The sequence below is a fragment of the Rattus norvegicus genome, chromosome 10 (genome assembly GCF_021556685.1).
Source record: "Rattus norvegicus strain SHRSP/BbbUtx chromosome 10, alternate assembly SHRSP_T2T, whole genome shotgun sequence".
Classification (NCBI taxonomy): domain Eukaryota; kingdom Metazoa; phylum Chordata; class Mammalia; order Rodentia; family Muridae; genus Rattus; species Rattus norvegicus.
The window spans coordinates 108,004,082-108,284,704 of NC_141543.1; the positions used below are offsets into that span (position 1 = coordinate 108,004,082).

At 50.6% G+C, this 280,623-nt stretch overlaps 10 protein-coding genes, 3 long non-coding RNA genes, 3 other non-coding genes and 1 pseudogene across 49 annotated transcripts in view; 9 read left to right on the forward strand and 8 right to left on the reverse strand.

Annotated features, from left to right (window-relative positions):
• The window catches only part of Qrich2 (glutamine rich 2), a 28,397-nt gene extending 24,263 nt beyond the window's left edge, over positions 1 to 4,134 (reverse strand). Inside the window, 3 exon segments of the mRNA NM_001416895.1 lie at positions 109 to 168; positions 3,187 to 3,252; positions 3,371 to 4,134. Coding sequence (NP_001403824.1) covers positions 109 to 168; positions 3,187 to 3,252; positions 3,371 to 3,949 — 705 coding nt within the window. The 5' untranslated portion in view covers positions 3,950 to 4,134.
• A 3,450-nt stretch (positions 4,135 to 7,584) lies between these two features.
• Prpsap1 (phosphoribosyl pyrophosphate synthetase-associated protein 1) lies at positions 7,585 to 57,787 on the reverse strand. 7 transcript variants are annotated; one of them, XM_087574162.1, is made up of 12 exons: positions 57,355 to 57,781; positions 38,934 to 39,010; positions 34,638 to 34,911; positions 26,702 to 26,754; positions 23,607 to 23,673; positions 15,548 to 15,720; positions 14,424 to 14,539; positions 13,965 to 14,020; positions 13,130 to 13,275; positions 9,534 to 9,604; positions 8,688 to 8,834; positions 7,585 to 8,119 (listed from the first exon to the last, which is right to left on the reverse strand). In XM_087574162.1, exons 6-12 carry the CDS (start codon positions 15,699 to 15,701, stop codon positions 7,961 to 7,963), a joined length of 849 nt encoding a protein of 282 aa, XP_087430288.1. In that variant the 5' UTR covers positions 15,702 to 15,720; positions 23,607 to 23,673; positions 26,702 to 26,754; positions 34,638 to 34,911; positions 38,934 to 39,010; positions 57,355 to 57,781; the 3' UTR covers positions 7,585 to 7,960. The 7 variants fall into 7 exon arrangements, with proteins under 7 accessions (XP_087430288.1, XP_087430287.1, NP_071990.2 ...); XM_087574161.1 differs by lacking the exon at positions 38,934 to 39,010 and having other exon boundaries at positions 57,355 to 57,787; NM_022545.3 differs by lacking the exons at positions 34,638 to 34,911; positions 38,934 to 39,010; positions 57,355 to 57,781 and adding an exon at positions 28,888 to 29,219.
• Positions 57,788 to 65,173: 7,386 nt separating this feature from the next.
• On the reverse strand, positions 65,174 to 66,463 carry Khps1a (sphk1a antisense transcript). Its single transcript, NR_133650.1, is given in 1 exon segment — positions 65,174 to 66,463. It is a non-coding gene; the product is annotated as a sphk1a antisense transcript (long non-coding RNA).
• Positions 65,275 to 70,942, forward strand: Sphk1 (sphingosine kinase 1). 10 transcript variants are annotated; one of them, NM_001270807.1, is made up of 6 exons: positions 65,275 to 65,567; positions 68,365 to 68,568; positions 69,129 to 69,281; positions 69,359 to 69,453; positions 69,528 to 69,643; positions 69,893 to 70,937. In NM_001270807.1, the coding sequence occupies exons 2-6, from the start codon at positions 68,559 to 68,561 to the stop codon at positions 70,668 to 70,670; spliced, it is 1,152 nt and encodes a 383-aa protein (NP_001257736.1). In that variant the 5' UTR covers positions 65,275 to 65,567; positions 68,365 to 68,558; the 3' UTR covers positions 70,671 to 70,937.
• Positions 70,943 to 72,268: 1,326 nt separating this feature from the next.
• Ube2o (ubiquitin-conjugating enzyme E2O) lies at positions 72,269 to 119,566 on the reverse strand. Of its 3 annotated transcripts, XR_015630695.1 has the most exons (19): positions 119,089 to 119,566; positions 84,920 to 84,979; positions 84,650 to 84,760; positions 82,594 to 82,691; positions 82,164 to 82,227; positions 80,538 to 80,681; positions 80,053 to 80,162; positions 79,771 to 79,921; positions 79,069 to 79,541; positions 78,658 to 78,812; positions 78,453 to 78,565; positions 78,243 to 78,371; positions 77,619 to 77,708; positions 76,068 to 76,767; positions 75,792 to 75,928; positions 74,602 to 74,805; positions 74,470 to 74,527; positions 73,377 to 74,366; positions 72,269 to 73,271 (listed from the first exon to the last, which is right to left on the reverse strand). XR_015630695.1 is itself a non-coding variant. In XM_087572535.1 (18 exons), the coding sequence occupies exons 1-18, from the start codon at positions 119,491 to 119,493 to the stop codon at positions 73,699 to 73,701; spliced, it is 3,795 nt and encodes a 1,264-aa protein (XP_087428661.1). In that variant the 5' UTR covers positions 119,494 to 119,566; the 3' UTR covers positions 72,269 to 73,698.
• On the forward strand, positions 114,981 to 115,088 carry LOC120095357 (U6 spliceosomal RNA). The gene has a single exon (XR_015632530.1). It is a non-coding gene; the product is annotated as a U6 spliceosomal RNA (small nuclear RNA).
• A 9,674-nt stretch (positions 119,567 to 129,240) lies between the features above and the next one.
• On the forward strand, positions 129,241 to 138,895 carry Aanat (aralkylamine N-acetyltransferase). 5 transcript variants are annotated; one of them, XM_087569904.1, is made up of 5 exons: positions 133,003 to 133,065; positions 134,056 to 134,116; positions 135,730 to 135,947; positions 137,338 to 137,492; positions 138,008 to 138,895. In XM_087569904.1, exons 3-5 carry the CDS (start codon positions 135,791 to 135,793, stop codon positions 138,311 to 138,313), a joined length of 618 nt encoding a protein of 205 aa, XP_087426030.1. In that variant the 5' UTR covers positions 133,003 to 133,065; positions 134,056 to 134,116; positions 135,730 to 135,790; the 3' UTR covers positions 138,314 to 138,895.
• Rpl14-ps1 (ribosomal protein L14, pseudogene 1) lies at positions 130,542 to 131,185 on the forward strand (annotated as a pseudogene). The gene has a single exon (XR_015631359.1). The product of XR_015631359.1 is annotated as a ribosomal protein L14, pseudogene 1 (transcript).
• A 1,389-nt stretch (positions 138,896 to 140,284) lies between the features above and the next one.
• On the reverse strand, positions 140,285 to 167,504 carry Rhbdf2 (rhomboid 5 homolog 2). 6 transcript variants are annotated; one of them, XM_087572539.1, is made up of 19 exons: positions 167,462 to 167,504; positions 153,567 to 153,670; positions 149,403 to 149,559; positions 148,307 to 148,431; positions 147,479 to 147,674; positions 147,197 to 147,400; positions 146,527 to 146,650; positions 146,073 to 146,191; positions 145,799 to 145,996; positions 144,524 to 144,635; positions 144,241 to 144,315; positions 143,954 to 144,115; positions 143,645 to 143,751; positions 143,447 to 143,510; positions 143,256 to 143,350; positions 142,980 to 143,055; positions 142,749 to 142,849; positions 142,415 to 142,568; positions 140,285 to 141,474 (listed from the first exon to the last, which is right to left on the reverse strand). In XM_087572539.1, the coding sequence occupies exons 7-19, from the start codon at positions 146,632 to 146,634 to the stop codon at positions 141,055 to 141,057; spliced, it is 1,791 nt and encodes a 596-aa protein (XP_087428665.1). In that variant the 5' UTR covers positions 146,635 to 146,650; positions 147,197 to 147,400; positions 147,479 to 147,674; positions 148,307 to 148,431; positions 149,403 to 149,559; positions 153,567 to 153,670; positions 167,462 to 167,504; the 3' UTR covers positions 140,285 to 141,054.
• Positions 167,505 to 182,064: 14,560 nt separating this feature from the next.
• LOC148003189 (uncharacterized) lies at positions 182,065 to 184,687 on the forward strand. The gene is made up of 2 exons (XR_015632277.1): positions 182,065 to 182,407; positions 183,540 to 184,687. It is a non-coding gene; the product is annotated as an uncharacterized LOC148003189 (long non-coding RNA).
• Positions 184,688 to 184,901: 214 nt separating this feature from the next.
• Cygb (cytoglobin) lies at positions 184,902 to 194,645 on the reverse strand (the record flags this gene model as incomplete). Its single annotated transcript, NM_130744.2, is given in 4 exon segments — positions 184,902 to 186,307; positions 188,544 to 188,707; positions 189,047 to 189,278; positions 194,352 to 194,645. Coding segments are annotated over 4 exon segments (573 nt in total). The 3' UTR covers positions 184,902 to 186,273.
• Positions 194,381 to 209,042, forward strand: Prcd (photoreceptor disc component). Of its 2 annotated transcripts, none has more exons than XM_087569234.1 (6): positions 194,381 to 194,552; positions 197,249 to 197,434; positions 197,690 to 197,758; positions 199,281 to 199,359; positions 199,952 to 200,046; positions 201,312 to 204,781. In XM_087569234.1, the coding sequence occupies exons 2-4, from the start codon at positions 197,364 to 197,366 to the stop codon at positions 199,300 to 199,302; spliced, it is 162 nt and encodes a 53-aa protein (XP_087425360.1). In that variant the 5' UTR covers positions 194,381 to 194,552; positions 197,249 to 197,363; the 3' UTR covers positions 199,303 to 199,359; positions 199,952 to 200,046; positions 201,312 to 204,781. The 2 variants fall into 2 exon arrangements, with proteins under 2 accessions (XP_087425360.1, NP_001434313.1); NM_001447384.1 differs by lacking the exon at positions 201,312 to 204,781 and adding an exon at positions 208,683 to 209,042 and having other exon boundaries at positions 194,417 to 194,552.
• A 3,285-nt stretch (positions 209,043 to 212,327) lies between these two features.
• On the forward strand, positions 212,328 to 216,572 carry LOC108352161 (uncharacterized). 2 transcript variants are annotated; one of them, XR_015632276.1, is made up of 6 exons: positions 212,328 to 212,415; positions 212,799 to 212,942; positions 213,246 to 213,282; positions 214,781 to 214,928; positions 215,160 to 215,231; positions 216,321 to 216,572. It is a non-coding gene; the product is annotated as an uncharacterized LOC108352161 (long non-coding RNA). The 2 variants fall into 2 exon arrangements; XR_015632275.1 differs by having other exon boundaries at positions 212,799 to 212,938; positions 213,211 to 213,282.
• Snord1c (small nucleolar RNA, C/D box 1C) lies at positions 213,059 to 213,134 on the forward strand. The gene has a single exon (XR_015632460.1). It is a non-coding gene; the product is annotated as a small nucleolar RNA R38 (small nucleolar RNA).
• LOC120095397 (small nucleolar RNA R38) lies at positions 215,004 to 215,079 on the forward strand. Its single transcript, XR_015632459.1, has one exon. It is a non-coding gene; the product is annotated as a small nucleolar RNA R38 (small nucleolar RNA).
• A 922-nt stretch (positions 216,573 to 217,494) lies between the features above and the next one.
• Positions 217,495 to 235,127, reverse strand: St6galnac2 (ST6 N-acetylgalactosaminide alpha-2,6-sialyltransferase 2). Of its 3 annotated transcripts, NM_001031652.2 has the most exon segments (9): positions 217,495 to 218,506; positions 219,244 to 219,343; positions 221,190 to 221,273; positions 223,102 to 223,205; positions 225,620 to 225,758; positions 226,348 to 226,516; positions 227,068 to 227,242; positions 231,174 to 231,234; positions 234,963 to 235,114. In NM_001031652.2, coding segments are annotated over 9 exon segments (1,122 nt in total). In that variant the 5' UTR covers positions 235,085 to 235,114; the 3' UTR covers positions 217,495 to 218,338.
• Positions 235,128 to 279,301: 44,174 nt separating this feature from the next.
• The window catches only part of LOC148003190 (alpha-N-acetylgalactosaminide alpha-2,6-sialyltransferase 1), a 10,194-nt gene continuing 8,872 nt past the window's right edge, over positions 279,302 to 280,623 (reverse strand). For all 3 annotated transcript variants that reach the window (XM_087575065.1, XM_087575066.1, XM_087575067.1), the window contains one exon: positions 279,302 to 280,623. This exon is cut by the window's right edge and continues 137 nt beyond it. In XM_087575065.1, the coding sequence (XP_087431191.1) occupies positions 280,590 to 280,623 (34 nt within the window). In that variant the 3' untranslated portion in view covers positions 279,302 to 280,589.

Below are 280,623 nucleotides of genomic sequence, written 5' to 3' on the forward strand. Positions count from 1 at the left end.
CAGATATGCAGGGGTGGGAGTTGGGAGCAGGCCTGAAGAGAAGCCAGGCTGAAGAGAAGTCCTCTATCTATCCCTTGGGACCCTTTCCCCAGAGCTTGCCCATATTACCAGGTATTCGTCTCGGCTTTTAACTAGCTTCTCCAGTTCATGAACACGTTGAAGGAGATCCTGGAAAAGAGTTTAGAAATGGACCATCACCTCAGCCCTCCCACACCCATGCACACACATACACACACTCACACATGCACATGCGCGCACGCACACACACACACACACACACACACACACACACACTGCCTTGGTGTGTGCAAAGGAGAAACAGAAATGAGAATCCTATGGGTCTTTGTGAAGGGATGGCTTCTGGTTCCTAGTTTCTATCTAGTTTTACATGGCATAGGAAGCCAGGTTCCCAGTTCTTTTCCTTGTCAACAGGAAAGAAGGAAGTAGTAACAATAGTGACCCAGAATCGTGTGACCAGTCAGTGTTCATGTGCAGTAAGAATGCTGGCCCTGGCTTCATTCCACGATACCCATTACCAGAAGCTCCCAGCTCTACAGCTCGAGGCCCACCTTGTCTCTCCTAAAGCGAGTGCATCAGCAGCACCAGCTAGCCTGAGTCACAGGAGGAGGAGAGCCGTCAAGGGGCCCCAGCAAGTGACCCGGACTTCAACTGTGCTGACCTCCAGGACCTAAGGCTAGATTCCAACTTCAAGCACAAAAGTTTCGAAAAGACCGGGCATGGTGTTGCCTGCGTGCGTACTGATCACCACGGCCCTTGAGACGCGGCTAGAAGGATCAAGAGGTCAAAGGTCAGGCTTGACCACACAGGTAAGCTGAAAGCCAGCCGGACTACAAGGAGATCCTGTTTTCAAAAAAACCAAACAAGTTGAAACGACAGCAAAAGCAACAGACAGAGAAAACGACGTTCACTTCCCAGAGCAAAGACCAGCGATGCAGAGTTTCCCCGGGCCTGTGTGATGCTCAGGCTGGGTTAAAAGCCAGAGATCCGGGCTGGAGAGATGGCTCAGTGGTTAAGAGCACCCGACTGCTCTTCCAGAGGTCCTGAGTTCAATTCCCAGCAACCACATGGTGGTTCACAACCATCTGTAAAGAGATCCGATGCCCTCTTCTGGTGTATCTGAAGACAGCTACAGTGTACTCATATATAATAAATAATAAATAAATCTTTAAAAAAGAAAAAAAAAGCCAGAGATCCACCCAGGGCTGGGCCTCCTGTCTTGTGTCCTTTTTCTCTTTGGGGCCGTCTCTCCCTCCTTCCTTTCTGATGGGCCACCTATAACCACTCGGCCTAATCCCTGTGAGAAGATGTATGTTCAACTTGAACAGACTTGCTTGGTGTTTCCTTGTGTTCACAGGACAGCACCTGGAGAACTGTCAGGGCTAACTTCTCCCTCAGGAAAACCAAAGGCAAGATGAAAGTGTCCCCAGTTCGCCGTAGCTCGTATCACGAGGAGGCACTGGTACCTGATCTACTGTCCTCACGAGGACTGATCCTCGGGTCGTCAGTATACGTGAACTTCCTGATTTCTTTATCCTCCCCTGGAGGGAGTGGCGTGAAGTTCTGAGTGAAGTTGACCCTGGCACACCTGAGTCAGCGCCTCACAGCCATGAGGGAATGGTGAAGTGCCCCCAGCACACACACACGCACACATACGCATAAGGCTCAGGGGAGATGGGAAAGCCTTTTTCTGGTCCGTGTATGGATGTTGGCAGTGTGTGCAGAAAACGCACTGCTCCTCTACAGAGGGCTCTGCAGCAGGGACAGGCTAAACCTGCCTCCTTGTTCAGCTGTGTCTAGCCACTGTACCTCCCTGTTAGTTGTATGCGTAACCCAACCTCCCTGCTCAGCTCTAAGTAATAAATACACCAAGCTTCTGAGGTGTGGAGATTTCCCCATCTGAGAGCCTGGACCATTCAATCCCATCTTTCTCCCTCACGGGACTCCACCTTCCACCCTCTTCTGTGTATATGAGGTATTTTCCTCGGACCTCTGCTGCCCCCTGGAGGCTGAGCAAAGACCCAGCACTTCTCCAGTTGCCAGACTGACTGAGTTGGCCTGGTACTACTTCATTTCTGTGTCCCAAATGTTACTGGGACTCCAGGCAGTAATCATCGTTCCTTACGCACTCCTTATTAATTTGCTTCCTGTGGTGGTGTGAGAGGAATGGCACCATAGGCTCAAGTACTTAAATGTTTAGGGAGTGACGCTGTTTGAAATGATCGGGAGGCATGGTCTTGGGTGGAAATGTGTCACTGAGAGTCAAAGCCAGGCCCAGGGTCTCTCTCCTACTGCCTGCTGATCTGGTTATAGAGCTCTCTGCTATTTCTCCTGCATCATGTCTGCCTGTGTGCCTGATGGACTAAACCTTTGAAACTGTAAGCAAGCTGGAGGGATGACTCAGTGGTTAAGAACACTGACTGCTCTTCCGGAGGTCCTGAGTTCAAATCCCACACCCACATGGTGGCTCACAACCATCTGTAATGAGATTTGATGCCCTCTTCTGCTGTGTCTAACAGCTACAGAGTACTCTATATTAATTAATTAATTAATTATTAATTAAAAACTGTAAGCAAGCCCCAATTTCTTTTGTCTTGGCCATGGTGTCTCTTCACAGCAATAAAACAGGAACTGCATACTTCATTTAGTTTGCTTTGAGACAGGGTCTCACTGTGTAGCACTGTGTGGACCAGGTTGACCTTAAACTCACAGAGATCCTCCTGCCTCTGCCTTCCAAGTGTTAGGGTTATAGGGACCACTACACCAGGATACTCTCAATTTTTAAGGAAATTCACTTTAAGAATACCCTGCAATGTTGTCAGCCACCTTCTAAACGAATTTAGGTTTTATAGGTATCTTGATAAGTTATTAATGGCTTTAGGAAACGGGATGGGGCTGGAAAGATGGCTCAGCCGCTAAGAGCTCCGGCTGCCCTTTTGGAGGATCCGGGCATGGTCTCCTGCACCTACACAGCCCCTTACAACTCTCCTACTCCAGTTCCGGGGAATCTGATGCCCTCTGCTGGAGACTTCAGGCACTCCAAGCAAACACATACACAAAACCAAAAACAAACAAATCATTAAAATAAAAAAAAAAAAAAAAAGAGGCAAGAGAGCAGAGGCGAAGGAACAACCCACTCATGAGGTTTGGTCCCTAGGGTGTCCTCACCTGCAGCTCAGGTGCTTGCTTCAGAATTTTCACGTCTTCTGTGAGGTCTTGGAGCACATCGGTGATCTGCAAGGTAGAGTAGAAGCTGTGTGAGGCCAGACCTGGCACCCCTTGTTTTGGGGGTAGCTTAGGGCCTGAAGGGTGGTCCAGAGTAGCGGAGGCTTTGTAGGGTCAGTGTACCCACCTTGGTCAGGCTGAGAGTCCCTGAGAGCTTTGCTTGTACTCCCTGGGTGATCGTCTCGGCTGTGGGCTCAGGTTTCTCCATCATCTCCTGAGATTCGTAGATCTTGGAGAACTTTGTCATGGACATCTGCTGAGTCATCACAGCCATCTCCTCTCCTGACCTAGACAACTCCCGCTGGAGCTCGGGGATTATGGAGATGTGATCTATTTGTGTGGCCATGCCCTGCATTTTGTCGTCCATAGTTTTAAGCTGTTTGGTGAGGTCCAGTACCTGGCTACCCAAGTCCTTCACCTGACATTCCAGCTCTTGCGGAGTTTGTGTCAGCTTAGGCAGACTCCGGCGCTTCTCTTTGCTGGTTGACACATGCGGGGCGCTGTGGCTCAACTCGACTGAACGGCCCGACTCAGTCGATGGGTAGTGGAAGTCGATAAGTACCTCTTGGAGGTTGAGGCTCTTGAGAATGGCCACGATCAGAGTGTGCAGGGCCGTAAAGTTCACTGCGCCCACCTCTGGGGTGCCAATTGCCAGGTCGGCTAGCTCCCGGAGGGAGACCCTGTTAGCCAACAACGACGGCGGCATCGTGTGCCCTGTTGGGACTCGCAGAACCAGGGAAGAAGGGAGAGGAGACCAAGCGCCTCCTCGCTCCCAGCAAGCTTATGGGGCCAGCAGGGATCTCAGCAGGTGGCCCTGCTTGTGGGTTTGTGGCTTCCAAGCTGGAGCCCTGGGCTCCGCTCTTCTAGCCAGCCCGGCTCTGGCCGGTGGACGTTTGGAACGAGGGCGCACGGTTTGCGGCAGGGTTGCTGAGGCGCGGGACTCCAGAGATTCTAAGAACATGCGCTTGGGCCAGTCCTTATTTTTAGTAATGCTCTTAATGAAAGGCATGATTATGCAGGACCAGAGCATTTGCATTGTGAACAGGTCAGTTGGGAGGAGAAGCTGCGGTGGCTCCTGTGAGCCATCCAACCCCTCAACACAGAAAGTTAGAGCCACTAGCTCTAGTAGGGCCGAAGGAGACCTAATGATTCACGGGACGCCATGGAGACCTGCATTTAGGCAGGCAAGTCTGAGGGATGCGGTGCCTGAGGCCATGGGGGTGCGGGTGGGTCCCCGTTGGTGCCTCTTAGAGGCAGTTCTACATAATTTTGTTCACTCAAGAGGTGGATAAGGCTTTCCCTAACCTCATTTAGTAGCTCAATTCAGGACTCTGGAGCTCTCAGCAACTGGGGTGTTTTTTGAAGAAAACACTGAAAGTTGTGGAAAGGAACGTACCATGGCTAGAGTTAAGAGTTGTAGTTTGAAGCGCAAGGCCCTGGGTTCGGTCCCCAGCTCCGAAAAAAAGAACCAAAAAAAAAAAAAAAAAAAAAAGTTGTAGTTTAGTCTGAATGGGCACAGGTTTTTTGTTTTTTTGTTTTTTATTTATTTTATTTATATAAGACTGTAGCTGTCTTCAGACACACCAGAAGAGGGCAACAGATCCCACTGTGAGCCACAGATGGTTGTGAGCCACCACATGGTGGCTGGGATTTGAACTCAGGACCTCTGGAAGAGCAGTCAGTGCTCTTAACCGCTGAGCCATCTCTCCAGCCCAATGGTCAGTTTTTAAAGGGAATTTCCACTGTTGTATTTCCATTTCCTGGCAACAGCAGGCCAACATCCTAATCCTCTGGGCATTTGTTCTCTGACCTTAGAACAACAGCTCTCAACCTGAAGGTCATGACCCCTTTGGGGTCCCGTATTAGACATCTGACTATCAGATATTTACATTGTGATTCATAACGGTAGCAAAATTAGTCATGAAGTAGCAACAGTAATTTTATGGCTGGTCATCACAGGAGGAACTGCATTAAAGGGTCACAGTTAGGAAGGTTGAGAATTATTGTCGTCTTAGAACTTAAAAGCTAGGCTGCAGGAAAGCCTTAGGTTCGAGCTTTGGGCACACACAGCCAGACCAGTAATCGGGGGCTTGCTTATTTTATTATTAATTTATACCTGTGTTTCAGAGGTGTAGCCCTGACTGTCCTGGAACTCACTCCTCTATGTACATCAGGCTGATAGCATCAAACTTGGATATCTACTTGGCTTTATTTCTTTTTCTTTTTTTTTTTTTTCCTCGGAGCTGGGGACCGAACCCAGGGCCTTGAGCTTGCTAGGCAAGCACTCTACCACTGAGCTAAGTCCCCCAACCCCTTTTTCTTTTTTTTTTAAGATTTGTTTGTTATATGCGACTGTAGCTGTCTTCAGACACACCAGAAGAGGGCATCAGATCTCATTACAGATGGTTGGGAGCCACCATATGGTTGCTGGTATTTGAACTCAGGGCCTCTAGAAGAGCAGCCAGTGCTCTTAACCACTGAGCCATCTCTCCAGCCCTTTTTTTTTTTTTTTCTTTTTTTCCGGAGCTAGGGACCGAACCCAGGGCCTTGCGCTCACGCTCTACCACTGAGCTAAATCCCCAACCCTCTCTCCAGCCCTTTTTATAAATATTATTGCGCCTGAAATGGATGTATATATGTGGACACATAGATGTGCATGCAGACCCAGGGCGTCCTGGATCCCCTAGAACCAGTTACAGAGAACTACCATACAGATGCTGGGAACCAAATCCTGTCTAACCGCCAGGCCATCTCCAGCTACCTTCAAGTCCGATCTCTGCAGTGTTAGCAGCCAGTTATGCCACCACCAAGCAGTCAGCCAAGCGGTTTCAGAGGCCCACTTTTCACACCTGGAGGCCTAGCATCTTCGACTTTCTGATGATACAGAGGATCAAATCTGAGGGCTAGCACTGGCCTGCAACTTAGGTTATCCTGGTCAAGCCTATCAGGAGTCACAGAAACCAACAGGCGGGTGGCATTTTCTAAGTCAGGAACTATGTGCACTACTAGTACTACATGCATATTTGTAATTCCTATATTTGAAACCGGGGGAAAGGAAAATATTAGCTGAAAATATGTCATCTTTAGAATTCAGAAGAACCCCGTGATCAGAGGTCAATGCCATCTGCTGAGCCACCACCTTATGGGATCTGCAGTGCCAGACAAGGCTGGCTGTTAGCAGTTCTAGCCTGTCTGCCCTCCCTAGTACTAGAACTACCCAGTGTGCGCTACCACACCACTGATGGAATTCGGGTCATTGTGCTTCTCTGGTGGGCGCTTCACTGAGATAATTCTCCAGTTCACAACTGCAGGCAGACCCGGAGGGGACTAGTTATCTGTCCATCTTGACTTGTTAAGATCGAACGGCATGGTGCACGCCTCTAATTCCAGCACTTGGAAGGCAGAGGTGGGCCAGCCTGGTCAACAGAGAGGGTTCCAGAGAAAGCCTGTCTTGAAGAAAAACCCACACCAAGTCTCATGAAACTGGGGAGATGGCTCAGAGGGTAAAAAGCACTTGTGATGTAAGCTTGAGAACCCTCAAAATCCATACCAAAGGCCAGGCATGGCTCCACAGGCTGAACCCCAGCGCTGGGGCATCGCATCACAGTCAGCCAGCATCCGGTTCATGTCTTAGAGAACAAAGCACCGGACACCCCACCCTCACAGTGTGTGTGACATGCTTCTCTTCTGCCTACTAGGTTACAGCTTTCTTCTGCCTCCAAGCTAATTACCTTAATGACCCAGTCCTTTGGTCAATTTTCCCCTATGTGGCCCATTAACAGAAGGCAACTTCTTTGTGTGCTTGAAAAAGCCAGTGTGCACAAAGTCCTGATTGTGGGCTGGGAACCTTCCTCATCATTAAGGGATAAAGGAGTGGAGGAAACTTCCCTGGAGTGGAATACAATTAGACAAATAAAAGACTCCTTCCTGGCTGTTAGAACCCATTAGCAAGTCCACTTCCTTTCCTGAGGCCGCCCTCCTCTCTCCCAACTGGAGCAGGCTCAGAGATCCAAGGAGCTCTGCTGTGTTTGCAGAAGGCCTCCACAGTATAGACTGGGACTGGGACTGCAAGTGCAGTCTCTTCAGCAATGCGGCCAACAGCGTCACTGCTCAGTTCAGCTTTTTAGGGACTGCAGACAAGGCTCCATGGTGGAACAGGTGCCCAGTATACAGGAGAACTGCCCAAGTCACACAAATCACACACAGACGTGCCATCAGTGCTCAGGAAGGAAATAGGGCCCGTGGGAGACACATCTGTGATCCACTAGAGCTGTGGACCCTGACCCCTGTTTTGAACCCACTGTTTCTTGCATAGTCTAGGAGGGAGTAGACTGAAGACACTAGGGAGATAAGAAACTTTTATTTGCAGCAACACAGTTCTGAGGGACAGGCTGCTCCGCTCTCATCTGACGAGCTCCGTGAAAGCAGCCGGGGACCCTTCATGTCCAATGGTACAACTGCACGCATCAGTGCCAGGGCCACTCAGCTCCCTGACCAAGCTCAACGCCTCACCTGCCTTCCCCAGAGCAGACACTAGTGAACAAACCAGCGTGGGGACTCAGTCTACAACTGGATGCCTGCTGTGACAGAGCCTGCCTCTTCCGCAGGACGTATTCCCAAATAGGCTGCATTCTGCTGATGGGGGAGAAGGGACTCGGCAGCCTGTCTGCCGGCTGACACTGCTGTGTGCTCCCCTGCAGGTCAAGGCAGCTCGGAGCTAATCATCCACTGTGATGTTCCGGAAGAGGTAAGCCATGGATTCGCCATTATGGATTCTCCGAATCGCCTCAGAAAGAATCAAGCTGATGTCCACAGTCTTTATCTTGGGACACTGTAGTTTCTGAAGCTCGTGAGGGACAGTGTTCGTCACCACCACCTAGTTACAAAGCAACAGGGAATATACAGTCACTCATGTGTGCCAGGAAGTGGCTCTAACATTTAACTTAATGCCCACAGCCCAAGCTCCAAAACAAGACTTTTGCTCAGAGCGGTTTCTGTGGTGAACACGTCACACAGGCGAGAGGAAGGCACTACGTCCCAGTCTCGGTTTTCCTTTTGAGGCAGGGTCTTGATGTGTAACCTAGAATGGGGCTCAACTGCACCTCCTCTCTCAGCTGCTGGGACATCTGCTAAAACACGACTTTACAGACTGAGCGGCCATGGCTCAGAACTTAAGGCCTAGGACGGCTCAGCCCCACCTGACACTTAACTGCCATCAAGGAAGATTTCAATACCATATGTGACTCTAACACCGATACGAAGGTCTGAAACAAACCTCCATGTAAACTCCAATTCCTACACATCCATCTGCCTAGGCGAGGCCGAAGCAGACAGAACATTTTAGCTAGGAACGCAGCCCAGCCAGAGATCAGGCGGGCGCCACAGCAGCCAAGCGGGACTCTGGCTCCACGCTTGGAGAAGTTCCTAACTCTTAAGAGACAAACCTCATCAATGGGGGACTCCTCGATCAGACGGGGAGCTTCAGCAGACAGGATGCCGTGCGTGGCCATGACATAGATCTTGTAAGCACCTCTCTCTTTCAGGGTCTCTGCAGCAGCAACAAAGCTCTCCACATCATCAATGATGTCATCCTGTAAGCAGAGGCAGCTTCAGCCACCCTCTCGCCTGCTGAGAAAGACACATGTCTCTGCTCCCCTTTCACAAAGGCCAGCCTGTTAAAAGCCATGTCTGGCCGAGGGCTGAGCATCCCTGGACTGCAAGTGAATGGGCGAGGCACTGAGGCACTGTACGGGAAGGGTGTGGGCGGAGTGGTGGGGCTCTCTAGACTAGTATGTGTGATATTGCAGCTGAAGCCCTCATGACTGCCAGGGTAGCTTCCCTCCCTCAAACTCCTCAGTTGTCCTGAGAGCCAGCATGACACTTATTTTGTCCCAAGGGAAGCTGCTGCTGCTGGGACCCTCTAATCCAGTGAGGGTGGCCAGCATCCCAGTGCAAAGCCAGGCTGCACCGGACACTTGTCCCCACTCTGGCAATGGGAAAGACTTGTCCTATGGCTCTGAAATGCAGGGGTGATCAAGGGAGCTGGTCTCAGGCACCCAGAACCCCTATGATGAAGGCTGCAGTGCTGAATCTTCCTATGGGAGGAACCAGGCTTTTACATTGTAGGGGAGGAGGTAATTTCTTCCATTTAGGTACTAAATAAATCTCTCTTAAAGGAGACCGAGTAAAAGGCAGGTGGATCCCCTGAAATCCACCATCATGCAGAGACCCACACAGACTGAGTCAGCAGTGTCACCTCTGTGTGTGAACATGAGGAGGCATGGTCATACCACTATGATTGCAATGCGTCCCCCGACGTCTCCGACCACTGTTATTGGTGGCTTCTCTTTGGCCATCATCACTACCAAAACACATCAGAAGAATGAGTTAGTTGGGTAACTGGATAAACAGAACCACAACCCCGTAGCAAGCTACAGCACAGAGGGAACAGCCTTAGTAAGGGCACCAGGCACACACGTGGTAAACATTCATGCACACAAAATAAAAAATAAAGATCACCCGAAGGGTAAATTTGCTCTTTTACTTCACACAGCATGCTTAAAACCGTACCACCCTGCTCTGTGACCAGTATTAAATGTACTGATGAGGTAGTTTATGTCTGCATGGCAGCCATCACAGTATGCAGTCAGTCTGGACAGCCACCTCTTCTCTCATGCGAGACTGACCACATTTGAATGACTGTGATGATCTGTGTCAGGGCTGTCACAACAGAACAGGGAGGGGCCCACAACTCTGACAGGACAGCTGACACACTGACATTCCTGTCAAAGAACTGTAGACAAGCAGCCCAGCTAAGCCCCACAGGACAGAGGTCCAATCAAGGGGAACTGGCCTCACTGTCTGAGAACCCGCTTTAGACACTGCAGCCTTAGTTTTAAACACCAGCTCTCCACACTTCCCTGGAACTCAGGACTGTAAGTACCAGATCACCGTCTTCCCATTCATCCTCGAGCAGAGAGCTAGAGGACTGACCGAGTACAAACCCACAGAGGCAGCAGGAGTGTAGCTCAGGGACAGAGGGCTTGCCCAGCGCCCCTCTAGTCTTGGGCTCCACCTCACATACAACAAATCGGAACGTGTATCATGGCGGTAAGTTGTCATGTGCTGCTTTGAACTCACTGAGAGGCGAGCTCTGGAAGCTTGGTTGTCACCCCCTTACACCCTTTCAGATTTCGGAATGTTTATATCCACATGGTCTCTAAGGTCTGGGAATGAGCTACCCCACTCAACTGTGTGACAAGAAGGAGTATCCCCCCCGCCGCCCCCCAAAAAAGCCAACAGCAACAAAACCAGCTCAAGAACAGAGTGAGAGGACCTAGGTGTGGCCATCTGCAGAGTCACTTTTACCCCTGGGATAAAAACGCATGCAGTGGGGAAGGGACGCAGGAAACCACTATGGAGGGAAGGCTCAATAGGAACTGGAACTGATGCCTCAGCTTCCCTGGTTTCTGCGGGACAATGTGAGCACCCACTTCGATGATGTAATGACTCTCTGTCCGTCCATCTAACCCATCCATCCCTATCTTTTACTTTGGCTTGCTATACATTTAATGAACCCATTCACTGTTACAGTATGGTTATGAGAGGGCTGGGATACAGCGTGCATGCCTGGCGTGCCTGAGCCCCTTCCTGTGTTTTTTAACTCCCAGCACGACATAAACCTAGGACAGCAGTACCAACACCATCTTGATTCTAGTACTAAGGAAGATGAGGCAGCAGGATCAGAAGTTCAAAGTAAACCAGTTACATAGCCAGTCTGAGGCCAGCCTGGGCTACATAGACCCTGTCTTAAACAAACAATACACTCCACCCCCACGCTTTCTGGTCCAATTTTAATATATCTGTCTTTATTTCCCATCAGAACTAGGGCGATCTTTTGAATTTGGGCAGCATGGTGACAGATGACAATGCTAGCACTGAGGGGAAGGCAGAGGACTGAGAATTTCAGGCCAGCCTGGGCACAAATCAAGGCTCTGTCTCAACAGAACTCAGCTCTCGTTTGCCTGTGTGAAGTGGTATGAACTTGTACCTGTGAGAGAGGCCAAGACAAGTGCACTTCAGTTCAAAAGTCAGACCAGGTGGGCAACACAGTGAAAGAGCATCTTAAACAGGGGAACAGGGTGTGGGAGGCTGGGGAGATGGGAGCGATGGCTGAGAATGCTTGCTGGCTGCTCGATCGTGTTGGGATCCAGCACCCACAGTAGACAGCTCACAAATGCCCTTAACTCCAACTCCAAGGGATCCGTCACTCTCTTCTGGCCTCTGCAAGCACCTGCACGTGTAACACACACTGTCTCTGTCTGTCTGTCTCTGTCTGTCTGTCTCTCTGGGGAACAAGGAGGCCAAGCATCGTGCTGCATGCTAGCAGCCCTGCCACTGTCGTTAGGGAGGCTGAAGCAGGAGAACCCCAAGCCCAGCCCTGGCTGCAAAGCCAGACTGAGGTAAACCCAGCAGCAACAACAGAGAAGAGGCCATCTGTCAATGAGCAGGCCCTTCTAACTGAGTCAGGTGAGAAGGAGCCACAGGGAGGCGGCATTCACAGTACACTGCGGACAACGAGGGAAAAAGTAACTTCCCAGTAATGACTGCCAAACTTCATTTTAACCAGACGCCAAGATCAGCATCTGCAGCACTGGGCACATGACGTGTTTCCTGTGGCACTCCAATGGGACACCGTGTGTCTCCTGCACCACTCCTACCAGTGCTCAAATGTGCATCTAAGCACGAGGAGGACAGAAACAAGTCCCAAATACGGGATAGTGTACAAAATAACTGGCTTGTGGGCTCTACGGCTCCAAGGACATCAGAGACTAAGAACGGAAGAGCCATCCTGGATCAAATCAGGGTACAGACACGCCAACTGCATGCAACGTGCAGATACAGATCAGGCCTTGGGCCAAAATCCAAAACCAACAACAAAGACAAAGGTTTTTCCTCTTGCTCCACAGGACGCTGGGGAGTGATAAAGGCCTAGGTTAGGTAACAGAGCTTGGGGAGTCCTGAGCAAGAACCCACCGTTTCCCTTGCACACTAAATACTTAGGGATGAAGGGGCCTCAGTCCCACAGCCTAGGCTCAGATCACGAAGCACACAACAGTGCTGCTCCGTCTGGAGATGCTGGGGAGAGCAGTGCGCACGGGACTTTTTACACCCCGTGTCCAGCACCAAAAATATAAGACCATGAGATCCTCAAAAACCAAAAAAACAAAACTAAAAGCATATTATATATAATATATATAGTATATATATACATATATATATATATATACACACACACACACACGCACTCCTTTTATATAAAAACACCCAACACTAGAAATGAAAGTAAAGCAAGAGTTAACAAATGGGGGGAGCCAGGGGCCCCAAAATCAACCCAGTGTTCCCCCCCCCCCGCTAATCTCTGACCGTTTCTGGGGCAGATTTACGCTCTTTCCTGGAAACACCTAAGCCTCTGCGGTGCACAGCCTCGTCAGGGCCAGGGCGTCTGTGGAAGCGAGCTGCTTGCCCACTTGGGAGTCAGAGCAGCAGTTCAGTCAGGTACCAAGTCCAAGAGCCGCCCTACTATGATAGGTAAGGGTGCCTGGGGGCCAAAACCCAAAACCCACAACCCACACCACCTACCAAAGAACAACCAAAGGCTTTGGACTCCACACCCTCACACATGGCTATGCACTAAAGCCACAAGTGCACACTTACCAGCTGTCCTACCCAGCTGCACACATGTGTGCTGGACACCTACTCTCAACTATTTACAAATGGCTGAACAGCTCAGAGCCCACAATGTACCCAAGACAGTAACTCTCAGCCATTCACACTGGTCAGAACGGTCTTCCGTTTACAAGTAATGGCACAGGGCAAATCTTACAGGGTAGCTCCAGGCCGGGGTGCACAGTGGCGTTCTTGACCATGGGGGGTGAGTGTCGACCGTCATCCATGTCTAGCTCTGTGCACTGAGCTTCTCCGTGGATCACAGCCAGGCCCAGGCGTAGTCTCTCTGCATAGGACTGAGCCCTGAGAAGACAATGGTCGACCATGGTGACATGGGAAGAACGCCCAGCCCACGGCCCCACTCTAGTAATCACAGAGAAAACAGGCATTCAGTCTTTGAGGGGCACAAAGAACTACTTCTATAAACCAGGCCAGAAGATAAACACCTCAAGGGCTACCATTGGAGTCTAGATAATTTGGAGTTTCTCTCCCCAGTATTCCTTAAAGCTATTTCCAGAACTTTGTTCAAGACAATGTTTCAAAATCGGTGGCAGACTGGGGAGGCAGCCTAGTTGGTAGAGCGCTCACTTGGCTTGCGTGGGGTTGTGGGTTTGATTCCCAGCACTACACAGACAGGGTTGAGTGGCTCTCCAGGGGCAGAGGCAGGAGGATCCGGATTTCCAGGTCATCCTCAGCTATGAAGGGAGCCTGAAAACAGACTGGTATACACAAAGGATGCACTGTCTGCAAAAAAAAAAATCTAAACCAGATCACTGCCCAAGTGTTCACAGGTCACTGTTTCCTGAAGACCTGAAGAATTCTAAGCTGAGTAGCACGGTGTGGGGGTGCCTGTGATGTTTGGAGTGTAGAGAGGAGAGGCTGCTGAGAGGATCTGAATGAGGCAGGGAAAGCAGAGCCCATGAGCTCTTACTGGCCACATTGTGACAGCCCCGATTCCCAACCTACTTCTGAGAATTGCTGGGAATACTTACCTTTTTGCAGCATCAGGAGACTTAGCTACAATGACTGCATTTCTGTAATTTGGAATCTAGATTTGGAGGAAAAATAAAAATACTGAAGCATTATTTAAAAAAAAACAAAAAAACAAACCACCTAAGTCTGGACCTAGGCCTAAGACTTTTCTTCTAGTACTGTGCTGGCGTTCACGAGGACATTCCATCACCATCAGATCATCGATGAAGAAGCAGTGCTACCTCAGGATAACAGAAATGCCACACAAGTCATTCTAGAAACCATGAGCATAAACGTGCTTAGAAGGAAATGTACTTTTCGATTTTTAGCGTCTCTGCAAACATGGCCCTCCGTAACCAATGCTGAGCCTATCTGGCTGTGGCAGGCAGAGCCTCAGGGAGAGCTCTTGAGCAACCTGACGCCAGGGAAAACTAACTACGTGTGTTTGAGGACACGTGGGTGTGCTGCTGGCTCCTCACTTCTTCCTGGATATACTGGAGCAGGAAAGGTGAGGCTCTAAGGTTGTCCACGGGGAAGCAGAAAAAGCCTTGTATTTCCTTTTGGTGAAGATCCATAGTGATAATGTGAGTTAGACCTGAAATTTTAAAACAAAAAATTACAAAGGTCTCCCTACAAGCCAGTGGCCACAGTGGACACAAACTAGATGCTCAACCCTGCTCCTCTCAGAAGACTGAAGGCAGGGTACTGTGAACTAGGGGCACAAATTCTACCGTTAGCCTTCACAGCACGGCATGGAGCAGAGTCCGGCCTAATGCTGAAGAGCTAGGGATGGACACAGCTGACAGGGTGTGCCTTCCGCACTGCCATCTGCGCAGTCAAAAGTGAAGAGTCAGACAGAGGCCAGAACAGGACCAGGGAGTGAATACGAAGTGGTGGTAGGAATAAAACAGGAGGGCCTTCATGAAAGAATAAAAAAGCAATTGCCAGAGACACAGCTACCTCAAAAGGAAACAGCAGCAAAGCAACCTAAGGAGAGAGACTCACAGTAAAAGTGTAAGACACTGAGGCTTCCAGTGGAAAGATGGTGTGACAGCGTCTTGGAGAAAAGGGACACTAGAAACTCTGTAGGTATTCAAAGGTCACCAATCTGGCGGAGCAGAGAACCAGCGCTCTAATGGATGTCAGACAGGGAAGCCTCAGTCACCGTCCAGTGCTCATTTGCTGTCTATTTCATGGTCAGGATACATGCACTGCTCTACAGGGCACTAAAGCGTAAGCCGCTGCACACAGGCAGCAAGGGCTGGGGAGGGTAAAGAAAGAAACACCTAAAGGAGCGCTCTGACCAATGAACACAGTGACCTAACTCAGGTAAACAGTGAAGTCACTTAAAATACAGACGACAAGATGACACAAGGAAATACCACAATAACGGGTCAGAGAAGACGCTGAAGCAGGTCCCTCTAGAGACAGAGGGGACACTAACAATGTCATACCTCAGCCCATATAACCCTTCCAAACAATGTCAAAGTTAAGATGTCTTTAGTGAAAAGAAACAGGTCCCAAGGCAGACACCGGGAGGAGGCTGCCTGCGCCGGGGAGAGACCACGTCTCGAGCTGGGACCCAGGGCCTCTGTTCACTCACCAGCTTTTGCCAGCATGGATGCCAGGAGCTTGCACACAATGGAGCCCCTCTTCCTCATCTTGCTTTGTTTGCTGTAGGGGAAGTAGGGGATGACACCGATGATATTCCTGGCACAGGCAGTCTTCAGGGCGTACGCCATGATCAGCAGCTCCATCACGGCCGTATTCACATCTCTAAAACAGTAAAACCTCGTGTCCTGGAGTGAAACCTCTGCACTAGCAACACCACCAACCAGCAAAGCCCTCAGCTTCACCACTTGGCAGGGCAAGCATAGCAACCCCCCTTCTGGCTGGCTCAGCTATAGCTTTCAGATGTGGCTGCTCAAACCCACAGCAGTGACCCCTCACTCTCATCTTGGTCCCTCCAGCAACCAGTAACCTGACATTTGCTGTCACGCGGCCAGGGGTACAGATATAGGCCACAGCTGTCATTGACAGGAAGCATTTTGTCTTACTGGGGGAGAAGGTGGGAGGGAGTGGGGAAGTCTTGGAACATCTCACAGCTTGAAACATTCCTGACAGAGACAAGAGAAGGAAGCGTGACCCTGAAAGATATCTGAGGAAGGCAGTCCCTGTGGGGACAGGGGCTTCTCAAGCTCTTGTCCCCACCCTCTCGCAGATGCACCTCATTCTCACATACCCTCTCCTCTGGGGCCCAGGCTTTCCAGATAGTTCTAGAGCAGACAAGTGGGGGTGAGGCTACCTACACTACAGAAGAGTGCAAGCCTCACCACCCAGAACATCGGTGTAATTTGCAAGGCACTCAGCCCGTCCCCATCTCCCCTCTGCCTGAGTCGGGGCTTTCTACATTGCCAGGCAGACCTGGAGCCCACTGTACAGACCAGGCTGGCTGCCTGCCTCTCTAAGTCATTTTATCTTACTCACTTCAACATTAAACTCATAAAACTCCCAACCTCAAAGTATTCTAATAGCTCTATTAGAAATAAGACAATCACAATTTCTAGAGACTAGTGGAAGCAAAGAGGTTTTTTTTTTTTTGGGGGGGGGGAGCTGGGGACCGAACCCAGGGCCTTGCACTTGCTACTCAAGCGCTCTACCACTGAGCCAAATCCCCAATCCTGCAAATCGGTTTTTAACACACAATTCTGTATCGGAGCCAGGCACGGTATGCACACTTTAATTCCAGCACTGGGAGGTGGAGGCAAGTGATCTTTGTGAGTTCAAGGCCAGTCTGATCTACACGAAGAGTTCTTGAACAGTAATAGGTGTTGAAACCCTGTTTCCAAAAAGAGAAAACCCCTAAACAAACAAGACAGTAAATAAATAAATAAAAACAGACTTTTTTAGGGGGCTTTGTATATATCTTTTACTTTTTATTATTTCATTTGTTTACACTTCAAATAATATCCCCTTTCCCTGCTCCCTCTCCCCTTAGGTGCTCTCCTCCACCCACTTACTCACTCAATAAAACATCCTGAGAGGTGGGGACAGAGAGGGACACAAGCAGGGCCTGGAGAGATGGCTCAGGGGTTAAGAGCACTGCCTGCCCTTGCAGAGGACCCAGCTTCAGTTCCCAGCAAGCACATGGCAGCTCACAACTGTCTATAACTCCTGTTCCAGGGTCTGACTCCCTCACACATACAGGCAAAACACCAATGTATATAAGACAAAAATAGATGAACTAGAAAGGAAAAGAAAGGAACACAGACAGAGAAAACGCAAAGATGGCTGACATGCTGACATGGTGAATTTTCTTATAACCCACTCAATAAAGAAACACTCCTGCCTCTTTCTCATAGCTGGACTTGTTCCTTCACCAGGTCACCCATCAGCTTTTCAGGATGCAGAGTCTTATCAAATGAGCACTTGGGACTGGAACTGCCCTGCCTCCCAGCTCTGACCCTGGACTCAGTCACGTAGCTGATTACCTGTAACTTCCTAGGTTCCAAGACAAGCAGGTACCAACTGACACCGGGAGGGAAGTGGAACTCCAGTGACTCCCATCAGCTGTCAAGCACACCTCACAATGACAACAACCCCCTAATAACCAATAATCTATTTCTTACATCTGTGATAACCACTATAGGAACCTAGATTGAAATGCATCGCTCTGGGAGCCAGACGTGGTACACATCTTTAATCCCAGCACTCAGGAGGCAGAGGTAGGCAAATCTCTGTATGTTCCAGGCCATCCTGGTCTACCCTGTCTCAAAAGTCAAAACCAAAACAAACAAACCCAACCCCAAAACAAATAAAAGCTGTCTTCCTGGCTCAGCAGTGTTTCTGTCCTGGCAGGAGACCTAAGTGCAGCTTTCGGCACCCAATTCTCCAGAAGACCCAATGCCCTGCGTGGTCTGAGGGCACTGCACACACACAGTAATGTATCTGAAACCCAAAACAAAACCAGTTTTTCAGAGGGCAGGGATGATGGACTTGAGGGCTCATCTTCAACTTGGACCCTGGGTGAGTTATTTCTTTTCTGAGGTAAGCTGGAGCATTTGTCGGCTTCCGACTCCACAGCAGCAATGCCCGAGGTTGGCATATGTTGGTCCACGCTTCCAAGGCACTTGGGGTTCTCCATCTCAAGGGCAGGCCAGAGCACACTGGGTCACTCTTGCCACAGGCATTTCTGCCAAGCGGCAGACATGAGTCAAGTAGCACTGTTCCTATACACTTCTGCTCTGAGCGCTTCAGTGGAGAGGTGCCGTTCCCAGACGGCCCACACTGACCTGCCCGGTGAACTCGAATGTTAAGCTGGATGCACACACAACACCAGAAGGACAGACAGCAGGTAATGACATGAAGCCTGAGCCCAGGCCCCACAGCAGATGTCACACACTTCGTGGCCTCACACCAGATCTCAACACCAAGAACACAGTCGAGCTGGAATCATTTTGTGGATTCCAGAAGAGCTGTTTGTTTAGCTGGTCTTGCTCAAGCGTGCATCATACACAACTGCCTGATGCAGAGTCCACCAAGGGACGGACTAGACAATAAGAAGCGACTTCTGAGAGCCTGACTTCAGGATTTACCCATCTCCTCCTACATAAAGATTTGTATGTTCCATTTTTTTCCTCTACCCAGTAATCTACACCAAGAATTCAATGCCCACGGTCAAGCATGGTGATATGATAATACACTTTTTTTTTTAAAAAACAAATCTTCTTTTTAAAGATTTATTTATTTCATGTATGTGAGTACACTGTAGCTGTCTTCAGACACACCAGAAGAGGGCATAAGATCCTATTAGAGATGGTTGTGAGCTACCATGTGGTTGCTGGGATTTGAACTCAGGACCTCTGGAAGAGCAGTCAGAGCTCTTAACTGCTGAGACCACTGAGCCATCTCTCCAACCTGGTGATACACTTTTTTGGTTCTTCCTCCACCCCCCCCCCCTGAGGACCAAACCCAGGGCCTTGCGCTTCCTAGGTAAGTGCTCTACCACAGAGCTAAATCCCCAACCCCTAGTGATACACTTTTAATCCTAGCTCTCAGGAGGCAGAAATCTTTTCTTTGAGTTTGAGGGCAGTCCAGTCTATAGAGCAAGCTCCAGGTAGCCAGGTCTAAGGAGACCCCATCTCAAAGACAAAACAAAAAGAATTCAACATCCTCTGGCCCTCTGTGGCTATTGGTCAGGAAAGGGAGAATGGGGCCTTTGTCATGCAGATTCATCCTTTGCTGGGGTAGCAGACAAATTGGACACAGGGGCTGTTTTGTGGCTAGCAGGGTTTAGAGACTTGGCAGGCAGCCTCAGCTTTGTCAGTTGAGAATGCTCTTGTAGTCACTGTTTAAGTAGGACAAGCTTAACTTCTACCAGCGATTTTTCTTTCTTCAGGGTAATTATACTCTGCATTAGACTCAGCTCTGACTGCCTTATCATTTTCAATAAACAAAACTTAATGTGGGATAGGGAAATACGACACAATATACACAATTAACCTGCTTGTACCTGCAAACGCTAGGACACAGTGATGGGGCATTGCCTACCCCAACTCATTAGTCACAGCAATAGCCCTATGTGGATTCCACTCAGGCTTTTCAATCTTTCCGTAAGGCCAGCCTGTGCTCAAACAAACAAACCAACCAACCCTCCTGACTGGGTGGAGGTGGTTCAGGCCTTTAATTCCAGCACTCTGGAGGCAGAGGTAGGTAGAGCTCTGAGTTTAAGGCTAGTCTGGTCTACAAAGTGAATTCCAGGATAGAGCCCAGGCTACACGGAGACACCCTGCCTTGAAAAACAAAAAAAGAAAAACAACAACAACAACAAAAAAAAAAAAAAACCACAATACACTGGAGTAGTAAATAAGTGAGAAATAGATATTTTGTTCAGATGTCAGTCTCACCCCTCCCAACACATCATGAAAGCAAGACACTAATTCCTGTCCTAACAGCCATGCTTGAATGGTCTCTCATCAGTAGGGAGGCTGCCCAGAAGCTCCCCATGCTGCCCATGTTATCTGCTGTACCTAAATCAACAGGCTCTCCAATCTTAGCTCCTCCCCCAAGCCTCAAGGACAATTTGGAAAACCCAGATACATAACAAAGGTACCCAGAAGAGTAGCTCGTGGCTGGCACAACCTGGCACAACCGTCTTCCCCAAGGCAGGCAGCTTGTCTTTTCCCTGAGAAGGGCAAACTAAAGCGGATGCTCGAACCCCAACTTGTACTGCAGCCCAAGGCTTAGTGACACAAGATTTCCCACATTCTTCTTTCCAGGATACAGCCCCTCCTGCCATCACAAAATCGGCGAGGCCAGTCTCTGAGGCCAGCTAAGAGACTGCCGCCTGGGTGTGTCTTTGAATTTGGAGGAGGATTAGTGAAAAAGCTGGTCCCCCTGGGACTAAAACGCCAGAGACTGTCCTTCTCCACCCTCAGACAAGCGCAAAGATTCAGGTACTCTAAGGTGGCTGCTGAGGACCTCGGGTTTTCTGAAAACTACCTCTTAGCTCCTGAGGAACTCTAGCACTGAGAGGAAAGAGATGGCAATGCTCTTTGCCAAAGGATAGACTGAGGAGGCCCCGGGGAATAAAGCCTCTCTAATCACTGTTGTTTAAAAAAAGGCCTGAGTGGGCAGGAAGCACAAACTTTTGAGGGAAGACATTACTGGGCAGATGTTGTTGTAAAACTATTTAAAAAAAAATCAAATGCTGTCTTTTATCCCCCACTAGGTCCGGCACTGCAGTGCCCCATGATACCTGATAGATATCTTAAGTCTCAGGCAGCAAAGCCTCTCACTTGCTTTGCTCCATCCCATATCACACTACCGAAGGCCTCTCTCTGAGCCTGACAGCAATCTCTCTACCCATCTAGTTCCCAAGATAGGTTTCCATGTCAGAATCACACATCCCAACTCTGTGGCATCCCACACACTCTCCCAAATTTAATTCTCCACAAGAACACACAACAATGCCTTTGATCCAACTGATAAGATATAACTGCCCACCTAAACATACAAAGCCCTATACACATCCATCCCTTAAGAACATTCGTAACAACCTGTAAATACACAATCTTCACTTCAGCTTCCATGTTCTCTCTGTTCCTCCTCTATCCTCCTCTTCCCTTAAACTTTTCTTCGGCCCACCCTTCCTTCTCGTCCAATGACGGGCCTTGTTCTATCCTGTACCTGTCTCACCTGTGACACCATCCACAGGTAGAGGAAGCATAAGAAAAGTAAGGAACTGGAAGAAAACACTTCTGGGTGGGCTGTTAATAATTCTGTAAGGTTCAAAGTCAGCAGTCTGGTGGGGACTGGAAAAGGGAGTTGGAACACCAGACAATATTAGGCACCTGGTAAGAGGCTTCCTTTAAAATGCAAAGTACAGCATCAAAATCCAGCAGTTGGAGAATAATACCAGACTCTGCTCGCAGGAGGGGACTTAGGTAAAACAACCCTGGGCTTAACACAACTACACGTGTCCAGTGAGGTAGCTTAGTACATCCCACACTTCCTAACTTGCCGGTGCCCGTCCAGTGCTAGAGGAAGAAAAGACAGGACCGCACAGGCCACAGGCCGCTGCCTGTGGGTTCTAGCCAGCCCCTCAGATCCTCTCTTCTCATTTGTGTAAGTGCCCCACTGAGCTGTCACCTTCTTTCTCACTTTAAAGAGTAGTCATTTTTATTCATATGCATTGGTGTTTTGCCTGCATCTGTGTGAAGGTGTCAGATCTCAGAGTTACAGACAGTTGTAAGGGGAGGTTCTGATGCCAACATCCTGTTCCCCAATTGGTTCTTGATTTGTCAGTAAAGAAGGTGGGAGTGGGGTGGCAAATGCTGGCTGGGTGGAAGGTACAGGGAAAGGAAAGAGAGGGTTTTCTGCCATTGTTTGAAGGAGGAAGATCGCAGCAATCATGTAAGGCCTGGAGGGGGGGGGGGGCAGGGCCTGTGCCCTCCACTACAGGTAAGTGGTCAAGGATGTTTGGCAGGGCTAGGTGAGACTAGTTACTAAATTTAGGGGAGGAGAGACAGAGACAATAAATTGGCAAGAGCTCACTCTTCCAGCAGGAGGTACCTGCGCCACGCAACTGTGCCATGGCAACCGTAAAATAACAAGCCGTGCATAGCCTTTATCCTCGGATTCCAGGGTAAAGGTGGGCAAACAAAAGGGAAGCCAGGAGGGGCCAGAGCTCAGTCCAATCACAGGCAAAGGTGATGATTTTAAAACTAAACACTACAGTTATGTGAAGCAGAAACTTGTAGTTCTTTGGAAAGTCAGTTATGTCTAGTGACGGTTTGCTGGGGCACAGAGGTGAAAGGACGTCTTGCTAAAGCAGACACAGGAAAGATTGTTTTCCTGAAGCGGACACAGTGAAAGGATGTTTGTATAGAGCAGACACGTGAAAGGAGGCTTGATGGGGTTGGGGATTTAGCTCAGTGGTAGAGCGCTTGCCTAGCAAGCACAAGGCCCTGGGTTCGGTCCCCAGCTCCGAAAAAAAGGAAAAAAAAAAAAAAAAAGAAAGAAAGGAAGGAAGAAAGAAAGGAAGGAAGGAAGAAAGGAGGTTTGATGAAGGAGTATAAATATGACCCCACAGACAGTGGAGGACATGCCGAGCCTTGGTTTGCTTTGCTCCGCCTCTCTATTCTTCGCTAAAGAGTACACGTACTGGTTTTGGTTTGTCTTACATAGCGTTGTTGAGCTCAACTTGTAATAACACCACCACTGAGAGAAGAAACTCGCCCAAGAACTGCTCAAGATTCCTGCAGTGGCTTGCCGCTCCTGTAGCTTCACCTCAGGCCGGTTGGTTGAACTACAGCTTCGTGGTGTCTGCTTGCTGAAAGGACTGGACTGTAGCTGCTAAGTTGTATTTGGGGTTTGCTACAGGACTGAGCTGCTGCCCAAGAAGATCGAGCTCACCCCAAAGAACTACTGAACAGACCTACTTCCCCCATGTCCTAAGAACTTTTCTACTACCTCTGCTGGGAGGTGGGCTAGAGAGGTTGAACCCTTATTAAAAGTAAGTTGTCAAAAATTTATACCTACAGCTATGAGCTGCCATGTGTGTGCTCGGAATAGAACCTGGGTCCATCCGGGAGAAGCAGTCAGTGTCTTAACTGCTGAGCCATTTTTCCAACCCTCTTTCTTACTCTCACAGTGCAGGTCAAAACCATTTGAACAGGGTCAGTGGGCTGGCTCAGTGAGTAAAGACACTTGCTGCCAATTCTGATGGCTGAGGGTTAGATCCACTCCTAAGACTCAGGTAAAAAACAGCAGGAGAGAACTAACCCCCAAGTTGTTCTTTCTTCTCATGTGCATGGCACCCAAAAATCCACCTCCAATAAATAAATACATGTAAAAGAAAAAACAAGGTTTTTTGTTTGTTTTCAAGCCAAGAGTCTCACTCCACAGACTTGGCTGGCCTCAGACTCCCACGAGTGTTAGCATTAAGTGTGTGCCACCACACTTGGCATTTCTTCACTTTCTGAGTGAGGCAAGTCTCGCTACTCTGCCCAGTCTGGCCTTCAACTGGGTCTGTACCCCAAGCAGACCTTGAACAAACTATGGACATTGACCCTGGATTACTGTTTACATGAAGAGACAGCTACTTACATGAGGAAACTTTCCAGAGGAAAACAGACACCTGAAGCGGCGCCAGGTCTTACCTGGGTATGGTTTGTATAATGAAAATATCTTGGCCACGAACAGACTCTTTGATTTCAACTCTGGTTTCTGAAGAAAAAAAAAAAGTGTTAAGCTTTAAGAAAACTATTCGTGATGTAGTAAACACAGTAGCTGGGAGAGAGGGATCCAAACGGTCTCACTCAGTGCAATCAGAACTAAACCACTGATACACAGAGTGATCAGGCTGGGGCAAAAGACAAAACCAACAATGTGGCAAACCATTTCCAAAAGCTCAGTCAGCAGAACGAGGCATTTACAGACATAGAAGGCAGGGTCTGCGGCAAAGAGAACCCGAAGCCTGGCATCCTCGCTGGGATGGACAGACAGAAAGCTGCTAACTAACACTTGGGCTTTTTCTGATGCCTCACTCAGTTCCAGGGAGGCTGAGCCCTGCTACAGTGATGGAGAGGAAGCCACATCATCACTTCTCTTCCAGAGCCCCAACTGCAGCACCCAGATAGCTGATGCCCTCTCCCGGCCCCTTTGAGTGCCCCACACATGTGAAACATTCACACATAAATAAATGAAAAATAACTCTTAAAAGAAAAAAGCTGGGGTTGGGGATTTAGCTCAGTGGTAGAGCGCTTGCCTAGCAGGAGCAAGGCCCTAGCAAGGCCCTGGGTTCGGTTCCCAGCTCCGAAAAAAAAAAAAAGAAAAAAGCTGTTAAGATTATGTCTTGGTGTTTCTGTTGCTGCAACGAAACACCATGGCCAAAAAAAAAGTTGGAGAGGAAAGGGTTAACTCAGCTCACACTCCACAGCTCTGTTCACTAAAACAAGCTAGGACAGGAACTCAGTGGGCAGGAACCCAGAGGCTGGAGCTGATGCAGAGGCCATGGAGGGTACTGCTTACTGGCTTGCTCCCAGGCTTTTTTTTTCCTTCGGAGCTGGGGACCGAACCCAGGGCCTTGAACCCAGGGCCTTGCGCTTGCTAGGCAAGCGCTCTACCACTGAGCTAAATCCCCAACCCACTCCCAGGCTTTCTTAAAGAACCACCAGCCCAGGGATGATACCACCCACAATAGGTTGGCCCCCCCCATTCCCTCATTGATCACTAATTGGGAAAATGCATTGTAGCTGGGTCTTATGGAGGCATTTCCTCAACTGAGGCTCCTTCCTCTCTGATGACTCCAGCTTATATCAAGTTGACACAGAACCAGCCAGGATAGGTTGGAAGCTAAAGGAAATGGAACACTAATTAAAACCCAATTCTCACACATCCAATTAGTGTGCATCTCTTCAACCGTCTGCACAACTGTCTACTGTCCTGTCCTTGGGTCTGTGTCTTTTCAGTTCCCAAACATCCTCGTGACTCTGGGTTCATCTGGTTTTGGTCTGTCAGGATAGGCCCTACTGTGTAAGGCTGACTGCTCTGTTTCTCCTGTGTAACCCAGAACGGGCTCAGACTCATAAACAAACGAAAGGGGCAGACGCCCTATGGTAGAAGGCTTTCCTAGATTGTGCTGTGGTATTAGTAGGACAGGCAGGCACAAGTGTTCAGGCTATAATTAGTTTTCCACACAACCTGGAGGGAAGCCAAACTGGGCCACTAACCTATTTAATCCAAATGTTTAGGTTATGATGACAACCTAAACATTTGGATTAAAAAAAATTAAAGAACAAAAAGAACAATCTGAAGGGTGAGCGCGCGCGCGCGTGTGTGTGTATGTGTGTGTGTGCGTGTGTGTACACATGGGCTTACATGCATGCATGCCAAGCGTACACAGGTAGACATGCAAATGTAAGAGTACGTCTCAGTTTCACCTCACGTTCTGAGACAGGTTCTCTCAGCTCAAACCCCTCGGTGCGGGTGTGTGAGCCTCAGGGTTGCCCTGTATCTGTCCTCTATCCCCGAGGTTATAGACACAGAACATTACTGTGACTGAGTCATCTTAGTCATTATCCCCAGTGCCAAACTGTTGATGCTCTCAGCTGATAACACGATGACATATTCAAACAGAACCCACAGAAGAAAAGACAAACGTTCTACAGATCTCCCCTTTACTCGTTATATCACAGGATGTGAGCGTCCATGTGGAAAAACAAGAGTCAGAGTCTAGAGAAAGGGAAGGATGAAAGACACAGACCTCTAATGCTTGAAGAAAACATTTCTGTGTTAAACTGACATCCATGCTCACACAGACACACGCTCACACATATGCATGCTCACAGACAGACAGACACACCCACACCCACCCACCCCCCCCCACACACACGACAGGCTGGTACCTACAACCCCAGGCGTTCCGTTGTATGTTACATGCAGAGCAGCAGAAACAATGAGACCCTGCTTCAATAAAACAGAACTGCCCACCAAAGGTTGTCCTCTGAGCTCTATACGAGCAGCAGCGCACAAGTAAAACAACAATGGAGTTCTGCTTGTAAAAGTCTGCCCGCTTTGGAGGTGTGATGTGCCACAGGGCTCCAAGGCAGGGCAAGTTAAAGCTAGGGTGGTAAGTTCTAGTGTATCCAAGGAAACAAAGCAAAAACATGCTTTAAAGAAATGCCTGGTCGCTTGCCTAGGAAGCACAAGGCCCTGGGTTCGGTCCCCAGCTGGGGGGGGGGGGGGAATGCCTGCAGTGGTGGCACACCCCTTTAATCCCAGCACTGGGGAAGCAAAGGCAGGGAGATCTGAGTTCAAGGCGAGCCTGGTCTACAGATCCAGTTCCAGCAAAACCAGGGAGGACTACACAGGGCAACCATGTCTTGACATACCAAAAAAAGCAAGCCATCAAACTGGACATGCCCATAGCCCAGGACATGACTAAAGGGGCTGGTCCAGCAATAGCACAGAGGGTGAAGGCACTAAGCCCGATGACCTGCATTTCACCCCTTAAATCCCACAGGATAGAAGGAGAGCCAGCTCGCTCCCATGTGGCATTACTGAGGATGCAGAAGCAGGCTGATCATGATAAAGTTAATAGAATAAGGAAATGGGACATGCTTTAATCTCAGCCCCAGGGGGACAAAGCAGGAGGATTCAGAGCTCAAGACAGCCTGAGCTACATGAGCAGCAGCAGCAGCAGCAGCAGTAATAACAACAAATCCTAAAGTAAAAACATCGACTTTTAACTTACCTCCATTGGTCTCCTGATAAACAACAGATTTCCCCAATTCAGCACCAAGACGCCTATTCACACACACACAAAAACAAAACAAAAGATGGTTAAGAGTATACAACTCGGGGTTGGGGATTTAGCTCAGTGGTAGAGCGCTTGCCTAGGAAGCACAAGGCCCTGGGTTCGGTCCCCAGCTCCGAAAAAAAGAACCAAAAAAAAAAAAAAAAGAGCATACAACTCATTAACCCAGCATTCTGGAAGCTGAGGCAGGAGGATTGCTGTTAGGTGAAGGCTAGTCTGGGATATATGGTGAGTAGCAGGCCAGTCAGGACTATCTAGCAAGACCAAACTTTAAAGAAGGAAAAAAAAAAAAAAAAGCCACGTGTGGTGGGTAAGCCTTTATTCCCAGCACTTGGGAGGCAGAGGCAGGAGGATCTCTGTGAGGCTATCCAGGTCTACAAAGTTTATGGTAAATTATCATAGCAAAAAGGCAAACTCACTAATTTTTAAAGTGCCCTCCTCAGCTCTCTTAAGGCAAGGTCATGTGTAGTAAGTATGACCCACTATAAACAACCTCAAGTTTCATGTTTAAAGGGATCCTTGGCCTCGACAAGAAAGACAAATAATCAGGGGTTAGAAATAAAAACCAGGGGGGCTGGAGGGATGGCTCAGTGGTTAAGAGCACTGACTGCTCTTCCAGAGGCCCTGAGTTCAATTCCCAGCAATCACATGGTGGCTTACAACCATCTGTAATAAAATCTGATGCCTTCTTCTGATGTATCTGAAGACAGTTACAGTGTACTCATATACATTATTAAATAATAATATTAAAAAATAAAGAAATAAATAAAAACCAGGGTGGAGAGATTGCTCAGTGGTTCGGAGCACCCTCTGCTCTTCCAGAGGTCTGGAGTTCAAGACCTTGCAACCACACGGTGGCTCACAACCTTATCTGTAATGGGATCTGGTGCCCTCTTCTGGCCTTCATGCATACATGCAAACAGAGCATTGTATACATAACAAATAAATCTTAAGAAAAGAAATAGAAAACAGATCAGCAGAAGCTGTTTCCCTATCCTCTCTTAAATCCACTTCAAAGTCCAACTGATAATAAAACAGGTGGAGTTAAGAACTTCTGGAATATGAAAGTGACTTTAAATGTTCAAAGTCAAGCCGTTTACCCCGGGGAGTCCAGGTGTGCTGCTGTAAGGCCGGATCAAAAAGGCTAAGGGGTTGGGGATTTAGCTCAGTGGTAGAGCGCTTGCCTAGCAAACGCAAGGCCCTGGGTTCAGTCCCCAGCTCCGGGGGGGGGGGAAAAAAAAAAAAAAGGCTAAGGTCAGAAAATCACACCATTGAGAGTCTGACCAGGGTCCTAAGATCTTATCTCAGGATACCAAAGCCAACGCTGGGTATGGTGCTCGGGCTTTTAATCCCAGTGTTCCTGTGGCAGAGGCAGGCAGATCTCCAAGTTCCAGGCCAGTAGGAGCTACATACAGTAAAGCCCTGTCTCATAGAGAGGGCAAATGATGCATTTTGTTACATATTACTAAAAAGCTCATATTATAAAAGGCCCTTAAGGCTCTTTCTACCAGGGCTCTAGTTTTCCCCAAAAGAGAAAAGGGGCCTTTTAGTAGACAAGTACTATCAGCGGGGCACCGGGAGGCCCTGCTCTGCAGGATTCATCTCCACGACCTCCACCAAGTTCAGGCTCACACTCCCCTCCCTGTCCCATAGAACCACCCCCATTTTACAAGTAGGGTTTAAAAAAAAAAAATCACGTCCCTCACTCAGCGTTAGAGTAGGTAACAACAGACAAGCCTGGAAAGATAACTCAGGACCCCTGAAGTCAGTGGCTAACACTCCACGCACACACCTCTAAGCCAAGACTTTTTTTGTACAACTGATCCTACACAGTGTAATCGCGGCTCTCCCGCGCCCAGCCCGAAGTACTTCTGAGTTCCCTTCTCCCTGACCGTCCCAACCCTTAAGTCTGAGGATAGACTCTCATCGTCCGTCTCGATAGGGTCGGCCGGAAATGGCGATGGTCAGACACAGGGCAAGCGCAGGAAACCTCTTAATGGTCAAGAGTGCGCCGCGGCCCTGGGACGGGGTTGGGGAATCGTCCCGAAGCTTCTGCTCCCAGATGCAAAGGTGGAAGTGGCGGGGAGAGGGGCCAGGGCCTCGCCGGGGACCACACCGCTTACTCAGTGATGCGCTTGGCCAGCTCCGTGCAGGCGGCCGTGGAGTTGGCCGAAAAGACTCGGTAGCCAGTGCGGGCGGCGTTCATGGCCGGCGAGGCGGCGGGCCGGGCCCGCGGGACGCGCAGAGCGGAGCACGCGGACAGCTGGGGCAGTAGCAGCAGCTTCCTGGGCATCCTCCGGCCCGAGAAGCGGCTACAAGCGGTCCGCGCGGGGCGGGATGTGGGCACAGCTGTGACGCCGACGCAGCCACCGGCGGAGGCGCAGAGGGACGAGGCGCGATACCGACGCGCCGCCTCCGCGTCCCGACCACAGGCAACAGCGCCGCAACCGAGCGCCGCAGCCTCTTCAGGACCCCGCGTCAGGCCCCGCCCCTCCACGACACCGAGTCGCGCGGCTAGAGCATCCGCTCGGCCGCCATCTCGGAAAAGGGCAAGGAGGTAGGCATCGCCGCGAGAGCCTGTCCGGACAGGTGCGTCATTGACTCGCGTGCTCGCTTCGTTTTGAGTCTCCCAGGACAGGCATTTTTAAGTTCATTATTCTTGGAGGTACACACACGTTTAGTGGTGATTCCAGACGTCTTCAAACTGACTGCCAGGAGTCAAGATGTCCGCCGCAGGGACCGGAGGCAATCTAGCCTCGCGCCTCTATGATGAACAAGCCTTCAGCGCTCCAGTCTACGCTTGCGCAGGCTGGTATTTATTTATAAAGGTACACGCACGGTCCTTTGCGCTCGTTGCGGGCAATTATATCAAAACGCTCCAGAATCTGGACATGGAGACCTTCCCTAGACGTTATCCTTGTGTCTGCTCGTGAGGCAAGGTTGCATCCCCGCCAGTTTTTGTTCTCAGTTCTCCATCAGAGCGGCGCTCTCGCTTCCATCCGTCTACCCAGCCAGCTTCTCTGCCCGCAGGAGTGTATGTCTTGTGAAAATACAGATAGCGCGTGTTTTCATTTACTTTTGTGAAATGAGACCGCTCTTTTTTTTCTTTTTTTCGGAGCTGGGGACCGAACCCCGGGCCTTGCGCTTGCTAGGCAAGCGCTCTACCACTGAGCTAAATCCCCAACCCCGAAATGAGACCGTTCTAAAGAGACATTTGAGTCTCTCGATCTATCAAACTGTTCGAAAAACGGACCCCAAAGAAAAAAGGATTCCCCACCCCCAGGGACGTCACGCTGGGAGAAGGGAAAAGCACCATTACGACGGGGGCCGTGTCTCCCAGAAACAGCTATCACACAGCTCCAACGACTTGCAACGACCTTACAGACTGAGGCTGAAGCTCACACCTGGGAGTCTCAATGGTGGGCGGGACCGTGCCCTGAAAGTCCTGGAAGGGACTGTCTAGGTGGGCAAATCCTCGTCCTTCTGCTCATTTTTTTTAAAGATTTATTTATTTTATATATCTGAGTACACTGTAGTTGTCTTCAGACACACCAAAAGAGGGCATCAGATCCCATTACAGATGGTTGTGAGCCACTATGTGGTTGCTGGGAATTGAACTCTGGACCTCTGTTTAACAACTGAGCCATTTCTCGGGGTTGGGGATTTAGCTCAGTGGTAGAGCGCTTGCCTAGCAAGCGCAAGGCCCTGGGTTCGGTCCCCAGCTCCGAAAAAAAGAAAAGAAAAAACAAAAACAAACAAACAAAAAACAACTGAGCCATTTCTCCAGCCCCACTTCTGTTTAAATTTCAATCTCACTTCTGCACCCGGAGGACAGACTTGTGGTGTTCTCTGGATTCCTTTGTTCCTCTTAACCGATGCTGCTAAGTTGAATAGATTTCACTTTTCTGTTTCCCATTTTCAATTCGGCTTTTAATTAAAAAAAAAAAAAAATCTGTCTGCGCGCCACACATATGCAGTGCCCGAAAAGGCCAGAAGAGGGTGACAGATACTCTGGAACTGTAATTTGGAGTCAGTCGTGGGCTGCTGGCTGCTAGGAACCGAACTTGAATCCTCTGGAACAGCAGCCAGTGCTCTTAATTGCTGAGCCTAGGTTGGCAATTTTAATTGACATATTGAGGATGGTGGCCAGATCTGACTTGGGCAGATTGTGACCCTCAAGGTTGATGACACTTGTTAACCTGTCTCCCTCCAAATCAAGGTTGTAAGCCCTAATCAGGGACCACCCGTGGAGAAGGACTGATAAGTTCACCTCATAACCTGTTTCCCGTTAAGGCGACATACTAGTCCCTTTTCCCTTCCCACTATTTAAATAACAGATGGCATGCATCCACCTCTGCCCTCTTCTCTCATTGTTAATCAAGGACCAGATACCAGGTACGGCAGGGCAAGGGTGAAGCTTCAGTGTCTTGCAAGGATCACTGATTGCTGATACATATCTTAGACAAGGAAGGAACTTACAAAATGCATTCATGACCCTGACAACCTGAATCTGGACCATGACCCTGCTCAACCAGTCCTGGGGCTCGATAAACTCTCCCCGTCTGACGGAGCTCAGTGTTTGTGGGGTTTGTGAGGGGATTCCTGGCCCCCAACATGTTTTTGGGGGGCCCCCAACATGTTAGATCTCATGCTATGACACATTCCTGAGGAAAATGAAAGGGGAAATTATGTATTTACGTTCCTGGTTTCACCAGTTTCAATCCAAAATTGACTGGATCCATCTGTTGCTTAGGTTCGGAGCCAAAAATGGAATATCTTAGTGTGGGAAGTGTCTGGTAAGGGGCTTGAAGTGGGAACGAAAGGTTTCTTCAGGGAGTCAGCTGTATCGGATGGTGTTTTGGTGGGGAAGACACGTGAAGGAACGATTTCCTGAAGCAGACACAGGGAGGTTTGTGGGGTTGGGGGCGTGCTGACTGGCAGAGTGACGTCAGGCGATAATACAGACTCAGGTGGTGAGGCAAGACCTGGGTGAGGACTCACGTAAGGCTTGGAGTCGGTATAAACAGCCCAACGGACAGTGACAGGGCTTGCATAGCTAGCTTTGCAACGCTTCACTGGTCTCTCCCATATTCGCTTTCCCTGATCTTCACTAAGTTGAGAGAGGCAGGGCAGAGAGCTTGTCCTGGCGTCCCTGCTGGCCTCAGTCACTCCTGCTCACTTGTGCCGGTTGGGCAGAGGCCTGGCTGTTTCTTCTGGGTGGCGTCACTGCTGCTGATTCGTGTTTGCTGTCCTGACACTGCTGAACGGAACTGCTGGTATCCTGAGAATTGGAGCTGAGATCACTCCAAAGCACATTTGCTAATAACCTTTCTTTCTTTCTTTTTTTTTTTTTTTTCCGGAGCTGGGGACCGAACCCAGGGCCTTGCGCTTCCTAGGCAAGCGCTCTACCACTGAGCTAAATCCCCAGCCCCTCTAATAACCTTTCTTTTCCACTACCTCAGGTGGGTGGTGGGGTGGAGGGGAGGCTAAAGCATTTGAGAACCTTTATTAAAAGTAGGTCTTGAGGGGGCTGGAGAGATGTCTCAGGCGGTTAAGAGCACTGACTGCTCTTCCAGAGGTCCTGAGTTCAATTCCCAGCAACCACATGGTGGCTCACAACCATCTGTAATGAGATCTGATGCCCTCTTCTGGTGTGTCTGAAGACAGCTACAGTGTACTCACATACATGAAATAAATAAATAAATCCTTAAAAAAAAAAAAGTAGGTCTTGAAAAAAATCAAAGCAACAAGGGCTCCTTCCAATCTGTTCACCCATTTACAAGTCTCTGACTAGGGCTAACAAGAGCTACTTAATGAGAGCCGTCTGTCCATGGTAATCTCTTGTCTCAGACCTCCAGCACTTACCCATGGGAGCATCCCATACTGAGGGAGTATCCCATAATGAGGGGAGCATCCCAGACTGAGGGGAGCATCCCAGACTGAGGGGAGCATCCCAGACTGAGGGGAGCATCCCAGACTGAGGGAGTATCCCAGACTGAGGGGAGCATCCCAGACTGAGGGGAGCATCCCAGACTGAGGGAGTTTCCCAGGCTGAGGGGAGCATCCCATACTGAGGGGAGCATCCCAGACTGAGGGGGACATCCCAGACTGAGGGGACTGGAATCTGTGCTGCTGACTGTGACACCTAAGCAGGTGTGAACCTTGCAATCCAGCGTCCACCCATCAGCCAGCATGAGCTCTGCATATTTGGAACTCATCAACCCCACCCTCAGGTCCCCCCAATAAATCTGTGGCTCCCCACTGCTTTTAGAATAAAGACTAACTTTCCTACAGGAAGAAGCAAACCATTTCCCTTACTCTCATGCCAAAATCTATATAGGTTTCTGTGACCTGAAGAGATGTGGGGCTCTCTACTTACCGGTAATTAGTTCTGTAGGTGACACCCACTCTGTGTCTTTCTTCTTTGAGGAGTAGGGGTTGGGGGGGAAGTGGCCTATGTAACCGAGGATGACCTTGAACTCTGATCCTCCTGCCTCCACCTCCCAAGTGCTTCGATTACAGGCCCTTATCCCCACACCCAGGTTATGCTAGGCTGAGGATGGACTCCAGGGCTCGGTGTGTACCAAGCCAACAGTCCACCACCGGAGCCAAGTCCCTATCTCCCCACCCACTCTCCTCCTCCCTCGTTGTAATAAAGTACGTTTGGAAACCGGGAGTCTTATCGGAGAAGGCCAAGGATAAACTGCAGCGGAAAAGCCCACAAGAGAGGCTTTCAGAGCATGCACATGACTTTTTCTCTTGTTCCGTGGAGCAGGGCAGTAGGCTTCACTCCACAAAGGCATCCAGGGGATCCAGTGAGTAGATGCCTCATCATCTCAGCTCCTGGGTAAGTATTCCTGCCAGCTTTCCTTCCCCTTCCACAAGGGGAGAGGGGAGACGTGACCCAGATGACCCTCCTTGACATCCCATTAACAAAACTCCATCTCGATGGGCAGTGGTGATACACTCCTTTAATTCCAGCAGAGCCAGGAGGAACTCAAAGCTGGAGACCAGCCTACCCTACAGAGCAAGTTCCAAGACAGCCAGAGGGGTACACGCAGGAACACTGTCTCAGAAAAACTAAACCAACCAAACGATGAACAACAACAACAAAAAAACCCCAAAACTCCATCCCAGGGTCAACCTACGTACAAAGGCAGAAAAAACATCTCTATGGTAGCTGCTCATTCCCCAGGAGAAAGAGCAGCTGGTCACCTTGTAATGCCTCCTACTGGTCACTAAGCTGCCCAGCACCAGGATAGGCCTTTCGACAGCCTCGGTGGTACCGAACTCTTTGTCCTCAAGTTCAGGGTTGAAACCTGACCCCCAGGCGACAGCTTTAGGGAATAGTTGGGAATTGATAAAAGTGGGTCTCAACAAGGGGGAGTCACTGAAAAGAAGAAAAGACACCAGGGTGCCCTATTTCTTCCCATTGTGAGGACATAGTAAGTAGCTCCCACCACTGAGAGAGACCCCTTCACCAGAACCAACCATGCTGGTTCCCCTTGGGACTTCCAGTTTCAAGACCTAGGTAAGATGGCCATGCGTGGCGGTATACATCTTCCCCCCCCCCCTTTATTTTATGTACATGGTACACTGTCGCTGTCTTCAGACACACCAGAAGAGAGCATCAGATCCCATTACAGATGGTTGTGAGCCACCATGTGGTTGCTGGGAACTGAACTCAGGACCTCTGGAAGTTCAGTCAGTGCTCTTAACCACTGAGCCATCTCTCCAGCCCCATGCTATACATCTTTGATCCCAGTACTCAGGAAACATAGGCAGACAGATCTCTGCAAGTTTGAGGCTATCCTGGACAACCCAATGAGACCTCCCCTCCCTCCCACAAAATGGAGGTCAGAGGAAAACTTACAGGAGTCAATTCTTTTCTTCTGCCACGTGCGTCCTGGGGATTGAGCTCAGATAGCCAGGCTTGGCAGAGAGAGAGGTTTCAGCAGCTGGGTCATGGCATCTCGTTGATAGCTGTGCAGTGCAGTTCCCCCAGCACCACCCACTCACATGGCACCGTTACAAGGTCTTCCCTGGGAAGAGGAGTGACTGAACAGCTTGTGTCTCAATCTCCAGATAGGCTCTCGGGCCAGGGCAACAGCTGCTCCATCCAGGCATTGAAGAATTCAGATGCATCCCTGAATGCCCCAAGAGAACAGGGTTGGCTACATAAATAAATAATGATTAACTCAGACCCCGGGACACTTGGCAGCCATCAACATTTCCTTTCTAAAGCATCATGGGAGGCTGGAAGACCTGAGTGTGGTACAGTGCTGTAGAACCAGAGGGCAAAATGACCTTATTAAGAAGGAAGTTGAGTCTTGCTTTCCTGCCCGTCGCCTCAAGACAGAGAGGGCACGCAGGGACACGACCTGGGGACCCGAGAGTCCCTTAAGGGGTTTTTTATTATTGATTCAAGGCCTAACTTCACAGAGATGAGAAACTGGAATGTCCCCGAGTGGCCCAGCTCTGGTGAGAGGGGAGTCTTTCCCGGCTGTGAGGATGATGCAGACTGGTGTAAGCCGGTGGTAAGCCTGCCCACTCATTGCCTGCAGCCCCTCAAAAAGATGGAGGACCCGAGGTGGTGCCTGGGGCTCAGAAAGTGGGGAAGCCATGAGGTTCTTTTAAGCACAAATCCTGGCTTGTGGGGACTTGAAGTCAGACTTAATCTTTAGAAAAAATTTAGGAGAGTCATTGTCTGACCTGAGCTGCTACATTAGGACTCCCCAACCCCCCCAACGCCCCGACTGGAGAAATCATGCTAAGGACCTTGGTAGAAAGGAGCTTCGAGAGAGGCCAGATTGAAATGTAACACAGCCGTGAACAGGAGGAGGTGCTGTCCAGCCTCACCTGCTCTAAGTCTATGACAAAAGTGGCTTTGAAATGATTCCTTTTAAAGGCAGGGTGGTGGGGTTGGGGATTTAGCTCAGTGGTAGAGCGCTTGCCTAGCAAGCGCAAGGCCCTGGGTTTGGTCCCCAGCTCCGAAAAAAAGAAAAAAGAAAAAAAATAAATAAAGGCAGGGTGGCACAGGCCTTGGCAGAGGCTTGTGCATCTCTGAGTTTGAGGCCAGCCTGGTCCACAGAGAGAGTTCCAGGACAGCCAGCTCTACACAGAGAAACCCTGCCTTGAAAAACAAAACAAAATATGACTTGTTTTTGCTTCCTTTGCTCCTTTTCCATCCATAAAGCTTCCCCCCCTCTCCCCCTATCCCTTTCTCTCTCCCCGCCCCCTCATTCTCATTTTTCTGAGAGATGATCTTGCTTTTTTTTTTTTTTCTCTCTCGGAGCTGGGGACCGAACCCAGAGCCTTGCACCACTGAGCTAAATTCCCAACCCCGATCTTGCTTTTATAATCCTGGCTGGCCTTGAAATCACAGTAATCCTCCTGTCTCATCCTCCATAAATGCCAGATTGCAGGCAGGTGGGCAACCACCGCACCCAGCCGAGAACTTTCTACTTCACAGATGGGACGCTGCCAAACTGTAAGTCACTAATTACAGCCAGTTAGGTTTGAACAAAACAGAGAGAGAGATGCTGTCCTTTGGCAACCTGAATTCAGTAAGTGGGCTAACGAATTATATGACACGTTCTGGGGAAAACCATGCCTGTTACAAGACTTTTTCAGTGTAGTAAGGAGCCGTGTGGGGGTATGGAATCCAGGCCCTAGAACATTCTATACAAGTGCCCTGCTTCCCACCTGCCGCCTCTCGGGTCATCCTGGTTTTGCTTGGATCATATAAACACTCCGTTTACACATCACGCACCAGTAGGTTCAGGTGACACCCGCAGAGAGAGTCACTGTGCTTAGAGGACATCTGCTCCACACATACTGAAATCTTTTCATTTTGTTTTGTGTCTTGCTTGCAATGTCTCTGTACCACATGTGTGCAGAGCATCTGTGGAGAACAGAAGATGGCACCCGACTCCTGAAACTAGAGTTAAACAACACAGTTGTGAACCTCCATGAGGGTGCTGGGAATTGAACCTAGGACCTCTAGAAGAGCAGCCTTAACCACTGGGCCATCTCTCCAGTTCCTAGTGTCTGATGATTTCCTTTTCCTTTTCCTTTTTTTTTTTTTAAAGATTTAATTATTTATTATGTATGAGTACACTGTAGCTGTCTTCAGACACACCAGAAGAGGGCATCGGATCCCATTACAGATGGTTGTGAGCCACCATGTGGTTGCTGGGAATTGAACTCAGGACTTCTGGAAGAGCAGTCAGTGCTCTCAACTGCTGAGCCATCATCTCTCCTGCCCATCTACTCCTCTGTTAAGAGCCAGTGCTCTTAACTTCTGAGCCAGACATCTCATCTCTTAGAGGAGCATCTTTATTCACTGAGCCATGAGGCAGGCCAGAAGGTCCAGCTTCACTGTGGGCGGGACCATTCCCTAAGCAGGGGATCCTGGACTGGGAAAGGGAAGAGTTAACTGGGCTTGCATTCACCTGCTGGCAGCCCCTTCTCTACTGCAGGTGCAATATAAAGTTATAGTGACAGTTTGGGAAGTTTGACTTCTTTTCAAAACACAGACAATATGTTTTCATTTTAAACCTAGGTGTGGGATATGAGGCTGCTTCAGATTGTCTGCAGCAGCAGCCTACGGTCTCGGGGTTTTGTCCAGGATGGGGGGTGGGGACAGAGTCTGCAATTGTGCAACATTAGGAATTCTGGGGACTTCCCGAGGGAATATAAAGGCTGGGACCCTGAGAGATGGGTTGACTGCTGTTGATCATCATTTGTTAAGTGTTGAGCGCAAAGAAGCAGCAAGAAGAAAAACAGCAAAGATCAAACTTGCGCCCAGGAACTCAAAACCCCCAAGCAGCAGGAAGTATCCAAGGACAGTGCCGCCCCCCACCCTCCTCCATCCATTTTTCTCTTTTATCTAAAGTTAGGGTGGAGGGGGTGGAAGCAAAAAGAACCCACAAAGTAGCCAAAGTCTCACCACACAAAGCCAACGCCTTAGGCTTCTGTCTCTGTGTCTTCCTCTGCAGTGAGGGGAAGAGCCTTGAGTGCCGAGCTGAAACATTTGTAGCAAAGCAGGAGGGAAAGAAACTAGGACAGTGTGGCTGTGCTGATCTTGCTGATCTCCAATCAGAATTAGTCAGCTTCTGGGGTTAAAAAATAAGGTTAGGGGGTTGGGGATTTAGCTCAGTGGTAGAGCGCTTGCCTAGGAAGCGCAAGGCCCTGGGTTCGGTCCCCAGCTCCGAAAAAAAGAACCAAAAGAAAAAAATAAGGTTAGGACCGAGCAGTGATAGCCCACGCCTTTAATTCCAACACTCCAGAGGCAGAGGCAGGCAGAGCTGAGTTCGAGGCCAGCCTGCTCGACAGAGCAAGAGCAAATTCCAGGACAGCCAGGGCTACACAGAGAAACCCCGTCTCAAAAATAAATAAATAAGGGCTGGAGAGATGGCTCAGTGGTTAAGAGCATCGACTGCTCTTCCTGAGGTCCTGAGTTCAAATCCCAGCAACCACATGGTGGCTCACAACCATCTGTAATGAGATCTGATGCCCTCTTCTGGTGTGTCTGAGGACAGCTACAGTGTACTCATATACAATAAATAAATCTTTAGAAATAAATAAAAAAACTGTTCATGTGTGTCTGTGTACCAGGTATAAGCCTGGTGCCCACTGAGGACAAAGTAGGGCATCAAATACCCTGGAACTGGAGTTAGATTAGAGTCACCATGTGGGTGCTGGGGGCTGAAACCAGGTCCTCCTTAAGCTCTGAGCCATCTCTCCGGCCCTTGCAGGATTTCTGTTTTCTCTCCTCCCACTGCCTGACTCTCCTATCTCTTCCTCAGCCTTGTGAGCGGTTTGGTTTGCCACACAGAATAGCTGTCCAGTTATATGTGCAACGGTCCTCATTCTGGCATTTAAGTCTTAGTAGGGATGTTGGACCCTGGAGTAAAAGACTGGTCCCTGGCCCAGCAGGAAAGTTGTGCTGAGAGCAGATCCCACTTCTAATTTCTTTAGTTGCTGGAGCAGGTATGTAACTCTCTCTCTCTCTCTCTCTCTCTCTCTCTCTCTCTCTCTCTCTCTCTCTCTCTCTCCTCCTTCCACCTCCATCCCCAACTACTTCAATCACAAGTGCCCACTAGCATACCCATCCACCAACACACCTGGCCCAACCACAGCACACCTGGCCCATCCACCAACACACCTGGCCCAACCACAGCACACCTGGCCCCAGTTCCAATTTCTGCTTCCAAAAACTTGCCATCAGCATTTCTTTGAAATCTACAAAAAAAAAAAAAAAAAAAAAAAGGCAAATGACTCTCTAGTGAACAGCAGTGCATTTGCCCCCCATAGAATCTGGCTGTTCCTGCCTCTACCTCTCCCAGGGCAATGGGGGTACAGGTATGCGTGGCCATATCCAGCATTCTACACCGACACTAGGGATTTGAAACCAGGTCTGGAGCACACAGCGCAGCCTATAACACACTCTTACCTGCCCAACCATCTCCCCAGCCCTGTCTCTCACCTCTGATATTTCTTCCCAGGCCACTAGCTGCCTTTCACTACTGCTTGCTACTTCTGCTACTGCTGGCACTCCTCCTCCCTCTCTGTGCTACCAGTTCAGCCCATGTCGGTAAAGACATGGAAAGTGGGTAAGGAAAGACAGGTATGGTAGTTTATGCCTATAACTCCAGCCCTCGGAAGGCTGCGGCAGTAGGAATGCCGTGACTTTGAGGCCAGCCTGGGCTAAACAACTTTTGCCCACTAATAGTGTGACCCCTGTCTCTAAATAAATAAATAGATAAATAAAAATAAATAAATGATTATTTTAAAATAGGACACTAGGGGGCGGTATGGGACGAATCTCTGCCTGGCTCAGGAAATGAATCAATGGTCTGCTTGTGTAGCTAGAAGGGGTTTTTAGAGTGTGCAGCCTCAGCATTCACAATACAGCCCCTCAAGCAAGTAAAGGGTGTGCCTGCAGGGACAGAGGACTTATGTGGGGGCCGTGGGGGGAAGTGCTGAGTCAGCAGAATAGACAGGCCTGCAGAGAGTTCACAAAGGCAGGCTCCTGATTGCAAAAGGGCAGCCCAGGCTCAGAACCAGGGGAGGCTACAGTGCCTTCACTAGATTATGCTTCAGCTGCAAACAGCTTTGGTTTCAGCTCGGCTTCCTTTAGGCATCTGTGGAACATTAAAGGCAACTGGTTGGCACCCAAAAGGGGACATCTTGGCTGCAGTGCTCTGAGCAAGGTATTCTGCCCGAGTGTGTGTGTGTGTGTGTGTGTGTGTGTGTGTGTGTGTGTGTGATGCTCACGGTACCCCCAGAATCCAAAAGAGGGTTTCTTGTTTTTCTTTTCTTTTTTCTTTTTCTTTTTTTTCTTTTTTCGGAGCTGGGGACTGAACCCAGGGCCTTGCGCTTGCTAGGCAAGCGCTCTACCACTGAGCTAAATCCCCAACCCCCAAAAGAGGGTGTCTTATCCCCTGGGTTGGAGTTACAGATGTTTGGGAGCCTCTGTGGGGTACAGGGAAACTGAACCCGGGTCCTCTGAAAAAGCAATAAGCGCTCTCAGTAGCCCCAGTTTCACTTCCTAGATAAATGACTATAGCATTTTGCCGGGACATCTGCTTCTGGGGGAATGCCTTGATGTTTTTGCTGATTTAGCATTACTAACATAATGTGTTCTCTCTCTCTCTCTCTCTCTCTCTCTCTCTCTCTCTCTCTCACACACACACACACACACACACACCCCTAGGGCTCCATGTATGTGAGGTCATAGGCTATCTTTAACTTCCTTTTAACTTCAAGTCTTCCTTTTAATTTCAAGTCTTTCAAATCAGTGTAGCTAATTGGTTGCTAACTGTGGGATTACCACCTTCCTCCTCAGAATTCCAACACAGGCTAAAGACTGGGCAGCTCTCTAGGACTTGAGCACCAGGCTGGGACTGCAGAGACATCAGTCACATGGACCAAACAACTTCAGCTCCTGGGCCTTTTCCTTTAGGCAAATTGTTGGACTAGGCAGACCACAGGCTACAAGCCATGTGTGTGCATGTGCATGTACATGTATGTGTGTGTGTGTGTGTGTGTGTGTACCTCAGTTTCCTGAGTAACTAGAATTACAGGCCTGCTCCACCAGGTGTGACTCTTCCTTCCTTCCTTTCTGTTTTTCTTTTTAAGTTTTTTTTTTTATTTATATGAGTCCACTGTCACTGTCTTCAGACACACCAGAAAAGGGCATCGGGTCCCATTTACAGATGGTTGTGAGCCACCCTGTGGTTGCTGGGAATTGAACTCAGGACCTCTGGAAGAACAGTCAGTGCTCTTAACCGCTGAGCCATTTCCCCAGCCCTCTTTCTGTTTTTCAAGACAGAGTTTCTCTGTGTCACATCCTTGGCTGTCCTGGAACTCTGTAGATCAGGTTGGCCCTGAACTCACAGAGATCTCCCTGCCTCTGCCTCTTGAGTGCTGGGGTTAAAAGCATGCACCACCTCCTCCTGGCGTTTTCTTTCCTTTTAAAGACAAGGTTTCGGGGTTGGGGATTTAGCTCAGTGGTAGAGCGCTTGCCTAGGAAGCGCAAGGCCCTGGGTTCGGTCCCCAGCTCCGGAAAAAAAGAACCAAATAAATAAATAAATAAATAAATAAATACAAGGTTTCATTAGGTCAACCAGGCTGACTTTGAACTTACTGCATAGCCCAGGCTAGCCTTAAATTCATGCCTTAGGGGGCTGGGGATTTAGCTCAGTGGTAGAGCGCTTACCTAGGAAGCGCAAGGCCCTGGGTTCGGTCCCCAGCTCCGAAAAAAAGAACCAAAAAAAAAAAAAAAAAAAAAAAATTCATGCCTTAGCCCCCTGGGTATGAGGGTGACAGGCATGTGTCACCATGCTTGGTATTTGTTGTGTAAGTTACTGGGGTCTTTGAGGGTTAATTTCATGTGTCAAATTAGCTGGGTCATGTTGTTCAGACATTTGATTAAACATTATTCCAGATGTTTCTGTGGTGGTGCTTTCCTGAATATTTTAACATTTAAACCAGGGTACTTTAAATAATATTTTAATTGTCCAGTTAAATTTTGGGGTTTTCTTGTTTGTTTGATTTTGGTTCTGGTTTTTTTGTGAGATTTATTTGTTTGTTTGTTTGTTTGTTTGTTTTTGAGACTTGGGTTTTCTGTTTAAACAGTCTTAGCTGTCCTGGAACTTGTTTTGTAGACCAGGCTGGCCTCGAACTCATAGAAATCTGCCTTTCCGTGCCTCCGGAGTGCTGGGATTAAAGGTATGCACCACCACTACCCGGGCTGTTTTTGTGTGTTTTTAAATGATTTCTCGTTTTTATTTTATGTGTACTGGTGTTCTGCCTACACGTATGTCTGGGTGAAGGTGTTGAATCCTCTGGAACTGGAGTTACAGACAGTTGTGAGCAGCCATGTGAGTGCTGGTTATTGAACCCGGGCCCTCTGGAAGAGCAGCGAGCTCTCTCAACTACCGAGCCATCTCTCCAATTCCCATTCGGTTTTTAATTCTCTTTACAAAACCAGGTTGAGGGCTGGCAAGTGGTTGGGTCAGTAAATGCTTGCATGAAGACCTTCATTGGATCTCCAGAGCCCACATATGGTGCGATCATAAGGCCAGCACTGGAGGAGCAGAGGTAAGGGGGTTCCTGGGGCTCCCTACCCAGCCTGTGTAACCTACTCAGCAAGTTCAAAGTCAATGGGAGAGAGACCCTGTCTCCAAACACGAAGTAGGCTGAAGACATGGCTCAGTGCTAAAGAGCACTGCCTTTCCAGAGGTCCTGAGTTCGATTCCCAGCACCTTCACGGTGGCTCACAACTGTCTGCAATTCTAGTCCTAGGGGATATGGTACACCCCCCCCCCCGGCCTCTGTGGGCACCAGGTGTGGATGTGGTGCACAGGCATCCACACAAACATACACACAGGAAAAGAAAGCAAAACGATACCTGAGCAATGGCACCCACAGTTGACTTTGGCGCACACACACACAGATACACACACACAACCCTGCCTTCAACATGTGCACCCATGTGAACATGTACCCACACATGCATGCACAAGAATAACAAGTAAATACTTAATTATAAAACCAATTACTCTTGGGGCTGGGGATTTAGCTCAGTGGTAGAGCGCTTACCTAGGAAGCGCAAGGCCCTGGGTTCGGTCCCCAGCTCCAGGGGGGGGGGGAACCAGGGGGGGGAACCAATTACTCAGGCTGTTCCTTGGGGCTCCAGACTTGCTGGCTCTCTTCCACAGCTCTGCCCACCGCAGATGACATTTTCTACAGACAGCCTTTTTTTGCCGTTTTAAGAAGGGAAAAAAAAGGGGCTGGGGATTTAGCTCAGTGGTAGAGCGCTTACCTAGGAAGCGCAAGGCCCTGAGTTCGGTCCCCAGCTCCGGAAAAAAAGAACCAAAAAAAAAAAAAAAAAAAAAAAAAGAAGGGAAAAAAAATGGTTCTGCTGTGAGCTAGGCAGCAGGTTGATTATGGGAAGCCATTTTTCTCTGTTTTAACAGCCAGAAGATAAAGGATGGATATGTTCCAAGTGGGCTGAGGTACCAGCCAAGGACCTGATAGAGCGGACAAAGAAGGGTGTGTTTGGGCCTTATCCTGCCGCCGAGGTGGGCTGCTGGGAAGACTAGATCTGTCTGTAACAAACGAGACCCTTTCAGGATAAGGTCTCACTGCAGTGCTGGGCAGGAGCCCAGGGCCTCACGCACGCATGCGCTAGGTCCAAGCTTCTGGATTGCGCTGCCTCACCAGCCCAAGCACTCAGGACTTCTCGTCTCCCTCCAACTTGAAATTTAGGAAAACAGGATGTCTTCCCCCTCTTTCATCCTCTGAGCATGTCTCCGAAAGCTGAGGCCTGATGATCTTTGTTTCTAAAAATAACACTAACTTGGATCTCTAAGCTGATTCTCGCTATAGGATCCCAAAAACCCCGCTGGGAGGAGGGCCGAACACCAGGCAGCGGAGCCAAGCTCCCTAGGAGTGACCCTCCCAGCTCGGCAAGGACAGTGGTAGGGAGCAGATGCTGCACTGGCCGCTGGAAAAGCTGAGATGGACTTGAAAGTCCAGTGCCCTTGGGTGGACAGAGACCTCTTGTGCGTGCGAGGTTTTGATGGCTCCTAGTGGGGGTTTTGCAGGCTTTCTAGTGGGCTCCAAGTACCTATGCGCCCCTGAAGATTTGGTTCAGAAGCAACCTTCTAGCGCCTCCTCTGTGCGTGGGGACACTCCTGTCAAACACGAGCAGTTTCCATGACTAATGGCTACATATGTGGCAGCACCGATTAGATAAGGAGGAGAGTGCAGGCTGGCCAAGGCCTGGATACAGGATATGGATGAAGATATAGGAGATTAGCCACGATAAACCAAGAAGCAAACAATACAGGAACTCACAAGACTCTTTGTGCAAGCGTGCCAAATAGGTCAGGTTCGAGGAGATACAGGTGAACGGCAATTAAAACCTCCAAAGGGCACAAATGTCAATGATCTCTTTGAGCCGTCTGTCAGTGGTGGCAGGACCGTAAAACCCTGAGAGCCAACAGAAGCCCCGAGAAGGTCCCTTCCCCTGAACACATTCATTCATTCAGTTAATGCTCGATCCTTGACTGTGCTACAGAAAAGACTTTTAATACAAGCCACAGTGAGGCAAAGAGAGTGACTTCATTATTAATAATAATTAATAATTTGAATTCTATAGGGGAGTCCTATAGGGGAAAGACAACACAGTCCTCAGGCACAAGTGACTTCTCCAGTCTTTACAATGGCTGCATTTGGTCACTTGTTACATTCCTTAGAGGATGTTTATATATTAAGCAAAGTCAGGGAACAGAGGCAGGTGGATCTCTGTGAGTTCAAGGTCAGCCTGGTCTACATAATGTGACCCTGTGTTAAGAAGCAAAAAAGAAAGAGAGAAAGAAAGATTAAGTGATCATGTGGCTCTCGGCTCTAATCCCAGCACTTAGAAGCAGAGGCAGGTGGATCTCTGTGAGTTCAAGGCCATCTTGTTCTACAGAGCTGGTTCCAGGTTAGCCAGGGCTACACAGAGAAACCCTGTCTCAAAAAACAACAAACACATACATACATACATACAAACAAACAAACCCAATCCATCCATCCATGAATCAATCAATTGATTAATAAAATTAAAGCTTAAGTGTTTAGTGAAAGTACAAGTTTAGTTTTTTTCTTTCTTGTGTGTGTGTGTGTGTGTGTGTGTGTGTGTGTGTGTGTGTGTGTCTTGTTTGTTTTGTGGCTGGCAGAGGAAATGAACCCATTTCAAGACTCTAGACTGCATCACTGGTGAGGACCCTGGAATTCTGTGCCTTCTGTATGAAATATGGGTGGTCCAGGGAGGACAGTGCTCTTCATGTGGGACATCTGGCCTGACTTGAGGGAGCTGGTGTTCCTAAGCGAGGCAACTTTTGGGAAGGGAACAGGTATCTGGAATGAAGCCTCCTTCATGAGGACTTAGTGGTTCTTCTTCTTTTTTTTTTTTTTTTCTTTTTCTTGAAACCAGGTGAGGGGTTTGAAGAGCTGGGGACACAGGGAATCATTGTGAGGCATATGAGAGAACAGGGAAACCCTTATGTTCCAGTTGGCTGTCATTTTGGTCAAATACTGGCTGATCCTTCCTGGGGCTAAAGCAAGTTTGCAATGTCCCCAAAGATAACATAGTAAGTGCTTAGCCAAGGGACTCAAGTGCCGGGACAATCCAGTCCCTTAGGGGACAGATGCCATGTCTATAGGCCCCAGGGTTGGGGTCTAGCACCGAATAGAAGTGCAGCTTCCGGGATTGGGGTTTGGAGTCCTTCTCAGAGCAACATGGCACAAGGCCACCTCCTGGAATTAGGAAGACTAGGGGTTGTCCCTTAGGACTGTGAAGCCCACACTTGCTCCCAAGCGTATAGAGTAGCGTCTTAAGCAGGACACTGGAAATAGTCTGGAGACAGTTTTGACTGCTACACTGGGTGACAGCTCTCAGTGTCTGATCCCCAAATACTCCAAGAGTTGGGTTCTTAGCACAAAACATGTATGGGTCCCAGGAATGAGCTAGATCAACAGAGTCCTTACCCCACCCACACGGGGACAGCAATGCGTCAACCGCCAACCAAGCACCATGGGAAGCCACATGTTTTCCATGTTTCTTCTTCCTGCCTCAATCCCATAGAAGGGGAGTGCGGAAAGGGGCCAGGGCCAGGGAAACAGCTTCAGGAGCTCCCTGCTCTGGTCTCCTCTGGGTCTGGCAATGCGCATGAAATTTGAAACAGGCCTATTTCCTAAAGTGTTGACTCAGAGGCGGCATCCAGGGAGCCTGGCTGCTAGGAAAGGGGTTTTGAGCAAGCACATCTGGTGGGAGTTATTGGAAAGAGAGAAAGGAAGAAAGGAAGAAAGGAAGGAAGGCAGGCAGGCAGGCAGGCAAGAATTTTCTCCATGTATATTTATATTCTCTCTCTCTCTCTCTCTCTCTCTCTCTCTCTGTGTGTGTGTGTGTGTGTGTGTGTGTGTGTGTGTGTGTGTGTGTTGGAGCACAGAGTCAGACACAAAACCAGAGCTCCAAAAATGCCCTGATTAATACTGAGAGGGGATTGAGGCCTAGGAGAGACGCTTGATCACTACAGTGCTTGTCAGGCAAGTATGAAGACCTGAACTTGATTCTCCTAAAACCCATGTTTGAGACAGAGGTAGAGAGAAGTAGAGAGAGGTAGAGAGAGAGAGAGAGAGAGAGAGAGAGAGAGAGAGAGAGAGAGAGGGAGAGAGGGAGGGAGAGAGGGAGAGAGAGAGAGAGAGAGAGAGAGAGAGAGAGAGAGAGAGAGAGAGAGAGAGAGAGAGAGAGAGGAGGGAGGAGAGAGACAGAAACAAAAACAGAAAAAGAGACTGACAGAGACAGACAGAGAGAGAGACAGACGGAGAGACAGAGCTGTGTCTGTAATCTCAGTGCTAGGGAGGCAGAGGGGAGGATCCTGGGAACTTGCTTGGCCAGTGAACCCACCTCAATCCAAAACAGCAAGCTCTAGGTTCAGTGAGAGACCCTGACTCAAAACTAAGGTGGAGCGCAACCGAGGAAAATGATCAATGTTGCCCTCTGGTTTCTGTGAGCGCGCGCGCGCGCACGCACGCACGCACGCACGCACGCGCAAGCATGCACGAATGAGTAAGCGAAAGAGAAGTGCATGCTGGGAGTTCTAATTTGCTTCCTGTTCTGTGCCCAGAAGCAACATGGGGAGGAGAGGTTTTATTCGACTCCTACTTGCACATTACAATCCATCACTGAAAGGACATCAGAGCTAGCTCTCAGAGGGAACCATAGAGGCTCCTTACTGCCTGCTAACCGGAAGGCTGCTCACTGGCTTGCTATCAGGCTCCTCTTTCTTACATCCCGAGGAGAAGCGGGGCAAGGGTGAGAGGGTGCAATACCCACAGTGGGCTGGGACTCCCACAGACGAACTGTGGACGAACTCCAATCTGATGGAGATGTTTTCTCAACCAAAGCTCCCTCTCAGAAAAACTAACCAGCTGCACGATAAGACCTGCCTCAAACAAAACAAACAGCTAAATGTAAGATCAGCCACCTCCACTGGGGAGATAGGGTTACAGATAAATATTGCCCTGTGAAGTAGATCACAGCTGTAGCACTGAGACCAAACTGGGCACTACAGCAGTGTCCATCCCATGGTGGACACACTGGAAGGAATATATTCACAGCCTACAAACCAATTCCTTTAGTTCCCCCAGTTCTTTAGACAATCTCCAAAGACAGCCAGCATCAACCCCTTCTTTCCCTGCCTCCTGCACAGCTCCTCACAGGTAGGAGAGCCCACGGTTCTGTCCCGCTAGAATCCGGGCCGATGACTTTAGTCACTTGACTGACCAATGCAGTGTAGCAGAAGTGATGTTCTGGGACATGAGGCTGACGTGGAAATCACCTCCCTTCCGCCTGGGTCTCTCAGCATTCTGTTCCAGAACCCAGCGTGTCAGGGAAGGAGCAGCACGCTGTCTGAACGCCCAGCTAACAGTCAGAATCTGCTCTGAAAACGTCAGGAGCCGTGAGAGATGTTCAGTTCCAGTGACAGGGCAGTCACAGGAGACCCTCAAGTAAGAGCACCCAGCTGTGCCCTGCCCTACACTTAAGGGTCGTTCCTTACAGATCATCAGAATGCTCCCCCAGGGAGTCATGTACCTTCAGAAACATGTGCTCCTCTGGTGTGGACAGTCACCCTTGCAATGACCTCCTAGTGTTCTTTCAGGAACACCATGTCCCAAGGCAACTTCAGGGTTTACTGAAAGGGTTTACTTCAGCTTGCAATTGTACTAATAGTCCTTCTCCAAGGGAAGTCAGTGTAGGAACTCGAGACGGAAACCGGTAGGGCTTACTGGCTTGCTCCCCAATGTGGGTTCTCTCGTGTAGAGCCCAGACCCACCTGCCTCCAGACGGTTTGCCCACATCGGGCTAGGCCCTCCTGAGTCAATTAGCAATCAAGAAAATGCCCCACAGGCCAATCCGATGAAGGCAACGTCTCGGATGAAAGCCCCTTGTCCCAAGTGTGTCAACCTGACAGCCAAGATTAGCCGTTACAGGTCCTTACCATGAACGACAGTGGCTGGTGGATGAAGGCCTAGTCAAACACCAATGCAGGTTCAAGTTGTTTCCTGTTTTGACTTTTTTTTTTTTCTCAAGGCAGGGTTTCTCTGTGTAGCCCTGGCTGTCCTGAAACTCACTCTGAGACCAGGCTGGCCTTGAACTCTGAGATCCACCTGCCTCTGTCTCCAGAGTGCTAGGATTGAAGGCAAGCGCCTCACCTGTATCTCGCTCCGTTCAAGTTCTAGTGCGCACCCAGTACTGACTCTCACCGGCTCACATAAGAGCACTTTGTGAGTCTTCCACTTCCCGCCTGCTTGTCCCACCCTCCTCTTCCTGTGAGTCCTCCCTGCTTTGTGGAAGTACAGCCCGTCCCCCTCCCCCTCCCACCCCCCCACCCCCCCACCCCCGGAGCTGAGGACCGAACCCAGGGCCTTGCGCTTGCTAGGCAAGCGCTCTACCACTGAGCTAAATCCCCAACCCCAATACAGCCCGGTTCTTAAAGGTCTGACAGAGGGCTGGCGGCCTAGCTCAGGCATTCGGGTGCTTGCCTAGCAGACTGCGAACCCCCAGAACTCAGCATCTGGAGGAGGAGGGATCAGAACAGAAAACCCAAGGTCATCCTCCGGGACGCAATGAGTTTAAGGGCAGCCCGAGCTACGTAAGACCTTGGGAAAGTGTTCGTTTCACAGGATGAGGACCTGCCTTTGAGTATCCAGAACTCAATCAAAAAGTCAGATGTGATGGTCACCCGCACGTAATCCCGTAATCCCAGCGGTGGCGAGATGGGAGGTGGAGACAAGAGAACCCTTAGCTGGCAGTGACCTTGGATACATAAAATTCCAGGCCAGTGAGTCAGTCTCAGATAAGAAAGTAATTTACACACACCTGCACCCACATGTGGGCACAGGAAGAAATCTAACCCCGTCACAAACAGTGTACTGATGAGGAGAAACAAACCAGGAGGTTCGAGGCTGGCGTCTGAGCCAGCCAGCAGAGGGAGTGAGGGCCTCATGGTGGAGGGGGGTTTCATTTCACACAAAAGGGTAAGGTGGACCCCCTAGTAATTAAATAGCAATTAGACATTAAGAAAAAAGCCCTGTTCCAAGTCATATCACTGTTCAACAGGGAAATAGGGGTAATTTAGCTTTATTCGTTGTTGAAAGCTTCTGGGGCTGACACCATTTAGCAGGAACCAATGAATGTTAAGAATTACAGAACCAGAACCAGGCTGCCCCTTTCCCTGGAGTGTGGGCGGCCCCCTCCCTATTTTCTCAGAGCAGGGCAGGCACACACACCCTTTTTTTAAAAGTGTGGGTGGCAACCAGCTTAGTCACCACGCTGTGCTCCCGTGCTGGCCTCTGGGAAGAAGTGGGAGAGATTGCAATAGCTTGTGTCATTTCTGTCCCGAGCCTGGTTCATTCCCAGGGCAGGTTATAGCTATAGTGCACTTCAGAGGGTGCCGCTCGCCCCGCTCGCTGGTCAGGGAAGCGGCTACTCCCTTGTGTGCTTTCTGTGCTTGCTCCACAAACAATACTGTTGGACTGGAGAGATGGATCAGTGGTTAAGAGCACTGACTGCCCTTCCAGAGGTCCTGAGTTCAAATCCGGACAACCACATGGTGGCTCACAACCATCTGTAATGGGGTCTGATGCCCTCTTCTGAGTGTGTCACTCTCAGTGAGATGTGTCAGTGAGACTGGTGAGACAGTGTACTCACATGCATAAAATAGATTCTGAGAAAACAAAACAAAGAACAACAACAAAAAGACCAATACTCTGGAGACTGAGGGACCACAGAAAGAAAATGACTTACCATGTTGTTAAAAATGCTAGCCTGAGGGGTTGGGGATTTAGCTCAGCGGTAGAGTGCTTGCCTAGCAACCGAGAGGCCCTGGGTTCAGTCCCCAGCTCCAAAAAAACCAAAACAAAACAAAAAAAAAAAAAAAATGCTAGCCTGAGCCATGTCGGAGCTAGAGCCTGCTAGAGGAGGCACAGGCCTTTAACCCCAGCACCAGGGAGGCAGAGGCAGGAGGATCTCAGTTGGAGGCTAGCCTGGTCTACAGAGTAAGTTCCAGGGCTGCACAGAGAAACCCTGCCTTGAAAAAAGATAAATAAATAAGAACAAAAACAAAATGCAGACGGCACTTTTAACCACCAGCTGCCCTTCCAGAGAACTGGGTTCAATTCCCAGAACTCACATGGTGGCTCACAACTGTCTGTAATTCCAGTTCCAGAGGATCTGGCACCTTCTCTGGCCTCCATAAGTACTAGGCATGAATATGATACAGAGATAGACACACTGGCAAAACACAAGATAAAATAGTAAAGTAAAAAAAAACATGTACAGAGATGTAATCTTTAAAAAAAAAAAAAAAAGTTAGCCAGGGTCCAGCAAGATGGCTTAGTGGTGCTTGTTGCCAAGCGGGCAACCTGAGTTCAAGTCTCAGGACCCACGTAGTTGAACTAAATCTCTGAAATTGTCCTCTGACCTCATAAGCACGGAAACACACACACACACACACACACACACACACACACACGGTGAGGTGGGTGTGGGGGTTTTAGGGAACCCATTGGGAAGAGGAACGAGGGGACAAGAAAAGGTAACGGGGTGACTCTAATCCAAATACATTATATACCCGCATGAAAACATTACAGTGAAACCCATCATCTAGCTACTATAAGCTAGTTAAAAATGCCAGCCGGTAAAAGCATCAGACCTCACCCAGTTCCTTCAACCCACAGCAGCAGGGCTAGCAGGAAGTTGGGTCACTGCTGCCTGCTGGACCGGGAGCTAAGGACACTTCCCTAAGAACCAGGGAATTGGAACGCCTAGGTGTCTCCTAGTATTCGCACGGGCGTTTAGAGGGGATTCGGCCAAGTGAAGAGCAGGAGAGACCGGGAGGAGAGAGCAGATTAGCTCCTGTGATCCCGCGTGGATCACAGCCTGACCAGCAGCGATGCTCGGAGGTTCTCAGTGGGCTTGGACCCTGCAGCCGAGCTCCGCCTGCTTCACACGTGACCGGTGGTCCCACTGCCTCACTTATCCTCCCATCCCCCACAATTAAATTTAAGATAGCTCTGTTTTTGTTTCGTTGTTTGTCTCTCGTCCCTGGTAATCTTATAAACAAAAACTGGACTGGTTAAGTCACAATTTCCGAAGGCAGAGCCCAGTGCAGGTGGTTTCACCGTGCAGGAGCCAGGCGCTCAGCTGCCATCTGAGTGGGCGAGCCTACCACCTCCTCTCTAGGGAGCACGGCTTCCCTGAGGGGATGGCACAGGCCAAACACTCCAGCGGTCTTAGGGTCTTAGTACTCGGACTTCCTCAAATATAGGAGCCCTGACCCCACACACCTCCCCTTCCCCTCCACCCCACCCCGCCATTATTAGTAGCAGAAATAAAAAGGACAAAATACCAAGAGGGAAGCCCGCCCTGGGCAGTCTAGGCATCTGCTCTGCTGTCGAGCTACAACCCAGCCCAAGGCTAGATTTACAGTTTCCACATTTTCTTTTAGGATTTATTTTATTATTTAAGTTAAGTGCGCGCGCGCGCGCGCGCGCGCGCGCGCGTGTGTGTGTGTGTGTGTGTGTGTGTGTGTGTGTGTGTCCTACCGAGGCCAGAAGAGGACGTTGGATCCCCTAGAGCATTTACCAGAACCCGAATACAGGGAGAAAGAGACCAACTGCAGAGAGTGGTCCATGGCTTCCTTATGAGGTGCGGTACAGCCGCTGCCCTCCACACCAAGTGCGCGTACACTCACTGATGATACAGTAATTATTTGCTTAAATTTTATTTTTACTTATGTATTCTGGGTATGTGTGGGCATGGTCATAGCATAGCGCAGGTGTGGAGGTCAGAGGACAACCTATGGGAGCTGCCTTCTGCCCCCTGGGTCCTGGGGATTGGGCTCAGGTTATTAAGTAAAGATGAGGGGAGTTGCCTTTACCCAGCGAACCGCCTCGCTGGCCCATATTAATACACTTAAAATTTATCATCATCATCATCATATTTATGTGCATGGGTTTTTTTTTTTTTTTGGTTCTTTTTTTCGGAGCTGGGGATCGAACCCAGGGCCTTGCGCTTCCTAGGCAAGCGCTCTACCACTGAGCTAAGTCCCCAACCCTGTGCATGGGTGTTTTGACTGCATATATGTAGCATGATGTATCTGGTATCTTCAGAAGCAGACTAGAACACTGGGTTACCGAGAACTGGAGTTACAGGTGGTTGTGGGACAACATGTGGGTGCTGGAGATCAAACCCTGGTCCCCTGAAAGAACTGCCAATGCTCTCAACTGCTGAACCATTTCTCCATCCAGCCCTGCTAATGCGTTTTAAAAATTAAATATAAGGCTGGACTTTGGTGGCACGCGCCTTTAGCCCTGATCTCTGTGAGTTCAAGCTCTGTCTACAGTGCAAGTTCCAGGACAGCCAGGGCTACACAGAGAAACCCTGTCAGAGAGAGAGAGAGAGAGAGAGAGAGAGAGAGAGAGAGAGAGAGGCAGAGAGGGAGACAAAGAGGGGGAAGAAAGGGAGACAGACAGAGACAGAGACAGAAATAAAGGGAGACACAAGAGAGACAGAGGGAGAGAAGGAGACAGAGAGACAGAGACAGGGAGAGAGAGAGAGAGAGAGAGAGAGAGAGAGAGAGAGAGAGAGAGAGAGGAAGAAGAAGAAGAAGAAGAAGAAGAAGAAGAAGAAGAAGAAGAAGAAGAAGAAGAAGAAGAAGAAGGAAAAAAGTCAGATGTGGAGCCCCATGCCCTAATCCCAGTATTTGAGAGATAGAGGCAGGATAGATATGAGGCCAGCTTGGGCTACAAAAATAAGTAAGTAAGTAAATTCATCAAGTTTATGACTGGGGACTGGGGATGTTGTTCCCTGACTGCATGCCTACCTAGCATGCATGGAACCTTGGCTTCCCTCTCCAATACTGGGCAAACCAAGCCCAGTGGCACGCACCAGTAAGCCAGGGGCCAGGGACACAAAAGGACCAGAAGTTCAAGTCATTTTCAGCCACACAAGTTTGAGGCCAGCCTGGGCTACAGGACACTACCTTGCAGACAAAGTAAAGCCCCTCCAAGCAATGCCTGCTACAGGGCAGCTGATGTGAAGAATACAGTTCTGCTAAGCGCTGCAGGAAGCAAGCCACTGCTCCAAGTAATTAGTAAGAGGAAAACCAGCTGGAGAAGTCAAGGGACTTGGAGTTCCCACCCCAATCAGAGCTGCAGAGTGTGCAAATGCCTGTCTGTGGTTTCTTCATCCCCACACTGCCCTTAGTCAAGTCAACTCTCCAGTGCCAGCAGCTGAGCGTGGTTCTGAGATTTACCATCAACTTGGCACGTTAGGCAACTATTGCCACACAGCCATTCTCCAGCCCTCTGTTTGTGGTAAACTTTAAAGGCGCCTCAGACTTGTCCTTTCCTTTCCTTTTTTTTTGAGACACTTCTCATTGTGGAGCTCTGGCTGGCTGGAGAACTTGTCATCCAGCCCAGGATAGCCTTGAACTCACAGAAGACAGAAGTCCCTCATTTCAGAACATCTCTTTTCTCACGTGGGACATGACAGTGAATGTTTGTAGTTCTGGCTCCTAGGAGGCTGAGGGAAGAGTTCTAGACCAGCCCTGGGGTGATTCTGTGCTAAAAGCCAGGATTTTATCACACTGGTAGTCTGCTGGGCCTGGTGGTGGGAGGGTAAGCAAGGAAAAATAAAACAGAAAATAAAAGATCTTTTCCTCAAGTAGGTGTAAGCCCCACGCCCATTTTTTTTTCCTTTTATTGTTGGTGTGCATGTGCTGCACAAACTGTCTGTGTCCACAGAGGCCGGGGGAGAACATCATGTCCTGCTCTGTCATTCCCCACCCTACTGCCTTAAAACAGCATTTCTAACTGAACCTGAAACTCTGTCTTGACTAGGCTGGCCAGCAAGCCCCTGGATCCGCCCTTGTCTGCACAGTGGAGTTACAGAAACACACAGCTACGCTTGGGTTTTAGGTGGGGATCAGGGATTCAAGCCCAGGTCCTCACACTTGCATAGACGTGCTCTTACTCTCTGAGCCGTTTTCTCAGCCCCAGATGCATTGTTATGGTGGACTGCCGGTCTTTGTTGAGCGCACAAATGCAGGGTCCCAGTGTAGACTGGGACAGAGACTCCTGTCCTTCACTTACTCAAGGGCATGCATTAAACAAACACTCCTGAAAGTGCGACCAGCACACACTTCAACATCCCGAGGTTCACTTCACCTTGATTCCTGGCTTCCGCTTCATCTTTCCTAAGTCTACTGCCTCTGCAGGTTTCAAAAGGGACGGACAGATTTCCCGGTGAGGGCTCAGCATGCTCTCACCGAAAAAGAAATTGCTGATGCCTGCCAAGAGCCCAAAGGAGGCAGAGCTGACCGGGGGCGCGCGCGCGCGCTCTCCCTTGCTAGGCCGCGCTGGTCGTGCTCGTGCTCGTCCGTGCTGGTCCTTGCTCGTGCCCGTGGCAGTCAGGAAGTGTCCCCCTGCCATTCTCCATCCCTCTCTTCTCTCCTCTTTCTCTTTTCCTCCACCCCTCTTTTGGTTTTCCAGGATTGGGTTTTCCGGTGTAGCTCCGAATGTGCCTACCTCTGCCTCTCAAGCGCTGGGATTAAAGTTGTGAGCCAGGATACCCAGTTTAGAGCCTAATTCTCAATGTGGGGTGCCGCTGCATTTGGAACTTAACCTAAAATGCTTATTGGCAAATGCCAAGTTCTGATGCGGGGATTTTTCTAGCCTTGTTAAGTCAGGAAGACTGGTGTGCACCAGGATCGCCTGTCCCTCTGGGTCCTCAGCCTGAGAAGCCTAGTGGGTGGCGTCAGGTGGGAAAGTGTCCCTCCTGAGTGCCCACATCTCTACGGCAGGCTTGGATTCCTTCCTCTGGGAGCTCTGCTGTGCCTGCCAGAGGTAAATGAGTGGGCGAGGTCAGTTCTCCTGTGCTATTTGAAGAATCTTGCTGAGTTTTGAGGAAGAAACAAAAAGAGAAAATAAACCGGGTAACACACACCGTTAATCCCAGCACTCAGGAGGCAGAGGCAAGTGGGTCTCTGAGTTTGAGGCTAGCTTGATCTATAGAGCACGTTCCAGGACAGCCAGGGCTACACTGAGAAATCCTGTCTGGAAAAACAGAGGGGGTGGGGGGGGGTGTCAGAGAGACATAGAGACAGAGACAGAGAGAATAGAAGGTATGGTATACACTGCCTGTTTCTGTCTCTTTTCCTGTTGCTGTGATAAAACCCTTTGCCAACAGTAATGGAAGAAGGACTGGGTTTACAGCTCACAATGCAAGGTTACTATAGTTCATCATCCAGAGAGAAGTTGCAGTGGCTAGACTCCAGACAGCCAGCTCATACAATGCACACACAGGAGAGCAAAGGGTGAATGTATGCTTCTCAGCTCCCCGCAGCTATTTACACTGTCCAGGGCTGACCTAGGGAGTGTCTCCACCCACAGTGGGCAGGTCTTCCCACTTTAAGTAAGGCTATTCTGCTAATCCTCACAGACATATTCAGAGGCTCATCTCATTATCAAGTTGACCACACTGCCTCTATGCTCCTCTGCTCTTCAGAGCACCCTCTACGTTCTTTTTTTTTTTTAAGTTTTTTTTTAAGATTTTATTTATTAATAATATACGAGTACACTGTAACTGTCGTCAGACACACCAGAAGAGGGCATCAGATCTCATTACAGATGGTTGTGAGCCACCATGTAGTTGCTGGGATTTGAACTCAGGACCTCTGGAAGAGCAGTCAGTGCTCTTAACCGCTGAGCCATCTCTCCAGCCCCGCACCCTCTACGTTCTTAAAATATATTTAAAATATACGTATTTTATACTCAGTGGTAGAATGCTTACCTAGTGCTTGATAAGCTCTAAGATCAATCCCCAGCGTGGGGGGTGGGAAATAAAACCTCATTATTTTAAAGATATGTTACTGGCCAATCGATCTACAAACCTTGAAATAAGAGACAGCAAAAATCAAAATCCCAACCAGGCGTGATGTCACACGTCTCCAATCTTAGCACTCAGAAGACACAGCCAGGCAGGTTTCTATTAGTTTGAGGTGAGTCTGGTTTACATAGTGAGTTCTGGCAAGGCAAGGCTACTTAACGGGACCCTTTCTAAAGAGATAAATAATAAATGAATAAATGTATAACTAAATAAGTAATAATAAATAAATAAATGGACAACTAACTAGTTGGTTGTCCTCGTACACGCTTGAGCTCCAGCACTTAGGAGGCAGAGGCAGGAAGGTAAGGAACTCTAAGTCATCCTTAGGTACCACGCCGCCATGAGTTTGAGGCCAGACTGGGTTACATTATACCTTGCCTCAAAAGAAAGGGCTAGAGAGGTGACTCAGTGGGTAAAGCTTGCTTTGCAAACCTGAGTTTGGGTACCACAGAAAGGCTGGGGCATGTGGCAGCATGTCTGTAACCGCAGAGCCAGGAGGATGGGGCCAGCCAGTTTAATCAAAATAGTGAACTCTAGGATCAGGGATGGACCCTGTCTCAAAAAATAAGGTGTTAATCTCTGGCTCATTGCCTCATGATCACATTTAGCCACAGACATCCCATGCATACCACACACTCAATAAAACAAGGGCAGGCCCTGGGGTCACATGTTTGTGATCCCAGCAGAAGGAGGCAAAGGAAAGAGGTTTAGGAATTCAAGGTCATCCTGGGCTACACGTGACCTTGTCTTAAAAAAAATAAAAGTAAAAAGTAATGTTTTTAAAGGGGGGGCAAAAAGAAAGAAAACAAAAAGAAAGAAGATCGAAGAAAGAAAATAAGAGAAAAAAGAAAGAGGGGGTTGGGGATTTAGCTCAGCGGTAGAGTGCTTGCCTAGCGAGTGCAAGGCCCTGGGTTCGGTCCCCAGCTGGGGGTGGGGGGGAGCAGGAAGGAGAGAGCCAAGCTCCTCAGCACCTAGACAGGCGATCCCTTGGTGACCACACTCCTTTCTGAACAGCGAGAGGAAGCAGCTGGGATCATCTCACACAGTGCCCTGAAGGAGAAATGACATCTCAACTCACGCTCAGATGCCAGTCACGTTGCTGCGGTCAGGACTCCAGGGCACTGAGCAGAGGGAACGAGGAACGCCGCTTCTGGAAACTGGCTCTCCCGACTCATCCGTGTAGCATCATGCTCGCTACATGACGCTTCCTCATCTTACATCCTGCTACTCGCATCAGCCTGCGTGGGACGACGCCCTTGTCCAGAGCCCCAGTGCACCCCGTATAATCATTACTTAAATTACTAGGCTCGTGTCTCAAAGAATTCCAAAGCTTTGACCTTCAGGAATGGAGCCTCCAGGGAAGGGGAAGTTCTATTTTTGGGATGTGGATAATGAGAGAGAGGAGCCGGCAAGCCTCGCTCCTGACTTTGTGGTGCCTTTTCCAGCTTGGTGAATCAGGGCATCTGCCTCCCTCGCCCTCTGTCGCCCCTAGCCCTCCATGATCTGGCTACAACTTTGGCAGCCCGATAGGCGCGAATTTGCATAAGAGAGATGTACACCCCTCAGGGCAGCACTCCAAAAGTCTCACGTGCTTGTCCAGGGACACCTTCAGGTAGGTGGACACAGACCCGGATTATTAACACGAAATCACTGTTTGGCTGGGGACTGGGGCTAACCCACTCTGGCTGGCTGTCTGCTTTGGGAAACACCCAAGGACATATTTTGAGAACCGTGAAAGTAGAAAACACTTCAAAACAAAAAAGCACAGGGGAAAACCACGCACACAACCAACCCCTCGGCGTCCAGCTCTACACTGGTTTTCTGGGACGCAGAGGGGGCCCTGCTTTCCTGCTCCCGGACTGCAGAGGTACTGGTCCTGCTTCCTGTGTCCCCCTCCTCTTTGTAGGACTTGCCGAATCTGTTGGTTTGACATAGCTTCTCTTCCTCGGTAAGCGAGGACGTCCAACTAGGATTCCTGAGCTAACCGGGAAACATCCGTCCTGCCGGTGTTCAGGATGTGGGACTGGGCAAAGGCCAGGCCACAGCCCACTTCAGGCCCAAATGGAAGATGACGTCAGAGGGAGCCTAAGGAATGTTTCCACTGAGTGACTCTTTCCAATGTCTGTGGCTAGCAGTATGGTTAGCCTCATCTAGTCTTGTCACAGAAGAATAGAAGCAGCTGGGCTTCCCAGGTCACATGACAGGAGGTGGCAAAGCCACAGAGTTCCATTGGTGTCTGGGGAGGTGGGGGAGTGGACAGTGCCCATGGGTGAGCCCTTTCTGCAAAGCAGTATCGGGAAATTGTGCCAGGCTGCGAATGGATGGGCTGGGCTGCTTCCAATCCCTTCCTCAGACGAAAGGATGGGGTTTTGCAAGCCTGTCAGTACTGCGTTTAGCAACGATGCTAGTTTCTCCCTCGTAGGTAATTTTCAGAAATGGAAACCAGTTTTTTTCCGGGTTCTGGTTGAGCTGAAGACACACGGTCTGTAGGCTCAAACCTCAGCCCCAGCAAGCCTGATTCCAGCCCCGCTCAACACAAAAGCTTATTTTGTGGGAAAGCAAGGCCCCGGCGTGTTTGTCCAGGTAAAACCAGAGAAGGGAGAACTTGGGAAAGAAGGTTCCAGAGCCAAGTGAGGGCAGAGTGACGTTATTTCCCTCCTCTGTTGCTAGCAAAACATGGCCTCACCTTGGTCTTTGGAGCCTGCGAACAAACATATCACACTATGTGCAGAAGGGACCTTGCAGATGCGATTGGGAATCTGGAGGTGGCCAGGGCATGGTGGCACACACTTTTAACCCCAGCACTTGGGAGGTAGAAGCAAGAGTATCTCTGTGAGTGAGTTCAAGGCCAGCCTGGTCTACACAATAAGTTCTAGGGCAGCCAGAGATACACAGCCTGATATAAAACAACAGCAACAACAACAGCAGCAAAAAGATCTGAGGATGTAGTTGAGTCGGCAGAGTCCTTACGTAGCCTGAAAGAAGCCCTGGGTTCTGTCCTTAGTGTCGTACAGACTGGGTGTGATGTCACATGCCTGTATTCCAGTAATCGAAAAGAGTGGATGGATGCAGGGGTATCAAGAATTCAGGGACATCCTTGAGACCAGTTTGGGATAGAAGAGAGAGAAGGAAGAGGAGGAAGAGGAGAAGGAAAAGGAGGAGGAAGGGGAGGAAGAGGAAGAGGAGGAACCTAGAGATGTAAATTTATCTAGGGTCACCTGGCTGGGGCCAACGACCCCAGGGGCCTTTTGAGAGGAAGGGGGAGCCATGACTATTGAAATCAAACCTGAATACACATTGATTGGTGGCTTTGGACATGAAGGGTCCTCGGACCAAGGAATGCAGGTGACTTCTAAAAGCTAAAAGACCCCGGGGCACTCTGGGCTCTGGCTTCCAGACCTGTGAGGATGAATTTGTGTGAAGTCTGATCAGACATAATGAAACACCCAAAGCACACTCTGCCTTGCTCCTCCCGGCACTGGGAACAAACCCATCTGCTCAGGAAGCTGAAGATGCCATAAACCAAGGTCAAAGTCACAGTCTGAAGGTCAAGTAACCAAAACAGTGAGGAAGCCTGGCTGTCCACAGATACAAGCAAGAAACAGCATCCAGGCAACACTCGCCTTCCAGAAACCCCTTATCTCCCGAATCCACAGGAACTGTTCACACTGGTTCCCTTGTTCAAGATGCCCAGTGTCATTATATCTTCCCACTGAGGGCATAAGACATCACTTTGTGGGGCTGGGGATTTAGCTCAGTGGTAGAGCGCTTACCTAGGAAGCGCAAGGCCCTGGGTTCGGTCCCTAGCTCCGAAAAAAAGAACCAAAAAAAAAAGACATCACTTTGTAACGGTCCTAATAGCTTATTGGCTCTCCCTCTCAATCCTTCAGGCATGAGAGACATTTCTACACAAGGTAATGAAGGACTCATCCAAGTCTATCCAACACATTGTGGGCTGGGAGTGTAGCTCAGAGGCAGAGTATTCTCAAGGGCCAGAATTTAAGCTGTAGTACCACGTGAGGTGAAGACATCTTATTACATAAGGTATTTTCGGGTGCTGGGCTCAGTGTGTTCAATGCTTGCCGTGTAAGCATGAAGTCCTGAATTCAAGCCCCAGCATCCACGTTAAAACTGGGTACAGGGGACACACACCAGAAGCTCCAGTACTTGGAAGGCAGGGGCAGGTGAATCTCTATGAGTTCAAGGCCATCCTGGTCTACATATCAACTTCCAGGCCAGCCCGGGTTGCACAGCAAGATTCTGTCTCAAAAACAAAACAAATGCAAATGGATAGAAGGCACCAGAACTGACCTCTGGCCTTCACCTACGATATACAGGTGAGCGCTCCCAACCTCAAAAACATTGTTCGTGTCCATAAATATATAAACAAATGCCACCCAGCAGAGATGACAGAGATGAGAAGAGGTTACTGTGATCACAGACATGTCAAGGAACACCAAAGACTGTATGTAGGCCAAGCAGCAGAAACCAGGAGAGTCTTCGGGGCTACCTCCCCGAAACATCAGAAGATCACCGGGAAACGAACGCAAGATGTCAGGTGAGTGGCTGGAATCGGCAAGGCAGATTCCCCTGTGGGCGTTCACATTCAGAGTTTTCTGGGATGTTCACATGCTGAGTTGTAGCCAGGGGTCAACAAGGCCTGAAGGCAAGGGTTATGTGGGAGACAGACTCTAAAGCCCCAGGCTCAGTAATGTGGTCCAGGAGAAAAAGGAAAGTACCTTAGAGGTTGTCTTAGTGTTCAGTGGCAGTGAAGAGAAGCCATGACCACAGAAAAGCATTTAATTGGGTCTGGCTTATAGTTTCAGAAGTTTAGTTCATTATCAGCATGGTGGCACACGGGCAGACATGGTGCTAGAGAAAGAGTCGAGGGTCCAACATCTGGATTCTCAGACAGTAGGGAGAGAGAGAGAACACTGGGACTGGCTAGGGCTTTTGAAGGCCCAAAGCCCACCACCCTCTGTCACACTTTTCCTCCAACAAGGCCATGCCTCCTAATACATTCAACTATATGAGCCTATGGGGGGAGGTCATTCTCGTTCAAACCAAGACAGAGATAGAGACAAGGTTGTCACCACACAAACATAGTACACAGATATCACAGAAGATGAAACTCAAAGTCCGTACTCCAACAGGCAGCCAGGTGCCCCAGGCCAGTGCCTGGTCTGGTGGAACAGCACCTATGAACTCCCAGCATGGATAGCCACATCCTGGGCAGTCTGGGAACACGAGGGTCTCTCTGTCTCTCTGACGGGGATTGGCTCTAATGCTTTGATTTAGTCGGGAATCTGCATGTCCAAACACTGGAGGTCCTTGTCCCCAGTTGGTTTTGATTAATCAATAAAGATGCCAGTGGCTGGGGTTGGGGATTTAGCTCAGTGGTAGAGCGCTTGCCTAGGAAGCGCAAGGCCCTGGGTTCGGTCCCCAGCTCCGGGAAAAAAAAGAACCAAAAAAAAAAAAAAAAACCTCTCTCTGTTTCTCTCTCTCTGTCTCTTTCTCTCTGTCTCGCTGTCTGTCTCTGTCTCTGTCTCTCTCTGCCCCCCCTCCCCCAGTCAGGGTTTCTCTGTGTGGCCCTAGCTGTCCTGGAACTTGCTCTGTAGACCAAGCTGGCCTTGAAAAACAGAAAAAGAAAAAAAGAAAAAAAAAAAAAGGATGCCAGTGGCTAACGATTGGGCAAAGGGAGACGGGATGGGACCTTTAGATTTTCACGGGCTAGGAACTGGGAAAAACAGAGAATAGCTAAGACTCAGTCAGGGGGAAAGGATAGGACATAGGAACTGAAGGAGAGAGAGCCAACCAGCCATGGGAGAGTTCGGGTGGGTGGCCACTGGCCACTTCCCCGATTAGGCCTGAGCTGACCAAGGCATTTCAAAAATAAGTTAACGTGTGTATGTATGTGTATGTGTGTTTGTGCACTTGCATGCATGTGTGCATGCGCGCGCACGCGTGTCCGTGTGTGTCTTTCATTTGCAGATCCAAAGAGTTTCTGGGCCGGTGGATGGAAGCTCAAGACCAGGGAGCACAAAGCTGAATAGTTAAACTCTCTCTGGGGGCTGGGGATTTAGCTCAGTGGTAGAGCACTTGCCTAGGAAGCGCAAGGCCCTGGGTTCGGTCCCCAGCTCCGGAAAAAAAAGAACCAAAAAAAAAAAAAAAAAACCTCTGTTTCTCTCTCTCTTTGTCCCTCTCTCTCTGTCTCTTTCTCTCTGTCTCTGTCTCGTTGTCTGTCTCTGTCTCTGTCTCTCTCTGCCCCCCCTCCCCCAGTCAGGGTTTCTCTGTGTGGCCCTAGCTGTCCTGGAACTTGCTCTGTAGACCAAGCTGGCCTTGAAAAACTTGCCTGCCTCTGTCTCCCGAGTGCTGAGATTAAAGGCGTATACCACCCCTGCCCTGGCTTGGAACGTGAGTCTTGACATTTTGCAGACATTCCCTTTCTCTTGCAACTTCCCAGGCTCTGATATACCATAAAACAAAGAATTTTGTTTCTGCACTTGGGGAATTGAACTTACAGGGGAAGTTGGGCGCAGTGGTAAAAGCCTGAGCTCCCAGCACTCAAGAGACAAGAGGACTACACTGTTTGAGGCTGGACTGGGGTCAGTTCCCAGTACCTCTATATGGAGGGTCACCACCATATGTAACTTCAGTTTCAGGAGATCGGTACCTTCTTCTGACCTCCATAGACATCAAGCACACACACGGTGCACGTGCATACCAGGCAGGCAAAACGCCCATACATATAGAACGACTCAATGCATCTAAAAAATTTTTTTTTCTTTTCTTTTTTTTTGGAGCTGGGGACCTAACCCAGAGCCTTGCGCTTGCTAGGCAAGCGCTCTACCACTGAGCTAAATCCCCAACCCCTAAAAATGTTTTTAAAATGACAAAACACAACAACTTTCTGGGGCTGGGACCACGGCTCCACTGGCATGCGGTGGCCTTGTATGCACAAGGCTGATTTGATTCACAGCACCATGTAGACTCGATGTAGTCCTTAAGCCTGCAATTGGAATTCTAAAAAGGTAGAGGCAGGAGGATCAGGAAATCAAGATCATCCTCATCCACATAGCAAGTTCAGGGTCAGCCTAGGATACAAAAAGTCCTGTTTCAAAGACCAAATTCCTTTTTTTAAAAAAGGTGTATCTACTTATTTTATGTATGTGAGTATACTCAGTTGTCTCCAGACACACCAGAAGAGGACATCAGATCCCATCACAGATGGTTGTGAGCCACCATGTGGTTGCTGGGAATTGAACTCAGGTCCTCTGGAAGAGCAGTCAGTGCTCTTAACCTCTGAGCCATCTCTCCAGCAAGACCAGATCCTTAAGAAAAAAAAAAAAAAGACAAAAACAAAACAAAAAACCACAATCACCCAGGGAAGGTAGCTTCAGACATGGTGGGTAAGGTTCTAGGTATTCTTGCCTACTGAAAACAATGGGGCTTTGCAGGGGAAGGTATGTGTCACCAAGCCTGCCACCTTGAATTCAAACCCTGAGACCTCATGACCAATGTAGAGGACAAACCCTAGAAGGTAGTGCTCTGACCTCTACACTCACACTGTGGCACATGGGTGTGCACATGAACATACACACACAGACACAAAGACACACAGACACACACAGACACAGAGACACAAAGACACACACACAGACACACACAGACACAGAGACACAGAGACACACACACATACACAGACACAGAGACACAAAGACACACACACAGACACACACAGACACAGAGACACAGAGACACACAGACACAGACACAGAGACACACACAGAGACACATACACAGATACACAGACACATACACGGACACACACAGACACACACACAGACACAAAGACACACACAGACACACACAGACACAGAGACACAAAGACACACACACAGACACACACAGACACACACATACACAGAGACACAGACACACATACACACAGACACATACACATACACAGGCACATAGACACAGAGACACACACACAGACACATACACAGATACACAGACACACACAGACACACACATGGACACACACACAGACACACAGACACAGATACAGAGACATGCACAGACACACAGATACACACACACACACACACACACACACACACACACACACACACACACAGATACACATACACATACACCAAAACCAATCGAAACATTTGGCCACTCGGCAGCCTTGAATTCCTGGGTGCAGAGGCCTGGTCTAATGAATAACCTCTTGTCTCCTCTCTAGCATGAGGTGGGGGAGGTGGCTTTGTGGGGAGCGCTTAGGTATTTTTCTCTGGGAAAAGCTGCCCAGAGGAGCCTAGGAAGGAAAACAATTCCTTTCACCTGTGAGACAGGTATGGCCTCGGAGTGGAGGCTGAAGTGATAATAAAGCCAGAATTGGGGCTGGGGATTTAGCTCAGTGGTAGAGCGCTTACCTAGGAAGCGCAAGGCCCTGGGTTCGGTCCCCAGCTCCGAAAAAAAGAACCAAAAAAAAATAAAAATAAAAATAAAAATAAAGTCAGAATTGCAGACTGACCCAAGGTCAAGGCCAGGGGGCCTTGCTGGACACAGGCTGGTGTGTGTGTGTGTGTGTGTGTGTGTGTGTGTGTGTGTGTCCTCTGTCCCTGTGCACATGGGGAGTTAGTTACTGTTTCTTTCTACTGGTGACTCTCAGGCTCCTGGGTTCCTGAAGTGGCTGTTGAGGGGAGCAAATACACCAGGCTAGCTAACACAGACTAAGCTCTGGTGGTACTTGGCCTCCCAGCCTGGGGGAAGGGCTTGGGGTTTGTTATAAGCTTTGCTGGGAATTGGTTTGACAGCTCCCAGAAGGCCCTTCACCTCCCAATTCTTCTGGAGACACAAAAGAAAACCAAACCAACTTCTTGTTCTAGTCCATTCCCCCCAGCTCCAGGGCCAGGGGTGCTGTTTGACGGCTTCTGGAGATAGGATAGAGTTCTTTAGGAAGGGAAAGGGTCTAGAAAGTCGGCCCGGGATGGGGGAGGTGAACAAGAACGAGAGAGGTGAGGAGGCCAGAGGATGAGGCGGCCGCGGACACAGAGGAGCCATTGTGCGGACTGGAACCAGGGCCAGACTGGAACCCCCCTCCCACTGGGTCTCTTCCGAGCAGAAAGGGAACCGGCCCCGAGGCTCAAGTATAAAATGCCCTGTGGGCTGCTCTGCTCTTTCTCACGGATTGAGTTTCCAGTCAACTTTGCCCCACGCTCGCCCGCAGAGTGTGAGAAGTTCCAGCCCCGAGACTCAAAGAAAAGCGAGACCCTGTTCCAGGTCGGCCTTATGAGTGTGAATTTACACACGGACTGATCTTTCCTTCCCCGTGCCTCAGTTTCTCCTCTTTAGCTGCTAATGACTTGCTTTTCGGGCTTGATAGACACTCCTTCCCAAGCTGTGGGAGAGCAGAAGAGGGTGTTTCCTACAGTCTGGGCTGCCAGCCCCCTCCAAGCTCAAAATCTCGGGGAGAATAGCCTCCTCTCTGAGTCTGCTAGATACTAACGCCAGATCTGGATCCTAGGTCTCTGGGAAGGGGAGGGACAGGGTAGACAAGGGAGCGAGCCTTAGAGGGACTGGCCTCCCCGCAGAGCCCCCTCCTCCCACCGCGGCTCGCGTCGTCCCCGCAGCGCGTGACCGCGGCACTGCGGCTGCAGAGCTGCTCGCCTTGTCCGCGCTGGATTCCTGGGCTGTGAGGTTCGGGAAGCCGGGGATGGGGGCGGATGCAGGACCAGATCTTGGTGGCCACGCGCCGCGGAACCGGGGGTGGGCGATGACGTTCTTGCTCCCTCCAACTCCTCATTTTATATTATTTTATATTTTTGGTTGGTTGGTTGTTTCCGGGAGATTCTCCACCCGTGAGCGTGTCGCTGAGTCACCTTCTCGGAAGGCACTCGGGGCGTTCATGATCCGGTCAGGCTGTCCCCGCGGCAGTACAGAACCAAGGCATGTATTGCAGTGACGCGTGCGGAGCCGCAGGTCCAGCCTGCGCCCGGCCCTCCCGGGGACTCCTAATATAGTGAGAAACTCGTTCGGGGAACTCCAGGGTCCTCTGGGAGAGAAGCCACCTTCAAGGAGTGACCTAGTTCACTGCAACGCTTTCTTATCTGGGTCCGCTCTCCTCCCGGACTCACCTCTTCAGGACTTTAAGAAGCGATGCAAGGAGAGAGGTGGGTGGGGTCGCGCGGGGTCCGGTGTGGGCGCGCTAGTTCTCTGTAACTGGAGCTAAACCACCGCAGCTTTCTCGGGAGTTTGGTGTCTGTTTTGACGCTACCTGGGTAGGTCACCAAGTCGGACCTGGCGGCTTCTTTTTGTCCCAGTCTCCGCTAATAATCTTCTAGGAATTTAACTCGGGTTAGTCATGGATACCTTCGGGTCATTTGTCATGAAATATATCACTTACACAACCATGCGTCTTGTTTATCTCCACCGAAGCGCATACACCCGGAAAGCCTGTGCATTTTCACCCGGAGTTCGCCCGAAGGGGTGGGGAGCGGTGGGACCACGCCCCCATGCTAGCCTCTCCAATCCCGATGAGAGCCCCCATTGCCCTGTCCACACTGCTGGGTTCCTCCAGTTGGTGAGGATCGTGGATCCGGATCGTCCGCTGCAGGCAGCTCCCCAGGCCTCCATAGTGTTCCCTGGGGGAAGACTCCACCTTTGGAGGTTGCTGACAAGGCTCCCGCCTCTTCGTCCCCAAACCGGTTCAGCTTTCTCCTGAAAGGCGTGCCAGACTGCTTCAGACTCGGCGGCTGAGTGATCCAGAGGCTGCATCTGGAAGCTAAAAGTAAAGGCACCACCGAGGAGCAGGGGAGGAAGAGAAGTTCGTGGGTGGCGGGTGACCCGACCTGGCCCAGAGCCGGGACAGCAGGAAGGGTCTGGGTGTGGAATTCTGATCAGGCTAGGGTCAGGGGACGCCAAAGAGGCGCTGCCTCCCTACTGTGAGCCGCGGTTTCGAGGGTCCTCAGCCAGCGCAGAACCACGCGTGCCCGAAGCCCACTCGGATTCTGGGCGCCGGTATCTGGGCTGCGCCCTCACTTTCGCGCTCCGTGGATGCGCTGCTTCAGGCCGAGCTCGGAACCCCGCGCCTTGCCCACTTCCTGAGTTGCTCCTCCAGCGTCGGGGTGCACAATTCTGTCCAGGGATCCAGCCCCTCATCTGCGCGTGGCCGAGCCCTGGGTGGCGGCGACTGTGTTTGGGGCGGTACAGCGAGATCCCGGGCGGGTGGGGGACCAGGGCTGCGCTCAACCTTGGTTCCACCCGGAGAGAACAAGGAACGCGGGGCGTGGTCAGGCCCGCCCAGAAGCTCAGCGCCTTCCCCGGGCCGTGGCGAAGTTGAGCAAAAAGTTTGAGGCTGGAGGGGAGCGATCCCTTGGAGTCTGTGTGAGACCAGTGCTTCAGTTGTCCCTCCGTCGCGGAGCTGAGCCCGAGAAGAGTTGCTTTCCGTCCCTGGCCGCTAGAGGGACAGACTGGGTAGGGACCTCCACCGGTAGTTGGCGGCGCCTTCGTGGGTCTGTGAGGGAGACGGCCCCACGCCTGTGCCTCGGCGCGAACTCGCGCTCTAGCAGGGCAGACTGCAGCTGTGGGTTCATCAGCACGGGCAGGTTTGGCGGGACTTTGGGCGCTGTTCTCACCAGCGCGTCTTGCACCAGCCCTCCCCCACCCCGCCCTCCTGGAGACTCGGAGACCTAGCGGCTTCCGAGCTCAGGCAGGGGACCGGGCGACCCGGCAGGTTGAGACGCGGTTCTTCGTTCCAGAGTATGCGCCTCGCAATGCCGGTTCTGGGAATTTTATGCAACTGGACTCTCCACCAACCTCAAAGGGTGAAGAGCCGGCCTGACGAAGAGAGCCAGGAGTCACTGACTCATGCGTCGGGCCCGAATCCGGAGTCCCTTGGAACGGAACGTTCGTGGGGTGGGAAGTTTAGTAGAAAGCTAGATTCCCCGACCCACGGGGTTCTGGTGATTCAGTCGTGTGCAGCACCCTACGCTAGGTCCAGGGCCTCTGGTTGGGCACCCTGTCCACGTGCTTGGAGCCCAGGCAGCGAACCCCACCACTCTTTCCTCCTGTCCCTCAGATCTGGCCGCCTCCGGGAATGACGAGGGCGCTCTCACAGCCCAGGGAGGTGGAGAGGGCGAGCCCCACGGCCAGTCACCAGACACCCGCCTGGGCAACACCGATAAGCAGCTGCACACTGGAGCCGCCGTTACCTCTAGCAGCGCCGGGGCAGCATCGGTGGCTCCTTGTCAGCGGGAGCCCCGGGACCTGGCTATGCAACCAGGTTTGTGGGGTACCCGTCTGGGGAAGGCTAAAGAGACCCCTTTCCCCACGAAATGATGGACAGCAGAAAGAAGTCTAGGGTCACTCGAAAGAAACATTTTGCCCCATGAGGACAGACGTTGTCTGGCCCTGGGCCAAGGAAAGAGGTATTGCGGCGTCCCACTCCCAAACAACCTGTGGGAGGCCGCTGCTTCTAGCAGGGCGGTGTTGCTCAGTTACCCAAGAACTGGGATCCTCCACGCAGGTTCCCGCAGCTCTCTTCGGCCCTCTAGCGGCTGGTTGTGGATATTGAGATTCTGTTTTTTTGTTTTAAGGTTTATTTTACTTTTTATGTGTTAGAGTGTTTGGACGGCATACATGTATGTATATGCACCGTGTGTATTTGGTGCTATTGAAGGCCAGGAGAGGGCGTAGGGATCCCCTAGAACTGGAGTTTGGGACCGCTGTGAGCCGCCTTTCGGGTGCTGGAACTGAACCTTGGTCTTCTAGAAGAGCAGCAAGTGCTCTTACCTACTGAGCCCTCTCTCCAGCCCATCTGGTTTTGTTGTGTTTTGTTTGTAGCAGACTGTCCCCGGGGACTGCTCCCACGGCCATGCAGAGTGTTGGTGCTGCTGAACCCCCGGGGTGGCAAGGGCAAGGCTCTGAAGCTCTTTCAGAGCCGTGTGCGGCCCCTTCTGGAGGAGGCTGAGGTATCCTTTAAACTGATGCTCACCGGTGAGTACTGACTCCAGAGGGTGAAGGGAGCATTTCCTGCCAGAAACCAGCTCTGAGAACATCAACTCTTCCACCAGAACGGCAGAACCATGCCAGGGAGCTGGTGTGTGCAGAAGAACTGGGTCACTGGGATGCCTTGGCGGTCATGTCCGGTGACGGTCTGATGCACGAGGTAAGGACTGAGCAAGAGGAGGACCCAGAGGGCTCTGGATGGTTTTCCTGAACTGATCCACTCCGTTTTAACAGGTGGTGAATGGGCTAATGGAACGACCTGACTGGGAGAGTGCCATCCAGAAACCCCTATGTAGCCTCCCTGGAGGCTCTGGCAATGCGCTGGCAGCTTCTTTGAACTACTATGCTGGGTGAGAGCTGAGGGTCAGAGAGGGCATCATGTCCCCGACCGCCATTTTCTAAGTTCCTGTGGGAAACTCCGCTTCCTTCTGGAGCCTCGCCTTGTCCTCAGTTTACTAGCCCTAGGGAGCCTCTGTCTGCTGTCACTGGCTCCAGTCACTCCCTGGGGACCACTGTTGCTCTGCTAGCCCCCACTCTCCAAAAGGAGCACAAAGAGGCTACATGGGAGCTCCTGTCCCATTTGACCTTTAACCTTGCAGGCACGAGCAGGTCACTAATGAAGATCTCCTGATCAACTGCACACTGCTGTTATGCTGCCGGCAGCTGTCACCCATGAATCTGCTGTCCCTGCACACCGCTTCCGGACGGCAACTCTATTCTGTTCTCAGTCTGTCCTGGGGTTTCGTTGCTGACGTGGACTTGGAGAGTGAGAAATACAGGAGCTTGGGGGAGATTCGTTTCACGGTGGGAACCTTTTTTCGCCTAGCAAGCCTGCGCATTTACCAAGGCCAACTGGCCTACCTTCCTGTAGGGAAGGCTGCCTCTAAGATACCTGCTTCCTCACTGGCACAGAAGGGCCCTGCCAACACATACCTCGTTCCTCTGGAGGAGCCAGTGCCACCTCATTGGACTGTGGTGCCAGAGCAGGACTTCGTTCTGGTGCTGGTGCTGCTTCACACCCACCTGAGCACAGAGATGTTTGCAGCACCCATGGGCCGCTGCGAGGCTGGTGTTATGCATCTGTTCTATATACGTGCGGGGGTGTCAAGGGCCATGCTGCTGCGCCTCTTCCTGGCCATGCAGAAGGGCAAGCATATGGACCTCGACTGCCCGTACTTGGTTCATGTGCCAGTGGTTGCCTTCCGCCTGGAACCCAGGAACCAGAGGGGAGTGTTTTCTGTGGACGGGGAGCTGATGGTGTGTGAAGCTGTGCAGGGCCAAGTGCACCCAAACTACCTTTGGATGGTCTCTGGTAGCAGTGACTCCCCGTCCGGCCGGGACTCCCAGCGGAGGCCACCTCCAGAAGAACCAATATGACTCTGTGCCTTTGTCTACTATGTCTACACTGAGATGGGACCCTCCCTCTCATCCATCTCCTGGTATGGGAGGTTATTTCTAAAGCTCATATGGAGGTGGTGGGGACCCCTGTAGAGAAAGCTGGAAGGTGGGGCTATGTTTTGGAAAGACTCTACCCTCTAGTTAGAATGAGACTGGGGTCAGAGTCCCACTGGCTGGGCCAGTTGCATACAGTTGCTCTTGGAGCCCTGTCCTGAGAACCAAATTCAAATAAAGAGACTTTTCCAAGCTGTCGATCCTATCCTGGGAATTGGGAAGAGAATGGGATCTTTTTTTTTTTTTTTTTTTTTTAAGATTTATTTATTATAGATGAGTACACTGTAGCGGTCTTCAGACGTGCCAAAAGAGGGCATCAGATCCCATTACAGATGGTTGTGAGCCACCATGTGGTTGCTGGGAATTGAACTCAGGACCTCTGGAAGAGCAGTCAGTGCTCTTAACTGCTGAGCCATCTCTCCAGCCCCGAGAATGGGGTCTTAACACCAGCAAGGGCTATGGAACTGTAGTATCAGGAGTTAAACTCAGGGTCCCTGGTAGCTAACTAAACACATTTAGTTATAGCCCATGGGCAGACATGTTGGTGTTCGGCACTTCGACTCCTTAGGGACTGATAGTCAGACCCACTTCAGCTGCAGAGGCCCTCGGCCTGGCCAACAGACCCTACCTACCTCACACATGGGAAGTCTTAGGCTCTGTGCTCCACCTCTGACCTCACATTCAGGGCACTCGGAGTGGACAGAGCTGGGAATTGTTCCTGAGTTAGAAGCCTAAGGCAGATCCTGTTGACTGTGGACTTCAGGTGAATTGTGCCTCCTTACTAGGTCAGTTGGTTTCCTCAAAGAAGCTGGACCCTCCCCCAGGGCATTAACATAGAATTCTGCCCTAATTTCAAATGGTCTTGGGAAGTGCTAGAGCATGTAATGGGGTGGGTGGGCGTTCACGTAGCTACAAGGAAGTCATCATCCATACTGGGTGGGCTGGGTGGATGTTCTAGTGTGGTTGAGTCCCCTGTGCTCATGCCCAAGGCGGGGCTCCGGTGGACCTGCACTTGTTGGGACCCTATGAGGGGAAGTCTCATGGAAGGGACTCTTCTGATGAGATTTCAAGCTGAAAATATGGCAGGCAGCAGTTTCTTTAAAAATGAACTGGGCTACACCCATGAGGTGTCTCCAGGTTCACCCAGGACACCTCAGCTCTTCCCAACATTGCACTAGGTTGCAGCAGCAAGGAAGCTGTGGGGAGGGGCAGCCATCCCACCCAGTGTTCGGTCCAAACACTGATCCCCGACTATTGCTAGATGCTGTGCTATCTATCAGTTCCCAGAGAATCCCGAAGGGGCTGAATAGCTGGGTGTAGGCTGTTGGGGCCCAGTTACTCAGCCTCCACTACCTGGTGTTGAGAGGTGACTGCTGTCGGGATATTCAATACCCACCCTGAAAGACTCTGTGAGGAGATGAAGGCATCAGGCAGTGGAGGCCTGGACCACTCACTGCCAGTCTCCCGTGGGGAAGTGGTATGGGAGAATGGTCCTGGCACACAGAAGGCAACAGTAGCCTGAATGAACAGCAGAGGCAGATTTAATGGTGCCATCTTGTTTTGTTAATGAGCCAACCCCCCCTCCCCAAAAAAGCAGGTTAAAAAAAAGTTTAATCACACAGCACTTTATACAGGTATTGTAAGCAGTAGGCATTCACATCTCCACGTGAACGGTGGTCTGGGAAGCACCGCCCCACCAGGCCCCATGTCCTCAAGGTACTGGTCCCTGGTGAGTGTTCCAGTTCCGGCTCTGTCTCCCCAAGGCTCTGCTGCCCTGGTGGCCCTGGCACAGCACAGGTGTGGAGCCCACTTAAGGCCGACAAGACGCATCATGCTTTGGCTTTTTTGTGTTTTGTATTTTGTCGTCTTCTTTTCTAGTAAGAGTTAGTATCTTTGCTTCTGAGATTTGTTTGTTTCACCCTTAAATATTACATATACCAGAAATGACAAGAGCTGCAACGTGCTCGCCGGCATCCTCTCTACCTGGAGCTTCACATTATCAAAAGCTTAGAGACTTGTAAACCTCTGGGCCTGTGGGGGAGGGGTGGAGCTCCTGCTGCCTTCCAGCCTCCTCCCTCAGATGGCCCTTGCAGAGTCTATAAGCCAAGGCTGACTGGAGGCCGAGTCACTGGATGGGAGAGGCCCTTGTCGCTGCCTGGTTTGTGCAGATGCTCCTGACACCTCAGTAGGGATAAAATGAGGCTGAATGGAGCAGATGACAGAACAGCCCACCCACACAGGCAGGCAGGTCTGGGGAGGGCTGCCATGTCCCTGCCACCTTGGACTAGAAGGGCAAGGCACCTACAGCCATTTCTTACCAAGCAGCACGATGTCCTTAGCTCTGTGTTATGTGAGGGCTAGCCTCTCCTGGTCTCTCTGAACCTTAGCTTAACCCTGACCTCTCTTAGAGAGTAAGTTCAACAGGCCTAAGGGCTATAATGCACTGGAAGGCCAGAGCAGCCACAGCAGCCACAGCTCCAAGAGGAGTACTGGGGAATAAAGGACCTGGTGTGGCAGCAGGAGGGTCTGGGATGTGGGGAGGCTACTGTCAAGCTGGAAGGGAGAGGGACTGGGAGCATTGCAGGAGCAGCCACACTTCATGCAAGGCACGTCCACCCTCCTGCCATCTGCAGGTTCCTCAACGCCCCACCTCTGACCTGAGAAGGGACGGCTAGGGACCAAGTGTCAGGACATTCTGCCTGGGACAACAGGGGACATCAGTGGGGTTCCCACTGCCTCAGGTGTCTGCCTCTGAAACATAACTGAGGGCAGAACGCAGCATCTTGGGACACTTCTTGCACTTCAGCATCAAACTTGCCGCAGGGAGGAGAGGGCAGCAGAAGGCTCCAATGGGGACAGGAAGGGGCAGAGAGAGGGGCAAGATCTCAGGAAGGGAGGGAGCAGGCAGCGGCTGACCTCTCCCACCATGACACTCCCTTTCAAGTGTGGTCAGCTACTTGTCCTCTGTGCTCTCTGGCATGCCCGCCTCCAGCAGAGCAGCACGGAACTGGGTCAGGACCCCTCGGATGCTCTTGATGAAACCCTTGGAGAGCGGGAAGAGGGGGAAGCCGATGTCAGGGTAGCCGCTCTTCTCGGGCAGGAAGCTGCGGTAGCTCTTCCTCCTCCTCTTTGGTCTAACGCTGGGAGGTGCTGATGCATCAGGGGCCGTCTCAGTCTGCTCTGGGTGCTCTCTGCTTGCCGAGGCTGGGCCCTGGGCGCCACCCTCTGAGTCTGAGCCCTGGGACGCTTCCCCAGGGGTCATCCCAACATCCTCAGGCTCTTCTCGGCCAGAGTCTGAGAGTTCGGCTGCAGCCTGGGGCTCCAGAGAGCTGCTGTCCTTAGGAACCCCATTGGGCAGTGCCTGTGCCCTCTCCAGCACGGCGTGGGTTTCCAGCCAGGACTCGATTCGGTTCACCAGCCGCCAGCCACCTACACTGAAGTGCTGCCGGATCTCCTGCTCGAAGACCTCAGGGGGTCGTCGAACCAGCTGGGTCATGGACTGCACCACACGGATCAATGCCATCTCATTGTAGCAGCGGCTGTTCTCATAGCCTTCCTGCAGGCCCCGGTCACTATCAAAGCCGGCTTCGTTGTAGTATGGTTCATTCACCAGGATCAGACCTGCCAGAAAGAGTCCTTTAGTAAGTGGGTAAAGCCCACGAGGGCAGGCTTGCCCATGACTCTTCAGAGAGCAGACTGTCGGTGTGCCCAGAGCCCATCGTACCTTGGATGGAGATGAGTACCTGGAGAAGACTGGATTTGCTTGTCCACCTCTCTGTCCCCTGAAACACAAACAGAACCTCTAGTCCTGTTCAGATGGACACCAGCTCTACCAGGCAATGGGGCCCACAATCACCTTTCCAATCCAGGTCCCCAGCAGGCTGACGCACACTTTCCCATTGTCATACAGGTTGGGGTTCAGACGGCCACTGCACTGGGAGAGGTAGCAAAAGTGGGGGGGCACTGCAGGGTAGATGTTGGGAAGCTGGATGTCAAAAAGGTAGAGGCCATCTTCGTAGGGAGTCCGAGTAGGGCCCTTGATCAGTGCCGAGAAGAGATCCTGGAAGGGATCACAGGAGGGCTGGCATCTGGAGTCCGCTCTCACTTCCTCCCAGAACAGCACAGATCCGAGGAAGGCAGGCAGCACTCCAGAGCCAGAGCCAAGGAGACACCTAAGCCAAGCAGCACTGGCTTTGCGGTGGGAGTGGGAGTGTAGTGTCACAGCTGGAGGGATGGCACTGGCACTGAGGGTCTGAACTCGAAGGCAAAGACTGGCAGAAGTCAGAGGAACTATGATGTCCAAGAAATAAGTACTGTGTGTCTCTAAGTATTTGTGTGCAGCCTTGCCAGGGAACCAGAGTAGAGCAGATAGTAACTGGGAAATGGAGAGGAAGGACCCCCCCACCGCCCCCATGGGGTCTGAGGGGCCCTGGAAGGTGCCTCGAGGACTTCGGAAAGGTCTGCTTTACTTTGTTTCTCTTACTCCCTCAGCAAAGCTGTGTCAGTCTGGGGATTTCCAAAGAGATTTTTCACTAAACCCAAGTGAAACAGATGTCCCTGGGGTCCTTAAGCAAGGCTGGGCATGACAACTTCCACCTGTAATCCCAGCACTTGGGCTGCTGAGTCAGGAGGACCACTGTGAGTTCCTGGCACGGATTTCCAAGGGCAGCTGTGTGTACTGACAAATTGCACAAAGGAGTGCATGCTGAGGTGACAGGAGAGGGCAGTGCTAATTCAGAAAAGCTCCTCTGGAAGGAGCCACTGAGAGTGAGCCAAGGCCTTGGTTCTGTGGGCATGGAGAATGGATAGCAAAGGCAGCCGAACTCCTCCAACCAGGCTCCCTTCTTTCAGAACTACATGGACACAATGCTTCTTTTAAAAGGAAGGACCACCTGGCTCCCTGGTCATGTGGCTGAAAAGCTACATTCTGATACCTTAGGTGACGAGCTGCCATGTCTGGAAACATGGCAAGGTGGTGTTGCTACCTATACCTTAGTGCCCCGTGGCACCTGCCCCCCGCCCCCAAGTTCCCAGAAGCCCACTTGCCATTCTGTCCTCAAAAGTCTTGACCATGATGCCGTCGGGCAGTGAGGTGGCCAGCAGAGCCATCTCCTTCCGAACTGTGCTGAAGAACTTCTTGGCTTCTGGAGGCTGGAACTCGATCTTCTTGAAAGAGTGGTTTGCTGCAGGGGAGAGAATAGTCAAGCCTGGAAGCCATGGAGCCCGGGGGCCTCCCACTATCCCCCAAGACAAAGGTGTGATGATGGCTGGGACAGGAACTCTGGGGGGCACGGGCAAGGACAGTCATTCATGGTGACTCACAGGGTGCAAACTCCAGCACGGAGAACACCTCGCCCTTGGCGCTGGTGAAGGTGACGCCAGGTCTGCCACCACACTGTTGGCAGAGCACAGGTGTCTCACTGGGCCACTCGGCTTTCACTGGTGACTGCACCTCAGGTTTATCCTCCTTGCGTTCTGTGTCGGGCACTGCCTCCATCTTCTCCTCCTCAGCAATGGCCACATTGTCCAGGGTCTTCTTGAGGTTCTCCTGTAGCTTCTTGATATCGTCCAAAAACTTCTTCTCTCGGGTTGGCTTCTCAGGCTCCACAGTAGGTGAGGTGGGGGACCCTGTGAGCAGTTGTTCCACAGTCATGTTCTTGAGGCTCTCCAGGATCTTGATGGCCTCTTTCAGCTCCCGGAAACTCTTGGGAGGCCCATCCTTGCCAGCTTTCTCCATCAGCCCTGCCACGGGGGCAGCCATGGCCACAGCACCCTGGATGGCAGCCGTGGCCGCCTCTTCACTGATTACCACCCCCTTGTCCTCCTCGGGGGCAGCTGGCTGTTCTGTGGGCAGGATGGCGGCCAGGTCTTCTATCTTGGGGTGCTCATCATCCACGAGCCCATTGTCAGTCTCCCAGCTGTCGCTGTCGTCCTCCCACTCATCTGAAGAGGCCCCACTGGTGCTGCCTTCTACAGAGTCGTAGTCTGACTCCTCGATTTCGGACTCAATGTTGTATAAGTGCTAGGGGAAGAGGAGGAAATCCAGACAGAACTCACCTACTGAGGAACGTTGGGGGTCTCCCTCTTTCCTGTCTACAGCTCACTGAAGCCTGGGTGACCCGTTTCCCACTTCCCTGTTCTCCACCTTTCTTCTGAAATCCTGTCTCGGCTGCAAGATCCCCAACTCTCTGCAAGGGACCCTTTGCCCAACTTGTACCCCAAGCAGTACATAAAGCTAAGTTAATGCCTGTACCATCTCCTCTCAGGCTCAGGGTAGCCTGTCAGCATCTGGCCAGCGGGAGTCAGTGAGGATCACAGAGGGATCCTCAGCAAAGCCAGCCTACCGCCAGGACTCAGGCCAGGTACTGGGGTGGTCATAAGGTCTTTGTGGGCTGTACCAGGAGTGAGCAGGTAACCTTACTGGCAGGCAAAGTAGGGGCACTAGAGTTGGTCACACTGTGCCCTGCTTTCCCCTAGAATGGCTGCCAAGGTGAGGGATTCCGTCCATTTGCGCCCCCGTCCCAACTTGTGTACAGCAGGAGTTGGACAACAGGTGGAGGGGTGGGGGTGGGTGCAGCTCAAGTATGGCAGAGGGAAGGGACCAGCTAGGGCCGGTTAGAACTGGGGCTGGCTAGAAATGGGGCTGGCTTTTTCTTCCTCTTCCTTACTGGTCAACAACTGTCCTAGAAACAGTGGCAGGAAATAGCCTGAATTTCCCAGCACACTATGTGGAGATTCTAGATGTCTGGGAACCTCACAGACCTGTGAGATTTGGAAAGCCTCTGTCCCTGTCCTTGGGGCTTATGTGAGAAAGCTATAGAGCCACCTTCAGGGGTGGCCACCAGCCCGGGGTCTGGGTCGTGGCAGCCTTACCTGCGGCAGGATGATGGTTTTCGAGTTGTCAGCCCACACCACTTCCACTTTGCTGCTGACGTCTACTCGGGCTACCTGGCCCACTGAGGGCTGAAGGGCAAAGGGGATGGGGTCAGATGGGTGGAAGGGGAAGCTTCAAGCCCTGAAGGACGGAAGCACTGGTGGGTTCTGTCTAACCACCTCCCGTTCCTGGCACTAGCAGCACCCCCTGCCCCAAGGCAGTGTTCTTTGTGGCTGCCCTGCCTTGGCACTCTTCCCAGTGTGGGTATCCTGTCCTTGTATCTAGACTCTATCTTGACCTTTTCCAACATCCCCAGCTTTTCTTCCAGATCTTAGCTCGAGCTCCATGTCTAACCCTGCCTGGGCACTTCTGTAGTTGACTGTGTCTGGTGCTCACAGCTGCAATGGAGTGTAGCCCTCTAGGGAACCCAATTGCCAGAGTCCACGAAGCTCAAAGCCTTCAAGCGTGTGGGCTCCCTGTCTCTAGTGCAGGCCATGCCAGCCATCCTGGGATACTGAATTGTAGGACTTTCAGGTCTCAGTTCCTGAAGGCACCTGGTGGCAGTGTCAGGGACCGCAGCCATTACCCAGACAGAAGCTGCAGTCCCACAGCAGCGCCCCTACCTCATCCTCCTTGGGCAGAGCCCCATCCTCAGTGTTGCCGATGCGGATGACGATATCAGTAGTGCGGAAGCGAAAGTCAGGGTGGTCAGCGATGTCATAGACACTCACGTCCTCCTCCTCTCCAATGAGCTGTGGCAAAAGCCGGGCTGAATGAGTCAGGGCTTCATTCTTTTACCAGCGCCCACCCAGAGGAAGCAGAACGGCGCTCACCTCCACATCATCCCCACTTGGCCGCAGCTTGAACCACTTCACCATGCAGGTGCGGCCAACATGGTCTCCAGATTGGACCACACCATAGACAGCAGGATCTGGGCAGCTCTGGACTAGGGAAATCAGAGGGACATGACTAGCTCAGGGTGTCTGCCTGCAAACACACTTCAAATCACACAGACCTCCACGTGGAGAGCAGCACTACCTCGCTTGTCTACCACGAAGTCTCCAGGGCAGAACTCGTTGTTGTCCAGGTGATGCACAGGGAAAAGGTCGTTGGAGCGAATATTGCATTCCACAGAGCCATCCTGCCACATCACATCAGCCGAGGTCATCGTGGTTACAACCTCTACAGCTACCCTGTGAAGTGTAGGACATGAGCCAGGCTACAAAAATGTTTCTTGTAGCTAGAGGAGGTGCCTTCCACTCTTCCAGGCCTCCCGGAGTCTCATATGGGCAGGGCTAGTGTCTGGTGTATGTCAAGCTCCACCCACCCAGGCCTACCCTAGCCACCATCATCTGGGGCTGGGAACACCACAAGCTCTTAGAGGGCACAGAGCCTGGGCTACTGAGTCTCTGTGTGCACTGCAAGATGAGGAAGACACTCGGAATTCACCTGTCTCCGGGCTTGAAGTCACGGGTAATCTTATTCTTCTTCCTCTTGTGTTTTCGCTTCAAGTTTTTGATGGACAAGGGAATGCTCTTTTTACGGCCAGTGCCACTGCCACTCTGAGAGGAGGTGGTAGAGCTGGCAGAGGAGGTCACCGAGCTGGTGTCATCTGTATCATCAGCTGCCTCATCATCGGCATCCTGCTCTGCCGAGTGTAGCCCCTCATCTCCACCCTCCTTCAGCAGGAAGGGGGGCAGGGGCTCTCCTGTCTCGTGAAGCTCCTCTGATCCCTCATCCTGCATCTCCACTGGGCTGGCTGATCCGTCAAGTTGCTCCTCGGGGCTGGCAGACCCTACTTCGCTCCCGGCTCTGGCTTCCCCTTTCTTGTCTGGGTCCTCCATGGCATGGTCCCTAGGACACTGGGCATCTGGGGTGCAGGACATGATTCTCACAACCTGTTTCTTCAACAGGCGCTTCACCTACAAGAGCAGAACAAAGGGGAGGGAGTTGTAGACTCAGGCAGGCAGGGGCCTGCGCTGGCCCCAGGCACTTCTGTCTTGGGGAGTAGAGCTGTACACACTTAAGTGGCCAGCAAGGGTCCTCAGGGCTGTTCTCCAAGGCCTAAAGCCCAGACCCACCTTGCTGGCTGTGGAAATGGCTCACAGCCAGTTCTCTGAGTGCCCACACCCACCCACCTCAAGGACATACCTTCTTGGCCATAGAGCCCTCCCCCTGGGCGCAGTTTTTTTCTGGACATTCCCAGGCAATCTTGGCCGGCTCTACCTTGGCTGGGAAGACATACAGACAGCGTTCCCCAAGCTGCCGCTGAGCATGGTCAAAGCATCCGAGACGCTTCACCCTGAAGAGAAAGGACGGGCGTTTGGCAGCACTTCTGAGAGCTCGGTGGGATGCTTGGCTTCCCCATGCATTTATGGCTCGACCAAGAAGAGCTGAGGATGAGCTGGGGTTTTGGGGTGGGGGCACGCTCACCTGCCTAGGTTTTCCTGAGCAATGACAGAAGGTGGGGGGCTGACGCTGTCCGTGCCCCCAGGGCAGAAACTCTTGGTGATCCACGTGACTTTCAATTCTACAACCTGCACCTGAGGACAGTGGATGGAATAGTCTCTTCAAATAGCTGCTCGGAGCCCAGCCCGACACAAACCAATCAATCATTAGGGTTAAAGTTAGGCATGGATAAGTAGATTGCCAGAAGTAGACTTTCAAGGTCTGCAGCACCACATACAGATATACTGTGGCCACCCACCCAGTAGAGTCAGGGCCACTCCAGTCTGCACAAGCAGTGCAAGTGGAGGGATCAGTAACTACCCCAGGACTACGCCTAGGCTGCTCCAATGCTTGAATCTCATTTAGGTCACCAGGGTTTGGGTACTGGGGGGCAGGCCGGAGGGCAGCAGTGTAGTCCTAGGACCTGGAGCTTACAATTCTACCCCTCACCCCACCAGTTATGTCCTTACCTCCTCCACTACCACACGGAACTTGCTCTTGGTGCTGAGCACAGGCTTGACCCCTGAGAGCCACTGGACACTGGAGAAGATCTTGGCTGGGCCAATAAGTACTTGGCCTGGGTAGAAGCCATAGGAGTCATCAAAGAAGAGACCCTGCAGGATTCGAGGGCAGAGGAAAGTGCACAGTAGTCAGCTGTAGTGTGACTTACCTTGTGTCCCTGGCACATTAATGGATGCCTGGTTGCTAGTAAACTGGCTGTTTAAGGATCTCTAGCTGTTAAGACTGTTTGGGGTTGGGGATTTAGCTCAGTGGTAGAGCGCTTGCCTAGGAAGCGCAAGGCCCTGGGTTCGATCCCCAGCTCCGAAAAAAAGAACCAAAAAAAAAAAAAGAAAAAAAGAAAAAAAAAAAAAAAAGACTGTTTAACACTAGGCCTTCAGTGTTGGTTGCCTCTTGGATTTCTGGAAACGGGATAGGTGGATAGGTTTACAAAAGCCAGGCAAGGCAGAGAAAAAGGGTGAGGGGTTGGCAGAGTGAGAGAAGCCAGTTGGTGCAGAAGACATGGTTAGGAGACAGATGAGTCATGAGCAGATAGGCTACAATGGTTGTTATAGTTTGGAGCTGATAGTGTTGGGAACACTGGGAGAAAGGACTGTTTAAGCAGAAACATTTGAAGTGGCTGGGCTGGAAACTGGGAGGAGGGCTAGCAGGGAGTTAAGGAACTGGTTACTGTTTTTCTTTTTCTTTTTTCTTTTTTTCGGAGCTGGGGACCGAACCCAAGGCCTTGCGCTTGCTAGGCAAGCACTCTGCCACTGAGCTAAATCCCCACCCCTGGTTACTGTTCTTAAAAGCCATCTTACATTAGCCCTCCTTGGCTAGTCGCATGACATGGCATCTAGGATGGCCGGAGCATAGTCTACAGAGAATATATTTCCCAAGCCTGGTGCAAACCAGGTGCTAGTAATCATATTAAAATGCACTGCAGACTGTTCCAGGCCTTAACAGGCTCTCAGGCAACGCAGGGCTGGTGGTCAGGGTCACACACTCAGAAGCAAAGCCCTAGAGAGCAATAGCACACACTTGTTTAATACGACGTCTCTAGTATGAACTACGTCCGTGTGTTACTGTGCTGCATTCCTGCTGGGCAAAGTGACTGTGTGCTGAAGGGTGAGAGACAAGGCTGACAGTGTGGTGTCACACCGGCAATCCTAGCACTCAGGAGCTGAGAGTTTGTGTTGGAGGCTGGCCCAAGCTATAGAACAAACTGGAAAACAAAACAAGTGGCCCTCGGAGAGGTAAAGAGCAGAGGACCCACACACATGACGACTCACAGTCCTCTTCCCCCAGTACCAGGGACCTGACCTTTCTTTGCCTCCACACACGTTCCATGGACATGGTGTGCATTTCCTTTTCTCTGATTTTCTCATAAAATGAATCTTACCCCACCTCATCCCACCTCAGCCAACCACCCAAGTGAGACTAGTAACAAATTAGTGTTTAATGCCCCTACCCAAGCCTCAAGCAGCTCTGGTGCCCTCTTCCCCTGGCCTCACAACCTTGCCCAGCCTCGCACAGTCCTCATGTCTAAGCAGCTGAGGAACAGACATGATGACTCCCTTCTGGCAGAGCAAACGTACCGAGTCGCTGACGTGAGGGCAGACATCGTAGAGTTTGGCACCATCTTCAGTGTTCATGGAGCACCTGAAACAGACAGAGGCTTGGTCTCCACCAGGGCACAGTAAGCACCAAACACCAAGGACCAGAGGCCCTGAGACTAGAGCATCCCCAGAACACGCCATTCATCTTCCACCTACGGCTCAGCCTCTGCCACAGCACAGGAGCACAGCTCCATCTGAGTGCCCGCCACTACTAACACTGCAGAACAGAGATGTCCAAATGAAACACCTCACCAAGCTCAGATACCAAAGCCTGAGCTGTAGAGGGGGTGGACAGGAGTTACCACGGGGATACAGGTGCTGAATGCCAGCACCATCCATTACCGTCTGGGACCACCCCTGACCTCACAGCGCTGGAGACTCAGGCGGCTGTCCCTAAGCTGACACCTACCTGGCCCCATTGGACAGTTTGAGGATGATCTGGTTCTTCAAGTCATAGACCTTCCCCAGCCAGCAGTCATAGGCGATATAGTCTCCATACATGAAGGGCTGCAGATCAAGGACATGGCACTGAGCTAGGACACACACCACAGAGCCGAGAGTCTTCTTGACCCCAGTAGGATGTAAAAGGTTCTGAACGATGTATTAACACTGCATTCCACGTCCCTTCTCCTGAGCAGGCAGAGGAACTGTGGGCTCCTAGCAACGGGAGTGTCCCACAGTGGCAGAGGAACCAGCACGAGGAGGTTGGCATGGTTGGGAGGTGGCTTTGTGGATAGGTAGAGACCATGAATAAAGGTCAATCCACTGAGAACACTGAGCGCAGTGAACTTGCTGTTAAAAAGTGTTCAGCAAACAGAAGCCATCCCAAAGGAGCTTCCTCATTTGGGACAATTGAAGGGAAAAGTGATGAGAGTACTGAATTATAAGCAGTCGAATAAGTGCATACTCATAAAAATGAATGAGCAAAGAAACAGGGCAGTAGGCACAGCCCTTCCACACAGAAGAATGCCAACCAACAGAAACAAGGGAACAATGACTTAAGGAAGACACCACGTGTGACTGTCAGAGGCATGGCCTCTTTAAATGGCAATGTTCCCAAGACTAAGGCTTGCAGATGGCGGACTAACACGGAGTCTGATGTGTGGAACATAATTACTGACTGGGGGGTAAAGGATGACCTCACAGTGGAGAGGACTATGAAGATCAACATGACCTGCATGCAGAGTAAGCACCCCAGCAGTAGAGTAGCACTGGACATTAAAAAAAAGTCTACACATTGGGGCTGGAGAGATGGCTCAGTGGTTAAGAACACTGCCTGCATGGGGCTGGGGATTTAGCTCAGTGGTAGAGCGCTTACCTAGGAAGCGCAAGGCCCTGGGTTCGGTCCCCAGCTCCGGGGGGGGGGGGGGGGGGGGAAGCACTGCCTGCTCTTCCAAAGGTCCTGAGTTCAATTCCCAACAACCACATGGTGGCTCACAACCATCTGTAATGAGATCTGATGCCCTCTTCTGGTGTGTCTGAGGACAGCTACAGTGCACACATATACATAAAATAAATGCATAGTTCTTTAAAAAAAAAAAAATAAAGCCTACACACAGCTGCACAGCACCAAGGCATGCTGGGAGTCTGTCCATGAGGCATTATCACGCACAAGCTTTTGCAGTATCACCGTCCAGGATGTGGAAGGACATCCAGATGGGAAAGAAAAACTGACAGGTAAATGCCAGGTGTGTTCCTGGATAGCCTCAGGGGGAAAGCACAGCCGGGCAATCTGAAGGTCAGGCAGTGTGCGTGTGGTGTGACCACGGACTCCTCCGTCTACAGGCTGTATCCGAATTGTGGAAAGTAGAGAATGTAGTGAGCAGGGGCTCTGGGGGCTTTCAGATGGTTCAGGAGGTGAAGATGATGGGGCTCTGTGGGGAGGTCAGCAGATGCACACTGGAGAGGGGGCACACAGACTTAGCCCTTCTGGGTAAGTTGAAAGTCCTTTTCACAAGACAAAGGAATGTTTTGCTGTTGTTCGTATATGTATGAGTACTCTGCTGCATGAGTGTATGTGTGCCACGTGGGTGCCATATTCTCAGAGGTCAAAGGGCAGAGCTGGATCCTCTGGATCTGTGTCTTGCCTATGGGGCCATCCATCTCTTCTTCCTTCTTGGTGCTAAGTGTTGGCTGGAGACGGAGAGATGGCTCAGCAGTTACGAGCACTGTCCTCTCTTGCTGGGGACCTGGCTAACTCCCTCTTCTGGTATCAGCACGCAAGTGGTACACAGACTGTATGCATGCAAAAACGCCCCACACAGCAAACAAGCAAGCAAGCAAAACCGTGTCTGTCTGTGGTAGTGAGAAACAAGTAAAGTCCTGATCTGCACTGAGGCCGCGGCAGAGGGGGCAGACCCTGATGACCTCATGTCCAGTAGCTCACACGCAAGGGCAACACCAAGGCTGCACTTGGCAGGAGCAGCACGGAGACCATACAGCCAAGATAAGCGGCCACCACTCACCCAGATGTGCTGGAGGTCCTTGCTGTTGACAGGGTAAATGATGCAGTTGGTGCCAATGAGCTTGACGGCACAGTCAATGTTGACGTCTATCACTGTGCCACACTGACTGTCCTAGGGGAAGAAGGAAAAATTCACACGGTTGCACTAGGAGACCCCAAACAGACACTCCCTAGTGATCTTCACTCCCCAACAAAGCAGCTCTGCTCCAAACAAGAGTGGGAGCAGACAGACTCAACAGCCCGATGGGATGGGGATGAGGGGCTGACTCACAGTTGAGCGCATGTGCCGGACCACATCCCGGGGCACCACAGAGCGGTCCTCCAGTTTCAGCTGTAAAGAAAACATGAATGAGAGGCCTGGAAACAGCAGACCTGAGGCAGAACGCACTCCACTCAGGTGCATCCCGCCAGGGGCAGACAAGGGAACCTTTTATCTGTATTCAGTCCTTCTCTCAGTGTCTTACCCTCTGACCTTGGCTCATCAGTGCTCAGAAGTGGTTGGAGGACTGGCATGACACTGGGCAGTGGCCAGTCACCATGAAGCCAGCTGTCACTGGACACCACCCTCCTAATCTGGGTTATCCTGCCTGCCCAGCTGCAGCCTGCTCCTTATCTGTGACATTGCACAGCCTGTCCTGACCCAAGTGAACCCCCAGAACTGCCACCTACTGCTGCTGGGTGGCCTCAGCCTCTACAGCCCAGGCAGAGCTGCCTCTCTGCCAGGCTGATTCGTCTTCTCTGTTCTCGAGTCTCCAAATCTGGATTGTTCTGCCATGGAGCAACCCGTGAGTGATTGCTCCAGGACTGGCAAGCACACACCAGGGAGAGCTGCCCTCAAGCTCTACCCAGCTCTCAATAACATCAGCAAAGGCCTCTCTGCTCTCAACTGAGAAAGGTGACTGCAGAGGAACAAGATGGAAACGCTGGGGAGGAGTACAAGGTCACCACAGCTTTGAGGAGGACAACTAAAACACACTCTACAAGTAGGCTATGACTTAGAGGGAAGCAATGAAGCACCACGATAAGTAGGAATGCACAAACTGCCACAGGGACCCAGACCTGTTCCAGATGACAACGTGGTGATCGGTGTTAGCCTACTGCTTCCATGGTACCTCTGCAGCCAGCACTGGGACCCGTGACAGGATTGAAGCCACAAACAGAGCCCAAGTGCATACACATACAGCTCCTACCATCACCCATGGCTGCCTGACTCCTGGCTTCAAGGCACTGGAGGGAATGCAGAGAGGCTGGTGCCCCTTCTAACTGTAAAGACACTTTGTGCCTGCCCCACCTTAACTGCCTCTTAGCTTAGACTTCGAGACACCACCAATCAGGGGCCTAAGTCATCACAGAAAGCAAAGGTGCACATGGGAGGGAAATTCAAAGAGTGAGAGGCTTGAAGAGAGCCATGAGCTGAGTCTGCAGGTCATGCCCCTAGTGGCCTTTGTCAGGTCCAGGCACTGCTAGGGGAGGAGGGGATATACATGTACAGGCTTCGATTGACCAGAACAACCTTACACAGGGCATGTGGGACGGAGGCCCTAGTTCTACACTGAATGTGGGGGGATCTTATGGAAGCGTGACCTCCCCAACGCTGCTCGGCTCTCCACCTGGAAACCATCCTCAGGAGCTCTCTCCTCTAATCTTGCATGGCAAGGAGCCCCAACTCCCCAGAGCCCTGCTGGCACTGGGAGTGGCAGGGAGGAAGAGATGGGGAGGAAGAGGGGTTGGTTACTATGTGTCACTCCCTTGGCCTTGCCAGTCTTGCAGGGGGACAAGCAAGGCTACCCATCATCCTCTGTGACTTTCCTCTTCACTCCCTTGTCTTTCTCCAAGACTTTCTTTTTTTTTTTTTCTTTTCGGAGCTGGGGACCGAACCCAGGGCCTTGCGCTTGCTAGGCAAGTGCTCTACCACTGAGCTAAATCCCCAACCCCTTCTCCAAGACTTTCAAATATACTTATGTAGCCTGGGTACCCCCACACGGCACTGCTCTATCCTAGTGACTCCTTCCTTTCCTTCCTTGCCCCAACATGGGCTGTCTGCTCCTCAAAGCCCTCAATGCTCCCATTCTGTTAGGACCTGCTGTGGCTCTGGGGAGCTTCGCTTCCTCTGCTCTGCTCACGATGGTACCAGGCTGGTTTCTGAACACTCTATACATTACCCTTGAAGTGCCCACAACTCCATGAAGTACACGCTACCACCATCCAGTCAGCAATTTTACAGGTAACAGAGAAAGCTACATGTCCAAGGTCACACAATTCATAGAAGCAACACAGCCTGGCTCCTGTGCTCTCTCTCTGCATCACACAGACATTGACACTTTCTGAGAGTTGCAGAGAGGTAAACCGTACTTCCAGTGGCTCCACACATTTTCAAACAGAGCTTTGCCGTTTTAAAAAGCATTGGAGGCATCTGTGGTGGGGTCTGACTGTAGTCCTCACAAACCCCCCTAAGGCTCCATCCCTGGGTCTAGGCAATGGGCTTGCTCTCCAGTTCCCTTCATCTGGAAAGGTCAGGTACTTAAGTCACATGTGTCAGACATCACCAGGAAGTGAGCACCAGTGGGCACTGTACCTATGAATTAAAAGTCCAAGTCCCTACTTCCAAGGAGTGCCCTGCATCCATTCCAGCACAGATAGAGTTGAGAAGGCATAGACTTCAACTGTCTAGACAGCCTCTAAAATGCTAGCACTGCCTTTCTGCAGGGTGCCAGCTGTTTGCTGTCAAAATGGGCAAGTTCATGACACCAGGGAAAGCGATGTTTGCCCTGGCTAGCCGGACGCTACTCCGGACGCAAAGAACATCGACGACAGCACCTCAGACTGACCAGGAAAAGTGACCACTGCCATGGCAAGGAGAAGATTGCCAAAAAAAATCCAAGATCAAGGTCTTTGTCAAAATTTATAAGTATAATCACTTCATGCCTACAGGCACTCTGTGGATATCCTTCGAAGGAAACTGTTGTCAACAAGGATGGCTTTTGGGGTTGGGGATTTAGCTCAGTGGTAGAGCGCTTGCTTAGGAAGCGCAAGGCCCTGGGTTCGGTCCCCAGCTCCGGAAAAAAAAAAAAAACAAACAAAAAACAAGGATGGCTTTAGAGACTCAGCTCTGACACGTGAGGCCAGGGGAGGCCAAGGCCAGTTTGAGAACCAATACAAGACAGGGAGAACAAACGGTTTTTCTACAAGCTTCACTCTTAGGTATATTTTTGTTTTTATCATTAAAAAAGAAGAAAGAGGGGGGGAAGAGGAGGAGGAAGAAGAGGAAGAGGAGGAGGAAGAAGAGGAGGAGGAGGAGGTAGAAGAGGAGGAGAAGGAGAAGCAGCAGCAGCAGCAGCAGCAGCAGCAGCAGCAGCAGCAGCAGCAGTTCCTCAGAGAGTTTGCCAGCCAGCATCTAGCATTTCCTGGAAAGCACCAGTGAATGTTAAGTTTCGGAACAGCAGAAAATAAGCCTTGACTCCGACTGCTAACTTCTGCCTGGGGGCAGTCATGGGGGTCATCATGTAATGGCATGGAACAGAGCAAGGGGCAGTCTCTGCTGCCTCTTCTGAAAACAATTCAAGGCCATTCTGTGGAGAAGGGGAGTTCAGCTTTAAGGCACCCACTGCCCAGACAACACTGATGTTGTCTGAGTGTCAGCCTCTGCTCTGCCCGGCTGCTGCTCCAGCTCTGGCAGTGAGGAAAGCAGAGCAGACACAGGCCAGGCTGTGTTCAGAGCTAAAAAAAGGCAACATGGGGGTTGTAAAGGGGTCACTCTGACCATATACCTGTGTGAGTAAGGCAGTGTCTGGAGGTTGGCAGGGTTTAAAAGGGACAGAGAAGTTACTCAGGCCTTAAGGGAGGAACCCTGAGCAAGGCGGAAGGACCTGTGGGCCTGAGCCAAGGTTACACATCTGGATCACCTGCCTGGGAAGGGAAGGCAGTGAGGGGTTCTGTGATTTTCAGCGGGGAGCCACTCTGTCCTCTCTCTATCCTAGGGACACAGGACAGTTCCTGTGACAATGACAGGTCGAGAACCCCCCCCCCCCCCCACACACACCGGCTGCTTAGAACACTGAGAAAACAAGATGGGTCAAAAGTCATTTCCATTACCTCTACTCTCCCACCCCATCCCCATTTTTTTTTTAATTAACTTGAGTATTTCTTATATACATTTAGAGTGTTATTCCCCCACCCCCATTTAAGATAGGCTCTTATTGTGTAGCTCTGGTTGGCCTGAACTCAGAGGTCTCCCTGCCTCGGCCTCTTGAGGGCTGGGATTACAGCTATATGCCACATGCTCGAGATCTCATTCTCTCTCTCTCTCTCTCTCTCTCTCTCTCTCTCTCTCTCATTTTAGTATTTATGTGTATCTGTGTTTCTGTGCACACATGTGTGTAGTACCTATGGAGGCCAGAAGAGAGTGTTCAATCACCTGAAACTGGAGTTAGAAGCAGTTGTGTACTCCCTGACATGGGTGCTGGGAACCAATGTCCTCTGGAAGGGCAGCTGTCACTCAACAGCCCAGTCATTCTACAGCCTATTTTACTTTTTTAAAAATTAAAAATAAAAATTGTCGGGGCTGGAGAGATGGCTCAGTGGTTAAGAGCACTGTCTGCTCTTCCAGAGGTCCTGAGTTCAAATCCCAGCAACAACATGGTGGCTCACAACCATCTATAATCAGGTCTGGTACCCTCTTCTGACCCGCAGGTGCATTACATGCAGGCAGAAAGCTGTATGATATATACATAATAAATAAATATTAAAAAAATAAAATTTAAATAAATAAATAAAAAATTGTCAGGGCTCCCCAGCTCTCACATGGCAGCTCTCAACCATCGGTAACTCCAGTTCCAGGGGCTCCAGTATCACCTTCGGCTTCCTGGGCTGGGCATTACACATAAGTGGTACACACACATGCATGCAGGTAAAGCAACCATACACATAAAATAATAAATAATACTAATACTACTAATAATAATAAATAAATAAAACGGAAAACGACATGAGGACACCGGATACCATACTGACCCCCAGCCTCCACAAACACAGGGGGGAGAGAGTGCACCCACGCACAACTGTACAGAGATGAGGGAAGGGCTGTGGTCCCAGGAAGACGCTGCTGTAGAGTGAGCAGGCCGTTCTCACTGATTGGGCTTCCAGAGGCCCATCTGCTAAAGAGGCCACCTCCTCCAACCTCCCTGGCTGCTCTTGTGCCTGAGCTATCCTGCTCCCAGTCTGGAAGCTCAGTTATTAAACTGACCTTGGTCAATCAGGTGCACTAAACATTTCCTGTATAAAAACTTCCAATTGGGCTGGAGAGATGGCTCAGTGGTTAAGAGCACTGACAGCTCTTCCCGAGATCCTGAGTTCAATTCCCAGCAACCACATGGTGGCTCACAACCATCTGTAATACGATTTGATGAACTCTTCTGGTGTCTCTGAAGACAGATACAGATACAGTGTACATAAAATAAATAAATATAAAAAAAAATAAAGCCAGCAAGAAGTCTTTAAAAAAAAAAAACAAAAAAAAACTTCCAATTGGCTGAAAACAGAAGGAAGCTAAAGTAAGACAATTGCAGATAACAGGCTCCCCACCCAAGGCAGAGCTGCTAGAAGGCCACAGGAAGTTATTTAAGCATTTCATTTCTAATTCCGTGCATCTAAGTACATCTGTGTGTGGGCATGTGCACATGAGTGCAGGTGTCCAGAATCCCTGGAGCTCTAGTTACAGTCAACTGTAAGCCACCTGACATCAACCCTGGGTCCTATGCAAGAGCCATCTCTCCAGTCCCCACAGGGAAGCCACCAGCCACACCACTGTCACTCACCTCTAGTCAAAACCAGTAAAGCCAAATAGGTGTGGCCAGGCTTCAATCTCAGAGCAAGAAATCTCCCAGGGCATTGGTGTTTAGGACCAAGTCTCTCTTGGGAGCAGGAGCACCCAGGGCCAGCTGAGCCTCACACCTGCTGAAGCTTGATAATCAAGGGTTAGAAGGATAAACTGCCTGCTGGGCCCTTACTACATCCCTGGAAGAGTGGAAAACAGGGACATTTTGTAGTGGACCCTGTTTTAGACTTGTGTCCCAAGAGTGAGGTGTTCTCTGCTCCTCAACCCCTGACTGACCTAGGCCACACAGGGACTGAAGCCTATTCACATGGCCAGGACTCCAGCCACTCCCTGAAGTAACACTAGGACAGGCTTGCATAGTCCTAAATGTGTTTGCTACTTCCCAAGGACATAAATAAGCTACCTACCCTCAGAGCCTGAGCTGGGTCTGAGCCCCAGCCACACAGCTGAAGAGAGAAGTGAGGACTAGGGGTGTGTTAGGAAAGCATGCCCCTTCCCTTGCACTCTGTGGGCCTCTGGTGTGGAGGCCTTGCTCAGCTTACTGTAGATCCTGCCTCCAGCTCTGCAGTCCCTGGAGGGCCTCCTGCAGTTGCATGTCTGTAGCCCCATTCCTCAGTGCACTGCCCTGCCTCACTGTAAGGGCCTAGCCTTCATCTAACTAAGTGGCCTGGGAAGCTCCCCATGCTAGACTGAAGGATCCATTCCTCTGTGGAAATCTAAAAATGTGTTGGAAATCCTGTATCAGCAGACGCCACAGCTGGTTTTCAAACCATGGGTCCTGGCCAGCATTGGAAGAACAGAGTATCTGTATGCCTTATATACACAGGGAGGGTAGATGCTATTTGGAGGAAGTCTTCACTTGTACATTATGAACACATTCATGTCCTGTGTCACAAAATGAATTCTTTACTCTGGGTCACTGTCATAAAGCTTGGGAAGCTTGAGAATCCTCATTCCACCCAAGTCTCTGCCTGCCACTCGTGGCCAGCCCAGCAGAGAGAGACTTCCCCTTACCAGCAACCAAACACCCACAACCACAGCATCTATACGTTCACACTTAGATGCTTTCTGTGGAAACCCATACGTCTGGCCGCCCTTGAAATGGCCCTGCATTGCCTAGAGCAACAACTGAAGGGGCGGCAGAAAAGCAGAACTTCCTGTTTGCTGGAGCCAGGCCCCTCTTTCAGTGTCTCCCCAACTCCACACTAAAATGGGCATGTGACTGGTCAGGGATTCCAGCTTGTGGAGAGTAAGGGCTTTTGGGGCAGTTAAGCTCCATGTGGCTCAGTTGGTGGGAACTCAGCCATCAGCATCTGGAGTGAGAATGGAAGACTTGACTAGCAGTGCACACTTGGCCAGGGAGGGGATGAGGAAAGAAACAAAATGCTGGCCTAGTGTGGTGGTGATGTATTCCTTTAATCCTAGCAGTTGGGATAGAAGCAGGAGAACTTCTGTGAGTTTGAGGCCAGCCTGATTTATAGTGCTAGTTCCAGACCAGCTGACATCATAGTGACATCTTACCTCAAAGACAGATAAATAGATATAGACACATACAGTTTTAAAAGTATTTGAACTCTCATTCTCATTATTATTTATTGACATCTTTGGCTAGAACATTACAAATATACAATCCAGGAATCATCCCATAGAAGGTTCAGGCCGGGTTCCACCAAGTCCACCAATAGTTTTTGAATGTTTCCTGTAGATTCATATGATACAAGAAGGTAAATACAAGCCCAGCATGCACAAGGCCCTAGCTTTGATCCCCCAGAAAAGGAAGGAATAACAGGGTAGAAAGGTAAAGTGTTTAAAATGGTGAGCACAGGGACTTGGTGGCAGAGATGGAAGTGGAGAATGTGCAATCAGAAGAAACAGGAGTGAAGAAGTAAAAATGAAAGGTTAGAAAGCACCCAGGCACGGTGCTGTGCATCTGTCATCACAGTACCAGGAGTTGGGGACAAGAGATCATGAGTTAGGGGTTAGAGTATGCTGCTACACAGAGAGATTGGGTCTAAAAACAAAACAGAAAAGAAAAAGAAAGTGGGGATTTAAAAAATAGCTGAGACTGCATCCCTTGCAGCTATGTTCCCCAGGAGGAAAGGGAAATAGAGTGCCAGGCTGTCAGTGAGCAGAGCTGGTCCCAGCCAATGCTGTGTGGAAGAGCCCACCTCCCAGGACCCATAACAGCATCATTGGTTTCACAAACAACACAATTTCTACTTCTAGGCCAATGAGAAGAAAGTATCAGGGCATGCTGGCATCCCAAGGTAACAACTGGTGAGCAGATACAAGAGTTAATCAAAACCATTTCTGAGGGGTGACATCACTGCCTGGGTGAATCACTAAGTCCAAAGACTTCAAATACCCACCTTTCTACCTCCATTTCTTCCAGAACATGGCAGAATTAAGTACCTCAGGATAGGGAGCAGAACAAAAGCACCAACTGAGAAGTACTCAGAACACCTGGGAGCAAGATCTGTCTATTCCTCAGGTAGAGTGAGACAAAACCACCAGGAGGCAAAATATACAGGGAAAAGTGGGATTCTAGGCGTGGGGGACCACACAAGAACTGGGCTTTGCTGAGGACACAGCACTACCACTTCCAAGTAGGTATCAACATACATCCTAGAAGCCAGAAGTTTCCTGGGGACAGGACAGCCCTGGCAACTCCAGAGCTTCTGCTCCGGTCTTCAGGCACCCTGCCTGGCACCTCTTCTTGCTACAGGCCATGCTTCTGCTTCACCTTATGAATGGCCTTCTGAGGAGTACATCCCTACAGAACCCCCAGAGCAAGTCAGCATGGCCCTGGGGCCTAGAACACCAAGGCAGGCTGTTAAGGTGCTAATAGCTCAGCTGGAGAAGCCAAATGCTCATGAAAACACAAAGGCTGGAATGAGATACAGAAATTAACACAGTTGTATCACGACTTCAGTGCCCTATTGAATTGGAAGGATTTTAAGTCTACCGGGGAGAGTCATGAGGAAATGCCACAATGAATTGTGTAGTATTAATAACCTTATGTGGTTATTAATTATGTGGCTTATGTGGTCAACATTCTCTACCTACCCCCTTGTATGTGCTGGGAGGCTTCCATCCCAGTGGTGGCTTATGGCTAGAGGTCAGTCTGGGCACATAAGAATGCACAAAGATGGCCGATGTGAGTCTGTCCTCAGAGGTTACTGCTCAGATCCTCAGCAGTATTACAAAGGGCTCTTGGCTTCTGGAAGAAGCTAATACTCAACCCCAAGACAGGAAACAGGTGCCATCTCAGGCCTGCAAAAGCAGCTGGAGGGAAGAGGACAAGTTGGACTTTGCAGCTGGGCACCTCAGGGGGAGGTGTGGTCCCATTCAAAGCAGGAGTGCAGGGTGGGCTGAGCCACAATGAAGTAAGTCTCACAGTGAGCCAGGTCGAGCCCAGGGCAAGATAGCAGCAGGCTGTGGTACCCTGTAGGAACAGGTAGAACCCAGACAAGGGTACGAAGAGCAGAACCAAGGATGATGCGTCTTGCACATTACACCTTTAGAGTATTCTCTGATCTTGTGAGCTCATCATAAACCTGACAGAGGATATAGGTCCTGAGAGCACCAGTTGGGTTTCAAGGTGCTGCATTTTACAGTAAGCAACCACAAGGTGGCGCATGGCTGGCCACATGCTGTTGAGCTGCTTTTGAAAGGCAACTAACTGGCAGAAAACAGACAAGGGACCCTTAAAACGAGAAAGGAGTCTTGTAATGAATTCTGACTGGCATCAGCGAGGTCATGGAGCAGTGAAAATCAGAGGCGGCCAAAAGAGCTCTCAGGGCTCTGGGGGGGAAGGGGCTTCTCAGGATGATTGCTGGTCAAAATCCCAGTAAGAGCTTTAAAGATGGTTCTGGGGCAGGAGATGGCTCAGTGGTTAAGACCACTGGTGCTCTTCCAGAGGATCAGGGTTCAGTTCCCAGCAACCATACGGTAACTGACAGCAGTCTATAATTCCAGCCCCACTGGATCCAACACCCTCTTCTGGCCTCTACACATGGTGCAAGCCACCAGTACACTATGGTATATGTAGTAGCACATGCTTTATTGCCAGCATTTGGGAGGCAGAGCCAGAGTTTGTGGTCGTCCTGGTCTACCTATAGAACGTTCCTGGCCAGCTAAGGCTACACAGTGAGACCCTGTTTCAAAAAATGAAAAAAGACAAAAACAAGAAAGAAAAAGTTTCTAATTAAAACAGAGTTCTGACTTTCCACTTCAAACCTTCTGAATGTGGACAACAATGTTGATGTAATCCTCTCAACCCCAGCCCCAAGGGCCTGGAAACTGAACCCAGAGCAGAGCATCATGGGTGCGCACTCCACTACTGAGGTACAAACTGGAAATCCATTCCTTTTGTTTCTTTCTTTCAGGCCTCGCTACACAGCCTGCCCTTGACTTCCTGACCCGCCTACCTCAGGCTCCTGAGTGCTGTGATCACAGGTGAGCGCTATCACACTCCAGGGCACACTTGTTTTTAATAGACTGGCCTGTAGGTCAAGGTGTTAAAACATGGTGGCTTAAAGTAATTAACACCATCACTACTCAGCATTCATTCCCTGACAACCCTTTCTGTGGTTCAGCCTGGGGACAGACACAATGCCACCAAGTCCTCAAAGGATATGGCCTCAGCTTTGAGAGACTGCTCAGGTAGGTCAGTACTAGGGGGATGGGAAGTGCTGAGAATGACAGACACAGAGGCAAGAACTGAGCCCAGCCAGCTGTTGCCAAGGAAGTAAAGCTCAGATTCTGCCAGTGCCCAGCAGACACGGTTTGACCACTCATGACTTCCAGTGGAAGGGCTTCCTACACAAGAGTGCAGTTTTAGAGGTAGATTCCTGGTCACGAGCAAGCTGTGGCCCTGGTGGGAGGATGTGGTCTCAATCACTGGGACAGCCCTTGGTACCACCTTGCAGGTATTCCTCCTGCTTTGTCCCCATCTGTATAATGTGACCTTTTGGCAGTGTCAAGTCACCACCCTTCCCAAAAGGCTGAAGCAAGGAGCTTTGCCCAGGCGGGACAGTGACTTTCTGTGGCCATGCTCCCCAAAGCTGCAAAATGACAGCTAATCAATAGGCACTCCACAAAGCACACTATCCTGCCTCGCTAGGCAGGCTCGCCTGAGAAAGGAGTCACTCAGCACTGCTATTTTTAAAACTGCAGATATAGTGAGAGAAGGCAGTACAAACGAGCCATGAAAGCCTCGATCTGAGGCTGTGGGGCAGAGGCAGAGTCCCATCGAACTATGAGGGGCTCGTCTTCCTATGGCAGACTCAGTTCCTCAATGTTCGGCCTTTTGTTTTGGATCACTACTGGTGGCCAAAGAAGATTACACTAGAACTTTGCAGCAACACGCAGCTGAGCAAACTCACACAGGCGGGTGAGGACTCATGACCTACCAGAGCAACTGTGACACAGCACTGTCCGTCCATGACCGTGTGGCCTACTGGGGCTCTTTTCCATAGGGAAGTCAAAGCTTGGGAAAGGCATGGAAAGCCAAGGATGAGCTTTAAGATCCCAGGAATGAGAGTAGACCGTGACAGTCCCAGTGGTCTCTAAAGTCTGGCACACACCAGTGCTGTCCGCCCCTGCCCATGAACAGGCAGGCTGGCCTTGCTGAGCTGGCAGAGGCACCTGACCCCTCAATCTCCTGGGCTCTTAGCACTGACCTCTAACCTTGTGTTTTCCCTCCTTCCAGCACGCGGACTACCAGAATTTGGTCAGAACAGGCAGCGTGCCTTCTAAACCAGTGCTTCTCAATATGTGGGGCAGGGCCATACCAGATATTCTGCATATCAGATATTTGCATTATGATTCTTAACTAGCAAAACTCAGTCATGAAGTGGCATTGAAATAATTTTATGGTTGGGGTCACCACTAACTAGTACATTACCACAGGTGCTGTACTAAAGGGTAGCAGCATTAGGAAGGCTGAGAAACACTGTTCTAAAACATTTCCAACAAACTAAAGGCACATGTGCAGCGACCTGTGGTGACTGGCAAGGGTGGGACACTGTAGAGACTGGTCAGCTCCCACCTGAAAGCAGGTAGGTAGGGATTCCTGTGGGTGGGTGCTGTGGACTTTCCCCAGCAGGCCTTTTTCCCTGGCAGAAAATGGAAAATATCACAGCTGAACCCAACCAAAGAACACCACTATAAAAATTAGAGCAGCTAGCACTCTAGGCTTAGGCTGACCCACAATATTATACCCCTCATCCTCACTGAAGCTACCAGCACCCAGGTTTGAGTGCCTGCCTTCTACTCTCATAGGCCTCACTAGAGAGGCAGGCAGTACAACTAGCATGTAGGGGCTCAAACCCTGGAAGGAAGAAGGTATAGTCCTTTCACAAATGTTTAGGCTGCCCCCTCTCCTACCTGGGCTGGCTCTATTTCCCTTATTCCTGGGCTCTGAGGGTGTAGGGGACCCTGGGAGGCCTTGGGGGGATGGGATGGGATGGGATGGGATGGGATGGGATGGGATGGGATGAGAAGGGATGCGTGCATGCAGCAGGCCTGGAAACTAAAGGCCAGGAGGAGCACCAGACTGACAGAGTGGCCCTGTACCCAAGACCACAAATCTCTGGTCCAGAAGGATGAGAACAGAGTTCATCTCGAGGCCTGTCTCTTAAGGGAGGGAGATAGCCCAGTTTGCACATCTGTCTGATATGCTAAGTCCGCCAGAAGTGCTGTAAGCACTTGCTCTCCTACATATCCACCCCTTTCCAAGTATCTCAGTGTGCTCAGGCAGATAATATGCCCACCTTACACCAAGGTACAGGGATGGGGTATGAGCAGGAGACTCTAACACTAACACAGTGGTGTCCACTCACCTTTTCTTCCCAAAGGACTGGGCAGAAACACAGCCGCCCAATAAGGAAGCCTAGGCTCCTGCTGGCTAGCTTTCTCTCATTTACTATGCTGCTCACTTGCTCCATGGTATACTGTCCATCCATTTAGTCAACTGAAAACTCCTGGGTGTCTATGGGTTCCATAGACCCTGTCCTAGATGCTAAGGAAGCTCCGAGAGACTACAGCACAGCGTGGGAAACACTCTCCAGATGTCGTCCAACATAGCTACATGATCTCTTGCCCAGGTCAGATGTCACTGCTCTGACAGCCCTCTCAGGAAGTACTCTATGGTGTCCCTGACCCTTGCTTTCCTTCTCTCCACAGCACTTTATGGCTTCTGATTCCCTGGTCTCCAGATGCCTGTGGGTCCAAGTGTGAACCCCATGTGGTTAGGCAGTGTCTCCACAGCATCCCCAACACAGGAAGATGTAGCGAAGGGCTGCTGCAGACATCCTGCAGGGGAAGCCCAGGACGGAGGACAAGATCAAGAGCGGGAAGCAGTCCCCAGTGCTGTGAGAGACCCAGTGTCACGCTGGACCCACAGGGTGGTGTGAGCAGAGTCTCACTGGTACAGCTAGAGAACCCAGAAAAGAGGAACAGGCTCATGTTCCTGGGAGGACTAGGACCAAAAACCAGGGGGAAAGGAAGAGGCAGAGAGGAAATGCACAGATAGGCTGCAGAGGCGGTCACTGGTTAGGGTTAAGAGAACACACTACGTTTGCAAACCCATATGTAATTCCAGCATCAGGAGGCCCAGTGCCCTCCTCAGGGCTCTGTGGGCACCTGCATGCACAAACATACACACATACACAGAATTAGAACTAAGATCGAGTCTTTTAAGCGCTTAGGCAGGAAACTGCAGAGGGAAGCTGGGACGGATGAACCTAGCTCTCAGAGGCCGTCTAGTGTCTACACAGAACCCAAGCACAGGAGGAAACTGTGTTCATGTCAGTGGGCCTCAGTCAGAAACTGCTTCTTGTGGGAAGGTGGATTTCCAGTGGGCTGCCAGGATTCCCACAGCTCGAGCAGGACCTGCCTGCTGTCATCCAAAGAGGCCACAGTGACTTTACACCAGAACCTTAAAGGTGGACGAGTTATCAGGTCCCCAAAAGTCCCCTGCAGCAGCCCCTTTTTGTTATATGGGTTCCCCTCGACCAGCCAGCACTGGTCAGGGAGGGTGGTCCTAGCTGTTGGAATAACCCACACTTATTGTATAAACTGGCTATGACATTGAGTCCCGATCTCAATTATTCTCTGCTGTGCTGGAGGCTGGCAGGATATAAACAGGTATCTCACTTCCTCACCTGCTGAGGAAGAAAGCAAGCTGCCGTGGAGGCGGTCTCTTCCTCAGTGCCAGAGGGTCCAACGAGGATGAACAGGCACTGTGCTACTGCGGATTGGCTCAGATTGCACAAGTAAGGAGTGTGGCTTTTTGCACTGAAGCCAGTGTGAGCTGGGCAGGGAAGTAGAGCCAGGTGGGGACAGTGGCAGGGAGTGGGGTTAGGTCAGATGGGCTAGCTGAGAAACTTCCGGGGCAACAGGCCAGCAGCAGCCTTATAGGATACAAATGTTTTCTAGTATGTCATTATTAAACCTCAAGTAGGGCCCCCAAAAGCCCAGCAATAGCTGGCCACAGCAGACACATGAAGCTTTGCACAGCAATCCTGGCTAATATCCTGGCCCAACTGTCTGTCCTCTGAATTAGTTACCTTTCCACTGCTGTGATGAATCAAAGTGCTTAGCTGGGCTCACTGTTTCAGAGGGTTAGAGTCCATGATGGCGGAGTGAAGGCATGTCTGCAGGAACACCTGAAAGTTGGCCTCCTGATCCATCCGCAGGAGGCAGAGAGCACACTGGGAATGAGGTGAGTCCTGTGACCCACTTCCAGTGACATGGCCTCCAACAAGGCCACACCTTCGCATTTTCCCCAAACAGTACCCCCAAGTGGAGCCCAGGTATCCACACACAGGAGCCTGTAGTGGCCATTCTTATTCATTCAAACTACCACATCTTCCAAGCCCACTACTGGCCACCTACCTATTGGATTACTGTGACTGTATGACCAGGGTCCACGGTAAAGACCCTGTAGATGGAGATGTGCTTAGACCCTTAAAACAATGCTTTAAATCTGATGGTTGAAACCAAGTATCTATGTAGGATTCCAATTCAGAAAGAGATCTTTAAATTCTGAGTCCGCCATGTTTCCTAACTCTGCACGTACAGTGTTACACTAGCAAAGGGGAGATTCACCACTGCTTCATGAGCCCTGCTTAGTCTCCAGAAGGACCTGCCTGTTTGTCTATCCACTGCCACACAATACCCCATTCTAGTAGACAGGTAAGCCAGCTGAACACTCCATCTGGGTGAGGCTGAACACTCACACTCATGGAGACAGGAAAGCCAGCATGTAGGAAAATGGGAAACTTTCTTGTTAATTTTTTTTTTTTTCCGGAGGTGGGGACCGAACCCAGGGCCTTGCGCTTCCTAGGCAAGCGCTCTACCACTGAGCTAAATCCCCAACCCCTCTTGTTAATATTTTTACTTTTACCACATTGATTTAATTTGTGGGAGGAGAGAGTAATGGGTGCCCATGTGCAAGCATGCATGTGTGAGTGTGAGTGTGTGTGTGTGTGTGTGTGTGTGCGCGCGCGCGCGTGTGTGTGCCAAAGGTTGACCTTGAATGTTTATTCCTTCCTCAGAAGCTGTCCACCTTGGTTTGTAAAAGATTCTCACTGAGACCCAGGTTCTCCTATGGGCAAGGCTGGCCAGCAAGTCCCATGGATCTTTTTGTCTCCACCTCTATGGCATGTGGGTTCTAGAGCTCACCACCATGCCTGGCTTCACATGGGACTGGCTCAATCTTGCTTGTTATTTAAGACAGGGTCTTGTTATGTAGCCCAGGCTGGCCTGGAACTCTCAATCCTCCTGACAGTTTCTAGACTGAAGGGATCATAGGTGTGCAACCTAGCTCACTCACTATTCGTTCAAACTACAGCCTAGATACATAAATGACGAACAGGGACTCTCAGTTTGGGGGAGCTGCTGGTGGCAGGGGACTGCCTCAGCGCTTCACATCCTGTTCTAGAATGCTAAGATCAGATAAGATCAGAGTCTCTAGGGGTAACCCAGGTGTTGGGTTTTGTTTTTTGTTTTTGTTTTGAAACAGGGTTTCTCTGTGTAGCCCTGGCTATCCTGAAACTCACTCTGCAGAAGAGGCTGGCCTAGAACTCAGAGATCTGCCTGCCTCTGCCTTCCAAACTGTTGGGATTAAAGGCATATACCACTATAATTTTCTTAATTATTTATTTTTATTTTCTGCCTATGGGTGTTTTGCCTGCATGTATGATCTGTGTACCACAAGCATGTCTGGTGCCCACAGAGGCCAGAAGACGGTGACAGACCTCTTCGACTTAAGTGGGTGCTGGGAATTGAGTCCCAGTTTTCTGGAAGAACAGCCAGTGCTCTAAATGCTGAGGCATCTCCCCAACCCCCAAAACATGGTTTTAATTGACATGTATGTATCAGTGTGTATATATGCTTCATCTGTGCAGGTAAGACTTTCTTGCAGGCATAGATAATCAACACTTTCCACTTATAAAGTTAAGATTCCTAAATGAACTAAAACAAGCCTTAGCAAAGTCGCCCAACATAAATGTGCCCTGAGCAGACAGCTGCCCTGCACGCACTGCTGTGATGGGTGAGCTGGGAGGCACTAGCAGCCAAGACCCACTGGGGAAACTCAGAGCCTCCCACCCAAAGCACACAGGTAGGGTCCCCTTTTCCCATGACTGTCAAGTGCCAAGTGGCCCAGGAGCACTGCAGTTCTGAAGGGCCAGGCTCCTGTCAAGCAACAGACAGTTCATCCTACTACTTTATGTGGCCCACACCCCAGACTTCCAGAGGCTACAAGACCAGGCTGTGACCTCTGCCTTTGACAAACCAACACTGGTCATGGCACACTGCAGCTGGAGTGACAGTACCCTGGAAAGGTCACACAACATCTAGAAAGACCCAGGGAAGGTGTGCAGCTCAAGATTTAAGACAAGAACTCTGTTGCTAGGAAGATTTGAGACTTAATGCTTTCAGTTGCTAAGGGTCAACAGTATTTATAAATAGTAACGGGGTTTAGCCACCAAAATGCTGTAAGATACCAGCACACAAGTGGTCTGACCTGAAGGACAGACTGGTCCCAACTCAAGGCCTAACAAGCAGGCTGATAATAATCCAATTCAAAAACAGACAAATGAGCGAGCTGAGAAAAGGATGATCTTGCAGAGAACTTGGGTTTAGTTCCCAGCACCCCCAGCATCTCACAACCATCTATAATTACAGGTTCTGGGAATACAACACCCTATTGTGGTTTCCATGGTTACCAGCATACATATGATACAAGATATGCATGCGGGCAAACACTTTATACAAAATTATCTTAAAAAAAAAAAAACCCCCCCCCCAAAAAAAAAAAAAAACACCACCAGAATTCCAGCACTGGAGAGGCAGAGGCAGGCAGTTTGAAGCCGGCCTGGTCAACAAAGTGACCAGGACAGCCAGAGAAACGGTGTATCAAAAAACAACAACAAAACAAAGCAAAGTAATCTACTTAAACAGTCATGTGTTCAGAAACACCACCACCACCACCACCACCACCACCACCACCACCACCACCACCACCACCACCACCACCACCACCACCACCACCAGAGCCACACTTGGGATTAAGGAAATGCAGATCTACCTCCATGTGTGTGCCCTGGGTGAAGGCCCTGTAGCTCACACCTGGCAGGTGGAGTCTGAAGTCCAGGGCCCAAGTAAAGGGAAAGGGAAAAGCAACTGGACAATTCTGACAGGGGCAAACGCCAAGGACAGGGCTGAAGAAAGGTCAGAGAACTGATAGAAATACACTGTCCCTCAAGCTAATTCCCCACCCCATTCTAATTCAAATAGCTCTGACTCCCCAAACCCATCTGTGGTACCAGAGGCTACTGACAAAACAGCACCCCAAGAGGATCTTTGGACTCCCTAAACTGCAGAGCCAGCCTCTTCCCTGAGACAACACTGAACTGGACCCCGCTTAGCAGACTGGCAGCCACACTTCAGAGAGGGAAGGAAGGAAGTGACATCCGAAACAGCTCTGAGGGATGGGATGGGAACTGAATGGTCTGAGCCAGACCCAGCTTACACAGGTCTGAAGCAGTGGCCTGCAAGCCGTACAGCAGTCATACAGGAAGCCTTGTGCATAAAAAGCAAAGTACGCAGCAATGTGGGCTCCCCAGCTACTTCAGAGACCGAGGCAGGAGGATCATTTGTGTATAGGACAAAGTCTTTGGTCAAGACCACACTGACCAAGACAAGGAAACTCTGTGAGGCAAGGGCTGGGTGGTCTGAGAGTTTGACCCCAGCATGGTCTACACGTGAGATCCAGGTCAGCCAGCGCTACATAGAGAAACCCTGCCTCAAAACAATCAATCAAAAAACACGGGTGTGGGGGTTGGGGATTTAGCTCAGTGGTAGAGCACTTGCCTAGCAAGCCCAAGGCCCTGGGTTCGGTCCCCAGCTCCGGAAAAAAACAAAAAAAACCCAAAAACAACAAAAAACAAAAAACAAACAAACAAACAAAAACCACGGGTGTGGTGGGACACAACTGTAGTTCCATTCCTTACAAAGCTAAAAAAGGAAGACTATGATGAGTTCAAGGCCTGCCCAGCTACATAGGGAGACTTAAAAAGAGACAAAACCCAAGAACTACAGGAGAGGCCTGGGGCTGAGAATGTGCCTTAGCAGGTGGTACTTGCCTAGCGAGCCAGAGCTCTGGGTTTGATTCTCAAAACTACATAAAGCAGGGATGATGGCACACAACAGTCTCAGCACTCAGGACGGAGGAAGCAGATCTGCAGAGTTCAAGGGGCATATAAAACAAGAACAGAAAAACAACCCAGACATTCACACTAGAAAGTGCATGGACCATAACTGGACAGACCTATCTCTGGTGAATGGAAACACAGGAACATGAACACCCTCTCCTGGTCTTTTTGGAATACTGTGTCATCTGCATGTATCCGTTAAGACACAGGAACATAAATAAGTCAGCCTTAAGTCTAGAGATCAACAATGTGCTTACTCTGCATATTTCAAAAGCCTAAAGGTAAGAGTTTGATAGTTTCTATCAGGAAGAAATATCAAAAGGGTTTCAAGTATAATTCAGTGGGTACACACTTGCTTAGCATTCAAAGGCTCTGAGACCGATCTCCCTCTAGCTCAGGCAGGAAATAGTTTTAGGGAAAAACTAGCAGTAGTCCCCACTGCACCTTCAATCATACGAAGTGGCCTCAACCACAAGTGGAGGAGGGAACTGTCCCATGTCAGGTGCTCTGCTCAGCACCTCAAAGGCTAGCCAATAATCCTTGGGGAACAGAAATCTGTCATTTCTAGTTGTCATGGCAATCACAGCTCTGCATGTACTCCTCCTGGCTCACTTCACCCCCTGGTCTGACCCTACTGCACCCACTAGAGGAAGGGTCCTGTACACTGCCGCTGCCCTTCAGAAGAGAATCTGATTATGAACGCCACCAAATAAGACTGTAAGAAACAAGCAGGAAGGACACAGGGACACTTCAAAACATGCAGGAGGAAGGAATCCCGGCCAGGAGTCAAGGAATGACCCTGACAGGAGGCAAAGGGTGACAGTCCAGAGGCTGTGCTTTGGCCTGCAATGTCATGTAGAAGGGGTCAATTGCACTAAAGCAAGGCTGCCAGTGCATTCTAGCACATCCATCGACAATGAGCAGGCTAAGTGACTTCCAAGTCTCCATGGGTGGACAGAGTAAGTGCACAGGACACTGCAAACTTGAGCCCCTCAGCACGTGCATGGTCCTTTGGGACCTCACCCCTTTGTACAGCTTGTTAGGTGGTAGGGAGTGAGAAATTAGTTAGGGAACAGAGATTTTTCTGAACAGAAATATTTATACACTTGTAAAGATTAAAATAAATGTTCACTGAAATATAAAATAAAAAGCAGCTGGCCTAACGGTTATATTACATTACAGGAAACCTTGAAGCCCATTTCCTTCTTTAAAGATTCTTGGATTTTTTTATTTTATTTATTTTTTATTTTTGGTACAGGTTGGGCATCCCTGTTCCAAAACTTTGAAATGCTATAAAATCTGAAACATGAACACGACCCTCAAAAGGTTTGGATTCAAGGAGCAGAGATGGCTCAGCAGTTTAAAGCACTGGCTGCTCTCTGAGGCCGTGAGTTTAATCCCCAGTCTCATGTGGTAGCTCACAACCCTGTATAGCTCCATCAGGGGACCTGATGTGTGCAGGTGCCAGGTACAGACACACATGCAAGTAAAACTCTCACACACGAGCAAATCGTCTCAAATTGAGAACACACACATCTATAAAGCCACGCTGCCACAGCGGCACGCATACGCCTATGCTGCCATAGTGGCACACACACCTAGTCCCAGCAACGGGAAGCAGAGGCAGGCATACCCCTTTGAGTTTCAAGCCAGTCTGGTCTATAGACTTTCAAGCTACATTATTGTCTTAAAAAAAAGGGGGGGGGGGGGCTGGAGAGATGGCTCAGTGGTTAAGAGCATCGACTGCTCTTCCAAAGGTCCTGAGTTCAAATCCCAGCAACCACATAGTGGCTCACAACTATCTGTAATGAGATCTGATGCCCTCTTCTGGTGTGTCTGAAGACAGCTACAGTGTACTCATATATAGTAAATAAATAAATATTAAAAAAAAAAAAAAAGGTGTTGGAGACATGATTAAGAAAAACCATCTACGGGTTGGGGATTTAGCTCAGCGGTAGAGCGCTAGAGCGCTTGCCTAGGGAGCGCAAGGCCCTGGGTTGGTTCCCAGCTCCGAGAAAAAAAAAAAAAAGAAAAAAAAAAAACGAAAAACCATCTAATATTAACCTCTAGCCTCCCCTATAAAAGGTTTCTCTTGGGTTGGGGATTCAGCTCAGTGGTAGAGCGCTTGCCTAGCAAGCGCAAGGCCCTGGGTTCGGTCCCCAGCTCCGAAAAAAAGAAAAGAAAAAAAAAAAGTTAAGCACACTTTTGAGGTTTTGTGCGTTTGATGGAGGCCAAGTCCCAGGTAGGATGATGAGAAGGCTGGAGTGGAGGAGGTGGCTAAGGGATTCTGGGAGTGCATACCATTGCTGTGTTTGCTCCAGAACGGCATCTCATCTCTGCTGTGATCATCTGAACAATGGCGTAACTATGACTACTGTTCTGCTCTCTTCCCTGTCTCCCAGCACACCAGCCTCTCCTGTGTGCCATGCAGGGAATGCCTGTTACTACCCAAAGCCTTCCATGCCTTGGCTTTCCTCTGACAATGCTTCCAATTGCCCTGTCTTCCTCTGCACCCACACGGCTTACCCTCATTCAAAGCTTCACTACTGTCTTAGGCTCTAACTGGGGAGCTGGGCCTAAGGCTGAACAGCACTTCAGTGAAATTAACCCGGGGAAACCTTTCCAGTCGATCAGCAGTCCAATACAGGTTCTCTTTCCTGCCTCTCAGAAGTTGCTGGCTCACAGTCAGAGTCATTTTGTTCTACAATTTAACACATTCAATACTCCATGCGTGTGACGTCATGCCTGTGAAACGCACTCAGGTAGCTCATCTGTACTCCCTATATTTCCTAACTGTCTGCACGCTCTCCGGCTGGCTACTAAACCATAGCAAGCCACTGCTGGGTCCTCGAATACCCTCTGTGGGGGTATTCGACTAGCTCCTGAGTCTGTCACCCAACGTCCTGCCTGTATGCCACAGAGTATGCCGCATGCTGTCATGTCTTCTCAAGAAGGGATGACTAAGTAGCCTGGGGACACTGCCCAGGTCTAACCAACTGAGTTCTTCCAGGTCAGCCTCATGACCTGCCCTCACCTGTAAAACAACACTTCACTAGGCTCAGCCATGAAGGCTTCAGAGTGAACATAGAACTGGAGAGGTGGCTCTGTGGTTAAGAGCACTTGCCCAGTTTGACTCCCACACGGAGGCTTACAACCGTCTAACTCCCACTCCAGGGGACTGAGTTTTGAGAGCACCAGGCACACACATGTAACCAAAACACTCATGCACATAAATAATAGTCAAAAACGTTTTGAGTGTACAAAACACTACTGGCCATACCTAGAGCAGAACATGTCTTGGGAAACGGCAACTGTCACTGTCAGAAGTAGCGTCTTTTATCTGCACTTACCTCCTATCCTACTTCTAGCTCCGTTCTCAAAACATAGTCCCAGGCCTGTGAACTTTAGAACGGCTGACTTTCCCCTAACAAACTCCATCATAGAGACTCCCTAAGCCTCTCAAAGTGTTTTACTCTGATTCCAGCTGTAGGGAAGGTGACCCCTTCCATGTCATCAGTGCACAGATCTGCATGTGATGTCCTTGCCCTTATGGCTGACAGAATGCGCATAATGTATTTTATACTAAAGCACTGAGATGCATCCCATATAAATAAAATCCACTGAGGTTCACGATAGCCTTTTTTATAGGTTAAAAGAACTCTTTTTTTGTTTCTTTTTTTTTTTTTTTTTTTCTTTTTCAAGACAAGATCTCTCTGTATATCCCTGGCTCTCCTGGAACTCATATCGACCAGGCTGGGCTCAAACTCCAAGATCCACCTCTGCCTCTGCCTTCTGTGCTAGGACGACAGCACCCTGCTGTTAAAGGAATTCTGGTTCCCAAGTCTTGTTGCCTTGGAGATAGGGTTTGTCTGTGAAGCCCAAACTGACCTCAAACTCTCCATCCTCCTGCCTCAGCATCCCAAATGCTTGGGGTTCCAGGCATGCACCACCATACTCAGTCCTCAGTTTGGAACAGCTAAATTGAACCATTTCTCTTATATTTTTGGTTGTGAGCCTAGCCTTTAACGGCTGAACCACCTCTCCAGCCCATGAACCATTTCTCTAGCTGCACGTCATCTTTGCTCCAGCTGTCCTTCCAACTGCCACTGCTGTTCCATGTTCTTCTCTTTCAAGGGCTAAAGTACTCTACATGACAGTTCTTCCTACCCCAAGCTCCTGCACCACTGAGTAAGAAATATACCCTTCCCGTGGGCTCAGGTTTTACGGCCTTCTGTGCAGGTATGTACTCCCTTCCCTTAGCAAACTTCCCCCAAGCCAGTGATACTTGGTGTCTCATACAAACATTGCTCATTGTCTCAGCAATGAATCAATGAATCAATCAATGAATCAATGAATCAATCAATCAATCAATCACCTTTATTGAGACTCAGTCTGACCATTCATTTGGTGTTCACTTGATTATCACCCCTAAGTGCTTATGCACAGAACTGAGTGAGGAACAGAGAGGGAGACAGTGAAGCCCATAAACCTAAAACATTTTATCTTCAGCCCCTTCCAGAAGCTTGCTGCTGTCCCCAGTCTAGAGAAGGGGAGTGTCTTCTCCCTGAAGCACTTGGGCTGAAGCAAGTTAACTTTAACAGCACAAACAGGCCTGGTTTCAAATCTGGACTCACACTCTCTGGCCTTCACTCTCCATCTCCAAAATGGGGCACTAGCCACTTTGGGGGAGTAAGACAGCATGTAGAAAGCATAAGCCCCCAACAGCAGCCCACTGAGCCAGGCTGCATCTAAAAGCAAGTAAGCCATTAAAGTAACTATCATTTCCTCCGAAGAATGCTCACACTCAGAAACCCAAAAGGAGCAAGCACTGTGTACCAGCAGCAGCAACAGCAGAGGGAGAAAGATGGGGCACTCAGTACATCTATGCAGTCAACAGTCAGTCTTTGGTCACACACACACACACACATGCGCACACACACACACACTCACACACAGACACAGACACACACACACACAGACACACACATACACACATACACACACACACACACATGGAAAAGAAACACTCAAAGTCAAAGTCAACTGCATACCAAAATGTGGGGAGAGGGATTAAAAAGTGAACCTTTGAATCCATGGGGCTTTGAAGACCCGACATGCCACCAATGTGATTGAGAGGGTGTCCTAGCTAAGAGAGACACCACTGGAGCTTTTTAGAACAAAAGACTCTGCATCCTAGCGACTGAGCAATCTACACCGAGGAAAGGCCTACGTGTGGGCAGTGCATCTGTCTAGAGCCAGCCTAGGCTGTGTTCATTCATGCCTCCCCCTCTTCCTCCACCACTGACACCCCGATAACTGTGGTAGTTATATCCATTTGATTTTAAATTTCTCCCAAGTTGCAGGTCTGCCATAATCACTGCAGCTGCAGGCTACACCAGGAATGTCCGTCCATGCAGGCAGCACATATACATAACTAGAGCTTTCACTAAATGAGTCACACTGATCACCAAGGAGGAAACACAGGTAGTGACTCTGCCAAGAGCTTTTAGAATGTAAGACTACTACAGGGACAGTAACCCCAGGTGTGTTCAGTGTCACCCCAGCAGCATCGTGAGAGGCCTAGAAGGTAACTCAGACCAACAGGTGACTTTCCCCTGCTGTGGCATCTCACCCAGCCTCTTCTGGGAAGCCTTGCAGCCTAGACTATGTGCTCTGAAGCCAGCTCTGTCCTAGCCCTCCCTCCACATTGTACTTTTCCTGAAAGCCTTGTGATGGAAGCTGCCAGAATAGTAAACTGCAATATGGCGTCGTATGACTAATCTGCTCCTAGTATTAGGATACTCGTGTGGGCTGCTCCTGGAGTAATTCTCATAGTGCTTTCAAAGGAACCCAGCTTGGGCAATACATGACATTGTCAATCTGCCAACCAAGAGTGGAGAAGGGCTGGCATGAGGGGCAGGTAAAGAAGGGAGGGGCCCAGCTCCAGCACCATGTGAAGATGGAGGTGTCTGCAGAGACAGCTTAGTAGCAGAGAGTTCACTTAGTTTGTGCAAGGCCCTGGGTCAATTTCCAGCAACAGGAAGCGAGACAGAAGGTAAATGATGAACACTTGAGAGTCCTGCATGAGTGAGCTGAAGGAATAAACAACGCTGGCCACCATGTTTCCCAGGAATCTGCCTACACAGCTCTTTTGCTACCCTTGTTGCACAAGAAGGAATGCAGTGAGCCAGAGGGTGCTGGAGGTCCTTGTGAATTAGAGAAAAGCAGTCAGACTGGCTGCAGACAACTGGGAAAGGGCTGGGTCTAAGAGTGTAAGTTGTCACCTATAAGACAACTTGAAGCTGTCTGGGATGGACCTGAAGACAGGATACCTAGGAAATGTCACTCAGCCAGGCCTGGTGCTCCAGGTCTGTAGAACCTCCAGAAACTGAACGAGCAAGCACAGGAGTGGATGCTATAGTGAATGCCACAAGGCAGCTTGGGGGTAAAAAACCCCTGTCTCAGAATCAAAGGTAAAGAGGGGGTGTATGAGATCATTCACCTACCATGTATGAGGCCATGGTTCAATTCCAAGTAAATAAGGGGAGAAAAGAAAAGGCAAACAGAGGAAACAGGGCGGCTCAACAAGACATTGATGACAATGGGTCAAAGTGAGAGGGGAACCTCATAATGGTGGCGATGTTCTGACTGTCGGAAGCTGTAGCTTTAGCCCTGAGTGCACTGTCATCGTGTCTGCACCTAACTGAGAAGTGGCTCCCAAGAACTCACTGTCATACACAGATGAAGCCAGATGGCAGAGTGACAAAGGCTGCTGACTCACTGTGGCTGGCAGTTAGCTATCAGTGGTCTGGTTCTTCAGCGTCTCTGGATGTCTGCAATGTTTTCATATTGAAAAGCTAGGGGCATGTTTCTAATCCCACAGACTTGGGGAGGGCAGGGCAGTCATAGCCAAGACTTCACACTGAAAAGGTCTGAGAGCTTGATAGAATGGACAACAGGCAACCAGGAAGGATGCAGATGTGATACACATCCAGACTTAGGTACCAGACGCACTCAGAACCCAGGGAGGGGAAGAAAAGAGGAGGAGACAGGAGCGGATGGGAGAGAAGGAGAGGTTGAACAAGGCTTCTGGGGAAGAAAATGAAAAAACAGAACAAACAACAAACAAACAAACAAACAACAAACAAACAAACAAAACATCCGAGCTATAATGGGACCCCAAGTCCCTTAAGGAGAAGTCTCCGAGGGCATGGCTGCTGAGATGGCTCAAGGTGTAAGGTGCTTGCTGCCCAGTCTGACAACCCTGTTGTTTGGTTCCTGGAACCCATAAGGTAGAAGAGACTCCCAGAAGTTGTTCTCTGACTTCCAAAGGTGTTTCATGGCACAGGTGCCCACACATATATAATCACAAAACAAATGTCAAAAATAGAGCTGAGCAGAACATTAGACAGCATCAAAGGCCCAATGACTAAGACAATCGGCAAACGTGGTGACCAGGAATTCCCTAGTCATATGACCTCTGGGGAGCCATCATATGTAGTGTGACAGGCCAGATGGAAGGCCAAAGGTGAGGGGTCATGAGGAAATGGGAGGCAGACAACCAATTCCACCAGCACAGGACTGGGATGCCCCAGAGGACAGGAGAGGCTCTCTTCCCTGGCTATAGGGTGATGTCATCAACCTTCAGGGCTCTCTGAGTCCCTTAAGATATTAAGCAGAAGCAGACAAATACAGGATGCTTCTAGCACCACTATGCCAAGCCTGGTGCTCTAGGAGACATAGTTGTATGCCTGTAAACTTCCCACCTGGCCTTCAGGGACCAGCAAAGGAACTGGGTGAGAAGCCATCAAGGCTGCTTCAAAATAATCCTGCACATCCCAGCCGAGCCCCTTACACACAGCTTAGAAATGAAACAGGCAGAAAGACTGCCAGAGCCCCAGGCTCTAGCTGCAGTATGCAAATGAAGGACGCTTTCTCAGAGTGAGCCTGCAGGAAATCTCTGTCAGTGCTAGCTGCTGTCTTCATCTTTCTGGGCTGGCTGGGTAGGGTTGACTGGCTCTCCCCCAACCTCCCAGCATGACTCAGTACCTTAATTTTTTTTTTAAACCTTTAAATTGCCGTAGTCAGACTGTTCCCCAGATGTGGCTATGTTATCAGCGTGAGCCAAAAGTGACACAGCAAGTGTGTCAGTCCCGTGACCCAGCTGTAGAACAGCAAATGCTGTTGCTGCAGTCTTTCAAAACAGGCAAACAAACTGACTTTGCCCAATCATATATATAACCAACAAGATCTAACCCCTAAGGGTAGCCATTCCACATTACTGCTCCCTGGGTCCTTGTAAGGGGCATAGTGCTTGCCCACTGTGAGAGACCAGATAGAAGACCAAAGGTAGGAGGGTCCATTAAATCATGAAATCTGCTTTGAATTATCCTCCCTTGAAAGAACACCACACGCTTGTGTCTAGGATTCTGGGCAGCCTGGACACACGTGACCAAGGCTTCATTAAACACAGTCACCCTGAGTTGAAGGGCAAATAACCTTGGAACAGACAAATTCAGACAACCATTGATGTGATTCAATTTTACTCTGATCTACAAAAAAAATTCCAGTAAGCACTTGGCTCTTCCCTGATAACCACACACCAGCTTTTCCTAATAGAGCCCTGGGGCAGGCTGAGATGTCAGGTACAGAGGGCTTCTGAAGAGCACCACTGCTCAGCGAGAGAAGGTTCCAGGCTGCTGCAGCACTGAAGTCCACCACTGGCCCCACTTCCTACTCCCCCATGCCATTAGACAGAGCCTGAGGAAGGAGCCGGTCAAAAGTACCAAACCCTACTGAGTAAGGACTGTGACAGCGCCCAAAGCTGGACGCTCTTAAACCTTCCCAAGGGCTGTTTCCTCACTTTAGACTGTCTGACCTGATTGGCAGTCCCAAGAAACAGGCCAGTCACAGAGCAGGGGGACTCTCAAAGCTCCCAGGGACCTAACAGAAGCTCATATCATGTTGCCCTGGGAGAAATCACAGCAACTGTCATGCCTCCCACTCTGAGGGGACCACCAGGGGCAGCTGACACAGTCATGTGCCCACAGTCATTCACATTACACATGATAACTCTACTTCTTTTTAAAAATGTGGGCCCCAAATGGGTTCCAGGAGATTCCATGAGGCCCACTACTGTGTAAAATAATGAAAGAGAAAGTTCTTAACCAAACAAAAATGAGAAAGGAAAAAGCAAGGACACCAAGGAAGCAGAGAAGGCATGAAACACCTTGCATGTCCTGAAGCAGAAAACAGACCACAGAATACAGGGAAGAAAGGAACTGAGGCAGAACTTAGTCTTCCCAAGGAATCTTTCCTGACCCTGATTCATGAGTCAGCATTCCCAGCAGCAGGGGGACAGATGCTGCAGCAAAGGGGCAAGCAGGTCAGGCTGGAGCCCCACTGAAGCAGGGGACTCCGCTGATGGACTGAGGCAGGCTGGTGCTGTATTCCTTCAACATTCCAGGGAGTGAAAGGTTCCCCAGAAACACAATGTGGTTTTGATGGTTCTGAGGATGGCTGAGATGTTAGGGAGGAGCAGTGTGCTCAGACAGCATATGGCCCGCCCCCTACCCACTTCACTAGGAGCCACTCCCTACCCTACTAGGGCTTTTCATAGTCAGCAAGTGGATGGCCGTGCCAACCATTTGTGGTCCCTGTATGTATAACAAGGATGGATGAATCCTGAACCTTTATAGTCTCAGGTAGACAACTGACATTTCCTTGAGCCTGTTTTCAGGTTCCTCCACTTAGGCAGTTGCTGGATGAGTCCCTTAGCCTGGCTGTTTCTCACTTTTCTCCTCTGAACCACAAGGTCAGTAAAAGCATCTCAATCACACAGTGGCCGTGAGCACTGAGTATAGCACCAAGTGCCTGGGACACAACAAAAGGATAGGTGTGAGCTGTTGATCGATCCTTGGGATTTATCCGATCACTTATCTTCTGGGAATTTCCAAAGAGATCTTCCAGCCAAATGTGGTGGAGCACACCTTTACTCATAGCATCGGGGAGGGAGAGGCCAGTCGGGTCTGCATGCTTGCACAACTCGAGTTCAGTGCAGCCAGTGCTACACGGTGAGACTATCTCAAAAAATACTACTGCTGCTGCTGACAGTGACAGTGATAGTGACAGTGGTGATGATCTCCAGATTTGGGGAACCACACAGTCAGCTGTGTATCTATAGATTTGTTCTGCCTGCTCCTGGAGGTGCTACATTAATTACAGATTACTAAGTTTCTTACAAAGTCACAAAGTCATGAGATTTCATGAGTACTGCTGGAAAAGGCTCCCAAGTCACACCTGTGACCCACCCCACGACACAGGAGTTAGGAACTCCCATGTCACCAAAACAAGCTTTCCAAGGTGCTTCTTTGCTGTGGTACCACCACGTGACAGAAAAGCGATGTTCTGAGCATAAGGACCAAGCAGTCATCCCAGGCACAAGCAGGACTGTACTGCTGACCACTCCACCTCTGTAGGCTCACTCTAGGGCCAGAGACATACATCTCACCTGCCAGCAAAGAGGCTGAAGCAACAACTCAGCCAAGGTCAACCAGAGCCAGTGCCAGCCATAGGAGCAGCGAGGGTTTTGACTTCCAATTGCAATACAAACACACATCCCTCATCTGGTCAAAGTGCCCTTGAGTAAAGGAATTACCACACAGAGACACAATTGTGGTCTCAAGGCCAAGGAGTTAGAAGAGAGAAAATCAAGGGACAAAATAGTCACAAGACAGCTGTTAAGAGTCTCCAAGCTGTGATTCTATCTGAATAAAATGCAATTTAGAACCACTTAGCCCTGCATCTTGCTTTAACCTTATATAACCCCTTCCTGTTACATCACTAAGAACAATCCCTTCTAATGGGCCCCTGCACCTGAACAAGTGAGACAAACTTCTCGGGCTATGATGCTAGACCTAAACAGCTTTCCCCACGGAAATGCTGGCCTGAGTAGGAACCAAAAATAAACTGTAAAGCCAATTCCAGAGGGACCTGTCATCGGGGAGCTTCATACACACCCCATACCAGCCTCACAAAAGCAGTGTAATCGCAGGCAGCTTCAATTTAGAGACACAGAGTGTTGGGGCAACTTAAAAGACATCACACAAGAGGTGGGAAAGCAACAGTGGGGTGTGGTGGCCGTGTCATTTCCAGCACTTGGGAGGTGGAGGCAGAAGGACCAGAAGTAGAGTTGTCTTCTGCTACAAGGTGGGTTTGAAGGCAGCATGGGTGACATGAGACCCTATTAAGGGAAGGAATGAAAGAAGGAAGGAAGGAGGGAGGGAGGGAGGGAGGGAGGGAGGGAGAAAAACAAGCCAAAATAAGTACCTCCAGGAAAAATCTTGTTGAGCTTGAACTGACAAACAGCAGTCTGACTCTTTCCCCCTAGGAGTGCTCCATCTCAGCATGAGAGGTGGAAGTGAAGACCTCCCTGTCTAGCCAGGGCTCAGGGCAGCTAAGGGGCTGTTGCTGTTGGCTTTATCTCAGAACAGAACTCAAAGGGTAAGTTGGCAGTGCTGGGAAATGGGTGAGCTTCCACAGAGAACACTCAGCCAGGTGAGAAGCTCTGAGCCGAGGAATGGGCCACCAAGGTAAAGTCAGAATGCTGGAAGAGAGAGCCTGGAGGAGCTTAACTGGGTCTATGTAGCTCTGGTTGTCCTGGAACTCACTATGGAGACCAAGCGGGCCCGAAGCTCACAGAGATGGAGAGAGTGCCAGGACAGAAAGTGCCACCACGCCTAGCCATTCTTTAGGTTCTAAAGAAACTTAATCTTGTGCTTGCTTTGGCAGCACATATACTAAAAACTGGAACGATACAGAGAAGATTAGCATGGACCCTGCGCAGGGATGACACACAAGTTCGTGAATCGTTCCATAAAAAAAAAAAAAGAAAAATATAAGAAGCTTAATCTTGGCTGCTGGGCCTCAAATCCCATGCTTTGTGGAAGAAACAACTATTTCTGCCGCTCATTTATAGTGAGGGGACAAGAGAGACATAGGGCTTCTTGCCCATCCCTTAATCTTTCTTTATAAATAAGTTTGCTAAAAACTTACATTTAGAGACAGGTATTAGGGCTGGAGAGATGTACCAGCAGCTAAGAGCACTTGCTGTTCTTCCCAAGGATCAAAGTTCAGTTCCTAGCACTCATGTCCTCTTTGGGCTTCTGCACTCAAATTTACTCATATTCACTAATAGCCCTATACAGACACAGACACACAGACACAGACACACACAGACACACACACACAGACACACACACACAATTAAAAAGAAAAGCACATCTCTTTAAAGAGAGGGAGGTATTAAGCTAGGCATGGCAGACACACTGAAATCCTAACTATTTGGGAGGCTGGGGCAAGAGGCTGTGTCTCAGGTCAGTATGGCTAAAATAAAGGGTATGGGGGGGGGGGGGTTGGGGATTTAGCTCAGTGGTAGAGCGCTTGCCTAGCAAGCGCAAAGCCCTGGGTTCAGTCCCCAGCTCCAAAAAAAAAGAAAAAAAAAGAAAGGAAAGGGGGGAGGGGGCTGGGGCTGGAGAGCCGGAGCAACAGTTAAGAGAGTCTGCTCTTCCAGAGGTCCTGAGTCCAAGTCCCAGCAACCACATGGTGGCTCACAACCATTTATCCTGAGATCTGACACCCTCTTCCAGCATGCAGGTGTACAGATATAGCACTCTTGTACGTAAAATGAATTACTAAATCTTTTTTTAAAAAAAAGAGTATTAAGCCAGTATTCATATTCTCCAACTGAATATGTAAACTACAAAACCACTCCAGAATGTGAGGAATGCGCCAGCAAACAGACACAGTTAAAATTATTCCATAACTACCAACTTTTTCTTTCAATACAAAATGTCTCTGTGTAGCCTGGGCTATCCTGGAACTCTCTCTGCAGGCCTTGCTGGCATTAAAGAAATCAGCTTGCTAGGATTAAAGGTGTGCACTGCTACTGTCAACTTAAAAAAAATAAACAAAAAAGCCTGTTGTGGTGTACACTCAGGAGGCAGGGCTCTGTGAATTTCTGGATAAACTACAAGATGCAGAAGTGAAATAGATCTTTCTGAATTAATTCTTTCCCAAGTTGTTTTTGGTCATTGTGTTTATCACAGCTCTAGAAACAAACTATGTCCCAGCACTTGGGAGGCATAGGCAGGCAGATCTAACATATCAAGTTCCAGGATAGCAAGAGCTACATAGAGAACCCTGCCCCCCCCCAAAAAAAATCAAAAACAAACAAAACAAACAAAACAAAAAAAAAAACAAAAAACAAAACCACACAAAAAGACCCAACAAGAAAAAAAAAAAAAAAAAAAAAAAACCTGTCACCATAGCTGGATGTGGTTGGTGGTGAATGCCTTTGTTTCCAGCACTCGGGAAGCATAATCAGGCAGATCTCCAAGTTTTTGACCAGCCTCATATATACAGTAAGTCCCAGGATAGAGAACTGTCCCCCACAAACTGCCAGTAGCAAAGTCCTTCGTCTCGTAACAACACTCCTGAGGACCAGGGCTTTGGTACACTGTCATCCTGAGGTTAGAGGTTAGAATGAATGAGGTAGAGGAGGGCAGGCCACGCTCCTTGAACATAGTGCTACAAGGTCCCAAGACCCACCTCTGTCCTGTGCCCACAGCTCGTGGTACCAGACACCTGCTATCTGAAAATGTATAAGCTTCTCAAAACATGTTCTTTTAGGCCTGTGTCTTGTGGCCTGCACTGGATACCCCTAGCCCACCCCTCCCCGGAATCCCGTTGCTGGAAGCTACAAGGATTACAATAATGAAGGAAACACTACCAGAAACAAGATGGGCTCCAATGCAATCAAACCGAGTTTCAAGAGGGAATCTTTAAAACCTACCCAAACACGTCTTTTCAAGTTGTTTTCTATGTAACTCCAAAATGAGCTTTTTCAGGTCAAATTGTATTACATGTTGTTGGGGGAGACAGAGGGAACATAGCCCATAGGTGCAAAGTTAACCACCTATGTCAAGATGAACAGGAACAACAGACAGAGGAAATGGCAGTGCCCAGTGGCAGGCAGAACTAGGCTCAGCTCCCTCAGCCAGGGCGGAAGTCAAACTTCTGGAGTAACTTGACTGATGGAATGTATTTTCTGAACCTTAGAGAAAACTGCTGGCCCCACAATGCAGACACAGAATGGGATCAATAACCCTTTTCCCCCAGCATTTTTAATAAGCATTCTGCTGCAAAATGGAACATTTTCCAAACACTTTTGCAAATGAACTCAGTTATCACAAGAATCAGAAGCTGCTGCCTGATTTACATGTTTCTGAGGAGAAGCTGAGACTTTGTGTGTGTCGTGTGGATGTGGGTTCACACTGGTTACTGGAAGAGCGATGGTGGTATCAGCAAGCATTCCTGCACAAGAACGAGATCACAGCCTCTACTCAGGAGTCAGGCTTTTTCCTACCTGGTTTCTTGCCATCCTCCATCTGCAGTGTCTCCTTTCTTAGGATGGCATGAAGCCATATGCCTCTGCTGTCTTGTTTACTCAGTGTGAGAAACCTTTTTTGTTTGTTTGCTTGTTTTCTTTTTGAGACAGGGTCTTATTATGTAGCTCTGGCTGTCCACTATGTAGACTAAGCTGGCCTCAAACTCAAGAGATCCTCCTGCCTCAGCCTCCCTAGTGCTGGGGTGAAAGGCAGGAGTCGCCCCACTCTGCCTTAGATGAACTTCTGAAGAGCCTCAGGCCCCATGGGTTTCATGGTGTGGCTCCTTTAATCCTTCATACTGTCTAGGCTGAGGTGAGAATATCTAAATTTCCAGGTCAACCTGGACAATTTGGCAAGATTTACTCTCAAAATAAACTAAAATGATTTTAAGATGTAGTTCTACGTCAAAGTGCTGGTCCAGCACCACATCCCTGGGTTCAACCATCAGCACTGCAAAAAATAATGAAATCAACAACCTCCCCCCAAAGCAGACCTCTCACTTTCTGGGGACCTAAAAGGAGGCAGGCCTGATTCATCCTCAGAAATGTTTCCTAATGGGGAGGGGCAGGAGAGGGAGAGCTGTGAAGTAAAGATATGTGAGAGACAGATAACAAAACACACAGTCAGGAAAACAAGCCTGCAAACCAATCTTGGTTTAGGTTTATGATGACAGTCCTCTCTCGGAGAACTGCTCCATTCACAAGCCTCTTCCAGAAAAACAGTGGGAGAATGTGGTATTTGCTTAAGAACCCCAGGTTAAAAAAAAAAAACAAAAAACAAAAAACAAAAACAAAACAAAACAAAAAAACCCCAGAAATATGCGACAGCTTTTCCCATTGGTCACTCTCTTCTATCCACGATTTCATAGGACACCCCACCCCAAGAAGTCCTTAGACACTCAGTCGCAGCTGCCACCATCTCCCTCAGTACTATTAATATCATGGCCCTGGCCGGTTCATCATTTCCCTCACAAAGTTCTCCTCAGCAATTCAAAGGATGCTGCGGGGTTAAAACGAAAAGGACGTCGGGCCGCTGCCCCACCGAGCATTCCCTCAGCATCTGCCCAACTTCTTCGGTTTTAACCTCTATCTTTGTTTTGGAAGACCCACAGCCAAGCCCTCCCCGGCTCGGCCTTCCCTCCGGGAAGCACAATGCAGCATGGACCTCCTTCAGCGGTGGGGGCTGTCAGCAAAACGCCGCACTAGTGTAACGCCGAACGCGCCCGAGGAGGTCCCCACGGGCATCCGTGCGCGTCCATCACCCTGAGGCCAACACCACAGCCGAGCATCGCTCGCAAGGCCCCTCCCCTCGCCCCGTGCCGGCAGCCCTGCCGGCGTGCGCGCCCAGGCCGGTGTGATGACGGTGCACCGGGCGCTGAGGCGGCATCCCCCACCCCCACCCCACGGAGCCCTGCTGACCTCCCGACCGGCCTTACCTTGGTCTCCTTCACATGCTGCTTGACGCCCTCCGGGTACCACTGGACGCGCACGTAGCCGCGCCGCAGCGGGCTGGCCCGGCCCTCCTCGTGGCCCGCGCCCCCGGCCTCGGAGCAGCCCGAGCTGCCGCGGCCGTCCTCCTCGCCCTCCGAGTCCGAGTCCTCACCGTGGATGAGGCGCACCAGCCCGAAGTGCACCGAGCCGCGGTAACGGCCCGACACCAGGTCGTGAGAGAACAGCAGGCGCTGCGAGCCCGCTTCGGGGCCGGAGTCGGAGGACGGCCCTGAGGCCGAGTCCGTGGCGGGCGCGGGCGGCGGGGCGGCGGCGGGGGCTGCGGCCGGGGTCGGGGCGGCGGCGGCCTGGGCCTGGGCGGGAGCGGGTGCGGGCGCTGCGGGATCCGCCATAACTGCTCTGCGCGAGTCTCGGGCGGCGGCGGCAGCGACAGCGGCAGCGGTAGCGGCGGCGGCAGCCTAAGGCGCGGGGAGGCGGGGCCTGCGGCGCGGGGGCGGGGCCGAGCGCGCTGACGTAGGCCTGCGTGCCGCCGTCGTTAGGGCGCCGGGATGCTGTTGCTAGGAGCCGCCGCCCGGTCGCTAGGGGACGCTGAAGATGCTTGGGGCGGGGGCGGAAGGACTGACGCGGGGCGTGGCAGAGCCGCAGGAACGAAGAGGCAGGATCTAGGGCAGGAGGAAGGGTAGTGATCTACCGGAGTAGAGGGGCGGGGACTGTATGCAAAGCTGACTATAACTTGTTTTAAAAAAAATTATGCCCCAGTCTGATGTGGTGGATACGCCTTTAACCCCAGCACTGGGGAGGCAGAGGCAGGCAGGTCTCTGCCTGTCCAGGTTACACAGAGAAACCCTGTCTCGAAAAACCAAACAAATTAAAAAAAAAAAAAAATGCAGTTTAGCGATGGCACATGCGTTTAATCCTAGTACTTGGAAGGCAGAGGCAGGAGGATCTCTGTGAATTCGAGGCCAGCCCTGATTTACAGGACGGCCAGGGTTACAGAGAATCCAAAATAAATAAGAGTAATTTAAATTTAAAATTATGACTTTATATATATGTATATGATGTGTGTGTGTGGCAGAAATGTGCTAAAAGTGGAATACAACTTAGTGGAGTTGTTGGTTCTCTCTTTCCACCTTTGTATGGCCTCTGGAGATTGAACTCAGATCATCAGGCTTATGTGGTCAATGCTTTTCCTACTCAGCCAACTTTTCCCCCCCATTTTTCTATAATAATGATAATAATAATAAATGTATATATATATATATATTTTGAGGCAGGGTCTTACTGTGTAGCCCTGGCTAGCCTGGACTCTTCTCACTGACCCACCTATGTAAACTCACCATGTAAATCAGGCTGGTCTCAAACTCAATTCTGTCAGCTTCTGCCTCTCGAGTGAGTATGTGCCCTCACTCCTAGTCAGTCAAGTTTCACCAGCTCCCTTAGCATCCTGGTCAAGATGGTAACCTTGCAGAGTGACAGAGTCTGTGTCCTCTAGGTGCCCACATGTGCCCACACTCATATAAGCAGATATAATCACAGTAAGTTATTTTTAAAAAGGTCAGGTGGGTCAGCCTCCACCATGTGCCTAGAGAACAGTCTAGTTGGGCACACAAAACAAATACTCATTGAATGGCTGAAAAAGCAACTCTTAGGCAGCTTGTAAGCAAGGCTGTAATAGACAGGTATAGAGTAAATAGGTAGAGTCCCAAGCAGAACCTGGAAGGTCGTGACCCCTTAGGAATTGGTCTAGAGGTTGTGATGAGAGCCCAGAGCCAAATGAGAAAGGGCGTCAAGTCAGAAACACCAGTGGTTTGCCTTCAAAGACCTTTTGGTGAATCCAGATCTCAGGGAGGCCCTCTATACATAACAAGAGGGGGAGTTGGGAGTGGCTACAAGTTAGAACCAGGAGGATCTATGTGGGTTCAAGGCTAGCCTGGTCTACATAGTAAGTTCCAGGGTAGTCTATATAGTAAGATCCTGTCTGAGGACCGAACCCAGGGCCTTGCGTTTGCTAGGCAAGCACTCTACCACTGAGCTAAATCCCCAACCCCAGATCCTGTCTTCAAAACAAGACAAAACAACAATTAAAAAAGGGGGAGCTGTGATTCCAATTCTTGACTGTTTATTGGTTTCGATGGTTTGAATATGCTTGGCCCAGGGAGTGGCACTATTAGGCCTTGTTGGAGTAGGTGTGTCACTGTGGGTGTGTGCTTTTTTTTTTTTTTTTTTTGGTTCTTTTTTTCGGAGCTGGGGACCGAACCCAGGGCCTTGCGCTTCCTAGGCAAGGGCTTTACCACTGAGCTAAATCCCCAACCCTGGGTGTGTGCTTTTTAAAAAAGATTTATTTATTTCATGTATGTGGGTACACTGTCATTGTCTTCAGACACACCAGAAGAGGGCATCGGATCCCATTACAGATGGTTGGGAGCCACCACGTGGTTACTGGGAATTGAACTCAGGACCTCTGGAAAAGCAGTCAATGCCCTTAACTGCTGAGCCATTTCTCCAGCCCGGGTGTGGGCTTTAATACCCTCATCCTAACTGCCTAGAAACCAATCTCCTCCTGTCTGCCTTTGGATGAAGATGCAGAACTCTCAGCTCCTCCAGCCCCCCATCTGCCTGGATGCTGCCATGTTCCCACCTTGACGATAATGGACTGAACCTCTGAACCTGTAAGCCAGCCCCAGTTAAATGTTGTCCTTTATAAGAGTTGCCTTGGGCATGGTGTCTGTTCACAGCAGTAAAACCCTAACTAAGACAAGGACCAAAGCCCAGGCTGGTCCCCTCCTGCACCATCAGATTTGCTTTTCCTGGAAGGACAACGTGAGGGGCCATAAAACCCAAACTAAGACACCGATGATCTATAAAGACAAGCACTGAGCTTCTCTATTCCTAAAACAAATAGTTTGGGGAGTGAAGGAGTCATGGTGCACATATGGAAGGACAGCTTTCAGGGACTGTTCTCTCTCTTCTTCCATCAGTGGGGTTCTGGGGATCAAACTTGGATCATCGAAGTTGAGCACTTACCCTCTGAGCCTTCTTGTCAACCCTTTTTTTTTTTTTTCTTTTCTTTTCTTTTTTTTTTTTTTGGAGCTGGGGACCAAACCCAGGGCCTTAGTGCTCTACCACTGAGCTAAATCCCCAACCCCGTCAACCCTTTTCTTAATTAAAAATTTTATTAAATTTGTTCTTTATTCGGTGTGTGTGTGTGTGTGTGTGTGTGTAAGAGACAGAGAGAGATTGGGGGTCAGGTGTAGGCCACGGCATTCCTGTAGGAGTCATAGGACAATCCGAGAGAGTGAGCCAGTCCCGGTTAACTTCCTCTCACCTGCAGTACCGCAGTGCTGAGATTATGATGTGGAACAGGGCCTGGCATTAGCTCTCCCAGTAACGTTTAATCATTGCCGTAATGCTGCAAACCCCCTGCCTAGACTAAACCACAGACTGGTACTCGACTGCCCTATGGTCGGCTCCTCATCACCGTTGTTAAATATAAACAGTAATTCTATTAATTTGGTGCGTCACCTTGGTAAGGTCCTAAAGATTTAGACACAATCTCAGACAAAGGGTTTCTAGTGGGCTGTTTAAAGGAGATTACGCACACTCGAGATCTGCCCCTAGCCTTTCCCAATCAGAAGCAGTTTTTCACACGTTTCTCTAACGACATCCATGGCAGCTAGTCAGGTACTTTGTTATTACAGGGCTCGGCACTTCAAAAGGGAAAAGAGGCCGAACCCTGCAGGTTGGATAATCCTTGGGATACTGGGGATATAGAACTACACGGAGGGAAAAAAAATTTTTAAAGATTTATTTATTATATATAAGTACACTGTAGCTGTCTTCAGGCACACCAGAAGAGGGCATCAGATCCCATTACAGGTGGTTGTGAGTCACCACGTGGTTGCTGGGATTTGAACTCAGGACCTCTGGAAGAGCAGCCAGCGCTCCTAACCACTGAGCCATCTCTCCAGCCCCCGGGAAAAATTAACACACGCACAGGACCTGAAGAGATGACTCAGCAGTTAAGGGCACTGGCTGCTCTTCCAGAGGCCCCGGTTCGATTCTCAGCAACCAGTTGAGAGTTCACAACTCCAGTTCCAGGGGATCTGATGCTGTCTTCTGGCCTCCTCCAGCACTGCACCCTTGTAGTAGCAGACATACACACAGACAAAACACCCATATACATACAGTTAATTAAAACTTAGAGCTAGTGTGGTGGAAAACACCTTTAATCCTGGCACCCAGGAGCTGAGCCAAGGCAGATCTCTGTGAGTTTGACACCAGCCTGGTCTACCAATCAAGCTCCAGACCCTGTCTCAAAAACAAGTAAAAATAAATTTACAAAAATTAGGAAAGAACCTGCATGGAGCCAGGTCCATGAGATGCCCTGGAACAAATACTTAAATATAATTAATTTTCGTCTCAGGCAGGTTGTCCATGGACCCAGATTTTGAAAATTCAAGCATTACACACACACACACACACACACACACACCCTGTGGCTAAAAGCAGAAGGAAAGCTAGGATATGATTTAGAAGCAATGTTGACTCTCAAGTCAGGGCTTCCTCCCCCGTCCCGAGGTAGCATGGTCATAAGTTGATGTTAGTTGGGTGTGGTGGTGCACACTCTTTAACCCCAAGCATTCAGGAGCCAGAGACAGGAGGATCTCTGGGTTTGAGACCAACCTGGTCTACATAGTGGCTTTCAGGACAGTCTGGATTATAGAGATGCCGTCTCCAACCAACCAAACAAAAACCAAGCAAACAAAAAGTTAATACAATAAGATCTGGGGATGGGGGGCTGGAGAGATGGCTCAGAGGTTAAGAGCACTGACTGCTCTTCCAGAGGTCCTGAGTTCAATTCCCAGCAACCACATGGTGGCTCACAACCATCTGTAATGAGATCTGGTGCCCTCTTCTGGTGTGTCTGAAAACAGCGACAGTGTACTCATATAAATGAAATAAGTAAATCTTTTAAGGGCTGGGGATGAGGCTTGAATGGCAGACTGCTTGCCTAGCATGCAGAAAAGCCTGGGTACCATCATCACTGAATAAAACATGGCGGTACACGCCTGTAATCCCAGCAGCCGGGAGGTGCAGGCAGGAGGATCAGAAGTTTGTCTTCAGCTGCACAAGAAGTTGGAGGCAAGCCTGCGCTATAGGGATTCCTAAAAACCAAACCAAACCAAAACAAAACAAAGCAAACAAAACAAAACAAAACATTGCTAAGAGACAAGTACTCATTTCCTCCCCCAAAAAAATCTGGGCAATTTCACAGCTGTCATAGAAGCCTCTTAAGTACCCTTTCTGGTAGCTGGGTGAACGATCACAGTGCCTCAAAACAAAACCCCATTTCTTCCCACACCCCCATAACCTAACTCAACTCTTATTCCATATGTGTTTTTGTGTTGGCACTGTGCCAGGCTCGTTCACCTACGTCATCACCGGCATTGTTAACCCACCTTACTAACACAAGACCCTAGATACCCACTGCCTAAGGTGCCTGGCACTGATGGCTTCAAGCACGCCAGGCTCTGACGCTCTGCCAGACCTCCCTCTGAGCAGCTCCTGATGTCAGGGAATTATCCACCTGTCCTTTTGTCCTTAGAGGTAGAAGTGGGGGTGAGGAAGAAGGCTCGTGATGTAGGACAAGGCAGGGCCAAATCTGCGTTTAGCGTTCCAAATCCAAGTGAGAGCACCGGAGAAATGACTTAGTGGGTAAAACACCAGCCGGACAAGTAGGAAAGCTCTGCGGAGTTTGGATCCCCGGCACTCCTGGCAACGCTGGGAGGGAGTGGTAACCTACCTGTAATGCCAGGGCTCGGGAGGTGGAGAGAGGGTAGCCAGAGCAAGCTGGTTACTAGACTAGCTAAATCAGTGTACCGTGGATTGATGTGGGACCCCTGTGTGCGATGTGGTTTCATGTTCATTTGACACAAAACTAGAATCATCTGAGAGGAGGGAACCTCAACTGAGAAAATGCCTCCATACGATTAGGCTGGAGGCAAGCCTGTAAAGCACTTTCTTAATTAGTGATTGATGGTGGAGGGCCCCACCCATTGTGGGTGGGGCCAGCCCATTGTGGGCGGAGCCACCCCTGACCTGGTGGTCCTGGGTTCTATAAGAAAGCAGGCTGAGCAAGTCATGAGGAGTGAGCCTGTAAGTAGGACCCCACCTCATGGCCTCTGCATCAGCTCCTGCCTCCAAGTTCCTGCCCTGTTTGAGTTTCTGTCCTGACTTCCTTTAGTGATTTCCATTTGGCGTGGAAACATAAGCCAAATAAACCCTTTCCTCCCCAAGTCGCTCTTGGTCACGTTGTTTCACCACAGCAAAATTAACCCTAACTAAAACGCCCTACCTCAATATGTTAGGGTGGGGAACAATCCCGGAAGACACACATCCACGTTGTTGGCCTACACATCCATAAGCGAGCAGGTGTACACTCACCCAAACACACCCGTGTGCCCACAAACACGAGCACGCGTTCACACCGATGCACACCACACCGCACACAGAATCTCAGTGAGTTTTGTGTCTTACTCCCATGTGCACCTGCGTTTGTCGCTCTGTTAGGAAAGAGCAGTGCCCTGCCTCCCTAATCGTTGAGTAGAACTCCAGGAAGATATGCCCCATTTAGTCCATGGCTTCTGGTAATAATGGCTAATAATAGCTTCACTCTTTGAGGTGTAACTTCGTGCCCAGTTCTATACCCAATGCTTTGCAATAGAGTATCCAGAACCTGTCTGGGCTGGGTGCCTCATGTCTGTCTTGTGTGTTTAAGTCTGGCAGCAGCACGGAAGTTTGCTCATGAGTCACATAGGTGCATACAAAATGATGTGAACTTCCCTTCAGTAAGTTTACTGTGCCCCCAATGCACTCTAGGTATTCAAGCCAGGAAGGGGAAGGACCCTGGTTCCACCCAGTTTGAGCTCTACCGGAACCACAGTAGAGACAGAACCCAGATGTCCGGCAGGGGGCGCTCCCAAGAGTGTGCCCCACTACATCTGCAGCGCCTGCATCTCAGCTCAGGTCCCCTAGGAACTGGCCCTTGGCAAAAAATGTGAGGAAAACAACTCCGAATGGCATAATGCAGGATCTGCAAGGCCGACCTCAAGTGCAGGATACATAAAGTAAAGCAGGCCCCTGTCTGGAAGCTTTGTGGTTCCAGGGACCAGTGTCCTGCCCCAGGCTTAGGCAGATGCCCAGGGCAGTTGCAGCATTGGGCACTCCAACTGCCGCAGGCCTCAGGCCTGGGGATGAGGTGGGACTGCCTGAATCTCCTCCAATCTCACTTGTTAGTGAGTCAGCATGCTTTTAACCAATGATGTCACCCCACCACCTTTGCCTGCCACCCAGGTCTGTACCTGACCTCAACACCGTCCTCCGCTCTGGGAAGGAGTCTCTCTTTTTATTTTTCAGAGTAAGAGAGGACGTTTGCATGTGTGTGTGCATGTGCTGTTGCTAAGAATCATCCCATTCTGCATCAGTCTTCTACGTGATTCATTGAGCCAGGGTCTCTCAATCAAACCCAGAGCTTGCCAATGTGGCCAGTTTTGCCAGGCAGCTTGCTCTGAAATCCCTTGTCTCTGCCTTGTGCGGTTAGAATTACAGGTGGACTTCTGTTCACACACAGCATTTACCCGGGGCTCAGGGAGTAAACTTCAGTCTCCGTGCTTGGGTGGCAAACACTTTAAACCAGAGTCACCGCCCCAGTCTACTGTTTAAGATTATCAGTGCCTAGCCTACTGTGTGAAGCAAGATGATCACCATAAGTTTGAGCTTAGCTTAGGCTACAGTGAGAGACCAGGTTCTAGGCCAGCCTGGACTTTGAACACACACACACACACACACACACACACACACACACACACACTCATGCACACACATGCCCCATAGGGGACATTAGGAACAACCTTGTTAGCAGATTCTGATCCTCATTCTTGGTGGCATTTGCTGCTGCTGTCTATTGTGCCCTTTGGGTTCTGGAACGTGTCGTGATTGTCCCCACCTCATGACCTCGCCATTCTTCCTGTCAATGGCTCCTCTACAAACAGTGCACACTCCGAAGCCCAGCTGTCAGCGTAGCCAGCATGCCCTCCCCACCGTGCACCTGTCCTTTTACTTAGGCACATTTCAAGGTTCATCTGAGTCGGAACCCACATCTGCATTCCTCCTGTTCGCTGAGGAGCACCCTGTCATCTGTCATATACATGCACAATTTGTTTAGCCACACGTCCCTGCAAGGGGACATTAGCTATCTTACATTATAAAAAACAACAGGGCTGGAGAGATGGCTCAGCAGTTAAGAGCACTGACTGCTCTTCCAGAGGTCCTGAGTTCAATTCCCAGCAACCACATGGTGGCTCACAATCATCTGTAATGAGATCTGATGCCCTCTTCTGGTGTGTCTGAAGACAGCTACAGTGTACTTACATATAATAAATGAATAAATCTTTAAAAAAAAAAAGAAAAAAAGAAAGTATTCAGATTCTCTCTCCTCGCCTCCCCATAATCTTCTTCAGGACACCATCCCACACCAGAATGGCCCGTTATGATCCTCAAACAGGGATGCACCATCATACAGTGTTAGCATTCACTCTTCTTGTTACACCTTCGATGGGTCTGGATACATACAGAAAGGAATTACGATATTACATGAGTCTCCTGTCCCTAGGTATCCTCTGTCCTCTGAGGCATCAACTTTTAAAGGACAGACAGGAGAGGAATCTGGGCTGGGATATAGCTCAGTGGTAGATGGCTTCTTGCCTACCAGGCTTGAGGTCTTTGGTTTTAATTCCCAGCAGGAGGTGGGGAGCAGAGGAAGGGTAAAAAAAAAAATGGAAGGAAGGAAGGAAGGAAGGAAGGAAGGAAGGAAGGAGGCTGGAATGACAGACAAACAGTGAGAAAGAACCAGAAGAGTGTGAAGTTGCAAGGAAGAGATGTGGTTAGTGTTGCCTAAGGCCCTGCAGACTTGAGTGCCCTGTGTACTTTCAAAGACATCCTGGTTGGAGGAGCTGCTTTTACAGTCCTACCCTACAGTGTTTCTCACTGTGAGAACTGGGCAGGGTCCTTTTGGATTTAACCACTGAGGAGTGGTTTGAGGATGGCCAGAGGTGTGTGGGTCCATGGTTTGGGGATGGCGGGAGGTGTCTGTCTGTTCTCCACTGCTATAACGAGTGCCTCACTCATTCACAAGGTATTTCACAAGGGTATTTCACAAGGGACTGGACCCCTGGAGGATGAAAAGCTTAAGATCCCAGAGCCTCCCTGCGTACTAAGTTCTGGAAGGGCCTTGTGACATATGATATCACATGATGGTGGGAGCATGTGTGTGAAAAGGTATCCCATGTCAAGAGAGCAAGCCAGAGAGATTCTGCCAGACACGCTCTTTACAACAAAACCCTCTCGACAGAAATAACCAGGGCCCCAGGAGAATCACACCAGCGCCCTTTGAAAGCAGTGTGCTTCATTACTGTTCACAGGGACACAGCCCTTAAAGGGTCCACAACCCCTCCTCAGTACGCTACTCCTGAGGGACCCACTCTAAACTCATCCCAGCCACCTGATCGCAGGTTGAGGCTGAGAGAGGAGGCATCGAGAACAACACCCACGTTGTGCTTCGCTATTCAGATGGCGCTTTCCCCCTCCATTCCCCTGAGCCCAGGCAGGAGGTCAGCACTCTGCTCTAATCAGCAGAGCAAACACAAACAGACGCCATTACCAGGGAGGGGTGGCCTCCCCAGGGGAAAGCAGGGAACGGGTGTTTTGAAATGGCTCCATCTCTGTGACATTCTGCTTTTCTCCAGGGATTCTTTTTTGCAGGTGTGTGTGTGTGTGTGTGTGTGTGTGTGTGTGTGTGTGTGTGTGTGTGTGTGTGTTTGTGTGTGTGAGATTCCCCCTTGCTCCATCCTTAGTGAGCCGACTGGCCAGTGGGGGCTGAGGGACTCTCACAAGGAAGACAGACAGGTGCAACACTACCGGGCCCAGAAGGCTGTGAAGGGATCAGAGCTAACAGTGGTTCTCAGCTCTGGTGAGCGGTTGGTGGCAGGGGACTGCCCTCAGCTTCTCACATCCTGTTCTAGAATGCCAAGGTCAGAGGAGTCTCTAGGGGTAACCCAGGTGTTGGATTATCCCCACTCCACCCCCACCCCTACCTCCCCCACCCCCGCAGGGTTCCTCTGTGTAGCCCTGGCTATCCTGGAACTTACTCTGTAGACCAGATTGGCCTCAAACTCAAAGAGTGTTGGGATTAAAGGTAAGCACCACCACCACCACCTGACTGCTTTTTTAACATTATTTTTACTTTACGTGTTTGGGTGTTTTGCCTGCGTGTGCGGTCTGTGTGCCACATTGCCTGTCTGGTGCCCACAGAAGCCAGAAGAGGTTGATGGATCCCCTTGAACTGGAGTTATACATAGTTGAGAGTCACTAAGTGAGTGCTGGAATCGAACCCAGGTCCCAGCTTTCGGTCATGGCGTTTGTCACAGAGGCAGAAAGCAAACTGGAGCTGGGGCTTTTATTCAACAGATTGTTCATCCTGGAGAGACGGCTCAGTGGTTAAGAGCACCATGTATGCGTGTGTGTGTGCGTGTGTGTGCGCGTGTGTATATGTGTATGTGTGTGTGTGCATGTGTGTGTGTGTGTGCTTCTGTGTGTGTATTCACATGTTCATCCTCTCAGTTCTGTTCTCCTAAAGAACCCTGACTACCACGCTGCCCTTGCAGAGGACCCGAGTTTGGTTCCCAGCTTCCACATCGGGTGACTCTCCACCACTTGCAGCTCCATCTCTAGGGGATGGCGGCCACACTCCTGCCCTAAGCAAGCAACCGCACTCCCGTACCACCCTGCCCCTGTTCACACACAGACACACGTAATTAAAAATAAATAAATAAATAAATAAATAAATAAATAAATAAAACCACTGAATTTCGTTGTTGCTGTCACTTACTTGACATTTACACGTCAGCGGCCACTTGTATTTTCCAAATCTGCTAAATCTGGAAGTCCTACAAGGTGGGCAGTGTTTAGAAGACAGGTATAGGAAGATCCAAATTTCAAGGCCAAAGTTCAGTACAAAAGACAGGAGTGGGGGCTGGAGAGGTGGCTCAGTGGTTAGGAGCCCTGACTGCTCTTCCAGAGGTCCTGAGTTCAATTTCTACAACATGGTGGCTCACAACCATCTGTAATGGGATCTGATGCCCCCTTCTGGTGTGTCTGAAGACAGCGACGATGTACTCAAATACATGAAATAAATAAATCTTAAAAAAAAAAAAAAAAAAAAGACAGGAAGGGGACCAGGTGCGGTGGTGCATGCGTTTAACCCCAGCAAACCCCATCTCAAAACCAAACCAAACCAAACCAAACCAAACCAAACCAAACCAGACACCAAGCCAGGCGTGGCAACACACACCTGTAATCCTATTCGGGAGCGGAAGCAGATCTCGCTGAGCGCCGCCAACATGGTGTTCAGGCGCTTCGTGGAGGTTGGCCGAGTGGCCTACATCTCCTTTGGGCCCCATGCTGGAAAGCTGGTCGCAATTGTAGATGTTATTGATCAAAACAGGGCTTTAGTGGATGGCCCCTGCACTCGGGTGAGGAGGCAGGCCACGCCCTTCAAATGCATGCAGCTCACTGACTCCATCCTCAAGTTCCCACACAGCGCGCGCCGGAAGTATGCACGGAAAGCTTGGGAGAAGGCAGACATCAATACAAAGTGGGCCGCCACACGATGGGCCAAGAAAATTGATGCCAGAGAAAGGAAAGCCAAGATGACAGATTTTGATCGGTTCAAAGTCATGAAGGCAAAGAAAATGAGGAACAGAATAATCAAGACTGAAGTGAAGAAACTCCAGAGAGCTGCTCTCCTGAAAGCTTCTCCTAAAAAAGCCGCTGTTGCTAAGGCTGCCATTGCGGCTGCAGCAGCAGCTAAAGCCAAGGTCCCAGCCAAGAAGGCAACAGGACCAGGCCAGAGGCTTTTGCACAGAAGGCTGCAGGCCAGAAGGCAGCGCCCCCTGCTAAAGGTCAGAAGGGTCAAAGACCCGGGCCCGGAAGGCACCTGCTCCAAGGGCAGCCGGCAAGAAAGCATGAGGAGGCTACAAAAAGAATAAAGGTTCTTTTTGACTAAAAAAAAAAAAGAAAGAAAGAAAAAGAAAAAAGAAAAAAAAGTTCAAAGTCATCCTCGGCCACAGCGCAAGTTTGAGTCCAGTCTAGACTACAGAAGCCCCACCTTCAGGAGCCAAGTGAGCGGGCTGGTGGTGGTGGACACCTCACACCTTTATGCCCAGCAGTTGGGAGGCTGAGTCAGGTGGATCTCTGAGTTGGAGGCCAGTATGGTCTACATAGTGAGTTCTAGGACAGCCAGGGAAGAAAAAGGAGGAGGGAAAGGAGGAGGGGAAGGAGGAGGGGAAGGAGGAGGAGAAACCAAATAACGATCGAGAAAGTTGGCTTTCTATCTGAAGATGACTTTAATGGTTCAGAGCACGGAGGACCTGGGTTCAGTTCCCAACACCCTCAACAAGGCTCACAACTGCCCGTAACTCTGATCCCAGGGGGTGGGGTGCTTTCTCCTGGCCTCCGAGAAACCAGGCACACATGTGCAGCATTTACACAGTGCAGGCAACACACTCATACACCTCAAAAATTTAATCTGAGTTAAAAACCAACAGCAACAATCTGGCAGTCCTCTGCAAAAGCTGAGGTGAGGCCAATGTAATCATGGCCTCTAGAGAGGAGGAGCCTCCAGGGGTGGGTGTTCTGACAGGTCTCAGTGACATCTCATTCCACATGGTTGGGAGTAGGAATATCCCTCTGGATACTGGGGACACCCTGATCTGATCTTTGTTGCCATAAACTTGGGAAGCTTTCCTCTCTCTCTCTCTCTCTCTCTCTCTCTCTCTCTCTCTCTCTCTCTCTCTCTCCTCTCTCCTCTCTCCTCTCTCCTTCTCTCCTTCTCTCCTTCTCTCCTTCTCTCCCCCCATCTCTGTCTCTGTCAGCGGTTGTAACTAAGACTGCCCTTAAACTCACTGTGTAACTCAGGATGACCTATGAACTCCCAACCCTGTCTCCCCCCTCCCATGTGCTAGACCCCAGGTCTGTGCTACCACAGCAGATATGCAGTGCTGGGCTAGGTAAGCATCGGATCGGATCCGTGTGCCCATGCCTGTAGTGTGTTTTCTTCCTATTGGCCAGAAGAGACAGACCCTAGCCATCCCCTCCTTTCCCCTCCATTTCCCTCTCTTGCCTGGTGCAGGCCAGGATTCTCTGGGTTACCAGGTAGGTTACCATGACTAATATATTGCCCTTCCCTGTTTTCAGGGGTTCACTGTGTTTAGAGGTGTTTTCCAGAAGGTACCTGGCCACCAGGACAGTCAAGGAAAAGGAATGCAGACTCACCATGGAACTGTGGGCATCAACACAAGTTTGCGGTTGGACACCAGGGATGCAATGGAGCCGGTGACAAGGGAGGGACAATCTTGGCAAACTCTGGATGTTGGCAGTATGGGGTGCCTAGCTGAGATTCTCAGTGTGCCCCCCCCCAGGCCCAAGGGCTGGCTTTTTGATCATCCATGAGCAGTCCATTAAGGGGCTCCTGCAGAGGAAAAATGAAAGTGTCCAGGGAGCATGCAGTTAAGGGGAGCAGGACCCCACAGATAGCGACTCTCTCTCTCTCTCTCTCTCTCTCTCTCTCTCTCTCTCTTTCTTTCTCTCTCTCTCTCTCTCTCTCTCTCTCTGTGTGTGTGTGTGTGTGTGTGTGTGTGTGTGTGTGTGTGTGTGTGTGTGTGTACCGGCCCTGATCCTCCAAGGATCAGAGTTGGAACTGCACCTACCTCTCTGAGATCATTGGTCGTAGCAGGTGCACCCTCTGCTGGCGGCTTCAGGGAATGCTCCTCCTGCCTCAGTGCCTTGAGCTGGCAAGGACAGCTAATTCAAAGAGCCACACCGTGTCGAGTGGAGCAGGGAAGCATATGGTAAGATGAGCTGACCGGAAGAGCTGAGGGAGGCAGGATGAGGTGTGAGTGGGAAGGAAAGGGGAAAAACAGAAGTGCGTGAGGGACAGAGAGATTGCAGGTGCTGAAGGCCCCAGGGCTGGCATGGTTGGAGCCCCGTTGAGCATAACATACATGGAGACGACTGCATGAGTTAGCACTGTCCGACTGAATAGTTAGTTACCTTGCCAGTGTCCCTGAGGCCTTCACCTGGGCATCCAGCAGCCGGGTCCTAACATCTGGACTGGATGTTGAACTAGAAACCACATGTGTTTCTCAGCTCCTGTCACCGCTGTGTTGGTCTCCTTCTGGGGGCTGCATGATGCACCCCACCCCCAAACACCTACGGTGACATTTTATATAGACCCATAGTTCTCTCTTTGGTTGATGGTATTGAGGTTTTTCTGCTCTGGAGACTGTGAAAACTGTTTCTAGAGACCTTCCTGTTCTCCTGGTACCTGACTGGGGTCCCTCAAGTAATGGAGCAGAGCCTCAGTTTCCTCCTCTGTAAAATGGACAGCTGCACTCACCTGACAGGTACCCTGCGGGTTGTAGAAGCTGCCTCCCTAGGTATGTGGCTGTAAGTTATAGGTTTCCTGACCAGGAAGGACCCTCAGAGGCATGGGCAAACTGACCTCTGAGGAACAGAAGGTGGTGACTGGTCCTCAGCCAGCTGGAGACAGAGCAGGGATTATAGTTAGACCCCAGGCTTAGCCCATGCTCTCCCTATAGCCTGAGATGGCTACTTGTAATTCTTCCTACGTCCTCAGTACCACCGATGACGCCAGCCCTCAGCAGGATTGGGTCAGGGCCTGACTACCAAGCCCTGCTGGCATCATACTGCCTGGGGTAACATGGGAGGCAGGGCCAGGGGGATTAGAATCTCTGAGCCATCACATGCTGTCAGGGGGAATGCGGGCTACAGCTTCCTTGCAGGCAGGAGTCTCAGGTTCTCCTCATTCCTGCACCCAGTAACAGCCCCAGTGTGACCAGCTCTGTGGTGGGGACACCTGGACTCCTTCTTACAGTTCTGGTAAGTGGGCCCCATCCCTGGCTCTATGTATGTATGTATGTATGTATGTATGTATGTATGTATGTATGTTTGTGTGTATGCATGTATTTGTGTATATATGTATGTGTATGCACATGTGTATGTGTGCATGTTTATATGTGTATGTTAGTGTATATATGTATGTGTGTATATGTGTTTATGTATGTGTGTGTGTGTGTGTGTGTGTGTGTGTGTGAGTGGAGGCCAGAGGTTAGCTTTGGGTGTCATTCTCTGGGAACTGCAGGAACTGTCTACTTCATCTCTTGGGGCAAGGTCTCTCACTGGTCTGAAGCTCACTAAGTGGGCTGGGTTGGCTAGGGGGGCCAGCAAGTCCCAGGGATTTGCCCAACCCTGTGTCTCAGGTGCCAGGACGCAGATGCTGGGTGATGGGAGCTGGTTTTTTCACGTTCTGAGGCTCCTGCTTAGGTCCTTGTGCTTGAGCCATCGCCATCGCCCATTTAAAAAGATTCCTTTCCAGTCACTTTATGTGCACGTGCGGTGCACACATGTGGAAGCCAGAGGACTGCTGTGGGAGTCTGTTCTCTCCTTTTATCATGTGGGTCCCTGGGATCAAACTCAGGTTCTCAGGCTTGGTGGAAAGTCGCTTTACCTGCTGAGCGGCCTCACCTGAACTCCTCAGCCCCTTTTGAAGGCTGAGGGATGGAAGACATACTCTAAGGATCACCGCTTTTTAGGGTGTCCTAAGAAAGAGGCTATTGCACTGCCACGTTCTATGTGCCTAAGCTGACGGGACAGGCATGTCGCCCTGAGTGTCCTCCAAACCTGAGCCTCCTGACCTCAGACTCTCCAGCCTTAGGCTCTTTAACCGTCTTATTCCCCCATCTCCACAGCATGACCTAGTCTGACGTCAGGGCTCACATTAATTAAAGAGCTTTTTCTCCTGGTCTGAGACAATGTAAAAAGCTCTCAGCCTGGGGGAGCATAGATGGCCCAGAGATTAACAGCGTGTCTGAGTTCCGCTTCTGACCTGAGCTCAGTTCCCAGCAGCCATAGTGGGGAGCTCACAACCACCTGGAGCTCCAGCTCCAGGAGATGCATCGCCTCCGGGCTCTGGAGGCTCGTGCACGCAGCTACACACAGCTACACAGGCACATACATTTCCTTCAAAAAACAAAAACTGGACAAAAACTCTTGGCCATACTGTCTCACTCAGAAGACAAGACGTCTCCCTCTGGGTGAGGCAAGTCGCAGAGCTGGCAGTAGCTGCATGACTGGTGGTGTGGCGGGGTTGGTGGGGACGGGGAGCTGGGAGCCTGCCCACCCCACAGACTCAGAAGAAGAGGCTACAGGTTCATGCTCCTTGCTCTACTGTGGTCTTGGGGTATGATGCGCACATGTGGTTATGGTGCCCACAGTCTCCCAAGGCTGGAGGACACGTAGAGTCTGGAGCTTTGATCAGTTGCTTGAAGGGACTTCTAGCCCATGAGTGACAGCGAGGAAATCATGCGAACATCTCAAGCTCTTGTAATTGGCCTTGAGGTCCAGGCACCTGGGGACTGGCTCTACCCCAAGAGACGCCCGACATGCATTCTTGCAATGGAGGCCAGACTCTCTCTCTCTCTCTTCTCTGACAGGTGCTAAGGGACCACTTCCAAAGCTGGGGAACCCCAGGGAGGGGTCAGTGGCCAGATACCCATGTTGAGCATCCACCCCCTGAAACCTGAGGCCCTGCATCTGCCTCTTGGGACCTCAGAGTTCCTAGGCTGCCAGCGGCGCCACACACTCCCTGCCAGTGAGTTCCGCTGCCTCACGCCGGAGGATGCCACCAGTGCGTTTGAGATTGAGCGCGAAGGTGAGTGGCGGTTGGGCGGGTGCTCTGAGCCAGTGTCATCTTCCCAGGCTTCCCAAGGAGTCAAATTTGAGCTCTGTCTGTCTGTCTGTCTGTCTGTCTGTCTGTCTCTCTCTCTCTCTCTCTCACACACACACAGATACACACACATATACATATACACACATAGAAACACACAGAAACACACAGATACACACACAGATACACACACACAGATACACACACAGAAATACACATATACATACACACACAGATACACAGAGACACACACACAGATACACATACACACACAGATACACATACACACACAGACACACACACAGATACACATACACACACAGATACACACACACAGAGATATACACACACAGATACACACACACAGAGATACACACACAGATACACACACACAGAGATATACACACACACAGATACACACACATATACATATACACACACACAGAAACAAACACACACAGAAACACACACAGATACACACACATATACACACACACAGATACACACACAGAAATACACATATACATACACACACAGATACACAGAGACACACAGATACACATACACACACAGATACACATACACACACAGACACACACACAGATACACATACACACACAGATACACACACACAGAGATATACACACACAGATACACACACACAGAGATACACACACAGATACACACACACAGAGATATACACACACACAGATACACACATATACATATACACACACACAGAAACAAACACACACAGAAACACACACAGATACACACACATATACACACACACAGATACACACACAGAAATACACATATACATACACACACAGATACACAGAGACACACAGATACACATACACACACAGATACACATACACACACAGACACACACACAGATACACATACACACACAGACACACACACAGAGATATACACACACAGATACACACACACACAGATACACACACAGATACACACACACAGATACACACATACAGATACACACACACAAACACACACAGATAACACACGCACGGATACATATACACACACACAGATACACACACACACAGATATACACACAGATACATACACAGATACACATACACACATACACAGACACACACAGATACACACACACAAACACACACACACACAGACACACGCACGCACGCACGCTCGCTCGCATGCACACGGAGCATGTGTGAGGAGAGAAGTGGGAGGGAGGTGTGCTCTAGAGTAGAAAGCAACAGCCCAGAGTCACACGTCTTTCTAGATGGGCGGGGCGGGGATGAGCTGAGTGACCACGTGTGTGCACAAACAACAGACAAGCACACAGCAAGCAGCCATTCACCCTTTCCTTCTGCTGCAGCCTTTATCTCAGTCTCGGGTACCTGCCCCCTCCACTTGGATGAGATCCGGCACTTCCTCACCCTGTGTCCAGAGCTGTCACTGGGCTGGTTCGAGGAGGGCTGTCTTGTGGCCTTCATCATCGGTTCACTTTGGGACAAGGAGAGACTTACTCAGGTGAGGACAGAGTGAGCTCCTCAGAGGTGGGAGTCTCCTTCAGAAGCAAAGCGTGAGTCCAAGCATCAGGACCCCTCCCAAGGCAAGAGCCCTGTGCCCAACCCTTTAGAGCAGCAGTTCCCAACCTTCCTATCGCTGCAGCCCTTTAATACAGTTCTTCACGTTGTGGTGACCCCCAACCATAAAATCATTTTCACTGCTACTTTGTAACCATAATTTTGCTCTTGTTATAAATTGTAATGTAAATATCTGTGTTTTCTGACAGTCTTGGGTACGACCCCTATGAAACAGTCGTTTGACCTCCATAGGGGTCACGACCCCACAGGTTGAGAATTGCTGCTTCAGGGTCTCAAACTGTAGGACTGTAGATGTGGGTAGCAGTGGGGTCCTGTCTGTAAGAAGGGAGCCCCGGATACTCCCGGTACTCAGGACACCCTTCCTGTTGGTCTGGTTGGGTTTGGAAGAGCAGGTATCAGCAGAGGTAACCCAGACATCTGTCCCTTGCTCACCCCCAGGAGTCGCTGACACTACACAGGCCTGGAGGCCGCACGGCCCACCTGCACGTACTGGCCGTGCACCGAACCTTCCGGCAGCAGGGCAAGGGCTCCGTCCTGCTGTGGCGATACCTTCACCACCTGGGGAGTCAGCCGGCGGTGCGCCGGGCTGTGCTCATGTGCGAGAACGCCCTGGTGCCCTTCTATGAGAAATTTGGTTTCCAGGCCATGGGCCCGTGCGCCATCACCATGGGATCTCTCACCTTCACTGAGCTGCAATGTTCCTTACGGTGCCACACCTTCCTGAGGAGGAACAGTGGCTGCTGACCCAAGCTGCGCACTTGGCCATGGCGAGGGTGGGAGTGACAAGCTTGGGGGCTCCTGTCCACTTCCCAGGTCACATCCTTCTCTGCCCAACTAGAGCTGGCTAGCATGAAGGGAGACAGCAGTTCCCAAGTGGAGTAGAGAGGTAAGGGTCAATAAAGAGGACAGGAGATGGCTTCCCTTCAGCACAGGCTGCTGTCTGTCCCCAGTGGACCGCTTGCCTTCTTAACAGTGCACAAAGGCAAGACCAGGACGTGGAAACGGGAGCAGCGGGAGGTTTGTCCCCACACTTCCTCCTCTGCCTGCTCTGTTTCTGGGCTCCAGTGCGGTGCCCTGGTTCTTGGGAGCCTCACTCTAGGCCAGGCTGACATCCCTTCCTGGCTCCTAAGTCTGGGAATGAGGGGCAGCCAGGAGCCGGGGACTTGTGAATGGTGGCATCATTGGGGTACAGACATGACACAGGGCCACACCAAAGTACACTCAGGCACCAATGTGCTGGCTCACCTGCCTCCCTAGTTCCCCTTCTATCCTGGTCCCCCCACCAGCCCCAGTACTGACACTAATAAAGCAGCTATGTTCCCAGTGGCTGTGGCTTGTGGGTGTGTGCAGGGTCTTCTTTGAGCTAACTGGAGCAAATGCCTGGCCTCCTTCCCATTGGACCACCTCTGCCACAGGAGGCCATCCCTGCTGCTGGTCAGCCCCTGATGGCCCCCAAGGCAGGGGCAGAGCAGCTGGGGTTGAGGTCTCAGGGCTCTCCATGTAACCCAGTGCTCCCAGGGTCCTCAGGGGCTCCGTTGTGATCTCCATCTGGTTTCTGATTCAACTAAACGACAGAGATCCCAAGTTTTCCAGTCTGCTTCAGTCTCATGGCTGCTCTGTCATAGCCACAGGTTTAAATTGTCTTGGCCATGCAGTGGTGGCATAACTTTAATCCCAGCATACAAGAGGCAGAGGTAGGCAGATCTCTTAAGTTCTAGGCCAGCCAGGGGTACACAAAGAAACCCTATCTCTGAAAAAATTTTCTTCTTTTTTTTTCCTTTGAGAAAGGGACTCACTCTGTAGCTCAGGCTGGCCTTGAACTCAGTGCTCTGTCTGTCCCTGCCTCTCAAATACTGGAGTTAAAGGCATGTGCCACAACTCTTTGCTTTTAAACTTAAAAACATTTTTAAAATTATGTCTGTGTACCAGACATCCACGCAGGTGCCCGTGGAGGCCAGGTGGAGTTGTGTCCCCTGGATCTGTAATACAGGTGGTCGCTAACTGCCACACGAGCCCAAGGAGCCGAACCCAGGTCCTCTGAAAGAACAGAGCTTCAGTCCCTTCAGTCCCTGTGTGGCTTTTGATTGGTTAAGTCTTTGTCTATTTTTTGAGACAAGGTTTTTCTATGTAGCCCTGGCTGACCTGGAATTTTCTCTGTAGACAAGGCTGGCCTCAATTTCAGAGATTTGCCTGCTTCTGCCTCCCTAGTGCTGGGATTAAAGGCATGTATCATCACCTAGCCCAAATTTTTTAATATTCATTTTTTAAAAGATTTATCTATTTTATGTATATGAGTGCACTGTTGCTGTCTTCAGACACACCAGAAGAGGGCATCAGATCCCATTACAGATGGCTATGAGCCACCATGTGGTTGCTGGGATTTGAACTCAGGACCTCTGGAAGAGCAGTCAGTGCTCTTAACCACTGAGCCATCTTTCCAGCCCCTTAATATTCATTTTTATTTATGTGTGTGTGTGTGTGTGTGTGTGTGTGTGTGTGTGTGTGTGTGTGTGTGTGTGTGGGATGGGTGCTCACAGAGGCTAGAAGACAACATTGGATCCCCTAGAGCTGGAGTTACAGTAGCTGTGAGTCACCTGACACGGTGTTAGGAACTGAACCCAGGTTCTCTATGAAGACAGGAAGTGACATCATCCACCTCTGCAGCCCCAAGTTCTAATCTTTCCTTCCCCTGGAGGTCTGAGGCTAAAAGCAGTATTATGATAAAGAATGTCATTTAATAAACTTGAGACGTCGTCATCCATACAAAGTTAGCGTTACTTTACAAAATTAGGACCACAATATAAACTGGAAAAACAAATAGAACAAAGGGCCTGGCTGAGCCTCAAGCCTCCCCTGGGAGCTAGTCCTCAAGGAGGCTCAGCCCACGGCCACACAGGAGTGACGCAGAGGTGGTGGGGACAGCCTGGCACCAGAGCCAACCTGTGCAGTCAGACATAGGCTGGAGCTAGGGCAGCTGATAGGCTTAGGAGATCTGGCTGCTGTGCTTAACAAAAGCCCTTAGCATCCCTGTATAGCTGTCTGGCTATGCTTGTCATCCCCACAGACAACAGCCAGAGCCTTGCCCAAATGCTATGTCCAGGAGCCTCAGGAGCAGGCTCATGAGTCCATGGACAAATCCAGGAAGTGCCTGAAGGACAGGGAGGAGAGGAGAGACAGGAAAAGGGGGTCATAGCAGCATGGTAGAGACCTCAACCCTGGGGACAACTGAGGGAGCAGCTGTGTGTCTGGCGAGGTCACAGTCACAGTGACAGTGGGGAGACAGCACCTGCAGAGGCCCAAGCCCTGGGAAGAAAAGTTATCATCCCTATGGGGCCAGAGAGGCAGGCAGGGCCTGGGACCCGAGCCTCAGAGAAGCAGGTGTCCTGGATGTCCCCCAGACTTGGGTCAGGAACATTGGGACCTGAGAAAGGGAGGTGTCATCTCCCTGGGGAACCTGTCTCGTCTGGGGTCAGCCTTGTCTGTCGTTAGTGCAGCACCTGGTCTAGCTCGTACTTCTCACAGAAGCGGCTGGTGAAGGGAAAGCAGGTGAGGTACTCGATCCAGGGCCAGTTGATGGGGTAGATGTACAACCACAGCACCAGGGAAGCGAAGAGCCCGGCGAAGACCAGCAGTGACACCAGGATGAGGGCTTGCTTGCGGTACCTATCGCTGGTGCCAAAGGTGATGTAGGGCAGGAAGGCGAAGGCCAGGAGCATGCCGCTGAGGAAACCGAAGATGTGCGCTATGTTGTCTATCCAGGGCAGGAGGCCACAGATGAAGAGGAAAAGCACAATGGCCGACAGGTTGAAGAAGGCCTTCCATGGTCGCTCCAGTAGCTGCCAGCTCTGGAATAGCTCCACGAAGAGGCAGGCGAGGAGGCCAAACTGCGACCCGGCTGGGCCCACCTGGGGTCGGGGAGGAGAAATGTGGCATGTTGACGCTGGGGACCAGGTACCGGGGCACATCTCCCACTCTGGGGATGGCACAGGAGCTGCAGGGCTTGCTCTGTCCAACCCCGCAGCAAACCTGGGTGTGGCACCCCTGCGCTTAGCACAAGCCAGCCTGCCCTAGGGGACCACAGGCAGTGGAGAGATCACAGGCCAGAAGGAGCAGCAAACAGACTCAAGACCTCTCCTCCTGAAGGTGGAGAGCAGCCACATATAGGGCCTCACAGAACATGGAGGCGGGATCCCTGTTCCCTCCTGCCATGAATTCAGAGACCAATCAATAGGTCCCAGCCTAGCTGCCCATCTGTAGGTAAGCTTGACACAATAGGGACTCTGCGCAGATCCTGGGATGGGACCAGAGTAAGAAGCAGCACGGTTGGTCCTCCCCACATGCCAAATGATCTTCCCACATGCCCCTATGGTCCTCCCCACACGCCACTACGGTCCTCCCCACATGCCACTATGGTCCTCCCCACATGCCCCTACGGTCCTCCCCACATGCCACTACAGTCCTCCCCACATGCCACTATGGTCCTCCCCACATGCCCCTACAGTTCTCCCCACATGCCACTACAGTCCTCCCCACATGCCCCTATGGACCTCCCCACATGCCACTACAGTCCTCCCCACATGCCCCTATGGACCTCCCCACATGCCACTACAGTTCTCCCCACATGCCACTACGGTCCTCCCCACATGCCACTACGGTCCTCCCCACATGCCACTACAAACCTCCCCACATGCCCCTATGGACCTCCCTACATGCCCCTATGGTCCTCCCACATGCCACTACAAACCTCCCCACATGCTACTATGGTCCTCCCCACATGCCACAATGCTTTAGATCCAAAAGGAAGGGCTCATCCCACCCTCTTTGCCCTGTCTTCCAAGTTTGTACCTCTGCCCGATAGGGGAGGAAGATGGCGCTGGCCAGGTTGCCTGTAATACCACTGAGGATGAAGATGATGGAGATGCGGTGCCAGCCGGCCAGCTTCTCTAAGTCCCTCAGGATGGTCATTTGGAAGACCACAGACACAAGGCAGTGCACTATGCTAGGGTAGAGACACGAGCACCATCAGCCTTCCCTGGGTGCTCACGGCCACCAGCAGGTACACCACAGGGGCAGTCAAGCACCCGCAGGCTGAGCCCATGTGCTTGGTCCAAAAGCCCTTTCTCCAGCATCTAAGACAGGAAACAGGGGCCTGGGCATGGGGCAGCAAGCCACCTCTTACCCAGCATGCAGGAACAGAGATAGCCAGATCCGGTAGAACTGGTCGGGGATCTCAGGGTTGAGGAAAGGCAGAAGGCCACACACCTCGTCCAAACAGTGCACCTGGGTGGGAGACACAGGGTTGTTAGTTCTGCCTTGGGAGGCAAGCCACGTCTGAGGCTTCCACATGGAAAGGACCCCAGTGGTCCTCAGGGTCCCTGCAGCTTCCGCTGTGCAGTCTTCCTTCGCCTACCTGGGAACAGAGTGTTGCCTCTTCGTGGAAATAGCCATGCATGAACTCACAATACTCCCGTGTGGTGATCTCACAGCTGTGGACAGGAAGCACATGGGTATCGGCCTCCTAACAGGCATCTGCCCACTAGAGCCCAGCACCTGAGCACAGCAGGCTGGATGGAGCGAGCTCCCTTCTATCTCCCTGCCCCTCATCCCTGCCTCCCCCATCACCGAAGAGCAGAGAAGACAGTTCCAGAGGTCCGTCTGCCTGCAGGGGTTAGGGGCACGAGCTCACCTGCCCTTGGTGCCGATGCAGCAGGGGCGGCCTTTGATCTTACAGTCTATGTGCAACAAGCCTGTGCGGTTGCTCTGGGCCTGCTCTGTGCAGATCTAAGAGAGAGGGGACCGATGGCAGTGGGTCTCATGACAGAAAGCCAGCTGTCCCCACCCTCATCCCACAGCCTTCGCCATCCATCTCCTGCTCACCGGCCACTTGGTAATGTCATCAGGCCAGATGTGGGCCCCACTGGAGGCTGGCTCTTCACAGGTCCTGGAAGCAGTGGTCAGATCACCCAATATAAAGATCTGGGACACCCCAGCCTGTCACACTCACCCACCCACCCACAGAAGGCAGCTCCAATAGCTGGGTGCTACTCTGGACCCATAGGAGGCTCTAGGCTGTACCTGGGGTCTTGGTGGCACACAACTGCTGATGGCTGCTTCTGGCTCAGGTCAGACTTGTCTGAGGGCTCCGTATCATTCTGCCACTTCACAAACGTGGCTAAAGTCTCCTAGAGGGTGGACAGGAGGTCAGGCCATACCAGGGCGATGTCAGTCAGATGGTATTGGCAGTGAACCCTCCGGGACAAGAACTATTCCTGTCTCCCCAGGACTCGGGTACTTCCTAGGAACCACTGTCCAACTTTCCGAGCCCAGCTTTGGGCTTGCCCACTGGGCTGGGGCGGGAAGGAGGCTAGCAGGGGCAGGACCCACCGAGCAGTCCTTCTTCAGAGTCTGGATGCAGCCCGAGCGGTCATTCTGGACACAGCAGCCGGAGGTGCGCTCGATGTTACGCTCCCTCCGTATCAGCTGCTCAATCTGCCGGTCCTTCCGGATGCAGGGTGAGAACTTTGCTCCCAGGTGGATGAGGTCAATCTAGGGTGCGGGGAGGGGCTGTGAGCCAGCACTCCATACTCAGAAGGTGCGGGGCACCCCACATCCACCCATCTGCCCAGTGTGGAGTGGCAGGATACAGGGCTCCCAGGCATCCTGGGCCTCACCGAGCTAGGGCCAATCCAGAAGTTCTCCTGCTGGATGTATTTCACGCTCTCATACACGCCTCTGTTTTTCAGCACCTAACAAGGAGGGAGTTTGTGGCATTAGAGGAGCCAGGGGAGAGAGGGACAGGCAGGAGCGGCAGGGGGCATCCCCAGAATAGGGCATCTGGGAAAGACTCAGGCTAACTCCAGCTTGGGCCAGGGTGCTGTGGTGGGAGATACTTGGTGCCAACTGTGCCGAAGCCCCCTGGGGGAGGCTAGGACCCCCAGGAGGAACCCTACTCACCAGCTGGGTGGTGACGTGCTGGGCAAAGCCCACAGGTGCAATGCCATAGGTGCAGATCACCAGCAAGGTGATGAGGATGTGAACGAACGTCAGCCAGTAGGTGAAGTAGGGTCTGTAGGTGGAGGCCTCCAGTCAGCCTGGCAGAGCTCACACCCTGCCCTTCGTGCTTTCACCCGGGCACGGCAGACATTCCTAGGTTCTTGGATCACCCCAGCCCAGCCTTCCCCATAGACACTTGGAAGACTCATCCCAGACTGTCTCTCTCTGAGTTCAAGTCCCACGATGGCTTCCCACTGCCTTCTGCATGAAGATCAAAATCACCCCTGCTGCTAACTCGAAAGCCTTGCTATGCTCACCTGCAATCCCTCTCCTCTGCTCGTGCTCCCTGAACAGGCTGTGGCCCCCGAAGCCCCAGGGCCTTTGTGCACACATCACCTGGGGGGCCTCACACACCTCTGCTCAAGGCGGTGTCTCGCCCTAACAGCACCCCTGCACCCCAGCCGCTCGCCCGCCCGCCACACCTGTCACACTTCTTACTTTGTATAATCTGGAGTCCAAAGCCCAGCAGGTCACACTGTCAATCCCACGTTGACTATCATTCTTTTCGCTCCCTGAACATCTCTGTGCCCAGCTTCCCCAGAATCCATCACTGCAGGGTCCAACTCCCTTTGTTCTCTTTCAACTGCCTTTGGCTTTAAGATAATGTCCCTCCTCGGAGCACTAGCTAGAACTTGCTGCTTTAGGCCAGGCTAGCTTTGAACTCATAGACCTCTGGCTGCCTCTGCCTCCTGAATACTAGAACTAAAAGCATGTGCCAGTGTGCTGGGCTTAAAAGATCCTTTCAAAATTTATTATTAGTGTGTATATGCACGACACATAGGGGCTGTGTGTGTGTGTGTGTGTGACACGCAGACATGTGGAGGTCAGAGGACATCTTCTCTCTTTCCTTTATATGGGTTCTGGGGATCCCAGGCACAGTGCTCTTTTCTCTAGGCTGTGTCCTAGAGCCTGCATATGGTTGTGCTTGACCATGTTTGTTGACTGACTGACTGACTGACTGACTGCTGTCTGTGGGCTATGTTGAGGATAAGGCAGCAGTGTCAGCTCTTTCTAGGTTACAGGCTTGTGTGTGCCCTGGAGCTTGTCATTACAAGCAGGACCTGCAGGAGGCGCTCTTGAAATGTTTACTGACACGAGAAGGGGCCACGTTGGGGTGAAGGGTCCTGGGAGCTCTAGCAGCTTAGCCCTCTGCTTGGGCCAGCTCCTGGGGCTCACCGGTGGCTGTCGAAGCTCTCCAGCTGCCGCTGCACGGTGCTGCTGATGCTGCGCCGGTAGCTTCTGTTCAGCCAGTTGCCCACCACGCCCAGGCCGTAATGCCTCTTCTTCCGGTCAAACGCAAAGTGCTTGACTTTGGAGGCAATGCGCTTGCCACGCTGGGTCCCGGGACCTGGAGCTCGGCTGCTGTATTCTTTTCTGAGGACGACAAAGGCTCTCAGCCTGAGGACCCTGCGGGGCCCAGCAGAGGCTGGAGCGTCCTCCCTGTACTCACAGTGGGATTTGCACTCCATCAGGGGAGACAGGGGAGGCGGAGGATGGAACACCTCGGAAATAGCTAGCAGAGAGTGGGGGAGACTCGAACACATCATCAGGCATGGAACTCATTTCTTCCTGGGGTAGAGGGGACACCAGAGACAGTGTAAGGAGCCACTGTCGACTAGCACCCCATCAAGGGCAAGACACAGCTATTTACATAGTCTCTGCAGGGCGGAAGGGAAGCCAAATGCTTGTCATCTCTGAACTGACTTTCCCAGCGGGTTCATCCCCACCCCCATCTAATGGCTCCACACCTGAGACTAAAGGCTCACCCAAGACACACCCCATCCTGCCTGCCTTAGAACCTTCCTGGGCCCTAACAGGGCTTGGTCAAGGCCAAGGTCACTTTTCCCAGCTCTCAGGCCACCCCATCCCCTGCCCAGAGAGTCCACGCCCCATGCTTGCCTTACTAAAAAAGGAGGAGTCGAAGGTGTCTGCTCCGTCCACGGCGTCCTCCTCCAGGAAGCTGGGGTAGACGAAGCTGCGCTTGACATTCCGGCACCGCTGCCCAGTTGCATCCAGCACGGAGCGCCCCTGGGCATGGAACAGAAGTATTCAGGGGGACCCAGAAGCCCAGGACCGGGTCGGCAGAGGCACAGAGCATGGATAAGTGCACGGGCTGAAGGAACTTCTCAGAGCAGAAGGATGGGGCTGCAGCTGCAGCCGGCTGTACACAGCCTCTCTTTCCAGGGTTCGGGATCAGCTCTTCCCTCACAACCTCCTGCCTGCTAATGTGAGCAGTTGGTACCCTGACACTCAAGGCGTCCACATTCCATACCATCAAGCTCCAGTCTGGGGCCTTGTGCCCTTGCTGCAGCCTCTTGGCCCAGCACACCAGGCCCCTCCCACGGTCTCATCCTTTATCTCCTGTCACTCTTCCCATAACCTACTCCAGAGGGGGTTGTGGGGGGCTCACAGGGGAACTGGGGCCTGAAGGATATAGGTTCTGGGCTTCAGGGTACGCATGTGTTCACCGCTCTGACACAGAGGGTCCATATGTGGCTGAGCAGAGTGGCTACCACGGATGGGAGCATATATCCTTCAACTGGGCCTTATATATATCCTTCAACCGGGCCTTACCTTGAGGAGGGCCGCGGCTGCCTGAAAGCTCATATGGGCAACAGATATCCTCTTGCGGCGGGGCAGATGGGAGTAGCCAGAGCGGACGCTGGAGAAGGACGTGAGCGACAGGACCCCTGGGGTCAGAGGCGCGTGGGCAGCGTGAGGCCGGTCCACCTCATCTGGGTGGCGGAAGGCCCGACCCCGAGCCAGCGGGTCTACAATCTGCAAGGGACAGCGGGTGAGCAAAGCTGCCCAGGCCCTGGGAGAGCCACTTACTGCCCCTCACTCCGAGGAGTCCACCTTGGGCATCTTGCACGGTTTTGGAGACTCAGTGCCCTGGAAGGATGGCACCTCCTGGCTGGGCAGCTCCAGTTCTCTCTGGCACGAGGCCTTGAGGCGGCCGTAGTGCACGCTGCAGTGGTGCAGGCTGCGACGCTGCCAGTTCTGTCGCTTGCCCTCCCAGTCGCCGCTGACCCCAAACCACTGGGCTGTGCCCCTGCAGAAGAGATGGGGTGTGGGTGGGAACCTGTGCACGCACCTGTCCTGGTGCACACATGTGCACAGGGAGTGGGGGTGGGGCGAAGGTACATGTGTTTAAAGGAGGAGGGAGGGGGATGACAGTACACGTGTGTGCTGGGTGATGCGTGGGTTGTGGGTGTCTGTGGCGCATGTGTTTAGGAGGTGGCCTAGGGGTGGTGGCGTGTGTGTGTGTGTGTGTGTGTGTGTGTGTGTGTGTGTGTGTGTGGAGAGGGGACGTGAGGGTGAAGGCTTGTGCGCTCCTGTGACATACAGGGTAACTATGCCATGTACCTTCAGGGCCCTACAGAATCAATTAGTCTTCCGTGAACCCCCAAGCCTAGCTACAGCCCAGTGACCAGGCTGAGAGTGAGGGCTACCCCACGAGGGGTGGACTGAGAAGGCTGTGAACCTTTCTGTCAGGTGCACATGCCCAGCCCCTCCCCCATCTACGCCATCACACTAGATTCTGGCTCTCCACCTCCACGGGGAGCTGCTACTCACTGACTGTCTACACCTCTGGAAAGGGACACAGGGCTCAGGCCCCGGGAAAGGTCAGGTGCCCAGAAGGTGCAGGCCACCGGGGTGCCCACAGAGGGCACAGGTGCTCACTTGCGGATGCTCTGGGACAGGGAGGCCTGGCGGCGAAAGCCAGGGCGCTTCTCTGTGCCATCCTGCCATCGTCCCCGGGGTTCCTGGAGGCTGACGCTCTTCAGGAAGGCTGGGTTCTTGGGCCTCTGTGGGAAGGCAAAGAGGACGTGAATGAGTGTCTAGCCCACTCACCTGCTGGCTGCTTGTGGGCTCCCTGGTACCCTTTCTACTGCAGTGTTGAAGACATAGCCCAGACCCTTTAGCACGCCGGGCCACTTTAACACTAGGCCACTGGCTGCACCCACTCCCTCCACAGGCCCTCATTCTGAACCTAAAATGGACATTTTCTAGCAAGGTCTGGGGGTGCAGCTCAAGCTGGCAGAGTGCCCAGCACGCCTAAAGCCCTGAGTTCCCGCCCCAGCACTACACACGCCAGGTGCAGCAGTTAGCACAGGCCACCCAGTGCTGGGGTAGTACAGCGAGAAGGATCAGCAGTTCAAAGAAACTGTGACTACAGAGCAAGTTCGAGGCTAACCTGGGCTATGTGAGGCCCTGTCTCAACAAACAAAACCCATGTTTTCCACTGATCTCCAGCAAAGCCTCCCTACCCACGATCTGCCCGGGAATCAAGATGTCCTGCCTCTTCTCGCCCGTCTTGCAGCACTCAGGGTGAGTGGGCAGCCCCAACACAGCTCCTCTTTCTCTCTCAGGCTGTGTGCCAAGCCCACGCTATCTGGGGTCTGCTCTCAATGAGCCCTTTGTGGGACAGGAGCCCCAGATGGACGGGGACGATGATCTATCCCCCTGAAGGACAAGGCCCTGCAGGGGTGTGCTGCTGGCACTGTGGGGCCCTAGGCCCAGCCGGGCCTCCCCAGATGGCCCACAACCCCGCAGGGTCAGGGAGGGGAACTGTAAACAGCCTTCCCAACAAGGCCTTTTCTCAAAGACAGTGTTCCTTGTCCCCTGGCCATTAGGCAGCGGAACTCCCACGTTTCAGAGTTCAAAGCCTTGCTCCCTGCCCCATCTCCGTACACTGGGGCTGCAAGACTGTCATGGATGAGTGTCTCGGTGCCGTGTGGGCAGTCACATCCGTTGCCTGTGGCAGGCAGCCCCTCACCTCAGGAAGCATGGTAGCCTGCTCGCCGGGGGCCTGGGTCTCTGGTGGCGGGATAGTGATGGATAGGTTGGGTGGCTTCCGGCTCTGCAGGCGGCTACCAGACACGGATGGGAGGTTGCTGCCATTCTTGTCAGCTGAGGCCATGGTGGGCAGGATGCTGGAAGTGAAGACAGCACAGGCGTACAGAGGGGCCGCAGGAGCTGAGGGGACGGAGACCTTGGCGCCAGGGAAGGCAGCCCAGCACCAGCATCAACCTGCCCTGGCTGGTCTCAGACCCGTGCTCCAGAGAGATGTGGCTGGGTGGAGGATCTTGGAGTCTATTTCTGACTTTGATTTGCATCTCTGACCTGCAGGGGTGAGGAAGATCTCGACTCTTGCCTTAGCCCCTTTGTGGTCTCTCTGCTTCAGAGAAAACCAAACCACGACAGGAGCAGAAGAGTAAGAAGTGGGTGTGGTCAGAGCAAGTCAGTGGCCATGGAGTGGGGCGCAGACAAAGGGCCCCTCCTTGGTGCTGAGGGAAGGCTTGAGGGACAAGAACGTTCCAGACAGCCGGCCACGCTACTGCTAACAGGGGGCTCCTGGTGTTGCTGGGCAGGCACCAGCTGCTGCGACCAGGGATGGGATCGACTCTGCAGGGCAGGTGCACTTCCTGGGGAACCAGGCCTTGGGTTAAGCACAGGAAGTGGTGGCTCAGCCTAATTCCCAGAGGGACGAGAAACCCACCATGCAGGTCCCCAAGGCCGCCTAGTCCCTCCTTGGAGTTAAGCAGAAGCTACTTCTAGTGGTATGCACCTCTAATCCCAGCTCTCAGGAGGCTGAGGGAGGGAGGATCGTTTGGGTCTGGGAGTTCGAGGCTAGCCTAGCAACATAACAGGCTCCTGTGTAGTTAGTACAGGACTGTGATCCCAGTACTTGGAAGACCAAGGACAGAAGACTGCGAGTTTGAGGATAGTGTGGACCAGCCTGGGCTACATCTGTTAGAAGAGGAGCGGGAATGAGAAAGATAACTGAAACTGCTACTAGCCTGGTATTTCTCATTTTCTCCTTTCGCTAAGGGGAAAATCTCAACTCAGGCTGGCCTTGAACCTGCTGTGGGTCTAAAGGTGACCTTGACTTCCTGATTCTCCTGCCTCTCCCTCCCGTGTGCTAGGATTACAGCCGTGTGCTGCCATGCCTGGTGTATGCGGTGCTGGAAACCAAGCACAGGGTTTCATGCCTGCTAGGCAATCGCTCCCCCGAGTAAGCCATGTTCCCAGTCAATAAAGGTGACTCACGCTCACTGATCAAAAAGACTGAGTGTGGCAAAGCAGAAACTGAGGGGGGTGTGTGTGTGTGTGTGTGTGTGTGTGTGTGGTGTATGTGTGTGAGTGTGTGTGATGTGTATGTGTGTGAGTGTGTGTGATGTGTATGTGTGTGGTGTGTATGTGTGTGTATATGGGTGTGTGTATGTGTGAGTGTGTGTGATGTGTATGTGTGTGTGGTGTGTGTGTATGTGTGTGTATATGAGTGTGTGTAAGTATGTGTGTGTTGTGTATGTGAGTGTGTGTGGTGTGTGTGTATGTGTGTGTGAGTGTGTATGTGAGTGAGTGTGTGGTATATGTATGTGTGTGTGTGATGTGTGTGTGTGAGAGAGAGAGATCCCTCAGGGCAGCGTCTCTCTCCTGGAAACAGCCGAAGTTCTCTGGTCTGGTCTGGACATCTTTCCCTTGAGGACACACATTCTAGCATCTTTGCCTTTGACAGAAAAGGCCTCACTGAACGGAACACACCAAGGCTCCATTCCTGATAGATGGGTACAGGTTGTCTTGTCTAGTGCTAATCATGCTATGCTGTGTGTTAGTTAGACAAAGATCTAGAAGTGGGAAGCCGGGAAGAGCGTGGGTGTGGGAATTTCAGTGGGTCTGGATGGATGGTCCCATAAAGAGGAGGTCACTTTCCTTGCTTGGGCCACTGGACCGTACTGATGTCTCCCAGGCACCTGCTGTCTGCTTCTCTCCCTGCAGCTCTGGGAAGCTCAGGTGTCAATGACCGGCAAAGTGTGGGTGGGTGGTGCTTGACAGGAGTCACACGGAGCTCCAGTTTCCCGTTTGTCCCCATGTGCATGTGTATACTGTGTGTACGCTGGTGACCGTGCGTGTTCACTAGTGCACAGTAAGTGTGCCCAGTGCCTACGGAGGCCAGAAGAGGGCAACAGATCCCCTGGGACTGAAGTCATGGAGAGTTGCCTGCCCCCATGTGGGTGCTGGGAATTAAACCCAGGGCCTTTGTAAGACCATGAGCTCTTGGGTACAGTGCCATCGCTCTAGCCCCCCAGCTCTCTCCACCTTCACCCTTCTCCACAGCCTGCCTGCCCTCCCCAGCCTCCATCTACTACCCATGAGTCCAGTAGACCTCTCTCAGACGAAAAAAAATACATTCCCATCTCTGTCTGCTCAGTCTCGAGACTTCCTATTCCTTAAGGCCAAGCTCCTCCATGTGGCCTCCAGGCCCCATGGGCTCCTCTCCCTCAGCTCTGCCTGACTGTCCACTTTGGCCCCTCAGTGAGAGAGAGAGAGAGAGAGAGAGAGAGAGAGAGAGAGAGAGAGAGAGAGAGCGCCACTGTTTGCACCCATGTAACAAAGACAACACACTCACTACACAAAGGAGCAAAAGCACCCCTCAAGTTCGCCCCAGACACTGTGCTGGGAGGTCCCAGCAGTGTGTTCACCAGAGCTAGAAGGTGACAACCACCAAATATCGGTATGGTTAGACAGACAGATGGTGCAGATCCACACAATAGCCTCATCCTGACATCTACTCAACACAAAGGGACCAAGGTGCTGACCCAGGCTGCTGCGACCTTGAGCACCGCCTAAGTATAGATGTCACTCACAAGAGACTACCTGTGGGCTGGAGAGATGGCTCAGTGGTTAAGAGCACTGGCTGCTCTTCCAGAGGTCCTGAGTTTGATTCCCAGCAACCACATGGTGGCTCACAGCCATCTATAATAAAATCTGGAGCCCTCTCGTCTGTCATATATATGCAGAACACTGTGTATGTAATAAATAAATAGGTCTAAAAATTAAAAAAAAAAAGAGAGACCACCTGTGTTGGTGGCACAGTGACACACATCTGTAATGCCAGCACGCAGAGGACAGAGGCAGGAGGATTGTGAGCTACGGGATAGGGCTGGTGAGAAGGCTCAGAGGCCTTGCCGCCAAACTTGACGAGAGTTTGATCCCTAGAACCCATATGGTGGAAGGGGAGAATTGTCTCTCACATAAGCTGTTCCTTGACCTCCAAAGGTCCATGGTGGTATGGGTAGCACATAAATATGCATACACACAAGATAAATAAACAAGGTGGAAAAGTGTTTGTTTGTTTTAAAAAAAACAACAAAAACATTGGAGGCCAGTCTGGGCTACATAAAGAATTCAAGACTATTTTGAACCCTGAGATTCTATTGAAGGGAAAAAGCGGGGGAAGGCTCTTCCAGAGGACCCGAGTTCAGTTCCTAGTACCCGCATCGGGTTCCTCACAATAGCCTGTAACTCCAGTTCCAGGCGATCTGACGCCTTCTGCAGATTTCAACAGGCACCCGCACAGACAAAGGATACACACATATACATACACATTCAAAATAAAAGCCAGAGGTGGTAGTGCAAGGCTTTATTCCCAGCACTCAGGAGGCAGAGGCAGGTGGATCTCTGTAAGTACAAGGTCAGCGTGTGCTCAGAGTGAGTTTCAAGACAGTCAGGTCTGCACAGAGAAACCCTGTCTCTAAGAGCAAAACAAACAAACTAACAAAAAAAAGCCAGGCGTGGTGGCGCATGTCTATAAACCTAGCATTTGGGAGGCAGAGGCAGGGGGATTGCTGTGAGTTTAAGTCTAGCCAGGGCTACATAGCAAAGCTCTGTCTCACATACATAGAGTGACAAACAGAAGCTGAGAGAGAGGTCAGAGGTCGGCACATGGTCTAGTATGTTCATGGTCCTGGGTTCTCTCTCCAGCAGGTGGACTCTGCCTGCACCGGTCACTCTGACTGCTGACCATCGTGGGGCAGAGAGGGGCTCTCCCCAATGCCTGAGATGCACCTGCCTGGTCGCCTGCCGTGAGCTCACCTCTAAGGCTGAACTCACGTCCTCTAAAGCACATACGTGAATAGAGGTGCTGGAGGCCACCCACCTGGCCACCCACTTCCTTCCTTCAGATGTGCGGGCCTGGGCTCCCTGGGCTTGCCGGAGGGTGTCTACACCATGCTCCACTCCTTTCCTCGATCTCTGGGTCTCCTGGGGTCAGGATGGCAGAAAGATTGACAGATGTCTGTGGGTCAGGCAGGGCAGCTGCCTTAGCAGGCCAACCTGTGAGAACAGAAGCGCGGGTGAGGGGTGAGGGGTCAGGCCAACTGCCGGATCTTTCCATATTTTGGACCTTAGTCTCCCCACGATGCATCCACCAGTCTCCCACGGGCAGGAGACCCCGCGTGCGGTGCTGATCCAGGTGGCAGTGACCCTGGAACGTTAACCTGCCACCACTCAGACAAGGATCTGCGTCACGGCTTGACTAGAGCCACGCGTGAATCTCTGCTCCTATTCTATTGCCTTAATATTACCTAGTAAAAGTGTTTAACCTTTAGAGAGAAGGTCTCAAGCAGTCTAGGTTGGCCTTGAACCCACTACGGAGCTGAGGATGGTCTTGTACTTCTGATCTTTCTGCTCTATCTCGAAAGCACTAGGCTCACAGGCCTGGGCACTACTCCTAGCTCTCTGTTACCTTGATAGAGATATTCATTCCACAAGTCCAGGAACTGTTGGCTTTAAAAAAAAAAATTCTTTACTCTCTCCTTCCATTGTGGGCACCAGGGATCAAACTTAGCTCACCAAACTTGTGTGGCAAGCACTGCTGGAAAAAATGTGTATGGTGTTCTGCCTGAATGTATGCCCATGCACCACATGCATTCCTGATGCCCACAGAGGCCTGAAAAGGGTGCTGGATGGTCTGCAATTGGATACAGACGTTTGTGAGCGGCCACTGGGTGCTGGGAACTCGACCACTCAGCCGTGTCTCCAGCCCCAGTGGGCGAGCGCTCTTACCAGCTGATTCATCTACTTTACCTTGTCTTCTGACTAAGACTCTCTCAGGATGGAGAGATGGGCTCAGAACTAAAGTGCCTTTCCATATAACACCCAGGGGCCCTGAGTTTGGTTTCTAGTATTCTCATTCACAACCACAACAACCACAACAAGCACAGCAGAACAGGGCATGGTAGCGTGGATTTGTAATCCTAGCCCTGGATCAACGGTGGCAGGAAGAATCCATGGGGCTTGTTGGCCAGAGGCCAAGTTCCAAAGCCGAGAGAGACCTTATCTAAAAACAAAAAAGTTGTAAGATGAGAATGACCCTGAGGTTGCCTTTTAGCAGGCGCACGCGCACGCGCGCACGTACACACACACACACACACACACACACACACACACACACACACACACACACACAGGGAGGAGGCTGGGGTTAGGGATGACTTAATAGATACAGTGCTTGCCATGGAGAACCCATGTAGATCCAACCAACCGCAGTACCCGTAACCGCAGCGCACCTCCAGCAAGACGGAACGCAGAAACAGAGGACCTTCAGAAGCCCACGGGGCAGGAAGCCCGGTGTGCTCACAGCAGATAACAAAAAGATCCTGTCCCAAACAAGGCAGACGTGAGGACCAACGTCTGAGGCTGTTTTCTGACCTTCCCCTGAACCATGACAGACAGGCCCCACTGATGCGTGTGTGTGAAGCCGTGAAAGAGGAAAGGAAAGGGAGCAAGGCTATGTAGCTCGCCACGCATGCAGGAGGCCTTGGCTTCAACCTCCAGCACTACAAACACAACGTTTAACTTCTTTTGGTCGGCCTGAACACTAGGGCAGTGCTTAAGCAATGGGGACCCTTGTCTGTTTTATTTTCTTCTTAATAATTTACTGATGCAAAATCCACCCAACAGAACATTAACCGTTTGAAAGAGAGCACCATGGTGCCTGTGCTTTAGAAAGCCCTGTGCAGGCACATACCACAAACACAGCACAGGAGCACAGCAGGTCCTCCTTGGCGTGAGCTCCAGGAGCAACTGGGAAGCAGTTCAGTGCCAGGCACAATTAGTGCCACATGTGCCAGGCCTGGCTCAGCCCCACACACACTGTCCCTCAAATCCTTCCAAAAGAGACGTCACTCTGCTTCTGCTTTGTAGATGGGTGACAAGGCTCAGAGGGGTTGATTAACTTACTCAAGCTCACATAGCAGGGAAGGGGTGACATCTGACAGCGGGTGGGAGTCTGGCCCCCTCCTTTCCTAAAGCCCAGGGTACACTGGGGCTGGAAGACTCTTATGGTGGGCCGAAGGGAGTCACTCATGCAGGGAGCTAAGGCCTAGCATTGTTGTGACTCTCAAAGCATGGTTGGCAGAGGCCCGGGCTGCCCAGAGGCTGCCTAGCATGGGTGAACCGGAAGCAGGGGCTGCTGTAGGCCCAGGTGGTCCCATCTCCAGGCCCTTCTAGGTTTTGCTGTATTGAGGCCTGTAAAACTCTCCACATCACAGATCCCGGGCATTAGGTGGGGAAGAGGCAGAGCTGGCCCAGGTCATTACTGCTTCTTTAAGCTTTGGCTCCATCACGCCAAGAGTCCTGCCCCTCAGTCCTCTGAAATCCCAGTTGGAAGACACTGGGGGCTGGACTGGCAGACTCTGAGGAGCACTGTTAGTCACAAGCAGACACTGCTTGGGGACAATTCCAGGACAACAGCCTCACCTGGGGCCTCTACACAGAAGCTCAACCTGGCCTGGGACTAGGTGCAGGGAGAGGGCCTTAGTCGGGCATTAATCTGGGAACCTGGCACCAAGGGAGAAGAGCAGGCAGCAAAAGAGAGAAAGGTGGCAGAGGAGGTCCCCAGCAGAGATGGGTCCAGCTGTGAGGTTGCACCGTGAGAACACTGTCTGCGGCTCTCTGGCTAACAGCAGCGAGACCCTTCTGGTATGAGAAGCTGAAGGCCCAGCCCAGGAGTCAGCCGTGCAAGCTTGGCTCCCACCCAGCCAGCCAGACTGTGATGGTTTGAATGAGAATGGCACACAGGCTCACATGTGAATAAAGCAGTCGACCTGTTTGGGAAGGATTAGGAGGTGTGGCCTTGCCGAACGAGGTGTGTTGGTAGGGGTGAGCCCATACCAGGCCCGGTTTGTTTCTTGGTCTCTGTCTGCAGCCTACAGACCAGGATGTAACGATTCATCTTTTTCTCCATGACTGTGCACCTGCTGCTATCAAGCTCCCTTACATGATGGTCATGGTCTCATCCTCTGATACTGTAAACAGCCCCCAACGCTTTCTTCTATCAACTGCGTGGCCATGGCGTCTCTTCACAGCAACAGAACAGTAACTAAGACCCAGATCTAGGCCCTGCACCTCTGCTAAGCTCCCACTCCTGTCTCTGAGGCCCTGAAACCCTCATGCCAGCCTCCAACCTTGTCAACCTGGCCAACCTCTATTGCTTCTTTTCCCCAACATAATATTTTTATTAATCATTTGGGAATTTCATAAAATGTACCCCTTCCCATTCTTCCAGGCCCACCTTCCTCCCCTTGTGTTCCCCGCAAACCCCAAATTCAATCTGTCTTATCCATGGACTCAATGGAGCATGGTCAGACTCCCAGTGGCCAGCCCCTTTAAGAGAACTGAGTCCTTCCCCATCCCCCGCCATCAATTGTGAAGAGCTACACTTAACGTCTTTATCGCTTTTTGTTTGCTTGTTTGTTTGAGGTAGGCTGTCCTGCAAAACACGCGCGCGCGCGCGCACACACACACACACACACACACACACACACACACACACACACTTTCTCTCTCTCCCCTCACACACAGAGGTGGGGAGAGGTTGTCACAGAAACCTCAATGTCACCCACTCTCAGTTATGACTCTGCAGCCATCAGTACCACTGCAGAAGAAACTTTCCTGCCCATAGCAGCCTGTAGGGCAGCAGGGATCAGGGACATCGACATGGCCTCTGGTGACCGCAATGGTCACAGATAGCAACACAGCACAGACCACGAGCCACAGAGATCTTTTGAGAAGACTTAACCCAGAAAGTGAACCGTTGTTCATCTCAAGTGTCTAAGTGTCTTCTTGTTGCTCAGAGTCTGGGTGATTGTGTGGCCGGGCAGCATGTGTGCGTGTCTGTGTGTGTGCGCGTGTCTGTGAGTATGTGTGTGTGCGTCTGTGTGTGTGTGTGCGTGCATGCTGTGTGCATGTGTGTGCGTGCTGTGTGTGTGTGCGTTTGTGTGTATGTGTGCGCGTGCATGCTATGTGCATGTGTGTGCATGTCTGTGAGTGTGTGTGTGCGTGCGTGCTGTGTGCGTCTGTGTGTGTGTGTGCGTGCATGCTGTGTGCATGTGTGTGCGTGCTGTGTGTGTGTGCTGTGTGTGTGCGTCTCTGTGTGTGTGTACGTCTGTGTGTGTGCATGTTTGTGTCTGTGAGTGTGTGTGTGTGCGTGCGCGTGCATGTGTGTGTACCTGTGCAAGCTCTGGGCTGCTACACATCACCCTCATGTCTGTGTCTGTGAGTGTGTGTGTATGCGTGCGCGTGCATGTGTGTACCTGTGCAAGCTCTGGGCTGCTACACCTCACCCTGCTCTCGGCATCGGCTGCCCTGCCAGCACCCTGGGCCCTGGGTGTTTACTGCGTTTCTAAGGAGTCTCACTTCCAGGAAGCCTCTCACCACCCTGCTGTCTCACACTGCATCCCACAGCTCTGTCCGATGGCAGGAGTCCCCTACTCTAGTCTCACACCAGTCACTGCCCGTGAAGTCCTGGCTGGATGGGTCTGGTGAGCACAGGAGTCTGTCCAGCTGGGGACAGTCTGCATGGACACTGGGCTGAGGACGCCTCTCGGATTCTGCAGTTGGCTCTGGCGGTCATTCACCTTGACTTCAGGGCTGGGGTGGAGAGTGGTGCGTGCTGGCTGAATATGAGGCCTAGTTCTTCGGTTAACCATAAACACTCTTTCCCTTCTTCTTGCCCTCAGAGCCCAAGCCATTTTCAGCTGGGGACACCCCTCCCTCCCCATATATCCAAGATCCCTGTGCCAATCTCTGCGTGGAAAAGGCAGGTGTGACTTATGGCCACAGGACTCAGGAAGTTGACAATCTCTGGGACAATCTCAGGGTGCCCTAGAAAGTAGTCTGATGGCAGAGGTGGGTCAGGGACGGGTAAGGAGTCACGTGCCAGGAAAGTCTCTGCCGCCACTGGCAAAGACATCGCCGGGCTCCATAAGCTGCCTCCCTGTGCCTCAGTTTCCCTTTCTGTCCACTGGCAGTTGGACAAGGTGATGGCTCAGACCTGCTGACCACAGGCAGCCTAGATAATGAAGGGTTTTCTCTGCTACTTTCTCCCAGAACTTCTCCTAACCCCTCTGCCGGAACCTGCGTGGGGTGGGCCCAAACTCCAACCCTTCTTGGGACTGGGTGTGTTGGCAGCTGCCTGGCACAGTAGTGGGAACCATCAGATTTCATCAGATTTGCTCTAGACTTCTGCGTGACCTATGTCCGTGTAAGGCCACAGAAACTAGACACACACACACACACACACACACACACACACACACACACACACACACACAAAATTGCAGGAGCCGCCGCCCTACCCGCCACTTATTTCCCGCCCCCAGAAGTGCTTGCTCACTTGCAAAGGAAATTGTGACATCCTGGGAGTAGGCTTCCTCTTGCCACAGTCATATCTGCTGAGCTCTCTAAGACCCTAGACTTGCTGCCCAGCTGGCCCATGGGTGGGGATGGAAGGGCCCAAAGGATCCTGGTCAAACTTCTAGGGAGAAGTCTTTAGCCGGAGGGGTGGGATGGGGTGAGGGGGAAGGGGGAGGTCAGTGTTTCCTCTTCCTTTAGGGTGGTGTCTACCAAAGGGTGGGGGTGGGGTGGACAGAGGAAGAATGCAGTGCAATGCCGAGATTCCCCCCAGATGCCCTTGGCAGATAGCCTCCGCTAGGGTCAGCGTGCTCTCCTGAGGGCCTTCAGACAGTGCCGTCCCACTCAGTGGTGGCCCGGATCAGACACACAGAAACACAGGCTCAGAGACTGCCCAGATGTCCCACAGAATCCGGTTTCCCCACAAAGGGTGGGGCCCAGCCACTCCCAAATGAAGCAGGTCCAACCCAGGCACGGTAGGCAAGGTCACCCACAGGGGGTGCTCCCCTCAACCACACTCAGCAGGGTGCCCTCTCTTCCCACGCAGGCAGCACAGCCCCCAACTCTGCTCCAGGAGGGGGTCGACCTGTACTCACAAGTCTGATCTGAGGCCCTTCCGGGGACCAATGCACCCTCACTCTCCTGGAGCCCTAGCATTCTTAATAATCCGCTACACCCAAAAGTAAGCTCTGTAGACTCGAGGAGACAGCACACTAGGGTGGCCTGACAGCTGTATTCCCAAACAAACAGGAGCCTGATGTAATAGCCAAGGCCACATACGGCCAGAAATGGGGACAGAGGGAGGGGCTGATGGACAAGAAGTGGGTAGCCCTCTAACCCTCCAGGGAAAGGGAAAGACATTCTTGACTGGATAAGGCCAAAGAGGGTTGTTACAAGTCACTGAACGGAGGACACAAAGGACACCTGCCCCAGAAGTCTCACTCCGCTCTGGGCTGCAGGCAAGTCCTGGGCCATACAGAGATCCGGCAGAGGAGGAGGGGGTGGTGGCAGACAGACCACATGCCAGGTCCTTGCTGAGTTACAGGATGATGACAGTGTGGGCTAGGGGCAAGCAAGCAACTTCTTCTCTCCCTGGTTTCCCTGCCACAGAAACCAAAACTGTATCTTCCCTCCCATGGCCCTGCTGGGAACCTCTGAGTCTTTAGAAAGCTGCAGAAAGGAAGTAGAACCCTCAACTGTTGCAACCCCATTAAGAAAGAAAAAAAAAAAAAAAAAAAAAGAGCTTCTACCGCTGACCTCCCAAAGTGCGCCAACCCTGGTGGCCGTGGAAGGCTAGCCCATGTAACACAGACTGCCTTCTAAGAAGTCTCCAAGTTGGTGCTATACAGCGAGTGACTCACTGCTGGGCATCCCCTGGCCCTGGGAAGAGGCAGTCGTGATGGAGCCGAAGGCAGAGAAGTGAAGAGGCCAGTTCTGGGGACAGGACCTGGGAAGGGTCGTGAAGTACAGAAAATTGGGAAGTGGGGGGGCGGGAAGGGTGTCTGGCAGCAGGAAGTGCTGTCTGCTGGGAGGCTGCAAGGACCACAGAGTATGGGGAAGAGGGCTCTGTGCTCCCTCCTGACGTGATTTCCCACAGAGGCACGGGGGTAGCAGGTGGTAGCACAAAGTCAGCTCGCTCTGCTGGCCTGCGCCTGGTGGCCACCCACAAGAAAAGAAAACTGGCTTGTGGCTTCACAAGCTGTTCCAGACCTCCCAAGCAATAGGCCTCCCTCACAGAGTCCTCACTTCTTTCTCCCCTCTTCCTCCCAGGGCTTGTGCCAAACCCATTTCACAAGACCAGACCTGCAAGAGCAGGCTCAAGGACTTGGCAACAGGCTGGCTCCTTTGGCCGTGTTCCGCATAAAGACCCTGTGCTCTGGGCTCCCGCTCAGCCAACTAGAGCAGCCTGGGCATCACAACACACTGTGGTACTAGGTTCCAGGGAGCCGCCAACAGGAGTGAGTGTGAGCGTGTGAGTGTCTGTGTGTGTGTGTGTGTGTGTGTGTGTGTGTGTGTAGGGGGAGGGGGCCCTGCTCTTAGGGAGAACCAGCCCTCTCCCCTCTGCACTATCTGTCTGGCCTTTCTCTGAACTACTAGTCGGCCAGACCGGCAGAAATGTGGATGCCTTCCTCCTATGCTGGGGACTCTAGTGCTAGGAACGGGCTGAGGTAGGGGGCAGGGCAGGTTCTGTATCCCCAGAGCTCACAACTGGGCATCAGTGTAGCTCAGTGGTAGAAGGCTGGCTTGGCATACACAAGGCTTTGGATTCTATCACAGCAACACACACACACACACACACACACACACACACACACACACACACACGCTAACACTGGGAAACCCGTATGCAGCTAGGAGCCCAGTTCAAAACTCCTCTGGAAGCTTCATGACTCTAGAAGCTGCCGGCAGATGCAGGTGCTCTGAGGAGAGTTAGGAACTGAGCCCTCTCACAGCCTAGGCGAGCAGCAGCAGGTCATGCGGCCCGGCTGAAGGCTGGGCTGCTGACCACAGCTTTGGGGGACAGTACAAAGATAGCACATGGGTGGCTGGGTTCTAGGATGCTTGTCTAGCCGGCTGGTCTCCTGAGGAGACTATATACTCTCTCCTACTTCTGCTGCCCCTCCCTGAGGGTCAAGGCATCAGGACAAAGGAGGCTCCCACAGAGGGAGAGCTCAACACTGGACACCACATCAACATGCGCTTACTCTTGGATGGGAGATCTGCCTGTCATGGGAACGTTGGCTACTGGGAACTGGGTTTTCATTTGTCTTCAAAACCAGAAGAGTACAGACCGGTGGCTGGGGCAGGATGCGGTGCAGCCTGGGGGACGAGTGGAGGATGGGGTGTGGAAAGGCTGAGTAAAGTGGTGCATTGAACTTCTCCGGGGTTCCCTGACACCAAGATGTGATACACCACACACAGCTGGGGTTTCGCCTGGTAACTTGCAGGTCAATCGCCCACCCAATTTCCATCCACCATCTTGGAGTGTGGCTACAGATAAAGCAAGTGCCTGACTAGGCAAAGCAGGGTCAGGGGCCCAGCTCTACCGTGTGATCGTGAGCGAGCTACTTAATACCTCTAACTGGGGGCTGGAGCGCTGGCTCAGTGGTTAAGATCACTGACTGTTCTTCCAGAGGTCCTGAGTTCAACTCCCAGCAACCACATGGTGGCTCACAACCATCTGTCATGGGATCTGATGCCCTCTTCTGGTGTGTCTGAAGATGGCTACAGTGTACTCATATATAATAAATAAATGTTTAAAAAACAAAAAACCTCTAACAACGTGTTGTTGCACCACTGACGGACAAAGCCTCACCCTATGAGTCCTTGCACAGTGTGGGTCCTTTAGCCAAAACTGGGCGATGCCCAGGTCAGGTATGAGCACCAAAGGATTGCAGTGTGCCCTGTGATCATGCTCAGGACCAGGCGCTTGGTCTCCTGCCCTGATCTCCTTCTGCGGGCTGGAAGTCCTTCAGCAGGGAGGGAACCTGCCAGCCAAACACTTTTCGGCTTGTAAACCATCATTAAGAAGCTAATAAACTTGATTTCCCAGAACTCTGCCCTGGGGCACCCTACTTCCCCAGGAAGAGGCTGGTCCCAGTCACAGTGGGTGCCAACAGGTTAGGGTACTTGGAAACAGGGCTATCCAAGCAGTGCCCACAGCAGGGTGAATGTTCAGTGCTACCTGCTTAGCACTTTGGGGCAGTGTAGGGCTCTCATTGCATGCTGGGAGCCAGAGTCAGGGCTCACATGTGGTCTGGTTACTCCGTTATGGTTTCCTCTACGAGATGGGGTGACAGTCACTACACAGATGGCATTATACTGCCTGGTGCAAAGCTCACTAATGGCTTCTCCCCTGGGCTGGAGTTTGCCACCATGGCCCATTCATTCGGGCTAAGATCCACCTGACAGGATTCTTCCTGACAGGTGGGTTATAAATCAAGGCTCGATGATGTTAAATCACGGTTCTAGCCTCAGAAAGTGCTGGGGCTGTAGCCTGATAGGATCCTGAGTTTTTTATATTTTAAAGAATTACTTTTATTATTTCTCTGTGCGTACAGGTTTTTTCTTTTACCTGCAGGTATTTCTACGCCCCACACTGCGCCCGTGGAGGTCAGGGGAGAGTGTTGGGTACCCTGGAAACAGAATCACAGATGGTTGCCAGCCAGCACGTGAATGCTGGGAATGGAACCCAAGTCCTCTCCAAGAGCAGCTGGCGCTCTTAGCCCCTGAGACGGCTCTCCACTAGTTCTTAACCTTAGCCCTCTTTTTTTTTTTTTTTTTTTGGATCTTTTTTTTCCGGAGCTGGGGACGGAACCCAGGGCCTTGCGCTTCCTAGGCAAGCGCTCTACCACTGAGCTAAATCCCCAACCCCAACCCTAGCCCTCTTGAAACATGAAAAGCCAAGTGGCAGAGGCCGAGTCTGGAGCGCGGCTCGCTCTGTGTAGTCTCTGTGTGAATGCCTTTGGCTCCCAAAAGCCTCGCTCTAGCATCCACTATGAGTGGCAACAACTACTGCTTGTGTGGCCTGACTCAGCTATCAAAGAGTTTTCCACAAGCATTATCTCATACGCTGAGGCAGGGCGGAGGCCACTGTCATTTGCAGCCTGACCGATAAAGTCCCTCAGGGCCTGGCTAAGCCTTCAGCTTTCCGTCCTGTGTCTACCCAGAATACCACAACAGGTTCTGCACCCTTCGGAGACCCACCTGGAGAGGGAAAAGGCACCCTGTGCCAGGGACCAGGGGCGAGGGGCTCCCCTACACCAGCTGTGACACCGTGGACATGGGCTTAGCGGCCACCTACTGAGGCAGAGCAAGGCTTTGTGACACACTCACTCCCAGCCCCAAGGGGTCCTCTACCCGACGACGCAGCTGCTTGTAGCATTCGGATGCCCCTGAGGTGCCTTCTATTCTGACATTTCGGCGTCCTACACGGCAGGGTTTCTCCCGTGATCCAAGCCTATGCCATGCACAGCAGCCTTGCTCCAAAGACAAGTAATTTCAGGACTGTGAGGATGCCTCACTTCAGTGTCCCCACCAGTCACACCCAGGCTGGACATGTCACAGGTCATTAGTGGAATCTTCACCTCATAATCCTCCACGGCATAGCCCAAGAAACCGAGGCAAGCCTACTTCAGTGACTCCCACCCTCCCTACAGACTGCCGGCCCTAGGATCCTGCCTCCTGGACTTTCAGCTTGGATCATCTGCCCTTCTGGTCAACCATGGTGTCTCTCATCCCATACCCTGACAGATCTCACTTGGCTCAAACCACTGTGCGGGAGAGCCGGAGCCGGGAAAGTGAAGCTGAAAATGCCTTCCAGCAGCTGCTGAGGCCCAAACGCTTGCATCTGGGTCCCAGACTGAATAAATCTGGTGAAGGGAGGATGGTACCCAGCAACTCTCCATAGCTCTGTGAAGATGAGAAGACAGGTTTTCCTTCTTATGTTTGTCTGCTGCCTGGGGAGGCCAGGGATACTTTGGGGCAATCCCGGAAAAGGCTCCATTCCTCCCAACGACGGGGCAGGCGTGGCTAGCTCCTCTTGAGAGGCTGTCTGTGTGCCAAGAGCTGCCCAGCCTGGCAGCGCCCCTGTCCCAGGGCCATGCTGGCTGCTGAGGTCAGCCAGCACTCCTCCCCCAGCCTGTCTGAGCTGGATAGGAAACTAGGAGCTGCTCCCAGCAGCACAGATGGTGAGGTCACTTTGGAAATCCCCTCGAGCAATGGGGCAATACCTAGACAGGATCCCATTAGTCCCGAGAACACGCTGGATTGGGGTGTGGGGATGAGCTGCCTGGAGAACACACAGCTCCCACATGCTGTGGGAGGGGACCTGGGGCCCAGAAGACAGCATCAAGTTTCCCAAACACAAACACGAACACTTGCTGGCCCCTTGACGTCCTCCTGCTGTCATCTGGTGCCTGTCTGGGTCACAGTTTACACAAGTAATGGAACTAGAGAGATGGCATAGCTGTTAATAGCACCGGGAGCTCTTCTAAAGGACCCAGACAGATTCCTAGCATTTCCATGGCAGCTGGCAACCACCTCTAACTTCCAGGGGATCCAACACCTTCTTCTGGCTTCAGCAAGCATCAAACACATACATACTGCACAGACACACAATCGAGGGGGCCGCTGTCCGGAGCTCAGATCACAAGAAAAATATCAGTGAGCCCAGAGTAGGCCTGAGCCTCCAGTGGTCCTCCTGCTCAAGCCTGCTGTGAGTGATCCCTGCTCTTTCAGAAGTCTCCTCCCTGGACAGCATAGGGTATAGAATGGTCAAGTGAAGCTGGAGTCCCAGGTTTGGGGTAGGTGGCTTTGAGGCGATCTGGGTGTTTTAACTTTATGCCTTCAGAGGCACATACAATAGTGGTAACTGCTACAGCATAGACCCAGTTGAAAAGGTCTGGTCTTCCCTGTTTTTTTGAGACAGGGTATCATACAGCCCAGAGTGGTCTCAAACTCACTCTGTTACGGAGGGTGACAGACTCCAGACTCTCCCACCACTACCTGCCATTGCTGGGATTCCAAAGCACACACCACCAAGTCTGGTTGCACATCAGGCTACTATGGTTAAAAAGACCCAAATCAACCAACCAACCTGAGACACTCCCCGCCACTCCCTTCTTACCCGATGAGGGCCCCCAAGCAAGAAGTCCAAAACTAGACAGGACAAGGGGAGATGGGAATGTTAGTTGCTGGAAGGATTCTGGCCTTGACGGACCCAACCAGCAAACACCCTACCTCCATTCTCAGAAAGCTAGGAGTACAACCCAGGGCCCGATCTCACCCTGACCAGGATTCCTACTACCACAAGGACAACCCATCCATCCTGTTGGAAGGAAAGAGATGGGAGCCACAGGGAATCAGTAGATGCCTTATTCCTTGGAAGTGCCTTTCCTGGTGTAAATAACTAGCGGAGTTATTCTGTGCTCGGAAGGAAAATTCCAGTTGGTCACATGGCATCCCCCATCCATGAGGCCTCAGCTTTGGGAAACTCCATGGGAACAGAGTTTGGTCCTGCCCTTCCTCCACCCCCAGGGCTACTCTGGCTCACCCTGGGGTTACCCTGTGTCCGAAGCCATCCTGGGTAAAGTACTACAGACCTGTGCTTCGAGGGGGACCACTGTTCCCAGCCTCTCCTCCACAGGGCCAGTGGCCAGCTGGCAAAAGACATTGTGGCACCAACATAGGACACTTGCCAGGGCAAAACCTGCCGGCACACCTCTTTATCTCCCATCTTATTTAGATTCACCCTGGTTCTTCCCACAGCCCCCGGAGAAACTGAGGTAGGGAAAGGAATTCACAAGAAGTACCCTAGTGGGCTGGAGCTTATAGGATGGTTCTTCAATATTGATTTTTTTTGGGGGGGGGCTCCCAATTCTGTACTGTGGCTGTGACGACCAAGTGGCTCCAGGCATTGCCAAATATCCGTAACGGGCAAAAAGCACCCCTAAGCTGAGAACTACTGCTTGGAACCAAGTTTCATTTTCTTCTCCCTGACCACAGCACAACACGGATGCTGGGGACAGTTTTTCACCAGCAGATGCCACACACACACACACACACACACACACACACACACACACACACACACACACACAGGAACCCCCACTCTAGCTGGTTGAGAAACAGCAGCCACTCCACCTATGGGGGAATTACTCAGGTACACCTCACCTGCATGCGCGCTAAGTCCCAGCCCCACAGATTCGCCGCTCTGTGTTTCCTGGAGCTAGATCAAGGCATGGACTGGAGTTCCCTTCTGCCCTGGGGTTGAGGTAGAGGTCCCAGCCCTACAGATCTTATGCTCCCTAACCTTCAACCCCTTCAGCTGGAGGCCCGACACTCCAAACCCCTCGGCCCTGAAGCCAGGACTCCTGAGTACACTTTCTGAGCCTCCCCCACCCCCACCCCCGCACCTGTTACCACCACGGCGGCGAAGCTCCACGCACAAACTGCAGCCCGGGGGACTTTGGAAGTTCACCCGGGAGCCAGGGGAGTAGAGCCTTAAGGTCTAAAAGGGATTCAGGTTGGAAGGTGGAGCCGCATGTTCCAACACTGGGCAGTGCCTTCTCTTCCTCCCTGGGCTTTTGAACTTCTGCGCAAACCACGCGCCCAGTCATCTGGTGACTGTGCCCCGGGGAACCCCTTAGGCGTCCTGGTCCTGGCAGAGGCCAAGGATTTGCGCGAGGGATCCAGCGGTCCTGCGGGCACAGAGTCCACAGCCTTGGCCTCCAGGGCGCTCCGCGGGGCGCGCAGCCCCCAGGCCTCTCCGCGGCCGTCCCGGGCAGCCCGGTGACTCCGTAGAAACCCGCGGCCTAGCGGACCCGAGCTCCGCCGCGCCTATTTCCCCTCGCTCACCTCTCGGAGGCCCCACGTCCCGGGAAGCGCCTGCGAGCAGAGTGGGCAGCGGTGGGGCGGTGGCTACAAGCCTGGGCACCGGAGCTCCGCCTCTTCCCTACCTGCGCGAGGGCGCAGGGGCGGGGTCTGGGGTGGGCGGGCCTCATGGGGCGTGGCTTCTTGGTGTGGGCGGTGTTTCTGGGGGCGTGGTCGACCCGCTGCCTCTGCCCGGACTTGGGGTTCCTGCTGCTTCACTTAAGGCCACATTTAAACACTTGCCTAGTGTAGGGGGATCTTAGATTTGATCTCCAACAACGCACGCGCGCACACGCGGACGCACACACCCCTAACAACCAGCAAAAAACATTCAAATTCCCCTTCTCTTTCTCGTGCGACCTCAGGCTCCTTTGACTCTAGGAGCCTCGACTAGCTCCATCTAGGGAGCCTTGGTCTTCTCTAGCTGCTGTCTCTCCTTCCTCCACTAGAATGACCTCTCCTCAGGCCTGTCATCCCTTCTAGGCCAGACCAGGGCCTTGCTGGAAGTCGGGTCTTGTCCCATTAACCTCAGGACTAAACAGAGTTGCAAAGGGGACCGAGCTGTGCAGAGTTATCATGCTTGGAGAGCCCTCCACATCTTGATGTAGTGGTCAGCCTCCTGGACAATGGGTGGCGGGGCCCAGCTTTAGACACTCTAGCCTAGCCAAAACTCACCAAGTAGCGTGCTTTGTTGTCTGAAACAAGAAATAACTATAAATGATTCTAGCTAACAGAGCATCCTCAGGAGATGGGGATTCAAATCCTGACCTGCCATTGACTACCCCCGTGTCCTTAGACAAATCCCCTCAGCCTCCTGGGCCTCAGCCTTCCCCTTTCTGAGTGGTGGCGGTGACAGGAAGCCCCTGTAGGGCACCTGGCTCTAACTCACAGCTGCTGTGACCTTTTCTATTATTAGCAGTGGCGAGGGCAGGACCTCCCTCAATTTTTAAACCAAAGGCGTTTGTCCTCCTCAGCCTACATCTCTAGCCACACTGGGCCCTTCCTCATCTTCCTCCTGGACCCAGAAGTCCTTCCCTTAACTCTGCCCTGGGAGGTGACATCTTGCGATGTTCTTACCAACTTCCCGGTAGGGTACCCCTCTTCATGTTCACATGCCTAGCCCTGTGCAAAGGCCGAAATTTATGACACCCTGTCCAACACTCATATGCTCCGACCTAGAAGCACTCCCTGGACCTGTCCAGCTCTTAAACAACAGCTGCAGGCCGGAGAAGGGCAGGGAGCGTCCCTTATACAGATTCCTAGAACCTGGCTCAGCCCCTCACTTGGGATTTGATGTGGAAACGTGTGGCAGGCACGGAAGGGCACAGGAAAGAACTGTACCCCCAGGTCTGGAGTCCTCATCCTCACCCAACACCAATGGCCTCAGCTTTCTTTCTGGAGTCCTGGTCCAGCCAGAGCGTTTGGAAAGACCACCACCAAGGGGCGCTGCAGCAGGGGCTGCTTCCAGAGGTAAGCCAAGACTCTGGCCTCCTGCGTTGCTCTCAGCCACCCTGCCTCCAGCCTGGCTCGGTGGCTTGGGTGGAGTAGAGGTTAAGAGCGCTGAGTGCTCTTTCAGAGGTCCTGAGATCGATTCCCTAGGGTGTCTGAGGTCATAGACACAAAATACATAAGTAAATCTTGAAAGAAACAGAAAGGGGGAGTCTGTTATGGAATCTCAGGACTAGGGAGATCCCTGAGTTCAATTCCCTCACAACCATCTGTAATGGGATCTGATGCCCTCTTCTGGTGTGTCTGACAGGTACAGTATACTCATAAATAAAATAAATCTTTTCAAAAAATTTTGGAGAAATAATTCTATGGTTGGAAGTCTTTGCTGCTCTTACAGAGACCCAGGTTCAGGAATTTGCTCTGTAGACCAGGCTATCCTTGAACTCAGAGATCGAACTCCTTGAACTGTCTGCCTCTGCTTCCGGGTGCTGGGATTAAAGCTGTGCACATCTACCAACTTGCTTATTTTCTTTTTAATTTTTTAAAATTTTATATGTATGAGTGTTTTGCCCACATGTATTCCTACACACTACTTGCATGACTTCTGGCCAGAAGAGGGCATTGGATCCCATGGAACTGGAGTTATATACAGGAGGTGTGAGCTATTCCATGGAGGCTGGGAGTTGAACCACGGTTCTCTGAAAGAAGTCAGTGCTCTAAACTGCTGAGCCATCTCTCCAGGCCCAGGCCTTGAATTCCTGTTCCTCCTGCCTTAGTCACCCAAATGCTAGTTGGCAAAGAACCACCGTGCCTGGCTAAAATTGATTTATTTATGTTGGGATTTATTTCGTTTGCTGTTTTAAGACAGGCTCCACACTGGTCTGGACCTCACTTTGTATATACTCCAGGTTGGCCTCCAATTCAGCAATCCTCCTGCCTTTACTTCTTGAGTGCTAGTATTATGGGTATGTATCACCAGGCCAAGTGTTCTCAGTTTTAATACATTATCATGACTGGCTTTAACGTGGTCTCTGTTTAGGTTTGGAGAGATCCAGGGCTGCATTCAGGGCTGAAGAGTACAGAGACTGAGGTAGGGTCCTGGATCGGAGGCCATGTTCTTGCCAGCCATCATGGTGTTCAGGGCATACTGGGTTGTGTGAAGGTGGAGAACCACAGAAGGGCTGCTACCAGAGTCTAGGGTGGAGGAGTTAGGACCCCAGGAAGCATACCGGAAGGATGACAAAGATGTCTCCTTACAGTGTGGCTGACACGGGCCTAAGGCATGGGTCAGCCTCCCATCTCCCAAAGAGCAAAATCAGATGTCACCAAACTCAGTGAAGTTAAAACTTCAAGGGAAGGAAGGGACCAAGACCATTGGGCAACAGCAGCTGGCATTCATAGTGCATAGTCTCCATCTAGTGGCCATATTCAGTACTGCAAGAAGGAATCCACGTGTCCTCCCCTCACCCCCACCCCCACCCCCCAAACAGAAAACTTCACTCTGCAGCCTCAAGGTTAAAAGGGTAAAAAGGTAGGGCAAGGGTTAACTCCAGAGAGCTTGTCAAACCCTAGATAAATCTTTAAGCACTTGCCTGGAAGATCATTGCGCCTTGGAAGGGCGCCAGCGTCCACTTTCTGATCTGCCTGCCACTACTCGGGGAATCAGACAGGAAGCTCAAGTGGCCAGAATCTTGGGATTGTGAGAAGTTCTCATCTCTCCCTGGCACCTCCCTCTTGAAGGTGACTTTGTGTTCCGTTCCCGATTTCCTCCCGGTAGGATTTCCTCCTTTCTAGGATTCCCACCCTTCAGCGGGGTCATCGAACTGGCCTTTGGGGATGAGTAGACTTCGTTATTTCAGATCCATTCTCACCTACAGTTAATTTCCCAGCTGGTTACATTGTCACAGTCCCGCCCCTCCACACCACCCCACTTACAACGCACTCCTTAGAGCCCCTCCCTCCGGCATCCTCACATCCTCGGAGGCAGGCAGTCTTGGTCATGGCCTGAGAGAACAGCTTTGTTGACAAGAAGGCTCAGATGTAGTCATCTCTCTACTGCTAGCAGTAGTAGTTAATCTGCTCTAAACTCCCGGTGGATGTGCACGCCTGTTCTACACCCGCCCAAGAGCTCTGAATTCACGAATGAAAGACATGGACATGCAACCTTTATATATTTTAATATGTCCTAGGCTAGCTCCGTGGTTAGGCCACTCCTGAACCTCCATGTGGCTAACGCACTTTCCCCTCTGATATCTTGAATCTATGCTTTATCTCTGCTAACCTCAGACCCAAATTGGGGGGCAGTGGCCCCTGCGGTCAGTTTTCCCTGATTCTTTTTTTTTTTTTTTTTTTAAACACTGCCTCTTTTTTTTTTTTTTTTTTTTTTTTTTTTTGGTTCTTTTTTTCCGAGCTGGGGACCGAACCCAGGGCCTTGCGCTTCCTAGGTAAGCGCTCTACCACTGAGCTAAATCCCCAGCCAGTTTTCCCTGATTCTTACATGGTTGGTTCTCTGTCTTCCACAGCTCACATGTTTGTATTTCCTTTCCTTTTTCTCTGGTGATTCTTCTCTCTCTCCTGCATTTCCTCTCAGAATCTCCAAAGTCCCGCCTTTGTCCCTCTGCCCACCCATTGGCCACTGGCTCTTTATTGACCAGTCAAAAACCCAACTGTTGGCAGGGACCTGCAGCAGCTGTGTGAACTCCCATGTGAGCATAATCAAATCCCCAACAACTAGCTTGTAATGTTAGGTAAACTACCTGGCCTTGGGGTGCCGAGCCTCCCTAAAAAAACACTTTGGGGCTGGAGAGATGGCTCAGCGGTTTAGAGCACTGACTGCTCTTCCAGAGGTCCTGAGTTCAATTCCCAGCAACCACATGGTGGCTCACAACCATCTATAATGGGATCTGATGCCCTCTTCTGGTGTGTCTGAAGATAGCTACAGTGTACTTATATATAATAAATAAGTAAATCTAAAAAAACAAAACAAAACAAAACAAAAATCCACTTTACCCAGAAGCCACCAGCTTAAAGACCATCAGAATCAACGACACGAAAGCATCAGGCTCTATGCCTTTAATCCCAGCACTCAGGAGGCAGAGGCAGGCGCTGTGAGTTTGAGGCCAGCCTGGACTACAAAGTGAGTTCTAGGATGGCCAGGGCTACACGGAGAAACCCTGTCTATTATTAGGCTTGTGTTGGCTCACAGTTTGGGGTACAGTCCGTCGTGACAGGGAGGCAGGGCAGTAGCATGAGGCAGCTGGTCACATGGCGTCTTCAGGCAGGGAACAGAGATGAGAGGTGAATGCTGGTACCCAAACCATCTCCTTTTTCTGCAGCTGAGGACCCCAGTTGTTGGGGTGGGGCCTCCGGCACTCAGGACAGTTGGGTGGATCTCAGAGTGCCCAGGGTCTTCCTGCCTCTGTTAAGTGAATCTAAGAATGCTCACAGAGGTGCCCAGAGGTCTGATCCTGCCCCGTTGACATTATTGGTTATTGCAGGGACTTTATAAGAAGATGCCCGGCCTCGTCAATCATTAAGAAAATGAAATAGAGAACCGTGAGGACAACACTACCAGTGTTTGTGTGAATAGATGGCACCCCAGGAGGACCCAGAGCTCCCTGAAGAAGAAGATGCTACAGGCCTGGGATGAAGCATGTTGTATGCCAGCTGAGATCCCTTGTCTACAGCAGGAAAATGACCGAGGGTGACTAAGGTACACTATAGTCATGAAATGCAATATACCCATGCCTGAGAAACTCAAATTACAGATACGCAGGGTTATCTTGAGACTTACAAAAATTCTTTTTTTAATTAATTAATTTATTTTATGTATATGAATACACTGTAGCTGTCTTCAGACACACCAGAAGAGGGCACCAGATCCCATGGTGGTTGTGAGCCACCATGTGGTTGCTGGGAATTGAACTCAGGACCTCTGGAAGAGCAGTCAGCGCTCCTAACGGCTGAGACATCTCTCCAACTCTACAAAAATTCTTTTTTTTTTTTTTTTTTTTTGGTTCTTTTTTTCGGAGCTGGGGACCGAACCCAGGGCCTTGTGCTTCCTAGGTAAGCGCTCTACCACTGAACTAAATCCCCAGCCCCCCAAAATTCTTTTAAGTTGTATTTACTGTGTGTGTGTACCTCATAGCACACTGCGTGGGTCAAAAGACAACTTGTGGATGTCCCAGGAATTGAACTAAGGTCTCCTGGCTTGGTAGTAATTACCGTTACCCGCTAAACCAGCAGTTCTTGGCTTGTGGGTCATGATCCCTTTAGGGGTCAAATGACACTTTCACAGGGGTCACATATCAGATGTTCATATTACAATTCATAACAGTAGCAACATTACAGTTATGAAGTAACAGCAGTGAAAATAATGTTACGGTTGGGGGTCACCGCAGCTTGAAGAACTGTATTAAAGGGTCACAGCATTAGGAAGGGTGAGAACCACTGCCCTAAACCATTTCCAGCCTAAGACATTTTAAACTTGCTGGTCCTGAGGATAGGCCTCACACTTTCTGGGCAAGCACTCCACCACTAAGCTACATCCCAGCCTTCCTACTGAGATGTTTTATAATACTTCACTTTAAATTCTTTTAAAATTATATATACGTGTGTGAGTGGGTGAGTTTGTGCACCCACCAGAGTACAATGCCTACAGAGGCCATAAGAGGGCGTTAATTGGTTTTCTCTGCTTACAAAATAAGCCAATTCAAGCCAAATTAAAAGTACAAAGGCAGGGGGACTGGAGAGATGGCTCAGTGGTTAAGAGCACCGACTGCTCTTCCTGAGGTCCTGAGTTCAAATCCCAGCAACCACATGGTGGCTCACAACCATCTGTAATGAGATCTGATGCCCTCTTCTGGTGTGTCTGAAGGCACAGTGTACTCATACAATAAAATAAAATCTTAAAAAATAAATTAAAAAAAAAAAAAGTACAAAGGCAGGCTTACTGGGGCAGCTCCAGGGAAATCACTATGTAGACATGGAGGAGGAGGAGGAGGAGGAGGAGGAGGAGGAGGAGGAGGGGGAGGGGGGAGGGGGAGAGGGAGAGAGAGAGAGAGAGAGAGAGGTGCTGATGACTAATTTAGATTCTATAGAGGTAGAGAAGGGCCTCTGGGGAAGGGGAAGCTCAACCCCCTTAGACTGAAAACTTGAGAGTAGAGGGTGGGGCATGCCAGCCATACCCTGTAACAGGGAGGAACTGAGGCATGCTGGGAGAACCTGGAAGCCAGGTCCACTCTGATCTGTTAAATAGGCACCTCAGAAACCCAATGGACATTGATGTCCCTGTAGCTGGAGTGGCTGGAGGTCATAAGGCACTTTATGAGGATGCAGTGGACTGAATCCTGGTCCTCTGCAAGAGCAGCACACACGTAACCAGTGAAGCCATCTCTCTGGCAACCTATTTATTCTTTTTTTTTTTTTTGACTATGCCTTTGTGTGTATGGGGGTGTGCAGAGGCCAGAGAGGGAGTCAGATTCCTGATCTGGGGTTACAGGATGGTGATTGCCAGGAGCCTGCCTTGGGTACAGGGAACCGAACTCTGGTTCTATGCAAGAGTAGCAAGTGATCTCACCTGTTGAACCAGCTCTTTAACCTGTCTGTCTGTCTGTCTGTCTATCTATCTATCTATCTATCTATCTATCTATCTATCTATCTATCATTCTGTCTATAGACAAGGTTTTATGTTATTAAGATTGGCCTTAAATTCATGGTGTAGGGCTGGAGAGATGACTCAGTGGTTAAGAGCACTGACTGCTCTTCCAGGGGTTCTGAGTTCAAATCCCAGCAGCCACATGATGGCTCACAACCATCTGTAATGGGATCTGATGCCCTCTTCTGGTGTGTCTGAAGACAGTGACAGTGTACTCACATATATAAAATAAATAAATAGGGGTTGGGGATTTAGCTCAGTGGTAGAGCACTTGCCTAGCAAGCTCAAGGCCCTGGGTTCGGTCCCCAGCTCCGAGAAAAAAAAAAGAGAGAGAGAGAAAAAAAAAGAAAATAAATAAATAAATAAATAAACAAACAAACCTTTGAAAAGAAAAATTCACGGTGTAGCCCAGGCTGCCCTTAAACTTCTACACTTGATCTTAGCCAAAAGGCTGAGAAGTGATGGTCTTAACCTAATCATCCTGTCCAATGTAGGGTAATGACTGTCTCCACCCACTGGCAGGTGCTTGGCTGATTAATAATCAGTATGATAAGAAGGGTGTGATAAGAGTTGAGCCTTAGGAAGGCCTGGCGCAGAGGTTGGCACACAGGCATAAACCAGAGCATTTCATAAGGTGGGGAAGGCTCATAAAATTCCAACGCTCGTTCTTTCCGTTGTTGTTTTGTTTTGTTTGAGACAGGGTTTCTCTGTAGCTATGGCTGTCCTGGAACTCTGTAGACCAGGCTGGCCGCAAACTCAGAGACCACTTGCCTCTGCCTCCTGAGTGCTAGGATCAAAGACGTGCACCACCATAATCAGCTTAAGAATTTCATATCTAAAGCCACAATTATGAAGCAGAGTAATCGAGCCAGGAATGTGAACAGGCTTTGAAACTTAAAAGGACTGCCCAGTGTCAGAACTCCTAAATCTTCCAAGACAATGCCACCCAGCAGGGACCCCATACTCAAATGCCTGGGAATATGGGGACATTTCACATTCGAAACAGCAACCTTCGAAGAAAAGATCGGTATCCAATTATCACACTCTGCTTGGGAGGGAACCCAGGGCCAGGTTATGCTCAGCAACCAAGCAAGCCTCACTTTAAGGCACAGTCCCACCGTCAGATGCTCACCGGTACTGTATTGGGTGTAGATGTACGGTGAAGTTCAGGGCAGCCGCTGGCCTCCCTGGAGTGGAGTGAAATAAACCAGTCGAGCTGGATTTGTGCAGCAATTGGCTGTGTTGCCGAGAACAATACAGGCCTCGGTCCAAGTACAAGTTGTGAAATGCAAGCTGTGTGGCCACACTGAACCCGTGCGAGCGCTTCTGTTTGCATGGGGTCTGCCGCTTGCCCGAGGGCCTGACTTTAATCCCTGGGACCTGGTAGAAAAAGAGAGTTAGCTCCCGAAAATTATCCGATAACCTTCATGATAGAAATATCTTAAAATTATAAAGCCGGGATCTGTTGCTGTATTCCTTTAATCTCCGCACTCTGGAGGCAGAGGCAGGCAGATCTCTGTGAGTTTGTGGCCAGCGTGGTCCACACAGAGAGCTCCAGGACAACCAGGGCTACACGGAGAAACCCTGTCTTGAGAAACAAAACAAAAAACAAAGTGTACTGACTGGTTTTGTGTGTCAACTTGACACAAGCTGGAGTTATCACAGAGGAAGGAGCCTCCCTTGAGGAAATGCCTCCGTGAGACCCAGATGTAAGGCATTTTCTCAATTAGTGATCAAGCGGGGAGGACCCAGTCCATTGTGGGTGGTGCCGTCCCTGGGCTGGTGGTCTTGGGTTCTATAAGAGAGCAAGCTGATCAAGCCAGGGGAAACAAGTCAGTAAGTAACATCCCTCCATGGCCTCTGCATCAGCTCCTGCTCCCTGACCCGCTTGAGTTCCAGTCCTGACTTCCTTTGGTGATGAACAGAAATGTGGAAGTGTGAGCTGAATAAACCCTTTCCTCGCCAATTTGCTTCTTGGTCACGATGTTTGTGCAGGAATAGAAGCCCTGACTGAGACACAAAGTAAAATAAAGCAAACAAAAAATAAAGTTATGGGGTTGGGGATTTAGCTCAGTGGTAGAGCGCTTGCCTAGCAAGCGCAAGGCCCTGGGTTCGGTCCTCAGCTCCGGAAAAAAAAAAAAAAGTTATGAAAAAAAAATCCTGTATTGTTCCCAGCAACACAGCCAATCGCTGCACAAAATCGCTATTAGTTCAATATTTTTCAAAAAAATTATGTTTATTACATTTTTTTGGGTTGGGGATATGCCATGCTGCACATGTGGAGGCCTGGGGGTCAGAAGACGGCTTTCAGGATCCAAGTCTTCTACTGTGCAGATTCTGGAGAAGGAACTCCAGCCATTAGGCTCAGTGGCAAGCTCTTGTGCTACAAGCCATCTGGTCGACCTACGTCTTAGTTTTTATAAATTTCATTATTTAGGGTCTGGGCTTGTGACTCAGTTGGTCAGACACCAGCCTGGTATGACAGAAATTCTGGTTTCAATCCTTCCATCTCTGCTGACTACCAAACAACTGGGTGTGGTGCCCTGTGGCATCAATTCCCAAACTCATCGGACAAAGACAGGAGGCTCAGAAACTCAAGGTCCTCCTTGACTATAGAGTTAGTTCGAGACTAGCATGGCATACATGATACCCTGGCTCAGTAAACAAACAGAATTTTATCTAGAGGACATGACGGGGACCTGGGATAGGGGAGGCACCTGAGAATCAACAGGGTGACCTTAGCTGAGACTCATAGTGGTGGGGATATGGAACCTGAAAGAAGCCACTTCCTGTAGCCAGGCAGGAACCGCAGTGGAGCAATAGGGACACCCACCCAAAATGTATCCTGTCTACAAGAAATGCAGGGACCTGGGATGGAGCAGAGACTGAGGGAATGGCCAACCAATAACCAGCCCAACTTGAGACTCTTCACATAGGCAAGCACCATCCTTTGACGCTGTTAATGATACTCTGTTATGCTTACAGACAGGAGTCTAGCATGGTTGTCCTCTGAGAGGCTCGACTCAGCAGCTGACTCAGGGATGCAGAGACCCACAGCACAGTGGATGGAGCTTGGGGACTCTTATGGAAGAGTAGTGGGAAGGATTGAGGGCCCCAAAGGGAATAGGAACTCCACAGGAAAACCAACCCTTGGGGCTCTGGACCCTTGGGGCTCTCAGAGACTGAGCTACCAACCAAAGAACATACACGGGCTGGACCTAGGCCTCCCCCCACATGTAAACAGAAGTATAGCTTGGTCTTCATGGGGGTCCTAAACAGCTGGAGCGGGTGGCTATCCCAAAAGCTGTTGCCTGTCTGTGGGATATGTTCTTCTGGCTGGGCTGCCTTGTCTGGCCTCAGTGGGAGAGGTTGTGGCTAGTCTTGCAGAGACTGGATGTGCCAGGGTGGGGGATACCCAGGAGGACCTCCACTCTCTCAGAGGACGGGGGTGGGGGATTGTTGGAGGGAGTGGCCAGGAGGAGGGGCAGTGAGCAGAATGCAAAGTGAATAAACAAAAATAAAAGGAAGAGGAAAAGAAAAACAGAAAATGACAGAAGAAAAGATATTAAGAAACAAAACAAAAAACAAAACAACAACAACAACAGCAAAACACTGCCAGGTAAGGCAGCACGTGTCTTTAATCCCAAAGTTCAGGAGGCAGAGGCAGGAGGATCTCTGTGAGTTCAAGGACATCCTGGTCTACAAAGCGAGTCCAGGATAGCCAAGGCTGGTTACAAGGAGAAACCCTGCCTCAAGCAAACCAAAACCCAAACCAAAGCAAAACAAAAAAAACCCAGACCTTTTCATTTTTATTTTTTAGAGATAGGGTTTCTCTACTGTGACCTGTCCTGGACTCACTTTGTAGACCAGGCTGGCCTTGAACTCACAGCCCGTGCCTCCTGAGTGCTGGGCTTACCGGCTTTCTGTTTTAGGCCTGGAGAGGTGACCCTAAGGTTAAGAACACTTGTAGCTCTTGCAGAGGACCTGAGTTCATCCCTGAACTCACATGGTGGCTTACAACTGTTGGTGTGGGGGGGGAGGTGTTGCCATCCTCCTGCCTCAATCCCTTGAGCACAGGGACTACAGGCGTGAATCACTTAGCTAGTTGATTCCTGTGAACAAATCCACTTGGCTCTCCCAACAGCTCCTTTATCTCCTGTGGACAAATGGAGCCTTTGCTCTTCAACACAGGCCTGCCCGGAACTGACCTCTCCTGACCTCCCCTGACCTCCCCTGACCTCTCTTGACATCTCCTGACAAATCAGGACTGCTACTCAGGCCCCAACCCATGGGAGGGGATTCTCCTCTATCATTCCCCATGCCTACCTTTTCTTCAGGGGTTAGCTGTTTTTATTTTTTACTTTTGTTGAGATGAGATCTCAACCTTGCTAGTTGGCCTGTGTAAAACAGGCTGGCCTTGAACTCACAAGGACCTGTCTATCTCTGCCTCCTGAGTGCTGGCAAAAAAGGTGCCTGGGATTTGCTTCAACCCAGGATGGTCTTTGTAACCCTCCTGTTACCACACCTGAGCTTCTGTGGAGTGTCTTACACACTGTGCTTGTGTGTGTGTATGTGTGAGAGTGTGTGTACGTGTAGGTGTGTATGTATGTGTATGTCGTGTGTGTGTGTGTGTGTGTATGTAAACTGTATTTGTTGCCCATGTGTGTACACATGTGTGTGGATGTGTGAGTTGCGTATGTGCGTGTGTGTATATGTATGTATGTGCAGCATTTGTGTTCGCGTGTGTGTGGGTGTCAACTAAGCCATCTCTCCAGCCCCTATATACGGTTATGGTCCCACGAATGTCCCCATGAATGTAAACCCACTACACCAGACTTTATTACCATGTACCATGTACAGTGTTCTGCATGCCTGTCCGCCAGAAGAGGGCGCCAAGATCCCCTGTGGTGGCTGGGAATTGAACTCAGGACCTCTGGAGCTGCTCTTAACCACTGAGCCACCTCTCCAGCCCCCTCAAGAGTCTTAATAAAGTCAGTAGACGGGATGTGATCCTGACTTGATAGAATGTGTAGGTAACATGATGCTGGGGGTGTGCAGAAGGCCAGGGCATGGGGTGGGGGCGTTGGGTTGGGAGGGATTCTACACTTCTAGGGCAGAGGACTCCCCCCCACCCCACCCCCGCCCCCTGGTGATTTCTGTTGTCCTGGCCTTGACAACTCCAGTGCTTCAGGCTGGATTCTGTCTGCTTCTTGGACATGATCGTGGTGTGATTTCTTCTCCCCTAGATGTCTCCTACCGATCTTACAGCACCTTTGACGATCCTGCCTAGGCCTACTGACGCTACACATAAAAGCGTTTAGGACTCTGGGACTGGAGCTCTGACTGCTCTTGTAGAGGACCTGGGTTCAGTTCCCAGCACCTATGTCTAACACCTTCTTCTGACCACTGAGGGTGCCAGGTACACTCATGGTATGCAGGCAAAACAGTCATGCACATTTAAAAAAAAATATATATATATTTTTTTCGGAGCTGGGGACCGAACCCAGGGCCTTGCGCTTGCTAGGCAAGAGCTCTACCACTGAGCTAAATCCCCAACCCCAAAAAATATATTTTTTAAAAAGATAAGGTGAGGGGTTGGGGATTTAGCTCAGTGGTAGAGCGCTTGCCTAGGAAGCGCAAGGCCCTGGGTTCGGTCCCCAGCTCCGAAAAAAAGAACAAAAAAAAAAAAAAAAAGATAAGGTGTGATGGTTTGCATATGCTTGGCCCAGGGAGTGGCACTATTAGGAGGTGTGGCCTTGTTGGAGGAAGTGTGTCACTGTGAGGTTGGCTTTGAGAATCTCCTCCTAGATGCCTGAAAACAGTCTGTTCCCGGCCTCCTTTGTATGAAGATGTAGAACTCTCGGCTCCTCCAGTGCTTGCCTGGATGCTGCCATGTTCCCACCTTAATGATACTGGACTGAACCCCTAAACCTGTAAGCCAGCCCCGATTAAATGTTGTCCTTAGAAGAGTTGCCTTGGTTATGGTGTCTGTTCACAGCAATGGAAATCCTGAGAGATAACATTTTGCTGTATAGCTCAGACTGTCCTGGAACTCACTACCTAGCCCAGGCTGGCCTTGAACCTGTGATAATCCTTTCACCCAAGTCTCCCAAAATTGCAGGGATTATGGGGTGAGCCATCATGATGGGCAGATTGGGACCTTTATAAAAGAGACCCCGTAGCCCGGGATGGTGGCGTGTGCCTGCAATGGGAGAACTTGGGAAGATGAAGGCAGGAAGGTCAGGAGTTCAAGGTCACAGGTAGGAACATCTATGAACTAGAAAGTGTATCCTGCCATGTTTGGTTATTGGTCTTAATGATTTTGCATGGCTGTTGTGTCTCCACGAGGAAAGCAAGGGATTATGCAGGCCTTTCTCTTTTCTTCCTTCCGCTCTTTCTAAAAATGCATTTTAAGAGTAGCTGGACAGCTATATGGAGGCCCTGGCAGAAGTTCAGCATATGGATGGGACAGGTTGCTGGACACAACTCTCGGTTCTTGGCAAGGTCTGAAGGTGGAGGCAGCGGCCATAGACGTTGCCAGCTGAGCTCCTGGGCTTCCTCAAAGCTGTTGGTGAAACAGGCACAGGTCCCCTTCCCAGGCTGCTGGAAGGGCGTGAAGCTGAAACCACGCAGGTAGGGCCGAAGGGTGTTGTTGATGTCTTCCTAAACTGCCCTTTGACCTGGTTGCATCAAACTGGTCAAGGCCACAGCAGAACCCCCACTCTCCCTGCCCTGAGCCTGTGTTTCCCTGACGCACGCCTGGGGCACGGAGAACAGAGAACAGTGTGAGATTCTAATGGCCACCCGGTAAGGTGAGGCCGTCACAGTCTATTGCTCTGATAAACACGATGACCAAATCAACCCGGGGAGGAGAGGGTTTACTTCAATCCACCATAAAGGGAAGTCAAAGCAGGAACCTGGAGGCAGGAGGCTGCTTACTGGCTTGTTCTCCAGGCTTGCTTGGCCTGTTTCTCTCCTCCTTGGTTTTTGTTTGTTTTGTTTTGATAGAGGATTTTTTTTTCTTTTTTCTTTTTTTCGGAGCTGGGGACCGAACCCAGGGCCTTGGGCTTGGTAGGCAAGCGCTCTACCACTGAGCTAAATCCCCAACCCCGATAGAGGATTTTTTTCTAGCTGTCCTAGAACTCACTCTGTAGACCAGGCTTGCCTTGAATTCAGAGATCCACCTGCCTCTGGCTCCCAAGAGCTGGGTGGCACTGCTCACAGTGCACTGGGCTATCCCACACCAATCCCTAATCAAGAAAATGGCATCCTGGCTTGATCCACAGGCTCTTCCCAGATGACTCTAGCTGGCGTCAAGTTGACAAAAACAAACCACAAAACTTCCTGTCTGATTTTTTGAGACAGGGTCTCACTGTCGCCTAAGCTGCTTTTGCATTTAAAGTGGTCTCCTTTCTTCAGCCCAGAGTGCTGGGACTATAGCAGAGCTTCCTCCTACTCCCCTCCTCCCCCGCCACGCCCCTCCCAGCTTCTCACGTTTCTTTTGTTGTGTATAGAAGGACAGAGGGCACCCTCAGGTGCAAGTCTCTCTGGAGGCACCCACTTCCGTTTTGAGACTTCCTCAGGGGACCTGGGATTCACCAATTAAGCAAGGCTGGTCAGCAAGCCCCAGGGATCCGCCTGAAAACATCCTGTTTTCTGTTTGTGTATTTAGAGAAGGATCAGCCTATATAACTCTGGCTGACCTGGAACTCACTAGAGAAGCCAGGTCGGCTTTGAACTCAGGATCCTCCTCCTCCCAAGTGCTGGGATTGTAGACCCGTGTTATCTGGTGCCAACACCTTCATATATTAATTTTTTTCCACTTGGTAAGTGCGGGAAGTTGTTTCCGGTAGTTTTGGGGCTCGGGTTTCAGTAAGGCTCGCATCCCTTTGGGAGTAATGTGGAGCCGGAAAGCCGGCAGGCTAGAGATGGACGCTTTCTTGGATGAAGTTCCTGCTAGTGCCAGCAGGGGTCACTGTGAGGCTGTACTGGGAGCCTCTTTGTCAGGGACGAGGTGGCAGTCTCCTTGCAAATGCTCCCCGCTGGTTGCCCACACTCCCCGGGCTCTCAGTTTGATCTCACCAGGGGGAGCTGACCCAGTTGCTCTGCCTCTCACCGAGAAGGCTGACTACTTGTGGAACACAGAACAAAAGACCAGGCATCGTCCCTGCTCTGGTCTGCATCCTCTCCTGTTCCTTCAGCATCCCCCGGCTGTGGTGGGTGATGGCTCACATCCTCTGTAGAAGGTAGAGATTAGAAAGAGTTCTTCTCAATGGCAGGTTCCAGGATAGCTCCAGTTTTCCGCCCACGCAATTCTCAAGACTTCTGTAGGGAGGCCTTCTCAGGGATGACTCCATCACGACCTGCTGATACTCTACCAACCAGCGCAGGCTGGACCAAACCCTCAGGGATCAGGAGGCTCAGGGACTCTTTGCCTTTTCTTGTTGCTATGGTACAGCCCCTCCCCCCACTTCTCCGTCTCGTCCCAATGTCTCTCACAGGATTCCTGCTCAGCCGCTCAGTTTGTTCTCCGTTTTCCCGGTTCTCAGCTTCCAGCCACCCCGCGCCCTTCTGAACACCTTTGCGCCCCGCCCCATGCCCCTCCCACTGCCTTGCAAGACGGACTTTTGCTGAAAGGAGTTAACGCTGTGTCTTGCTGTGTAGTCCTCTTTCCTTGGCTTCTCCAGAGCTGGGAGCACCAACACACCAGGCCTCCTATTTTCGAATGGAAGCTCTGAAAATTTTGCTCCCTTGTCCAGAGTCACACAGCAGCGCCGCTGCCGCCGACTGAGTGTGAGCTCGGAGGCCACCCGTCTGGCACGCTCCCTCTTTGGAAAAGGCCTGGCCTGCGCTGCCCTCCCAGCGCCCTGCATCCTCCTTTGGTTCACGGCTCACTCTTGGCCCGTGCGTTTGTCTTGCTTTCTAAGACTGTTGTTTATTTTTTCTTTGGATTTCCAGCGAGTATTCTGCTGTGCCAGGCCCGGAAGATGAAGAGAGGCCCTGCCTACATTCAAGTGCACGGGCTGGGAGACAAGACTTTTCCCGTGTCAGCTGAGTCCTCTCAGACAGCCAGAAGCCTTCCCAAGGGGCAGAAGCGGTTTCCGGCTCTCCTGTACTCCTCCCTATGGTGACCTCCTTGATCCCCCCTCGGAGACTTGATGCTGCTGTTGTGACCATTGTCATGGGGGATGGGGATTGGGAAGAGGTCCTGGGCTGAGAGTTTAGGGTTGAAGGTTAATTCCAGCAGGCTTCCTTTCTGCCCTACCCAGGGGCGGATCCTGGAAGCAGCAGGACCTATTCAGCTTCTCAAATGAAATGTTCTCCCCCCCACCCCCCGTGTTTAGGCTTAGAAGGAGGCTGGGGTTTGATTTTTGGCTATGTGACTAGTGCACACAAGCAGGGCCCTTCTGTATGGGCACCTAGACAGTACTCCCACCCCACCCCCTTTTTGAGGCAGGGATTCATCATGTCCGCCAGTTTGTCCTCCAACTGGTAATCTTCCTACCCTGTATGATGGATCCGAGCTGGGCGCTCGGATGACAGGTGTGTGCTACCAAGCTCGGCTCTGACAACACTTCCTTTATTCCACACTGACCCTGTCCTTGCCAGATTTTCTGGACAAAATCCAAAAGGCACTGGCTACCCTCCCCCTCCCCCCCGCCCCCAGTGGCAGTGTTGGAGGGGGCCTGGGTATTAGTTCTGAACTGAGCTGGGTCCTCAGCCTTCTTCATTTTTTTATTTTGAGACAAGGACGTATTAAATTGCCCAGGCTGGCTTTAAACTTGTGACCTCCCCCCAGCCCCACCTTCATGCCTCAACCTCCCAAGAAAATTAAACCACAGGGTAGGCCTAGCTTCTCTGAAGTTTTAATACAACAGACCCATGCCTTGCTCTTATAAAACCCAGCTTCTAAAAAAGGGGCGGGGGGGGGGCTGGAGAGATAGCTTAGTGGTCAAGAGCACTGACTGCTCTTCCAAAGGTCCTGAGTTCAAATCCCAGCAACCACACGGTGGCTCACAACCATCTGTAATGAGATCTAATGTGTGTCTGAGGACCGCTACAGTGTACTCACATACACAAAATAAATAAACCTTTTTTTTTTTTTTTTTTTTAAATTCAGCTTCTGGCTTTTTTTTTCTCAACCTCTGAGCAAATCAACTAGTCCAACCCAGAGCGCTAGGGCCATGGAGCAGCTTGGGCCAGCACGAGGGAAGGGGTTCCCTCGCTGGCACTGTTTTCAGTGAAACTGCCCTTAGCTAGAACTGCTGAGGGGAGAGAGAGGTGAAGGCAGGTCGCAGAGGAAAAGGAGCAGAGGCCAGATACAGGAAGAACAGACCTGTTTAATGACACAGCTGGGTCTGGTTACAAACATCAGAAACTACAAAAAGACAGGCAGTTACAGGAAGGCTGCGTGAGGGTGGGACCAGAGGGGACGCAGGCACGGTAGCCACAGCAGTAAGACGTCCTCCAGGACAGTACACGTGACCAAGGGGTACACACGGGGTCCCCAGCGAATGTTACGGAGACTAGTTGGAGAGGATGGGCAGGTGGCCCCCGAGGAGGGCAGGAGAGAGGCGCCCTGGTCTCTGCTGAGGGGTTTGAGTATGGCCCCTGGTCCTGTGGCCTGGCTGCTGTCTGAAGTGAGCGGGTGAGGCTGACATTCTAGGGCTCCACGCTGAAGCTGCCCCTCACCCCACCCCCAAACGCCGGACACCTACACTGGCCAGCACCCCACTGGGGTCTCCTGAATTCTCGGTGTGCCCCTTTCCGGAGCAAGTCAGTCGGGCAAACCCTTGGGGAGGGGAGGGGAGCCAGATCTTCTCTTCGCTTCTTGTTTTGTTTGACACGGGGTCTCCCTGAGTCGACCCCAGCTAGCCGGAAACTCACCAAGATGGAGACCAAGTGTAGACCACCTGACCTCAGACTTGCAAAGATTGTCCTTCCTCTGCGTCCCAAGCTCGGGGATTACAGGTGTGCGCCCCGACACCGGGCAAACCAAGTGTTCTCTTTTGGGGGGCGGAAGGGGAAGATTGCAGGGCACTGAGCTGTGCGGGGTGAGCTGAGTCACCCCGACTCTCCCACCCGGCCCCGCCCTCTCGTGCTGTTGCAAGCTTTCTCCCTGCTCCCGGTAGAGCTGCCCTGAAGTACGGCCAGGACTCTTCCGGGTCTCCCACAGCTGTGCGAGGCCTAGGCTTCTGGGCCTGCAGGTGCACGCGACAGATATGTACGTGTGTGTGTGTGTATATATATTTATATAGAGCTCGTATATAGAATATATCTGTGTATATGGTAGACGTGTGTGTGCGCAATGCTCAGAGATGGTGAGGAGAACCTGCATGCTGGTAGGGCAGAGTGAAGCAGGGCTAGTTCCTTTCTGAAGTGACTCAAAGGCTTGTCCTTGCTTCCCACCGGCCACATGCCAGGTCCCTCTCTTGACAGTGAAAGCTAAGGAGGGTGTGCCCTCTGCTGCGAGGCAGAAGGGTTCCCCTCTGCTAAATTCAGCATCCAGGTAGCCAGCCCCACCTCCCAGTAACGTGGGAGACCACAGCCATGATGAAGGCCTCCTTTCGGGAAGTCCAGTCAGGGGTTCCTCCAGCTTCCTTGGCACCCAGAAATGGAAGGTCAAGGAGTGTCTTCAGAAGTCAGCCTTCTGCCCAAAGTGCTGCCAGGGAGGGGGGAGCTGGGAGGGGTCCTATGGCCCTGAAGAGGGCAGTGTGGCTGGTAGGCTGTGGATGAGATGAAGGTACAGGTTACAGGGGTCAGTGGGGGAAGGTGGGTGGGAGACCTGGGGTGCTGGGAGAGGTGACTTGGGGGGTCACGGAACGGGACACTTTCTGCTGAGGGACCCAACACCACTGTATAAGCACCCCCCATCACAACCAACCCCACTGTGCTACCTCAAGCTAGTTGGGTGGCCCACGAGGGGTCTGGATCTGCCCCTCTAAAACTTGGCCGGCTTGCGCTCTGAGAACAGAAGCATTTCACACACTCTAAGACTCCACGGGGCCAGCCCGAACTTGTTCTCCACTCATCTGGAAATAGGATGTGCTGCTTGGCCGAGCAGGGCGAGCGCTCCCTGGCTTCTGTGTAGCAGTGTCCCCATCCATGGAACTCCTTCTAGCTCAGTGGCCATCACATGTCCCTGCCCCAGCACCCCTCCACCCACACAGAGTCGCACACCCCGAAGCAGAGACAGTTCAATAAACAGTGGTGTCTGGCTCTCTGAGTTTCTCTGATAAGAGGAGTTGGACGGGGCCCTTCTAAAAGTTGGCCCCGAGACTCTGCCCCACCCTGTGAAGCAAGGAGGTCCTGGCTGTAGGTTGGGTCTCACAGGCCCTGGCCCATGCTCAAGCCCCCAGGATACCAGAGATGGGGGATGAAGGCTGTCAAAGGAGGAGGGCATACTCCCAGTGTGACATCTAGGGAAGCCCACGGTGGGTGCTCAGGCCCGGTGGGTGGAGAGCTGGTTAGGCCCTGGGGTGTCTGGTGCCTCATCATCCCCCAGATTCAGCTCGGTAGGACCAAAGGGGGACAGATGTTTGGGGTTTGGCTAAGTCCCTGGGGTCCAGCTGGGGCAGGAGTGGGAAGGTTCGGCCATGTGTTTCTGATTCACTGGGGCTGGCTGACCAGTTCTTCCCCGCAGTCCCTCTAGGCCTAGTAAAAAGCTCCAAAAGCAGGAAATCTTGTGTCGTGCCTGGTAAACAAACTCATCTCGGGCTGCAGAGCCTGCCCCCCGGGGGAGGGGGGGAGTTGGGGATGGGAGGTGAGGAGTGTGAGCCCCTCTGACTTCTGCCCTTCCAGTCTATTCCCTGGTCCCTCTCTGTGCTAGCTGGAGGTAACCTCAGTTTTCCAGCCTGGCCCCTCCTCTGGCAGGTAAAACTCCAGGGTCTGGGGCAGGCTAGGTCCAGCTGTACACATCTGGAGCTGACCTGCGGGTAAAGAGCAGTTCTTGAGAACTCTGCTCTCCTGGGGAACTGCCGATGGTGGGGGAGGCACAAGTGGACTGGTTGGTCAGCAGCGGGAAGGACAGCAGGCCTGGCCTCTCCCTGCCCTTGGGGACCTCCTCTGCAGAGCTGGGTGGGGAGGCCCGTAAACAGGAGGTGGCGTGGGGCGGGGACCTTGGAAGAGCCTGGGGGAGACGTTGCTTTTTCTGTGGGAAACTGCTGGGAATATTTCTCTACAACACGTGTCCCAAGCCGCTGGCTGACCCCCGGGTTCCTGTTCCCGCCTCCGCTCTCCTCCTCCTCCTTCAGCACTGCCTCTGCCCTTCCATTCAGCTCCCAGAGTCAGCTCCCTCTTGGAGGTCTAGGGGGGTCTGAGTGTTCCCAGCCGTCCCATCCGAAGCTTCCAGTCAGCAGGAGTCATCGAGTTGGGCCACCCTGTTGGGAGCTGTCCTCTCTGGTCAGACTGGAAGTAAATATCCACTAGTTTTGTCGGTGTGGGTGACACCCATGTAGGTCCCTTGTGAGCCTGGGCATGTGTATGTGTCCTTGTGACCTTCCTGGCTCCAGCTATGCTAAGGCAGACGATGGATGGAACTACTGACTGGTCACATCGAATGGGGAACAGGCCTAGTGGACTGGTACTCCAGGAGGAAGGGTGGAGTTGGCCCACCCTGCTCAGCTTGAGCAGCCATCGCCCTGCCGGGAGGGAGATCATCATAACCTCGGGTGATCCGAGCCTTCCCTGCTCCAGACAAGGAGAAGCCATGCCCAGATACATCTACTTGGAGTTCATGGCTCTGTGTAGCCGAGAGTAGGGGCTGGACAGGAGCTGGCGTGTGGTCTGAGAAGAAGAGTGCTGTGCCCACAGTCCCTCTGCCTTGTGCCTACTTTCCAGCGTGTCTGCATTAGGGCTCCTGCCACAGCAGCCAGTCCCTGTTCCTGGGAGAGATGGGAAGCCCAGGGGACAAGAGAGGACACCACAGGGAGGCTGCCCAGACCACCCTTCCCCCCTCCTCACGTGGTGGTGTTGGGGACCTGCTGTACCCAGCCCACTTCCTTGTAGGCCGCGGTCACATGGCTGTAGATGAGACCGCGCAGCTTGGTCCAGGCTTTCTGCGTCTCGACGGGGAAGTCATTGGCAAACTCCTCGGCGATCACGTCCAGAATGACCCCAGAGAGAATCTGGGGGCAAAGAAGGTGGAGTAAGGGCCTGGGCACCCTGCCTCCCGCCTTCCTCAGGACCCCTGCTAGGACCACACTGGCTCATGTGACACAAGCTAACAGCCTGGTGCTTACTGGAGACCATGCTCTCAGGACAAGGACTGCAGCGGATTGGTCCCACCTCTCTCTCCTGCTGTGCTGCCCTTTCAGGCCGGCAGCAGCCTCCCCAGGAGAACAGGCTAGCAGCATGGTGCCCATCTCTGCTATTCTGGGAGCCCTCCCAGAGCCACAGGTTCTAGGGGGCTATGGCCCTTTGGCTTGTGGGCTCTGGACAAGAGTGAAGGGAAGGAATGGACGTACCTTAAAGTACATAGGTTCCACCTTGTGCTTGAGGGCGTGGGCCTTGCCAACCAGCGCGAGCACAGAGGATACCTTGTCTGGGTCATGCAGGTTCTCCACGACCGTGTTGAGGGCCCCCATGACCCGGCAGGCATGTTTCCGCAGCTGGGGACTCCTCTCCATCTCCAACGGATCCTCCATGTGTTTAAACTGGCTGAAGTACTGCTTGGCCGACGGGAAGTTCACAAAGAACCTGGGAGGGAGGAACAGGGTGGGCACTGAAGCAGGGGGCTGCCTCCAACTTGGAGGCGCGGGGTGGGGGGTTAGTAGTTATGCTGCCACACCAGTGATGGATTTTACTCCCATACAGAGCTGTCCTTCCAGTCACAGGCTCTCCAACTTGTTTGGGCTGGCAGCCTCTCGTGCAAGGCCACTGTCCACCTCACCTCTGAGTGTTCTCTGAGCCTACTGAGACCTGCTCTCTCATCACCGAGAGAGTCTAGAATCATGGAACAATTGTTTTAATTTTTAATTAAAGGCTCAGTTTGTTGCCCAGGATGGCCCTGAACTCCTGGGCTCCAGTAATCCTGCCTCTGCCTCCCAAGTATGTACCATTCGTTGTACTTTCCTCCTTCTCTCCCTCTTCTTTTCTGAGACAAGATCCTGCCAACTACACATGGGCTAGCCTGGATCTCTGTGTAGACCAGGCTGGCTTAGAAACTTGCAACATTCCTACTCCCCCGGGGCCTCCTGAATGCTGGGGTTACAGGCACGGGGTACCAGGCTCCCTCTCCTCCATATCCCGTTTTTTTACTTAGCTTCCCCTCAGCACTGGTGGTTCCTAGGGAAGCACCCACAACTTCTCTTCTCTAAGCCTCATTCCTGTCCCATTAGGGCTGTGAATGTCAGGAGAAACTGTGTGTCTGTCGTCAGCACGGTGTCTACGACACTTGAGGCTCAGTCAACATGGCGTCCTTAGAGGATTAGCGAGGCCGGGGGTGACCTGTCTGTGCTCATGCAGCCAACGAAGAAGAGACGAACAAGAGAAAACCTTTTCTCCTCGCCGAGTGGTCGATCTAATTTAAACAGTTGATTTTCCCTTTGTGGAGTGATTTGTAATTACTTATCCGTGAGGTCTTAAACTCACACCACGCCCTGCCTCTGCCTCTCAAATGAGGGATCTAAAGTCATGCTCCACCACACCCCCCGCATCCCCAAAAGAATCCCTTGGAGGGGAATTTGTGTTTTCCTAACAGTGGCCCTTCCCTTCTCTGGTTTATCTAGGTTTGTTTAATTCCCCCACTCTCCTTTCACTGTGTCTTTCACCATCCGGGAAACACCCCTGGGCTCCCTGGTTTACACCTGAGGTAGACGCTCCAGACACTTTACGCATGGTCCCTGCCCACCTCCCTAGCGCCATGTCTACACTGACTTTGCCCAGAGTCCTCTCTCTGTCCCAGCCCAGCAAAAGGCACTTAGCATTGGCCAGGCTTCCTTCCCATGATGCAGTGGGATGCCTGACACATGCCCCATGTCAGACCTGCCCTTTTCTGGCCACCCAGGGTGGCTGTCCTTCCATGGCCATTAGTGCCGCTGGGTAGTTTTCTCTGCTACCCTCTCAGTCTGTCGGGCCAGACACCAAACCATAAGCAGTGGCAGGGTCTCACGAAATGCCCTGACCCTTCACCCCGGCCTAGGGTGCTTCTGGCTAGGGCACAGTAAGAGTTCTTCAGAAGGAGTATAAAGTGTCCTGACCAGTGGGTGTCATCATCCCCTGAGGCGTTAGAGGAGCTCACAGCTCGTGGCTCAGGCCCACGAGTCTGATGTGAGGGAGACATAGAACATCATGCTGGCCAGCCCATCTGTGGCCACAGCTGATTTTTGTCAGGAAGGGTCTGACAATGACCGGGGTGTTGTCCACGTGGAGAGGGACAAGGACCCCCTTGGATGCTGAGTGTGACCTTGGACACTTCACGGCCCTTCCTCCTGTCTGTGGAAGTTTGAGAGAAGCTCTGTCACTTGCTTCTGCAGAGGTGCGTGGGTGTGGAACAAGGTGGCAGCGGGATAACATGCAGGACTTCTCCGGAAGCTTTGTGATGAGGGACGAACGAAGATGCCCCCCGGAGGGCTGGGGAGATGAGCCTATGTGTAAAGTCACTCGGAGTGCAACTAAGTTTGATCCTCGGAGTGTATAAAAACCCCAAAGGCAGGATGCTGCGGCACACGAGTAACCCCAGCCCTCCTTGGCAGTGGGACATCATCCCCAGGGAAGAGTGCAGTGGTGGAAACAAGAGAGACTCTTCCTCAATGACCTCCACATGAATGCCGTGACAGAGAAACATGCCCCTCATCCCCTACACAAAACCACCAGCACCTCAGACTTTAGGGTGTTCCCAATTGCAATAAAAATGAGTTTTATTGGGGTTGGGGATTTAGCTCAGTGGTAGAGCGCTTGCCTAGCAAGCGCAAGGCCCTGGGTTCGGTCCCCAGCTCCGAAAAAAAGAAAAAAGAGAAGAAGAAAAAAAAATGAGTTTTATTTTGGCCCCATAGGCTGCCAATTGTAAGCTATTTGAAAGGCATCTCTTACAGCATTCCGTAGCCACAGCCTAGAGGCTATTGGGTCCTTTCCCCTGAGGGCATCCCAGCGGACAACTATCCCTGAACATTGCTTTGCTCCCCATCTTGTGGATCAGGAACTGACTGGTCCCCAAGGCTGCCCAGCAGGCAGGAACCAGGCCTCAGCACAGGTGAGAGTCTCTTGTCTCGGGGGCTGGAGGGATGGCTCAGTGGTTAGAGCACCGACTGCTCTTCCAGAGGTCCTGAGTTCAATTCCCAGCAATCACATGGTGGCTCGCAACCATCTGTAATGGATCAAATTCTCTCTTCTGGTGTGTCTGAAGACAGTGACAGTGCACTCACATAAAATAAATAAATCTTTAAAAAAAAAGTCTCTTGTCTCAACACAGCGGCACCGGCACTACATGTGGCCCCAGGAGCAGGAGCCTTGAGCTCTGCCTACCATGCTGGCTTCTCCCGAACCTGTGTTTCCTCCCACCCCTCCCTGGCTGGTTTGAGCTGCTAGGGAGAAGCCCTAGCAGCCAGTCTTGGGGAGTTTCTCAGCTCTCAGAGGCATCTGGGTTTCCAAGAGCCTGAAATAGGCCCATCTGTGTGTGAGGGGGAACGTGTCAGCATTACAACTGGGGGGGGGGTGGGCGATGCTCCCTCCCCAGGCTTCTTTCTGACATGAGTAGAAACATGGGTCTGCCTCAGACTCTTTTTTTTTTTTTTTTTGGTTCTTTTTTTTGGAGCTGGGGACCGAACCTAGGGCCTTGCGCTTCCTAGGTAAGCGCTCTACCACTGAGCTAAATCCCCAGCCCCCTGCCTCAGACTCTTAAGGCAACTTCTAACTCAGGATAGTTACACCCTATTTCCAGGAGCTGCTGCTGGAAGTCAGCCTCCTCCTTGCCCCTACCCTGCAGGCGGAGTGGGTGGTTGGGACGGAAGGGGAAAGTGGTCAGAGGGTCCTGTGGATGAACATGCTGGGCTTGTCAACATGGCTTTGTGACCAGGATCTATGTGTGTGAAGCTGCGAGAAGCTAAGGGGTCTTCCCCTTTTCCATTGGTCAGGCCTGGGGCAGACAGGAACAGAGGAGTCGGTGGCATCTGGAAACACAGGGAGTGGCCGATATAGGGTTGGCCCAGGTTTGTCTGGCTGGCTCTGTGGAGTTAGGTGAAGTGTGGTGTCCAGCTGCTCGGCAAGCCAGATCTGATTGCCATATCAGGTCTCCTCGGGTTCACTGTGGGCCTTTGGGTGCCTTGTCTATCAGTAAATAGCTCTCCCTGCCGGGACTGGTCCCTTGGGTGTCAGGGGGAGAACCAAAGACGAAAGGGCTCACAGGATACAGAATGAGCCCTACTCTCAGGTCCTGCCCTTCTTCTGCCCCCCGTCCCCTCTCCCCCTATTCCTGGAGAAGCAATTCACTGGCAAATAACAAGAATATGTCCAGGTCCTATGGGCCTTGCCTTGTTTCCACGTATGCTCTGTGGGCCTAGGGGGTACGACATACGACCAAGAGCAGTCCACTGGGGATGCAGGCTAGTGGATCTGCAGCTCTCTTCTCCACCGTGTGCTTGTGTGTGGGTGCCCACACTGCCAGTCTGGGTCTCTGAGTGTTGGCAGCCTGAGGCTCCCAGTGGCCCTCCTTGGTTCCTGTCACCCAGGGCAACGTTGCCGGGTTAGAGAACTCGGAACTAGCCCTCCCTTCCTCTTCCCCAGGAATCCTCCCCTAACTCCTCCAAAGTGCTTCTGCTCTCTTCCTCAGAATCTATTTCTGAGTTGGGATCCAGGCATCTCGTCGTCGGTAGGGAGCTGGGTCCCAGACTTGCAGGAGGCAAGGGCAAAGAGAGGAGAAGAGGAACCAGAGCAGGGGTCGGGACTGGAAAACAGCTGCATCACAGCTGGCCTGCCCCCAGGTTCCACCTTATCTCTGTTCGGGAGGCTGCCCTGCCGGCCTAGATTTGACAGCCTGCGGGCTGAGGGTGTATGTGGTGGTTCTGCCTGAGCCCCTGGGCCCAGAGCCTGTAGGAAGGTTATAGATTTGATTTGTAACTAGAGTCACTCTCTAGTTTGTGGAGCTTGGGGACATTCCCAGGGTGCAGGGTATAGATACAGCGTCACTTGGAGGGGGGGTCCTTAAGGATACTGGGGTCAGATGATATCCTTCTTATCTGGCTGGAGGGTCCAGAGTGGGGCCCTGTCTCCTGAAAACCCCCATCCCATATCAAAAAATAAACCTCAACCAGGGTTGCATTCCAGGAGTCTGCTGTCTCACCTGCAGCTCTCCCTGGTCTCACTTTTGAGGCAGAAAGGGGCGGCTGGGAAGCTGGGCCTCTTGACCTTTACCCCCTGCTCTCTGCTGTGTTCTTCTAAAGGGCCTGAGTGGACAGGGCGTTCTGTTTCCTCTTTAACCTTCTTCTTGACTGAACCTCAGTTTCTCTTGTCTGTCTCTAAAACCCATATGTCTTAGTTGGATCGCTAGGGTCACTCGTGAGGAGGACCGTGAGGAGGACCGGCTGGGATGGGTGAGTTCTGAGGCCAGGGAGACCAAGCGCTCTCCCGCATCTAGTTATTGATGATGAGCTCTACTCCCAGAGCTAGGAAGGAGCCAGCTAAGGTTTCCATCTCTCCAAAGCACCCTTCACCACGACCTGTCCCCAATCACTGGGGAGGTGGCGCCGGAGCTCGCAGCGGGCCGAGCCCGCCTCTGCCCGCAGCCGCTGTCACCCTCCCCGTCCTGGGCCCCGTCAAGCCGGGAGCGACACCTACCTCACCAGGATGGCCACCCCCACGTCCTCGCAGTTGGCATACAGCCGGGCCCACGTAGCCTGAACCGCCTTCCTCTCCGCCTCGGACAGCTCCTCGTTCCTCTCCCTGCGCTCTATCTCCATGTCGCCCGGCACTTTCTCCATGAGCTGCTCCGATCCCAGAGCAGCTTCGCTCGGCGGCGGGCGCGGGGAGCCGAGGCCGGTGCGTGCGAGGCGGGCGGGCGGGCGAGCGGGCGGGCGGGCGCGGAGTAGAGCGCCGGAGGGAGGGAGCGTGTGTGTGTGTGTGTGTGTGTGTCTGTGCGCGCCGAGTGTGTGTGCGCGCGGGTGTGCAGGGTATATGTGCGAGGGGCGGGGGACTGCGAGCTGGGGGCGGGGATGTGGTCTGCTGGGAAAAAAAAATGTTAAAAAAAAAAATGAATCCGCTCCAAAATCTCAGTCCTGTTTTGGGGAGTCAATTTTGGCAAGGTGAAGGAGGTTAGGCGGGATGAGGGGTGTCACGGCTGACGGCTGCCCGCCTGATCACCCACCCGTTAGCAAGGCCACCGCGGTCCGGGCAGGGAGAGGTAGGTGTGGCCAATGTGCAGAAGGGGCTGGGAAGATCGGGGGTCACGCGGCGCTGGGCAGCGTGGGGTGTACTGGAGTGTGCCCCGGGGATGGTGCGGAGTTGAGGGTGCCTAGTCTCAGCTCTCGATATGTGGTGTCTGGACGTGAGTGTGTGTGTGTGTGTGTGTGTGTGTGTGTGTGTGTGTGTGTGTGTGTATACCCTTAACGAAGTAGGGATCTGACTCAAAGTCAAACACACCCAGGCATCGCCTGCTTTGGAGGAACTTGCAGAGAAATCTGGGCTTCCCCTGTAGCCCTGCCACTCCTGAACTGGAGACTGGGCCGAGGCACCGTTGTCAGACGTAGGGACCTCAAGTTCTGGCAGGTTTCGAGCGATGGGTAGTCTCTCTTCCCATCTGCTCTTCCAGCTGGCCCTTTGAACTTGTGCACATGTCCAGTCTGGGGAGCCAGAGTCCTGTGCCCCACTTCCCTCCCCACCAATGCCTCCCCAGCGAGTCCTGAGTGGCTAGTTAATGATAGGACCAGACACTGTCCTGAATTATGGCCCTGGCCTTAGTGAAATGAAGTTCCACAGAGAGGCAGTCAGGCAGGTATGATGGGTTGGCTCTGGGCAGCTGGAAGTTCTGAGTAAGGCACCAGGCAGTGAAGACATTTGTCACCGTTGAGGGTTCAATTTGAGAACTGAAAGGCAGATCCTTCATCTCCGTAGGCTGCTCAGGGAGAGGTGACACTGGGACAGAGGGGAGGACTGCAGTCTTGAGAAAACCAGAAACCTCATCTGCCATCAGCTGCTCAGGCCTGCGCGGCAGACAGCAGGACCCCTGAGACCACGGAGGCCTAGTCCTAACACAGATAATTGGGCTGTCTCTGGCTCTCCCCACGTCCCCAAGGCTGTTGCCCAGGAAGTGGTTCTCCCCTTCAGCTTTGGTCCCTGTTGATTTAAAATCTTTAAAGGCATTTGCCCCACAAATCTTGACAGTTTGAGTCCCGTCCCTGGGACCCACAGGGTCGAAGGAAGGAACTGACTCCTGCAAGCTGCCCCACCCCCCACACCAACAATTTAAAAATCTATAGAAAATACAGACTTGAAGGTTCAGTCACAGAGGGTAAATAAGAACCTTTGTAGGCCAGCAGGGCCCTCCCTGCAGCTCAGTGTTGGGGTGCCTGATGGAACTCCTGGGTGGCGGCATTACCTCCCATCTTGCTTAGGGAAGGAAAGCTGAAGGTCCTGGAGAGGGTGGGGGCAGTGTGGGTTCAGGTCCCAACATCACTCAGCCCTTGTCCCAGCCCCGTGGTGCTGGCTCCAGCTTTCCTGTCCTGTCCACCAGGAGGTCCAGGTGGGATGTGCAAAGAATGTTAATATTGATTCTCAACCTCTCTTCTGACTGCCGTACCTCATAACTTAGGACGTATTGGTATGGTAGTTTAGTACATAATTGATAAGCTTATAATTTCTATCTAAATTATATAAGGTTGTTATATAAGATAGAATTTATAGTTCTGTGTGCACACCTCGACTCTGCCTTTTACTGCAAAGGGAGTGTAATTAGAAGAGCTCAGAGGGCACGGGGGAGGCCCGGTGCACACACACACACACTCACATGCATGTACATACATGCACGGGCATGCACACGCATGCTCCGCTCTCTGTCCCATCATCCATTCCTTCTCCTCTCTGCCATTCTCTCCTGCCTCAGCTCTTCTGCCTAGTGGCCTGCCAGGGAAAATTGACTACCTTTCCTGTCGGCGGCAGAGTTGGCTGAGGGCCCCTCCTTCTCTGGCACCTGCATGTTCAGACACCTCCTGCGGTAGCTCGCTCTTTCTCTCCTGTATGGGAGACTGAACTTAGGGCCTTGGAACCCCGGGCGAGTACTCTGCCGCTGAGCTTTCTCCTCAGACCTCTTTGAGAGACTCTTCCCAGGCTGGCCTCCAATGCTCTCTGTAGCTCCGCCAGGCTTTGAATGTGAGTGAGGTGCTCCTCCCCTCCCCGGTGGCTTACAGGTCTTTGTCACTGGGCCAAGGCCCCAGATCCTCTTTGAAGTTATCCTTGATGCTTGCAATTCCCCAAGTGCTCTGCAGGTGTCTGTAACACTGGATGGAGGGAAGTCGCTCATTTAATTCGGTTGCACTACCTGCCAAAAACCTGGATAGTGTTGAACGCTCTGGGTAGGACATTCTGGATAGGCACTCGGGGTCACCTTGCATGTCTTGAAGGAGGCTGGCTTACTCTGCCACTAGGAGGGGAGATCTTGGGCCTGGTGAGTTTAATCTCTCTTCACAAGGTCAGGTCTGCTCACTCCACTAATCAGCTTGAATCTCCTAATCCCTTCCCAGGAACTTCAGGAAACACAGCGGTGGCTTGGGAGAGGCGGCCTGGCCATTGTGGGCCCCCTGGCCTGTGGCCTTCTTCAGCAGGGTTGGTCGTCGGTGGGGATGGGGCAGCTGAACCATGTGCACCACCCTCTTCCTGCTCAGCGTGGCCATGCTGTGGCGCCGTAGATTTACCAACCGAGTCGAACCGTGAGAAACTGATGGGGCTGTGGACTGGGGTGGTGGCGAGGAGGGACTACCAGGGAAGGTTACAGAGCAGCCCAGGGTGAACAGACCTGGTCTGGGAAGGGATTCAAAGGACACCCTGGAAGGGTCACTCTCACAGCTGGTGGTGCTGGGTTGAAACAGCCAGCCCAGTAGTCCTGTGCTGCTGGACTGTGGAAAGGAGGTGGGGCCGAGGCTGAGCGTTGCCTACAGGTTCTCTTGCCTGCTCTTCCCTTCCAGAGAGCCTAGCAGAGTGGATGGGACAGTCGTGGGCAGCAGCTCGGAAACAGACTTTCAAGCTACCAGCAGGTAAAAGAGTCAGGGTGGGAAAAGTGGTGCTAAGGAAACTATTGGTGTGCGCGCGCGCGCGCGCGGGTTCCAGCCTTCACCATAGTCACTCCTTGTGTAGTGGGCAGGTTAGGTGGGAGAGGGAGTCCTTGTTCCCCCTTTCAGCACCAATGCTGTGTTGCTTTTTGCTTCTGTGATGTGTGGGGCAGTCCCCACGAGGACCTTCTGTTGAAGGAGCAGCGAGCAGAGGGAAGAGGCAGGAGCCACTCTGGGTCAATTTGCTGCTCTCTTGTCCTTGCCATCCCCCAACCCCCTCCGCCACCGACGGGATCTGCAGCTCGGTTGCCTGAACCTCCACCGGGATTCGCTGTCCAGTCCCCAATAGAAGGCGCAGGAGGAGCATGACGTCATCGACACTGAGTGCCATTGGCTGGGCAGCCCCTGCGGGCAGGACGCTGTCTCCAGTGGCCTGGAAGTTAACTCTTCCTTAGGTTGAAGTCACGTGGCCTGGGGGGGGGGACAAAGTTGTGCATGCTTCTAGACTTTTCCTTCCCTGGTTTATCAGAGTCTCCACGTCCATCAGGACACTACAAAAGTGTCAAATTAGTAGTACCTATGTGTAAGACATTATGCCCCATGGACTCCGGAGCATGGGCAACATCTCAGGATCAACTCTCACTCCTAGTGAAACCGAAGGGCAAAAAAGATCTCCTGGGGCTCTGGGATTCAGGGCCCACAGAAGGAGGGCATCCTTACTAACTTGGCTCAGCGAGTGTGGGAGGGTAAACATATACCATGCTCCCTAAAGCTGGAGTTGTTGTAAAGCTGCAAGGTTGCTGAAGCACAGGGAACGTTAACAGCTGAGCTTGTGTTAGCCCAGCCGCACTCCTGACTGCACAGCCACACTCCTGGCTGAGTACTTGATGGGTGCTTCCTAGTCTTTTCTTTTTTGTTTGCTTGTATTTATTTATTTATTTATTTATTTATTTATTTATTTATTTTTTGAAACAGGGTCTCACTGTGTTGCTCTGGTTGGCCAGGAACTTGTTATGTAGACCAGGCCGGCTTCAAACTCTCAAAGATCTGCCCACTTCTGCCTCTTGTGCACTGCAATTGAAGATATGCCCTACTATTCCCAGCTCCCAAACTTTTCTTATACAGTAATTCTCGATAACTATAGGCTTAACAGGACATGTTGGTTTATAATCGGTTGGTAGTGACTGAGTAACAGCAAGATTTGAATGGGGGACCATCTGACTTCCAAGTATGTCTTGCCTACAAAAATAAATAAATAAAAAACGGGCCTAGACCTCCTGACAAAAGAGAAAAGGCCAAATCTGGGGACTACCTGGGCAGGCCTAGCCTGATGCCTTTTAACTCCTTGGCTCCCAGTTACCTGGAAGGCTGTTGAGGGGAGCTGACACAGGGTTGGCTGGACTGCCACAGGGGTAGTGGCTGGGTGGAGGTAGGAGGAAGAGTCCCCAGACATGACAAGTTTAACCCTTCCACCTCCTGACTCCAGTGCTTCTTTCCCTCTGTTCAGGGAGAAAGAACCTGTGACATAGGCCTTCCCTTCTTCAGGCAGCTCGGCTTTGGGGACTGCAACCCATCAGCTCTGACAGGTAAAGGCAGGGCCATGCCCTGGAGGGCAGAAGGCAGGGCATTGGTCCTGCTGTACGGGGTGAGGGAGGCGGTCTTCAGCTCTCATGATCCCCGGTAGAGGTGGAGTGAGCTGGGCTTCCCTCCCTCCCTCCCTCCCTCCCTCCCTCCCTCCCTTCCTTCCTTTCTTTCTTTCTTTTTAAAATGATTTTATTTACTTAATGAATATGAGTACACTCTGTCTTCAGACACACCAGAAGAGGGCATCGGATCCCATTACAGATGGTTGTGAGCCACCATGTGGTTGCTGGGATTTGAACTCAGGACCTCTGGAAGAGCAGTCAGTGCTCTTAACCGCTGTGCCATCTCTCCAGTCCAGCTGGGCTTATCTTCAAGCTTGCTACTTCCGCTTCAGGCCACGGGGCGAGGGCTGGCTGGAACAGACTTGAGTGTGGTCCTGACACGTTTTCGAGGCTTGGGGGGTGAGGTGGTGGCTGAGCTAAGTCCTCAGGGCAGTGCTTCTAAGGGAGAGGCAGCGGAATGGGCCACCCTGAAACACACATCTCTCCTCTGGGCACAGGGGAGTGAGCTCAACTGTCTGACTTTCCATTCTAGCTCAGTCCTTGCTGGTTCACCTCCCATCCCAGGAGGATGCTGTGTGGCTGGAGGCAGCAGCAGGAGGGAAAGCAGGAGAAGCAGTCATGGAGAAGGTAGGGTCTCCTCCACAGCCCCCAAGTTTGCTGCTAGGCAGGCCATGGCTCAGGCTGAGCAAAGCTGGGCTGGCGGAAAGAACATGGGGTGCTTTGTTTCTTAGGTGCTCATTCCCAAGTTCCTGCTCTAAGGGACTGCCAGGCTGGGGAAGGCATGGGGAGGGGCTCCTCCAGGTTAACCGTACAGAACCCCAGCGTCTTGGGCAAGGGCCAGGTGCAAGCAGAGAGCACGAAGACTCCAGAACCAAGGGAAGGATAAACGATAGCTTGGGCTTAGCCGTTAAGGGCTTCTCCATTCATTCTCCAATCCTGAGCATAACCCACCGGCCGTACGTACACACAAGAGAAGACACAGCCCATTACTATGATCTTAGTAATGAGGGACCCAAGCTTAACCCCCTACTCAACTTTGCTGCAAAAGGGGTTTCTATTGGCCTGGTCATCTGTCAGCTCAGGAGCTGTCTCACTAAACTCTGGCGGTCTAAGGCTGGCTCGTGTCACTCTGCTCCAGTGATTCTCGTTCCTGTGGCATCTGCCTCCTTTCGGTCCCTAGAACTCACCCTGTCATTGGCTGCTCTCCTGAAATTATCAGTAAGAGGCCAGCTGGATCTGTGGCATGTCTGTCTGCCTGAAGCTGGATGGGGGCAAACACAGCTTGTGCTCCAGATGGGCTTTGTGTGTGTGTGTGTGTGTGTGTGTGTGTGTGTGTGTGTGTGTGTGTGCGCGCGCGCGCACATATCTGTGTGTATGTGAATGTGTGTGTTTGTGTGCATGTGTGTATGTGTGTATGTGTACATGTGTGCGCACGTGTGTATGTGTGTATGTGTGTGCGTGTGTACCTATGTGTTGTTGAGTGTGTGTGCATGTGTGTATGTGTGTGTGTGCATGTGTGTGTGTGCATGTGTGTATGTGTGTATCTGTGTACACACACGCTCTAAGTGGGTAGCAGAGAGTGGGAAGGGGAAAGCATGACACTGTTTGTCACTGTGCCGACTGCTCAGTAACTCGGTGGTGGCCTCCCTGCCCCCAGCTGCTCTGCCATTTCTGTCCTTACTGTCCTGCCTGATCCAGAGCAGAGATAAAAGCACATTTCCGCTCCTGCTCCCAGATCCAGGCTTGCCCTGCGGGCAGCTGCTCCCAACTGTCTGGGAACCATTCATCTTCAAAAGCGCCCCCACCCATGCATCTCTCTTCCCCATCCAGCTCCCCACTGCCAGCCCAGCAGTGATGCCTCTGTCTAGCCAGCCCCTGTCCTTGACTTTCAGGTGGCAGAAGACAGTTCCCTAGACAGCAGGATCCCAGCGCCGTTCCACTTCAGTGGAGGGAGAGAAAGGATGAGAGACGCAGCGGCTGAGGGAACCACGGTTGAGGGAGGAGGAACCCACTGACTGGAGCTGGCTCAGGGGTGTTCACTGGCAGATCTGTGGGAGCTGCTCAAGTAGGGCAGGAGGTGTGTGTGTGTGTGTGTGTGGGTCACACTAGGGGAAAGAACCTGCCCGAGTGCCCCCGATTCAGGCCATGAGCCCACGGCCACCTGTCTCAGCTCCTGTCAGCCTATTTTCTCCTGGGAGGCACAAGTTGTGTCAGTGACAGGGCTGTGAGGCTGACGGCCAGAGGGCACTGTTCCTAGGACTCTGTCTTCTCTGATCCCAGCGTTGCCCTCACTCTCTAATCTAGTCACCATGTTCCTGTCATTCCGTCCTTGTCTCTCCTCTCTGCCATTTCCAAGACGCCCGCCTCCTTCCAGTGATGCGAGGAACTGTCAGGCCAAGGTCATGGAGTGGCACCGGGGCTGACTCCCCGCCCAGCTCCACTTCTCACAGGGCAGCACCTTTTCTGGAGCTCTCCAGATGCAGGGTCGGGATGGGGAGGGCTTGCTGGCAGTGGGGGTGGGGGGTAAGGGACTCCCTGGGACCTGGCAGCTGAGGTGCTGTGGGCTGGGAGGGAGCCGTCCTCTCCCCCAGGGAGCAGGCTGGCTTTGGTGGGAGCAGACTGTGTTTACACCTTCCCCGCACACCCTGCCCACGCTCACTCAGCCTATCCCAGGGCCTCTCCTGTCCCAGGCTCTCGGTGCAATCTGCACATTTGCAGCTTTTGCTCAGAGAGTCCCTTCCCTTGAGGCTCCTACTGCCCTTGTACACTCCCTCAGTGCAGAACTCCTCTCCAGGAGCCTCTCAGTGCCCAGGTGCCCTCCCTCAGCCCGGAAGTCCTCTACAGGAGGCTCTTACTGTGGAGGTACCTTTCCCTCAGCCCACTAACTCCCACCACATAGGTCAAGGCATGATCTTTAACGTGCGGGGACTGTTGGTTAATTCCTGGTCAGGACGCTGTCCTCACAGAGGCTAAGTCCTTCCCTTTCCCGGCTAGCTGCTGAGAGGAGGCAGGAGCAGGACTATTCCGGTTCTTGGTACACAGAGGTGATGCGAAAGGATGGAGAGCTGCTGGCGCAGGGTGCTGGCTCTGAGTAACCAGGCACCTAAGAGCCAAGGGGCTGGAGCCAGGGCCCCAGAACGGCTGCCACTTCCTTCCTCTGTGACCTTGGGTAGGGATAGCATGTCTTGTGCTTCCATTTCCCGGTCTCTAGGACAGAGTTCGTTCTGTGAGGGTTGGAGGGTTGTATAGTGCTCACCGCACAATCACAATCACACTGCACAGCACACGCCAGTGGGTGTTGCGGGTCTGCCAGTCTTTGGATGTAAGCTGCTGTACAGCTGTTGCAACTCCCCCTCTCCCTTACCCCACGAGACTTCTCCCTCTCCTGCCTCCACATACATCACACTGGTGATGGACAAAGGAGAAGAGGCGGGGAGGATGGAGGGCTGGGTGAGAGCACCGGTCCAGGGCCTGAATGTCTGTGTGCAGAAGGCTGCCTCAGCCCGAACACCTTCCTGGGACAGGCTTTGCTTTCCCAGCTGTGGAGGACAGGAGCCAGCTGGCTGCCCTGGTGCCTCCCCTCCCTTGTCTGGCTGCCCTGGTGCCTTCCCCGCTTGTCTGAATGCCCATCTCTCTGCTGGTGAGAGCCTAAGTGACAGGGAAAGGGCCGCTCTGAGCTGCAGGGTGGCCAAGGGCGGTGGCCAGAGCAGGGGAGTGTTGCTTCTTCGGCTCACACTCAGTATGGCCTCCAGTCTCTCCTGGAGACAGGCAACGTGACCAGAGAATGGATGAGATCTTGTGGGGGGTGGGGGGTGGGGGGAGCAAAGTGGTTAGAGCAGTTTCTGCAGCTGCTGCTGGGTGGTTCCATCCTGTGCCACTTTAAAATGCAAGTATGACTCTGGGCGCCCACCCGCCTCAAACATGTAGCATGTGCACGCATGCAGAACTGTGATGGGACTACGGCAGGGGTGCTGGCCTAGTACTAGACTAAGTGAAACCTGGGACCGTTTGAGGCAGGCAGACAAGAGCCTCACTCTCCTGGCCCCGTTTTTAATGCTCTTTGCAGGGCTCTGCTGTTAGGGAGAAGCTGAGTCTTAGGCTGATGGATAGTGCTTTGTGAGCCCCCGGAATAAGGAGACCATCAGAGCCAGAGCGGCTGTGCCGAGGCTTACATTAGCAGAATGCTAATGATGCTAATAATACTATTAATAATGGCTAACGTGGGTCACACTTATTATAAGCCAGGCACTGTGCCCAGTGCCTTATTTGTAAGCATGGTCTCATTGATAAGACAGGGACTGCTGGTTTACCCTCGTTTACCCAGTGAGCCAAGTGAAGTTCACAGACTTTGCTCAAGGTCACAGCTGGCAGTGAAGCCAGGACCTGTGTCTGGGAACCTGGTGGCAAAGCTCATGGTAGAGAGGTCTTGAATCAGCAGATGGGGGCTACAAGGGAATGCCGGGCATGGCTTTACCTACAAGGACACAGTCCTGGAGCTGTGGGCCTGTCCGCCACGGCTGTCTGTGCAGGTGGGTTAGGGTGCCACAGAGAATCCTGCTGCTTTCTCTTCAGGCACACGTCAATCAAAGGCGGGCCAGAGCCTGGGAAGAGAGTCTGCCTCATTAGGACCCATCAGTGCCCCGAGACAGGAAGTGTTGGCCCCTGACAGGAATGATAGACAGCAAGGCCATTACTCCCTGTCATGTCTCTGTCATGATGTCTCCTCCTTCAGCTAGGGCCAGGACTCTGGGGAGAGGGTGACAGCCAGTGGCCTGGTGGCAGAGAGGGAGGGCTGAGGAAGGTCAACAGCTTTGGTTTCTTTGTTTGCCACGGGGAGGGAGAGAGGTACAAGCTGTGAGAGAATGTGGCTTCAAGGATCCATTAACTGCACTGGCACTGGGAGCACAGACCCTCTCTGTGGGGTACCTGTGCCCTGAGTTGGGGGGTTAGAACCCAGGTGTGGCTATGAAAATTCAAACAAACCCAAAGGACTTAAGGACAGACTCTGGGTATATGGACCAGTATGTCAAAGTACCGACCTCGTTCCTATGTCAACACACACACCACACACACACACACACACACACACACACACACACACACACACACCACACAGACACACATACATACCACACAGACACACACACCACACACACACCACACACACACACACACACACCACACACACACCACACACACACACACACACCACACACACACCACACACACCACACACACCCCACACACACACACCACACACACACCACACACACCTCACACACACATCACACACACACACCACACACACAGAGACGCACACACACACCACACACACACCACACACACACAGACACACACACACCACACACACACAGACACACACACACACCACACACACACACCACACACACCTCACACACACAGACACACACATATACACACACACATTCACACACACACATGCACACAGACACATACACAGACACACATTCACATACACATATTCACACACACACGCACACACACACAGACACACACACCACACACACACACACACACACACACGCACGCACACATCAGTTTTACAAGCAGAGCGGAGAACTTTTACAACTCGGAGGCTGGAAAACTGGCTCTGCAGCTATGAGCTGCTCTTCCAGGAGACTGGATTCTGTCCCCAGCACCCCATGGCTGCTCACAGCTACCTGTAAGCATCTTCAGGGGATCTGACTCCCTCCTCTGGCTTCTGGGTGCTAAGCTGACATGCACAGCCCTCATCCCTACCACAAAGGAAGGTAAACTACTTCTTAAAGGAACATTTCCACAAAAACAAAACAAAACAAAACAGAAGAAAAGCACATGGGGCTGTGGTGCTGTGCTCCTTTGATCTCAGCACGGCAGAGGCAGGGGCATCTCTGGGACGAGGCCAGGACAACCAGGGCTGCACAGAGAAACCCTGCATCGTTAAACCACAACCAACCAAAGAAACAAAGAACCTTTTACAATTCAACATCTAGTACAATTTCTAAAAGGGGGAGGGAATGGCTTTAATAACTACGCTGCCAAATATATATGACTATAGCCAATCAGCTCAAAAGCAGCAGCTGAGGTGCGCTATACGCTTACCACGAGGTGAAACCCTTCCCTGCAGTCTCTTGGGAACTTAGTGCTTCAGTCTTAGAATATAACCCAAGAATAACAAGCACTTGTGTCCACGGAAAGATTTTACAAAAGCGTTGACTTCCGCCGAGGGCGGTTCCACACTGAAAACAGCCCAGAGACCTATCGACAGGCGTCAGTGGGTAAACGGCGGCGCATGTGCTCAGCGGGATGACACTCAAAACCAAAACCAAAACGAGGGCTTCACCTAAGGGGCAGCAAGCGCAGGAGGATTAGGAAAGCAGACATAGAGGAGAGGCGCATCTGCGGCCATGTGTATGAGATGTCAGGACCAGACAAGAGCCGCTGACTGGGACAGGAAGCAGAGCAGTGCTGACCCAGGCCTCCGACTGCGCAGAATAAGAAAGAGCCACATGGGTGCTCAGGGGAGCAAGTTCTCCATCTTCACAGGGATGGTGTGCGCACAGGCACGCGTGTGCTTACTGGACTCTGATGGCGCATTCTGAATATACTTTATTTTGCGTATCTCGGGCCTCAGTAAGAATGGCTTCCATAGTTAAAGCAAAAGCTATTTGTTCAGGCTGGAGAGATGGCTCAGCGGTTAAGAGCACCGACTGCTTTTCCAGAGGCCTTGAGTTCAAATCCCAGCAACCACATGGTGGCTCGCAACCATCTGTAATGAGATCTGATGCCCTCTTCTGGTGTGTCTGAAAACGGCTTCAATGTACTCATATATAATAAATAAATAAATCTTAAAAAAAAAAAGCTATTTGTTCATAGTCCAGCAAGAAAGCGAGATACTCATAAGCAGATGTGGCCCCAGTCCCCAGTCCTAGACAGCAGAGGGGCTGACTACGATTACGAGGTCAAAGCCAGGCCATGCAACTTTAGAGGGGTCCCATCCCCCACCCCCAAAAACGTAAAAACAGGGGAGAGGAGGACATTTGCCTCATGTGCAGGAGCCTTGGGTTCAAGGCCCGTTACTGGAAGGGAGTGGGGGAAGGGAGGAAATTATGTTAAAACCTGGAATGGGGCTGGGGTTATGCTGCTCTTGTGGAAGACCCGGGTTCGGTTTCCAGCCCCCACATCAGGTGGCTGTAACTCCAGCTCTAGGGGGATCTGACACGCTATGGCCTCCATAAGCGAGCGCACACACGTGCATGCACGCATAAATAAAGCAAATATTAAAAACAGTGGGGCAATGAATGTTAGAAGAAACGGAAGCTTCCAGAGTTCCCGTGTGTGTGCCCTTAACTCTGTGCCAGGCAGTATGCAAGTGCTTTTAGAGATACAGTCTTTTTTTTTTTTTTTTTTTAATGTTTATTTCATGTATATGAGTACACTGTTGCTGTCTTCAGACACACCAGAAGAGGGCATTGGATCCCATTACAGATGGTTCTGAGCCACCATGTGATTGCTGGGATTTGAACTCAGGACCTCTGGAAGAATACTCAGTGCTCTTAACCGCTGAGCCATCTCTCCAGCCCTAGAGATACAGTCTTTTTTTTTTTTTTTTTTTGTTTCTTTTTTTCGGAGCTGGGGACCGAACCCAGGGCCTTGCGCTTCCTAGGTAAGCCCTCTACCACTGAGCTAAATCCCCAGCCCCGAGATACAGTCTTAAAGCAGTCCTGTAAGGCTCAAATTATCATCCTTCTCCCTCACTGTCAAAGTGAAGATTTGAAGCTGGGTTTAGTGGTGCATGTCTTTGATCCCAGCACTTGGGAGGGAGAGGCAGGCAGAGTTCTGTGAGTTCCAGGAGTTCTGGGACAAGCGGAGCTACATAGTGAGAGCCTGTCTTGAAAAGAAAACGAAAAACAAAAAACGGAGAGGAGGTGAAGCGGTCTGTCCAAAGTAGTTCAAGCTGCATTCAAGTGAGCTGGGGTTTCCTCCAGCCTGGTCCGTATAACAGAGCGTGTGCTTGCTAAAGGTGTCACAAGGAAACCCCAGGGTACCGCAGTGCAGCGTGGCAGCCCAGCCGAGCGCACAGAGAGGTGTTTGAGATGAGCTGGAATGTGCCAAGAAGAGGCAAGGGTGAGGGTAAAGGAAGCCAAAGCAAAGGGAACAGACACGAGGAGCAAAGCTTACGCAACACTAAAAGGCAGGAATTTCCGGGAATGCCGAGACATCCAGGAAATAACAGCTGAGGGCCAGACAACACTGCATATTCCTCAAACTTGTTTATTTTTAAAAATCAGATTTTAAGTGGCAATTTTATTAGAGGAAGTGGCTTTGCAGATAAGGTGGCTGAAGGCATGGCTTTTCTTCCTGTGCGTGTGTTTTGTTTTCTCAACAGAAACTTTTTTTTAAAAAATCGATTTATTTTATTTATATGAGTACACTGTAGCTGCCTTCAGACACACCAGAAGAGGGCATCGGATCCCACCATGTGGTTGTTGGGAACTGAACTCAGGACCTCTGGAAGAGCAGTCAGTGCTCTTAACCGTTGGAGCCATCTCTCCAGCTTTGAGACAGAAACTTATCGTGAAGTTCTAGCTGGCCCAGAACTCGCTATGTAGTCCAGGCTGGCCTTAAACTCACAGAGATCCATCTGCCTCTGCCTTCTGAATGCTGAGATTAAAGGTTTGTGCCACCATGCCCGGCTTCTTCTAAGGGATTCTTTTTTTCTTCCTTCCTTCCTTCCTTCCTTTCTTCCTTCCTTCCTTCCTTCCTTCCTTCCTTCCTTCCTTCCTTCCTTCCCTCCCCCTCCCCCTCCTCGTTTTTATCTGAGATAGGGTTTCTTTGTGTAGCCCAGGCTATCCTGGTCACTCTGTGGACTGGACCAGGCTGGCCTCGAACTCAGAGATCTGCCTGTCTCTGCCTCCCAAGTGCTGGGAATAAAGGTGTGTGCCAGCACAGCCGGCTTACAAGGTTTCCTTCATGAGGAAACAGGAAATGTGGGTATCACTTAGGTTGACTAGAACCAGAACTCTGAACAGGACCCACAGCTTGACACTTAAACAAGGACGCTTCTTTCTTATATCTCATACTCTGTCTTTCACTGAGACTTTTAAGGCACATCCCGCATACAGAAAGAGTAAACAAGGAAGTGTATCTTTAAACCAAGGAGAGGTGAAAGCCAAGGGTTTCAGGGCTGGCTCTCTCCAGCAGTTGACCAGCAGCCTCCAAGACTCCTTTCTTCTTTCCAGTCCATCTTCACAGGGATTTGGCTCTTGCCCTGAAGGGAGCCTCACAGATTCCAGACGGCTGCACAAGTCAAAGCATCACGCCTCTACAGTGTCCCAGAGCCAGGAGAGAGGCTGTTGTTTTTAAAGGCAAGAAGAATTCCCCAAACTTGGCCAGAATCGGAGACAAGATGGAGGGAGAACCACTTTCCAGGCCGGCCACCGACATGCCCGCGTACAGACACACTTCCTGTGAAACCACGGATGCAGATGCTCCAAGCGTAAGCAGCCAGCGTCTTGGAGGTTTCACCAGCCCTCCTTCCTGATCTTGTTAATAAAATCCAAGGTTCCCTTTGCAGTGAAGAAGGGAACACCAATACTGTATAGACGGCTTTCTTGCTGTGGGTTTCATAAACCACATCTTTCTCAAATCCTGTCAGTGACTTCCCCAGCCTGGCAGGCTGGCTGACTAAATTCCCCCTGTGCACTCCGAGGTTGGGTCTCACGGCCCTGGGGTGAGAGTCAGCCTGCCTGCTCTGACACTTAGCACTAGGCCGTGGCACTTCATGAGATAGCGGTAATCTGCACTTGTAGATCTTGTAGCATGGCTAAGGGAGTACAGGAGACTCAGCCGCACCGGGTGTGAATGAAATCACAGTAACATTAGCTCTCCGTGCTGAGCAGCTCTGTCCTTGGCTGGTCATTCAGGAATCCTGATGCAGTCTTTGAAGTTTCTCCAGTGACTTCTGGACTGCCTACACGGTTGCCTCTCATGTACGCTCAGGCGCAAGGCCTTTGGAGTTTGCTCCAGCCTCTTGGCCACTGCCTAGCGGACTGCGGGTACCCTTGTGTGTCTGTGTCGGTTCCACAATATATAACTGAGTTGTGTAGGAGAAACTGTGCCCTGTCAGGTATGAAACCCACAGAGACCCGCAGGCAGAGTGAGGTGCTAGGCCTGTCTGCACACTGGGTGGCAATTAGCCTGCAGCCCTGAGAGAGCGGGAGGATCCCAAAGCCAGACACCAAGTGGCTCCAGCAGATGCTTGTTCTCAACTCACTCTGCCACCGTGTGGCTCAAACCAACAAAGCGGGTGGCCGATGTCCTTGTGTCAACGTTTCTTATTAGTCTCCAACCACCTCTGCAAAGACAGAACACTGCAGCTGGGGACATGGCTCGGTTGGGTTGGTAAAGCAGCCGTTGCACAAGAAGGGGACACTAGGCCAGATCCGTAGCACTCATAGAAGAAGCTAGATGTAGAGGCTCAGTGGCTGAGAGCATTTGCTCTTCTATAGGGTTCAGGTCCTAGTCTCAGACACCAAACGGCACCTAACGACTGTGATCCTAGTTCCAGGGGTAATCTGACACCCTCTTCTGGCCTCCGCAGGCACCAAGTGCACAGTCGTACATGCAGGCAAGCCCTCCCCCCCCCCCACACACAGAGTAAGTAAACAGACAGACAGAGCACCAGAAGGAGGTGGGAACAGGGTCTGTAGTCTGGGCTCCGGGAAAGCAGAGACAGAAGGATGCCTGGAGCTCCCTGGCCAGTCAGCAGAGCTAATCAGCAAGCTCTAGGCTTAGTGAGAGACTTTTGACTGAAAGCCTCAAGTGGAGAGTGACTGGGAAAGACACTACAAATTGATGTCTGACCTCCACGTGCACCCACATGCTCACACATGTGCACTTGCACACACATTCCTACCCCCACACAATACATTTTTTTTTTTTTGGTTCTTTTTTTCAGAGCTGGGGACCGAACCCAGGGCCTTGCGCTTCCTAGGTAAGCGCTCTACCACTGAGCTAAATCCCCAGCCCCCACACAATACATTTTTAAAGACACACAAACCCTCCTCTGTTTTACTTTCCCCGCTGAGAAGAGGAGTTCTTACACGTAGTAGATCAATTCACTCGGCACACGTAGCAGCTGAATGGTAAAAGCACAAACTCTGTAGGTTAAGATGAAACGGAGTCTGCAAAATACCGGGGTGACTTTAAACAGCACCCTCTGTCAGACGGGATAGTCACGGGGCTTCATAGGGAGGATTAAAGGGACGGAAACAGTGAACAGCCCATAAAGTATCGACTACTGTTATTATCGTGTCTGCAGAATACAAGTTTCGCAAGCGGCTTTAGGCAGATTCTTCAGAATTCCCTCTGCAAGTCTCACACGCAAGAACTTAGCGTGCTGGGAGAAAACACATTCTTCCTGTCAGTATTCGACAAAATAATCTGTTTTCAAGGGTAAGATAGAAAATTCAAGGGCCTGTGAGCTTCCTGAATACATTAATGATTATTTCCTCGGAACGTTCTGTGACAGGACACAGCCAAGCACTAAGCTCAGAACTGTGAGGGAATTAAAAAAGAAAATATTAAGAGAGGCCCCCTGCTACTGGAGTACTCACAATCAAAATAAAGGAGAGAAATATATGCGGATATGGTCATTAAGAGTATGTGTCTGTAACAGAATTCCACATTTGAAAGATGATACAGGTTAAATGCTCCAGAGTCCCGATGGAGGAGAATGGGGTTAGGGTCATCTATAAAAGTCTCTCGGTCTTGCAAATTTAAACTTGGCCTCTAAATGGGTGTAAGTTCTGGCCCTACCTTGACGTTTCCTATGATTTAAAAACGGAGCCAAGATGCTTCGTGCAAAATGATACTCCAAACGAACGACGCAGGATCGAGAGGCTAAGAAAACAACGGCCGTGAAGGGGGAAGGGGTCCCTCATTCAGGAATTCTGTCAAGTCTCTTGTCAAAAGAGAAGCAAGAATTCTGGTGTAATTAACAACTGCTGAAGGCCCTTTCACCCTTCCCAGATATTAAATTACAATTTTCAGCGACTCACACCAGATCCTCACCCCCATGCAACCCCTAGTGACTCCAATTCCACCCAAAGTTTCTCTGGGGCCAGCACACTCATTTCACTTACCAAGATAGCAAGAAAGCCGGGAAGGGGATGTCGCCTAGCAACCTTTTAAGATGCAACTCGGATGCTACCAGAATAGTATACAAGGCTAACGCTAAGGCTAATTGCAACTCTCCCTTGGGTCCATTCCCACACTGGGATAATGCATTCTCCCTGAGCGCCTCTCTTTCTCCTAATCCTCACACTAGATGCCCCCATTAAAATGATTGTTATCTCCCAAGTTATACTGGCTATTCCTCACTGCTGTTTTCATAGTGCCACAGGCAGGAGAATACCTGCTGCTGCTGACGGTCGCCCCAGCGGCTCTCGAGCGCCCCCTGCCGCCTGCACCCGCTCTCGCCCCGTCTTAAAAGCCTCGGTCGATTTTCTGGGAGTCTCCCTAGACTTCACGAAGGAACCAAGCCAAATGACGCCTCTCCACCCCAGATAAAATTTGCAGCACAATTAATAATGAGCCTCGGTTTCCTCATCGGTCCCTGAAAATCTTCGAACATTCTCCACTTCCCCAGCCTTAAGCCGGGGACCGCCGAAGTGCTCCACAGACCAAGCATCTCACCCCGACCCTCTGCTGCCCCTGGTGGCTGCCACCATCTTACCCTTTTTCTTCACTCAGGCTGAGGTGAGACGACCCACTCTCGGCAACGGTAGCTTTAGAACTACATTTCCCATTGAGCGTTTCTTAACATCGCGAGAGTTCTAGCGAGACTGGGGGGGGGGAAGACTGCGCGCAAGCGCAATCTCGTTCTTTCCGAGGTCCTCTGCCGCGTGCACTAAAGTTATGGCCGGTCCTGTCCGTGGTTCACTCTCTGAAAGGCCTAGGGTTTGGGTGATGGTAAGTTGTGGAAAAGGGAAGATGGGTTTTTCCCTACACATACTGTCGACCGTAAGCCCTTCCCTTTGCTGTTATAGGCCTTAGGAGGTCTGAGAGTCTTGATAGGAAAATCTTTCCAGACTGGAGGAATTTTATGCGAAAGAGCTGAAGCCCGTTTTGGGCTTTGAACTTCCTTCTCTTGTGGAAGTGGGCGGCGGGTGTCCTTCCCCCTGTGCCTCACAGCCAGCCATGTGCGGAGCATGCAGCTCAGCTCTGCCCTGGGGTCTCCATTGAGAGTGGGGGCCTTAACTCGTGTGGCCCCTGGTAACTGCAGATGGTAACAGAGAGGATTGTAAACTGAAAATCCCCAGTTCTAACATGGCGTAATTCTTCCTTCCCCGAAGGCACGCCATTGCACATGGGACGCAAGCCGCAGGTTCCATTTCAGAAGTAATGGCTGGATCCCTGGAAGCAGATGGACTCGGTGTGGTTAGAGGGCAGAGGTAGATGATGCTGCGTATTGAGCCCTCCTCAGCCCACTTTGGTAAGTGCAGAAGAGATCAGTGATTTGGGGCTACCGTGTCTTCTCAAACTCAGCGCGGTTGCCCGAACGGACTTCCAAAATTGAGTTGAGCTGGCCCGGGATCTGGGAGCCTCTTACCGGTTGAGCTAAGGATGATCTAAGTTATCCCTGTCTGAAACGACACTTTTGTGAAGATTCACGGTTTACTGAGGCTCGACTTTTTTAAGACCTGATTTGAGAGTGACCACGTTAAGGTAGCTTGTTGAAGTGTGATCTCTTTATTACTCCTTCAGATTGAGGTGTTGTCTCCAGGAAGCATCATCGGAAGGCGCGGTGAGGAAGGGCCTTCGTGACCAGTCTGCATGGTAAGAGCTTCGGAGAACCGCAGGGGCTGTGGTTGCAGGGAAGGATTGATTGGTTGTGAGGTTGGGGCTGTGGGTGTTGCAGGATTGATTGTCAGAATGGTTCCGCTCTGCTCTGGGCTTAGCACTCTCACGAGCTGTATTTACCTACCCGGCTACTAGGTAAACTGAAGCCGTGGTGGTGGTGGTGGTGGTGGTGGTGGTGGTGGTGGTGGTGGTGGTGGGGCGGTTATGTTTCTTTCGTATGTGCATGTGCCACCATGCATGTTTCAGTCAGGTTGACTTGCCTGAGTTTCATCTCTTTAGCAACTGAGCTGTCTTTTGGCCTGGAAATTGGATACTGGGTTAAGTAAAGATTTGGGCCTGCTACCTGATAGTGGCACAGAGCTAAGGCTCGCTCTTCTGTGACGCAGAATTACTAGTTTGAAACCTGGACGTATCTCCGAACACGTAAAAAGTGTTAAAATAGGCATCTTTCTTGGGTCCACACTCACCAGTGGATGTGACTGTTCTAGAGTGGCATTAACAATCTTCGGGGTTGGGGTTGGGGATTTAGCTCAGTGGTAGAGCACTGGCCTAGCAAGCACAAGGCCCTGGGTTCGGTCCCCAGCTCCGGGGGAAAAAAAAAAGAATCTTCGGGGTTTGAGGGTGGGCATGTAGAAACGGTTCAATGACTTTTTCCATGTCAGTTCTCTCTAAAGATTTATTTATTATATGTGAGTACACTGTTGCTGTCTTCAGGCACATTGGAAGAGGGCATCAGATCCCATTACAGATGGTTGTGAGCCACTATGTAGGTGCTGGGAATTGAACTCAGGACCTCTGTAAGTCGGCGTTCTAAATTGCTGAGCCATCTCTTCAGCCTGAGATAGGTTTTTTTTTTAATCCTCAATCTTTTTTTTTTTTTTTTCCTTTTTCTGTTTTTCGGACCTGGGGACCGAACCCAGGGCCTTGCGCTTGCTAGGCAAGCGCTCTACCACTGAGCTAAATCCCCAACCCCTAATCCTCAGTCTTAAAACAGACCTCATGCTTGCTTTTGTACATGTAGGTAGGGGAAGGACAGACTCCTTTGTGTAGTGTCATCTCTTGGTGGCAGGTGTGGTAACGGCTGTTCTTCAGTGGGCTCACTGTAGTGGGTGACTGGTACTATTTCAGGAATTCCACTAGAAAGACTTGTCAACCAGTCTGGCTCAGCTGTAAGACATGCTGCGAGGTGTGGCCTTCATCACTCCAGAGTCTTACTGTGGAACCTCGATTGGCCTTGAATTTGTTAGGGAGCATGGGTTGGGTTCAAACTCATAATTCTGTCCTCGTTTCCTTCGTATCTTGTCTTTAAGAGAACAGAGTGACTAGAGAAATGGCTTAGTGGTTAAGAACACTAAAAGCTGTGGGAGCCAGGTCCGTGATGATGCAAAGCTATCTGTGCCTGAAGGCCTTTCTGTGTGAGTGGGTGCCTGGCACACTCTGCATGAGTTAACCTTTTGTGTTTCCTTACCTACAGGGGGAGGCTGAACCATAGTTTCTGGGCCTTCAAGGGGTGTTGCTGCAGCCACGGGGGCAGCCCTCCTGCGCCTGGACTTCTGCCTGCGAGCAGAGGAGCTTCCACACACAGCTCGTCAGAGCATCCGTGCTTCTGCGCTAAGTGGCAGGCAAGTTTCAGCGGGGTTTTGTTTCTTTGCGAGGATGTGTGGCTCCCTTGTGACAGATGAAGCAGTTGTTACTGGTTGAGCTAAGGATGATCTAAGTTATCCCTGTCTGAAATGACACTTCAGTGAAGAGTCACGGTTTACTGAGGCTCAACTTTTAAGACTGGTTTTGAGAGTGTCCATGTTAGGTAGCTTCTGTTAGAATGAAGTGTGTTGTCTTTATTACTCCTTCAGATTCCAGGACGGCTCCAGGGGGCATCATCGAAAGGCGTGGCACATCAGGGCCTTCAGGATGGCTGCGTCCTGGTAAGAGCGTCTTTATAGAACCGCAGGGGCTGTGGTTGCTGGGAAGGGTTGGTGGTTAGATTTGGGGTCGTATGTGGTGGAGGGTGGAGTGTGTCTCTTCCTCCTTTTAGAGTCTCACTGTACAGCCCTTGCTATCCTGCAACTTGCTAAGTAGACCTGGTTGACCTCAAACTCAGTTTGTGGCTTTCCAGATGCTGAGATTAAAGGCATGTGCCACCGTGCCTGCCTTTTGTGGTTTATGTTCTCATTGTGTCCCCAAAAGAGCCCTTAAGCCTATGATGGATTAGTTATCCCTGTCTGTTCTGAGGCTTAGGGGTGTGGCTCTGTGCTGAAGAAATCAGCTTTCCAAGGGATCACGGAAGAGAAGCTCGCTCTCCTGTAGAGAACTGGGTGCCGGCCTCCCAGCGTAGGGTCTAGTTACTCTGTCATCCTCGCCCCTGAGTGCTCTGAGGACAAAGTCCCCAAGTCAGCAGAAATGGACAGATGCCAGCACCCATTCTCTACTCCGGAGTGATGGTGCTTGTCACGTATTTCTAGAAAATGAACGTGTTCCTTTAAAGGTGCAGGAATATAAGGCTTAGGCCAGCTTGTGCCGTGAGAGCGCTCAGCAACTCTGTCCTTGCTTCTAGCAGTGCTGACATTTAGGACAGAAGATGCCATGACCCTGGCAGCCTCCCCAGTACAGCCTAAGTCCTGTCTTCTTGATGGCACAGGAGCAGTGAACGAGTGGTGGGCTGGGCGTGGTAGGCTCTGCGCAGCCTTAATGATGGAGCGTGCAGTGTCCTCTTTTCCATGGAGGCTGGGAGGTGCGGACAGGCCTACGCTTAGGTTTGGTTTCACCACTGAGGTAGCTGCGTTTGTGGTGGAATTTACTGCAGGCGAGAGTGGAAGCCAGGTCTGCTCTGCTTCTGAGCGGACTCGGGTTCAGGTCCTCAGGGATTTGGTTGAATATAAATACTCCAATGTTCCATGAGAAACCTTTCTTGGCCATTTACCAGAACCTCTTAAAACTTAAAGTTATCAGCCATCAGCCTGCGCCTGGAGTTAAGTCAGTCACTTAGCTGGTTCTCCTTCAAATTCTGTTTTTAGGTTATTGCCCTGTGGTGCCAGAGAGAACCACACAGCCTGCTGCTGCTCCTGCCTTTAATTTCCCAAAGAGCCATCAAAAGACCTTGGACTTTGTTCTGCAAGAGGAGCTAGCAAAATGGAGTGACTGTGGTCACCCTGGAAGCCTTTGACAGCTGGGGAGGCCCTGCTGAGCTTAGAAAACCATCTGATAGATTTCCTGAGTAAGGATTGGGCTTTGTATTTTGAAGCACAAATAAACTTGATAAAATTAAACTTGGTATCATTGTGGCTGTTCGAGTGAGCCTTAGAAACACTTAAGGACCGTTCCAGAATAACACTTGAACTGCAGAATCAGACTTTTTCTAGTGACCGACTAAAAACTGACTTGTCACTTAAAGCATAGGTTAACATTGCCTAACACCTCAACCATCCAGTGGTGATGGACTGGAGGGCACAGGTTTCTTCCAGAACACCTGGCTTCAATTCCCAGTACCCACGTGGTGCTCCTGACCATCTGTAACGGTGGTCCTAAGGATCCTATACCCTTTTGCAGACATAGGTACCAGGCGTGTGATAGCTACATGCTATATAATATTAATATATATATATATATATATGTATGTATATCTACCAAATGGAACATTGGCAAGGACTGCTAATGCAACTGCACATTGGGTGGGGAGTGTGCTGTGATCTGAGGGTACTGGGATAGAGTTGCCAGGACAGTGCTGTCAGTTGTGTGAGGTCAGGAAGGGACTGGTAGTCCACCAAACTGAGCTGTCGATGGAGTACAACCCAACCGCTCAACTGCAGCAAGAAGTTGTGCCTCCCCAGGTAACTAACCCCAGACCGGGTCTCCAGCTGTCCCTCTCAGCCTCAGTTGGGGTTAGGGTGGCTGCCTCCGTGGTTAGACTGTTAGATGCCTGAGGCTGGCCTGGTCTGCCCCGCCCCCTGCTGGGAATAAAGGATCCCCCACCACCACTCCCAGCCGCACTGGGGTGTTTAGGTCAGCAGTTTCCCTAAACCATAGAACCAACGGTCAGTCCTCAGCCTTGGGGAATTGGCCAGTGTGACGGTGCTATTTTGAGGTATCTATCTGGCCAGCAGTCCCTAGAGGTAGCCACCCCAACGCCTTAGTTTTGGGGCTGTATGGTATTTTGGTTGGATGAGACTGAAGATGGCTTTGAAAGGCTCATTGGACTGTATCAGGTGCTGTTTATTGAAGCTGTGAGGTGAGGGCCTGTCACTAGTTTCCTGTTGGTGACAAGGTCCACTCCAGCAGCTCTCAGCGGTGACGACTTATGCGCAAGGTGGTCAGATGCCACAACCTCCCAGCTGTGGTGCTAGGTGCCCATAGCCTTGGGTCTTGGTGCATGAGCCACCAAGTCTGTCCTGAGTGCCACCACAGCCCTTCCCACCAGACATACCACCTTGCAGTTTGTGTCTTCTACTCTACCAACACACACAAAAGACAAAATGGTCATCCATCACTTACCCTATTATCTACCCTCAAACTACATTCTGCCTCTGGTTCTCATCCTCTCTCGGAGGTTGGGGGGGGGGCAGGAGGGTCATGTTCTTAGAAACTCGTAATGTGTCCTAGGTTGAATGGCTTTGGCATTTGGGACGCAACCTGCCATTGGTTTCAGCTGGGGCGGGTGTCTGCTCCACTGGTCACTGGATACCACTGAGGGGTTCCATTAATGTTTCTAGTCGCTCCAGACCAGGTGCTGGCTTTGAACTACTTAGCTCTGAAATGTGCCTGCCTCTTTGCTGGTGAGGGTCACTGTCTCATATGGGGAGAGTATGTTCCGTTTACAACAGATCCTACAAAGCAGTCTGCCTTCCCTTGGCTAAGACTCGGAAGAGCTGTCTTGTCGCGTGACGGTGTCGTGCATTGAACAGGCTCTGGTATTGGGATGGGTCTTGTCTCAATACCCTCTGTTGGGAAGCGGAGGGCCAAGGGGAGTCTTGCTTCTTCCAAAGGTTGAAAGGTCAGGAAAAGTGCTTTTGAAGCACAGACATCGGACACTTTGGGGTCAGCGTTGGTACAGCCAGAGGATGCCGGCGTTGTGCAGATCTCGCCATAGCGCAGCTTCCAGGGACAGATCATGGTTTGCGTAGAATATCAGTGGTTTCTTCTCTCGTTCGAAATAGTGGTCTGAGTACTTCTGGTAGTTGTTAGTGATGAATCCGTAGGCACTAACCTAGGCGAGGACAGCCACAGTTAAGTGTTCATTGACTTGAGATAAAGAGTGTGCCTGTCCCCAAGCAGGTCCCCTTGTAAAGATGGGGGGTGCACATAGAGAGCTCCACACAGGCCCTGTGTCCTTGGTACACGTTCTCAAAGGTGAGTCCTAACCTAACCCCTTGCAACCAGAGGTGTGGTGTAGTCAGTAGTTGGTAAGAGCCGGGTTTGGAACTTAAGTGTGACTCAGCCGTCAACCAGGGCTACCATGACAACAGTCAAGAGACCTCTGCATTAGAGTAGCTGAAATGTCCAGGACCTGGGTGGTGTCTAACCTCCACCCCCCTCACGCCTTTACAGGGACCACACCACAGCCTTTTTATTTTTTCTTAAGGTCCTGAGGCTTGAACCTAGGCCCTCATGTTTGCCTCATTTGCATTCCAATGCTTGCCTCTGAAAACTCACTCAGCCTCCCTCTGCCCCCTTGCACGGCACCGGACAAGAACCTACCAGGAACCTTTTACCAGTTTCAAATTTTTTGATGTGGAAGGCTGAACCTGCTGTCTCAGGCCAGCTCTGGGATGACCCCAGCCAGTTCTGAGAGTTGGATTTTAGAAGATTTGTTTGGCCAGTGACTCCTTAAACACCACAAAGGAGGGAAGGAGGAAGGGAGGGCGTGGGAGCCGAGGCTGGGCTGACCCAGAACCCACCCTCCTGGTTAACAGGCCGCAGGGAGTTCTGTTGACCGCCCCCTACCTGGTCACAGGCGTGCAGGGCTGTCAGCAATATGAGCGCTCCTGTGCTAGGCATGTACATGTCTCCAAAACGTGTGTTGATCAACTTGGATTTCAGAAACCTGCGAGGGGATCAGAAAGGGTAAAACCCGAGAAGGGGCTTGAGAGAGTTCATAACAGCCCTTATCACACAGCGTGACCACCCAGTGGATGCCCAGAACCCAGGGGAAACGGGGTGTAGCAGCATGTACCTGCAATCCCAGCTGCCCTGTGGTGAGGAGGCAGACAGCAATCCCACAAGCTCAAAAAAGGTTAAAAAAGGTGAATGCTACATAACCTAACCTCCACAGGCTGTGGCTTCCGTCTTTTCTTTTTTCTTTTTAAAGGAAGACTGGCATAATAGCTTGGTCCAAGACCTGAAGGCATCCATATTAAAGATTCCTTTTTCTTTTTCTTTTTTTTTTTTTTTTTTTTTTGGAGCTGGGGACCGAACCCAGGGCCTTGTGGTTGCTAGGCAAGCGCTCTACCACTGAACTAAATCCCCAACCCTATTTTTATTTTTAATGTAAGTACACTGTCGCTGTCTTCAGACACACCAGAAGAGGGCATCAGATCCCATTACAGATGGTTGTGAGCCACCATGTGGTTGCTGGGATTTGAACTCAGGACCTCTGGAAGAGCAGTCAGTGCTCTTAACCGCTGAGCCATCTCTCCAGCCCCATGTCTTTCTCTTTATGTCTTTTCTTCCATGTCTTTTGGGCCTCCAAAGTTTTTTTGTGTGGGGGAGGGGTGTTATTTGTTGGTCCCCCCAACCCCCCAAGATAATAGTTTCTCTATTGGTTGTCCTGGGACTCGCTTTGTAGACCAGGCTGACCTTGAACTCGGAGATCCACCTGCCTCTGCCTCCCCAGTACTGGGATGAAGAATGCGCCACCACACCCAGATCTCCTCACAAAGGTTTAAAGACCCGAAGAAGACTCTCAAGTGTTGAGTGCCAGTTTGATGGCTGACTTTAGACCATGCTCTCCACTCAAACAGGCAGGAATAGTTTAGAACCGGGCCCTTCTACCCCAACCAGTTCTCTTTAGAGAAACCACAAGGGGACGCCTAAGTGTGAACGTTTGGCTGAGCGACTCCCCATCTCCCAATCCACAACTGCTGTCTTCTACCATGGTATCTTCAATGCTTGGACACACAGAGATTGCCTCTCTAACCTGAGACCGAAGCTTCTCCCCACCCTCTATTCCCCATCCCCCCGTGGCCAGTAGGAATCGCGGATGATCAGGGAGCACACCCAGATCCTAGCTCTGGGCTCATGGGTGTGATGGTCCTGACCTCGACCTGGATTTGGCACTCAAGCTCACGGGGCTTCTGCTGGCCTCCCTCCCGCTACTGCCCGGACCACTTTCTTCTGAGGCGTTGGCCTTTGTGATGTAGGCTAGGTTCTCTGTGAGATGGCTAGCACTGGGCATCACTGCTGGACCTGCGCACTGGAGGACGTTTGGCAGATCCTTGCCTTCACCTACTAACGTCATGCTGTCCATGACAACCAAAATATGTCCTGACAGAACCAAATCACCCACCCTAAGTACTGGGAACCATGAACAAGCAGAGAGGCATGGAAGCCAAGGGAGCAAGAGAAGCTGTCTCTTCCCCTTGGTTCTTCCGCCAGTGACTTTTGATGGGGGGTTGATTTTTAACACCCAACACCGCTGTGCACCTTCTGGCTTTGTGAAGCTTCCTTGTTTATCTTGTGCTGAACCTGTCCCCCCTATTACCACCTCCGTCAAGATGGTAAATCAGACAGTGAATGAAACCACAGGCTTTCAGTGGGAGCTCAGTACAGGTTCTGTCTCTGCGTATAGTGAAGCTGGCCCAGCACCCTGGATGTGTGGGGTCTACTCAAAGAGGGAAAAGAGGGGATGTTGGTTCCCCATCTCCCACTCCATCCCCACGCATCCCCCATACCTTTCTGTCAGGTAGCCGATGAAGTCCGGATGCAGGAGCTTGAATTTACTGGCAGAGGTTTCCGGTCCGAAATAGATGTGAGGCCTAGGTCCCACGATAGAAATGGACAGAGCGCCCAGCACCATCGTATTGAAGGGAGAGTGAGGGTAGTGTTAAGCGCCTGTGATAGCGGTAGGGCCGGGGCTGGGAGTAGAAGCGCGAGAACGGGGTATAGAAGGTGGCTGGTAGGACCGACGGTACGACGTGCGGCTTCCCCTTCAGCAGGACCTCCGTCGGTGGAGTGTAGGAGAGGGAGGATGGGGGTATGAACAGGGCTGGGGGTGTGGGATAGGAGCACTGGGACTGGGGAACGTGGGGGGGAGGTGGCAGGAGGGGGAAGTAGAGAGAGTCGGGAGGTGGTGGTGGTGGCTGCCTGGTCTGCTGGGCCTGGCACGGGAAGGGGCAGGGGAAGCACCGATTTTGTGGAAGAGGTGCTGTGGGGGGCTGGAAATAAGGTGGCTCTTTCATGAAGCGTGGCACATAGGGGGCGATGTAGGAAGGAATGGAACGAATGGGCCCAATGGCAGGCCCGATGTAGGAGGCCGAGGCGGCAGGGCTATGGGAAGGGGACCTGGTAACGGTCACCGAGGGTGTCAGGGAAGGGTTTCGAGAGAGGGATTTTAGACCAGTCTGGGAGGGAGATTTGGAGGCTGGAGGGGTAGGAACCTGAGCAGACCCTCTGGGCACATGCTGGACGTGGGGACTCGGAGACTGGGAGGAAGCTCGGGAGGAAGGCTGAGAGGCGGCTGGGGTAGGGTTGTGAGAGGTTGGGCGGGAAGCCCCCCGGGTGGGGGAAGGGGAAGGGGCTGAGCCTCCAGAGCTTAGGGGGAGCTGCTGGTTGGTTGGATTATCAGCGTGGTTAGATCGGGACTGGGATGGGGACTGGGTTGGGGACGGATTAGGGGTATGGGAGGGGGAGCTCATTGGTGTTAGGGAGGCTTATGTCCACCCGGGACTCTGAAGCAGTTCCCCAAGGCCGCATTCCCAATACATCACAGAACCCATCCTCAGTCCTTATGACCTATAGCAACGCTAGGGAACAATTGTTAGGTAATCACAGGGTGGGGGTGGGGCACCCAGCAGGGGCTAGCCTGGGTTCTGTCCTATCACCCATTAAGAGCTCCTCCAAAGCTGCCCTTTGAGAGAATGGGTCATTAGGTCCCAAAAACCATGAGAGGGGTTTGGTTTTCTGGCCAGGGCAGTGGCTTAAGTTTCCAAGGTACAAGACACTAAGAGGAGTTCAGGCAAGGGCTCAGTTGAGGATCCAAAAAGCTGGAGTCATCTGACATCAGGAAGTGGGGAGGAGGACTCGGCACCCTCTGTTCTCAACTCTCTGGACCTAGCCTAGGGAGCCAGTGTTCCTGACCTACCAGGATCAGTGATGTGGATACTAGGCCGAGCTCTCTCTGTTTCCAGAGCCGTGTGTTAAGTGGGCCAGCGGCCCTGTTGCTTGTCTGTCTAGCAGGACAGCAGGACAGCAGCCTACAGTCGAGGGGCCAGGGCTGCATGGGCCCCAGCCACCTGACAAATCTGCCTTTAGTTTTAATGGTGACACTTCAGGTAGCCAAGAATTACCTCTTCATTCACTGGACAGAGTCCCATGATCCCCATGGCCCACTCCACCCAGAGGGTCCCCGAAGACGGCACCCACTATTAGCTAGATTATAATCCCCTGTGCTAAATTATGTTGAATATTTAGGGATTACTGAATTCTGAGGAGAGTTTTCCCTTCACACACCCTCTGGCACCGAAGAAAGCTATCATTAGCTGCTCCATCCAGCCAGGGGTCCTCAGAACAAGGGGACATAGCTCATGTGTCCCCTGGCCCCAAATGTCACAGCCTCACAGTCCAGTCAGCCGCTCGCTCGCTCACCTGTCCCCTTTATCTGGTCCTTCTGGAACAGGCACACCTAGAATGGCAGATCTCAGCATCAGGTAATCCCGGATGCTTGAGGGGATGAAGATGTAGCGCAGGTCCTGTAGGGGCATCATGCAAGGCCACCTTCAACTCCAGAGAAAAGTCCTCTGTCCCATCTCCCTACTGAAGCTTGTGAAGGGTCCCTTACTAAGCTGCGTTCCCACAGGGAGGTTCCTGGGTGGTTTCACTGAAAGGCTCACAGAGCTTTAATGTCCCTCCCCATAAGAGGTGACCCATGATTGCCACTCCCTTGAGGACTGGTTAGACACGTGACTAACATATAAAAACTTTGTGTTTTTTGATATTTGTTTTAAGACAGGGACTCATGCAGTTCAGGCTAGTCCCAAAACTCCCAACACAGCCAAGGAACTCTGGTCCTTTTGCCCCCGATCCTCCTACCAGAGTCTAAAACTAGAATATAGATGGGCAGAGAGCTGGCTCAGTGGTTGTGAGCACTTCAGCTCTCTCTGAGACCTGGATTGGGCTCCCAGCACCCATACGGTGGTTCATAGCTCCATGACAATCCAAAGTCCTTTGGCCTCTGCGAGCGTCAAGTATGCATATGGTACACAGACAGACACACAGACAAGTTTCTAAGGCACCAGACACTGAACACGCAGCTCTGGAAACAGAGCTCGGCCTGGTATCCACATCACTGATCCTGGTAGGTAGGCATCCTGCCCAGGAGCCAGGAACACTGGCTCCCTAGGCTCAGTCCAGAGAGTTGAGAACAGAGGGTGCTGAGTCCTCCTCCCCACTTCCTGGATGTCAGATGACTCCAGCATTTTGGATCCTCAGGCAAAATACACTCGGTCTTGAAGACTGAGTCATAAGAAGTTCATGGTTCCCTTGCTCCACCTGGATTGCTCAATCTGGGGAAGGGTCCTGTCATGAGGACTCTTGAGGGATTTCCAGAAGAGCCCAGGTGGCAGGCCTGGCTTTTCTGTGACACCCCACTCCCTCCCCGCTTTTGGAGGAAAGCAGTTTACTGCTGGAGAGGGCTTGAGAGGACCAATCCCTAGGCCACTTCCAAATTCCTGACACTGACTTGGGATGATAAAATGGGGCGACGGACTCCCACAGAGACGCCATGACTGTGTTTCTGGTCTCTCACAAACTAAAAGCTTCCACAGTGGGAACTCAGTTTATGCTGAGGACAGTTCTGAATGTCCTGAGCAGAGGTAGACACTTCTAGAAACATGGCCCATCCCTTTCTAGGCCCTTACTGAGATCTCTCTCACTCTGAATGTGGCACCCAGAGAGATCAGGGCAGAAAGTATGTATTACGGCCAGTGAGTGTGGAGGGAAGATGCAGGGCAGAGAGTTTCAAGGCTGGCTCTGGCATGTGGGACTCAGCCTCTGTGCCTCAGTTTCCTACACGAAGCTCTGGTGAGGGTTCAAGAGGACCCATATCAGTCTTTGGGGGTAGTCTGGGGGCATGGAAACATCTCCAGAGAGCCTACATCTGAGTAATTCCAATTGAATGTTTTGGACATGTTCCCAACACCCCCTGCACTCCTCTCCGACAGTCTTATTGTATAGACATGGCTGACCTGGATCTTGCTACATAGATCAGGCTGGCCTCAAAAATCACACAGATCTACTTGCCCCTGCCCTCTAAGTGCTGTGACTAATGGTGCAGAGTACCCTGCTTGGCAAACCTCTCACTTGCCCTTAACTCTGCCACCGGAAAACAGAGATGATGATTTCACATGCACTGACAGTGATACTTAGCTCCCTGCCCTCTAACACTCCATGCTCTATAACCCTGAACAGAGGAGGTACCCGATAAATGCCCTCGAGCTGTGAGTAGATAAGCAACTCTGAGGTGGGCACTCTAGGTTTGAACCTTGGGCTGTCTGCTGACTTGCCTCCAGAAGGATACTGAGGCTTCAGTCTCCTCCCCAGTGAAGTGGGGTTCACAGAGTGCCCGTTTATATTCAGTAAATATTAACCCTTTCTGGGATTCCCATGCCTCAGAGGCAGCCCCAAGCCAATAGAAAGAACAGGGAAGTGTCCAGCAGATCTGCCTACCTTTGGTTATACTGTCTACCTCAGGTGGCCAAGATCTTTCTACTTTTTCTTTTCCTTCCTTCCTTCCTTCCTTCCTTCCTTCCCTCCCTCCCTCCCTCCCTCCCTCCTTCCTTCCTTCCTTCTTCCTTTCTTCCTTTATTTTTTGGTTTTTGTTTTGTTTTTGAGTCAGGGTCTCTCTATGTAGCCCTGGATATCCCAGAACTCACTATGTAGATCAGGATGGTCTTAGACTCACAAAGATCTGCCTGCCTCTGCCTTGGGCATACTGGGATGGAAGGAGTGTGCCTTTGGCCACCCAGATGGTGGCCAAGATCTTAACGCTACCTAGCCATCCACCGGACAGAGTCTGTGAACCCCAAAGCCCTCCTCACACAAGGGTTCCTAAGAAGACAGTGCCCACCACCGTCAGCCACCATGGTTCATCCATTGCTGGCCTCACCTGCCCTTGCGGCACAGAGGTGAAGCCCAGTTTGGAGTAGGAGATGAGCGAGTTCTTCATGGTGTTCACGGTGAAACCGTAGAAGGAGGTCTTAGTGCCCACGTCGAGCTCAAAGCCTTTGGTTATGGCGCCATTGATTCTGGCCCCAGCAGAAACCTATCAGTGTCTTTGTGGGAACACCACACTGGCTGGCTGACTTCCACCTCCACGGCCCTGCGTCACTAGTCCCCATCCCTCTGGTTTGTACTGCCCCCTTGCCCATGAGAATATCTGTTTGGCGGTCTAGCCTGATCTTCACCTCTTGGGTCCTTAAGGGATGCTCTCTTTACACAGAGCACCTGCGTTCTGACTTCAGGATTGGCTGGTACCTGGCTTAGACCAGCAGCTCTCAACCTTCCTGATGTGTTGACACTTTAATGCGGCTCCCTCATGCCGTGGGGACCCCCCCCCACCGTAAAATTTTCACCACTACTTCCTGACTGTAATTTTGTCACTCTTATGAATCGTAACACTAATATGTGTGTTCTCTGCTAGTCTTAGGTGACTCCTGTGACAAGGCTCTTTGACCCCCCCGCCCCAAGGGGGTCACGACCCACAGGTTGACCATCCTAACTGCTGAGCTGCCTTAGGCTGGCAGCCACCTTGGCCCCGGTCTCTGGGCAGATGTTCCCTCAGGGCTAGCAGAATGAGGGCTGACCACCCAGCTCCCCGGCCCCTGTCCTCATTACCTGAAGACATAGTCGTGCGCATCGATTTTCTGACCCTGCCGGGACCCATTCAGAATTCCTCCATTACCCACCACGGCACAGCTGATACAGCTCAGGGGTAGTTTCCCGGAGGCACCAAACAGCTCTGCGCTCTCCGGGTCCTTCAGAAGTGTCAGGGTAGAGGCAATGACTGTGGGCAAGGGGGAGCCATGAGGAGCAAGCCGTCCCTTGGCTTGGGACCTGTGTTACGGAGACAGTCCTAGGGAGCACAGGGACAATGTGGGCAGTGTGTGTGTGTGTAGTGGGGATGGAGAAAGGTTGCGGGAAGCTTAGGAGGCTTGAATATCTAGAATAACTGGTTTTCTAGGACTGGGTACACTCCAAAAGAAAAGAATCCAAGGCATGGGGGTGGGCCCGACTGTGGTGGTTGATGTCAGCGGCTACAGTGGTATCACGAAGGCCCTTAAACCTCTGATGTCAGACTACCACTAAACACTGGTGATTCCCCATGCTAGGGAGACCCCGAGGGAGTGAGGGCGGCTGAGCGAGGGAATCCCAACTTAGTCCTGGCTGCTTGGATGAAGGAGGAGAGGGAAGGCAGGGGTCATGCACGGAAGAGCCCACAAGGCTTTCCAGTGATACTGTGAAGGCAGCCAGGGCTGGGATACAGAAGGACCCACAGTGGGAAGAAGGGGCTGGCTGAGGGAGAAGGTAGGGGAGAGGCAACAGGTAGCAGGTTACCTTTCCGGGAGAGCCCCTGCCATCCGTAGGGGACTTTGTGCTGACTCAGATTATTCCACAGCTCTTGGGTGAAGAGGCCGTCCCACAGAAGCACTGGGGTGGAGAGGTCAAACAGGCCCCGGAAGCGATGGTCCTTCTGAATGGCCAGGGATAGCGAGTGTTGGCAGGATGGGCTCTGGGAAGGAGGAAGAGGAGAGGGCTAAACCCATCGGTATGGGCCGGGAGTGTATCTCCCTGGGAGCCTACAGACCTCACTGGAGAGTTCAGGAGGGTGAGTTTCCCTCATCCCTCCAGATGGGGCCATCTCTGAATCTTTCTGCTGAGATTGCCCGTGACCCCCCGCAGCCTGATAGGGACAGGGGACGTTCTGGATTTAGCCTGGTCAGCCAGCCCTTCCTTGCATCAGTGGATCTGGCTTCATATTCCTTCACATCCACGTAGGCAAACTTTGGGTTCTCTGCAACCAGCGAATCAGTGGATTCAAGCCTGGTAGGGGATTGTCTGATCCCAGTCCTACCTCCTGCTGGGAAGGATTAGGATTACAGCTGCCCGCCATCCCCTGGGTTCCTGTGAGAACCTTAAAAAACATGGCCTGATGTGCCATTTGGATAACTTTGTCCCCAGTTGGTGGAGCCAACCACCGAGAGCATTTGGACCACAAGAGCTCTGTCCTTTATCGGTTAACCCCGCAGACGCACGCACTAATAGTTTGATGGCAGCCCGGCATGGTGACGCAGATCTTTAATCCCAACATTCTGGAAGCAGAGGCCAGGAGGATCTCTGCCAGTTTTAGGCTAGCCTGGTCTAAATATGGAATTCTAGGATAGCCAGGGCTACATAGAGAGACCATGTCTCAAGACACCAATACTACTAAAACTAATGATAAAAATTTGATGACATCATTGGGAGATGGTGGAAACTTCTCAGTCGAGGCCTTGCTGGAGGACGTTGGTCACTACACGTTTTGGGGGATCTATCTTGTCCCAGGGTCCCCTTGTGTCCTCCTACCATGCTTACTGGCTGCCACCATACAACTGGCTCTATCATCTGCCATCTCCCATGATGCTTTGCCTTTAGAAACAACCTATCTAAGTGCCCATGAAACCGAGAGCCAATGTAACTTTTCTTCCTTTGAGGTTGTTCTCTCACCAGTCTGTCACATCCACGGAAAATCTAGTACATCTACCTTGTGTGGAAATAAGATATTTGTGGATGCCACGAGAATAAGGCCTTAGGGGCATAGGCTAGCCCTAAATCTACTACCCAGGCTCCTGATCATGAGGTTCTGCGGGGGGTGGGGGGGATGGAAGCCATGCAGTGGACGTGTGTGGAGATGGAGTAATACCAAGCCAAGCCAAAGATAGAAGCAGACTAGGGCGGTTTGAGAACCTCAGAATGTAAGGTCCCCTGGTGTGTCCTCTGGCTTTCAGAACCAGTGGAGAGTTGATTTCTAGTGGGGTGGTGGTTGTTTTGTCTTGGTTTGCTTGGCTTTGTTTGTTCTTTTGCTAATGGTATATTTGCATGTGTTTACACATCCTAGAGCCATGGTCCCACAGACAGCTACAGGCCTCAAATCACCCCTAGAGTTGGAGTTCCAGGAGGTTAGGAGTGAGCTATCTGATAAAGGTACTGGAGACCAAACTTTGGGGGGTGGCAGTGGCAGGGAGAAAGCAGAATCCCTTCACAGCCCCAAACTGTTGTTTTAAGTCACCTGGCCTGCGCCCCGAGTTGTGGGAGCCGCAGGAAACAGGACCTCACTTCTGCACTCAGGGCCCTTCAGGAAAGTAGGGTTTTTAGCCGGCTCCGAAGTATCCAGTCTCAGCCTGGATGTGGGGGTAATACTGGGCTCTGCTACATCTGAATAAGCTTCTTTGTTAAGCCCCTGATCAAAGGACAGGGCAGGAAATGGTCGTACAGTGGTTTCTGCTATCACGCAACACATGAGCATCCCACACTGTGCAGAGAGGATGCAATTCAACCCACAACGCATGTGGGGGGGAGACGTGAGGATGAGGGGCGTGACGCTGAGAACGTTGTCAGTGGTGCATTAAACCAGAGGCAGACACGGATGTTAGAAAGCCACACTTGTGATCCATAGCTGAGGAATACACGACTTTGGCCTAAACCATGACACCCTTCCTTGGGAAGACTGGAGGTTTGCTTGTGGACAGCGGCGTCTGGGGGTGGGCGTAAGCTCTCAGTAAGGGTCAGCAGAGTGGCAGAAAGGGGTTGCCTGGCATCAGAAGGGACGATGCAAGTGGGTGATCCCTGACACAGGGAGACAGCTGATTTTGTATAGTCCCGTGTGATGCAGTATGTCTTGTACATTTATCTAGCTATCCTGCACCATCCTCACCAACAGATGATAAACCAGGCACACTCCAGCTCAGAGGAAGTCCTTGGTCTAAGCCATCAGTAAATCCCTTTTTCTGATCCACAATGTGGGAGCAATACAACTGAGTTTGTGGCTTCCTTTCCATCAATAACTCCCCAATAAAAGACCTTCTATGCAACCCAAGGTTTGTCTGCCTGTCTTTCTTTGGTCTCTAGGTACCTACCTCATGCATTAAGATGGGCTTGTCCCCATTTTAGAGTGCCTTGCTACCTGTGTTCAAAAGAGACTGCGATGTCTGTTTTAAACTAGCTGAGACTACACATCAATTAGCACCAAGCAGAAAACCTGTTGGAAATTTCAAACTGGCCTGGCCCAAGCTCTCAAGACAGCTAAAGCCTCTTCAGCTGCTTACCACGTGCCCTGGACCTGTTCCGAATACGGCTCTCCCTCATCACCTGCCCGGAACCACTTGTGCTGTCTCCTAATGACCGGTCTATCATTACTGACCTCTTGAACACAGGGGCATCTTTTCTCCCTGAACCACCCAAACCTCAGTGAACTTATCCAAGTCCAGTCTCCTAGGCACTGAAAGCTGTGCGGAAGCCTGACTGAATCCAGAAAAGAAACAAGTATTCCCCAGTTCAACCAGTATGGGGAGCTGGGAAGGCTGTATATTATCCAGTATCCGGTCAGTCCTGGGGTCAATCAGGACTCCCATCCAGGTGGCACCGATTACTGCTGAGTGGGTCTGGGTAAAGCACCTAACTGCTCTGTGCCTCAGTTTCCCCTGTAGAATAGCTCAGCACTATTTACTACTTTCCTGAACCTTGAGAAAGAAACGGCACATCAGGTATCCGGCTATCCCTTAGGGTAATGGACCAGAGTCCCTAAGACCCTTGAAGCAAACACGGGGTGTTTCCCAGATGCTGACTACTCTTCAGTGAGCGAGTGAACTGTGACTTATCATAAGTAGTTTTTAGAGAAATAGAGTAAAGAATCCATTCAACACAAAGATACAGCTTTAAGGAGCTGGAATGATGGCCGGGTGGGTACGAGTGTATTGCTTTTACAGAGGACCAGGGTTCGGTTCCCTGAGTCCCCTCTGGATGACAGGCAACTGCCTGTAATCCCAGTTCTAGTGGATCCTACACTTTTTGGGTATCTGTACACACCTGGTGCATGTGCACACACACAAGCAAGCACATATACACTACTAAGGGCAAATATTAGCAAATTAACAAAAATAAGATTAATTTTTAAAAAGGGAGGTAATTTAAAGGTCCTCGAGTGATGATGACTCAGCGGTGAAGGACATTTACTGCTCTTGCAGAAGACCTGAGTTCAGTTCCCGGCACCCAGCCATGACTGCCTGTAACTCCAGCTCCTGTGGGTTCTGCTGCCTGTATCCTCTGTAACACGTGTACACACACACAGGCACACGTGTACTCATACACGCATACACGCACAAACGCACATGTGTGCACACACACATAGACACACAGTTAAAATAAGGACACAATCAAGACGCCCGAGAACGTTCCGGCTGACTCCAGTCCAGGGGTACTAATCTATCCGCTATTTTCTGCTGGGTTACAAGAAACACTAGTGGTCGGATCTAAGATGTCTTGAGAAGATGTTTACCTCTACGTGGCTGGAAGTACAAACAGATCATACCCAGAAGCCTCAGGAATGTCTTGTTTGTTTTCTCCTCGTCTCCTCCCCTCCCAGCTAGAACATGCTCAGACTGCCCCAGAGTGGTAGATCACTGTACCTTTCTGTTTTCCGAATTCGGTGCCTTGGGCTCAAAGAATGCTCTAGGCGACGTGGTGCTCCTGGTGGGGAAAGGCAGAGGTAAAGTGAGGGTCCACCCAGCACCTTAGAAGCTTCTAGACTGATCTCCTCAACTTTGAGACCGACCAAACACCAGGGTTCCCAAGATGTTTCTTTGATCTTTGTTCTGGACCATGGCTCCCTCTTTGGATGTACAAGGTACCACTCCTTCCTCACATCCTGGCCAGCCGCAGAAACCAAGAGACCAAGTGAGTCTCTCGGCAAGGGGCAGAAATGTGGGGTTTATAGGAAAGGGGGTGGTTAAAATATGAAAATGTAAAACAGGAAATTGTATCTGAGAGGTCTCCTTCCAGAGCCCCAGGGGTGAGTGTAGCAATAAATGCCTTAACTTGACTATTTAGGAGATGGGGGCAAAAGGATCAAGAGTTCAAGGCCACCCCATACTATTTAGGTTTGAATGGAGGGTGAGCGGGTGGCACAGAAGCCTGGGGAACAGTCCTTAGGACTGAGAGGCCATGGTGTCTTGCTCCTCCAGTGGAGTCTGTTCACTGGTGCGTGTGAATCTCGGTTTTGGCCTCTGTACAACAGTACCTGGATCACCTGGTTGTTGGAAGGGGCCCAAGAGTACAGCTAAATTACCCAACGGGAGAAGGCCTTCTAAATGCCAGCCATTGTCCGTAAGGGAGAAAGACGAGGGATCTCCTATCTCTCTATCAGTCTCTTCTAAAGGGATGTAAGAGGGACAGGGACGCTCACAAGTCCTGGGCACTATGATACCTCAGGGCAGAGGGGGAGAGCGGAGGGAGCCTGTTCAGAGGACGGTGGCCAGATGCTCCACTCCTTTATTACCCCAGCAGCATCCCGGAGGACTTGGGACCTGCAGTTTTGCCTGGGAAACAAAGGTCTCCTGTTAGTCCGGAGCTGGCTGAGCCAGTGTGGAGCCTGGGATCCATGCCACCCTTTGGTTTCCCAGGTTTCTAGTAAGATCCTGGAGGGACATGGGATGATCCCTTCTCGCTCCTCCCCGCCCCTCCTCCACCAGCCAGATGTCCACCCCTATAATCCTATAGCTCCTCCCTCCTCTAAGGAGGCCCGTGCAGCCCTGAGGTGCTGATGGAGTCCAAGCTCGCTTTTCTACCCTCCCCGCACCCTGTAGTAACTCTTGTCAGGCAGCAGGCTTTGGGACTCCAAAGGGAAACTGTCATGGGGTATTGAGAATGGGGACTCTCCAGAACCCCGGTCCCTCACCCAAGGCCTCATGGTACCTCCCAGCTTCGCTGGGTTTGGTGATTTCATGGCCCTCTCTCAGGAATCTATATTCTTCCTGCTGCCTAGGGCTCCTTAAAGGGAGGTAGGCACCGTACCCCTCTGTGAAGACTTTGCAGCCTTAGAAATAAGCACAGAAACACATGTTTTAATAAAACCAAAGGTGCCCATCAGACGTGGTGGCACCTGCTCTAATTCTAACGCTCTAGAGACAGAAGCAGAAGGATCACGAGCTCAAGGCCACCCTCAGCTACGAAGCAAGTTTGAGGCCAGTTTGAGTTTTCTGAGCTACTTACTGTCTCACAACAAAGGAACAAAGTAAGCCCAAATATATCCGGCCTAACTTAAAAAAGTAAGCACGGAGCGTGTATACGTGTGCCGTGTGTGCATGGGTTCATTCATCTGCGTGTACGGACGGACACTAGGGGGGTCGTGTGGAGGTCACAGGAACACTCCAGCACCCTGGGCAGCAAGGGTGTAAGGGTCCAGTGATGGGGGAGGGGGTGTGCTGTGAGACACTGTCTTCCGGCAGGTCATGGCCACTGCGGTCCTGAACCGAAGCTGTTGCAGCTCACTGCCTGCCCTGAGCCCGCTTGAGTTGTGGCCCCACTGGTGAGCCCAGCAGGCTCCCAAGGACAGTTCCACACCCATGCCCACGCAGATCCCCAAAGAAACTCAGCAGTTCATAAAATGAAGCAAAAAAAAAAAATCAAAGGGGCTTACTTGTAGAGAATAAAGGAGTGCCGGTGGACTGGTAGGAGTGAGTGGGAGACAAGAGGGCGAGGGGAAAGTCATTAGAATACATTATATACAAGAACAAAATTTTCTTTCTTTCTTTCTTTCTTTCTTTTTTAAATCCCTTGGTTTTTCAAGACAAGATTTCTTCTTCGTGTAGCCCTGGCTGTCCTGGAGCTCACTCTGCAGACCAGGCTGGCCTGGAACTCAGAGATCTGCCTGCCTCTGCCTTCTCAACATGGCCCTGATGATGTATGGAAATTTCAAAGAACAAGTTTAATTTTAAAACACTGAGCTACAAAAAGTTCCCAGATGGGAGGATTCTCTGGAACCAGAGTCTTGTGAATAGAGGACTAGATCCGCCTAAGGTGCAATGTGCCCCAGGCTCAGCCATTCTCCTATCTGATGTCATTCACAGTCCTGCTCACAGGAAGGACACTCAGCCTCGGGCCATACTCAGAAAGCCATCTACCTTGCTGGACTACCTACTTGCTGCCTACAGCCAGGCTGAGCCCTCACCAGCCCCTTCTCCCTCACACCCGGGCTTTACTGTATCGAAGGAACACCATCATAAACAAGGGAAAGGGTGGGCTTTTGATTTACAGCAGATTTTGTCAGGTTGTTGTTGTCTTAGTTCTAGTACTGGGGACCGAACCCCAAGACTTCATGCATGGAAGACAAGCGCTCTACCAGCTGAACTCCGTCCCCAGCCCCCAAGTCAGATTCTGAAAGGAAGAAAGAGATCTCTTGAGAAGGAAAAAGGTTTTGCCAGAGTGCACTGAGGAGAGAGTGCACCTCGGGGCTTTTACCCCATTCACAAAGAACTACAGTCAACTCCGCTGAGAGAGAGCGGGAGAGACAGCAAAGGGCCCGCCAGCTGGTTAGCCAATACCAAGTGGTCAGCCCTGAAAACATATGTACAAATAACATCATACAGACTGAGCAGGCTATAGTTGGGATTATATATGTCTGTGTGTATTATGTATATGTGTGTATACATGCATGTATATGTATATATATGCACAAGTATATATGTATTATATATGTATATATGTTGTTTTGCATCTGATGTGTGTGCCCTTCAGCCAGACACTAAATACCCATTTTGGTCTCATGTCAGCAAGGTTTGCTCAGGAGTGTGCAAAGGTGCTAGGAGGACTCGGGCAGGCTGCTGAGGTCTCTGCCTGCTACTCTGTGCGTTCTTCTGGTCCCCCAAGCCCAGATATGGCTTGGTTTACCTCTCCGAAAGAAAGCGGAAACCCTTTCGAGGCTCCCTCAGTCAGCCAGGTGGAAGGCTCAGAACCAGTTCTGTGCTGTTCCAGATGGAGCTCGCCTTCCCCCAGGGCCATACCCAGATGCAGTTTAGCAAAGTAACTACTCAAATAATAAACAAAGATAAAAGGGAGCCAGAAGCAAGTAGGCCGGAGCTCAGAACCTGGAGTGAGCAGAGCAGGAGTTTGGCCACCTGAAGAGTAGGATAAAGTTGGAAAACAGGGGACTTGAGTCCCTACTCTAAAAGTGGATCCAGGAAGAAAGTGGTAACAGGAAGCCTCCCAATTAGGCCTGGGCAAAATTCACCAAAGACTCCAGGGTCGCCAGCGAGCTCCAGGCAGGGCAAAGGCCCAGAGTTCCGGAGGCAGCACGAGATTAAGGTGGCAAAAGGCGTGTCGCCGCTGCGAAGTCACTCCACCGTGTCCGCGGGCGTCCGGAGAGCTGGGAGCGCGCGTGCCCTCCCCGCGCCCTGGGCGCAGCGCCCCGCAGCGCTTACCTGGCGGGAACCTGGGTCTCCGGGGACCCCTGCCCCGCCGAGGAGTACAGCATGAAGAGAATCCCGGAGCTGGTGGCGACGAGCAGCAACATTCGAAAGAGCCAGCGGCGCGGGAGGTCCATGCGAGCCTGGCCGGGGTGCGCCCCGTCTCCCGCCCTGCGCACTGAGGCCGGGAGCGGAGAGGATGGTCCCTGTGGGACGCGCGGAGGCGGCCGCCCTGATCTGCCCCGCCCTGCTCACGGGCCGGCCGCAGCGCGCCTCCGGGTCCTGCAGCTCCCCCCTGTGTCTTCGCCAGGCCTGAGGTCGCCGTAAACTCTAGAGACGGAGCGTCACTAGGGCGGCCCCGCGAAAGGCCGTCGTGCAGCTACTGGTGGCTGGAGCCGGGAGCGCTGTTCCAGGGCTGCCCTCCAGGGACTTCGATGGCGGTCACCCCTGAGGCTGCTCTCCAAGGACAGCCACACCCCGGACGTACCTATTCCAGAATTGGGCAGGGATGTTCGGTTCTCTCCGTCCAGGGCTAGCATGTGCAGTGAAGGGTAGGAAGGGCACGAAGAGACAAACTGACTGAGCACCGTGCGCTTAGGGACGCCCACTTCAGGTTTCTGGATCAGAAGCGGGTTGCTGGCAGCTGTGAAGCAACCCGTCCGGCTCCCTCACAGAGGACTTGATAGGTTAAGGCTCTATTCAAAGGATGGAAAGAAGCCCCTTAGCTTAGATTTGGGGTTATAGGTGGAAGGTTCAAGTAGGGAGCCTGCCGGCCGTGGGGTGCACCGAGGGACTTAGGCTGTCATCTCTTTGTTTGGTGACTACCCTTTGAGATGGAGGACGTCATGTAGGGAGCCCACGGTGATGGTTGTTACTGCTCTGTTTGGCAACATGCGAGAAAGGCCAGCTCTCTCCATCCAGTGCCCAGACTTGGCCTGAGAGGCAGAGAGAGACTAAGTGGGAAAGATAGAACAGGACATCAGCGTCACCGGGGGGCTGGGGCAACTGGACTGCTTCTTGGAAGCAGAGCCTTTTCTGTCTGTGAACCATCCAGGAGGTGGTGTGTTCTTCAGTAAGCCGCGCTTTAGGCCCCAGAGCCAAGAGTCTGGGGGGTTGGGGGTGGGGTGAACCTAAGCTTTAACCTGGTCTGATAGCTGAGAAAATTGGGGTCCACCAATTGGTATCTGCCTGATGTTAGGCTTCCTAGACCCTTGGGTCTGTGGATAAGAGTAGCTCTTCAAAGTCTTCTGCCTAGTCCTGTGTGGACCAGGGCGGAGTCCCTGGAGTGTAGTCATCAAGTCAAGAGCGGCTGAGAGTGCTTCGGGGCTAACGGCCAGGGCTATGAATTTGTGGTTTCAAGGTTTGTTTTGTTTTATGTGTCTATATGTATGTTGGTGTGCAAGCACACGTATGGAGGACAGAGGCCAATTTGTGTGGAAGATCTGGTCTCTCCTCCTACCATGTCTGTCCCAGGAATCGAACTCAGATCCTTAGACTTCGAGGCAAGCACCTTTACCTGCTGAGCCATTTTCTTGACTCCCCGATTTCAAGTTTTCCCTTTGAATCTTTGTGCTCTTCTTTTGTCAAAACTGCTGTTACTTGGCACCGTACAATTCCTGGGTGACGCTCTCTGTCCTCCTCGGTGGGAGTTGACCCCTATCCACGTTAACGATGTAGGTCTACCTTTTTTTTTTGTGTGTGTGTGTCCCAAACCAAAGCATCCAGCTGTCCTCCACAGTCCTCACTCCCCCCCATCCAGTCTCTCAAGCCCCTGCAGTCTCTCCCAACACCTCAAGAGCTTTCTTTTTCCGGGTCATAATCTCTGTTGCTGTCTCAGCAGCACGCAAATCCACTTGTGGGCTTGGCTTTCCGCCCAGCCAAACTCCAACACAGACTCAAGCTTGGATCTGCGCTACGGGGCTCCCCGCCCCCGCCCACCCACTCATTCCAAAGCGGGGAACCACCAGAAACCCAGCTCAGCTCACTTCTTGCCAGCCATTGTCCAAGCATTGGTTGACGTCAGCTCCTGTTGTGCTTCCCGGTGACTCGGGAACATCCCATCAAGTCCTCTCTTGTCTCCGCCATACTTCTGAGGAAGGAAGATCACCGGAAGTGAGCATCGGGGCTGGGGATTTAGCTCAGTCGGTAGCATGCAAGCCTAGCATTCATGAAGCTCTGTGTCAGTCCCCAGCACCACGTACATCAGTTACGGTAGCATACGCCTATACTCTTAGCAGGGAAAGGCAAGAGAATTAGATGTTCTATGTCATCCTTGCCTATTTTGAGAGTTCGAGGCCAGTCTGGGATACATGAGACTCTGTCCGACGGGGTTGGGGATTTAGCTCAGTGGTAGAGCGCTTGCCTAGCAATCGCAAGGCCCTGGGTTCAGTCCCCAGCTCCGAAAAAAAAAAAAAAAAAAAAAAAAAAAAGAAAGAAAGAAAAAAAAAAAGAAAAAAAGAAGAGGGGTTGGGGATTTAGCTCAGTGGTAGAGCACTTGCCTAGCAAGCGCAAGGCCCTGGGTTCGGTCCCCAGCTCCGAAAAAAAAAAAAAACAAAAGAGACTCTGTCCGACGGTTACTGTTAACTGTTAACATGACACAAAGGAAAGCGTCTGGATGGGAGCTTGCCTCGATCCAGGTCGACTTTTTCTTTTCTTTCTTTTTTGAGGCAAGGGCTCAATGTAGCCCTGGCTTGCCTGTGTAGCCCAGCCTGACCTTGGTTTGCCCTGCGTGAGTTCATCTCTCAGACTAGCTATTTCAGGTTCCGTGGCTTCCGTGCGGTGCTGTGCCACAACCTGGACTGGAAGGAAGGTAAATAAACACTTTTCTCCTTGACCTTACTTTTGCCGGGGTAGTTTATCGTAGCGAAGGCATGGCACTCAGATGCCCCGTGTCAAAAACCAAGCAAATATAGACCAAAACCTCTGGTGGGGTGGTACACACCTTTAATCTCAGAGCTGGAAGGCGGAGACAGGCAGATCTGAGAGCTGAGGGCCAGTCTGGTGTACAGAGTGAGTTCCAGGACAGCCATGGTTGCCTAGTTAGACCCTGTCTCAAAAACAAAAGCGCAAACCTGTTTTAACTCGCATGCCCCTCACCACTGTTGGAACTGCAAAGGCCCTGAGATGTTTCCCTGTGGTCAGGAGACAGGTCAGCCACAGGCACAGGTTCAAGACTCGGGTCAAGAAGATACGGCTCCTGGATGAGAGTGCCATTTTGGCAAAGTAAGCAATATGGCCTCATGCTTGGTCTCGTCTCATCCTGCAAGCCCGCAGGGACGAGGCAGGGAGGTAAAGGGCCGGCAGCACAGCCAGAGAACTCTGTACCGAGGGAAAGGAAGCATACTGAGTGATGGGCCAGCTTCAAGCACAGTCGCATTTCCTGGACAGAGAGAACTTTATTACCCTCGACAGGACAACATGTGTCCCCTGCTCCAGAGGAAGGCACCGTCTTCATCCTCCTAGGTTGCTTACTGACTAGACAGGTTGGAACAAAAGGGTGAATGTGTCTGTCCTCAAAGGTGTGACTAACGGCTCAGAATTGTCTTCCCACACAGCTCACACCTGTGGCATCCAGGCTCTGACATCCGGTCCCGTCCCCCGCTGCACGGCCCTCCCATGAGTCAGGTTTTGCTTTAGCAGCCATTCCTCCTCCCCACAACCCCGCTGCGGAGTCCTGACTGATCCAGTTCATAAATGCAGGGACACGGAGCCGGCTCAATGAGTAAAGGTGTTGGCTGCCAAGTCTCGAGTTCAATTCCTGTGACCCACAGTGTGGAAGGAGAGAGTCAACTCGACAGCCACCCAGTCTAGCCGCGGCATTGTATAGATGTGCGCACATATACAGTAAATGTGGTGATGACCATGATAGCATCTTCAAGCGACGTCGCATCCTCAAAGGCTAAAGGGCAGACAACACACTGTTCAGCGGGTTCTTAGCTACCCTGCTTCTTCCCAGTCCGTCCTGTGTGTGTCCTCTCCTCTTGGAAGCTGCCTTCCACGGCTGCAGTGTCGCTGTGGCTGAGCCACCGTTCCCAGTGTTCTCTGGGTGTCACCGTGGCTGAGCATCTGCCTGTGAATTCAACTCGTAATCTCATAATCTCTCCTTGGAATGCCTTCCTCTCGGGAAGCTAACAGCCAGCGCTTTGTTGGCCTGCGAGTCCGTCTGTCTCTATCTCTGTCCTATCAGCAGCTCATTTGCTTAGCTTCAAAGGGGCGCCCTGGAAACCGGAGCTGCTGCTGCTGCTGCTGCTGCTGCTGCTGCTCTTTTGGCTTTTCAAGATAGGGTCTTCTCTGTGTGGCCCCGGCTGTCCTGGGACTCACTCTGTAGACCAGGCTGGCTTCAAACTCAGAGATCCACCAGCCTCTGCCTCCCAGTACTGGGACTAAAGGTGTGCGCCGTGCACCTCCTAATTAAGCTTTTTATTTTACATGCGTGGATTATGTACTTGCCTCTATGTTGTCTGGGCACCAGTTGCATGCCCGGTGCCTGCAGAGGTCAGACAGGGGTGTTGGATCCCCGGGACTGAAGTTAGGGACCAGTGTGAGCTGCCAAGTGTTTTCAGGGAGTCAAACTCTGGTCATCTGTGGTCTGGAAGAGCAATCAGTGCTTTTAACTGCTAAGCCATCTCTCCAGCCCTACCCGAGCTTCTTTAGAACCACCTCCGCTTTCCCACAAGCCCCTCTGCCTGCCCCTCTGTCTCTTTTAACAGCTGCCTCTGTGACCTCAGTTGCCAGCCTGGAGCCACACTTCAAGCTTCTCTTTCCTTCACGATAATGCAAACAAGGCTGAATCATTGGACAAGTTGAGGCCGTTTTATTTTCCTGTAATCAAATGCTAGGCGGGTGGGTGTTACTGTTTGGGTTTTCATAGTTCTTCTGTCTTTCTCTTGCAACAGTTTCTCTATGTCTGGCTGAGTTTTTGTTTTTGTTTTTGTTTTTTAACTTTGGCCTATTTATAATTTTTTAAAGATTTATTTATTTTATATGTGAGTACACTGTTGCTCTCTTCAGACACACCAGAAGAGAGCATCGGATCCCGTTACAGATGGTTGTGAGCCACCGTGTGGGAATTGAACTCAGGACCTCTGGAAGAGCAGTCAGTGCTCTTAACCACTGAGCCATCTCTCCAGCCCTATTTGTAATTTTTAAAGGTATATTAATTACAAATTTCAAGAGCAATGGGGATCCCAACAGTGCCACAGCCATAGAGTGGAATATTATGCAGTCTTTTTTTTTTTTTTTAAAGATTTATTTATTTATTATATATAAGTACACTGTAGCTGTCTTCAGACACACCAGAAGAGGGCATCGGATTCCATTACAGATGGTTGTGAGCCACCATGTGGTTGCTGGGATTTGAACTCAGGACCTCTGGAAGAGCAGTCAGTGCTCTTAACCGCTGAGCCATCTCTCCAGCCCAATATTATGCAGTCTTAAAGGCAAAGTTTGGGGCTAGAGAGACAGCTCAGAGGCTAAGGGCATGTTCCAGTCCCAGCACTGGGTGGCCTGTTACTCCAGCTCCAGATCTGACATACTCATGTGCACATTCCCACACACAGATGTGCATACTTAAAAATCGCCCCTGGGTTTTCCTGGCTTTTTAAGACACGGTTTCTCTGTGTAGCCCCGGCTGTCCTGGGACTCACCCTGTAGACCAGACTGGCCTTGAACTCAGAGATCCACCTGCCTCTGTCTCCTCAGTACTGGGATTAAAGGTGTGTGCCAGCTTAAAAAGAAATCTTTTTTTTTTTTTTTTTTTTTTCGGAGCTGGGGACCGAACCCAGGGCCTTGCGCTTCCTAGGTAAGCGCTCTACCACTGAGCTAAATCCCCAGCCCCCTTAAAAAGAAATCTTTAGGAAGAAAAAAAATTGGGGTGCTGGGGGAATGGCTCAACCCTTGCTGCTCTTGAAGAGGATTGGGGTTCTGTTTCTAGAACCCACGTCAGGTGGCTCATAATCTACCTCGATCCAGTTCCAGAGAATCAGACACCCTCTTTTAGCCTCAGAGGGCACGGTATGCATGTGATGCCCATACAACCAAATGGACACACAACTTACATATAAATAAAAATTACATACACACATACATACACTCTCACACACTCTCACACACACACTCACACACACACACATACACTCACACACTCTCATACACATACACTCTCATATACTCTCACACATACACTCACACACACAGACACACACTCTCACACATACACACTCACACACACACTCACCCCTCCCACAGACACATACTCTCACACACACACTCATACACCCCCATGCACACGAAAAGCCTGACATCTGCTACAACATGAATGACACTGTGTGAAATAAGCCTGTCACAAAGAGCTCCACACCATGTGTAGGATACACTTATGTGAGAGTCAGAGTGTAGAATTAATGTTACTAGGTGTGGGGGAAAGGGAGATGGGGAGTTGTTTCTTGGGCTCAGAGTTTTATTTTTTTTGCAAAATAAAGTGTTCCAAGTATTAGGCTACAATACTAATATATTTTTTAAAGGACTTATATATTTTATGTATATGAGTACACTGTAGCTGTCTTCAGACACCAGAAGAGGGCATCGGGTCCCATTACAGATGGTTGTGAGCCACCATGTGGTTGCTGGGAATTGAACTTAGGACCTCTGGAAGAGCAGTCAGTGCTCCTAACCGCTGAGCCATCTCTCCAGCCCCTATAACACAAATATTAACATTAATGGGTTGTTTCCTAAAAAGGGTTGGGATTTATGTTCTATGTGTTTTGCCGCAGTTTATTAAAAGGTGTTCGAGTGGAGCTGGAGGGATGGCCTAGAGGTTAAGAGCACTTGCTGCTCTTACAGAGGACCCGAGTTTGATTCCTAGCACCCACACAGCAGCTAACAACTGTAAGTCCAGTTCCAGGGGATCTGATGGTCTCTCTGGTCTCCATGGACACTGCGTGCATGTGGTCCACAGATATGTGCAGACAAAACACTGATAAACATAAAGCAAAATAAAGCCTCAAAATATTAAAAATAAGATGTGTTGTGTGAAAGAAAGAGAATTGGGCCTGCATGTACATCTGTGTACCATGTGTATACCATGTGTACCACACCATTCATGTACCACATGTGAACCATGTATATACCACATATGTATCATGTATTACCAAGTGTGTACATGTATGTACCATGTGTACCACACATGTACCATGCATGTACTATATATGTACCATGTATTACCAAGCGTGTACATGTATGCACCACATGTGTACCACGTATGTACCACATATGTACCATGTATATACCACATATGTACCATGTACTACCAAGTGTGTACATGTATGTACCACGTGTGTAGCATGTATGTGCAATGTATGTACCACATATGTACCATGTATGTCTGGTGCTGGTTGGGGACTGAAGAAGGGGTCAAACTGCCTGGGCCTAGAGTCAACATGTGGGAACTGAAATAAGTCCCCTGGAGGAGCAATGAGTGCTCTTAAGTCAGCCATCTCCTGCCCTATTGAAGCATTTAAATTAAACTTCTGTTCACAAAAGTTCTTAGAAAGCTGCAGCTCTGAATGAGCCTTTGGCAAGTCTAGTTGATTGACTAGAACACTGTGATCATGGATAGTTGGGGTGTTGCAAGTCCAGGGGCAAATTTTCTTGGGCCAATTTTAGTCCCTCCCCACCCCCATACCCCCAACTCCCACCGCACCCCTGCTTCCTGGAACTGGCTTAGAACTGCTCCATGCCTGACCTAACATCTTAGTGACCATTAAGTCAGTCTTCTGGAATGTACAAACAAAAACACGTTTGCCACTCAGCTGGAAAGCAAGGAATGCCAGGGCTTGAGGCCCCTGTTCCGCTGTTCCGCTCACCTGATGTTTCCACCGAGCCGTTGGAAAGTGGTTTGTTTATGACTGACTTACTTTGTTCAGTTACTATAAGAACTTAATGAAACCGCCTTCGTGATGAAACACAGATTGTTGGGTACCGTAAACCTGCGTTCCCGGGCCAATGCCACTCATATTTGACTTCAGAGTAAACTCTTATTGCCTTGGAGATGGCTGCAGGGCCATGTGCAGCAGCACACTTACTTCTGACCAGGGTAGGTGCAGTTGTCCTTTACCCAGTTTCCCCAGATACCGTCTTGAGAAAACACGCAGCATACTTGAAAGTAGGATTTTGAACTGGATGAGGTGAACATAAATCTGTTTCCTCTTATTGATGTCTGACAAGGCCATCCTCTGCTACATATGTAGCTGGAGAAATGGGTCCCTCCATGTGTACTCTTTGTTTGATGGTTTAGTCCCTAGGAGCTCTGTGGGGTTTGGTTGGTTGATATTGTTCTTCCCATGGGGTTGCAAACCCCTTCAGCTCCTTCAGTTCATTCTCTAACTCCTCCGTTGGGGAACCTGTGCTCAGTCCAATGGTTGGCTGTGAGCATCTGCCTCTGTATTTGTCAGGCTATGGCAGAGAGGCCCTTGGTCCTAGGAAGGCTTGATGCCCCAGTGTAGGGAAATGCCAGGGCGGGGAGGTGGGAGTGGGTGGGTGGGTAGATGGATGGGGGAGCACCCTCATAGAAACGGGGAGGGAGGATGGGTTAGGGAATTTCCAGAGGGGAAACCAGGAAAGGGGATAACATTAATAGGGAGCAAAATAAAAGGCTTATATAAGTCACAAAAAACAAAACAAAACAAAACAAAAAACCCTGTTTCCATGGCTACTGGATTCCTCAGGCTGCCCTTTCAAAGTTATGCCCTCTTTCCCCCTGTCCTCACCTTCCACTTCCACTCCTCTCTCACCCCTGGCTAATCTTTATTTCTGTAATTCTGTCACTTCAAGAAAGCATCCATTCTCCAGCTTTTAAAAACCTTTTAAAATCATGTTATTAATCAATTAGTTAATTAATTTTGTGGTGGTCAGAGAACAACTTGCAGGAGTCCATTCTCTTGTTCTATGTGAGCCTCAAGGATAGGCCATTCTCTTGTTCTATGTGAGCCCCTGTTGTCAGCCTTGCTACCAGGTGGCTTTACCTGCAGAGCCATGTTGTGACCACCTCTCCCCCCCAGTATAATTCTATTTTTTTTTTTTCAGAGCTGAGGACTGAACCCAGGGCCTTGCGCTTGCTAGGCAAGCGCTCTACCACTGAGCTAAATCCTCAACCCCATAATTCTATTTTTGTTTTGTTTTGTTTTGTTTTTCAGGACGGGGTTTTTTCCTGTAGCCCTGGCTGTCCTGAAACTCTCTCTGTAGACCAGGCTGGCCTCGAACTCACAGAGATGCCTCTGCCTCCTAAGTGCTGGGACTAAAGTCATGCACCACTGCCTGGCGCCCTCACTACAATTCTATGGAGACCCCGTCTATATCAAGAACACGTTTGTTTTTATTGGGTGCTGCAGGATATTTGATCACACTGTGAACCCCAAGAACAAAGGTGAATCAGAGAAAGATTTGATGGAGGCAGTTTTCCTGGGACTGTTGTACAGAGACAGGCTGCGGAGAGAGAGAAGCTAGACACAGGTGAGAACAGAAGGAGCCAGAGAATGAGAAGGAGCCACAAGGTCAGGACAGATTGCTGGAGTTTTAGGCCAAGCAAAACAATTCAGGTGCAGCCCGGAGAAGCCACATTGAATCAGTCAGCTTGGAAAGGAACTTGCGCCAGAACAGCTGCGTTAAACCAGCGAGGCAGAGCTCAGAGAGAACTAGAAAGGGTGAGTTTATTCAGCAGTAAGTCTCAGAGGCTGAAAACATTCTAGGCCTAGATTAGATTGTAAGGAGGCTAGAAGCTTCCAGGTCTAGGCCTAGGTTAGCAGGTGGGGGTAGTTAAGGCCTCGGTAAAGTGTTAAGGCTCAGGTAACTGTTGTCCGTCTGGCCTGCCATCTTGTGCCCTTTATTAATGTCATGAGGAAACTTCCTCAGATGTTGTTTCTGCTGAACATCCTGAACTAGGGATGTTCTGTGTTTGGATGTTCTTGGACACCAATCATAACATGTCACTTAGAACTGTTTTTGTGCAGTTAGCCACAGTAAGCTTGGACATGACCCAACCACCAAGCAGTATTTCCTGCACCTGGGTATGAGATTTTATTGTGTTTGCTTTTATAAGCTACCCTTGGATGAACCCCACCATAAGAGAGACATCTATTAGGGGTCGAGTAAATAAGTTCCCAAGACCTCCCTGGGAACCGATGTCCTGCTTGGCAGAAGGAGCACGGGTAATTAACATCTTGGTTGGCAAGACATGTTGGGCAAGGCTCCCACTACAGTTGAATACCCCAAGTAATGGGAACAGGGTAAGTGAAGGACAAAGACGTTTCTAAGGAAATCCCCTATCCCTAAATCCCATTGGTGGGAGAACTTGGCACAGATATTTATGACTCTTAGGCTTAAAAGCCCTATAGGATCTTAACTCAATGCCGCCTAACCAACTTCCAAGTCTAGTCTGTGGCCCTGACCAATCAAGTCTTGGGGTGTGGCATTCAATGAATCATCCCTGTCGGGCTGAGATCGTGCGATGGATCCCCAGACCCCAATAGCAGTAAGCCTCTGAGATGATCATTACATCGGGCGATTAAAAGTTACTTTTACTTTTGGGGAGTGTTACTTTTCTTTGTTATTTTTATTTGAGGGCTTTATTGTTGTTGCTGTAGGGACAAGGGACAGGGTGGCTGAGTATTGAAGGATGACTTTAAACTTCTAATCTTCCTGCTCCTCCTTCCAAGTGTGCGCTACCACACCCGGCTTCCTGGTGTCTGTGGTGCTGTGGTCCGAACCCAGTGCTTCCTGTGTTGCTTGGCCTTCCTGCTTTGATGTGAAGGTGTCTTGGGATTCGGAAGCCCAGGGAAGGGCATCCTGAGACACGGGATCCTAGGAACCCTCAGCTCTGGGAGGAAGCCTCTTTAGCAGAGGTGTGCAGCTCCCAGGGGCGAGTATTCTCAACTGCGCTGAGCTCAGGGACCTCAGCCCCGCCCCTTCTCTCCGCTTCTTCTCTTCGGATGAAATTCACATCAAGGAGCAAATCTCATAAGAGATTTATTGGAGGGTCCAGGGTGTAGAGGAAAGAAACCAGGAGTAGCTGCATTAGACCTCAGAGAGGAACAGACAACCCAGAAGCAGAGAACTGGACAAAAACACAGTGCTTATATAGGGGGCTTGGGAGGTGGAGCTTTCTAGGCTGGAGATTTCCGGGGTGAGGATTGGTGGGACTTCAAGTCCTTAGCTTGAGGATTGGTGAGTCTTCTTGTTCGGGGATTGGTGGGTATTTGTGCTCAGGGATTGGTGGCTTTTGTCCCAACGGTTCACCTAAAATTAGCATAATCTGGGGAGGGTCCGTTTGAGGGGCCAGAGATGACCTTTGTGACAGTTACAGAGGCTGGGGGAGGGGCTTGGCTGCTGGAGCGCCTCAGGTCCGGGTCTGGCCACTTTCCCGCCTTGAAGGTTTAGGAGCTTTACAAAGTGTACAGTGTTCACAAAGGGAGTCCAAGGCAGGGAGAGCCTTGAGTGGCGTGACTATCCGACGCCCTGTGCTAGGCGGCACTCCTCCAGCTGAGTTGCATCCTTGGCTAAGCTGTGGCTTTTTGACTCCAAGTGGTTTTAAGTGACTGGCCAGTGGAGTCGAACACCTTTCCCCGCGTTTATTTCCTGTTTCTTTATCCTCTGCGGTGAACAGTTGGTTCATGACCTTTAGTCCATTTTCTAACCACATTTCTGAAGTTTTGAAGGTTCTGAAGTCGTTTGCTTGTATCGCGTTCTTTATGTATTCCGTATACGTACCACCAGTCTAATGTTGTCAAATACGTAGATTGCCGTTTTTCTCTGACTTTTTGTTCTTCTAGCAAACTCTTTCCAGAATAAAATAAAATCCAAGTTGCCAGATCTTTTTTGTTAGCGATTGTGTCTTAGGCGTGTCAAGACTTAAAAAACTCTTTGCTTAGTTTTGGGTCTCAAATGTTTTCTATTTTTCCCCCCTTAAAGTTTATTGGGTTTTTTGTTTTGTTTTTGCTTTTAGTTGCATTTTACTGTGTGTGAATGCGGGTGCATGGACTTTATACACAGAAATCAGAGGACAATTTGCAGGGGTCAGGTCTCTTTCTCCTACATGGGTCTCCAGGGCGCACTCAGGTTATTGGAATTGGTGGCAGGCGGCTTGACTTGCTGAGCCATCTTGCCAGCCCTTTGTGGGAGGGTACAGGATTGTGTTTCAAATTTAAATGCGAGCCCCCATTCTGAACAGCTCTGTTGTCTTGCTGTTACCATCTGGTTGCTCCTCTAGCCCAGTGAACCGATTGTCTGGCGTCACCTGTCGCTCTCTCTTGCCTAAGTTCTTTGACTGCTACTGGTAAGTGTGTTGCTAACATAGGAGGGAAGGGTTAAGCTCCAAACAGAGGCAGTGACTAGGTTTTGGAAAGGGAAGCCTCAGGACTGAAACAGGGCTGGGTGAGGCTGGGTAGGTGACAGACAAGTGGCCTTATGCCCACCTATTGAGAGCTTTGGGTGCTGCTTCTAGGAATTTGACCTTTGTCACTGGCCTCTGACAAGAAAGTGGGCTCAGATAAGAACATCAGAAACAGTGACCGTGGGGCTCTGTTTACTGCTTTGCTGAATGGCTACCTTACGGGACGATCCCTTTGGCTGACTACTTCACTTACTCTCTTGTGCCCTCTCCTTGTTTACTTCTTTGCTTGATTACTTTGTCTTTGCTCTAAGAGCTGACCCTGTGGTTTGGATGTACCTAGAATGATATAAAAGCTGACTGGAGAGGAAAAGAGGGGCTTCAGCCTCAGTACGGGCTGGAGTCATGGTATAATTTTATCTGTTTTTCTTCTTGTTCAATCCTCACTCCCTCCCTTGAGACCCTGTTGACTGACTGAGCTGGCTTGGTCACCCACCCAGAGCCAGTTCCCCCAAGAGCCTCTTCATAGTGTCATAGAGCCTCTCCTCCATCCAGTAGCAGCAGCAGCAGGGAAAGGATGGTTAGGCAATCACAGACCGGGATGAGGCACTTAGACGGGGCTGGACACAGGACGCACAGGACTGGGCCTGGCCTGGCTCTAGTGACCACCTATAAAGACCCTATCTCAAGCTGCTTTTGGCCAGGGGAGAGGACAACAGGTCCTGAGAACCACCAGGGGGGTTGGTTATCACCTCAGCACAGTGAAAAGCTGCTTGCTTTGTTGGTTCGCCTCCCCTCGGAGGGTTTTTCTTCCGTAAGTTTCTCTAATGACTGGGTCCGTGGAGTTCCTTCTGAGGTTTTGTTGGTTTTCAGGGTCTCCTGTGGCTCACATTGGCCTTGGACCCACTGTGTAGCACAGGCTGGGCTTGAAATCCTGACCCCCTTCTTCTGTTGAAACGGGGTTTCTCTGTGTAGCTCTGGCTGTCCTCGAACTCAGACATATGCCTGCCTCACCCTTCCTGTATACTGGGATTAAAGGTGTGTGCCACCACCACTCAGCTAGTGGTTCTTTTTAAATACAATAATTAATAATAATAATAATAATGATAATAAATTTATAAGGGGCTGCAGCGATGGCTCAGTGGTTAAGAGCACCGGCTACTCTTGCAGAGGTCCTGGTTGGATTCCCAGCATCCACATGGTGACTCACAATCCTCCGTGACTCCAGTTCTAAGCGATCCCGTGCCCTCTGATGGATGCCTCTTCTGGCCTTCCTGGGCTCTAGGCATACACGTCGGTCACATACGTGCATGCAGGCAAAACATCCACACACATAATTAAAAGCCTGAGGTCCCAATCTTCCCACCCCCATGACTGGAAGACGTCCATCAGAGTCCATCTCTTTTCTTTTTTAAAAATATTTATTTCATGTATGTGAACATACTGTAGCTGTCTTCAGACACACCAGAAGAGGGCATCAGATCTCATTACAGATGGTTGTGTGAGCCACCACGTGGTTGCCGGGATTTGAACTCAGGACCTCTGGAAGAGCAGTCAGTGCTCTTAACCACTGAGCCACCTCTCCAGCCCCAGACTCCCATCTCTTAAAGCAGTGGTTTTCCGCCTTCATGTTTTGAGCTTTTAATACGGTTCCTCACTCTGCGGTGCCCCCCGCGCCGGCCATAAAGTTGTTTTCATTACTATGTTCATAACTGTAATTTTGCTAATTTTTGAATCATCATGTCAATATCTGATGTGAGGGATATCTGATATGTTACTCCTGTAAAAGGGTCGTTTGGCTCCGAATGGGTCGCCACTACAGGTTGAGAACCACGGTCTTAACAGGGTCAGTCGCCTCCCGTTGTTCTGATGGCGCCTCACACCCAAAGCACAGCCACAGGTGGAAGAAACCGTTAGCTTGTTTTAAGAATAGCAGTGTTGTGCGTGGCTTTGTTGGTGTTTTGCTGGTTGTTCCTGGTTTTTGGCTGTTTGGGTTGGTTGGATTTGAGAGGGGATTTCACGTGTTCAAGCTGATCTCAAACCCTGGATCCTCCCTGCTTTCTCAAGTGCCAGGAGATGTGTCACCAAGCCTGCTCTTATGTCACTGTGGATGGAACCCAAGGTTTCAGACATGCTAGCAAAGCCCGCCTGCTCTACCCCCTGAGCGACGTTCCCAGCCTTCCTTTCTTTTCATTTATGACTCAGTTTCTCAGTGTAGTCTTGGATGGCCTGAAACTTAGTCTAAGCTAGCCTTAAACCCTCAGGACTCCTCTCACCTCAGCCTCCCAAGCACTGTGACTACAGAAGTTGAGTCTCGATGCCCAGCCGCATTGCGGATCTTTTGAAGAAGATGTGTTTTGATAGTCAGTAGGATATTGATGAGTGAGCTTGTCTATTAGTGATGGTTAGGTAGCAGTCAAAGACAAAACGGTAGACTATCAGACCATTGTTGGTCCTGTGCAGTTTTTTTAAAAACGCGTTTGAAGTTTTTGATAAACAATTGAAATTGTTTCTTTTGTCTGCTTATGAAGGAATCTCATTCTAGCAATAAAAAATAATTAACTTGAAATAAAAAAAATATTTAAAAGTGGCCAGACCATAGTGGTGCATGCTTTAATCCCAGCAGTTGGGAGGCAGAGGCTGGCAGGTAGGTCTCTGAGTTCCAGTCCTAACAGGGATACGTAGGGAGACCCTGTCATCATCTTGGGCTACAGAGTGAGTTTGAGGCGAGGTTACAGGAATATTGAGAGTTAAATAAATAGAGTTTGTAAACACACATCTCAGGTGAGATGGGTTATAGATTCATGGCTTCTTCTTCTTCTTCTTCTTCTTCTTCTTCTTCTTCTTCTTCTTCTTCTTCTTCTTCTTCTTTTTTTTTTTTTTAATTTTCTTTTTTTCGGAGCTGGGGACCGAACCCAGGGCCTTGTGCTTGCTAGGCAAGCGCTCTACCGCTGAGCTAAATCCCCAACCCCGATTCATGGCTTCTTATAAACTTGAGATGCCCTGCACTTGCGAGGCAGAGACAGAAGACCTACTGTGAGTCCATCCTGGTCTACAGAGTTCCTGGTTAGCCAGGGCTGCAGAGGGAGACCCTGCCTCAGTAAAATATTAATTTTATTTTGCCAATTCTAACTGCATATAAATTCATTAAGACAGGTATTAGACTTTAGGTCTGGTTAATTTGGGGCTGTGATGTTTTTACGTGCAAAATTTTCAAAACTAATGGAGAGAGAGAGAGAGAGAGAGGGAGAGAGAGACAGAGAGAGAGTTTTCAAAACTCTCGCTCTGGAACAACTCTGCATAAGCAGCTCCCGCAGCCACAGTTTCACAAAAATCTTTTTCTTTCTTCCCAGTATCTAATGGGGGCTGATTCTCAACCAAGTTCCCAATCAAAACTCGTTCGACTTTCTGCACACCAGAGCCTTATTTTGTCGTTTCCATCAAAGTCCCTTTGAGAGGATTAATAATGGTTTTATGGGAAAGAACGAAATAATGATAATTGTGCTGGCGGGGTGCCAGCAGCATCCCGAAAGGTAAATTTACACCCAGAATTCCTGCCGAGGGGAAACTGAGTTTGCAGAAATGAAACGCAGCTGATGGCTGAGCTTTGAATGTGAACGGGGACATTCCGATCTGGCCAAAAATGGATCAGCGCCTGTGACCCACACAATCGGAGCCTAATGCCTTTCAGAACTGGGACAAAGTATCTTCTTTGTCCTTAATTCTATAGACGAATTAATGGGAAGGCTTCCATTCAGCTTCTTGAAAACACAGTATTTTATTGAAAAATGAGAAACTAATTTTGACAATCAGTAATTCGCCCACTTGTACCGCAGAGCCATCGACAACGTTTTGCACATTTTCAACAGGCCCCGGCGATGATAGGAAACAAAAATCCTCACAATTCTGGGACTTAAAACCCTCTCGACGCTGATCTCAGTTCCCTAATATTGCTTGTGTTATGTGGCTTGACTGCCTCAAGAACAAATCACAGTGATTTATTAATTATTCTTGGGGGAATCATCTTGTTTTGGGCGTGAAATGCTCACAAAAGCACACGAAGACTGAAGTGCTTGTCGCGCTGCAGATCGAGGGTGTAGCCCATCATGGTGGGGAAGCCATGCTGGCTGGTCACATCGCATCCACAGTCAGGAAGCTGAGAGAGATGAACGCTGGTGCTCAGCTCGCTCTCTCTGAGACCTCAGCCCGTGGGGTTGGACTGCAGTTAACATCCGTGACCCCTCACAGACATGCCCAGGGATCTGTTCAAGGTGATCATAAATTCTATCAAGTTGATAATGGAGATTAATTGTCACAGGTTTACTAAAAGCATCCATAGATTACCCACAGTGATTCTGTTTGTTTTGGTCTGTTTGTCTGTCTGTCTGTCTGTCTCTCTCTGGTTTTGAGACGATGTCTTATGCATCTCTGGCTGGTCTGGAACTCACTATGTAGCTAAGAATGGTTTTGAACTCTTGATCCTCCTAGTTCTAAACTTCCAAGTACTGGAACTACAGTTATCATCCCCACACCTGATGACGAATGGTTTGTGTTTTTGTCTCCCCACTACCGTGTGTGCATGTGTGCGTGAATGTGAAGTTTGGGATCCAAGTTAAGTCCATGTGCTGTGTTAGGGACATACAGGCCAGTTTGAGCTACATGAGACTATCAATAAACACACGCCTGGGGCTCACAACTGTGGAGATTTAAGAACCGGATGGTGGGGCCTGGGGAGATGGCTCAACGGTCAAGAGCACTGACTGCTCTTCCACAGGTCCTGAGTTCAATTCCCAGCACCCACATGGTGGCTCACAACCATCTGTAATGAGATCTGATGACCTCTTCTGATGTGTCTGAAGACAGCGACAGTGTACTTACATATAATTAATAATTAGAGAACTGGGTGATGATATGTTCGGTTCCAGTAATGGCCTCCTAGCAGATGATATCACAAAGGTGGGGAAATGTATGGGAGAGACCACATGGGGAGCAGGAAGTGAGGATAGCCCCTCGATTCACAGCACCTCGCTGCCCAGTGTACACTCTACCGTACAAGCCCTGAATTAGCCCCTGAGGAAGAGGCTTCCCTGCTATCCACCCATCTCCAGCTTGGGGCTGCACCTCTAGAAGCTTTGCTTTTCTTAATGTTATGCCGGGGTGAGGTTTCTAGAACATAAACTGTGGGAAAACCATAGCACCTAGCCAAGGGCTGTTTTCTCCCTTTGGCCTTCAGAGATGTGCTCTGGAGGATAGCACTGGTTCTAGAGTCCTAAGAGCCTATCAGGATGGGGAGGCAGGGCAGCAGGTGGGCATGGCGATCAGAAAGGGAAGCTGAGAGCTCACATCCACCACCACCAGCACGAAGCAGAGAGAGTGAAGTGGAAGTAAAGGAAAATTCAAACCTCTCAAAGCTCACCCATGATATCCACATCAACGAACTCTCTCAAGCAAGGTCACACCTTCTAAACCTCCCCAAAAGGTGCTGGCACCCGGGGCGGGGGTGTTATTCAAATATTGGAGCCTTCAGGAGACATTACTCAAAACAACTAGCCTGGAAGATACATATAAAAGGCACAATGTCTAAATAATAGAACTAGAAAGAGAAGGAAAAGAAGTGAAAATAATTCCATACATTTTTTTCTAGAATCCAGGCCACATATCTGTAGTAAAAGGACCAACAGGGGCTGGAGAGATGGCTCGGTGGTTAAGAGCACTGGCTGCTCTTCCAGAGGTCCTGAGTCCAAATCCCAGCAACCACATGGTGGCTCACAACCATCTGTAATGGGATCTGATGCCCTCTTCTGGTGTGTCTGAAGACAGCGACAGTGTACTTATATATAATAAATAAATAAATCTTGAAAAAGAAAAAAAATCAGAAAAGAGTCTACAGGACTTCAGAGAGGAAAAAATGGTCCAGTCTGTCGGAGTTCTGGGTTATGAGGGATGCCTCATCTGAGAAGGAGAGACTGCGGCCTGCTTCTTGTACTTGCTGTCATCAAAGCATTAAGTAATAAAAGACGATGTAAAATTTTAATCATATTTTATTTTTATTTGTCCCCTTGAGATTTTTGTTTGTTTTGTTTCTGTTTTGAGATAGGGTCTCTTTACATAGTCTTGGCTATCCTGGAACTCACTGTGGAGATCAGGCTGGCCTTGAACTTACAGAGATGAGCCTATCTCCCTGGAGATTTCTAACTAATCTCCCATTAGTAGTCCAGCTTGTCTCAAATCGTAAACTATCTGTTCTATTCTGTTGACTTCAAGTTCGGTAGAATGCTTGTGCCAGGCTCTAGTAATCAGCAGTGTGAATGTCTTTATAAAGCGCCAGCCCAGTGGTAGCAGCAGGGACAATAATTATTAATCAATGCGATAACCCCCACAGCTACAGCAACAATCTGTGCAATCATCCGACGAGTTCTTCTTAGTCCTCTTCTAGCGAGCTTCTGCGCCAGAGTCATCCCAGGCGAGTCTTGCCAGGGTCTCAACGGCTTCACCGGTACCCAGACTGCCCGGCTCTGAGAACGTATGTAAACTTTCAGAGGTGATCTTTAAGGGCAAGCTAGAATTGGGTATAAAGAGTACTGTTGCGGTAAAAATGCTCACAAGTAATAACACTGTTAGGAGACAGTTTCCTGAGTCCAGCCATCTCAGGAACGAACCTCGCTGGCAGGGTCAAAACATGTTCCCAGGCCCCAGAACCAACTCCTGTCCTGCTTCTTCAGACGTTTCACGCTTGTCTGTTAACCAGTAAGGGATGTAAAAAGGGAAGACGCTCTTATGCCGTTGTCTAAAGTCTCACAGGTCATAAATGCGCTGCTTGTCTTGACATAATCGACTACGTGCTTAGCTTGCCCATTCCTTCATTTCCGTATCGGTCTAGACCGGAGGGGACCTGGCTGCAAAAACCGACTCAAGGACCCCGAAACCACGTGACCCCGATAAGGTCCAGTCACGACACTAACTTCCTTGCTTAACCCCTTGTGTTAAAATATGATTGGTCAATACAACAGCCGACCCCTCCCCCTCAATTAGTGTTCCCATCCTATAAAAATGTTATACAGTCTCCGGGGATGCAGTCCAGATGCTGAACCGGCCATCACCTGAGCGCCCAGAAAATAAAGCTTTCATTTTTTTTTTCCTTTTTTCTCAGCCATTCGATATTCCTCAGCTGAGAATTCCTTGTTTAGCTCTGTACTCCATTTTTATTTTTTTATTTTATTTTTTTTTATTAACTTGAGTATTTCTTATATACATTTCAAGTGTTATTCCCTTTCCCGGTTTCCGGGCAAACATCCCCCTCCCCCCTCCCCTTCCTTATGGGTGTCCCCCTCCCAACCCTCCCCCCATTGCCGCCCTCCCCCCATAGTCTAGTTCACTGGGGGTTCAGTCTTAGCAGGACCCAGGGCTTCCCCTTCCACTGGTGCTCTTACTAGGATATTCATTGCTACCTATGGGGTCAGAGTCCAGGGTCAGTCCATGTATAGTCTTTAGGTAGTGGCTGAGTCCCTGGAAGCTCTGGTTGCTTGACATTGTTGTACTTTTGGGGTCTCGAGCCCCTTCAAGCTCTTCCAGTTCTTTCTCTGATTCCTTCAACGGGGGACCTATTCTCAGTTCAGTGGTTTGCTGCTGGCATTCGCCTCTGTATTTGCTGTATTCTGGCTGTGTCTCTCAGGAGCGATCTACATCCGGCTCCTGTCGGTCTGCACTTCTTTGCTTCATCCATCTTGTCCAATTGGGTGGCTGTATATGTATGGGCCACCTGTGGGGCAGGCTCTGAATGGGTGTTCCTTCAGTCTCTGTTTTAATCTTTGCCTCTCCCTTCCCAGCCAAGGGTATTCTTTTTCCTCATTTAAAGAAGGAGTGAAGCATTCACATTTTGATCATCCGTCTTGAGTTTCGTTTGTTCTAGGGATCTAGGGTAATTCAAGCATTTGGGCTAATAGCCACTTATCAATGAGTGCATACCATGTATGTCTTTCTGTGATTGGGTTAGCTCACTCAGGATGATATTTTCCAGTTCCAACCATTTGCCTACGAATTTCATAAACTCGTTGTTTTTGATAGCTGAGTAAAAATATAAATATAAATAAATATAAATATAAATATAAAAATGTTATACAGTCTCCGGGGATGCAGTCCAGATGCTGAACCGGCCATCACCTGAGCGCCCAGAAAATAAAGCTTTCATTTTTAAACTTCTGTCTCTGAAGTGAGTTCTCTTGGCTTCCACCCTGAGCCCTGCACTGTAATTATTGGGATGTCGTTGCACACACTATTTCAGAAATAAGTAAGGTAGTGGCAGGAATGCCACAAAGGGGTGACTTTGACTTAATCTAAAAGACAAGGTATACGTACCCTCACTAATGTTTAACCTGCTTTTCCATGCTTTAAGAGGACGGGAGACACTTTTTAATTTCCACTAGTTTGAAGTGAATCACCAAATTCCAAGAGGGGACCTGACTCTCCAACTCCATGCCAGTGAATAGGTTCATTAACAGTAGAACTAATTCCCACAGTTCCACTGGAACGACACCATTGCCATCTCATCCGAAGGAGGATATTTTCCTTGAGGGAGGCCAGAGGGGCGCCAACCAATGGTTTCTCCCTGAGAGATATCAATAAGCACTTTGACATTGTTGCCAACGTATCTTGCCAGATTCCTTCCTTGTAACCCACATCTCACAAAACGGCAGATTTATGGAACTAGTCGCGTTAATGTCCCGTCCCTTAAAGCCAGATGCATGAGGCATGTAAAACTTATTATGAAAATCCTGGGTAGCATTAACTCTAGATAACCACATTTGAAAATTACATTTAGACATTGAGTTCCATTAGTCTCCGTTACCCGGACAATTACCAGAAAGGGCATACCGAAGAACAGAGTTTTAGCGTTCAGGGGTACCTCGGCCTGTTGAACCATTGCTTCCCTTATCAGAGAAGTTCGATGGTATCCACATCATTTTGTCTCCTGCAGGAACATGAGCATAACCTGGGCTCCATCTTTACAACTCTGATGTCCATTCTGATGTTAAAACATCCTTAAAACACAGGCTGACTCAATTCAACAGTTTTTTTTTTTTCCTTTCCCCACAATCCAAAGCCTTTCAGCGGCTGTTGTGTCTGCTTCATTAGCATCTGAAAAATTGAATTTAGTAAGAGATTATGTCATCTGTCCCTGGGAGGCCCCATAGCCCCCTTTGTATAAAAAGATGCTGCGGTTGGGGATTTGGCTCAGTGGTAGAGCACTTGCCTAGCAAGCGCAAGGCCCTGGGTTCGGTCCCCAGCTCCGAAGAAAAGAAGAAGAAGAAGAAAAGAAGAAGAAGAAGAAAAGAAGAAGAAGAAGAAAAGAAGAAGAAGAAGAAGAAGAAGAAGAAGAAATGCTGCTTCTGCTTCTGCTTCTCCTCCTTCTCCTCCTCCCTCCTCCTCCTCCCCCCTCCCCCTCCTCCTCTTCCTTTTTGGAGTGCGATTAGACAGAAACCATTGCTTGTCCTGTAGGATTATATGGTGCCGCTGTAATGTGCTTTACATTATAAGAGGCAAAAAGTTGTCTCATTTTACTGGGAATGCAAGCAGGAGTGTCATAACTTGCTTTTTTTTTTTTTTAATCAATAGCCCATTAGAGCCATCACTTCTAATAAATGAGCAGAGTCAGCCTTTACAGAACTCAAGGCAGATGCCCGTTGAAATCCAAGGTATGTATCAATACTATAATGTATACACCTCAACTTTCCAAATTCTGCTAGATGAAATACATCCATTTGGCAGATTTTATTTTGTTGTGTGCCTTTAGGATTATTTCCTACAGGTAAAGAAGTTTGATTAGGCATAGAAGTAGCTCTTTATTTTTTTTTTTAATGATTTTTTTAGCTTGCCGCCAGGTGATAGGAAAACTTGTAAGTCTTTACTATGATAATTTTTAATGTACGTGATTTTTTTTATGATGTTTCCAGTACCTATCCTATTAGTAATTGATTAACGTCACAATTTCCTTTTGCTAATGGCCCAGGCAATCTGGTGTAAGATTGAATATATTATACAGTAGATAATATCTATCCCAGATTGCTTGTCACGGTTGCATGGATATCGAGGTTAATTCTGAATTATAAGAAACAAATTCAGCAGTTTCTATAGGCAATACAACCCCTTCTGCATATGGAGAACCTAATTATATTAAGAGATTCATTAAAATCTAATAAAACCATCAGGATGACATATAACTCTGATTTTTGGGCCGAAGCATGTGGACTTTGAATTACTGTGTTTCCTGCTTTATAACTAGCCAATTCCTACACAGGAGAGGCCTAAACTTCAAGGGCCTTACAGCTTTCTGCATTGGCATTTTCAAAAGCCAAAGACTCGATTAACACTTGCTTAGGCTTTTATCAGTAAGTGATTATTTTTATGGCTACGTCCTTAGTGGCCACATTTAATAAACTAACAACCCATTCTATTCAGGTGTGACATTTTTATGGAATTTAACTGAGAGGTTTTGTTATGAAATATAATGCATCAGTGAGAGTAAGGGGGTAGCTGGGGGGCCCTCACCAGGGTGCTCCTCTGAGAAATCACACCGTGAGGCAGATCTGATATAAGGAGAGTTTATTATGGGAGCAGGGACCTGGAGAAGGGGTAGAGGCAGAGAAGAGGGGTGACTATAAGGGACAGAGAGAGAAAGGGAGGCTAGCTGGGAACACATGTGGAGAGGGGGAAGAGGAGAGAGGGAAGGGGGAGGGCAAAGGAGTGGGAGGGGAAGGGGGAGGGAGACAGACACAGAGAAGGAGATGCCAGGAGTCAGCAGCCTGGCTTGGAATGGTTTGAAGTGGGGCACTGAGCTGCACGTAGAGTTAGCTTTAAAGACTTATGGTCTCTGGTTTTCTAGCTCTCTAACTATACTGAATGCTTGCTGATAACTTCTAAAAAAAAAATCCTAAAAACTTTCTTGCTTATCCTGTGGTTAAAAACCACCAGCTTGGGTGATTAACACCTGTTGCAGCAGGGAATTAAGTAAAACATTTATTGCTAAAGCTCCCTTTTTGGCCCAGGTAGCCAGAAGCCTGTCTGGCTTGGCTGGTTAACTCTCTGTGAACCAGGGAGGAAACAAAGGCAAAAAATTGATATGCTTTATACAGGCAAATGTGCACACAAATACATTCACACTCACAGTTTCATTTTCACATCAACACACCTGTCTCATGCACTCCACAAATGTTCATGCATGCTTACATACACACATATACCTACACACATACATATAGACAAACAGACATAGATATGAATGGATAGATGGATGGGTGAATGAATGGATGAATGGATTAATGTATGTATATATGTATATATGGATGGATGGATGGACGGACGGATGGATGATACAGAGCCCCCAAGCCAAACCATCCAACCAACTTTATTTCTTTTCCCTGGCCTTTTTATCCTTAGGGAAGAAGTTCTTTAGAAAGTTACCTCAGAGATAAATGTTGCATAACTGGGAGTTACAGAAGGATGTTGATATTAAGTTCAAAGCAGTGTTTCATACTGTAAGCTCATTATAACTTCAAAGCAACAGTTTTCACATGGCCTTGCCTTATCATAATGCACACCTGTGGCTTCATCTTTAGATCTAAACGTTTTTCCTTGGACACAAATTTGTCCCAAGCCCATTTCTCTTTTTAGTGTGATGATGAAAGCTCATTGTATTTCTTATTATGCAGCCTTTACTTACTGTTCTGAGGAGTGGGCACATTCTATTCTTGATTCTAGCTTCATTACGTCTTTCTAGCAAACAACTAAAAACACCACTTAAAACTTTCTTCCTGGGGTTGGGGATTTAGCTCAGCGGTAGAGCGCTTGCCTAGCAGGAGCAAGGCCCTAGCAAGGCCCTGGGTTCGGTCCCCAGCTCCGGGGAAAAAAAAAAAAAAAAAAAAAAAAGAAAAAAACTTTCTTCCTAAAATTATTCAAATCAAATCAGGAATTCTATAGAATCGTTAATTCATCTAAACAGCATTAATTAATGAAAATTCATCTTTACCGTTAGTCGGCAGGAAATCTGACCAATAGGGTGGGCTAATGCCAAGGGAGTATCATATTAATTTGATAATGACAGGAAAGGCATATCAGCTGCAAAAGGCAATCCAGAGATGAAGTCTCTTTGGAACCTTGCAAACCACCACCACCACCACCACCACCACCACCACCACCACCACCACCACCACCACCACCACCACCACCACCACCACCACCACCACCAAAATGGTGGGCTATTTCCAGGAAGGTCACCTGCTAGCTTAGTCTATCTTAGATGGAGAGGGGGAGATAGAGAGAAAGAGGAGAAGTTGGGCTTGTTTTAAATTTTTTCCTCCCGTGAAGAGACCACTGGTGATGAGTTATTCCTACTATTAGAGGAAAACAAAACCATTTAAACAAAAATGAAGCAAATAAACAAGAAAATTCTAAGTTCTGAACCAGCTGCGTCAGCTCAGCTGCAGGACCAGAGCCCCGCCCACCAGAGCCCCGCCCACCAGAGCCCCGCCCACTAGAGCCCCGCCCACTAGAGCCCTGCCCGCCATTCTTTAGGATTCAGGCATTGCTGCTCTGCAAGGTCTCCTTTGGCCAAAAAGGCTGACAAGCGCTTGCAACCAGAGCGCTCTGAGCTCCAGTTGCCATTAATTCTTTCTTTATTGTTTTTTTTTTTTCTACCAGGAAGAGCCTTTCTCCTTCCTCTAGTCCTACCTTGAAAAGGCTTTTTCTTTCCCTTTATTTTTTGTTTCGGGGCCTTTTCTCTTTCAGACCTTCGTTAAACACTTTCCCTTCGTCCATCAGAAAAGGCCTTTTCCCTCCATTTACTGTTTGTCTCGGGAGCCTTCTTATTTGTACATATTGCCAGTCTAGAGATGGGGGATTTATTCCCCACCAAATCCTGGCGCCTCACTTACTCGTGAGAGTCCTGTACCCTCAGTTCTGAAGTGTCCGGACCCCTCTTTATCCAAGCTCTACGATATTGGGTGCCAAAATGTCGATGTTCTGAGTTAGATTGGATAGTTGAGTAAGAGAGGCACTGCAGGGGGGCTGGGGATTTAGCTCAGTGGTAGAGCGCTTACCTAGGAAGCGCAAGGCCCTGGGTTCGGTCCCCAGCTCCGAAAAAAAGAACCCCCCCCCCAAAAAAAAAAAAAAGAGAGGCACTGCAGGATAAACTATGGCTTCTCAGCCTCGGGAACATCACAAGGACTGAGCTGTGTGAACCGCATTTTGCACAGCGTCTTTATTGTTATTGAAAAGCAACTTAATTTCTGCATACCAAAACCTCTGGAGTTGTCATAGGGAACCTTTACCTAAGCAATTCTCAGCCATATGAGACTTCCTGGTTTATCAGGTGTGTCTCAGGACTAAGTTATACAAAAGCTGATGTGTGACTGCCTTGGAAGAGCAAACCCATAAAACCTCAGATTGGAACCATTGATTACTCACAAAAGGCTATGACAAAGCCTAGGTGCCACCACTCCGGAATCCATGCCGGATCCAGTGGCTCTGCTAAAATTCTGCCGCACTAACATGGCAACCCAGATTCCATCAGTGGTAATTGTTAAACCGCTCTGGCTCCAGGCCGGTGAGCGCATGGCTCTGCACCCGACCAAGAGCTCCGGATTCACGAATAAAAGACACGCACGGGCAAACTTTATATTTTAATATGCCTCAACTAGCTCAGTGGCTGAGCATTTCCAAACCTCCCCTTGGAGAGCACACACTTCCTTCCGGTATTCTTGAGTTAACACCTTCTAAATCTCTATTTTACCTTCGCTGTCCTCTTTCCTTCTGGGCGGCTCTCCCACGGGGCCGCTTGCTTTCCCTTTGCACCTACATTTCGGCTGTCTCACCCTCCTGCACCTTCACCCGTAGTACATCCTACACCCCTTTCATGGTGACCTCTGTCTTCCCTCTCCCATGTTTCTTGCCTGAGAATCCTCAAAGTCCCGCCTCTGTCTCCCTGTTGTGGGCGGTTGGCAAATTTATTTCCCAATCAAAACCATTTGGGGGCAGGGAGCTTCAGGCATGCATATTGTCTTGTAACTTGGGAATCCATTAAATCAAATTCCCAACACGATCTGGATCCTTTCATGGAAGGAGCGAACTGAGTCCTAAAAATTGTCCTCTGATCTTCGCATCTTAAATAAGCAGATGCCTTCGGTCCCCAGCTCCGAAAAAAAAAACCAAAAAAAAAAAAAAAAAGCAGATGCCACTTGCTGGGGACAAGAGACTTCAGTAGAGCTGCCTGGGAGCTGTGTAGGGAGCTCCAGGGCTGTGGTTTTTGCCTTGTGCTGGGGGATGGTTTTGTGCATTGCTGATTTCCGTGCCCATAGAGAGACAGAAGGGTAGAGAAGGGAAAGAGAGAGCGTCTGTGGAAGAAACCGGAGAGAGGAGAGAAGAGAAGGAGGCAGAGAGACCATGTGGGTGGACCAGGAGGATTCGCCATGAGGTCTTGATGAGAGAGCGGCCATGAGCACACATGAACCAGAGAGAGTCAGGGCGGGTAAGGGGGCTTTTGGCTGGGCATTAGCAAGGTAGTCAGGTTAGAATAGCCTAGAACCTGCCCAGCTTAGGGTTGCAACTTGTTAGTAAAAAAATACCAGGTCTCTGTGTCTTTATTTGGGAGCTAAAATGAGCTAGAATGAGTGGAAGTGCTCTGTGGTTATTTAGGAGCAAAGTGGGGGGGTAAGAAAAACCCGAGAATTGCATTTACAATGTTGGGGTAGTGCTTCCCAGGGATGTGGCTTGACTCAGAGTGCTGTAACGCTAAGAAAACGCTCACCCAACAGAACTCCACTGGGGGGCTTTGAACCTTGAGTGATTGGCATGGGGTTACAAGGATAAATGGAGAAAAAAAATCCCTTTATATATATCCATCCATCCATCCATCCATCCATCCATCCATCCATCCACCCATCCATCTAGAAAACATTTGCAGTTGTTGAACAGAGTCTGCGGGTTAATACTGGCTACTTGGTAGTGATGAATGAAGGTCTTACTTCAGACAACTCCAGTAGCAAGGTGTAGTCACGTGATCACTTACTAAGATCATATGTTATCCCTTAGAAGAGTGCCATCTGGGAGCTGGATGCTCACAGAGAGAACATGGCTGAATCCAGAGTCTGCATGCAGACTACACGTAGTTCAGGAAGTGCTAAAACCTGTTCTTTATTTTTTTTTAAAAAAAGATTTATTTATTTCATGTATATGAGAACACTGTAGCTGTCCTCAGACACACCAGAAGAGGGCATCAGACCTCATTACAGATGGCTGTGAGCCACCATGTGGTTGCTGGGATTTGAACTCAGGACCTCTGGAAGAGCAGTCATTGCTCTTAACCACTGAGCCATCCCTCCAGCTCCAACCTGTTGCTTTAAAGGATAAAGTCACATGCCTTCCCTGAGCCTCAGCTCTCCTTGGACTGCATCCTCTTGGGGAAACTACTGATGCTAAGCGACCTCCCAGATCACTAAGACCAGGCGAGCTCTCTTCTCTAATGTTCTTTCTTAGTGCCAGTCCCCAGGTTCAGCACCTAGACAAGTCCTTACATGCCTTTTACCCAAGGAACCAGATCTCAGCATGCTGGTTAAGCCCTGATTACTTGCCTGGTTTCTGTTTTCCCTCCATTGTCCTAGAAGGCCTTAATTCCACTTCCTTGGATCACAAAGGATGGAGACATATCCTAAGCGGTTAACACAAACCCACAAGGGAAGGAGGTGTTTTCACAGGGCAGATTCTGGTGCTGGGGGAGAGTGTTTGCAGAACAAGTGCCTGAGCCTGATCCCCAGAACTGGTAGATGGGCCCCACTCATCGCTTACCTGAATTGTTGAGCCTCAGCCACTGGGAGGCCCTGTCTCAAAAAACAGAGAGCAACACCTCATGTGGGACCTCTGACCTCCACATGTGTACACATTCATGTATACCTGTGTGCACACACACAAGATAGATTTCAAACCTAACTCTCAGCTTTGCTCTGTGGTACGATCTTGGGTAACGTGACCACACTCTTACTCTGGGCTGACTCTGTTATACTGGTAGCTCCTTGGCCCCACAGGACACGATGTCTTATGCCTTCTGAGACGTGGCCAGAAATGTGGCTGATACCATGCAGGAGGAGCTGCAGCAGGCAGATGAGCTTCCTGGAGACGGCCCACTGTTTTGCTCTGCTTCCATGGGTGTGCCCTGGAGAGGCACAACCCCAGGGGCTTTGCCCCAGGATTGCTTCTAGCTACTGATGTGCTTTCTCATGTTCGTCATTGCTGTATTCCTCATATACCTGACATGGAGTAGACACCGAGAGACCCTTGTCCCCGCCAGCGGGGAACCAGTTATTCAGGGTCCCGAAGAGGCTTTCTACCTGTGGGCCAAAATGGGGGTGAAGAGAAGAAGGAGACCAAGCAAAAGTTCTGTTGTCAAGGTCTCGTTTATTGGGGTGAATGTTACAGCTTTTAAGGCTTTCAGGTAGGGGGAGTGTCCTTTGTGAAACACAGAGGAGGGGGAGGTGCGGATACAGGCAGTGATAGCTGGAGGCAAAGAGGTCAGGCGGTGGAGACACTGGGTGTTGATTCAGGAGGTAACAGGTATCTGCTAAGGGAGCTGAGGCCTCCCTTGAATGTTATCTTCCTGTGCCGTAAATTCATGGGAGAGGCTTTCATTCAACAATCTTAAGACTTATGGCAGTCATCTTAGGGGTGAATATCTGTGGCCAAACAGCCCAAAGTCACCTAGCCACTTCGAGCCATGCAGTCAAAAAGCGGCTAGGCCCAAATCCAATACGGCTCCGTGCAGACCCTCACTACCTCTAGCCGGGTGTGGTTACTTCCTGGGTCATAGCCCACGCTGTTGGGCAAGTTTCCTGCAGATCAACACGGAGATGAGCTTATATAAGACAACGCTGTTTAGATGAATTAATGATTCTGCGGAATTCCTGATTTGGTTTAAGTAGTTTTAGGAATTTAGTTTTGATATGTTATTTTGGGGATGTTAGGGTAGTTGCTGGAAAGTTTAAAGTTAGAATCAAGAGCAGAAGGTTCCTCGTAGACTAGTGAGGGCTGCACAGGTTGGAAATAGGAATATCGGGAGCTTTCATGGGTTACAAGCATGTAATTGTAGTAGCAGGAAATCTAAGCTTGGGATAAGTTAATGATCAGGGAAAACAGACATTTCTTCTAGGTTGGGCCTGAGTTCCTGGATCTTGTGCTGAAGGGATGCGGTAAGCGGTTTCGTTGGGCCTCACGAGAAGGAAGGTCATGAACACTGAGTAGGTGATTTCGTTATGAAGTAAGAACAGAGGACAGGGGGTCAGCCAGGTTAGCTGGACAAGACTCCGGAAATAAGACCTAAGACGCATGGCCTGTTTCTTCGTAAACAAAATGGTTGTCAGCCAAGCGTAGAGAAAATTCTCTGGCACAGACTTGTCCTAAACTTTGTTGACCCACGACATGAAAACGATTGCTTTGGGGTTACAATGAACTTGTGGAGAGAAAGATCGATGAGGAATGTAGAGTTATGTGTAAGTTTCCAAAGAGGAACACGCAACCAGTAATCCTGTTGTGATTCTCCTTTTATGTAATGGCCTTACTCTGTGTTTTGAAGAATATGGTTTTTTGCCTGTGTGTCAATTGTTTTTAAGGAATATATAACTTCCCACATAGGGAACTAACTCTGTCTTAAGTGGTATAAAAAAGGATAAGAAGAAAAATAAAATTGTTAGAGCCTGCTCACTGGAGTTTGTGTCATCTACCAAGTATGTGCTTATGTAAACTGGTTAGAGCCAGCTCATTGGAGCTTTGCTCCATCCATCCAATATGTCTGTCTGTCTATGTGTGAAATTTTTGAAGCTTGTTTGTGGGTCTGCATTTCGCCTCGCCACCGGAACGCCACCCAGGTAGACGAAACTCCGGGGCTACATTCCATCCTCACTGCCATGGGGGTACCAGGCTCTTGTGACACGCCGACACACCGCTCAGGGAAGGCAGAACGCAGCCTAAGATGGGGACCCCAGTCCGTGTCTCTCTGGGTGAGAAACGGCACAGGCTGGGATCCAGGCTGTGACTCCTAAACTCTCAGACACCTGCACAGAGGGGACTTCTGCGGGAGACGTAGGAGGTGCAGCTCGGTAACAAAGGCTTCCCCCACAGCAGTTCTTGGTGAGAGAGACAGCCCTTGCTTGTCCAGATTGTTTACTCATCAAGGGAAGATATTACAGTTTGTACTACTGGGGCTGGTCAGATGGCTCAGTGGGTGAAGCTGTTTGCCACACAAGCCCAAGGAGCTCAGTTTGAGTCACAGGACCTATGGGATTGCATACGAGAACCCATTCCATAAAATCTTCTAATGACCTCCATATGCACGCTGTGGATGAGTATCCCTGCATCATACACATAACAGCAGCAACAACGACGACAACAGAAATCTAGAACATTCTAGACCCCAAGATTTTGAATCCCGTTGATTTTTATCCTAAAATTAAAATCTATCAGGCAACCCTAAAAAGAGCATGTGACCTATGTGAAAATTCCAGTAAGGGTGGGGGAGAGAAAACACAATCCCAAAATCAACAACAGAGTTGCACATAGATTCCCTAGCTCTAAAGGGAGCGGGGCAGAAGATGGAGGAAATCACAGTAACTGCAGCTGACAGCACCTGGCACTGTACAGGAAGCCCCGTCTCACTGGAGAGCTGAGGCAGGAGGATTGGAAATTTCAGGTTATCCTTGGCTAAGTTTGAGGCCATGAGGCCAGCCTGGGATGTATTAAACGAAGAAGAAGGAGGAGGAGGAGGGGGAGGAGGAGGGGAAGGGGAGGAGGAGGAGGAGGGGGAGAAGGAGGGGGAGGAGGAGGAGGGGGAGGAGGAAGAGGAAGAAGCAGAAGAAGAAAGAGGAGGAGGAGGAGAAAGAAGCAGCAGCAGAAGAAGAGGAGGAGGAGGAGGAGGAAGAGGAGGAGGAGGAAGAAGAAGAAGAATAGAAAAGAGGAGGAGGAAGACGAAGCAGAAGAGGGAGATGAAGATGCTGAGGGAAACAGGGGAAGGAGGATGGCCCACACACCCTGAGGTTTTCAAAAGGAAAATGGCAGCCATACCTATTGATTTATACCATGAGGGATTGGAAATTACATCACTTTGTAGTTAGCAGTTATCCCTGCTAAGAGATGCTGACAGAAACCTGTCTAGGAAGAAAGGACTGGGTGCAGAGCTGGGAGAAGGAGCCTGTACTGTAGCTCAGTAGAGGCAAACATTTCAAAGGTACTCTTGGTCCTGAGGGTCAGTATGTCTGCAGTGGAGACTCAAAGGTTCTACTGCAAACCTGTCTGAGATCTAAAGATGGCCTCCGATCTCCATGCGCAGGTCCCTAAACCAGTTCACTCGGTTTTGAGTTAATTGTGTCTTTTTTACCCTCAGTGTGCTTAACTGATGTGGTGATGATTCTTCACTCGAGATTCTTTCTGGATTTAGAATCGCCAGGAGACACAACCTCTAGTTTTATCTGTGAGGGAGTTTCCAGAAAGGCTTGTTTAAAAAGGGGAGACCCACCCTCCAGTGGGTGGCATCACCCCATCTCCAGGGCCCAGTCTGAATGAAAGGAATGGGGAAGGAAACAGATGGGTACCTGCCCTTTTCTCTCCTGGTCGGTGGAGATGTGAGCACAGCTGGGAGCCGCTCCCTTCCCCATTGTGATGGACGGCATCCCTGCATCCCTGCGTCATGACCCAAAATAAACATTCCATCCGTAAGATACCTCTGCCACGTCAGTCAGAGGGCGAGGGGGCGCTGAGGCAGGCGGATCTGTGAGTTCAAGGCCAGCCTGGTCTACAGAGCTCATTCCAGGACAGCCAGGGCTCTACAGAGAAACCTTGTCCAGAAAAACCCACCAAACAAACCATCAACCCCCACAAAACCCCACAAACAAGCAAAGGAACAAACAAAAAAACAACAAAAAAACCCAAACATCTTGTCAGGCATTCGTGCACAGCATTGGGAAAAGTATATAGCAGATTTTAGAAATACATCCACTTCTTCATTAGAGCTTGGGAATTTAAAAATAGTGTTATTATTATTATTATCATTATTATTATTATTTTATTAATGTGTACATTTTACATGTGTATGTGCCTGGTGTGTATACGCATGGTATGTGCATGCATGTGCATGGTATGTACGGGTGCACGCCACAGTGCACGTGTGGAGGTCAGAGAACCAGTTCTGTCCCCCCACTGGGTGAGACCCAGAGATTGAACTCAGGCTTTTGGGCAGCGCAGCAAATGCCTTTACCCACCAAGCCGTCGCCCGAGCCCCTGCAACTTTCTCTTTTTCTTTTTCTTTTTTTTTCATTTTTCTTTTTTTCGGAGCTGGGGACCGAACCCAGGGCCTTGCGCTTGCTAGGCAAGCGCTCTACCAACTTTCTCTTTTTCTTAAGGTTTGTTTTATCTCATGGGTATGTGTGCTGTGCCCTCAGAGGCTAGGGGAAGCGCTGGATCCCTGAAGCTGGAGTCACGGCTCATTGCGATCTACCTAACATGGTTGTGGGCAGCCGCACTCCACTCCCCTGGGAAGGACGGTCTGTGCTCCTAACCGTGGGGCTATTTCTCCAGCACCAGGACTTCACCTCCTAAGTTGTATGCGCCAGGATTCTATACGGCCATGAGCCAAATAACCAATACACTCGTCCCTATAAATATGTCGGCTGTATGTCTTTATGGGATGCAGAGGAACCTTCTGGGCCCCTTTGGGATCTGAAAGTAAATCCTAGATCAAAAGGGATTAATTTTAGAGGTTGATTTTGGCAAGTGTGTCAAACATATCAGGGCCTTACAACGGGGTTCAATAGAGTCACTGTGGAACAAAACCAAAATGTCAGAACTGTATTTTAAGCAAACCGTAGGAAGACGGTGCATCCGAGTTCCAAGGGAGCACTGCCCTTTGAGCCGTGAAGGTGCATTTACACATCTGTAAATCCCCAGGGCGGAAGGGATGCACAGCCTATCCTCAGCGCTCTGAGCAACCAATTCCACTGTTTAGACACTAAACAGTGTCTAAATCAGAAGCTCACTTCGTCGGCCCAGCCTGCCTCATCAAGCCTTTCTCTTGGACTGGATTGTATCACTTGGCACGGTTCTGGTTTGTCTAGCCCTTAAGTTTGAGGCACAGATACTTGCTGAAGTGTCTACACTGACACGGACCTGCTGCTTCTGAGGGAGGGGAGCTCTCTCAGAAGGGTGTGCACGATCATGGTCCTTCCCACCTTCAGGCTTGGAAAACGGTGGAACTCAGGGTCACGTGTCCTGGGTGTGCTGCTGTGCGGAAGACCTTGAAGCAGTGTCTTTGTCAGGGTTTCCACTGCTGTGGAGAGACACCATGACCAAGGCAACTCTTAGGAAGGCAAACATTTAATTGGGGCTGGCTTACAGGTTCAGAGGTTCAGTCCATCATCATCGTGGTGGGAACCATGGCAACGTGCAGGCAGACAGGGTGCTGGGGAAGGAGCTGAGAGTTCTGCATCTTGATCCGAAGGCAACCAGGAGAGACCAGCATCCTCAGGCAGCTGGGAGGAAGCTCTTTTCTGCAATGGGCGAACCCTGAGAATGGGAAGAGACCTCCAAGGCCCACCTCCACGGTGACACACTTCCTCTAACAAGACCACACCTCCTAACTGTACCACTCTCTATGGGCCAAGCATAGTCAAACCACCACAGGCAGCTAATATAAACGCAGTCCGGGTACAAAGGGCTGAGCTGGGGCCTTCCGGTTCCCAGCTCTCAGTACAACCCCCGCATTTACACACAGCCAGAACGCCACAGCCAGACAATCACACTGCATATTTATATTAATTATTTAGTTGGTTGGTTGGGCCCTCTTCCCCCTCTGGACAGAGTCTTGATATGTAGCCCTGGCTGGCCCAAAACTTAATTTGGTAAACCAGGTTGGTCTCAAATTTCCAGTGATCCTCCTGCCTCTGCTTCCTGAGTGCTGGAATTAGACTATAAATCAGGAAACCGTGTGTGTGTGTGTGTGTGTGTGTGTGTGTGTGTGTGTGTGTGTGTGTGTGGTGACAGTAGTTTTGGAAACACAGAAATACTATAAGAATATTTTTCACTTTAATCCCAGGGGTGGGACATGGGGCTGCTTTGGACTGATGGCAGCAGCTGACTGTGATTTGCCCTCGTGCTCCAGCAGAAGCGGTGGTTTTGGCAGTTGCAGACAGTTTCTGCGATTTTGTGACGTTTAGAATTCCGGGGGGCTGGAGAGACGGCTCAGTGGTTAAGAGCACCGACTGCTCTTCTAGAGGTTCCTGAGTTCAAATCCCAGCAACCACATGGTGGCTCACAACCATCTGTCATGGGATCCGATGCCCTCTTCTGGTGTGTCTGAAGACAGCGACAGTGGACTTAAATACATGGAAAAAATAAATTCTTAGAGTTCTGGGAACTTTTCAGAGGGGATATCAATGTTAGGACCCCAAGAGGTGGGGCTTTTGGTTGTTGGTCATTCAGGGGGGTTGGCTGTGTTTTCTTAGTAGTTGTGCTCCAAGAAGAAATAAAAAGAAATTAGATTCAGGGATTCTCCCTCTCCCTCTCCCTCTCCCTTCTCTATTCTCCACCCTCATCTAGTGTTAGGGGGTGAAACCCAAGGGATAATGGGTGGGAAATAGAACCCATAAAGTATGACCAACTACGTGTGTGAGTGTGTGTGTATGTGAGTGTCTGTGTGTGTGTCTGTGTGTGTGTCTGTGTGTGTGTGTCTCTGTGTGTGTGAGTGTGTCTGTGTCTGTGTGTGTCTGTGTGTGTGTCTGTGTGTGTGTCTGTGTGTGTGTCTGTTTGTGTGTCTGTGTGTGTGTGTCTGTGTGTGTGTCTGTGTGTGTGTGTATGCGTGTGTGTCTGTGTGTGTGTCTGTGTGTGTGTGTGTGTGTGTGTGTGTGTGTGTGTGCGCGCGCGCACATGTGCCACGGTGCGTGTGTGAGGTCAGGACGTAACTTTCAGTAGCCTTTCTCTCCATCTTCCCTGTGAGTCTCAGAGATTGAACTCAAGTCTTCAGGCGCTCTCCGTGGCCCTATGGGAGAGACAAGGAGAGCCGGGAAATGCATTAAATAAATGCATTAAACCTAATGAATGATATAAAATGATTGGTGTCGGGCTGGAGAGGTGGCTCAGCGGCTAAGAGTACTGACTGCTCTCCCAGAGGTTCCTGAGTTCAAATCCCGGCAACCACCTGGTGGCTCACAGCCATCTGTAACGGGATCTGGTGTGTCTGAAGACAGCTACAGTGGACTCGTATGCATTAAGTAAGTAAATAAATAAATAAATCTTTTAAAAAAAACGATCGGTGTCATATTGCAGGATATTATCTCAACTAACGCAAAGGTAAAGGTGGAACACGAGAGTGAGATTTCTGTCCGAGCGGTGGCCCTCACAGTTCTGAGGTTAGAATGCCATCCATGGAAGGAAGACCATTCTACATGTATGGAATTTTACTTATATTTTATATACATGAGCATTCTCCTACAGTTCCCGGGGAGCTGGCTTCTCACGTGTTCCCATGGCTCCACTGAGAAGCCGAGTCGTTGCAGGTGTAAGGAATTTGAGCTTGCACAGAAGAATCTGACAGGGATGGATGTGTCGAGCCACACGGACGCTGAGCATCTTGGAGGACTGTTCTCATTCTCGTGCGTGCGACTGAGGTGGTTGTGACATCTTCCAGTGCCTGCGCTCCCATAGCTCAGGGGCTGCCAAGGCTTGGTCCCAACAATTGATAAAGACCAATGATGATATCATCATCATCATCACCACCATCATCACCATCACCATCACCATCACCATCACCATCATCATCACCATCACCATCACCATCACCACCATCATCACCATCACCATCATCATCAACAACAACAACAACAACATCATCACAATTTCCTTCCTTTTAGGTGTCTGACCTTACAGGAAACAGCCTCGACCCCTGTGGCGAACAGGTAACAAAAGAACACAAATGGAAGAGGCTGGGCGAGTGGCCCAGTCAGTAAAGCATTGTAAGGCAAACATGAGGACCTGGGTTCAATTGCCAACCCACACCCTCTTAGTTAGGGCTGGCTGAGGTGCCGAGATTGCAGTGTTGGGCAGGCAGAGACAGGTAGATCCTGAGTCCTCCGGTGGGCCAGCCTGGCCTGCTCATGAGGCCAGGTAAGTTGCGGGCCCATGAGAAACCCTGACCATAAAGGAAAAGTTAAAGGCACACAAACAGTGTGAATTGAACTGGTCTGTAATGTGTAGGGATTTTGTTTAATTCTTTCTCTCTCTCCCTCTCCTTCTAGACCTGAAGCTGGCTGTGAGTGGGTTGGTTTTTTTGTTTGTTTGTTTGTTTTTTTGTTTTTTGTTTTTGTTTTTTGTTTTGTCTGTTTGTTTGATTTTTATTTTATATGAACGGGCATTTTGCCTGTGTGCATATCTGTGTATGTTGTGCATTCAGAACCCACGGAGAAAGAGGGCATCTTCCCTGGAAATGGAATTTCAAACAGCTGTGAGCTACCACATGGGCGTTCAGAATTGAATCTGGTTCCTCTAGAAGAGCAGTCAGGTCTCTTTAACCGTTGAGCCATCTCTCCAGTCCTTGTTTTTTTATATTTTTGTTTTTGTTTTTTGAGGGACAGTTTGTTTGGTTTTCGGGGGGTAGAGACAAGAAGATCAGAAACTCAAGGCTATCCTCGGCTACATAGGGAGTTAGAGGCCAGCCTAGGGTACCCAGAGACCTTATCTCAAATCAAAAAAGTTTATGAACAGGTATATTCCTTATGTGCAGGGCACACACTCGGAGACTATGTAGTTTCAAGTGATCTTTGGATTCCACGTCCATAGCTTCTTCCCTGAAGACTGCTCCATTATGAGAGTTGTGGTAAGAGGAAAACCTCTCTGGTTGGCACCGCCCCCCCCCCCAAGTAAAACCTAAAGGTTTGTTTATGTCACTCTGAGGTATATGACTCCAGACCCAAAGTCCAAAACCGCCATCAGCCGTAACTTCATCCTCCGCAGTAGAGAAAGCGGTTGTGCCCCACATTTAGACAAACAGAAGGCAGCGCACAAGTCATAGCCTGTACCCAGAGTGACGCTAGCCTATCTTTGTGTTCGCATCTCGGCTGTGACAGCGGATATCTGAGGGACGGTCCTCCTGCCGGAAGGAGAGGGTAGACATTTGTTCCAGGCGATGGGAAAAGCTTTCTTCACTCCCAAGCCAACTAGAGACTGCTCTACAATTTCTCTGGACAGTCTGCCAGTGGCCAGAAGAAGGTGCTCTACACACACACACACACACACACACACACACACACACACACACCCCACCCCACCCCACACCAAACAAGCGAAAGGAAGAGGAAGGAGGTTTTAAGATGTAGTTTTCAAATCCAGGAAGTGCCGACTCCCAAAGAAAACCATGATGTCCAGGAACAAAGCAGGGCTATTTCCTATAAAGTCCTAGCCCAGGATTCCACCGGGTCAGCTATGTAGATGAGGGGTGTCGATGACTAGCAAATACTCCGTCCTGATTGGCTGACTGCAAGTCATAGCAGGTCAGGTCCTGATAGCAAAATAGAACTTTCCAGAGCCTGTTTATCTTGGCAGCCGACCCAGGAACATGCCCAGGCGAGGGCTACAAGAGTTCAGCTTGTGGTTATTCCAGGAATAGACAGACGAGGCATCAAATGGCTACCAGGTTCCATTTTGAACATAGGCCCAGTTAGCCACTTGGGACCCTTGGAAATTCAGCTCTTCTTTTTAACCTTTATTTTGATTACTTTTATTTATGTATATTTATGTATGTCCGTGTGAATGGGTAGCGAATGCGTCAAAGAGTGTGGGTGTCCTCAGAAGCCAGAGGAGGGTGTCAGACCTCCTGGAGCTAGGGTAACAGGCTCATAAACGACCATGTGGGTGTTGAGAACCGAACCTGTATCCTTGGGAATGGCAGCCAGCCGGTGCTCTTAACCACTCAGATATCTCTCCAGCACCCTGCTCAGTGTGGTGACTTGAATAGGTTTTGCCCCCATAGATTGACCTGTTTGAAAGTTTGGCACCATTAGAAGGTGTGGCCTCGTTGGAGTGGGTGTGTCCTCGTTAGAGGAAGTGCGTCACTGTAGGGGTGTGTTCTCAGGCCTCCTATGCTCAGGCTCCTCCCAGTCTCCTCCTGCCTGCCTTCGGATCAAGGTGTGCAAGTCTTGGCTCCTCCAGCACCATGTCTGCCTCGCTACTGCTTGCTTCCTGCCTTGATGATAATGGACTGAACCTCTGAAATTCGAAGCCAGTCCCAATTCCATGTTTTATATATAAGAGTAGCCTTGGTCTTGGTGGCAATAAAACCCTACCTAAAGCACTCAGCTTTCCTCAAAGTTCACAGGCATTACAAAGTATTTTACGTGAGGTGGAGATTACGTCGTAAACCTTTCTGTCTAGTGATGATTCCAGCCCGAATGTGTAAATTATTGGAGAGGAATGAAACTGACTTCTGATCTCTAGGTTCCACGTACAGTTACTTGTTGGTATTTTTCTTTTGGTGGTCACATTAGCATCCGTTCCTGTTTGAGTTTGTTGAAATTTTCTCCTGAGAAGAGTTACACTCATTCTCAGGTTATGTGGGTTTTGGTGAAAGAGAGTCCTTCAACGCAGCTCCTGGATTGCTGCGGCAGTTTTTCTTCCTCCCTCTCTCCTCCTCCTCTGCCTTCCTCTCTTCTCCCTCTCCTCCTCCTCCTCCTCCTCCTCCTCCTCCTCCTTTCTCCTCCTCTGCCTTCCTCTTCCCTCTCCTCCCTCTCCCTCCTCCTCCTCCTCTGCCTTCCTCCCCTTCTTTCTTCCTCCCCCTCCTCCCCACTCCTCCTCCTCTTCTTTACTTCTTGACTTTGATTTTAAAAAGACTAAATTGGCCATTGACATGGCTCAGAGGGCTGAGGCACTCACTTCCCTAAGACCTACAGGGTAGAGGGAGAGAGCTGACTCCTCTAGGTTTTCCTTTAGCCTCCACACAGGCACCATGAAATACACGCACACCACAGATGCTGCACACACATGCACATACATACACACCATATGCACACACCATATAGATACAACAAACACACGCACATCACACACCACAGACACCATAGATGCCCCCCCATTTCACACACACCAAACATACATGTCAATATACCACACACACATACCACATACACCATGCACACATACTACACACATACACATACACACATAAACCATAGACACAAAACACGCACCCACGGGGCTGGAGAGATGGCTCAGCGGTTAAGAGCACTGACTGTTCTTCCAGAGGTCCTGAGTTCAAATCCCAGCAACCACATGGTGGCTCACAACCATCTGTAATGGGATCTGATGCCCTCTTCTGGTGTGTCTGAAGACAGCTACAGTGTACTCATCTATAAGAAATAAATAAATCTTTTAAAAAAAACACGCACCCACACCATACTCACATACCCACACATACCACACACATACCGGACACAAACACATACCACAAGCACACATATACACACATACCACATATATGTCACATCCACCATACACACACACACACACACACACACACACACACACACACTAAATTGGGTGAGGCAGCAAATCAAACAAAAATTTAAAAACCCCACCAATTTTTAATGTTAATTTTATTTATTTATTCTTTTGTTTTTCAAGACAGGGTTTCTCTGTGTAGCCCTTGGCTCTCCTGGAATTCACTCTGTAGACCAGGCTGTCTTGGAACTCACAGAGATCTGCCCGCCTCTGCCTCCTGAGTGTTGGGATTAAAGGAGTGTGCCATCACCACCAGGTTCACCCAATTTTTAAAGGACCAATCTTTACTGACAAATTGCTATTTTGACATGAGTTTAAGTTACCTACCCAGACAGCTCGAACATACTGAATTTAATTTCTGGAGAACCACGCAGGAGAACAGAAACAAATCGCATAGGACTTGCGTGAACCCAGGGCCTTTGCGCTTGGTAGGCAAGCACTCTAGCACTGAGTTAAACCCCTGATTCCCTCTCCATGTTAAGCCAGCATTGGAACATGCATGACCAGCTCAGAGACAGTTCAAAACCGACAGCCGTGAGTTTAATGACTTCACTGGTGTCAGCCCCAGCTTTCAGCCCCAGCATCCAGGTGAATTTTTGGCAGTGCAGAATCTCGGGTGGAATAAACAAATACTTCGATGGTTTAAATAACGTCTGGACGCTGCTAGTTTGTCTGTGGTGGGTGGAGAGAGTCACAGCTCCAATCTACCACCCTCATCAACCTGAGTTCCCTTAGACCCGTGCTTCTCAACCCCTTCTGCAAAAACTATATCCAAAAATATTTACACTATGATTCATAAGAGAAGCAACATTATAGATATGAAATAGCAAAGAAAACAATTCCATGTGGGGGTCAATTACAGCGTTAAGGGGCTGCCGAGTTGGGAAGGTTGAGAGCCACTGGCTTAGAGTTTTAGGAACCTTTGCTCAAGACAAACTGGGACTCGCGGCTTCAACACTGAAAGGTATGGGCTGGTAGAGCGAATCAGAGTTAGGGTTTTATTAAAACTTTGAGGGACTGGAGAGATGGCTCAGTACTTGCTGCTCCTGCAGAAGGCCTGAGTTCAGCTCCAGCGCTCACAACTCCAGCTCCAGGGGATCTGACACCTTCTTCTGGCCTCCCCTGGTACTGCACTCACACATGCATATACCCCCTCCCACCCCAAATATCAAAAATGTCAACAGAGGCTTGAGCCTGAGGGTAAAGAGAAAGACACCGGGCGTCCTGTCGGGGTCCTTTAAGGGTTCCAGTAATGACTATGTTGGAATTATGTAGGCTTATGAAATCCCAACGTCCAGTGGGTATCTGGGGACCTCACCCTTCCACCTCTGTTTCCTTCTCTGACAGCTGATCCTGAGAGGCCCTGGATGAATTTACAGTCTGATAAACTAACACTAGAAGCTACTAGGGTTCTACAACAGGTTTGGTATATGTACTTTCCTGAAAAATGGAGTTTCCGGGGAGAATCCCAGAAAACCGTAGGATGGGAAGTTAGTGCGGAGGGAATACCCAACTGCCAATTGCATGAGAATTCTCCCTGCCTTGCCTCAGTAGATTCCAAGTGACAGGTCTCCTCTTTCTGTTTGTTTGTTATTTTTTTTCAAGACATGGTTTTTCTATGTAGCCCTGGCTGTCCTGGAACTAGTTCTGTAGACCAGGCTGGCCTCAAATTCACAGAGATCCACCTGCCTCTGCCTCCCAAGTGCCGGCATTTAAAGGTGTGCGTCACCACTGCTGCCTAAGGGTCTCCTTTTCTCTTCCTACTCAGTCCTCCCTTCTTTCCCTTCCTGCTTCAAGGCAACAGATTTAGACCATCATAGGTAGGTAAATTCATGTACACACATTAATATACACATATGAACACATATATGCACGAATACACACACATAAATATACATGCATGAATATACTTACACATGAACACACACATGAATATACAGAGGCAGGTACACACAAACGAACACACACCTATGGACACACATACATGAATATATATCCACAAATATATACACATGTATATACACACATGAACACAGATACATGAGTACACACATGCATGCATATACACACATACATGAATATACACGTAAGAACACCCACACACGTGTACACACACATGAACGCATACACACATGAATGCACACACATGAGTATATCTACAAATATACACACACATGTAATTCTATCTGACCTCTATTTAAAACCATTCATACTGATATCCCCACTCAATACAATAGTTTACTAGCGAGCAGAGTCCATTTTGTAGGTTCTTAGTCTCATAGATAAAAGAACTTAAAGGCAGCCAGCCGTAATGTTGTACACCTTTAATCCCAGCACTTGGAGGCAGAGGCAGGAAGATCTCTGAGTTTGAGGCCAGCCTGGTCTACACAGTGGGTTCCAAGGCAGTCAAGTTTATATAGAAAGACTTTTTCTCAAGGGAATGAGCAAACAGATAATTAAAAACCAGATTCAGAAGGAAAATGAGGGACATTTTATTTTATGGTGTTTAAGTCCTTCTATGTCCACCTTCCTTCATCTTATATGGTGTTTTTAATTTATTCTAAATGGATTGCTTTTCAATTAAAAAAATTGTTTACTTTTATTTATGTGTATATTTCCATGAGCCTGTTTGTATGTACCACGGAAATGTGCCTTTTATTTCTTCTGATGAGGGGATGAGATGACAGCCAGACCCAAGCTGTTCTAATACACGGCTTGAGCAGAGCCCAGAGTGTTTCTAACTCTGTATTAACTATCCCTGGGCCTAGGCCTGGAAGCTTCTAGCCTCCATACAATCTAAAATTCTGCAAGCCTGGACCTTAAAGGCTTCAGCTTCCAGCCTCTGTCTGCTAACCTAGGCCTGGAATGTTTCAGCCTCCGAGACTTGCCGCTGGATAAACTCACTCTTTCTAGCTCTTTCTGAACTCTGGCTGGCCTCTCCAAGCTGACTGATTCAAACTGGCTTCTCTTAGCTTCCGATTGAGTTGCTCTACTTGGAAAGACTGCCTCTGAACTCCATGAACTGAACCGCCCCAGACTCAACTGCTCTGCTCCAAAAGGAACTGGACTGAATTGAACTCTCTCTGTGCTCTATAAGTCACCTGCTGTTCTCATGAGAGTTAGGTGTATCCTATCTCTGACCCATTCTGTCAAATCTTTCTTTGACTCCCTTTGTCTACCCTTCAATCAGACACCATTGTTTGGGATTAAAGGTGTGTACTATTGCAGCCAGAGGAATTGAAGGTGTGTGTCGTGTCCGCATTCCAGCTAAACCATGTCTTAGAATCTCAGTCCTCGCCAGAGCAGCCATGTTGCTGGATTAAAATTCTTCTACTGCACTGTGCAGAGCTCAGTACCCTCAAAGGGCAAAGGAGGTCATTGGACCCCCTGAAGCTGAAGTTACAGGCAGTTTTGAAATACCCAACATGGGTGCTAGGACCCAACCTTGGTCCTCTGCAAGGGTAGCAAGTGCTCTTAACTGATGAGCCGCCTCTCCAGCCCTTTATGGAGTATTCAGGTCTTAAATACTCCGGCTGTACTGTGCTTCACTGCATGAGTTACTAACTAACCAGTCAACTCATTTACTGAGACATAGTTTTGCTGTGTAGCTTAGGTTAGCTCCTCTTTGGGCCTCCCTCCCAGTGCTGGGATTGCAGACCTGCAACATTATTCCTTCTGTCCACACTTTCTGTGTTTAACGTTTGTGGTTTGAGACTGACTCCCACTGTGTGGCTCTGGCTGGTCTGTAACTTGATACACAGACCAGGCCTGGCCTGCAACTTGTTATGTAGACCAGGCTAGCCTCTAACTTACAGAGATCTGCCTGCCTCTGCTTCAGGATTGCCCTGCTTTAACTACAAAGCCTTTACAATGTGGTTTTCATTTATTTAGTCTTTTACTTGATGGTTTTCTTTTTCAGTTTCCTGGCTGTTCTTACTGTTCATTCATCGAGGGTCAGGTTAGGGACAATTTTCACTCCAGAGAAAACAGTTTACCAATTTTATTGGAATTGCACTCTGAGTATAAATTACTATGTGTGTGTGTGTCTATTTGTGTGTGTGTGTGTGTGTGTGTGTGGTGTGTGTCTGTGTCTCTGTGAGTGTCTGTGTGTTTGTGTGTGTGTCTGTGTGAGTGTCTCTGTGAACGTGTGTGTCTGTGTGTCTATATGTTTATGTGTGTGTGTGTGTGTCTGTGTGTCTATGTGTTTATGTGGTGTCTGTGTTTATATGTTTATGTGTGTGTGTGTCTGTCTGTCTATGTGTCTATATGTTTATGTGTGTGTGTCTCTGTGTGTCTATCTCTGTGTCTGTGTGTGTGTGTGTCTGTCCGTGTGTCTGTGTATGTCTCCATGTGGTGTGTGTCTGTGTGGTGTGTGTAGACAGGCGACTAAGAAGTTTATTGCACTGAGTCACCTTTTGCAGAAACATTCTTTACTTGATTAGAGGCCAGAAGTAGCATTGCATCCCCTGGATCTGGGGTTATAAATGTCTCTAAACTTCCAAGTGTGGACTGAGAATCAAACCCAGGACCTCTGGAACAGCGTCCAGTGCTCTTAACCGCTGAGCCGTCCCTCCAGCCCATGGATATCACCTGTCTTAGTCAGGGTTACTATCGCTGTGATGAAACACCATGACCAAAGTAGCTTAGGATGCGAGGGATCGGTGGGCTTACACTTCCAGTTCATCACGGGAGGAAGTCAGGACAGGAACTCACACAGGGCAGGAACCTGGAGGCAGGAGCTGATGCAGAGGCCGTGGAGGGATGTTACTTACTGGCTTGCTCCCCATGGCTTGCTAGGCCTGCTTTCTTATAGAACCCAGGACCACCAGCCCAGGGATGGCTCCGCCCACAGTGGGTGGGGTACTTCACCATCAGTCTCTAATTAAGGAAATGCCCTATAGGCTTGCCTGCAGCCCGATCTTAGGGCATATTTTTTTCAGTTGAAGTCTCATATCTATCCTATGTCAAGTTGACCTAAAACCAGCCAGGACATCACCTGTGTACAGGCAGTTGAACGTTGTGTAACATAGCCACTGGGATCCAAACTCAGGTCCTCTGCTAGAGCAGCATGTGTTCTTAACCCCTGAGCCATCCGTGTCCTGCTCAGCTTGCAGCGTCCTCCTGGACTTCATCCTGCTCAGCCCTGAACCCTGCCCGCTGGGCCGGCTCCACCTTGAAGAAGCGCTGCTCCAGCAAAGCAAAAGTCAATCTGCTCTCGGGCGCCCAGCTGCCGCCCCCTGCCGGCCGGAGTCGCTACTGCAGTCTGAGCAAATCATAAGCAGTATGGTACCCTACTGGACACTAAATCTAAATGAAGTTGGTTTTTATCTCGCTTTGTTTTCCTTCCACCCACTAATAAGCACCTCGATTTGGGCTTTACTGATACTCTGCGTTCCAGAGGCCAAAGTTCTGAAGGCAGTGTTTGAAAAGTAAAGTAAGGTGGACTAAATTGTTTGGGGTTTGGCTCTGTTTCTAAGGCTGCGGTTTGAGCAGGAAATGCCCAGAGCCTATGGTGATTTTCCAAAGGACTCCAAACCCTCTGTCATGCACACCTGTTCCTTGGGACTCTGGAAGGGCATGGAGCAGGTTTGAGTCTGGGAGACAGGAAGGAGCATTTGAGGAACCCTTACACCCCTGTTGTAAGTGATTGAGGGGAACCTCGATCCAGGCCCTGGTCAGTTCTTTGCTTTGCCACTCTATGGGCGCTGGTACAGCTGGATGATGCCTTCA

What these genes read in the sequence shown, in the direction of transcription:
- Sphk1 (NM_001270807.1), top strand. An exon ending in CTTTAAACTGATGCTCACCG is followed by an intron (nt 69,282 to 69,358) that starts GTGAGTACTGAC and finishes CTCTTCCACCAG; the next exon opens with AACGGCAGAACCATGCCAGG. An exon ending in GTGACGGTCTGATGCACGAG is followed by an intron (nt 69,454 to 69,527) that starts GTAAGGACTGAG and finishes CCGTTTTAACAG; the next exon opens with GTGGTGAATGGGCTAATGGA.
- Ube2o (XM_087572535.1), bottom strand. Translation starts at nt 119,493, where the DNA reads ATGGCGGATCCCGCAGCGCCCGCACCCGCTCCCGCCCAGGCCCAGGCC. An exon ending in GCCCTCACGTCAGCGACTCG is followed by an intron (nt 80,682 to 82,163) that starts GTACGTTTGCTC and finishes CGAATCCTGCAG; the next exon opens with GGTCTCTTCTTTGATGACTC. An exon ending in GGTACTCATCTCCATCCAAG is followed by an intron (nt 74,367 to 74,469) that starts GTACGATGGGCT and finishes TCTTTCTGGCAG; the next exon opens with GTCTGATCCTGGTGAATGAA.
- Prpsap1 (NM_022545.3), bottom strand. Translation starts at nt 29,057, where the DNA reads ATGCCCAGGAAGCTGCTGCTACTGCCCCAGCTGTCCGCGTGCTCCGCT. An exon ending in ATTATACAAACCATACCCAG is followed by an intron (nt 15,721 to 23,606) that starts GTAAGACCTGGC and finishes TTACTGTTTTAG; the next exon opens with AGATGTGAATACGGCCGTGA. An exon ending in AGGAGTCCCCCATTGATGAG is followed by an intron (nt 8,120 to 8,687) that starts GTTTGTCTCTTA and finishes CTTTGTAACTAG; the next exon opens with GTGGTGGTGACGAACACTGT.
- Aanat (XM_087569907.1), top strand. Translation starts at nt 135,791, where the DNA reads ATGTTGAGCATCCACCCCCTGAAACCTGAGGCCCTGCATCTGCCTCTT. An exon ending in GTTTGAGATTGAGCGCGAAG is followed by an intron (nt 135,948 to 137,337) that starts GTGAGTGGCGGT and finishes CTTCTGCTGCAG; the next exon opens with CCTTTATCTCAGTCTCGGGT. An exon ending in ACAAGGAGAGACTTACTCAG is followed by an intron (nt 137,493 to 138,007) that starts GTGAGGACAGAG and finishes GCTCACCCCCAG; the next exon opens with GAGTCGCTGACACTACACAG.
- St6galnac2 (XM_087572541.1), bottom strand. Translation starts at nt 235,084, where the DNA reads ATGGACCTCCCGCGCCGCTGGCTCTTTCGAATGTTGCTGCTCGTCGCC. An exon ending in CGAATTCGGAAAACAGAAAG is followed by an intron (nt 227,243 to 231,173) that starts GTACAGTGATCT and finishes CCTCCTTCCCAG; the next exon opens with AGCCCATCCTGCCAACACTC. An exon ending in GCGCACGACTATGTCTTCAG is followed by an intron (nt 221,274 to 226,347) that starts GTAATGAGGACA and finishes CGTGGGACCTAG; the next exon opens with GCCTCACATCTATTTCGGAC.
- Prcd (XM_087569234.1), top strand. Translation starts at nt 197,364, where the DNA reads ATGTGCACCACCCTCTTCCTGCTCAGCGTGGCCATGCTGTGGCGCCGT. An exon ending in TTTACCAACCGAGTCGAACC is followed by an intron (nt 197,435 to 197,689) that starts GTGAGAAACTGA and finishes CTTCCCTTCCAG; the next exon opens with AGAGCCTAGCAGAGTGGATG. An exon ending in GACTTTCAAGCTACCAGCAG is followed by an intron (nt 197,759 to 199,280) that starts GTAAAAGAGTCA and finishes CCCTCTGTTCAG; the next exon opens with GGAGAAAGAACCTGTGACAT.
- Rhbdf2 (XM_087572537.1), bottom strand. Translation starts at nt 149,546, where the DNA reads ATGGCCTCAGCTGACAAGAATGGCAGCAACCTCCCATCCGTGTCTGGT. An exon ending in ATGACATTACCAAGTGGCCG is followed by an intron (nt 143,351 to 143,446) that starts GTGAGCAGGAGA and finishes CCTCTCTCTTAG; the next exon opens with ATCTGCACAGAGCAGGCCCA. An exon ending in AGGCAACACTCTGTTCCCAG is followed by an intron (nt 142,850 to 142,979) that starts GTAGGCGAAGGA and finishes TCTCCCACCCAG; the next exon opens with GTGCACTGTTTGGACGAGGT.